This window comes from Silurus aristotelis (genome assembly GCF_946808225.1).
Source record: "Silurus aristotelis genome assembly, chromosome: 10".
In the NCBI taxonomy this organism is placed as follows: domain Eukaryota; kingdom Metazoa; phylum Chordata; class Actinopteri; order Siluriformes; family Siluridae; genus Silurus; species Silurus aristotelis.
Genome location: NC_139583.1, coordinates 29,413,559 through 29,656,058, shown reverse-complemented (window position 1 = coordinate 29,656,058; position 242,500 = coordinate 29,413,559). Strand labels below are relative to the sequence as shown.

Genomic DNA, 242,500 nt, shown 5'->3' with positions numbered 1-242,500 from the left:
TGCAGAACCTTCAGCTGACCTTGATGATGCGATATGATGTGTAGCAGGTGGTGTGAGTGTCCTTGCCTCAGCATGCTATGTCTGAGGCAGATCGCTTTCATACAGACCTCCGCGGTTCGCCAAAGATTTGATGGATTTTGATGCTGTTTAAAAACATTCTTCCCTGGAGCTTTTTTTTCACTCTCCTGTCTGTCTCGCCGTCCTCTCCATTCATCTCCCGAGGTTGGTTTTCACTCCTTTGAATAACTTTAACTGGGAAAAAAATTGCTTTGTATTTCCACAAGCTTCTTCTCCAGAGTGGTGGAGATTTTTTTTATTTCATTTTATTGCCAAGGTGAATCTAAATCATTCTACTCACAAATGTAAAGCGTATTGTCACACGTTTGTTTGTCACCGTTGTTGTTTATCTTTCTGTCCTCTGCTTAGTCCCTTTATTGTTGTCAGTATTTCGAGGAGTCTGAAATCTCCTGCCTTTTGACGTTATTGTCGTTTGTTATTGCGTCGCTGTAATTCCCGCATGTTTTCGCTTCACTGCCACTGCCTTCGTTTCTTAGTTTAGTTTTCTTTGCGACTTAAAACCTCTGCTTTCTGACCTTGTTTTTTTTTTTAAATGATTTACTTGTGTACATTTTTGTGACGTTTGTATTCATTTTGTATTTTAGTTAATAGTAATTAATTACAGTTTTATATTATTGCACGTTCCCGTCAGAGTCGGGACACAAACCAGGGATGAACAAGTGAGAGACTTCAGCTCAGGGACAAACTCACGCTGGTTGAACAAAAAAAAAAAAAAAAAAAAAATTCCACAAATTTTGGGACACTGTGTAAAATGTGATTTGCAAATCTCATAAATCTATATTTTATTGACAATAGAACATAGAAATCATATTTAAAGAAATTTACTATTTTAAAGAAAAAATAAGTATATAAATAAATAAATAATAATTTCATGGCTAAAATACGTCTCAAAAGATTTGCGATGGAGGCAACAAAGGATGGAAAAGTAAGTGGAACTAACAAGGCAGAGCAAATGTGGTTAATTGGCAACAGGTCAGTAAAATGATTGGGTAAAAAAAGAGCATCTTTGGGAAGCAGAGTCTCTCAGAAGTAAAGATGGACAGATCTTATATAAATGTAATTTACAGGACATAATAGTATCAAAATATTCAAAGAATCTGGAGAAATCTATGCATAAGAGACAAGGTTGAAGAATCATGCATGATTCTCTAATAAAATTCACTGCATCCTGAACCATCTAGAGACGTACCAGTGCCAACTGGATCCCACTACATGTGTGGAGTTTTGACATTGGACCTCCTGGATTGTTTAAAGGCTCTGGCACGGAAAAGCTGTTGCTGGATCTGTGATGATCACTAATGTTGAGCTCAGTAGCTCCTACTTTTATACCAAAGACTGTAGAAAGAACATTTACTTATAATCTTGTACTCCAGTGCTCATGCTAGTTCTCACTCTCCAGTGTTCTGTACTGTTGAAAAATTTATGATCAAACTCTTGATGTCACCCAAATGAAGATGGGTTCCCCTTTTGAGTCTGGTTCCTCTCAAGGTTTCTTCCTCATAACATCTAAGGGAGTTTTTCCTTGCCACAGTCGCCACGGCTGCTCATCAGGGATAAACACACCAATCACCTAACTGTTGATTTGTGTAAAGCTGCTTTGAGACAATGTCTGTTGTGAAAAGCGCAATAGAAATAAACTTGACTTGACTTGGTAGCTTGCACATGTGAAAAATGTCATCATTGCTGAAAGATGCATGAAGGTTCCAACCAGATGACATGAATGCTAGAATAGTGTCCATTCTAGCTGCCCAACAGTCCTGGGTTTCCTTTGTCATATTTTTTCAAAATATTTGCCAAAGAAAACCCATGTTGTTGATCAGCTAGAATCCTGTATCAGCCAAGAGTGGGACAACATTCCTCTGCCAAAACTCCAGCAACTCGTCTCCTCAGTTCCCAGATGTTCACAGACTGTTGGTAAACAAGACGTGATGCTACACTGTGGTAAACATGGCCCTGTCCAAATTTCTTTTAGACATCTTAGACATCATCCGATCATTTTCAAAATTATCTTACTTTTTCCACAAAATGGTAACTTTCTCCAGTTTAAACATGGTATATGTTTTCTATGTTCAACTGTGAAGAATATCTGGGTTTATGGGATTAACAAAACTGTTTTTATTTACCTTTTACACAGCATCCGACATTTTTTGGAATTAGGGTTTTGAACAAAGAACAAAATAAAATTAATTCAAGGTCTGCAAAACATCTAAAGAAACAAAAGTTGGTCCATAATTAAAAAAAAGAAAAAAAAAACTAAATCTTTTTAGAAGCTCAGGTTAAATGTCTTATTAGACAATTAGACAAGAAATCGAATGACACTCGACGAGATTGTAGACACGTGGAAACAAAACACAAAACCACGTACTGTAACATCCATAATCGAGCAACAAACCGACCTTAAATAAACACATACAATGACACAGGTGGAGACAATTAATAATCAGGGACAGGCAAAAGAACACACTGGGACATCTGGTGTAGAAAAAAAACAGACAGGACAGAAAACAGAGTCTTGATGGTTCTAAATTGGCATTTTTACAGCAACACATGGTTCACAGGAACATGTACAGCAGATCGGATAGATTTAAAATGTCGCTAATGCGGCTTCTTTAACGAGATGTTTGTTTATGGGTAAAATCGGGCGTGTAATTCTAACAGCAAATGTGGACCGCGATCTTAAGAAAGTACACCCCCCAAGCTTATGTTCAGGTGTCCACAATCTTTTAACCATATGTTTTAAGAAGGAATGCGTCTTTAGGCTTTATTTAAGGGCTTATCCTCATGTTATTAAGGATATTAGCATCTTAGTTAGAATTAAGAAACATAAGAAGAAAAAGAAGAAGAGGAAGAAGAATGATGGAAAATGTGCTGTGTGTAGCCGTCGTTGTGTAGCGTTTGTGTTTGAACCGAAGTGCTGCCCTTTCAGCAGGAGCGTTAAAAGTTTGTGTAAAGAGTGCAGAGTCGTGTAAAGATCAGCAGCATTTCCTGGCGCGTACGCTGACCTTTACTCTGCTGTTTAGAGCGCCGGCGGGTAAAATGTCAGCGTACTCGCCCCTCAGCATTGTGTTATAATTATATATCCCTCAGCACAAAGTGCACAACTCGAGCATCTTTATTACACAGCAACAACACTTCGGTTTGCCATACGGTAGCATGAACTTCTCTTTATTTATCACATGAGCAGGTTCACTGTCCTGCTTCAGGTCATTAATCCTTAAATAATTGATATACTTGTTTATTTGTACACTTTACATTAGTGTGTGAACATTTCTGAATCTCCCATTTCACATTTAATCCCCAGTTAACCTCCACTCTTCTGGGAAGATGTTCTACTAGATTTTATAAAGATTTGCGGAGATTCATTCAACCTCAATTTGTGTGCCTCCAACTTTGTGCTAATAGTTTCCACATATGGCTGGAGAAGTCAGGTGTCCCCATGCTTTTGTCCAAATATTTCATGGTGCAATTGTTACTTCCTGAACAAGTGCATGCAGCTCTTCCAACAGGAAGTCTCAAATTTGGTAACACTGGGAGCTTCCTGATCTACATTCACCTCTTTTTATTGGATTCAGAGTTTTGGAGCAGGTCACTCAAAATCCATTGCATCCGATGTAAAGCAAATCTTCATGGAGCAATATCATGCTGGAACAAGTTCAAGTGAAGAGAAAATTTCATGCTCCAAAGATGTCAGTATGGGAAAAGGAATAGTTTTGGTCATGAGCTCATGATAAGGTCAACATGCCTCATGTGTATGTAGCACACGAGTAGATAAACACAGGATTACAGCCGAGAGCTCGATGACACCTGATATAATTGCTCATATCCTGTAGTCCTGCTTCAGAATCTTGTGTAAATATTTTCCTGTTCATATCCTGAAGACATCAGGTGAGAAGACAGCCCAGTCAGCTGAAACCAAGAAACTTGGACGTTCTGATGATCTTTTTTTGCATCAGATATTTATAGATTCATTACTGAGCTCAGCTCGTTCAGAGCCCTCGCTCCATCATCCAGACTGTTTGCGTTTTATTACAGATGTTTGTCTTATGGAACATTTCATTATAATTAAACATAAAAAAAAGCAAGAAGGCTTTGTGGCTATTGGATTCGGGAAATAATACACACCAGACAGACTCTTGAATAATTTAGATGATGTCAATCTTTGTAAATTTATATTAAGAAGAGTTACAACTTGAGGAACGTCACTGAAAACTCGGCCTTCGGATCGTATGTGGTCTTTCTTCAAAACTGTTACCACAATACTGGAGGCACACGATTGTATAAAATGTCTGTATTTTCCCTTCACTTGAACCAGGAGACCCAAACCCTTTTCCAGCATGACAATACCCCTGTACACAAAGCCAGCTCCATGAACATCTGCTTTACATGGGTTGGAAGATATGGAAGATCTCCTGCTATAGAGCTCCAACCCTACTGGGATAAATGTGAACACTGACTGCACCCCAGGCTTCCTCACCTTCTCACCTACATCAGTACCTGACTTCACTAACACCAGTGGAACATCTTCCCAGAAGAGTGGAGCTAATTATAAGAGCAAATGGAGACTAAATGTAGAATGGAATGTTGAAAAAGACCACAGAGCTTTGTGTTTTTGGTAAACATTGCAACTTTGAAGGTGTAAAACTACAGGAAGTTCTGAAAAATGAGATAAAACCTGAGTCTTAATGGGAGAAAACTTTCCTGCGTAACTCAGATACTTGATTGATATTCTGCATGACAGCTTCAGGTTTCTGACTTGTTGTCTTCCACGTTTCTATCTTTCTACAATTTCTTTGTAATGGCTCACGCTTCATTAAATGATCATTAAATCTCTATTCTCTCATATTCTCTCTTTAGAAGTCATTTCTGTGCCATCTGCTCTCAGCCTGTGAAACCAGGACCAAAGGAATTCCGACCTGACTGGAGAAATTGGAGCTGAAACCGGGAGCATCTTTTGACGCTCAGCTTTGATTTTTGCACTGATGCGTTTTGACATTGTTCTGAAGCGTCCCGTCAGTTCCGGAGCCATCGGAGAACGCTAAAAAGAAACCGGGACTCGTCTTTCAGCCTCTCAGCACGACATTGCTCTAAGAAAGGCTTCTGAATGCATTAGAGAAAATCCTGTCAGTCGGTCCGTCTCGCGTCTTCACAAAAGCGTGTGGCATTCCCAATCTCTTCATCTTCAACACTGGATTCATAGAGACCTAATTATAGAAATGTTTTTTTGGACTATTCCAGCGTGTCTATATCTGGTCTTGTCTTGACTTGACTTGATGTTTTTGCATCCTATATTCATAACCCTCTTCCACCCAGACGTGCCGTTTCTTTGACTCTGTTTGCATTTTGTTATTAATATTTGTCATACAGAATTGAAGCACTTTTGTATGTGTGTGTGCAGCTCATTGTATGAGAAAAAAAAAAGACAGAATTAGGACAGATAGATAATATTTAAGAATTAAAACCGGTCAAAAGATCACACGTGGCTCTCTGGTGTAAAGTTGCATTACACTGCGTCGTGCCTCTTTATTGCAGTAAACACGTGAGGTTGTGTAATGACTAGACACACGGATGCGATGCAGGAAAGTGCAGCTTTATTAAATGTAAAAATCTAATCCAGAACAGTAATCAGAAGCACTGTCAAAAAAGCAGGCAGGGGATCTATCTCTGGAGATATAAACCAAGATCAAGATCACGGAGTTAGATCAGAGATCAAAGAGAGTCGAGCTGAAAAGTGCGTATAAATCAAAGGCTTGTGAGCATCAGGAAAAACAGCCCTGAAAAAGACTGTATACTTCTCAAGGATTTAGTAAGAGAGAGTTCAATAGGGTTGGAGCTTTGTAGCAGGAGATCTTCCACTCCAACCCATGTAAATCAGATCGTCATGGAGCTGACTTTGTGCACTGTCATGCTGAAACAGGATTTGGGTCTCGTAGTTTAAATGAAGGGGAAATATATTGCTAGTGTCCTATAAAATTGTGTGCTTCCAATTTTGTGCTGACATTTAAGAGAATAATCAGATTAGGATGAAAGTTCAGGTGCCACGGTACTTTTGCCCATATAATGTAATTATTTATAAAACTGTATATATGCATTAATGTTAATGGATTCCACAGAAATTTTTCAGCATGATGCATTGAACAGCACTTCATTCAGCACATACTGTTATACTGTCATTTTATTATTTTTTTATTGGGCTGTGAGAGTTAACTGTGCGTCAGACTTAATGAAGCTACAAGCCATTAAAACCCTTTATATGAAATAAACAGACAAAGAAACAAGAACTATAGAACCATAACCTGAACCACGTAAGTGAGAGACACTGTGTCTGGTTCAAGTTGAAACCTTATTCAAATTCTAATTATGAGACAATGTGCGTCACATGCAGACAGTCATGTATCTTAAAAATTTGATGTGCAGTGTCTTCTGGGAATATGTACCTGACACTTCAGTATAACTAGTATAGAAACACTGAGTGTTTTATGTTTTTTGAGAGACACATGCATCTTCCTTTATTCTATTTGATTTGACCAAACAAATCTATAAATGTCCAGATTGTTTGATTTCATAAAAAAAAAAATGGTCCCTTATCATAAAGAACAGCTGTACACACTTTCAGCACCAGGACAGTTCCTTTCTCCAAACATTCAGCTGAAACTCTTTGCTGTGTCTCTTGTAAAACTCAGTAAAGATGTTCTTAGATGGAGATTTTCTTGAGCAGAGCAGTTCAGTAGGATTGAGGTGTGGTGTCTGGGCAGGTGGTTCCATGATAGATATCACTCCAGACGTCTGTCTGCTCTCTAAATAACAGGTACAGAACTCAGACGTGTTTATCGCTTTGGCTCATCGTCTTGTTGTACGGTGAATTCACTTCCGATGAGCCGCAGTCCAGATGGAACTGCACGGTGATGAAGTGTGGAATGAGAGACATGTTGGTTCAGGATTCCCTACATTTTCCGGAACCCTCCCTGCTCCAAAACAACCTCTAACCATTAAACTTTCACCTCCATGTGTGAGTGTGGGGGTGAGAGAGTCTGATGACATCTTCTCTCCTGTTCTCTGTCTTAGAGACAAGAATGTCCCATTTGGAATCCACAGAACTTTCTTCCACTAATTCCACAGTCATTGTCCCAATCTTTTTTTACATAAAATATTGAAATATTTGACCAGAATTGTTGTGATGTGTTCAGTCATTACTGTGGTCTTTTGTTTTTATTACTCAATGTGAGGAAAAGGTCAGGTTCAGTGCTCATAGTGACCTCAAGAGTTAAAATTGGAGCTTTGCAGCGCTGCAGGTTGGTGTGATGGAGTCGGGGACGCAGGACAATTTTAAAGCATTTTCCATTAAATCATAGTTAAGGAGTCTTCAAAAATGATTACAGGCTTCTTGATGAATAGTGATGATGATGTTCAGGGGAATTGTGATGGTTTTTAATCATAAAGGAGGTGAATGATGGTGTAACAATAGTGGGTTTTCCAGCAGGAAATACATGCTGTTACTGGAGATGGACCATCAATACAAGAACTGTTGTACTTTAGTACAACACTGTACAACACTTTAGTGGTCCCACAGCTCATCCTCCTGTCTCAGTTGTCTCTATTTGTCCTTATCTTAAATCTCGTTTAATGAATTATGAATCAGACCAAGTCTAAGCATCTGAATAAAAATACCTGATATCTGGTTCTTCTTCAAATACAAAGTCTGAAGACAGAACGTCTTTGTGCAGTGAAGCTCTACAATGCCCTGTTTAAGCCAGACAATGCTCCTGTGCACAAACATGAACTCCATGACATGGTTGGTGTTGTAAAGGTTGGATTGTAATTCCTCAAATGTCCTGCATGGAGCCTTGACCTCCTCAGTCTCCTGATGAAGTGAAACTGAAGGCTCCTAACATCAGCATTTGGTCACACTAATGAGCTTTTAGGTTGAATAAAGAATAATCACCACAACCAGATAACGAAAGATTTCACAAAAGAGTGGAAAAGCTTTTTATAAAAACAAACAGTGAGGAATAAATCTGGTATAAGATGTTTAACAAGGACGCATGATCCAAACGTATATTTCCTCAAAATGGCTTAAAACTTTCAGTCCATGAATAACACCATTCCTGACCTGAATCTATTACAAAATGTGAAATGTTTTATATTGAGTCCTGACTTGAGGTTTAGAACCTACACTTTACTATATCTTATACAGCACCCAGGGCATTACCTAAGAAGAGCAGTTCTAAGCACAGAGGACAGCTGGTACACCTCTCAGGGGGGGCTATAAACACTTCTGAGAAGGAATAAAAGCAACCTGTGGCTGTAGCCTGCTGAGAACCTCCCTGGCAGAGTCTCTTCCCGTGGGCGTAGGATTCCTTGAAGAAGTAGAAGAATAATTCATGCATGTGTTTATCCTGCTGAGCTCGGCTCGGGTCCAGCCCTGCTCGATCCATGACAAAGTAAAAATCTTCTTCAAGAGAAGAAGCAAGATTCGAGTATAAGGAGGTTTTATTATTATACAACAGCTCCTGCAGGAAACAGAAAAATATTCAACAGGAAGACCATCGACAATGTGCTAAAAACACCAGGGCTGAGAGCAGATTGAGAAGATAAACAAAAATCAGGAGAAGATTGAAGGAAAAGAGCCTGAAACACATGGGATGGAATTGAAATGAGGAAGAAAAGATCAGAGAGAAAATGATAAACACATGGGAATTGTAGGATCAGACATGGGCGGGGCCACATTTAATTTACAGTCAACGCAGATGATTCGCCGATTCCTGTGAGTTCCGGGAGACCAAAAATTTAACTCCCTTCACAAATCCCAGATCCGTCTTTGACCTGATGACATGATGGCATGGTTTATCCTCTAGATTTATATTCTTATCATTAAAAATAAATAATAATTACTTTAATTTAAAAATATTATAGCACAGAAATGTTGCATTCTTCGTTCTTATTCGAGGAGTTGGTAGCTCAGTGGTTAAGGCATGGACTGCTGAATCAGAAGGTCACAAGTTCAAATCCCACCACCAATAAGATGCCACTGATGGGCCTTTGAGCAGGGCCCTTAACCCTTAAGGGCGTCTACCAAATGCTGTAAATGAGGAGATTGATTAACAAGATTGACCTCATCCAGAGCAATTTACAATGATCTCATTCAGACATTTGAACTCACAACCTTCTGATCCGAATCACGACATCTTAACCTTTTAATAACCCCTACCCACAAGATCATTTTCTATATTTAAATGACACATGGTGGATTGTGTTTGTGTAACATCTATGGAAGGAGTCTCGAGTTCCAGTGCTTTGTTACAATCAGAGGTAAAACTCTTTTGTTTGTTTAATAGAGTTGGAGCTCTATAGCAGGAGATCTTCCACTAGGACATTTCTAAACCATATCTTCATGGAGCTGGCTTTGTGCACAGGAGATAGTCATGCTGGAACAGATTTGTTCACTAAATTGTGCATAAAATGTCTCTGGTGTGAAGACTGGAGACTCCTTTCATAGTAATGGCACCGACACATTTCTCCTCACAGAAAACTTCACTGTACCAGGCATTTATTTGACCTGTTTGCTGTACGAGTTCCTGTAAATGAGCTGTTACAATAGAAATGATATCAGGAATGAAGTGTATTCGGTTTTAGATGTCAGACGTGTTCATGATGGTCATTGTGTCTGACTCATCATGTAGGACTAAGTGGATTAGCATAGTAGGAGTATTATTACTCCAAAGGGACGACATTGCTGCCAGTTCAATCAGCAATTAATGATCCCGAATATACACTTCCTAGAGTAGGAGGCACCAGCAGCACAGCCTGAGGAGCTGCACATGGTAAACCAGGTCCTTCAGTCTGAGTCTCAGGATGAACTCATTGCAACTGCAACTGTATTTCTGTCTTTTCTTTGCCATCGCAGCCAATATAATATGGATGGTTCCCCAATCCACAATGACGTGTTAATCCCTTGAGGACGCAAGTGTAATGAGAAGCGATGGTTCTGGATTCAAGGACTGGCAGATGGCTGCGTTAAATGTTTACTGCTATTACACTCTAATGGCCCTTTACTAAACCTCTGGTCCAAATGGTCCATATGTTCATGCAGTCTCATCTCCTGCTCCAAAATACTTCATACTATTTAAACTACTCAATGATCTTTACGTTACTACTTTTCTTCTTAACCAGTGGCGTAATTTTAATAATAATAAGGTGTAGGTGAGGAATATCTTCCCCTGGCAACCAGAGAAACATGAGGTAAAAACATCCGGCATTCAAACAGCAAAAAAAACTAATGGCTTGATGCCATCATCAGGCATGATGGCATGATGTTAATGGTGTCATTGATTATTAATAAAAAATAAATCCAATTACACATAAGAGACATGCCTTTTTTTATACAAGCCCCGCCCCCTGCAGACTTTAATCTAATCTAAAAGCCCAAAGTACTGAACGTAATATCGAATAAGAACAAAGAAAAACTCTCTTAAATAATAAACTCAGCAGCAAAAATTATAATGAGGTTTTATTGAGTTTATGTTTTTAATTTGCACTTTTCAAATTTTTGTTCATGCTTTAAAACATTTTTGGTTACAATAAAAAATGTTTACACATTAAATATGTTGATTGCAATTTTATTATCATTTACTTTTTTTTCCGTTTCAAAGTTTTTATTTACACAAAATTCTAATATTTTTTATTTTCACGTTTTTTATGCAATTTCAATATTTTGAAGTTTACAAGAAGTTTACAATTCTGCTCAAACACCTCTCACAGGTGGTGGAGCTTGACGGTGCTTAAATCTGATTGGCTAGTGTGATTTAAATGGATAGCTGCCTGAGCTGGAATTAGAGACATAATAAATCATAAAGAATGTTCAGGATTCTGCTCTCTGTTTAGTTCTAGTTTAGATATTTGTACATTATTTAGTGCATCTGTGAAGTATTCACAGCACTTTAACCATCTCCAACCAATACAGACAATTCCTTGGACTTCATGGCTGGTTTGTGCTCTGATACACTGTTAACTGTGGCACCTCATATAAACAGGTGTGTGAAATTTCCAAAAGTATGTCTAATCAACTGAATTGACCACAAGTAGAATCCAATCAAGTTGTAGAAACATCTCAAGGATGATCAGTGAAAATAGGATGCACCTGAAATCAATTTTGAGTGTCATGGCAAAGGCTGAAGAATTTTTTTTATTGTTAATAAATTTGAAGAGATTTCACGTTGTCATTATGGGGTTTTGTTTGTAGAATTTCAAGGACAGTAATAAATGTAATCTATTTTGGAATAATGCTGTAAATAACAACATGAAAAAAGTGAAGCTTTGTGAAGACTTTCCAGATGCACTGTATAAAGTTTATCTAATAATAACACGGCTTGTCCTTTTTCTCCTCCATCATTAAAGGATTTGTGAAGGGAATTTTGCCGCTCTGGATAGAGCAGATAGAGCAGAAGAAAGAGAAGCAGTTAAAACTCAGAAAGGAAAAGCTGAAATGTAGAGCGTTTTAAATCTGTGTGTGTGTGTGTGTGTGTGTGTGTGTGTGTGTGTGTGTGTGTGTGTGTGTGTGTGTGTGTGTGTACACAAAGGTGTTTTTTTAAATGGTTAGAAAATGCTTGACTCTGACTCAAGAGCGTATTTATATTGCCTGATGAGAATCTCTGTGTGTTGATTCAGAACACCACCAAACGGTTAACACAAAGATTTAGACACACAATGGTATCCAACGTCTCTCGATGCTGTCGCGTGAAATATTTCCTTTCACTTGAACTACGAGAACCAAACCTGTTCCCACATGAAATCCACAAATCCAGATCCATGAAGATCTGCTTTACACGGGTTGGAATGGAAGCTCTTCTGCTGAAGAGCTCCAACCCTATGGAACAGGCCTCCTCACCTGACCTACATCAGTACCTGACTTTACTAACACACTTGTAGCTGAAGAATCTCTACTAAATCTAGTGGAACATCTTCCCAGAAGAGTGGAGCTCAATATAAGAGCAAGTGGAGGCTAAATGTGGAATGTGAAAGACAATTGTGTGTGTGTGTGTGTGTGTGTGTGTGTGTGTGTGTGTGTGTGTGTGTGTGTGTGTGTGTGTGTGAGTGTGTGTGTGTGTGTGTGTGTGTGTGTGTGTGTGTGTGTGTGTGTGTGTATGGAAGATGACTTTTTAAGTCTTATATACCCGATATTGCTAAACAGACACACACACACACACACACACACACACACACACACACACACACACACACACACACACACACACACACACACACACACAAAGCTCTGTCAGATTCATATTTGGCTCCTGCGCCTCCGGTCTTGAATGTGCCAAGAATTAATTCCGCAATAAAGCGACACAGGAATAATTGCTTCCTCCGCCTCCGTGTATGTGACCTGCGTGCAGTCTTTACTTTAATGATCTGCTCACTATAGAAATGTAGATGCCCTTCAACCCCAACCATCTGTTTAAACTTTAATAGCAAGACCAGGATAAAAGGCTGTCTTCATTATCATCACACCGGGTAATTTAGGAAGCGTCTTCTCAATAGCGCCTCCTGCTTTTAAACAGTACATTCTTTATCTCATCATTCCAGGCATAAAGCGAGCAAGTCGACTGAATCAGAACGAGTTCAGCGGAAGTCAGAAACCAGACAGTGGTCTAAAAACACAGGAGGAGCTTTCACACTGGTGGTGAAAGTGGACCAGGAGGCTTTCTCATGTTTCCAAACCTGACGTTCCCTGTAGAAAGATCTGCATGGACGTGTTTAAAGAAGTAAAGTTCTTTTCCTGCTCATGTATTGAAACATCTGACTTTTTCATCCATATGTGGTTCTTCTCCAAACTTTTACAACAAGGTTAGAAGAACACAATTGTGTAACATTTTGCCTTCACTTGAACTAGGAGATCCAAATCTGTTCCAGCATGATGATACTTCAGTGCACAAAGCCAGCTCCATGAAAATCTACTTTACATGGGTTGGAGTTGAACATCTCCTGCTATAGAGCTTTAAACCCTATGACATTTGCAATTATATTTATTGAATTAAGAAGACACTTTATCCAGAGTTAAGGTTCTAGGGCCTTGCTCAAGGGCCCAGCTAAAGATAGATTTATATAATGTTCAAATGTAGTGAAGTTACAGTAAAAAATCTTCCTAAATTGGAACACTTTAGTGAAGTGCAGATACACAAAAAAGCTACTTAATTACATTTACTTCATTTCTGTCCATCACGACTTTATTGAGTGGATGAATGAGCTTTTGTGGAACATGTTGGAATGGGATGTTCAAGAAGCAACCCAAGACAAAAAACATTAAACATCACCGTGTTTTATATATATATATATATATATATATATATATATATATATATATATATATATATATATAACAGTGAACTGTGTTTTGTCTCAGCAATATCAGATTTCCTCCTTCAGCAGTCACTTTAATCCAAAGCCACTTAATTCTAAGTTGAGACAGCATTCTCTCCGAGTGAACTGTAGAGTTAACGGTTACGCACCAGTGAGAACCCGAGCGTGTGCCCTGCTGGCGTCTGAAAATCTGTTCATTATGTAGATGTTTCAGCTCGATGCCAATTACTGAGATCCGTGTGAGTGGAGAAGTTCAACGTAGATACTCAGGATAAGTCGTTTTTTTGTTTGTTGTTGATTTTGAGGCTGACGAGTTACTTGAGCTTCACGCTAAAGTTCTGACATTTGGTGTAAAAGCTCACGCCGTAATGAGACGTCGGGACGTTGAGGATAACGAGGAGCAGTGTTTGGATGTTCTTTTGGCACTGAGGTTTCTTTGTCACGTCCGACGGATGAGAATAATTTTGAAAACTTTAATTTGTTTTTGTTTTATAAACGGGTTTTTTTTTCTGTGCATAGAAATGCAGCTGATGTAGTTAAAAGCATGAGATGGAGCTGATTTTTTTCAGTAATGCTTGATAAATGGTTGTATTAGAGGAAATGGGGAGTGAAGTGTGCATCAGCATTTTTTGTCGTGTACAGCTCGCTCCTCTAATAACCCTCACGCCGAGGCTCGGCTGCGAAAGAGAAAAATCATCCTGCAGTCTAAAAAGTGCCAAATGAGTTATAATTTCACTGCCTTCCATAAAACTCCGTCTGGAATTTCAAGGCTGAAAATTTGCTGAGTTGAAAAGTGTGTTTTCAACCCACATTTATCTCAATATATAATATAGAATTCGGCATGAAATTCATGTGGAAATGTAGCACGTGAGCACATGGTCAGCTTACAGTATTCTTCAGAAAAGCGTGCCTGTGAGTCTTCACGAGAAAATCGATCGGGCGCTAGTGTAGGTTTCTGTCAAATAAAAAAATCCAAAAAGAAATGTGAAAAAAAAGAAAATCAATGAAATGATTTGAAAACTGAAATGTAGGTGTACTGAAAAAAACAATAAATAAAATGTATTTTAAATAAATAAAATGTATAGTATTAATAGAAATAAAAAAAGAAAGAAAGAAAGAAAGAAAGAAAGAAAGAAAGAAAGAAAGAAAGAAAGAAAGAAAGAAAGAAAGAAAGAAATTAAATAATTTGTTAATATGCACAATTATCCTTAAAAATAATAATTGAACTCTATTAAATATAAATTAAAAATTATATATATATTTTTTTTTTTTGCAAATCAAAGTAGTAAATAAATTTTTCTTCTATAAAAATTAAATTTTTTTAGTTCATAAGAAAATAGGTTTAAAAGGGAAAAAAATATTTAAAATAAAATAATCCAATAAATAAAATATTAAGTTTTTTTTATATATATATTATTCTTTAACCAAATGGAAAATCTTTTTTATTTCATTTAGTTTCTTTGTTGTTTTTCTTCCCTCAGAGGTGCCAGTAATTATGGGGTTAACGGTACACTGCAGATACGACATAAGAATTTAAAGATTTGTAAAGCAATATTTTCTCATCAGAGTTAAGAGAGAGAGAGAGAACGAGAGAGAGAGAGAGAGAGAGAGAGAAAGAGAGAGAGAGAACGAGAGAGAGAGAGAGAGAAAGATAGAGAGAGAGAGAGAGAGAGAGAGAGAGAGAGAGAGAGAGAGAACGAGAGAGAGAGAGAGAGAAAGAGAGAGAGAGAACGAGAGAGAGAGAGAGAGAGAGAGAAAGATAGAGAGAGAGAGAGAGAGAGAGAGAGAGAGAGAGAGAGAGAGGGAGAGAGGGAGAGAGAGAGAGAGAGAGAGAGAGAGAGAGAGAGAGAGAGAGAGAGAAAGAGAGAGAGAGAGATATAGAGAGAATATAGCCGTGTTTTAATCGCTTTAGATGGCGTTGAAGCAAAACGCTGAGACATCAGAGCTTTTATTGCAGCTCCAATACTAACACAATCCAAACACACATACACACACACACACACACACACACACACACACACACACACACACACACACACACATGCAAAAAATCAATATACACAAAAACTGAATGGGAGATGAAGAGATGTTGCGGGTGAAGTGCAGATGGTGGAGAAGGTTCACAGCAGAGAAATGCGACACTGCATATGTGGAGGAAGCTTTAAACATCTGCATAGAAAGGAAAAATGTTTACACAATGATGCCTGAGACGCCGCTTTTACCAGCACAACATCAAATTAAACACCAACAGCTTTTATGTAGAACAAAACTTAAACCTAGAGAACATCATAGTTTTCAGCTCAGGATTTTCCATGTGTGTATTGTGTGACACGTGAGTAACAAGAGTGTAATGTGTGTGTGTGTGTGTGTGTGTGTGTGTGTGTGTGTGTGTGTGTGTGTGTGTGTGTGGGCTTGTGTGAGGAGAGGGTAACGCGTGAGTAACGCATGAGTGGCGTGTGTGAGGAGAGGGTAACGTGTGAGTAACGTGTGAGTGGCGTGTGTGAGGAGAGGGTAACGCGTGAGTGACACGTGAGTGGCGTGTGTGAGGAGAGGGTAACGCGTGAGTAACGCATGAGTGGCGTGTGTGAGGAGAGGGTAATGTGTGAGTAACGTGTGAGTGGCGTGTGTGAGGAGAGGGTAACGCGTGAGTGACACGTGAGTGGCGTGTGTGAGGAGAGGGTAACGCGTGAGTAACGCATGAGTGGCGTGTGTGAGGAGAAAGTAACGTATACTAGAGGAATGATTGAGAGGGAATAAAACCATTCTGCACAGCTCTAAATAAAAAAACTCTACTGAACGTCTGCGTCCGCTGCCTCACTCTCATCACTAATACTCAAACCCAAACCCACGTTTCTTACACACGTTTCCAACTTCGAATCACAACCTCGCCACTAATCTGCTTCATTGACGTGATCTCCAGTAAAATGCAGGTAAAATCTTTTTCTTCACTCTCTCTCAGGAAGTGGTTCAAATCGGCACTGCTCTCAGTGTGCTGGTGCTGCAGCGACTCGTTAAGCTCTGACATTATTAAAGGTCAACAGCGTAATCCATGTGATAGCACTCAGCTCACTCAGCACAGCCTGAACCCAAACTTTCAAGCTAATTAGCCTCCGTTTTCTTCACAACAGAGCTTCGTTTTCTCAGTCTGGAAAAAATTATTCCTCCAGATATCACAAATAATCTGCATCCATCTAATATCAGGCTCATTTACTCGTTCTCCTGCTTGTAGGTGGGAAATTTGCTCCGATCGCACGTAAGAATAGCGCAATGCTAATAAACCCGTGCCACAGAACCACAGAGACGCATTTCATTATTACTGAAAGAGAAAATAGTTTCAAACAGTGCATTTAAAAGGTCCTTTATGTTCAGATCATCTCCAACAAAAACTCTGCTAATGTTAGTAATATTTATAGTTATATATTTAATACATTATTTGGCCAAAAGTATTGGGACACCTCACCTTTTCTGCCATACCTGGTTCTTCCCCAAACCGTTCCAACAAAGTTGGAGGCACACAATTGTATCTGACGTCTTTAGATCCAGTAGCATGAACCTAGGAGACCCAAACCTGTTCCAGCATGACAATGTCCCTCTGCACAAAGCCAGCTCAAGGAAGATCTGCTTTACATGTGTTGGAATATCTCTCCAAAACCCCAATAAACAACTTCTGAATGAATGTGAACGCTGACTGCACTTCAGGGCTCCTCACCTCACCCACATCAGTGTCTGACTTTACTAACAGCCTTGTAGCTGAATAAATCTTCACAAGATCTAGTGGAACATCTTCCTTGAAGAGTGGAGGTTACTATAACAGCAAATGTAACAAAATGTAGTGTGTAATGTTCAAAAAGCACATACTGTACTGTACACTGTGTGTGTGTGTGTGTGTGTGTGTGTGTGTGTGTGTGTGTGTGTGTGTGTGTGTGTGTGTGTGTGTGTGTGTGTGTGTGTGTGTGTGTGTGTGTGTGTGTGTGTATAAAACCCAGTGGTAATTTGATACCCTTTATGAAGACATTTGTATTTAGTGAAACCTGGAGGTGAGGAGATGCCATTGATGAAGCCTGGAGGTAGACACATGCCCTTGGTGAAACCTTCAGGTGGGGAAATACCCTCAGCAAAGCTTGAAGGTGGAGTGACACACTCAATGAAGCCTAGAGGTGGTGAGATGCCCTTTGTAAAGCCTGGAACCATTGATCCCATCAATGATGCCTGACTATGAGGAGGTGTCCTCAAAGAAGCCTAAAGGTTGCGTGATGCTCACTAAGAAGCCTAGAGATAGAGTGAATTATTTGGTGAAACCTGTATAAAGAGTGCAACCATTATTGTGGCTTGAAAGTAACCAGCTACCCTACCAGCTTCACACTATTTCTGTGAAGCCTTGAGATAGAGTTGTACCTTTACTGAAGCCTGGAGGTAGACTGACAAACTCTGTGAAGCCTGGAGGTAGAATAATGCCCACTGGGATTACTCAACACAGAGGGAAAAAAGTCCTCTCAGTGAAGCCTGGAGGTCAAGAGGTTCCCCCGGTGAAGCCTGGAGGTAAAGTAATGCCCTCAGTGAAACCTGGAGGCAAAGTGATGCCTTCTGTAAAGCCTTGATGTAGAAACCAGCATATCTAGTCCCCCCCCCCCCCCCCGTTTAAACATAATCATATATTACTTTTATTTACATTTTCAGCATTTTGGCAGATACTCTTACAGCTCACACTGTATCTTGTTCAAACAAATGAACAGTTATGGGGTTTAGGGCCTTGCTCAGGGGCCCCAGCGTGGTGTGGCTGGGATTTAAACCCATGACCTTCAGTTCCAAAGTACAATGCCTTCACCTCCAGTCATATCAGCAGCCTCCGGTGAATCGGAAGAATTATTGTGAGATGACAATGAAGTGTTTGTATAAAACTGTTGAAGATAAACTGCTGGGGGAGGAAATGTGGATAGAGAGAGAGAGAGAGAGAGAGAGAGAGAGAGAGAGAGAGAGAGAGAGAGAGAGAGAGAGAGAGAGCGAGAGAGAGAGAGAGAGAGAGAGAGAGAGAGAGAGAGAGAGAGAGAGAGAGGGAGATGTTAGATGTTTTATGCCTCAGCACTGTCGGATTCTTGGCATTATCATTTTATAATGATACCAAGCCGGGTCTTGCTGTTTTTTTTTTTTTTCATCATGTTTCTCATTTGTTATTTATTATTGCACGCTTTATGGTAATGAGGGTTGAGGTAAAGTTCATGTCTACAGGGGAATTTTGACATTCATTTTATATTCATTTGGATCAAAAAATATATTTCATGTTCATGTTCTCACACACACACACACACACACACACACACACACACACACACACACACACACACACACACACACACACACACAAACACACAAACACACACATGCAAAATGTTGTGAAACATTGCACCTGTCTGAATCGAATAAAAATATCAGCATACAACGTGTTTAATCGTAACACCTTTACTGTGTGCTGTATACGGAATGTACCTTTAAATAATTAACTTCTCATTTATATGCTTTTTCAGAACAAACACTACATGAGCAAAGGTTTGTAGATGTCTGATTATAAGATTGGTATCTGCTTCAGGGGTGGAAGTAATGAAGTACCAATACTTAGTTACTGCACTTAAGTAGATTTTCACATCAGACTCGTTACTTGTTTGAATCTGATCTAAATCTTTAAATTATAATGTTAATTTAAGGTAGATTTAGAGCAGATAAAATTGTGCAATTAAACATTTAAATCGAATGACAGCCCCAATATTAATATGATGACACGTGACACTAAAACAGGTCGTAATAATCACTAGTTTTTACTGTAGAACATGTCGGAGCACAAACTTCTTTACTTTAACTTTAGTAAAAAAGTGCAGTCAGAACTTTTACCAAAATCTTTAAAACATGAGGTTCTGCACTTCTACTGAGTGAAGGATGTCAAGTCAAGTCAAGTCAAGTTTATTTGTAATGTGTGGACTTTTACCATCTCTGGTGTGTTTGGTATATACGTACCTTTTCATCCTTCATTCATTCATTTTCTTCCGCTTATCCGTAATTCGGGTCGCGGGGGCAGCAGTCTAAGCAGGCCCCCGCCTTCGACTGCTGCCCAATCCTCACAGCACCGTCCCTTACGGTCCCTCCTGCAGGTGGTGAGCCCACGGGAAGGCGGCCCCACGTCACTCCGACGTCACGGACCTTGATATTTCCCTCGTAAGGGACCCCCTTATATACGTACCTCACGTTTCCTAATATTTTTGTCCACACAAATTTACTTACAGAAGTAAAATGCGTGTATCTCACGTATGAAGCTAGAAACCCAAAATTAAGAATCAGTTCCAAAAAACTTAAATGACTCAGTTTCTATTAATTATTAATAAATAATAAGATTGGCTAATCAATTGGTACAAAAGTATTGGCACCCCATACACTGCCTTGTGTAGGTGTACCAGGTGGTGCTGGAGGAAATGAGTGGCAAAAAAGAAGAAGTTTTGTCACATACATTTCAGAATATAACTTGCAGTAAAATTTCAACCTGATCGGCCACTCAGAAATTGTGCATTAAATAAAATGTATGAGCATAAAATATAAGAGGATATGAGATACAGAAGAAGTAGGAAAAGATATGAGAGAATAGAAGAATAAAAGATGAATGCTTTTGGCAAGGTGGGATGAATATGCAGAGCTGTGTGTGTGTGTGTGTGTGTGTGTGTGTGTGTGTGTGTGTGTGTGTGTGTGTGTGTGTGTGTGTGTGTGTGTGTGTGTGTGTGTTTTAAAACACTGAAAAGTAAAAGAAAGCATGAAAACGTGACTGTGGAAAAATGAAGCCTATTTTTTCAATATCCTGCCTTCCATTATTTTCTCCCTGAGCCACCAAACTTTTAACACCAAGTAAGTGTTATTGCGTGTCAATAATAATCGAAGTGCTGCAGCGGTCAGGACGCATTATTGAAAGATTTAGCACACACTTAGGAGACGCTCTTTCACTGTTTAGTCGGCATTTTGTTCTTTTCTTTCTGAGGTTTGCGCTTTTTAATGGATAAATGGATAAACACGCTGATCATCGACAGTAGATTGTTATTTACTTTTCTCTCTTTGTTGTGTTCTTCTCGTGTGTGTGTGTGTGTGTGTGTGTGTGTGTGTGTGTGTGTGTGTGTTGTTTCCCGGTGACGGTTTGGCCTGGACATTTGGTGTGTGGGTTCCTAGAAAAATCTAATCTCACATGTTTTTAGGTGTAATAACACAAGCTTGACTTTTGAAATCAGTTGATTTCCACACAGAGTTCGACTGAGACACTTCATTTATTCTTTCTGCTGTCTGGAATTCTGATTAAATATGAAATATTTCGTTTAGAGAATTGTAAGCTATAATCTTTAACTAACCCCCCCAAAAAATAATAATCCAATCTAATGTTTATTAATGCAAATGCTTGCAAATGTGCAACCGGATTTATTTTTTTTTTTTTATGACAGCAAAATATTGCAGCAGATGATATCAGCAGTCTGTGTGTGAGATGGATGACTGGGTGACTAGCAAATTGGAAAGCGCTGTGTGTGTGTGTGTGTGTGTGTGTGTGTGTGTGTGTGTGTGTGTGTGTGTGTGTGTGTGTGTGTGTTTGTGTGTGTGTGTGTGTGTGTGTGTGTGTGTGTGTGTGTGTGTGTGTGTGTGTGTGTGTGTGTGTGTGTGTGTTTACTGATCCTTGCCTCCCATCTGTTGGCTGTGGAGATGTTCTGGCTCTGCTGATGTTTCCTCAACGCCAAAATACTACAAAACAATAAGCAAGCTCTTTAAGCATGATGTGTGTGTGTGTGTGTGTGTGTGTGAGTGTGTGTGTGTGCGTGTGTGTGTGTGTGTGTGTGTGTGTGTGTGTGTGTGTGTGTGTGTGTGTGTGTGTATGCGGCTTTTGAACATCCTACTCCACATTTAGTCTTCATTTATAATAAGTTATAATAAGCTCCACTCTTCTGGGAGGTAAAGTGTGGTAGTAAAGTCCAGTACTGGTGGAGGTGAGAAGGTGATGATGCCTGGGGTGCAGTCAGTGTTCACATTCATCATGTTCAATAGGGTCAGTGCTCTACAGCAGGAGAGCTTCTACTCCAACCCATGGAAAGCAGATCTTTATGGAGCTGGATTTGTGTTCTGGAACAGGTTGTAGCGTCTCCTAGTCCAAATGATAGAATTTTATGCGGCAGCTTCCAAAAAAGTCCGACTTTAAAGACACACAATTTATAGTGTATGTGTTTAAATGTTCTATTTATTTATAATTTTTTGTTCGCTTGTTTGATTTCTGTAATTATGATGATGGAAAACAAAGTGAAAGTATAAATATGATCTGATAGATGTAAAAAAAACTCATTTTTTCCCCCAGTGGAGTCGTTCGGTAAACACTCTGCTGTCGGATAAAAGCGAGAGATAAGAGTGATCTCATTACAGTAAAGTAATTACTGACCTTCTGCTCTTCCATCTTCTCTTAATATATTCATTAACTCTCGCCTCTAATTGGCACAGCTCGAGCTCGTTTAACACGATAGGAGTTTAATCAAACTTTGCAATAAATCCACGCGTCTTCCCCGAGATCAGAACGATGTTGTAGGATCGGCGTTGGGAAAGAAAACAGAGAACGATCGATGCGTTTATGCTGTTTTATAATACAGAGTCATAAAAATGAAATAACAATGCAAAAAATGTAGAAGGATAAAAGGCGAGGTGAAAATATGATGGGATAAAAAAAAATTTTTTTTAAGTAAATCGTAAAAATTGAATAAAAATTGAGAAAATCAGAAGTTGAAATTATACACATAAACATGAGCACAGTGAAAACTACAGGTGGTTACAATACTATAAAATCAGAATAATTTAGTGATCAAATTATAATAAATGAATATTTTGAATGAATCTTATTTAAAGAGTGGTAAAGTATCACAATATTTTAAATGCAACCAGATTGACATAGCATTTTTATATTATGGGAAAGAAAATAAAAAAACTATTAAAATGTCATTTTCTTTCTAAAATGTGTATAATATTAAATATATTTAAAAAAATATTATAAAAATTAAACCTATTTATAGATCATAACATAGGAAATATTAAATATATATCATGTACATGTGTATGAATGCTGAATAATGATGAATAAAATGTAAAGTAAAACATGAAGGAGGCAAATATGAATATACACTGATAATCCCGGGTTTAACAAGTGATACAGAATGGTAGTGTACGATGTGGAGGTGAAGAACAGCCAGAAGAGCATTATAATGGTGGAAGATCTTACCAGGGTCTCAGCATTGATGGGTTCAAGCTGTTATTGATGTTTGACTGCATGGATAAAAATAACGCTTCATTTTCCCTACGCATTTTATACACGACTCATTACATCTGCAGTTCTGCTGCTCCGAATCACACACACTTCTAATACTAATAATGAAGATGTTGCAGTAACTCTTGATGCTGTTCTCATTCTCATCCGGACGTTTTCTTCTCCTCAAATTCATCTTGAGACTCGAGTCATTTATTTATAAAAAAAATCCCCGAAATCACTGTAGAAGTTCCACCACACAATCGAAACTCCTCCATGGAGCTCAGTGAGGTCTTTAGGAAATGTGTACATTCGTAGTCTCACTCTGGATAGAACTGGAACTGGATGTTATTGTGGTTAGCAGCATTTAGAACAGAATACTGAATACTGAGAATATTGAGAAAAGCAAACTACTGTGTTCACATATGCACAGAAATAAAAGGTCAACTACAGATAAAGTAATAAATAGAATTAAATTAAAAAAATTTTACTTCGGAGCAAATGAAACAATTCAGAAATTATAAATCCAGCCAAGGGCTTAATGTTAAGCTGCTATCAGTGTGTGTGTGTGTGTGTGTGTGTGTGTGTGTGTGTGTGTGTGTGTGTGTGTGTGTGTGTGTGTGTATGTGAAGCCTAGAGCAGTGTATTTTCTCTTTCTCAGATTGTATTCTTCAGGACTGAGATCATTGTTGTCATTCCACCAGTCATTCCAACAGCTTAGCCGTGTCACGACTCCGAGAGTCACCTGGAAAAACCGCACCTTTTAAATTCCCTGTAGATTTCAGGGGTTCTTTCAATTTCGTGTTCTTATTATTAGCGCCGCTCGGGATTTCCACATCCATCATCACTGCTGCTTTCACTTTCTTCTCGCGTATTACTGTCTGTGTCGAGCTTCTTCACCGTTATTCGTATCTTCAGGATATTAACGCTGTTCTTCATTCACTGCAAAAGTTATGTACCTTTGTTTCTGGCTTTTCCATGCACTTTCTTTAAACAACACCTCTAGCAGCCATGTTGGATAACATAGCAACCACTTAGCGAAACTTTAGCAACCAAATAAGATACCCTAAAATATCTTAGCAACCAACTAGCAACACTATAGCAACCAAACTGAAATACCATAACACTCTAGTAACCACCTGGGACAGCATTACAACCAGGTAGCAACATGCTAGTCATCACCAGGGATGACAGAGAAACCTCTTAGCAACCCTCCAGCAACCACCTGAGATACTATAACAACCACCTAGCAACGCTCTAGCAAGCAAAACGGACAAACCATAACAGTAACCTGACAACCACATGGGATAGATAATATATCAATTACGTTCCTACACTCTAGCAACCACCGAAGACACCATAGCAACCACCTACCATCACTCTAGCAACTAACTGCATAGCAACACCCTGTATTCTTGTGATTCTTCAGTTGGATGATTAAATATTGATAACAGAGCTCCCTGAGTCATTTAGCATTTATATTCATTATAGGAAGGTTAAGAAACACATTTCAGTGAATCTTTCAAACATCAGGAATATCCATGAAGATGTGAGAGACGAGGCGTAAATCCAGTTATTCCTTTTTCTCTGCTAGGGTTTCTTTTTTATCCTGAATAAATCAGAGCCTATTTCCGACAGCTTGGGTCATGAAGGCTTGAAAATCCTTTTCCACCTGAATGAAAGTCAGTGAAATGAAGTGCTGTGTTCTTCCTGTGTTCCTGATCTCCAGAAAACGATCCTGATTTTACAGAACATCCTCTCTCTTGGGTGAATATTTGAGGCGTAGACGTTTTATTTAATGAGATTTAAAGGCCGGGGGAATGGGTTCGTTTAGATCTCTGAGAAACGGGGATAGATCCAGAGAACCGGTGCTAATGTTCTCCAGCACTGAGAACAGAAAGGAAAAGAGATTGTATGAATGGGCTGAAAATGAAACACACCAGGACAGATTTAAATTAAAAGGTAGACTTTAATGAATGATAAATAGACTGGAATTACATAAGCAGCAGCTGTACACAGACAGACGCTTTCAATGTAACGCCATATGCAGTTCCTATGTGTGTTTTATAGTGTTTGAGAGACACGTGTATGTTCCTTATGTCTTTGATCAAACTAATAAATAAATGTCCAGATGTTCCACTTAAGTTTAATTAAAAAAATCTTCCCTTGGCATGAAGAACATCTCCGAGTACCTGCACAGTTCATTTCCTCAAACATTCAGCTGAAACTCTTTGCTGTGTCTCTTGTAAACCTCTCAACTGTTGTTCTTCACTAGATGGAGATTTTCTTCTTTATCTCAGAGCAGTTCAGTAGGATTGAGGTGCGGTGACTGAGCAGGTGGTTCCATGATAGATATCACGCCAGACGTCTGTCTGCTCTCTAAATAACACGTACAGAACTCAGACGTGCGCTTCGGCTCATCGACTTGTTGTACGGTGAAGTCGCTTCCAGTGAGTCCAGACGGAACTACACGGTGTTGGTTCAAGATTCCTTTCCCTTTCCGGAACCTTCTCTGCTTCAAAACAACCCCAAACCATTAAACTTCCACCTCCATCAGTGTGCCTCAGTTCAGTATTTAGAGTCTAGAAACTGTACATATATAGAATTCTGGTGCTTCTTTATTCAGCACAGCACACATGCAGATACACACATGGATGAACGTCTCGAAAACGACATCTGACTCACATATGAGCATAAAATTCTGAAAAACGCTGCAGAGAAACTGAAATGACATTTGATAATGAATTTCTCAACCACACATTCAGCGTACATCCTGATGTAGAAGCTGAAGGATCTGGATTTAGAAAAGCAGTATTTATTTACGAACCTTGAATTTATACTCTATTGACAAAAGTATTGGGACACCTGACTTTTCTAGCTATATGTGTCACCTCACCTACATCAGTACTTGACGTTACACCTTGTAGGTGCACGAATCTCCACAAAATCTAGTGGAACATCTTTCCAGAAGAGTGGAGCTCATTATAAGAGTGAATGGAGATTAAATGTGGAATGGGATGTGCAAAAAGCACGTCTGAATTATATTCTCTCAAGTGAGCAAAACAAATCTCCTCAACAAAGCTCGAAACACCTCGAACGACTCGTTGCAGCATCGCCTTCTGTCAAACGTACGTCACTTCAAAAGTCTCGCGAGAAACCCCACCTCTACCTCTTATATCACGTTGCCCTGCTAATCAGCAGCTAATCACAACACTGAGTCTCGATACTGTACAGAATCAGTCTTGCTGCAAAAACATATTTATACTAAAACGGCAGGAAAGATACAAATAATTATATCGCACAAGCGTCTGGGAACCAGTGAGTATTCACCTTGGCTTGATGTTCTCTTCACACTGGCTGCGATTCCACCATGACTACACGCCATGCGATCATTTATTACCTCCTCAAGGCTGAGTTTTCCTCTCGTTTAGTAAAAAAACATTGTAAAATAGCACTTAATGGGTTTGTAGCTTTGTGCAATGCGAGGGGGAAAAAAAAAACCTCATTTATTTTCCAAAATTGCATCTTAATTGGGCCTGTAGGATTTATTTCATCATTAGCTGTTAATTAGTTTAGAGAATAATTAAAGTAAATTTGTACTGATTGCATTGCGGTGTGTTTCTGATTAACACTGACAGACCTCTTCAAATCCACAGAGTGTATTTGTGCGTTTAGGGTACAAACTGTTAGCGAAGTGTGTTTTGACGGAGAACGCTCTCAATCCGGTGAAGCTATAATTCTAATAAAAAATGTAAAAAGCAGGAAATTAACTTACTCAATTATGAACAAGTGACGTGTATTGCGAGTATATCTGAGAAACGATCTCTCGGTCACAGAAGAATTCACGAACGTGGAATAAAGCTTGTTTGTTGTCATGATTTGAAGCAACTATCATGACGTCTTGGTGTTTGGAAGAACAAACAAGAACAAAACTTTTTCTGTGCTAGTTACTAAATAGTTTCAAGGAATAACACCTGAAGTAAAATCAATTAAAGATTTCATGATGCGAAGGTTTTTTTTCTAATGAACCTTCTTTGTCACTTTTTTTATTAGTCCTTCTTTCATCATTTATTGTGAATTTACAAAACAAATGAAATTATGAATTATCACCTTATGTCACATGAGCACAAATGACCACTAGAAGGCGCTGTTGTAATTATGCATACAGCGACAGCGTTAAAAAATAATGTAAAAAGTATTTTAATTTGAATACAATTAAAAGTACTAGGATTTAATTTGACAAAAAACAATTATACGGTTGTGGGGTAGATGATGTATCTGTATGGGTGAGTTAGCTCGTTTTTTAGCATTTTTGTTCAGGCAAATAAACACATTACATAGCTGTTTAGCATACAGCATGCAGTTTGTTTGTTCATGGTTCTTGTTGTGTAACATTGCTGGTTTTTATGTGTGTAATCTTGTATGTAAGTTATCATAAAATGTGCACTAGAAATCCATAGCATCCAGACGTCTGTCTTCACTGCAGCCACCAGAGCATTTCTCTCACCAAGCTTTGTCTTTTTGGAAATCGATAAACTTTAATTTCTGAAATCAAGTACGTTCCTGACCTGAGGGGAAATCCAATACCCGAGCAACACACCCCTGATTTGAATTTCTTCAAGGACATAAAAAGGATCGACGTTTTAGTGAGAAACGTCTCAGAGATAAAAAAAAAAAAGAAAAAACGGTAAACAATACGTTGCATTGCAGAGGGTTTACTGCATCACCTCTGAATATTCTTTGTGTTCTGTTTGTTCTTCTCAAACGCTGCTAGATCTCTGATCTATGGACCAGTTCTCACCGCTACAGCCTTCCACATTCCACTGTTGGTTTTCAAGTGACGAGTGTGTTTGTGTTTTCTTTCATGTAATGTTTCAATCACTGTCTCATCATTGGTTTATGTTTTCACGTCTTTCACGTCACAAGTATCTCCACTTCCTGGTTTATGTGTATTTATGTGTATTGTGTGTATTTATTATATTTACGCCACACACACACGTTGAGGTATATCTCAGCATTGGGAAGTGTTAGGCTACACCCCCTTTCAAGGTAATTTTTAGCAGTGGGTAGATCTAGGCCACACCCACTTTGGGGTATATTTCTCAAGTGGGTAGATTTAGGCCACACCCACTTGATGACCTTAGTAATCAAAGGTTTTTAAATCATATTGTATCAGATTTCAATAGGTTTAATTGTTATCATCCAGCATGAAATTGGTAGCTTATGAACAAATACGTATGAAATCATGTGGAAGTTTCAGGTTTACTGTGCTGGTCTACAATCATTATCATCTCACAGACTCTGTTCTAGGAGTTTTTTTTACTCCTTACAGGATCTGCTGTGTTAGCGAGGCAGGCTCTGATGTAAGTGTCAGTGTCTGCTCTGAAAGCGAATATAAAACGGAATGAAAGATGAAGTTGCATGTACGATTAGAGCAGAAGAACGGGGTTGACCCTCAGGTCAGTAAACAGGGAGAGGAGTTGTAAGAATGCTGGACGAAGCTCGCTGAAGTTCAAGGTCTTTTCAGGTTTCAGAGCAGAAACCAACGTGGCTCAGATACACATCTGACATATCAAAAGTATTCCTCAGGCATATGGAAGCTTTTAAAACCCTCATGTCCTCCACATACATCTGTAAAATATTCTGCATTTGATATGCTACAAACACTGCCTTGCTTTACGCTTCCTGCAGAGGCAATGCATGTTTTTTTAACGACAGCCTTCAGGCAATGTGATGTGTTTAGTTCATTAATTAAAAGATTCAAATAATAATATTCATGCCAGAGATTTTGGTGAAGTAAATGTATAACACCTTTATTACAGTGTAATGACACATTTCCTAAAGAAAAGAAATAACACAAGAAATGTGAGCTATAAACATTTAAAGATTTTCCTCAGCAGTGGAAAGATTTAGACCACGCCCACTTCAAGATTTTACTCAGCAGTGGAAAGATTTAGACCACGCCCACTTCAAGATTTTACTCAGCAGTGGAAAGATGTAGACCACACCCACTTCAAGATTTTACTCAGCAGTGGAAAGATTTAGACCACACCCACTTCAAGACTACCTAAAAAAGAAAGAAAAATTAAGCCCACATTTACATTGAGATTAACCTTAGAAGTGAGAACCTTTAGCCCACACCTACTTCAAGATTTATTTCAGCAGTGGGAAGATTTAGGTCACACCCACTTTGAGATACATTTTTGTAACCTCTGTGTGTTTGAGATAGAAATTTGGGAACAAACATGGCCGCCACCATCGCTTTCTTTTAATAGCAACAAGCTAAACACCGTGCGGTCAGCAAAAAACTGTAAAGTCCCTGTTACAGATTTAAGAAGTGTATTTTCAGTATCACTCTGCTGCAACATATACGCTGCAAGTTCTAGTCCAATAAAGATCCGTATATCGATATTGTGTTAAATGCTAATTCTGCGCCATGTGTTTTACAAGTGTGTAGTTTGTTTAGAATCCTATACATATCCAATTGTTTACTACAGAGCTGTTATTTTTAATGTATCCTTGTTATTAGTTCATAGCCACTGGAGTGTATTATACTGAGAAGGAAGTCATCAGGGATCTTTACCTTCACATGAGCATTTCGTTGATTTTTTAAAGAAAGTGTTCAGACGACAGACCCACTTACAGACTGCAGTCTTATTTATAAGATGTTTGTGAGAGAAGGATTTTTTTTTTTAAAGGAAATTGTAATAGAATGAAAGAATGCGGTATGAGCAGGATCAAGTGCTATTCTATTTCCTGCTGAATAACGATTATTCCTGCCACTTTGTCAAATGGTTTTTACTCTTCATGCTCCCATATTTTGTAGTTAATAGCGACTAGACTAGTCTAGACTACTAGACATTCTAGACGAGACACATCTTTTTTCCTTGATCTTTTTTTTTTCAGGTTTGAAGGCAACCGTTTTGTGTTGAAAAGATGTTGTCTGGATGAAAAACTCAATAACGTGTTAGACGTTTTTATTCAAAAACATTCATTGTAATACTGTATAACATAGACTCGAATCTCCCTGCGTGAATCCTGACGTAGCCTCACTCTGAATTTCGTGCCGACTCTGATTACAGCCCGAGGTGTTGAGACATTTACAATCTGGCAACTTTTATAAAAATCAGGACAGATGTTCGCACATCAGGAGACACGACACAAAACACAAATCAATAAGGTCGCGAAGTGCACTCTGGGTGACTCTAAAATGAACGTTTAATTTACTGAACGCTGCACGTCAGACGCAAATCGCTCGTTTAAGAGCCGCTGTGATGGAACAGATGGAAATTGTGGACCTTCAGAGGAAAGAGGAAATGTTTAGAAATGATTCTGTTATTCAATAAAAACCCGTGTTTGAAGGAATGATGGTAAAATAAAAGACATGCAGTTTTAATGAAAGAATGAACGATTGTGTGCACAGAATAAACACACTTCAAATTAAGCTCTGTAATTAAACTGTATGTCATTTGAGTTGTTCTCCGCTCACGTGTATTCTGCATTATTACACGTTTCACTGAGGGACAATGGGAATGGGTTTCAGTCAGGGACGGGACTCGTACTATTGCACCTGTAGTTAAACGTACCTGTGAGATTGAAAAAGATTTAAAAGAACACCAGCAGTGTGTAGTTTTGTTGCTACACTTTTTATTGATCTATAGATATTTAATAACGTATATATTCTTTCCCATAATGCAGAATAGCATGTCAATCTGGCTGCATTTTAAATATTTTGTTCCCAATGTTTAACACTTTAAATATAATTTAAAAAGTTGTTCTCATTTTGTCATGTAATTCTCACCATCAGTGTTGGGCAGTAACGCGTTACTTTTGACAGTAACTATTACTGTAACACGTTACTTTTTAAATAAAGTAACTCCGTTAGCGTATGGTGCGTTACCCGTTACTTTTATAAATGAATGAATTTGGGCTGAAGTGTAGACTACAGTCTGACCTGTTTACAGCAGAGACGCATTGTAGGATTGGTGGATGAACCACTGTAAACACGAAGAAGACGCACTGTGGGCGTGTCTCCGTTTATTCAGGTCTGTGCGGCAGTAATGGCGAGTCGAGGCGAGAGCAAGACGAGTTTCTCAAAGTGGGAATATGCTCATTATTTCACTTTAGTTGAGCACAAAAACAAAAACTTTTTAGTCTAATGTAAGCTGTGTCTTTCTGGTTTGAAGCTCGTATCTACTGCGATAAACAGCAACTTCAGAAACTCCATGCCTCGACGAAGCTAGAAGCTATGCGCTAACCCGGTGTTCTGTGTCAGGGATCACCCTGCTTCTTCTCCGGTGCGCGCCCCGCCCGCCCGGAGCGCTTCGCCATCATACTGATTCCACACACCTGTTCCTCATCACCCTCACAGCTATATAAACCCCTCACTCACACCACTCCGTTGTCCGTTATTGTTTGTGTTTGGAGTCTGAGGGTGTTCTATGTTTTTCTACGTTTGCTTTTGTTAAGTGTGCATTAAAGTCTGTTTGCTGTGCCCCGGCTTCCGCCTCGCTCACTCACGCCTGACAGAATAACGGACCGAAGGAAAGAAAGAGAGAAAAGGAAGGCGAACCTCGAGATCTTTGCCCCGCGCTTAACTCGCGATGGAGGATCAGGCAGTCGCCGAGTCTTCGCCGATACAAGATCTCATCTCCGCGCTCCAAGCCGCCTTCCCATCCGCGGCGGCTCAGCCAAACCCCCCCGCGCTCACCAGCAGCCCCATGGCGCTTCCGGCTGGGTTTTCCGGAAAGGCATCAGAATGCCGCGGCTTCCTGTTACAGGTGAATCTCTACATCGAGATGCAACCACAGCTTTTTCCTACGGAGCGGTCAAAGGTGGCGTTTTTCATCTCCCTCCTCTCCGGGAGAGCGCTGGCATGGGCACAATTGCTGTGGGAAGCGGCCGGCCCGGTGACGCACTCATACGCCCAGTTCACCGAACACTTCCTGGAAGTCTTCTGCGCCGCCTCCGGGACTTTCACCACAGCCGACCAGCTGCTCAGGTTACGTCAGGGAAACGAAAGCATCACCGATTACAGCCTCCGTTTTCGCACCCTGGTGGCATCTAGTGGCTGGAACGAGTCAGCGCTACTGGTAGTGTATCGGATGGGTTTGAAACCGGAGATACGGCAGGCAATGGCCATTCATGAGGATTCGGTGGGGTTGGAGAGCTTCATCCAGAAATCGATCGGGCTCTCTCAGGGCGATCCGGCACAAGGTACATCTGCTGCCCGGAGGGCGAGCCGATGCAGCTAGGATCACAAAGGCTGTCCAGAAGGGAGAGGAATCGCCGGCTCGCAGCCGGAGGATGCTTGTACTGCGGAGCCTCGGGGCATTCCATCTCGCAGTGCCCCACACGCCCTGCTCGTGCCGCGGTGAGTACTGTCGAGTTACCAACCGACATCTCCTCTCTCCCTAAACTCGCAGTGTCTCTCATAACCCCCACTCTCTCCATCTCGGTGCCTGCCCTAGTCGATTCCGGCTCAGCGGGGAACTTCATCTCCCAGGCCTGCCTCGACCGACTACGCCTCCGCCGAGAACGGGGCTCCCAGGATCTAGCCATCCAAACCATTCAGGGAAGGCCGCTGGGTGAGGGGTGGGTGAAGTACTGCACGCCGGAGGTGACTCTACAAGTGGGGCTATTCCATCGAGAGGCGATCCGGTTCCTGGTATTGGAAAGATCCACAGTCAGTGTGATCCTGGGGAGGCCCTGGCTGCAGAAACACCGGCCTAGATGCTCTTGGGACCCCTGTGACATCCTGGAGTGGAGTCCCCGCTGTAAGGCACACTGCCTCTCACATCTCCCCACGCGAACCCCTGGAGCCGTGATCGGAGCCACTCATGTGGAGGAAGCCACAACCGCAACCCCTGTGGACATCCCGAGAGAGTATAGGTCGTATGGTGATGTGTTCAGCCCTACCATCCACAAAAACCTCCAATACCTACGGGAGGCTCGGAGGCTAAACCCCCGACAGGCACGCTGGGCGTTGTTCTTCACACGGTTCCGCTTCCAGATCACCTATCGAGCCGGGACCCTGAACGGCAAGGCCGACGCCCTTTCCCGGATATACGGGCCGGACGAGCCTGGCGAGCCTGAGCCCGTCCTCCCCCCCGCACTCATCCTGGGGCCAGTCGTCTGGGAGGTCGACCAAGAGATCGCCTCCGCTGCTCGCCGGGCGGCGGTTCCGGCCGGGTGCCCAGCTGGACGCACCTTCGTTCCTGCCTTGTTCCGGCACCGTCTCTTTAGATCTGTTCACGAGGGACCAGGCACCGGCCATCCAGGGGAGAAGCGGACCATCCAGATCCTCCAGACTAAGTACTGGTGGCCCGGCCTGACCCGAGAAGTAAGGCGCCTCGTGGAGGAATGTCCGACCTGCGCAATGTCCAAGGTCCCACGCCACCTGCCGGTGGGAAAGCTGATGCCGCTCCCCGTCCCTCAGCGTCCCTGGTCGCACCTGGGGATTGACTTCGTGACGGATCTCCCCCGGTCAGAGGGCCACACCTGCATTCTGGTGGTGGTAGATCGCTTCTCTAAGGCCTGCCGATTCATCCCCATGAAGGGGCTCCCCACTGCACTCGAGACGGCGGAGGCTTTGTTCCATCACGTCTTCCGGAACTTCGGTCTCCCAGAGGAGATCGTGTCGGACCGGGGCCCACAGTTCGCGTCTCGGGTCTGGAGGGCTTTCTTCCGACTCCTGGGCGTCTCGGTAAACCTCACTTCAGGATACCACCCCCAATCCAACGGCCTGGCGGAGCGAAAGATCCAGGAGTTGAGTCGCTACCTGAGAACCTATTGCGGCCAGGATCAAGAGGACTGGAGTAGGTTCCTGCCCTGGGCCGAATACGCCCAGAATTCGCTACGTCAGGACTCCACGGGGCTCACCCCGTTCCAGTGCGTGCTGGGGTTTCAGCCACCCCTGTTCCCTTGGTCGGACGAGCCCAGCAGCGTACCCTCTGTCGACTACTGGTTCCGGGAGAGCAGTCGAATCTGGGAGTCAGCGCACACACAGCTGCGTCGAGCCATCCGCAACACCCGCCAACACGCTGACGCACGGCGGCTGGACGCCCCCCGCTACCGTCCTGGGGACCTGGTGTGGCTGTCCACCAAGGACCTGAAACTCAAGCTGCCCTGTCGCAAACTGAGCCCCCGGTTCATAGGGCCCTTCCGGATCACCGACCAGATCAGCGCAGTGTCCTACCGGCTCGCACTGCCGCCGAGGTATCGTGTCCATCCCACATTCCACGTGTCCCTGTTGAAACCGTGTGCCTCTTCTGTCTCTCGCCCTCCAGGTGGCCCCGTAGCGCCCGACCAGCCGGAGATCGTGGACCAGCCCGGGGTCTACGTAGTCAGAGAGATCCTGGAGTCCAGACGGCGCCGGGGTCGCCTCGAGTATCTGGTGGACTGGGAGGGGTTTGGCCCGGAGGAACGGTCTTGGGTGGCCCGGCAGGACATTCTGGACCCGGCGTTGCTGGCGGAGTTCCACGTGGCATATCCTCGCTGCCTGGCGCCTCGGTCGAGGGGCAGGCCGCGCCGCCGGTTCAGGGCGTCTGGTGCCGCCCCTGGGGGAGGGGGTGGTGTCAGGGATCACCCTGCTTCTTCTCCGGTGCGCGCCCCGCCCGCCCGGAGCGCTTCGCCATCATACTGATTCCACACACCTGTTCCTCATCACCCTCACAGCTATATAAACCCCTCACTCACACCACTCCGTTGTCCGTTATTGTTTGTGTTTGGACTCTGAGGGGGTTCTATGTTTTTCTACGTTTGCTTTTGTTTAGTGTGCATTAAAGTCTGTTTGCTGTGCCCCGGCTTCCGCCTCGCTCACTCACGCCTGACATTCTGTTCTACATTGTTGATCGTTTTCATACTTAATCTGTGAAAGGAACATTTTTAAGAGCTCAACACAACAGCTTTTATGATGCAGAAGCCACTTTAGTTTTTGATTGTGAATCTATTATTCAGCTTGTTTTGTTCTTTATTTCAGAAATCCTTGTGATATATTCAGTTTGTGCTGCTCTGACTTTAATAAAATAGTGTTTACAAATTACTCTGTGTTTAAGTCAGTTTTGTGTTTGTATAAACCATAACACATAAAAGCGCATTAATAGGAACATTAAAGAACGTTCTTTAAAAAAGTAACTAAAAAGTTACTTTTAACAGTAACGCATTTTGGTGTAAATATTCAACAAAGTAACTTAGACTTAATTTCTGAATAAAGTAACGAGTAACTGTAACTAGTTACTATTTCTTAGTAACCAGCACAACACTGCTCACCATGCTCACATTTCTGTATTTATTTTCATTTAAACCTTTGGTTTTATGCTTTAAACACTTTTTTTTAGCTGATTAATGTTCCTTCTGGAAATGTTTTGATCCATTCAGACAGTTTTGCTCTACAAATATCAATGACGGTTTTAACTTCTCTATGCAGGGACGTGACCACGGTATGAAGTGGTAATCCTCAGTTTATCATTTACGCACATCATCATCACACCATTAAGTGGATAAAATGCCACCACAGATGATACAAGGTTTCATTCTTGTCAACCAATAACTGGAATCTGAGGCTATTGTGTGCACGGACTCACGTATCTTATCCACTGTGCATTCGGAGATGACTTTTGAGTTCTTTGTTATTTATATCCTTCATGTCAGAAGGTCAGTCCAGACAGGTCATTCTCCTCTGATCTTATTTGCCATTAATGCATCAAGTCTGCAGACACTTCACTCACTGGATGTTTCTTCATTTACAGACAATTCCGTGTAAACTTTCGAGACTGTAGTGTGTAAAAAAATTCCCAGCAGGATAGCTTTCAGTTTCTAAACAACTCAATCTAGACCATCTGGTAGCAACAACGGCTCTACTTTTTCTCTTCTTCTTCTGTCCCCTGAGCAACTTGTGCTTTACTTACAACAGTACAGATCTATATTATGATTGAGATTTAGACATAAAATTTCCCTCATTTAGCGAGAAACATTTCTATTATTTCCTCCTCAGGATCGTTTGTAACTGATTATCCCGTTCCCGTCATTAATAATTCCTTTTTCACCTCCAGCTCCCAAATCACGACGATGTTCCTCCTGATTTTCTGTTTCAGTCGCATGCCTTGTCCCAAAGCACAGAAATGAATTATAAACCTATTTTCCCTGCTTCGTTCGAGCTTCTAGCCTCGAGGCTTGTTAGTATTAAAATGAACGAGTCAGTCTTAAGGAAATGGATTTTATATTTGTGGCGTTGCCTCAGACGGAGCTGCGTTGTGCCGTCCATACATCAATATCCATTTATAACCAATAAAATATCTCATTCTGGAATTAAACAGATTTCATAAGTAAAATACAAACAAATAAAACTCAGCCTAATGACCAGAACTAATTTAAATCAATCAGCATAAAACTTCACACAAAATTAGCAGCAGTTCTGTTTAAAGCTTCTGGCAAAATTATTACATTTATACTTTAATTAATATTCAATAAATGTATATTTATGCTTCATCTTTAGCTCACAGGCTTTTCATTTTACATCCAAAAGAAAGAAAGAAAGAAAGAAAGAAAGAAAGAAAGAAAGAAAGAAAGAAAGAAAGAAAGAAAGAAAGAAAGAAAGAAAGAAAGAAAGAAAGAAAGAAAGAAAGAAAGAAAGAAAGAAAGAAAGAAAGAAAACAATTGTACAGAAATGAAGGGAGATGATGATAGATAGATAGATAGATAGATAGATAGATAGATAGATAGATAGATAGATAGATAGATAGATAGATAGATAGATAGATAGATAGATAGATAGATAGATAGATAGATAGATAGATAGATAGATAGATTACGGAGAGCAGGACATTTCAGGACATGTTGTCATGGTAACAGTGACTCCGCTTCATCACACGTCCCAATACTGATTATTTTACTGTAAGAGCATGACACCCTTCTTCTTCTCGTCTTCTTTTCCTCACCTATTATCATTTATAACACTTTTATATCACTTACAGACTTTTGTGTCCAAATTAAAGTTCTTTCCTTTTCTTTTGTTCCTCCTCAGGATTATCAGAGCGTACGGAGGAGTGCTGAGAAGCGTTCTCATTGAGAAGGTCTCAGGAGCTCGGCTCTCATCCAGCTGAGTGGGATCACACTTCATTCTCGAGTGTGTGTGGGCAGCTCGGAGTTTAACCTTTCTGCTCTTGTGAAATCTCGGAGCAACCTGGAAATCTTTCACAACGTTTTCTCTCGCAGGACCTCAGTGTGGGTTTGAAGAGAAAGATTATTACTCGGAACTTCGTAGAAATTTTCGTACGAACATGCACGAGGACCTACATTAGCATTTGTAGCTTTTGTATTGGAAGACCTTCGCTGAAGAGTGGAGGTTATTATAACAGCAAATGGAGATTAATTTCGAAATGGGATGTTCAGAAAGATTCCAATCTTCTGCTCAGGAGTCCACTAACTTTTGGCCATATTGTGTCTTTGGCTAACATCATAATAAATTCTACACCTACTGCAGTCTCTCAGGATCAGAATTCTGCTTCAGCTGCTCGGAGGATTTAATTAACTGTGTAATAAATTCCTGTAGATTGAGAAACCAGCTAAATAAACCCCTGCAGACATGATAGAAAAGAGAGAGAGAGAGAGAGAGAGAGAGAGAGAGAGAGAGAGAGAGAGAGAGAGAGAGAGAGAGAGAAGGAGAGCGCAAAAGGGAAAGAAGAATGAAAACCACACGTGTTTCTGCAGTGTCTAAAGTCTATAATATTCAGTATATAACACAGCGCATCTCTGTAGGATGTTGAGAAATAAATGACAGTATGATATGGACAAAAGTTTGTGGACACCTGACCATAAGATTCATATGAACATCTCATTCAACATTTAATCCCCATTTGCTTTTATAATAACCATGTCATTTTTCAGATGTTTCACTGCATTTTGTGGAGATTTTGTGGAGATTTATTCAGCTACAGGTGTAGGTGAGGTGAGGAGGCCTGGAGTGTCCAACCAGTGTAAAGCAGATCTTCATGAAGCTGACTTTGTGCACCAGTATTGTCATGCTGGAACAGGTTTGGGTCTCTAAGTTCAAGAATTTCATTCTACTGCATCCAAAGACGTCTTGATACAATTGTGTGTCTCCAACCTTATGGTACCAGTTTGGGGAAGAACCACATATGGTTGGAAATGTCAGTGAGGATCCAAGCAACAGCTCAAGGTTATACAGAGGTGAAGTATTATATAATAATAATAATAATAATAATAATTATTATTATTATTATTATTATTATTATTATTATTATTATTATTATTATTATATAATAATTATTATTATTATTATCATTATTATTATATATCTAGAGCACATTTAGAACGGCCCTTTGAACAATACCAGAGACATATTTTGACAAATATATGTTTGATTTGATAATAAAATGTGTTTTTTAAACTAAAATGTCTTTTAGCTATAAATCCATACCGGGTTCCGGTCTGCTGTCATTGGAAGAGCGCCTCTAGAGGTGAATCCCTGATACCACGTGGGACTGCGCACTGCATGAAGAGTGATATTTATTTACTGCTTATATTTTATAAATTATATAATTGTTAATGAATTAATTCTTTTTTTGCACATTTTCTTGATTCTGTCCTGATTTATTTTATAATAAAGTTATAAAGTTAGAGTGTTATGTTTGTTTATTTTTTATTCAGGAACCCTTTTCGGTCGACCGCTGGTTACTAACGTAGACTAATTATTTGTAAAATGCAGCCACTAACCACATGCATAAGTAAGTAAATGTAAAATGAAAAAATGTCATTAATATAGTAATAATGCGCTTTAAAATAGGTGATGTATCTGTTGAAAAGTGACGCTCACGTGTCTGTAAAGTACATATGAGGCAAAATAAATACATTTAAAATCATATTAAAATCTCCACAATAATACTGCAAGTCACTCAATAATACTGGTAGTCACTCTGGCCCGTGGCGTTTTCTTTTACAGACAATCGTTAAAGAAAGGAATAATTCAAAAGGCATTTAACAAACAAAACTTCAACCAAAGTGTATTCAAAATCTTTGCATTCTCACTGCCAGTTTGTATGATTTATTGGTTGTACACGTAAAAAATGGAAAAAACGAATGAGTTTTAGAGGAGATGAAAATATGATTCATTAGTTTAAAACAGAACAATTATTTAACAAGTTGAAAAAGAAAAAATGCTAATTATTTATTGGTCAGGTTCAGTGTGTACATGATGAGTGTGTAGTACAGTGTGTACATGGTGAGTGTGTAGTACAGTGTGTACATGGTGAGTGTGTAGGACAGTGTGTACATGGTGAGTGTGTAGTACAGTGTGTACATGGTGAGTGTGTAGTACAGTGTGTGTAGTACAGTGTGTACATGGTGAGTGTGTAGTACAGTGTGTGTAGTACAGTGTGTACATGGTGAGTGTGTAGTACAGTGTGTGTAGTACAGTGTGTGTAGTACAGTGTGTACATGGTGAGTGTGCAGTACAGTGTGTGAAGTACAGTGTGTGTAGTAAAGTGTGCACATGGTGAGTGTGTAGTACAGTGTGTGTATTAAAGTGTGTACATGGTGAGTGTGTAGTACAGTGTGTGTAGTACAGTGTGTACATGGTGAGTGTGTAGTACAGTGTGTACATGGTGATTGTGTAGTACAGTGTGTGTAGTACAGTGTGTACATGGTGAGTGTGTAGTACAGTGTGTGTAGTACAGTGTGTACATAGTGAGTGTGTAGTACAGTGTGTACATGGTGAGTGTGCAGTACAGTGTGTGTAGTACAGTGTGTACATGGTGAGTGTGTAGTACAGTGTGTGTAGTACAGTGTGTACATGGTGAGTGTGTAGTACAGTGTGTGTAGTAAAGTGTGTACATGGTGAGTGTGTAGTACAGTGTGTGTAGTACAGTGTGTACATGGTGAGTGTGCAGTACAGTGTGTGTAGTACAGTGTGTGTAGTAAAGTGTGTACATGGTGAGTGTGTAGTACAGTGTGTGTAGTAAAGTGTGTACATGGTGAGTGTGCAGTACAGTGTGTGTAGTACAGTGTGTACATGGTGAGTGTGTAGTACAGTGTGTGTAGTACAGTGTGTACATGGTGAGTGTGCAGTACAGTGTGTGTAGTACAGTGTGTGTAGTAAAGTGTGTACATGGTGAGTGTGTAGTACAGTGTGTGTAGTAAAGTGTGTACATGGTGAGTGTGTAGTACAGTGTGTACATGGTGAGTGTGCAGTACAGTGTGTGTAGTACAGTGTGTACATGGTGAGTGTGTAGTACAGTGTGTGTAGTACAGTGTGTACATGGTGAGTGTGTAGTACAGTGTGTACATGGTGAGTGTGCAGTACAGTGTGTGTAGTACAGTGTGTACATGGTGAGTGTGTAGTACAGTGTGTGTAGTACAGTGTGTACATGGTGAGTGTGTAGTACAGTGTGTGTAGTACAGTGTGTACATGGTGAGTGTGTAGTACAGTGTGTGTAGTACAGTGTGTACATGGTGAGTGTGTAGTACAGTGTGTGTAGTACAGTGTGTACATGGTGAGTGTGTAGTACAGTGTGTGTAGTAAAGTGTGTACATGGTGAGTGTGTAGTACAGTGTGTGTAGTACAGTGTGTACATGGTGAGTGTGTAGTACAGTGTGTACATGGTGAGTGTGTAGTACAGTGTGTACATGGTGAGTGTGTAGTACAGTGTGTACATGGTGAGTGTGTAGTACAGTGTGTGTAGTACAGTGTGTACATGGTGAGTGGGTAGTACAGTGTGTGTAGTACAGTGTGTACATGGTGAGTGGGTAGTACAGTGTGTGTAGTACAGTGTGTACATGGTGAGTGTGTAGTACAGTGTGTGTAGTACAGTGTGTAGTACAGTGTGTGTAGTAAAGTGTGTACATGGTGAGTGTGTAGTACAGTGTGTATTTAGTTATTATAATAACATAATAATATATCAGTTATTATTCTAAACATCTCAAATATCATATTAAAGCATTTTTGTTCAAATCAACCTTCATTTAATATCTCTAAGTTTTTTCCGAACATGTTTCTCTCCGTCTCAAGGTCGTCTGAAATCCTTTTCATGAGCTTCGGAGTTTATCTTCTCGCAGTAGAGCAGCACGTTTGCCCACAGCTCAGTGTAAAGTATCTGTAATTGGTCCATGCTTCTTGACAGGGATTTTTTTCTACATTTGGAACAGAGTCTCTAAAGTCTCTGTGTGCTTACTGAGCTCACATCCCACTCAGCCGCTTGAAGTTCTCACTTTCCTCTAACCCAGTCGCATGAATTATTTACAGCGGTCGACAGTTTTTGGGTTTCTACCCACATTGATCTTTTTTTTTTTTCTCCTTTTCCATGTTGTCAGGTTCGGATTCACCTCCACCACTTTCTACTCGTCCGGTTTAAAAAGAACTGTCAGTTTTCGCTCACCAATTATAAAAATATAAAGTTACAACATTTCAAATTTTCATGAGAAAGTGTTACGTCTGGGTTAAACTTCTACCTGGGATTAAAGTGAAGACGAGATGAGAGGAAGAGCAGAACTCCAGAAGCTTTTAGGAAGAACTACTATAGAATTCTGCGCTTTCGAGTTTGGAAAGTTATTTTCCTTTTTTTGTGCCATGTTTAATTTTTCCTGCAGTATAAAACTAAAAAAACACTTTATTGTTATTATTGTTATTAGTATTAGTATTATGTGGGGTGGAAATCAGTAGCTGTAAAATCGTGACATGTGGTAACCATGGTAACGCCCTCTGTCATGAAGTAAAATAATGTTAACAATAAAATATATTCATGGCGTGATGAAGCAGAATTACTGAAACCACTAAGGACTCATTATACACCACAGCAAACCTCCAATTATTAATTATCATAATATTTTTTTTCGATTTATTGTTATTTACATTTAATGATACATCTCTACAACCTCAGGGTTCTATACACACACACACACACACACACTGACATGTTGAACTGGCATGTTCCTAATCCTGGTCTTTCTCTCACCAGCTCCTGTTCATGTTCTTCATGTTCTTTATGTTCTCCATACTCTTCATCTTTTTTAAATACTACACACACACACACACACACACACACACACACACACACACACACACACACACACACACACACACACATATATATATATATATTTGATGATGAGGATGATGATGATGATGATGATGATGATGATGAATGTGGCTATGTGTCTTGTTACAAAGTCTCAATGCTTGAAAATGTAAAATTGTAATAAATGCAGATGAATGAACAGAACTAAACAGACCGCAGGACATCTGAATTTTTATCAATAAGTAATTAAGACGTATGTAGGAATATTTAAGTGTACATCTGTGTGTGTGTGTGTGTGTGTGTGTGTGTGTGTGTGTGTGTGTGTGTGTGTGTGTGTGTGTGTGTGTGTGTGTGTGTAGAACCCTGAAGTTGTAGAGATGTATCATTAATCCAGCTCTCAGGATCAGGTCCAGGTCTCAGAGGACTGTAATTACACTGATGAAGCCTTTTCTGTGCAGTTCAGTGAAATTCTGACAGATGGAAGTGTGTGTTTGTGTGTGTGTGCGTGTGTGCGTGTGCGTGTGTGTGTGTGTGTGTGTGTGTGTGTGTGTGTTTATGTGTGAGAGAGAGAGAGAGAGAGAGAGAGAGAGAGAGAGAGAGAGAGAGAGAGAGAGAGAGAGAGAGAGTGTCAGGTTAACACCTCACAGCTTCGTCTACACTGCAGACTGAAACCCTATCATCAGCTCAGAGGAGGCTCTTCTGTGGGTCAGGGTGGTGTGAAATCCTGCAGAAAGGCTGAAGTGTAGACTCGACCTCTAGCGCAACCTCGAAACACATCAGCATGTGATCTGTGTGAGCAACTTGTGGCTACAGATTCCTGTGCAACAGTTCAACATGAACAATGATATTGACAAGCAAAATGTCTACAGGCGCGTTAGAATCAAAACATCAATTTCTCCAGTGTCCAGTCAACTTTCCCTTCCACTCTCACAGATACTCTTCTATCACAAACCACTCCTGCTATCACTCTTCTCCACCCACTCCACCCTGCCTGCACTCTTCTCTTCACTTCTCTAACACACTCTCCATTACTTTGCACTGTTACCTTCTCCACCTCTTCTCCCTGCAACCCCACCCCTCCACTGCTCTCCCTCTCATTCACACACATGTACTCTGTCTTACTCCTACCGACTTTCATTCCCCTTCTCTCCAGCGTGTACCTCCACCTCTCCAGGATCTTCTCCACCTGCTCCCTACTCTCACCACAAATCACAATATCATCCACAAACATCATAGTCCATGGAGACTCCTGTCTGACCTCGTCCTTCAACCTGTCCATCACCACTGCAAACAGGAAAGGGCTCAGAGCCGATCCTTAATGCAGTCCAACCTTTACTGCTGTCACACTGTCCTCATACATCCTGCACCACCCTCACATACTTCTCTGACACACCAGACTTCCTCATACAATACCACAACTCCTCTCTCCACCCTGTCGTACGCTTTCTCTAAATCCACAAACACACAATGCAACTCTTTCTGACCGTCTCTATACTTCTACATCAACATTCTCAAAGCAAATGTTCATACAGATCTTCATGGTGTTGGCTTTGTGTACTTTGTCATGCTGGAACAGGTTTTGGTCTCCTAGTTCAAGTGAAGGGAAATATTTAACGCATTCAAAAACATTCTGTATAATTGTGTGCCTGCGACTATGAGGAAGAACCACATATGGCTGAAAAGTCGATTGTCCAAATACTTTTGGCAATATCTGACCTGGAAAACCTCCAACTCCTTTTCAACATAGAAGAAAAAAGGAGATAACTATCATAAATAATCATCCCATCAACCATGATGTGTAAGCAGGGGTTAAGGGGTAATAACCGGATCACTGATCGTCGGTTGTTATGTTTTAATCCAGTCCGTAATCACTTATCTGGTTAGTCTCACCGATTTCCTGTCAGATATTTATTTTATCGCCTCTACTGCTCTGGTGCACCGACTCTCACCATCTAGAAGATCTGATTGGCCAAGTTAAATTGTAGCTCTGACACGCAGATCAATAGTCCATCTCCCAGAAGTGGGATTAAAACCGAGCGCCACGAGTCAGGAAAACGGTAGTGGTAACCATGGCAACCATTCTGAAGCATGCAGGGCGATGCTGAAGGTACGTATCTTAACGGTGGAATATTCTGTCTGTTTTCTTTCTTTTTTTTTTGTCATGGCATTTCAAGGCCGTTCGATCTCTTTGTCGAATTAAAACCAGACAAAAATTCTGAAAAACAATGTAAAAAAAAAAAAAGTTTAATAGAGAAACCACAGCAATATTTCAGCTCCAATTAATATTATTATTATTAGTATCAATATTTTTATTAGAATTATAAATTTTTAATAGAATTTTTTTGTTATGTTCTGCTAATAGTTTAGTAGTCTAGGCATTGGATTTAGGATCTGAATGTCTTGAGTTTAAACACCAGACACACCAAGCTGCCACTCCTGGGCCCCTGGGAAAGGCCCTTACCCACACAGCTGCTCAGTTATATGAATGAGATGCTCTGGATAAGAGCATCTGCTAAATGCCATAAATGTAAATGTTTTGCAAAAAAACATGACATTTTTCGTTCTATATTTAGAGCTTTGTATAAAAATGACCTCCATCCTTTACTAAATTTTATAGCAAATACTTTTTTTTTCACCTTTTGGCAGAAACCCTTATCCAGGGTAACGAACATGTATACACGGAGCTGGTAAGGGTTAAGGGCCTCGCTCAAGGGCCCATGAATGGCGGCTTGGTAAGGCTGGGATTTTCATTATTTCATCAAAAGTTCATTATCTTCACCACTTCCCATAAGATTTACATTTACCATTATCCAGAGTGACTTACAGCTGAGCAGCTCAGGGTTGTGGGCTTTGCTCCAGGGCCAAGCAACTTGGTGGTGCTGGGATTTGAACTCATGACCTTTCAAAAATCTAAAGTCCAATGCCTTAATCCACTGAGCTGCCAGTTCCCGAGTTTCTACTGCCTTGTTATATTAGAAAATAAAATGATTGTGTTGACGGTGGTATTGTGTGGACTGGTTTTAAAAAGCAATAAGAAGATTTAACTGGATGAGAAGAATCAGGGTTAGGAGATATCTCATTGGCCATCTCGATTTATAATTAATCTTAAAAAATATATAATAATAATAATAATAATAATAATAATAATAATAATAATAATAATAATAATAATAATAATAAACACCAAAGCTTCATTAAAATAAAAAAATCCATTTAGATGGTGTCAATATTATTATCAATAAATTATCTTCAACTCTGCAAAAGATTTATTTCAGGATTCAGTTCTGATTTGTTTTTTTGTTTTTTAAATGTAGCTACGTTGCTCTGTTGCTCGCACGCCTCCTCATCAGACTCGAACAATTCAGCTTCCAAAACTAGATACAGTATCTGAGCTGAAGCTTTGTGCCGCGGTGCATTCTGGGACTTTGTTCAGGTGTGTCTGTTATTCTACGCTGGATTTCTGAATAATGTTATAATGAACATCACTGGAAAAAGGATTTGGGGCACCTGGAGAAGTCAAACTGCTGCTCCTGGTGCATCACAGGGCTGAAGGACACTCTCGAGGGCATCGTGATGATTAACCCATGTTGTAGTGATTGACAGGCTGATATACACTAAACCCCTCCCACTTTTGACCCCTTACCAAATCATCTCCCAATGATGCAATTAATGCAGAACGGATCGACTCATTAGCACCACAATCAGAAAAAAAACAGTCCATATCATGTGACTTAAATGAGTCTATTTATTCCAGTTTGCATATTTGTGCTTTTTGGGAACTAAAACAAAGGGAACATCAGAAAAATCAGGAAAATTTTGAATCTTCATTCGGTGGTAAGTAAATCCTTTAGTGGATCTTCAGAAGCATGTTGTTACTTCTCTCTATCTTCACACGTACACGTATGGCATAAACGACAGAAAAACTTTTTTCCTTGTCATTATCATGAGCTGTACTTTTAATGTTTCGCTGAGGAGGATGTGAGAAGCTCCGGTTCTCTTTGAAGCCACTGCAGAGTTCCATTAAAGAGCTGCAGTTCATGACAATGACAAGCCTTCAGCCCTGCACTTCACAACCAGAAGAGCGGAGCAATGAGGACGGATGAGAAGAAAGAAAATGGAGAGGAAAAATAGAACAATACAAAGAAAGAACAGAGATGAGGGAGGAAAAAGAGAATGTTAAATGACAGATGAGACACAGAGGAGATATTCATGTCTGTACTGAAAGAGCATGTGTGATGAGTCATGGAGGAACACGTCTGGAATTTTCATGATTAGTCGGAATCTGTATTTTCTCCGTCTGATTCCTGGGTCATGAATCTCACTTGTTTTTTGGGTTTTTTGGCATTTGGTCTGGAGATGAGATTGAGCTCAGGAAATATCTTATGGAGGCCAGAAGTTACAAATCTCTGCATTTAACAACATTGGGGCGTTCTTCACAGCCATCATTCTAAAATACTTACAGTATTAAATAAATACAACAAATAAATAAATCAATAAATAAATGGATACATAGGTCAATAGATAAATAATAAATATTCTGCAACCAATATTTGTATATTATTTATTTTTTTTTTTGCTTTGCTTGTTTGTTACTGACAATATATGGCTAAAAGATTTAAGTCTGAGGGCCATCATCTGTCTGTCTGTCTGTCTGTCTGTCTGTCTGTCTGTCTGTCTGTCTGTCTGTCTGTCTGTCTGCTTGCCTGTCTGTCTGTCTGTCTGTCTGTCTGTCTGTCTGTCTATCTATCTATCTATCTATCTATCTATCTATCTATCTATCTATCTATCTATCTATCTATCTATCTATCTATCTATCTATCTATCTATCTATCTATCTAAAGATTTCAGTCTAAGGGCCATCAAATATTTGTTATTTAAACTGTATTTGTTTGTTTGATTGTTTGTTTGTTTGTTTGTTTGTTTGTTTGTTTGTTTGTTTGTCAAACCATTGTTCACATCAGAAGTCATCCATGCACACATTTATGTAGAGTTTTGGGTTTTTTTCCTCTAAGGAAAACATTGTGATAAAGCTAGCTCATTAGGCTAATGGAGTCTGATTGTAATTACACACACGTTACATCCAAACCAGATTTTCTGTATTAGCAGCTCAATTTTCTGGGTGTCTTGAGAAGGGTTTTTTTTTGGAGGGGAGATAAATATAGAAAGACGACGATCCGTCTCGGCAGCGTATCGGAGATTTGGTTTGAATCCTCGCAGAAGGTTTCATCAGAGATTTGAGGTTTGATGTTGAAAGGAGAAGAAATAAAGAAATCAAGCATTCAGCGGACGAGGCGTCTCTGAGGAGAGGGGATGGGATTAAACTATAGAAAGAAGCAGTTTTTTTCTACTGCGATTTCAATGTGAATCTACAGCTTTTTTAATCCACTTTTACACTGAACTTTCACTCAAACGTTTTAAAGTCATGAAGGAAAAAACAGCAGTCTAAATAATGCAACGTTCTTTATTTTTACATTCCTGTTCGCAGAAGTGTCAGTGTGGCTAACAAGTAAATCCGAGCAGGAAAAACTGAAAAACCGTTCCGTTTTCAAAGAAAATTTTTAATAAGTCACAATTCTCAAGTAAATGTTCAACGTGAAGTCTTCTTTTTTTTTTTTCTTTTTTTTTTTTTCTTTTTCATTTCTTTCTTGTTCTACTTCTTCTTATTATTATATAATTATATATTATTATACAACATAATATGCAAATTATTCTTAGTATCTGTTCTAACAATAGTAACAGGTGAAGGATTATTAATAAAAAATAAATGATGATAATTTTATTTTATTTTGTTTCATTAATACTTCTTAACATGACAAGCTACATTTCTGAGTTTTTATTGCTGCTATAATGTTTGTGAATACAGGAACTCACTTGATGTAAAACATTAAATTCAATTATAAATGGATAAAAATTATTGATTTATTAATGAAGTTTGTTCAAACTGGAAAATTCCAGTGGCAAAGGAGGAATAAATCACTTTATAGCATTCGTTTGCAGAAAAATTATTTTAGACTCATTTTTTTTAACTTTAGACACATTTAGATTGAACAGAAACACATGGCAAATTTTCATTTAGGTTAAATATTTAAGCATTAATATTGAGTAATTGAAGTTTGCAAATTCAATTAATCTTTCACTCAATTTGTTATTGGAGAAACAGTCACTTGAAAAAATTAAAGTATATATATAAAAATATATATATATATATATATATATATATATATATATATATATATATATATATATATATATATATATATATATATATATATATAATTATTATTATTATTATTATTATTTTTAATAATAATAATATTATTATTATTATTATTATTATTATTATTATTATTATTATTATTATTATTATTATTATTATTATTAAAGGTTAGAGATGCATAGAATAATTAAATATTTAAATTCTATAAGTTTTACCACAAAGTCAGGTTGAATATATTTGACCCCAATAGAAATACCCTGTACCCCACCAATGCTCTCATATGAGGTGCAATACAGTACACTTTCTCTCCAACACTGAACAGGAACATGTTCAATTTTTACATCTTTTTCTCTTCTCTCTTTTTCCAATCTGTGGCCCTTGAGAGATCTCGTAGCTTCCTCAGAGCGTGATTGATGATCCGTGCTTTAAAAAATTAAGTTAAACGGAATATAAGATTAGGTGTGTGAAAGTTTCCAAGCAAGGTTCTGTCATACAATGAAAAAAACTGAGGTGTCGAGATAGAGAGAGAGAGAGAAAGAGAGAGATTTACAGTGAGGTTAGAAAGATTAGAAGGAAGAAGTGTTTGAAGTTTGCTGTTTAATTAATTAGTTGTCATTGCAAAAAAGTGAAAAGTAGAATCAAAGAGTTCTGACTTTCTGTTGAATTACCTCCAGGTTACGCTTCACACACAGCCACAAGTGTCTACCAACCGCTCCGTCTCTGAAGCTCTTGTTCATTTCATCACCTGTTTTTCATCAGGATTTTTATTCATTTATCCACGGCAAAAATTTTAAATGTGGATTTTACTGATACTGATATCTAGGTGCGATCGTACTCGCTGATAACTGATTAACTGAATTAATTTTCAATGAATACTGGATAAAAAACAAACCTAATACTCCATGTAAAACAGTACTCAACTTAATAAAAATAAAAAAAACAGTGCTGAATCATCTAAATGAAATATATATGAATATAATAATAATATTAATAAATTATATAAAAAACAAACAGCACATGGTGTCAGTGAGTCGCCTCTAGAGGCCGCTCTCGTAATCACAGCGGACCTTTTCAGCCTCCCCAGCAACCTGGAAAAACTATAGGTATGGACTGTTGCTGATAGCCGATTGTTCCAGCAATCAAACTATCGGTGCGGATTAATTGGCAGAACAAATGAACTGGTCGACCTCCACAAGTAATTCGGTTGATGTTAATTACAAAACACATTAAATATTTAAAAGATTTTACTAAGACATTTTATAACGCTCTGATATATACTTACATCCTCACACATTTATTTTAAATTATCTTAAAAGACTTGTCTGGAAGCCAGGAAATAAAGAAAACTAGAAAAATGAAGCTGAACTGTTGATTAATTTAAAGAGGACCTTCTAGTATTCGTGCTGGATCTCTGCAACGGTGTCAATACGACAACCTTTGAGCTGGATCTTCATCATCGTGAAAGAAGTGTGGGTGCAGAAGTGAGATCATGCCGATTGTTCTTCGACGATCATCAGTCGCTGAATGATTTGGACATTTTTGGGGGTTGAGCTCTTTAAAGGTCTTCTTGATCTTTTATTGTCTTCCAGTGATGTTCTTCTGCTCGAAACACCTAGAACGATTGCAGCGTCGCCGGATGTCAAATGTACGTCACATCAAATGTCTCTGTGGCAGATTTGTTCAGTTTCATGCAGAATTTCCCTTTTTTTTTTCCTCATTTGTTGTCTGTGAGAAAATCACAGACGTGGTAATGCATGTGGGCAGAACAGCACCAGTTACACCAGTACTCACATAGCAAAATTGGTTTGGCCCAGTGATGGGCCACACAACCCACTTTCACTTGGCTCAAATACAGCAATGAATTATGTACATGACTGGATCAGGAACTCGGGCCACGTACGGCCCATGGCACAGCCACATCTCAGCCAAATGTATGACGATAGCTGGCTCTATTCTGCTTCTATGTTGGACCAAAACAACGTGGTTCCACATGTCAGCCTTAACAAAACCTCAATCTAGCCACTTCACACACACCCTTGGACCAGATGAAAAGTGCCTGAGCAACAACCGTATTCTGAAATATACTGTACATAAAAATAAATAAATTATAATTTCATGAAAAGCGGCATGTTTCACACAATTCTCCAACATTCAACATCCACAATCCGTTAACCTGTTGTTCTCCTGAAGCTCTTTTCTCTTCATCCTCTCTCTCTCTCTTTTTCTCCTGCCAGCAGCCCAATACAGCAGACGTAAAGAAGTGTTTAGTCCTCACACGATGTTACACTCATACTAACTCTGTAATCCAAAAAAGCAACGTCAAACTAAATATATAAAAACATTTCCATTGATCACTTACCAAACTTCAGGCGCTTTGTTCCAGATGCGAGAAGAACACGACGGTTAGCGAAGTGCAGCCTCGAGACTGCATTAGTGTCGCACACTTCTTCAACAACGTGACCTTCAGGAGTAGTTTCTCATTAGATTACATTTCTTTAAAATCTTGGTTAAAGCGTTCGAAACCATTACCCAAAACAACCAGCTAAATCGCACGCTTGCACACAATAAAAAAGTCGCACAATTGCACAGAAAAAACACACAAAAAGACAAATTAAAGATGTTAGTGTGTGACACTATGATGAGGTCAAAACCTCAAACCCATGAACCTTTACACTTTTCTTAATGTGACCTGATTGGTAGATTTTTTTTTTATTTGACATTTTTAGAGAAAAGAAATATGTGTGAGAATAATATGAAATAAGTTTTAATATTATTATAGATTATTAAAAGTTTTGTAATTAAATTATCATTATGTTTGAATTTAAAATTAACGTTATTCATAATTACAATTATTTGTTTGATAAAACCTTTTGATAGAGAGCCATAAACCCACGTTGTGTGTATAAAAATATTATCATCTTACTAGCTGAAATATCTGGACACACATGTACCACATCCATAAACCTCCTCCTTGGTCTTCCTCTTTTCCCCCTTCCTGGTGTCTCCATCCTCAGCATTTTCCTACTGATATACCCCATGTCCCTCCTCTGCACATGTCCAAACCATGGTATATTTCTTGTTTAACCGCTTTAAAGACGTTTTCATCTTCACCATAACCGGGCCGTGTTTGGGTCACATGCCTCATGCCAGTTCTGACTGAATGCCATCTGTGCAGCTTCATGCCAAAGCAGGACCAGAAGTCCTTGCTACCTGGGTAGACTTGAAACTTTTCGATAATAAACTTTCTTTCAAAAACATGACACTTGAAACCAAAACCTGGCTACGGACACAATCGAATGTCTCAAGGTAAAATTTCAAAGCCGAATTCTTCAGCAGAAGCTGATGAGTGGAACAGAAGGTTTTCAGCAAGGACATATCTTTAATTATGGACTGAACAAAAACGGTCTTTTAGTGTCTTTTTAAAGATTATACAGAATATAAAAGACACTACTTTCTCCCTCTGTGTGATTTCAGGCAGCAAACATCCACCAGAAAATAATAGAAAAATAGAAAAATAAAGAAAATGAAGCCTTATTTTGATCAATTCATTCAGTTTTACACTGCAAACATCAACAACAGCTTCAACTCCTCAATGCTGGGAAGTGAAGATGGTATAAGGTGAAGACACTTGATTAGGTGTGAGACACCATTATAATGCTCTCAGCTTCACCTCGACTTGATCTTCACCGCCACATACTGTCTAACATACGCTACTAAATTTCCTTTCTCACATCAGCACTGTTCAGTGTCCGATTCTGACCCTGGATCCACGGAGCGCAGGGTCAGCCATGATACAGCATCCCTGGATTTAAGGGCCTTACTCAGGGGCCCCAAGTGTAGCAGCTTGATAATAACGGAGGTTTGAACCGGCGACTGTTCAATCAGTCCCCCGGAGTCTTGACCACTGATGAAGCGAAGTCATCCACTAGAGTTGATTATTTTTCTGGAACAGCATGTCCCGTAAGTGTTTTATTGTGTTATTAGGTCACCTACACAACTTTTGGGATTTTATTCGAGCTCCACGCCTCAGATCATATCGTCTTTTTTATTTCTCCTTCGGGTTTAAAGGCTTTTACTGTTTTATGAATCCGAAGGAAAGTCACAAGGATACTGGAAAGTCAGAGTGTGTTCCTCATTCCGCCTTCAGGCAGCAGCGACAGTAAGCGCAGGGTCAGTGTTTATAGAGCTAACCGTCTAAACCGCGGAAATGAAGCCCCTCTCTCTCTCGGCCCTCGGCGTGGCATTTCGCTGCGACGCATGAATTACTCCGCCTTCTTGGTGATAAATAATATCGGATGTCACACGTGTCAGTTTTGTAAGCCGTGTCGTTTTAATTTGTTTATTAGTATTCCTTCTGGAAACGTGATCCGTCATGTCGGGGAAGGAATGGGAGGACGAGCAGGTCCGTCATATTTAAAGGGGTTTTTTTTTCAGTTATGTTTGTTATCCATTATGCTTGTATGACAGATCTGCTCTCTGTGTGTGTGTGTGTGTGTGTGTGTGTGTGTGTGTGTGTGTGTGTGTGTGTGTGTGTGTGTGTGTGTGTGTGTGTGTGTGTGTGTGTGTGTGTGTATGTTTGTGACTGTTAAAATGGAGGCCAGACAAATTTATAGCTCGTCAGATAGAGTGTCCTGACAGAGAAGGTGAGAAAGTAAAAAAAATAAGAAGAAGAACAATCTACTCCGTGATAAGAGCGACTCCTACAGCTCCGATCAAAACTACTCAAATGTATATTTATATCAAAATACACAATAGTGCGCCATCTATTGGCGAACAATACAAACACCAAAAGGCAAAATATACGACTCAATAATTTATTCGAGTATATTCTTATTAAATATTTTTTTCTTTTTAGTCAAGAAATATGAAAATAATAATTAAAAAAATACTATTACTACTATTATTACTTTCTCGGTCGTGGTTAGTGAGTCTGCGCATGCGTATAGCAGTGTATAACAGTAGTTATTTTAAACCACCCGCAATCTGGGAAAAGTTACGCCTCCTACCCAAATCTCCTCAAATCTGATTAGACAGCGCGGTCCCGCGTTCCGAGCTGGGATTTGCTGAGCCAATCAGAGGCTGTTAAAGCGCGTAGACGCCATATTGGATTGAATCAGACGCGTTAACAGAGCCGCCATATTGGAAAGGAGACGTTTTTTCCAGACGGGAGTTCAATTTATATTTAAATAAAATAAGGACAATTAATTATTTATTTATTTATTTATTTATTTATTTATTTATTTATTTATTTATTTATTTGAAGATAAGATTCTGACTTTGAGGCGTTTTAATTTGGTATTTAATTGGTCAAAAAATAAATTAATCGAGTATGAAGTTGTAATTTCTTTTTTAATATAATTGTAAATTACATTTAGATTATTTTTAAAAAATTTTATTATTATTAGTATTATTAGTATTATTATTAATAAACAATAATAGGCAACCTGGAAGTCAATTTAAAAATGGATCCATTATATATCATATATTTTTTTATTATATCATATTTATATTTGAACTGGTAAAGTTATAATTGAATTAAAGCTAATTAATAATGTTATATACAGTATAATTAAATTAAATTCTTATATTAACTTCTCTCTGGGCGCTGCACAGTTTCAATGCTTTATCTCTAAAACAACGCACCATCACCTCAAACCTCGGCTGCTCGAATGCTCTGCATGTTTGGAAGAACATGTCTGTGTGAGCAACTTTTCTCTGTTATTAAGATAAACTAAAGCACACACAGGAGTCGTCTCACTGATGCACATCTTTACTCTATCCTGAGAGCTGCTCCGACACAAACATCAACTCCAAACATTAATAAACTGACAGCCAAGAAAAAAGCCAGGTATCTTATTCAGGCAAAAAGTGCACAAGAGCAGAATGTACTCCTTTTAATTACTGTTTTATTTTTAAACTTTATTCTGTTTCCTGTCTGTCTTGTTCTTCATTAAATGTTTGCAGTGTTTAGTCCAATACTCAGACCAGGATCTAATTTGAACTCCTCTATGATTAAGTTTGACTCCACTGCATTAGGAGAAATCTGTACACACATGTTTATATATACACACTGTATCATGTACAATATTTAATTTCCTCATGTAAAGGCTGAATGAAGAACATGAGCTTAGAACGATGTTTCTGTAAGGACATGGTGTACAGTTCTATCCGTATCTCCGTATCCCAGCTCGAGCTTTTTCCCATCAGGATAAAAGTGATCTATAAATCACAAGCGTTCAGCTGCTAGAACATCTTGGATCAGTTCAAATCTCTGTGGAAGAACATGCGAGCAGTTGCCATGATTTTTTCCCCCCAAAATGTCCCTGCAAAGTAACAGAAAATCACACACACACACACACACACACACACACACACACACACACACACACACACACACACACACACACACACACACACACACACACACACACACAGTGATTGTGGAGGCCTGGTTATCAGATACAGCCCTCCATCACTCTGCTTTTAGAACAAATGGCTCTTACAGAACCTACAGGTGTGTTTGGGGGTCATTGTTCTGTTGGAAAACAAATGATGGTCCAAATAAGTAAAATCCAGATGGATGGCATGTTGCTGCAAATGCTGTGGGAGCCATACTGGTTAATTGTGTCCTAGATTTGGACTAAATCACAGTGTCACCAGCAAAGCAGATCCACACCATCACACCTCCAGTGGGAACCACATATTCTGGCTGTTTACTTTCTGTATGTCTAACAAACATCTTAATTTCCTATTAATCACACAGTTTTCCACTGATCTAATAGTCAGCACTTCTGTTTTATAACTCATAAAAGAGTCAAGAGTCAAGAGTCAAGACTATTCTGTTGTTCTTCAGAAGTAATGGTTAATTTGCTGCGATTCCACTGTGAAGGCTTGGATCACGTTGTCTCCTCTGAAAAGAATATGTTGAAATTTTTCTGCCACTTGAACTCTGAAAGGCACTTGTGTAAACCAGCTAATAAACTTATCCTCTGCAGCAGAGGTAGCTCTTGATCTTCCTTTTCTGGGACGTTCCTCATGAAAGCCTGTTTAATAACAGCATTTGATTTGTTTTTGGACGTCGGAATACTTTAAAAGTTCTTGAGATGTTTCAGGTTGGCTGACATTCATTTCTTAAACTTATGATGGATCTTTTCTCTTTCCTGAACATAATTTTTCTTGCCATAATATGTATTAATACAGTGGTTGTAGCAGCGTTAATATGACTATTGACTCTGTACTCCCAATTCCTCTGCACAGGAAAACTCATGGTACATTAAGAAGGCAAGAAATGTCACAAATGAACTCTTCATAAGACCCACCTTTAACCTGCAAACCATTCCAGGTGACTTCCTTGTAAATCTGATCAAAGAATGCCATGAGTTTGTGAAGCTGGCATTAAAGCAAAATGGTTCTACTTCAAAAATATAAAACATATTCTGGTTTATTGAACACATTTTTGTTTATCACATAATTCCATACATGTTAGCTCATACTTTGGATTTTATGTGTAATAAAATTAAATAAACTCGTCTGACATCACAAGTTTGTATTTGCATATCATCCCGGTGAGAAACGAGACCAGCCAATCAGATTGCAGCGCCTCACAAAAAGACACATCCCTCATTCACAAAAAAACTAATAAAGTTACGGATTTCTCACTTGGGCTGCAATTATAGAACTAATTGTGTATAAACTTTAATAACACACATTTCTGTGTTTAATAGTTAATTTTACGTAAATATATTAGTTAGAAAAAACACCACAATATTTCATATTGTGCTTTTATGAAATTTTATATATATACATACATACATATACATATATATATATACATACATATATACATATACGTATACATATACATATATATATACACATACATATATACATGGTACACTCGGTAGTCCTTTCCAATATGGCGGACGCGTTAGCGTGTAGCTGCATGCTAGCGCCGTGTTGTATCCAATCCCAGTGGAGAAGCCGGAAACCCGCCGGAATACGGGTGTGGGGAAGAATTAAGGCAGGGACTGGGAGAATCGGTGGGAGTTCGCGGTGTAATGGCGGCCTCGGTGTTGCTCTCTGCGGAAAGCACCGTGCCCGGATTCGCTATAGTCGGCAGCGCCGGTGCGCCAGGAACTACCGGGAACGGATTAACGGTGCCTGGACCAGCAAGTTGGAACCGGTCTCTGGACCGGGCGTTCGAGGAAGCCGCGGCCACCGGCTGCCTCAACCTGAGCGGCAGGAAGCTGAAGGAGTTTCCGAGAAGCGCCGCTAACCACGACCTGACCGACACGACCAGGGCCGGTACGCAGCCTCGTAACGCGCTTAACCTCCACCTCCACCCTCACATTCACATTCACCACTCAGACCTGCTCCAGATCTTCTCACCGCGGGTCCGCGTCCGAATCCCGTGCTCCTCTCACAGACTCCCTGGGTCAGCTGAGCTGCTAGGCTAATTAGCATTAGCGCCATCCACAGAGAGTAAACACGGGCGTCAAACTTTACCTGGTTAACTTTAACTAGTTAACTTCTCTAACTATAACTAGCAGTGGCTTATTGTAAAACTAGCACACAGCTCATTAACCCTGCTGCTCACTAACTAGCATACCTGACTAGCCCGCTATTTGACATAGGTGTTTATTAGCCTGGGGCTTTATGCTAATAAAGTCGTCATCTGTCATATCCGCGCGCTATATAGGACACTAAACAATGACGTGAGCACCCTATCTAGTGGACTTCCGAGTAATGTCACAGTGATTTGTTATCCTTCCGTCTCTTTACTCACATTCCAGCTTGATTTTGGTTGGTGTTTCGGTATATCGCGATGTTTTTTAACTCAATATAATTAAGTAAAATTAACTATTAAACACTGACATGTGTGTTTTTAAAGTTTATACACTCTTAGTGATATTAGTGTGCAGCCCAAATGAGAGAAACGTATGTTTATTAGTGTGTAAATGATTATTTGTGAATGAGGTTAGAAATGTGTCGATCCGATATCGAGTATCGTGGATTGGTTTTTGAGATTTGTTTGCTGATTTAGAGATTGTGTGGATATATTCGTAGAATTATTATTAGACGTAAAAAGAATAGTAATTGGGTTGATTTTGTGAGATGCTGCGACCTGATTGGCTCGTTTTGCTTCCCTCTGGGCTGATATGCAAATGCAAACTTGTGATGTCAGAATTTTTTTTTAAATACTCAGTGCTGATGATTTTTTGCATAAAAATGAAATTTACCGTTATACCAACGTACCGGCTTATTGTGTGTGTGTGTTTAGTTCGTTTTTATTTGTAGAGCGCTTTTGAAGACGGACGTTGTCCCAAAGCAGCTTTACAGAGATGAAGCAGTTATAAAGTTGTATGAAAGTATGTATAAGTTTAGTGTTTAGAAGTTTCTCCCTAATGATTGAGCCTGTGGTGACTGTGGTGAAGGAAAAACTCCCTGAGACTTCATGAGGAAGAAAACCTTGAGAGAAACCAGACTCACAAGGGACCTTCATCCTCATCCTGAGCACCGTTCATCACAGTTTCATCATTGTTGAGGTTTACAATGTAGTGATGGACATTTCCAATATGGGGGAAGCGTAGCGTGTAGCGTCCATCCTCAATGTTTGAGTTGAGTAAAGCTGTATGGGGTCATGGTTTGGCTGCGTCTCAAATCAAAAATCATTACGTCTAGACGTCTAGAATTGAAACAAAAACAAAAGTGGTTGTTCTCATCATGTCTACAGAAATCGGAAGTTACTTTTGCGTTGCCGTGTCCGGGCCTGTGTGTCGTCATGATCCTCACTGTAGCAGTAATAAAGATTTAATGCCACGTGAGCGTCTGTGGCGCAAAGAAGCTACACAAAGCGTTGTATTTTTTAAAGATAAAACCAAAACAATACAAATTGAAGAAAACATACAAGGCAGCGGGACACGACAGGGAAAGTGTTTTGAGTGGGAGTTGGAGAAGGTTCTCGCGAGTATATGCGGCACGACGTTGTTGTTGTTGTTGTTGTTTTCCCCGGAGGACGTCGTGATTGATATCTCTGTAAAGAGAGTGGAAAGAAAAGCGTTTGTGGAAAAGTAAATGGTCCTGGACTTGTTCCTGCACGAGTCTCTGGTCGCCTGAGGCGCTTCCTGTGAAAATCACATCAACACCCCGTCGCTGATTTGAACCGGTAGCGTCAGTGCTTCCAGCGTCGCTCCGCCTCCATGTTTCTTCATCTATCTCCATAAAGATCCTGACGATCTGATTGCCCGATTCCTGACTGTCTGATAAACCCGATACTTATCTCATTAGCATAATCGCGAATATGCAAACGAGTCTCCATAAATATTCCGCATGTATGTTTCATCATGACGGGTTTGTGACGATCGACCGAGATGCTGAGACGGGTTTTTTGGGGGAAGGTTGTGTTTCATTAAAAACAAAAATCATAGAATCTTTGACTTTTTAAATTCTCACATCAAGGTTTGAGTTGTGTGTTAAAAAAGTGGGCGGTGCCAAAACAAAAATTTTGGAAGAGGTAGACGCATGCAGGATAGACGGTGTGAGGATGATAGTTTCTGCTCCGTCCACCAGAGATGTTTAAAGTCCACACATCCTTCACTCAGTAGAAGTGCAGATCCTCAGGATTATAAAGATTCTGGTGAAAGTTGAAGTTCTGACTGCACTTTTTTACTCAAGTTAAAGTAAAGAAGTTTGTGCTCTGACGTGTTCTTCAGTAAAAACTAGTGATTATTACTACCTGTTTTAGTGTCACACTGGAAACTGAACCTCACCTCATATTAATATATTAATTTAAAATGTTCTCTAATGAATGTATTCAGACTGAAGATCCACTATGTAGAACACAAGCAGAGAGATGATGATGATGATCAGGTGATCAGAAACGTCTCTGTTCTCAGTCATGTTCTCATCACTGACTCCCTCTGTCTCATCCACGTTAACCCCAGACTTCTTACTGCCTCCTGCTCTGCTCACTGTGAGCTTCAGAAACTAGTCTACATCTGTGGTGTGAGAGAGACAGGAGATGATCCACCAGTGGACTGAAAAATCAGCGTAATGACAGGAAACAGGTTGATGAGCTGAAAACGGTGCAGTGAGAAGATAAAATATTGATCATGATGTACTTAAGTACAGTAACGAATTATTTGTACTTCATAACTTCTCATTTCTGCCGCCCACAAATGTGCCATGATATAAATTTCCAGCTATTCGTACGACTGAAAAGAAGGTGGGACACTCCAGGCCCCGCCCACGTAGTGGTCCCCCATTTCTGCATATATTTCCACGATGGGTGGTGATAGTGAGCGTTAAGAAAATCCCGAAGAGTCTCCAAAAGTGGGCGTGGCTATACAGGACACGAGCGATCGTCATTATCTGATTCAAATATTTATCATCATAGTTCTGTGTGTGAGAGAGGACTGAGAGAAGAAAGAGAAATGAAAGAGGGATAGAAGAGAGAGGGATGAGTGAGGGAAGGAACAAGAAAAAGAGAGATGAGAGAGGGAAGGAAAGAGAGATGAGAGAGGGAAGGAAAGAGAGATGAGAGAGGGAAGGAAAGAGAGATGAGAGAGGGAAGGAAAGAGAGATGAGAGAGGGAAGGAAAGAGAGATGAGAGAGGGAAGGAAAGAGAGATGAGAGAGGGAAGGAAAGAGAGATGAGAGAGGGAAGGAAAGAGAGATGAGAGAGGGAAGGAAAGAGAGAGGGATAAGAGAGGTAAGGAGAATAAAAGGAGAGAGAGAGAAAGAGAGACTCTGAGGAAGTGTGAGGTTTAGAGGAATGTAAAAATTCTTGTGGTGAAGTCGAGATGTAAAAGTGTGTGTGTGTGTGTGTGTGTGTGTGTGTGTGTGTGTGTGTGTGTGTGTGTGTGTGTGTGTGTGTGTGTGTGTGTGTGTGTATATAAATTTCAGCCTGACCTGAGCTCCACACTGCCATTGTTTCCTCACCAAACATCCCAGCCACAAAATCAAAAGTATTGGCACCCTGCTGTTTGATGATGATCCATATTGTGATTATTAAAACTTTTAATTATGAATTAAATACATACATTAAATGAGCTTTTTATATGTTAACATTTTATTTGAAATAAAAGTCACAATATGGATAAAATAAAACAACAGAAACTCAACTTGGCACATCAAAGCACTGACACTGGAGACTCCTTCCTTCCTTTTTTTAAAACAAAAAAGACAGCGAGGACGATTGGGCGTTGCCATAGAAACATATCAGTGTTAAATATAAACCTGACGTATAAAAAAAAAGTCTGTGCGTGTGTGTGGTTTTTTTTTCCACCCTGAAGCTGATTATTTCCCATAACGTCACGTCCCAGGAGGAAAATAACAGCCGAGAAAGTGACAGCTTTCAGTAGCTCTGACACTGGAGACTCCTTCCTTAAGTGTTCCATACACCCCTCTCTCTCTCTCTCTCTCTCTCTCTCTCTCTCCCCCCCCCCCTTCTTTCTGTTTTCCTGTCTTTCTGTCCATCTCCCTCTCTTTTCCCATCTCTCTCCCTCTCTTACCATTTCTTCTCTTTCTCTATTTATCTGTCTTTAATCTCTTTCTCCCTCTCTCATGCTGTCTTTCTCTTCATCTCTTTTGTATTCTCTTTCTCTATTTATCTGTCTATATCTCTCTCTCTCTCTCTCTCTCTCTCTCTCTCTCTTTGTCTCTCTTTTCTCTCTTTTTTCTCCCTTTGTTTCTCTCCTTCTCACTCTGTCCATCTCTTTCATTTTTTCTTTTCACCACTCTCTGTCCATCCCTCTCTCTATATGTTTGCACCCCCCCTCTTTGTCTACCTCCCTCTCTCTCTCTCTCTCTCTCTCTCTCTCTCTCTCTCTCTCTCTTTTTCATTCTCTTTGTGTCGCTCTTGAAAAGTTTTCTTCTCTCGCTCTCTCTCTCTCTCTCTCTCTCTCTCTCTCTCTCTCTCTCTCTCTCTCTCTCTCTCTCTCTCTCTCTCTCTTTGCATTTCTTTATTAACTCGTCTTTTTGAACACACATTTCTCCCGTAGAGGAAACTTCACCGTAGCGACGGTTCTCTGAAAGCGAGGCGTTGCTATAGAAACGGCGGCGTGTCTGAGCGAGATTGTGAATGTAGTAAAATGATGGGGAAATAATGGTGGTGTAGAAGTGTGTGTGTGTGTGTGTGGGGGGGGGGGGGGGGGGGGGGGGGGGGTGTTTTGGAGCACAGAGGGAACCGGAGCCTGGGAAAGAGGAACACGGGATGGAGCGCTACGGTTCCTCTTCACGCTGAGCCATCACATGATGTGGTCACATGACTGGAGGGTCAGATATTAGTATAGAAATGATGGTGATGACCTCATGACTAGTGTGTGTGTGTGTGTGTGTGTGTGTGTGTGTGTGTGTGTGTGTGTGTGTGTGTGTGTGTGTGTGTTGGCTGGCCTTGGGTTTCTTCCACATGCTGTTTGTTTTTTATCGATTCCTGTTTTTCTTGCGAACGTTTTATTGCCGGAAAAACATCAACACATTAAACACATTCAGGAACCGGAAAAACACCCCTCTCTCTCTCCCTCTCACCTCTCTCTCTCTCTCTCTCTCTCTCTCTCTCTCTCTCTCTCTCTCTCTCTCTCACCTCTCTCTCTCTCTATCTATCTATCTATCTATCTATCTATCTATCTATCTATCTATCTATCTATCTATCTATCTATCTATCTATCTATCTATCTATCTATCTATCATCTCCACTCTTTCATTCTCTTTACTATTCTTTCTATCTTTATTTTCCTGTTCTCTCTCTCTCTCTTCCTTCCATTCTTTTTCTCTCTCTTGTTCCGTCTATTACTCTCTTTCTCATTTCATCAATTTTCACTCCTCTCTCTCTTTGTCACTCTTTTTTCATGCCCTCTTCTTTTACTCTTCTACTTTTTCATTCTCTTTCTGTCTCTCTTTCTTTCTATTTCCCTCTCTCTCTCTCTCTCTCTCCGATGCCCTTCCAAGCTCTGAGTTTGAAGCGTTACGAGTGCATGGTCACATGACTGATCAGGAGATTCATGTTCTCCGCAGAAGCTTTGCATGGTCCTTGTGGAGAGTAACGGATTATTAAAATCAAGCGTTTGGTTTTTGGCTCTGCCTCTTTTTTTAAACAGACGTTCCTGGAATTCTGTTTTCACTTTGTCTTTACGGGGTCCTGAGTGTAGACTAGGATTAGAATTTGTTCTCTCTTTCTCTCTGAAACTTCAGTTTTAGAAACACATCCGGCAACGTTGTTCTGGAAATCATCAGAACGACGCAGTCAGAAAAGCGTAGCTGTTTCTAACCTGACTCTGAATACGAGGAACTTTGTGTCTGTTAGACTCGTGATCCTGATCGACGTGTTTCACGGTACAGACAGAGACACGCTAAACAGCTCATAGAGCAAAGGGCAGAGAAAAGGAGGAAGAAAGAGGACAGTATAGCAGCGGAGATGTGATCCGAGGAGGCGATGGGAGATTATGGTGGAATTGAGCGTGTGCAGACACGACGTTCCTCTGCTTATCAGGAATGAAGTCAGGAATGAAGTTTTGTTTTGTACAGTGAAAGATGAGATTGGGAATAATGGCGAGCCTGGTCGTGTCTTCCGGCTCGGGTTTTACACTTCCTGTCCTGCCGGATCTCCACACAGCTGCACGGCTATAAATATAAATCCAACAGCCTGGAAAAGTCCTCTCTTTAAAAAAAGGTTACCACATAAAATATAAATCAATATCGGAATAAAATCAGACAATAAATCGCAATATATTTTTTATTGTTTAATACATTTATAAGCAATTGTGGTGGGGGCGTGGCCAGACAAGCCAACTATATTTTAGTGAGACAGTTCTGAGAGTAAAAAAGTACTGTGGGCGAGACGGTGGGTGCTGAGGGCGAGACGGTGGGTGCTGAGGGCGAGACGGTGGGTGCTGAGGGCGAGACGGTGGGTGCTGAGGGCGAGACGGTGGGTGCTGAGGGCGAGACGGTGGGTGCTGAGGGCGAGACGGTGGGTGCTGAGGGCGAGACGGTGGGTGCTGAGGGCGAGACGGTGGGTGCTGAGGGCGAGACGGTGGGTGCTGAGGGCGAGACGGTGGGTGCTGAGGGCGAGACGGTGGGTGCTGAGGGCGAGACGGTGGGTGCTGAGGGCGAGACGGTGGGTGCTGAGGGCAGCTGAGGGCGAGACGGTGGGTGCTGAGGGCAGCTGAGGGCGAGACGGTGGGTGCTGAGGGCAGCTGAGGGCGAGACGGTGGGTGCTGAGGGCAGCTGAGGGCGAGACGGTGGGTGCTGAGGGCAGCTGAGGGCGAGACGGTGGGTGCTGAGGGCAACTTAGGGCGAGACGGTGGGTGCTGAGGGCGAGACAATGTGTCTTCGCGGTTTTGGAGTTTTCTATGAAAGGAGAAACTTCACACGTGCAGCTCAGATGTGCGATCAGAGCGCTTATACGTGAGCTGGCACAGAAATGCATATCATAAATCCTAAACCTTTCTAAATAAAGAGAGGAGACGTTAAATGCGTAACTCATCCCTGATGCTTCCTCAAACTGAGGAATCTCATCACCAAAATATCTGTTCTTGTTCAGAATCACACCTGGAAGTGTGTGTTTGTGTGTGTGTTTGTGTTTCATATATATTTGTAATAATAAAAATAAGATTACTTAATTAATAGAATGGTAGACTTATTTTATTTTATTTTTTTCCTTAATAAATCTCCTAAACGTGTGTGTTTGTGTGTGTAGATTTGTCACGTAACAGACTGTCCGAGCTGCCGGTGGATGTGTGTATGTTTGTGTCCTTGGAGAATCTGAACCTGTACCAGAACTGCCTTCGCTCTCTACCTGAGAGTCTGATCAACCTGCAGGCCCTCACCTACCTGAACATTAGGTAACACACACACAATTTCCAGGAAAGTCCTTGTTGTTTGCCCGGTTGTATAGTTTTTCACTGTGGTGTGCGTTTGTCTCTGCAGTCGTAACCAGGTGCCCACTCTACCTGCTCACCTGTGCAGTCTGCCGCTTAAAGTTCTCATCGCCTGCAACAACAAGCTTGTGTCGCTACCTGAGGAGATCGGCCTGCTCCGACAGCTCACTGAGCTGGTGCGTGGTCACATGACACACACGCTCTAAACAACAGCCGGTGCTACTGCTTACACCTGGGGGGATACACCTGAGCCTAACACCTGGGGGATACACCTGAGCCTTACACCTGGGGATACACCTGAGCCTTACACCTGGGGGATACACCTGGGGGATACACCTGAGCCTTACACCTGGGGGATACACCTGAGCCTTACACCTGGGGGTTACACCTGAGCCTTACACCTGGGGATACACCTGAGCCTTACACCTGGGGGATACACCTGGGGGATACACCTGAGCCTTACACCTGGGGGATACACCTGAGCCTTACACCTGGGGGATACACCTGAGCCTTACACCTGGGGGATACACTTGAGCCTTACACCTGGGGGTTACACCTGAACCTTAGACCTGGGGGTTACAACTGGGGGTTACACATGAGCCTTACACCTGGGTGTTACACATGAGCCTTACACCTCGTGGTTACAACTGATGGTTACACCTGGGCCTTACACCTGGGGGATACACCTGGGGGTTACACATGAGCCTTACACCTCAGGGTTTCAACTGGGGATACACCTGAGCCTTACACTTGGGGGTTACACCTGGGGGATACACCTGGGGGTTACACATGAGCTTTACACCTCTGGGTTACACCTGGGGGTTACACATGAGCCTTACACCTGGGGGTTACACATGAGCCTTACACCTGGGGAATACACATGAGCCTTACACCTGGGGAATACACCTGAGCCTTACACCTGGGGGATACACCTGAGCCTTACACCTGGGGGATACACCTGGGGGATACACCTGGGGGATACACCTGGGCCTTACACCTGGGCCTTACACCTGGGCCTTACACCTGGGCCTTACACCTGGGGGATACACCTGAGGGATACACCTGAGCCTTACACCCGGGGGATACACCTGAGCCTTATAACTGGGGTAACACCTGAGTGCTGCACCAGAGAGTTACATTTGAGAGTTCTGACACACTGAGCCCTGAGAATAAAACAGTATATGCAGAGAGTAAGATATAAAGTATTGAGAGACAGTATATGCTCAGTGTGAGACAGTGAGCCCTGGAAGTGAGCAAACAAGAAAATGAGAGACAAAATGCATTTATTTTGCACCAGGGTACAGTTTTATTTCTCTGTTCTACCTGTCTTTGATTTGTTTCTGCTTTTTTTCCCCCCTCTTACACACACACACACACACACACACACACACACTCACACACACACTCACACTGCATCTCTTTCATTCTGTGTCCCTTCAGGATGTGAGCTGTAACGAGATTCACACGTTACCTGCACAGGTCGGCCAGCTCGAATCTCTACGAGACCTGAACATCCGTCGAAACCACCTGGTTCGCCTGCCACCTGGTTAGAGCTCAAATATCTCTTTGGGACAAACCCATCACACTCTTATAGTCAGCTCCAGAATTATTGGCACTTTTGATAAATTCATAGAGGAACATTAGGAGCTTTCTATCAATTTCCTGTTAGACCTTATTACTTATTATTATTATTATTATTATTATTATTATTATTATTATATTTTTTTGTTCTCGGCTGTTTCTCGGTGTAGAACTGGCAACACTTCCTCTGGTGCGCTTGGATTTCTCCTGTAACAAGGTGACATCCATCCCGGTGTGTTACCGCAACCTTCGACACCTGCAGAGCATCGTGCTGGACAACAACCCCCTCCAGAGCCCCCCCGCACAGGTATCTCTCACACACACACACACACACACACACACACACACACACACCAATTATATGCTGTAGTCGTTTATACTGTACTGATGTTCAATATTTATTTTATATGTCTGCAAAAAACAATAATAATGAAAGTGTATACAGTATAAGGAGGTAAATATGAAATCCTGAAGTCAACATGTGGGTAAATAAATAAGTAGGTAATTACATATTAGATGTCTCTAAATGAGCAACTATTTAAATATGTATATACTGAAATATAAATAAACATTTAATTACATTTAAGTTAAAATGAAGCATTTGGGTATCTTAAATATAATATCTGCATGTAAATTAAATAAATACATATGCAAATCGATTTGTAAACAAGCATATAAGTAATTATTGTAAGTAGATACATTTTTTTATGAATGAACTTTCTTATCCATATTCTTATTTATAAATATATTAAGTGGGTAGAAAATTAGTTATTTACAGAGTTAATCAGGTGTTTGTGTAAGAATCAGTGAGTATTTAAAAATAATTGTCTATACAGTGGTTGTAAAAAGTGAAAGAGGAGTGTTTTACAGACTTTTAGAGATACGTGCAGGTTCCCTTTGTTTCTATGCAACAAACCAAGAATGGGACACTGAAAGTTGTGTGGAGTCCAAATGGGACGTTTGTGTCTCCACCAGAAGAACTTGTGTAAGAAGGAGAAGAGGACCTAACCCTAACCCTATACCCCCCCACCACACACACACACACACACACACACACACACACACACACACACACACACACACATACATGGAGATGGAAGTTTAATGGTTTGGGGTTGTTTTGGAGCAGTGAAGATTCCAGAAAGTGAAAGTGAACCATCATGTCTCCTATTCCACACTTCATCACCGTGCAGTTCCGTCTGGACTGCGGCTCATCGGAAGTGAATTCACTGTACAACAAGTCGAAGAGCCAAAGCGATAAACACGTCTGAGTTCTGTACGTGTTATTTAGAGAGCAGACAGACGTCTGGAGTGATATCTATCATGGAACCACCTGCCCAGACACCACACCTCAATCCTACTGAACTGCTCTGAGATGAACTGCATCACAAGAAAGTTTGGTCAAAGTATAATTTCAGACTGTTACATTACTGAGTTTGTTGCATAGAAACACTTTTTAAAGGTGAGAGTTAGTAGGTCATTGGGTAAGAAATGTGTAAAATGCATATAAGGAAATAATTTCCTATCTTTCTTGTGTGTGTGTGTGTGTGTGTGTGTGTGTGTGTGTGCGCTTACAGATCTGCATCAAGGGCAAAATCCACATATTTAAGTATTTGAACACAGAGGCGTGTAAAATAGCTCCAGATCTCTCGGATTATGACAGAAGGCCGTTGGGTTTCGGCTCCTGGTGAGATTGATTTTACTTATTATATAGAGATAATTGAGATGTTTTTAGTCCAAATCAGTGTGGGGAAAGAACCGCAGCAGGGAGACTGATGTACCTTTGTTTCTGTGGAGGGGTCGGGGAGGCAGGTTTGAGTTTCTGAGGTAGGATATCTAGTCTTGCTAGATAGCGTTACGCAACAAGTCGTGTCTCGGCATGCAGACGGTCCAGATTCAAATCTAGAAAGGAGAAAAAAGTAGCGTCAAGGTAAACCGCATAGCATGTTTTTGTTTCAGGTATTGGTTTGTTAAAGAAAACGCCACGGGCCGGAGTGACTACCAGTATTATTGTGGAGATTTTATTATGATTTTAGATGTATATATTTTGCCTCCTAATTCTAGCTTAGTTTATTATTTAATTCTGCTCCATACAGACACGTGAGCATCAGTTTCAACAGATACATCACCTATTAAATTGCAATCAAAACATTTATTTACTTATGCATGTGGTTGGTGGATGAATCTAACAAATTATTAGGGCATTTTTCAAATTCACTGGATAAAAAAACTAATGATTCATTCATGTAAAATACTGAATTTATTTACAAAAAAAAATTATAATAAAACAGTACTGGATCATGAGAATGTGCTAAAGGAAATAAATATAATTATATAGTTAATAAATGATAAATAATAAAGCAACAGTACATGGCATCAGTGATTTGCCTCTAGAGGGCGCTCTTTTAATGACAGCGGAGTGGAAGCCGGAAAAACTATCTGTATTGGTGCTGATAGCCGGTAGTTATGTGTACGTTTAGTTAAAAAGGCTAAACTTTATCATTAAATACATATATTTAATATTACATTTTCAAAATATGTCTCTGGCATTGTTCAGAGGGCCGTTCCAAATATGGGGGCCGTAGTTTGGGGACCCCTGATATAGAGTGTCAATGAAGTCAAGCACTGGGCTCAGGAGTGTGACGCTGTCTTCTGGTGAACTTTTGGGACTGGTATGTACGCAGGATCTGAGGCAGTTTAGGTTCTTGCACGCAAACTTCATGTTCCGTATGCTGCTACACGTGCTTTTGACGTCTAGTGTGTATTAAGAGGCTGAGCTTAAAATGAACATCAAACATAATAATATCGCAATAAAACTCGGGCGCTATGAAGACGTAAAATGCACAAACAAGTTGAATTAAATGTGCCATACAGATGTATCTGAGTCGTGTGTGTGCGTGTGTGTGCGTGTGTGTGCGTGTGTGTGTGTGTGTGTTAGTGTGGAGGAGCTTTATACTGGCCGGCCGTACGGAGCTCTGGACTCTGGGTTTAACAGCGTGGACAGCGGAGACAAGCGCTGGTCAGGCAACGAGGTGAGACATTTACTAATTTTACACCTGAGGGACAGAAGTTCTGAGACAGTATGAGCAGAGAGTGAGACGGCGAGTATGGAGAGTAAGACAGGATAAATTAAGTTTCCTGTTCACGGGCATCAGTCATTACTAGTTGGGACGTCATGATCGTGTCCCATCTGCTTATTTGGATTATGGGTTCAGGCTTAAAAAAGGGAAGCACCCATGTTGTAATCGTGTGAACAGACGGGATACGATCACAATGTCCTAACTGGGAATGACACCGAAATTCCATTTGCGCAGCCTCACACCATCACCTTTCTTATAAAAAGTGAACGCTCGTCGTGCGCCGCTTCACTGCTCCATTATAACTACAGGCAGGCGGTGTCTAAACGAGCTCACACTGGTGTCTAAACGAGCGAGCTCGCACTGGTGTCTAACTATTATCTCCCCCTCCCCACACCCACCCCAGCCCTCGGACGAGCTGTCGGACCTGCCTTTAAGAGTGGCGGAGTTAACCAGAGAGCAGAGACAGCGGCGAGAACGAGAGCGAGACGAGCACAAGACAGGATCCCTGCTGGCTAACGGGATACGTATGAGAAATCTTTCACGAATAAATTCTACTTTTTCATGAATTACTTCTCAGCAACTTCAGCTCTCATTAATGAATATTTTTCCTGAAGTGGAGACGGAGCTCGATCAGATCGACTTTATTGACAGCTGCACAGGGGAGGAGGAAGAGGAGGATGGGCGGAGCCAAGGACGGGACCCAGTCAGCCTTAGCACTCAGTTTATGGCCTACATAGAGAGACGAATCACCCGAGAGGTGTGTGTGTGTGTGTGTGAGCGTGTTTGCGAGTGTGTGTGTCTTTGATTTTCTTTATATCTTACCTTATTTTTGTTTATAGGGCTCACCTGTGAAAGCAGGTTCCTCCAGAGATGCGAGAATCTCTTTACACAATCGGTAAACACACACACACACACACACACACACACACACACACACACACACACACAGATAAACATATACTGGAAATTTCACATTATATAGTTATTAAATTCTTTGCAACTATGGAAAGTTGGCTTGTTGCTATAACAACCAACAAAGCTGGTATCTAATTAGTGTCTAACACTCGTTATATCTTTATGATTATTATTATAGAATGTTGTCTTTATTTTTTTGTTGGTTTTTTTTTTTGCAGAAGTGTAGATACAGGTGGCACATCTCTGTCTCATGGCCAGGTACGTTTCTGGATTTTTCGCGTTTTATTTTTGTAATTTTATAACACTATACATTGTACACATATTACGACCGTGTGTGTGTGTGTGTGTGTGTGTGTGTGTGTGTGTGTGTGTTAGAGGGCGGCGGGATCAGGCGGCGGTGTGGAGCGCATGCGCCGGGAGGCTCAACTCGCCGCTCAGAGGTACGAAGAGGAGAGGCACAGAGCGCGAGGCGTACAGAGGGAACCCCTGAGGAGTTACGTCAAGGTAAATTCAACTAAACATCAAAACCGTGATAAGCGTGAAACGTTTCATCCGTATTAACGTTCCTAACGTTAGCTAATGTAGATACCTGCTTCACGATTTATGAATAATTGTATTCATATCCGGCGTAACATCGAGCTTTCGTTCCACTTTCCCCAGCAGAAGTCTGCTCAGAGTCCGCCTAAACTCAGTCCGACAGACGGCGAGGTGAGCCGTCACATATAACATCACGTATTATACCTCCAATTTTACACGCCTTTCCTCTCGTATAACACGTCTCTCCCCCTCTCCACTTCAGAACCTGTACCCTTCCAGACGTTCTACTCATACAGACGACTCCGCCCTCTTTATGGTCAGAGCTCATCAGAATTGACCTGTTTATTCTTGTTGTTGTTATTTATTTTTTTGTCTCTCTCATCTGGTTTCTTTGTTTTGTTTTGTTTTTTTGTTTTTTTTGTTTTTTTTTTTGTATGGGTAAATATTGCAAAAATGTTAACCAATAAAAACTTTCCTCTTGAGTCTAAGTGTAAAAAACATGAATTGCAGTTTATCTATTTTATTTTTGTGTCTCTGTGTTTGTGTAAAATTAAATGAAATTAAAAGTCTATGGAACATGATTAACATTTTTCCTGTGAAATATTCACTTGTTCTCTATTCCTTAAACGTTCACAGCAGGGGGAGGACCGAGCCTCGCTGTCCTCCACTCGTAAGGCATTACTTTTTATTTATTTGTTTATTTATAGTTTGATTATTACTTTTCCCTGTTTATTTATCCTCCCTCTCACTGCTCACTCTGTATCTCGCACAGTCCTCCAGTCCCCCTCTTACCCCGGCCACGCTGCCCCGCCCCCCTCCCGAGGATCCGCCTCCCGACCCGAGAGCTTCCTGTACCGCCTGAGCCAGAGGGAGGAGAAGAAACGAGGTACAATAACACACATCAAAATTATAACCGGTTAAAGTCAATAAAATAAAATAAAGACTTCAACCACAATTTAGCTAAAAAAAAAAAAAATCCCCCAAACATGTCAAATTTAAATAAATTGTTCTCAGTAAAAAAAGGAATAGGAAATAAATACATTTAAACAACTTGTATAACTTTTATAAACAAATGAATTGTTATTTATTATATATTATACTTAAAAAAAATGCATAATGAATAAAAAGCATACTTTTTTTTTTTTTAAAAGACAGAAGAATAAATCAGTTAATAATTTTTTTAAATGCAAAAATTAAAAAAGTTTTTTAAATAAGTAAATGCAGAACATAAATGACACCTTTAGGGGGTAAAAAAAAAATTTAAACTACTTCAATAAATTCCTATTTATTATTATTTAAATAATTGAGTAAGAATTTTGAAAGCTGTTTATCTGATAAATTATTTTACTTTTTTTTCCCCATTTACAAGATTTTTTAAATTTTATTTTAATAACCAGCCTTATTTATTTATTTTGTGTGTGTGTGTGTGTAAGACTCGAGAGGTGAGAAGGCGGAGCCAAATGACACGACTCCTACACCATCACCAGCTCCAGGGCTCACGGGAGAAGAAGCTCAACTGGTGGAACAGCTCAGAAAGGTTCTCCATCATCTTCTCAGTGTTCAACAATACAACCAATACACAACCCTTCATCATCCCATACACACACACACACACACACACACACACACAAAGTATTATCATTATAATCTGTGCTTTCTTCCCAGTCGTTTACTGGACCTGTTGTGTTGTTCATAAACAGCAGCACTTCCTCATGAAGTCACTTCCCCTCGCATGCCAGTGGGGGGGTGAGGAGGGGCAGTGGTTTTGTTATGGCAGTTTTTCAGCCAAAATATTACTACTGCAATACAATGCAGACTACGCTGTGCTACAGATATTAAAATTATTCATATTTATTCGTGTCTAGACTTTCCAACAAACTGATCTAGCTAGCTAGCATCATCACTGAAACACTTGCATACTTAACCTTAAATTAGACTACATTTCTTCCCCCTTTTTTTTTTTGGTGTATATATACAGTGGGTATGGAAAGTATTCAGACCCCCTTAAATGTTTCACTCTGTTATATTGCAGCCATTTGCTAAAATCATTTAGGTTCATTCTTCTTCCTCATGAATGTACACACAGCTCCCCATACTGACAGAAAAACACAGAATTGTTGACATTGTTGCAGATTTATTAAAAAAGAAAAACTGAAATATCACATGGTCCTAAGTATTCAGACCCTTTGCTCAGTATTTAGTAGAAGCCCCCTTTTGATCTAATACAGCCAGGAGTCTTTTTGGGAAAGATGCAACAAGTCTTTCACACCTGGATTTGGGGATCCTCTGTCATTCCTCCTTGCAGATCCTCTCCAGTTCTGTCAGGTTGGACGGTAAACGTTGGCGGACAGCCATTTTTAGGTCTCTCCAGAGATGCTCAATTGGGTTTAAGTCAGGGCTCTGGCTGGGCCATTCAAGAACAGTCACGGAGTTGTTGTGAAGCCACTCCTTCGTTATTTTAGCTGTGTGCTTAGGGTCATTGTCTTGTTGGAAGGTAAACCTTTGGCCCAGTCTGAGGTCCAGAGCACTCTGGAGAAGGTTTTTGTCCAGGATATCCCTGTACTTGGCCGCATTCATCTTTCCCTCGATTGCAACCAGTCGTCCTGTCCCTGCAGCTGAAAAACACCCCCACAGCATGATGCTGCCACCACCATGCTTCACTGTTGGGACTGTATTGGACAGGTGATGAGCAGTGCCTGGTTTTCTCCACACATACCGCTTAGAATTAAGGCCAAAAAGTTCTATTCATCAGACCAGAGAATCTTATTTCTCACTATCTTGGAGTCCTTCAGGTGTTTTTTAGCAAACTCCATGCAGGCTTTCATGTGTCCTGCACTGAGGAGAGGCTTCCGTCGGGCCACTCTGCCATAAAGCCCCGACTGGTGTAGGGCTGCAGTGATGGTTGACTTTCTACAACTTTCTCCCATCTCCTGACTGCATCTCTGGAGCTCAGCCACAGTGATCTTTGGGTTCTTCTTTACCTCTCTCACCAAGGCTCTTCTCCCCCGATAGCTCAGTTTGGCCGGACGGCCAGCTCTAGGAAGGGTTCTGGTCGTCCCAAACGTCTTCCATTTGAGGATTATGGAGGCCACTGTGCTCTTAGGAACCTTAAGTGCAGCAAAAGTCTTTTTGTAACCGTGGCCAGATCTGTGCCTTGCCACAATTCTGTCTCTGAGCTCTTCAGGCAGTTCCTTTGACCTCATGATTCTCATTTGCTCTGACATGCATTGTGATCTGGAAGGTCTTATATAGACAGATGTGTGGCTTTCCTAATCAAGTCCAATCAGTATAATCAAACACAGCCGGACTCAAATGAAGGGTGTAGAACCATCTCAAGGATGATCACAAGAAATGGAGAGCACCTGAGTTAAATATATGAGTGTCACAGCAAAGGGTCTGAATACTTAGGACCATGTGATATTTCAGTTTTTCTTTTTTAATAAATCTGCAACAATGTCAACAATTCTGGGTTTTTCTGTCAATACGGGGAGCTGTGTGTACATTCATGAGGAAGAAGAATGAACTTAAATGATTTTAGCAAATGGCTGCAATATAACAAGAGTGAAAAATTTAAGGGGGTCTGAATACTTTCCGTACCCACTGTAAAACAAACATTTAGCTATGCTCTAGCATTAGTGTTGCTTAGCGACCTAGGCTGGGTTTCCACGGCAACCGTGAAGATCATTACCGAATTAATGAATCCCTAGGACCAAGATTTCTTACGCCATGTAAAAATCATTCCATCGTGATAAAATAATGCATTTTTTGCTTCCGTTTCTCCTGATCGCAGAACATCGAGTCTCGGCTGAAAGTTTCTTTGCCTAGCGACCTGGGGGTGGCGCTGACGGATGGGGTGGTGCTGTGCCATCTGGCCAATCACGTGCGACCTCGTTCAGTACCCAGCATCCACGTGCCCTCGCCTGCGGTGGTCAGTAACACTGTATACGTAGGAATTAATTTTTTTCTCCACCATGTGTGTGGATGTTTCACAGCAACATTTTATTCCCTTTCAGCCCAAACTGACCATGGCCAAATGTCGACGGAACGTAGAGAACTTCCTGGAGGCGTGCCGTAAAATCGGCGTCCCTCAGGTGAGCTTTAAAAAAGAATCAAGCTAGCATGCTTGAGCAGGTTAAACCCTTTATTAGTTCATTTATTCATTTATTTAATGCTAAAGGCCATTAGTTTGTTTATGCTTAAGGTCACGGGTTTAGCTCTTAATGGAATTAATGAATTTTTTACTTAATAAATTAATTTATTTATTTATTTATGTTAGTAATTTCCAATCTTGCTTTTTTTTTCTTTTTAAAAAGCTCTTCTAATAAATAGTTTACACACTTTAATGCCCTGCTGCTAATGAAGCTAAAATTATTAACTCTCTTTCTCTTCCCTTCTTTTATCTCCTAAACTGGTCTTGTCTTTTTCACCTCTTTCCATCTCTAATTTTACATTTTTAATGCTTTATTACTTCTCATTTTTGTAATTCCACCCCGTTGTTTCCAAAAACCCCACCTCTCGGACATTTCCGTAATTCTACCGCATTCCCACCCCTATTTCCATAACCCCACCCACTGTATGGTTACCTAAACTCCGCCCCTCCTGTGTGGTTTTATATCACCGCTGTAGGGAAGCTTGTGTTCGGTTGCCGAGGTGTTGGAGGGCAAAGCAATGTGTTTATACCGATTGATTGAAGCTTTGCTCTCACTAGCGCCCCCTATGCGCCCATCACCTCCATCCCAACTGACCGGCTTTGCCCTGTTTTACCTATCCTTCATGTCTCTGTTGTGTGCACTGTACTGCCACCTAGTGCCCTGTTTCTAATCAGCACTCATACACTTACAGTGTGTGTCTAATCCACTGGGGGGGAAAAACGGAACGATTGCGTTTAACGTCAGCACTAATCAACCAGACAATCGCGGTTATCTTTTCCTACACAGTCCCTTCGAGGTTTAACTATAAAAAGCACACAGTCGGGCCATAAAGCGCATCTTATTGGATCATTTAATTAATTACAGACGGCTGATTTTTGTCTGAGTCTCATGTCGAGCTGTTTTTTTTTTTACTGTTTGTTGAACATTGTAGACTCAGACATTTGGAAATTATTTGTATCAGGAATTTCCCCGAAGCCTGGCTCACTGGAAAACTTCTCACTGCTCATTGGAAGTAGCCATAAGTTCATTAAGCCGACAAGTGCCCCTGTTTGCATCCAAACATTCTACAATTTTTCTCTCCAAAGAGTGGACTTGTTGAACTCTTTCATGAGAAACGCTGCTGTTATTTCTGAGCTTTTTAATCGCCTGCTTTTTTTTGGTGGTGTGCATTTCTGAGCATACAGTTATGATTGTCTTTAATCTGCAATAATGTATTCTGAAATCGAGGCCTTTTTGTTTTGATGATAAAAAGGAAATGCTGTTGAGAAAAGGTATCTGGAACTTTGTAAGTTATTAAGATAGCTAGAATATAGCTTTGAGAAAATAAAGGACAGGGTTTTTGTATGTGAGGTGATCGGAAACCTTATGTTCGGGTACGATAACCGGTGTTTTTTTTTTCTTTTCTTCAAATAGACGGCATCTGCAGGATAATCAGAAAGTCATGTAAATGTAAATAATAAATATAAGTAAAAAATATAGAGCTCTCCGTGCAGCGCACAGTCTCGCATGTAAAAACAGCACATGGTGTTAGTGATTCGCCTCTAGATGCCGCTCTCGTAATGACTGTGGACCGGAACCCGGAAAAACTATCAGTATGGATTTTTGAATTGGTGAACCTCTTTTACATTTTGAGTTCAGGTTGATTTTGACTTGTTTACAAGAGTGACTTAGTCACCAGGTTCTTACTTATTGATACAGTTGCCCTCCATTTGTAATCTTGGAGATGATCGAGCAGACTTGATGGCTCCATGGCGCTATTTTGGGCTACGCTTGCCAAGGCTGCATGAGTGATCCAGTCACCAGAAACTCACTTAAGACCACCTCCAGATCTTAATCTTGTGGATGGTTGAGCCCAATCGGTGGCTTCATGGTAACAAGAAAAGCATAGTTACCAGAGCCTCTCTGAAGATCTAGCCTTACCCCTCATTTTGCAGGATGTGAGCCAACAAGATGCTCAACCAGTTAATGACCAAGTGATCAGGTCCTACAAACTCGACCTCTAGGCTTTATTCCAGGGATTTGTTTTTGGAACTCTAAGATCTCTTTCCCAATGGTGGCCCTATTAAGGGCAATAAGTTCACATTGGCAAGTTCCTCAAGGTTCACCTCCCTTACGATCGCAGGGTTGAAGTCAAGCAGGAGCTTGCAAATGAAGCACTTTGTTTATCGGACATTCTACATGTCTCTATTTTCTTGAGTAAAAGATCGAGGATTTGTTGAACCTTGGAGTGGAGTTGCTGCTTGTTGAGATGGTTTAAGATCTGGCAGGTCCAAATGGATTATAAAGGCAGAAACTAGAAGCCACTGCAGATAATATGTAGAGATAGAAGTCTGGTCTCCGCCAGTTAGCACCATGATGATCTACATCTATTCGAAGCAACTATGGTCTTTCACATAAAGAAGTATTTGGAGTGCAGTACTTGAGCTTGTTGAAAGAGGACTTCAGCCAAATAATGTTCAGGAAGCACTGGTTTAAACAACTTTGTGTGTGTGTGTGTGTGTGTGTGTGTGTGTGTGTGTGTGTGTGTGTGTGTGTGTGTGTGTGTGTGTGTGTGTGTGTGTGTGTGTGTGTGTGTGTGTGTGTGTGTGTGTGTGTGTGTGTGTGTGTGTGTGTGTGTGGTTTTATACGCTGTTGCCTAAAGTTCTGGAACTCCTTTACGTTCATGCTTCTTCAAAACTTTTACAATAAAATTGAATCCTTGTCTTTCACTGTTTCTGGTTCTTTTTGATGCTCCAAATCCCCATCCAGCAGTTCTAAACTCCTCATGGAATAATTCTGCAAATCGTTACATCGGGACAGTAAGAATATTAGACGTGACGCACGTGAAGTCGTATCAGATCTAGCAAATAGAGCTTTTTTGTTGTTGTAAAAACAGAGGTGTGCTGAGAACATGGCTTTGTAAGGAAGGTAATGAATAGGACACTATATTTGCAAAAGTATTGGGACACCTGACATTCCAAACATGTGATTCTTCCTTAAACCCAAAGCCTGTTCCAGCATGACTATGCTCCTGTGTACAAAACCAGCTCTATTAAGATCTTTGGGAACGTTGACTGAACCCAAGGCCTCGTCACCTTCTCGCCTACATCAGCACCTGACTTTACTAACGCACTTGTAGCTGAATGAAGCTCCACCATCTCCACAAAAATCTAGTGGAACATCATCTCAGAAGAGTGGAGCTTATTATAAGAGCAAATGTCCACAATCAGGTGTCTCTATAGTGTATATATAATCACACACTCATTCAGTATAAATACAAACCAACGAAAACCTTTACGCATCTCATCCATCAAGTTCAGAATGATTGACACGTGCTTAAGGTGTTTTGTAGTCTCTGATATTAACTGACCCCCGAGAGGCCACGCCCCCTTTGACCTTTTTAGGTCAGTAATAGTAGCGACTGATGCAGCTGAGTCACGTTTCAGAACATCTGCATCTTCTCCGATTCCTGATCCGCTTCTCGTCTATTCCATCCAGGGTTTTACTCAGCTTTCTTTTTCCTCCTATTCGTTCATCTCTCACTCCATTCTTAATTTTATACAATTCTACTCTTAAGTTTGACATTTTAATTTTGTTATCATTGTTATTTTATTTGTGACTTTTCATTTTTATCATTATCCATTGACACGCCCCTTTTTCGTTTTATTCCCCCCTCTCTCTCTCTCTCTCTTTCTCTCTCTCTCTCTCTCTCTTTCTCTCTCTCTCTCTCTCTCTCTCTCTCTCTCTCTCTCTCTCTCTCTAATCTCTTTACGTCTCTGTCTCCATTGTATCATTTCTTTCTTTCTATTTGTCTTTCACTTTGTCTACATCTCTCTCTATCTTGTCTTTTTTCTCTTTTTCTCTATCTACTGTCCCTCAATCGTTCTTTCTTTTTTTCTATCTGTGCTGTCATCTTTTTACATGTATTTTTGTTTTTCCTTCCCCTTTCCCCCCCCCCATTTCTCTCTCTCTGTTTTTTCTGTTTTTCTTCCCCATCTTGTTCTCTCGCTCTCCATCTTTTTATCGGTCTCCACCGTATCATTTCTATCTTTCTCTTTTTATTTGTCTCCATCAATCCCTTTTTTTTATCTCTCTCTATCATCTTTTTTCCTTTTCTATCTATCTATCTATCTATCTATCTATCTATCTATCTATCTATCTATCTATCTATCTATCTATCTATCTATCTATCTATCTATCTATCTATCCTTATAATTTTTCTCCTCTCTCTATCTTGTCTTTTTCCTCGTTTCTCTCTTTCTGATTCTTCTATTTTTCTATCTTTCTTTACGTCTGTTGTCATCTTTTTCTATGTATGTTTGGTCTCTCTCTCTCTCTCTCTCTCTCTCTCTCCCCCCCCCCCCCCCTCCTCTCTTCATGTTCATGTTGTCCTCTCAGAGTCAGCTCTGTCTCCCGCTTCACATCCTGGAGGAGAAAGGTCTGGAGCAGGTTGCGATGACGGTACGCGCCCTGCTCGACCTGGCACCGCCCAAAAACGTGACATCACCAACCAGCTGCTCCGCCCCTTCTATGTAGGACTGCCTGCCACTGGTGGGTGGGATGTGGGCGGGGCATGGGCATGGCCACACTACAGGATTTCTTATTTCCACTTCTTTATTACGGGCTACAAAGAGAAGAGAGACTGAACACCGGAATGCGCTCATCCCTCAATCTTCTCACTCGTGTTCCTCTCGCACCGAGGAACGAAAGGAGGGAGGAGGTAAGTGACTGCGGGGTGGAAAAGAGCACAGGAGATGCTGATCATCCCATTCTGACTCACACCACCAGCATTCACTCCATCGTTCCAGAGATTTTTCTTCTCTTGTGGATTTTTCTTTATCACATCGTTTTGCACCTATTATTATTATTATTATTATTATTATTATTATTATTATTATTATTACTGTTAAATCATCACATCTGACTCTGAGATGTTTCGAGTAAATCACACTAACTCACTCTTGAAGCGAAGCTAAAATCGTGCACAAAAATCTATCAGAAATGTACGTTTGTGGCCACAGGGTGACGCTGTTTCCCCAAAGACTATGAACACCCGCTGTTTTGAAACATCTAAATATTTAATATTATAGTTTATACAATAATTATATAATAGTTTATTAAAATAAAGCAAGAGACTATTTGTGACTTTTAAGGGACTACATTTTGAAAAAAGAATTTTATATATATATATATATATATATATATATATATATATATATATATATATATATATATATATATATATATCAAAGATTTTCTTTTTTATAACCTACAGCTTTGTTTCTAGATCAGTTTTAAATCAATCATTCACAATTTGTGGGAGAAAAAAAACACAATTTCCATAGTGTTACGGTATTTTTTTATTTCTTCATCATTGTATTTATTCGGAAGGTTTTGTAACTGACTTCTTTTTTTTTTTTTTTTTTTTCCTCCAAAATAAGAAATTATTATTTTTCCCTCCCATATGTTGTGAATGTGTTAAAATGTGAACTGTTGTGCGAAAGTGCGATTCCCGGAGCCACGAGTGTTACTTTCTTATTTTCTTTCAATGCATGAACGAGTTACTACATATAATGAGGGGAAAGGGGAGGAGTTTAAAGGGGGCGGGGCTTGAATACAGACACACGGTGTTAGGCAGTAAGGCTGTAGTCACTATTGCATGGCTTGCTTGTGCGTATCTGTGATTCTACAATCGAAAGCTGTACGCTTGTGTTTTTATTTTTGTTTTGGTTTTTTTTTATTTAATTTTTTTATGGAAGCACATTTCACCATGTGGGAGGAAAAAAAAAGTTTTTGTTGCCGCAGTATGTCGACACTGAAGCGTTATTTCAACTTTTTTACTTATTTGGTCAAAATTGTAATTTATGTCAGATTATTTAACTTAAAACACGTTTTGAATCCAATCAAAAAAATTTCCTCAGATTTTTTTAATACAATTTTAATTAGATCTTTTCACTAATTAAATTCTATCAGCATAAAATCTGGGACAAAATTAAGCTACTAATCTTTTTTTAATTTTAATTTTTTTAATTTTTATATATATATATCTCTCTGTAGCATCATAATCTATGTTTATCTGCGTGGCTCAGAGTTTAGCAGGACGACGTGCTGAAGTGACGTGGAAAATAAAAATTCAAAAGGAGGTAAAAAGGTGGTAATTTTACATTAAAAAAAATTTGAATTCAGTTTTTAGATGTAATGAGATCTGAAATACGTCAGAATTATTAATAGAAGATAATAAACGAAAGATACTTTGCGATTTGTCCAGATTGAGGTTACATTTTTTTGTTTAAACGTTTGTCAGAATAAAGAAAAAATATTCATAAATTTTGCATTTTGGTAGAATAATAATAATAATAAAATAAAAAAAACATTTCGAATTATCGCTTAAAAGTAATACGTTTTAGAAATAAAACTTTGGGTTATGAATTTTAAATTTAAGATTAAAAGAATTTTGAATTTAGAATAAATTTTGATGGTAAATCACAACAAATTTTGAATTTTTTATTTTTTTGTTTCAAATTGTAATTTTAGGGCAGACATTCAAGCTAAAATATTAATATTAAAATGTTATTTAAATAAAAGGATTATAAATCAGAATTTCGACATACTGCTGTTCCCAAAAATGTATATATATATATATTTTTTTTTTATCCTGCAGAAATGGCTTTCTGTGTGTGTGTGTGTAAGTAAATATTTATACATACATACACACACCCTTTTTTTGTGTAAATTTCTGACTGCTGCCCCTTGGCTGGGTTTCGGGGGCGTCTGGTGCTTTGATTAGAACTTTAACGCAGAAACAGGAAACGAACGGCGAGACATTCAGCTCATTACCAGAGGGAGGCGCAGTTCCAGGTGAATAATGTAGCGGTTAAGTCAGTGCACTAAAGCTACCCAGAATTCTTCATAAAGACAAAATGGTATATTTATTTATATTTTATATATATATATATATATATATATAAAATATAAATAAATATTTAATTTTTTAGACCCTGGTGTTTTAAAGAAGGAAGTAAAAAATAGAATATAATATTATAGATGTTTTTGTATTTTTTTTATTTGTTATTTTTTTATATTTTATTTGGACCTAGGGTTTTTTTTTTTTTTTCCAGCAGCTGATTATGATGTGGACCCTTGGGCAGGGTTTTTACCTGCGTGTCTGTACAGTAAATTAATACATTCCATACGTTTACAAGTATGCACCACTGACCACACACACACACACACACACACACACACAATGATGCACTACATACTTCAATCAGACAGCGTGCTTTTCTTTCTTTCTTTTTTTTTTTTTTCTTTTTCGTCCCGTAAAAGTTTTCGACTGTAATAAAATTTAGTAAAATGTTAAAAGTATTTTTTGAACATTTGGATTTATTATAATATGAATTAATAAAGTTCCCTTTTCTGCCTTTTGTGCTGTTTTATTTGCCTCCACATCACTTCTTCTTCTTCTTTCCTTTTTTGCCCTTCTTCTGTTGGGGTTTCTTCTGCTTTCCATATGGACCGAGACACTTTCTGACCAGGGTTCCTCTCCACCACGCCTGGAGCTGCAGAAAAACATCTACATGTAAATACTGCACCTTTAACGAAAAGAACGTAGTGAGGGATTTTTATATTATATTAATATATTATTTTAGTACGAGTTTAAACATTCGTCATTTCTCCAAATAATTTTAATGTTAAAAAATATATATAATTATATTATTCTCTTGTGAAGTTCCATTAATTCTTTCCGCAGACAATTGAGGCCTGATGGCAATTATTTAATGTAAAAAAAAACAACATTAAAGCGTCTTTGTTCAATTTATAAATAATAAAATGATGATAAATGTATCAAATACACAAATTAATAAATAAAAATTTAACATGGAACCAGATAAATTAGACCTTTTATTTAGTTATTTACTTGTGTATTTATATACTTGCATCTAAAATAGTATTGATATTATTATTATTATTATTATTATTATTGTTGTTGTTAAGCCCCGGTATCGCCAAGCTGCCACTCTTGGGCCCTTAAACAAGGCCCTTAACCCTCTATGCTCCGGGGGTCCCTTACGAGGGAAATATCAAGGTCCGTGACGTCGGAGTGACGTGGGGCCGCCTTCCCGTGGGCTCACCACCTGCCGGAGGGACCATAAAGGACGGTGCTGTGAGGATTGGGCAGCAGTCGAAGGCGGGGGTCTGCTTAGACTGCTGCCCCCGCGACCCGAATTACGGATAAGCGGGAGGAAATGAATGAATAAATGAATATTATTATTGTTTACATTTGAATTATAATTATATTGTCGCTTTATTATATCGAACAGTTTTATTATATTTAAAGACCTTCAGTACCCTAGAGCTTGTATTTTATTATTTTTTGGTTAATACTTTTATTTTTATATAATATATATATATATATTTTTTTTTTTTTAACAACTGCATATTGTATAATTTCTCTTTTAAAAAAATTACTTTTGGATTATTATAATTATTTTTTTTTTTTTTTTACTATTTCAGACTTAAGGTCACCTTTACAGCTGTGTTCTCCTCCAGCTCTTTCTGCTCCCGTTGTCTTTGCAGCTCCTCTTTCTCCAGTCTGTCGTCGATGATCACCTGCTCGTTGTCTCGGTACTGAAAAAAAAAAAAAGGTGAAACTTCAGAACTCGACGTGTGAAACTGGAAGTTTTTAAAAAGAGGAAAAAAAACCCATGCTGACCTTCTTCGCCAGCTCCTGTAACTGTGCCAGGTTGTTGCTTTTGTTGGTCTTTACAGTGTTCAGCTCTCGCTGTTTGTCCTCCGTGTCTTTATCGTAGCAGTCCATCCAGTACTCCAGCATTTCCTCAAGACTCTGTAGGGGAGAAGAAAGCAGAGCATGAACCCTGAGCGTGTTCCTTCTATTCTCCTACCATTAGATCATCTGCTGTCTTTCTGCTCTTTAAAGCGGCGGTATGCGACTTCTGACTGCACGTGGAGGAAAAACAGACTCTTCCGTAACAACCGGTTGTTAATCTTATGAAGGATTTGTTCAAAATACTCTGCTTTTCCTTCTGATTGTTTTTCGCCTTTTAAATTAAGAAGACGAGCAAATTTCTGGCCCTGAAAACTCGAGCCGTGTTTACGGCAGTGATGTTGTGAAAAAGTGTAAACACCCAGACGTGGAGTAAATTCATACATCTGTGTTTTATTCCTCTGACACCGCTGCGATTCCATTATTTAAACAATGACGTCGTAGTTTTTATCCGTTTCTGGTTACGCGGTGGACGAGGGGTCTTAAAGCGGCTCTGAACGTTGTTGAGAGAGAAGATCGCAAACCCCTCTGACGTGAAACCTTACGGCTTTGGCACCGGAGACTCCATAAAAGTTTTCCATCTATAAGAACCGTCGCCATAGAAACGGCTCTCTGCAGTCAGACAGAATTAATTAATGAACCTCTCGACCAATCAGAACGCGGCGTCTTCGCGCACTTACTGTTTGATTTTTTTTTAGAAACGTCTCCAGCTGGACGTGATCCTTTTCCTCCTCTTCCAGCTTCTGCTTGAGGATCTGGTGGGAAAAAAACTAATTCATGAGAACTATTTTTTTAGGGATTACATTACAACACACACACACACACACACACACACACACTCGCCTTTATCTCCGCCTCCAGTTGCTTCTCGATGCGGTTGTTCATTTTCTGTCCCTGAAGCACCATCAGCTGTGTGCTGCTGATCATGTACTTCTCCTGCAGGCTTTTCGTCACCTTCCATTCCTGCAGCTGGTCTTCCAGGTGCGCCGCAATCTGCTCGCGCTCCTACAACACCATCATCATCATCACGTTTTTGTTCTCGATTCGAATAACAAGGTTTTTAGAAGTTGGAACGTAAATTAAAAATGACGTGTTTTATTCCTTTTATACCAATAAATAGTTTTCTCTGGTACTGGAGACTCCTTACTTAATAAGAAGTTCCATATTGACGAATTTCAGCGTATTAAAAAAAACCCGCTCACCTGAATCTGGACCGCTGTTTCTTCTGTGAGGTCGTGTAGCTGCTTCTGCAGGGTTTTGATCTTCAGATGATCCTCTTCATCACTGTGGAAGATCAGCGATGAGATAAATATGACGGAATCGTGTTTTATTGGGGTAACGGAGAATCTGGGAACAGACCTGGTTAAGATCTCCTGCAGTTGAGCTTTGGTCGTCTTCTCTTCATCCACAGTGTGGATCAGGGTGTTGAAGGTTCCTTCTTCCTTCAGCTCCGTCAGCAGGTCACCGATCAGCAGAGACGCAAGCTTCCTGCGTGGGAATCGCACAAAACGTTTGCGCTGTGTGTGTGTGTGTGTGTGTGTGTGTGTGTGTGTGTGTGTGTGTGGCGCCCCTTACCGGTTGTTTTGCATATTAATTATGAATTGGGGAGAACTCTGCTTCATCTCCCTCTGTGTCCTTTGGAGCTCCTGTACTACCTCGTGCACGCTCCCTCTCTGAGACACGCCCCCTCTATGAGACACGCCTCCTCGAGCCTCCTGCAAGCGAATCCCTGAGACACTCTGCTGCCCCCTGCTGATGTCCACTGAGACCTTCTCGACATATAAACACAGCAGAATTCATCCTCGAGGTTGTCCGAGTAATTATGACCTTCATTGTTTTGTTTTTGTTCCCAGGAGCGCTTGGAAATAATGATTAAATAAATAAATAAAAAATAATTCAACAATGAACAGTATAGATATTACCAATATTTAGCATCAGTTTATTAATTTTATTTATTAGATAATCATTTTATATAATTATTTATGTCTGTACTTTTGAGTCTAACAGCTGGAACCAAATTAATTCTCGTCCAATCAACCTGATTCTGATTTCTTAATACTTTCATATAACCAGTATTATTGAATTTAATCGTGTGATATAAATATATCGAGATATTAGTTTTCAACTTTTACAAATATAAAACATTATTGGTGCGAAATTAAACAAAAATAATATATAATAATAATAATAATAATAATAATAATAATAATAATAAAATCATTATTAATAAAATAAATACAATTACTATCCTTTTTTTTTTATTATAACAGACAGGCAGAGAGACGATTATCGCATGACTCGAGCTGGTTTATTGTCAGTGAATGAAATCATTCGTGTGTGTGTGTGTGTGTGTGTGTGTGTGTGTGTGTGTGTGTGTGTGTGTGTGTGTGTGTGTGTGTGTGTGTGTGTGTGTGTGTGTGTGTGTGTGTGTGTGTGTGTGTGTGTGTGTGTGTGTGTGTGTGTATTTCTCACAGCAGTAGCGTGTGTATCGGTGTAAGTTCCGGACAGGATGTTCCCCAGCACGGCGAGTTGTTCTGAACAATCCTGCAGAATGGCGGAGATCCGCAGCACCGATACTGGACACAATTTTACACTCATAGTCTGAATCCTCTTCTGCTCACAAGCAGCCACATCGCCGGTAATAAACCTGCTCATGGCGTCTTTTTGTTTCCATGGTAGCACGTTTGTACGTACTGTGTCAGAACGCGGAAGTGTAAAAAAAAAATAATAATAATTTACTTTTATATAATGTTATTAATTTCAAATGCTCTTGTTTGCGAACAACAATATAAATTAACTTTATTTATCAATAACAAAAAAAAAGCCAGCACATGGCGTTTCCTGTCTCCATGGTAGCACGTTCATTACGTGACGACGTTGTTTTACGTAGGCATGTTTGTACGTAACGCGGAAATGAATATTTTCTTTTTAAACATTTAAAAGTATTAATTTAAATATTGTATTAATAAACAAAAATATGAATTTTTCCCAAATGACTGTTTTAATTAATTAAAATGCAATGTCTATTTTATTATTTATGTTTATTGTGTTATTTAATTTATTGTAGTATTTTTACGTGAAACAAAACTTTCAATCTCTTCGTACTTTCGAGCGAATTAAATATTATATATATATATATATATATATATATATATATATATATATATATATATATATATATATATATATATATATATATATATACACAGAGGATCAGATATATATATAAAATTGTGTTTATTTTGAAGGTTACAGGTTTTTTCGCGGTTATTGTACTGATTGTTAGTGAGATAGATGTGTAGATTCATGCATTGATTTTTTTGTGTGAAAGTTGCAAAATGTGGCGTAAGACCTATTTATATGTTTTTTTTAACTTTTTTTTACTTTAACTTTTTTTTAAACTTTAAGTTTATACTGAGATCTACAGCTGAAAGCTGAAGTTATGGAAAATACAGAGAGTGATTAAACAACAAAACATATAAAACATTGTTATCCACACCAGATGTTACACAGATGTGTATTCGGGTTCTTTTCCCATCTCAGAACTCAAAGCCATGAAGTTAAAAGAAAACTTTCGGATCAGTGTAATTCCAGGGGTTGAGCAGCAGGGGGCAACATAACGAGCCCCGGATCGAACAGACAGTACTAATCGAGATCAGAGCTGAGGGTGAAACCTGACTCGATGTGACTCACCTCAGTAATGATTGATGAGAACAGCTGGAGCTGCTGTAACGTTCATCACAGTAATGAAGTGAAATCTGATCCTCTGTGTTTATTACATGTTGAATAAGTAAAACTCTTTTTAAGAAACTTAAATACATGTTAATAGTTCAATATTCATCTTAATGGCGAATAATATTGGCTCTTAAATGTAATATAATAAAAACACACTTCAGGAATGAAAAATAGAACTTATATAAATCTAATAAATTGTTATTGATAATTAGCAGATATAAAATGATGGTGCGTGTTTACATCATACACACAAACTGATTCGGAGACCAAACACTGAAGTTGTAACAATAATATATTGGTATTGTACCTTTTTGTTTTCTTCTGCTGCTTCTTCTTTCAGCTTGGGCACCTACACATTCCCTTAAAACCGTCCACTCCAAACGTGTAAAGTCCAACTCAGTGAGTAGGAAGAGTCTTAAAAACATCTGGATCTGATTTGGAACGTTTATGATTAGTGTCCAAAATTTAAAAGCTGTGCATCCATAGATTTCCATAATCAAGAAAAGTTCAGATCCGTCAAATTCTTCCCTTTTGTGTGATTAGATAGATGGATGGATGGATGGATGAAGAGAGAGAGAGAGCGAGAGAGAGAGAGAGGGTTGGAGGATGTGGAGTTGGTGAAGCAGGAAGTGGATAGGATCAGTAAGGAGGAAGTGAGAGCAGCGATTAAGAGGATGAAGAATGGAAAGTCGGTTGGACCAGATGACATACCGGTAGAAGTATGGAGATGTTTAGGAGAGATGCAGTGGAGTTTTTAACCAGATTGTTCAACAAAATTTTGGAAGGTGAGAAGATGCCTGAGGAATGAAGAAGGAGTGTGCTGGTACTGATCTTTAAGAATAAGGGAGATGTGCAGACCTGCAGTAACTACAGGGGAATTAAGTTGATCAGTCACACCATGAAGTTCTGGGAAAGAGTAGTGGAAGCCAGGCTGAGAGAAGAGGTGACCACCTGTGAGCAGCAGTATGCCTTATTTGCTTTGAGAATGTTGATGGAGAAGTATAGAGAAGGTCAGAAAGAGTTGCATTGTATGTTTGTGGATTTAGAGAAAGCGTACGACAGGGTGGAGAGAGGAGTTGTGGTATTGTATGAGGAAGTCTGGTGTGTCAGAGAAGTATGTGAGGGTGGTGCAGGACATGTATGAGGACAGTGTGACAGTAGTGAAGTGTGCAGTAGGAACAACAGACTGGTTCAAGGTGGAGGTTGGACTGCATCAAGGATCGGCTCTGAGCCCTTTCCTGTTTGCAGTGGTGATGGACAGGCTGATGGACAAGGTCAGACAGGAGTCTCCATGGACTATGATGTTTGCCAATGATATTGTGATTTGTGGTAAGAGTAGGGAGCAGGTGGAGAAGAGCTTGGTGAGGTGGAGGTACACGCTGGAGAGAAGAGGAATGAAAGTAAGACAGAGTACATGTGTGTGAATGAGAGGGAGGGCAGTGGAGTGGTGCGGTTGCAGGGAAAAGAGGTGGAGAAGGTGGAGGAGTTCAGGCACCTGGGGTCAACAGTGCAAAGTAATGGAGAGTGTGTTAGAGAAGTGAAGAAAAGAGTGCAGTCAGGGTGGAGTGGGTGGAGAAGAGTGATAGGAGTGATTTGTAATAGAAGAGTATCTGTGAGAGTGAAAGGGAAAGTTTATAGGACTGTGATGAGACCTGAGATGTTGTATGGATTAGAGACAGTGGCATTGAGTAAAAGACAGGAGGTGGAGCTGGAGGTAGCAGAGCTGAAGATGTTGAGATGTTTGTTGGGAGTGACGCCGATGGACAGGATTAGAAATAAGTTTATTAGAGGGACAGCGCATGTAGGACGTTTTGGAGCCAAAGTGAGGGAGGTGTGATTGAGATGGTTTGGACATGTGCAGAGGAGGGACATGGGGTATATCAGTAGGAGAATGTTGAGGATGGAGCCACCAGGAAGGAGGAAAAGAGGAAGACCAAGGAGGAGGTTTATGGATGTGGTGAAGGAAGACATGCAGGTAGTTGGTGTGAAAGAGGCAGATGTAGAGGACGGGGGGGGATGGAGACAAATGATCCGCTGTGGCGGATGAGAAGAGAGAAGAGTTAGCGCAGTGTCACTGTATAAACACACTCCGTAACAGGAATATGATGTGTAGTGTGGTGTTTTGCACATGCGTGAAATCGTGGCGGATTCCTGGTGATCATCACGCTGGTGATATGGATTTGTTTTATGTGCGGCTTCAAACATTTCTCTTAAAAGGAGAAAATCCTGACAATTCCACATGAGTGACGGATGGAAGGAATGAAGACATAAAAGTGTACAGAAATAAGTAGAACATATCTTTAGAAAATGAAATAAATGTCAAACACACACACACACACACACACAATTTGATGTACTCTTTCATTTATTAAATTTTATTTTAAACAAGCAGGCATTTTATTTAAACTTGTTTACAGATGTGAACTGTTCAATGCCCACAAATGTTAATAATAAAAAATTACAAGAAATGTTATGTTGTGCATTTATTCTGCTGAACCGAATCGTGACATAAAACCGAAAAACATACCGAGTTGTGTGTACCGTTAAACCCCTAAAACACACTGTGTGTGTGTGTGTGTGTGTGTGTGTGATTAATCCGTGTTCGGTTGCTCAGGTCTGCAGTGTGTGACAAACTCCAAAACATTCGAGTCTGGCAGCTGAGAGTCGGTGGTGAAGATCAGCAGAAGGAGAAGGAAACCCGTGGATGAAGCGGAACTCGTTCCCCGGTTAAGAGAAGCGGGGGCTCCGCCGACACGCGGCACCGCGATGCCCCGGGACTGAGTGCGGTTCCTCTGATCGCTGACGTGCGTGATATATTCGTGCGCGCGCGCGTGTGAGTGAGTGAGTGTGTGTGTGTGTGCGCGTGTTCTGACATGCGGGAGACGGCGGCGAGCTCCTTCCTCTCTCCAGCCGCGCAGGACAAAGATGGCAGCAGCAGCAGTGCCCGCAGACGGTCCGCGCTCTGACTGCTGCTAGCCGCCCCCCGAGTGTGTACGATGTCTGGAGGAACACTGGAGCTCACCGACTCTCACTCCACGTGAAGGTAAGGACTCTACGGCTCGCGGCCTCGCGCCTCCGCCTGCCTCTCGGACCGCATCCGGTGATCCAGCGTCCGTCGGTCCTTCTTTTTTAATCCATACCTGTATTCTACAACCCCCGCCCCCTTGTACTATTATTAGCTAAAAAAAAGACAGGCCTTCTGCTTTGCCATTGGCGGGGAGAACTTCTTGCTTGACATGACGTAAGGACGCTGTAACGAATTAACCAATCACAGCAAAGGGGGCGGGAGTTACCGAAAACAGATGGGATAAGAACCTGATCACTCGCCGTCCAACTGTTTACCGTGCGAGCGAAAATGTTTGTTTTTATTTCTTTATACACGCATTTCTACAATCCCACGCACATATAACCGGATCACAGGGTTATAAATATACAGAATATTTACCCAACTTCGCTAAAGAAAAAACAAAACAACCCTAGCTAGCTTAGCTTCTAACTTCGCCGTCACCTAAAATGAAAAGTTCGCAGTAATATCACTCCGGTTTGGATTAAAATCAGATCTCGGATTAGGTTTTAATGACAAAAAATACTTTTATATAGCGATATAACGCATCCTATACCGTTTTAGCAGTGCACTTCATAAACTGTATCAGTCTAGTCGTTTCATTTGCAGCTTTGCCACGTGTCGTAAACTTGTTATAACGCGTTATACGGCGCGTTTATGCTCTATAATAACCCTATTCTCCACTGTGGTGAAGGGAAATTGGAAATAAATCGCTCCGAGTGTCGCCAGCGCTATTTATAACTAATCGCGGTTACACGTCTAATAACGTTTAAAGGGCACTAGAAAGGGCGCAGGAGTCAACGGTACTGTACACACTGTATGTAGGGGGCCTAAGTAGGGAGCGAGTGTTTATTGGGTGTTAAGGCGCCGTGCAGGTCCTATCATATCGAATTCTATATACACAGTTAAATCAAGCAGGCGTGTTGCCAGGTCTGTACTTTTTCGATAAAAAAAAAAGAATGAGAACGAGAAATCCAAAAAGTATTTTTACACACACACACACACACACATACATACATACACATACATATACATATACATATATATATATATATAAAAATAAAATAATTATTTTATTTAATATTTTTGAACAGCTTTTTGTAATATATCTGTAAAACAGGATTCATTGATTTTAACAGAAATTTTTTATCATTGATTTTTTTTATTTATAATTCAACGCATAATCGTTGCAATGGAAACGCATTAACATGTCGGTAATATGCATGTAATAAGTGTCACAGAGAAGATTCCTGAGTGATTTGTCACTCAGTCCGGACTGTATCGTGATAATAACAATAACTGTAATTAATCATTTCGTTCCTGTTCTGCAGAAAAGTTCATGTTGGTTCCAGAGAGAATTGAACAATGTCCATGCATTTAAGAGCACATATGAGATGATATATTTATATATTTTCAGCTTGAACGATGTAACAACAATATAGATTTACTGTTTAATAAGGAAAATATTTAATAGTTGTTATTTAAAGAGAAGGTTAGTCATCAAAATGACATTTGTTGTGCAAAAGAAATTGTATTGGGGATCATTTATTTATGATCTGGCAACCCAAATAGACCGTTTAATGAAAACTTGTTGACTTCTTGCTGACAGGAACGTTGTGTTTGTGTCTGACACACACACACACACACACACACACACACACACACACAGAGCCATTAAGAATGATTTCATTCACTGACAATAAACTGCAGCTTGAGTCATGTGATAATCATCTGTCTGTCTCGTCTGTCTTTCTGTCTCGTCTGTCTGTCTGTCCCTGTCTGTCTGTCTGTCTGTCTGTCTGTCTGTCTGTCTGTCTGTTTGTCTGCCTGTCTTTCTGTCTCTGTCTGTATGTCTGTCTGCCTGCCTGCCTGCCTGCCTGTCTGTCTGTCTGTCTGCCTGCCTGTTTGTCTGTTTGTCTGCCTGTCTTTCTGTCTCTCTCTCTCTGTCTGTTTGTCTATCTGTCTCTCTGTTTATTTATTAATTGATTAATGATTGATTGGAACACAGGTCACATTTTTTTTTCACCTCATTAACTTTCTTTATAAGTTAATTAGTTAATAATTAAAGAGATCAGTAAGTAACCTGTAGCCGGCAACTTCCTGTTTATAAATATTACACTTACTGATTTTGACTTTGCGCCTTTGTGAATAAATGATTTTGTGTAACTTTAGTTCACATAATGAACTTTTGAGAAGTTTTAAGTATGTACACACACACACACACACACACACACACACACACACACACACACACACAAATGTTATGGCATTTATTATTGTAATCCCCCAGTGCATATCAAAAGAAAAAATAACTTCCTGTTGACTTTCCAGGAAATTGACAGTTGCCATAAATCTAAACTCATTAAACATGTTTATACTGAATATTTATATAGTTTACAAGATATTTCTGTTCGTTTTAAAATGTAAAAATAGTAAAAAAAAAAACAATAATAGTGTTTTTTTTTTTCACTTTATAATATCTATTGAAAAATGTATTAGAATAAAATTTACAATTTTTAAAATTTATACAAATCTAAAAATAAATAACGTTCCCCGTCAGTGGCTGCGTTTCGAGTTCATGATCGAAGTTCATATCGTTTTACATTTTCATCTCTGAGATCCAGAGCAGCTCATATCTCGAACAGGACTCCGAACCGCACTTTTTGAAGACACACAGAAGAAGGTTCCTCACGTGCTCCTCCTTTAGTTTGTCACATGAGCGCTCCGATCCAAATCGGATCTAATCAGGACCGTTAAAAGTCACGGGATGTGAGAACAGAGTGCTCTCTCTGACGGGGGAGAATCAGACCACGTTCACGAGACGCCGCTAAAACTCGTCATGATCATGGACTACGTGTTACAGATGCTGCAGGGCCGAGAGGCGGAGCTTAACGAGTAAACGTGTTCGGCTGAAGGAACAGAGCGAATAAAATTATTTTGTTACTAAATAGTTCTCAGTGAGAAAATGATTTTTTTTCGATCCCTCAAAACCCCAAGGCCGTTGTGTTGACAAATCTGTCAGTGTGAACAGTCTTGTGTTGTTGTGTTTTTGACCCCAGGACACATAGATGTAGACCTCCGGAGGTGAAAACCTGGTAGAAATGCTGTTCGAGTGTTTTATATAACACCATTGTGTGTAGGAGCGCATCAGCCGCTAGCGCTCCAGCGGTCATTATTTTTGTGACATCATGATTTAAAGTGTTTTATTTATTTATTTTTTTTCAACACTGACTATTTCTCTACCTGGATTCACCTGCTCATCATCAGCAATCAATCATTTTCTTATTATAAACGTCACACTTTATCGCTGCCTTCATTTTTTTCCGATTTAGAAGAATGCAAAGAAAATGTCTCCAGCAGCTGGAAAGTTCCTACTCAAGAAGAACCATGTCCTCAAAATCACATAGTAACTGTGAAGTTCACTGCTTTATAAAAATAACAAAAAAATCTAAAATTGAATTCAGCTCGACGCCAACAAAAGACGAACAACGAGGTCTGATCCGTGTTCATGTTGAAGTAATGAGTAACTAGCAGATCGTGGGCCGGATCGGAGAATTCATTCTGCTTCTTCTGTAAAAGATTCATTTATGTAAATGAATTGGTTAGACACCACATCGAAGCAGCGGCTAAGCTACAGGAGCACGAGAGCTTTGAAATCCTCTGTAGTCTAAATAATGACCACGTGTCGTGTTTAAAAAAATTAATAAATAGAATTTTTGAGATGAGAAAAAAAATTGGGAATAACAAGAATAAATAAATCCCTCAGAAACAGTTCCTTTATAACTACAGTACAGACCAAAAGTTTGGACACACCTTCTCATTCAAAGAGTTTTCTTTGTTTTCATGACTATGAAAATTGTAGATTCACACTGAAGGCATCAAAACTATGAATGAACACATGTGGAATTATATATGGAATTATATACATAACAAAAAAGTGTGAAACAACTGAAAAATGTCATATTGTAGGTTCTTCAAAGTAGCCACCTTTTGCTATGATTACTGCTTTGCACACTCTTGGCATTCTCTTGATGAGCTTCAAGAGGTAGTCACCTGAAATGGTCTTCCAACAGTCTTGAAGGAGTTCCCCAAGAGATGCTTGGCACTTGTTGGCCCTTTTGCCTTCACTCTGCGGTCCAGCTCACCCCTAAACCATCTCGATTGGGTTCAGGTCCGGTGACTGTGGAAGCCAGGTCATCTGGCGCAGCACCCCATCACTCTCCTTCTTGGTCAAATAGCCCTTGATGCCTTCAGTGTGACTCTACAATTTACATAGTCATTTTCGAAGTCATTTTCAAACTCTTTGAATGAGAAGGTGTGTCCAAACTTTCGGTCTGTACTGTATAAACTAATCAGCAATGTTAAAACGTGTCTGACGTGAGTGTTTATTCATGTTGCTGGCTTATCCAGATGTTTTTATAAAAATGCAGTCCAATCATTTTGTACTAATAGCTAGCCAGCTAGCATGAATGCTAGTAACCTATCAGTGTGAATTTGTCGTGGTGTATATTTACTGCCTTTTCCATAGAGAATAAATATCTTCTCAATAAAAGCTCAACAGCTGCTTGTGTGTGGAGACGAAACAGGAAGTTCTGCGGCCTGTACGGTTCAAAGCTGACACGGCTGAGAAATCGTAAACAATCACTGTTTTCTCTCCTCTCAGAGAAGAAACAATATCAAACGCTCGCTGACTTTTACTGACACTGTTATGAGGCTGGCTGAGGAATTGATCATTTTAAACCCCCTCGAGATGGTCGAAACTGGGAATAGAGCATCGTGGTGCTGCTTTAGAAAATCGTAAATGTATTAAATGACCATTGGAGACGGACACTAAGACAACCAGAGACGACCTCAAGCCGAGCAAGAACTGATTTCTTTTTAAAGATAAATCTGTCCAGCCCAATAGTCTGCTTCTGGAACCATTTCTTGGTGCTCAGGAAGTTTTCCATCCATTTTAATTTCATTACTGATCCACTGTGGCGATCCCTAAGAAGACGACTTTCAGGAATATATGGGAATTTTATGGACATTAATGGGAATAAACTGGGAATTTACAAAATTTCAGGTTAACCAATAACTTAAATGTAGTTGAGAAATAAATTTTGCAGGATAATTTTGGTATAAACATCCAGATTTACTGCAGTTTCAGTTGAACATTTACCAATCGCATAACACGCATTTGCGACGACCAAAATCGCACTCGTGTTGCCACGGTAACACTGCGATGAAATCGGGAGGCGGAGAATAAACAAACTTGCGGTCCGCCACTAAATATGTTCAGGAGCAACATCGGTTTAGAACTGAAAGTCCTGTACTGAAAAAGTGGTTACACCTCTACTATTTTGTAAGTTGATGGTCCCTTATAGATACAGGAACATTGACTCGATGGTGGTCAGGGTTTGACATGAACAAAAGAAATCTCTCCTGAATCACATGGGCTCAAGATGTTCTCATATTAAAATTCCACCTTGTTTAGCAATGGGCACCAGTGAGATTGCTGGTAGAAATGTATATGTCATATAAATACACACACACACACACACACACACACACACACATGTGATCACCTGGGATTATCACCAACAACCTTCAAGATGATCTTTATTAGAGTCGATTGAATCATGGAGGTCTGAGATTTTAGTGTGAGGGTAAAAGATGAAAGATCTCAAAATGTTTACTTTTTATATTCAATCCCTGAAAAACCGCTTGTTCCACCATAACAATGTGACGCCATTCTGCTTACCAGGTGTAGGGAGCGGCCTGACCGAGGGAGGTGAAGTTCAGGGTATGACCTACTCACATCTAACCGCTAATGGCTTGTTGTTCTGGCTATGATGACATGCACCAATGTTATACTGGACTACAATGGAGAAGCTTTTTGAAAAAGGTCTTTTGAGTTTCTGAGATTTTTAACAGTCATCTAAAGTTGTAGGAGGTTCTCAAGGCTAGAGCAGAACCTTCCCAATAGTGTGTCAATGATTACTGCATTAAACCACTGTTTTGTTAGACTACAGTCTCAGTTGGCCTCGGATTGTTTTTTAGAAGTAATGCTAACAAGAACTTGGACAGACAAAACAATTAGCCGTCACTCCTCTTTCGTCATTCCTTTGTATAAAGGAAACATTTAAAGAAAAGTGAGGAACATCTTTCAAACATGGTTTCCCTCTATGATGCTATGGATTCCTATCAAATATCGTCAAATATCAAGTCAAATCTCGTACTTTTTACTACAATTCGTGAAATCAGTTGTTCCTTTTTATTTACGAGGATAAAAACGTAACTGGTGAAACACGCAGCGAGTCACCAATCAGGATCGAGCGCACGCTCTGTTTTACACGTGTTCTGATCGGCGCTCGGTGCATCTACTGATCACCAACATACAGTTCAGCATCAGTTCAACATCAAGCAGAACATTTAGAGAGGAATAAATGATGAAGAAACTACAGACTCGAACTCACCACAACACACGTGACCTCATTTACACTTTTTATTAAAGAAGGTTTTGTGTTCATGATAATTGTAATAAAAATCAATCAGTGTTTGAGTCATTAATATCATTCTATTAATAGATCAGTGTGCTGAGAGTCACATTCGAGTCTTTACACATAAACTGAGGTGATTAAGTGAAGAATCTTGTGATAAAAATCATAATAGGAACAGTATAATTATAATAAATTACTATTTTGGATAATTAAGTACATTTGAAGGAAATTTATTTTGAAATTTTACTCATGTTCAAAAGGACACGTTAACTTTTACTGGAGTCACATTTTACAGAGTATCTCTACTTTAACTCTACATGGTTTGTGTACTTCGTTCACCACTCCCATGGTCTAACTTCTGACAACCCAAAGGAAACCAGGTAGTACCTCTGAGATGTAGAACGATAAGAGCACTTTGGGGAACTATAGAGTTAATTGGTTTAACTAAGGTCAAGCATACGTGTGAATGAATATGTGCATTGGTTTTCCATCTAGGATGTATTTTCACTAATCTACCTCCTTGCTAAACCCGGGTAAGGGGTTACTATATTTCGAGTAAAATGTTTCCGCTTCGTTATTTATGTAATGTTTTACTGGCCCATGTTACTTACTCGTTTTATTTTCTTTCCCCAGGTATGGCCTCACAAGTCTTGGTCTACCCACCACATGTTTATCAAACTCAGACAAGTGCCTTTTGCAGTGTGAAGAAACTCAAAGTTGAACCCAACAACTGTGTTTACCATGAGAGGGCCTTCTCACTGACTTTTTTGAATGGTAAAACCCTTGGCATCGGACAGCCAACAAAATTTGTACCGACGTACAAGACACGGGACTTTGCCGGGTGCAGACGGCGTGGGGATTTTCCAGTACAGACTGTCGCTGTACAAGGTGTACAACGACAACCAGCCTGTGCAGCAGCACATCACCAGGAAAGAGGTGTCCCGTTACAGGGCAAAGAGCCGAAACATCTGGAAAAATCCAGGAGCAGCAGTGGAGCTACAGGGACATCTGGAGGGCTCAAGGGCGAGCACAACGGGAGTGGTGGGGGAGAAGGAGTTGCCGGTGGAGGGGACGACGAGGACAAGGGGGAAGACGACTGTAGTTCTGACTTGGCAGGCAGTTCCCAGCGATGTGGTTTGAAACGTAAGAGCGAGGAGCTGGAGAACCAGGGAAACGCCATGCAGATAGTGGAGGACCTGTCAATGTTGCCTGCAATGTTGCAAACAAACGTAGGGAATCCACCAGTTGGGGTTCCGGCAGCTGTAGCAGCGGGGCCGGTAAAGCAAGGAGGTGGAACTGGCAGCGGGGACGGTGATTACCAGCTGGTACAACACGAGGTGCTTTGTTCAATGAAGAACACCTATGAGGTGCTGGACTTCCTTGGCCGTGGTACCTTTGGTCAGGTGGTCAAATGCTGGAAACGAGGCACCAGCGAGGTGGTGGCGGTAAAGATCCTGAAAAATCACCCGTCCTATGCGCGCCAGGGCCAGATCGAGGTTGGGATCTTGGCCCGGCTGAGCGGAGAGAACGCGGAAGAGCATAACCTGGTGCGGGCTTTCGAGTGCTTCCAGCACCGTAACCATACCTGCCTTGTGTTTGAGATGCTTGAGCAGAACCTATATGATTTCCTCAAGCAGAACAAATTTAGCCCGCTGCCTCTAAAAATAATACGACCCATTCTTCAGCAGGTCGCTACTGCGCTGAGGAAGTTAAAGGCCATGGGTCTGATCCATGCTGATCTGAAACCTGAGAACATTATGCTTGTGGATCCAGTCCGGCAGCCGTACCGGGTAAAAGTCATAGACTTCGGTTCCGCCAGCCACGTGTCCAAAGCCGTTTGTTCTACGTACCTTCAGTCACGGTACTACAGGTATGTATGCAAGTTTAATGCTTTGGCTTTTGGTTTCCGAGTTCTGTGTTAAAATGTTCTCTTGTTTGATTTAGCCAACACTTGATGAGTTTTTACGCGTTCATCAAATGCTACAGTTTTGCAAATTTTCAGATGTTGATAGATCTTGTTTCAGTTGTAACAAGCTGGATTTTATAAGAGAAACAATAATTTAGTCTGGTCTATAGACTCCATTTCAACCACTGTCTTATTTTTTTCTTTTTCCCCAATAAGTCGTCATATTTTTTCTTTTCGTAGCATCATTTCCTCGAGTAACAGTTTTGATTGTATGTCAGGTTAATGCATTGCATCAAATGCTTTTGTTTTGCAGATTACATTTATTTTTATTTTTTTTTATGTATTCCCAGAGTTACGATGGTTTGACTTACTATTTTTTTGCGATTTTATAAATTAAATTAAATTAAATACAATTATTAACAAATTACAGTACATCATCCTATACTGATCTCCATTCTTTAAGACTCCTGGGTGGGCTAGACCATGTCTTGACTTACTATACTTTCAAGTTACGCCGATTTTCCATCGTTAGTCGGGGGCTACCTGTATATTGTTTTAATTGTAACAAAGCTAATTTTGAGAAGTTAGTTTTTACAACTGAGAAGCAATCGTACAGTCTGGTCTATAGACTTTATTTGAACCTCTATCTTCTGTTCTCCCCCCCCCCCCCCCCCAATTAATCGTCGTAAGTTGTCTTTACGTAGCATGGATTCCTCGAGTATGCACAAAGTTTTATGCTACATAGCATAATCTGAAGCCTAGCCCTTCTGTACAGTAATAACACACATTAACAGTTTTGAGTTTCTCTCTGTTTTTAATCAGGTCAAATAACATTTGAGGTCTTGTTTAAAAAAAAAAAATGCTGGAAAGGAAATGTCATCTATGACAAACATCCTGTCTATTCAGGAACCGCATACCAGTTGTGTAAAACAGTGTAACTGCCAGGAGGAGGGGATTTATAGTCGGTTAGTATGGGAAAGGAAGCTGTGTTTCTGAAAACATGCTTTAGGACAATAGCTCTTTTTTTGTTTAAAGTAAAGAATATGCAATAACTGTTGGGAAGGAAGAGAATTTGATGAAAGAATCTTGAGCACGGGTTTGTAATTGATGATAATCAATTACATTTATTTTCCACTTATTGATTTCAGTGCCATATTGTGTGTCTGATTTATAGAGTTGAATCCAAAGGTTTGCATTTCTATGACAAAAAAAAAAAAAAAACGGGTGGAGATTTTTCATTCGTAGCAACAAAACTATTTGTGTGTTTGTTTCCATATTGTATAAAAAGGTTAGAAGGTTGAAGTTTTTCCGTCTGAATGTCAGATAAGTATTCTCTAATAACTTATAATCTTAATAACTGCCTCTGATCGTTTTGGATCCTCAAGACTGCAATTTCCTTTCAAAATAACAAATCAAATCAAGGCACTAAATAGCTGCTGCAAGGAGCGATTGCTGAGACAGAGCATCAAGTTTGCAGAAATGAGCCAGAGGCATGTTGATGCGATTCTGCTATGTTATTTGATTGACTTGCCATGGCAGCGATATTTAGCATATTGAAAATGTCTTGATATCATGCTAATCAGATTTAATTTCTATCCGTTAAACCCCTCACAAGCAGTTTATAAAAGTATCAAATAGAGGTCGATTGATTAATCACTTTTGCACCGATAGTTGATCGCTGGAGCTATGAGCTAACGGCAAAAATCCACACCGATAGTTTTTCCGGGCTTCTGCGCCGTTGTCATTACGAGAGCAGCCTCTAGAGGCGAATCACTGACATCACGTGCTGTTTTTTTTTTTTTTTTACACGCTATATATGTTTTATTTACTAATTATAAAATTATATTTAGCAATATTTATTTCATTCAGCACATTTTCATGATGCAATATTGTTTGTTTTTTTGTTTGTAATAAATTTCAGTACTATTTTACATGGAATGTATCTTTATTCAGTATCCATTTAAAAAACTATCGGTTGATTAATCAGTTATCGGCGAGTACGTTCCAACCCAGCTAGTGGTATCGGTAAAATCCGTCTACCCTCTGAAATGTCTGACTTCATGTTGAACGGAGTCTTGGTTATTTGTGAAATCAGTCTTTACAACAGTGACGTACGTCCCAATCGGACCCCGGGGCCACACCTGAACACGTCCAAGCTTTTATCCAGACTCTGATGACCAGCTTTTCTGATGCAGCTGCCAGGGTTTTTCAAGCACACCAAGCACCTTCCACACATGCAAAACTGTCAGTAGAAGAAGAACAGTAACGTATACCTTTAGAAGCCTGCGCCCTGAAACAGGCAAATTTTAGACGTATGCAAACTCTCGGCCCAAAGCAAGCCAAGTACGAGCGTCTGCACTCTTTCTCTGGAAAAAGAAAAATGAACCTGAAATAGGCGTTACATAATCAAGACTGACCCAGTTAATCTCAATGAGAGCTTTGGTCCTGTGAGAATGTTTACATGGAGCAGCAAGTTCCAGAGCACACGTCCTTTCTGGGAGAAGCTCTCTGAAGAACACAGGTTTAATTAGCGTGGATGCTTGTGGGTCGGAAGACTGTCTGAAAAATCTTAGATCATCTTTACGCTGCATGTATTGTGACTTGCGCTCTGAGATTTTCAACAAACAAAACGGTACATAGACGGTTACTTGAGGAACAACTTTGTTTTCAAGGAGAATGATATCATCTTCGTTTGGACAAGCTCCACTAAGATACCATTCTGACATCGATTATAATATTTATTTTTTTATTGCGTATGGCCTTGAAAAATGACTTCTTGCACCCTGAGATTGAAAGTGTTGAGGAAAGCCTCAGATTTCGAGTGTTGCTTCAAGCCTCCAGTCGAAAAACCTTGGCATGTGACACACTGGCGATGGCAGGGTTACGCCCGCTGTTGCTGTTTCTCCAGGAGGAGTAAATACCCAAACATACAGATAGAAATGGGAGGGTGGGTGCAGGAGGTTTGAGCGAGACGAGGGCTGGAGAGAGCTGATCCACCTAAAATTAGCTGACGGGAGGCTCGCCAGTGCAGCTTGACTTCTATAGATGGTGAAGTGGCTGGCAGTTGGAATGAATCGAGTCGAGATGAGATGCATGCTGGGGAGATCACCCCAGCTCTCGGTCAAGGTCACTAACCTAAATAGTCAGCTGTTTTTAGTTTGCTTTTAGAAAGTGGAATATAGATCGCTGTGCCAAAAAGGTGTCGGGCGGTGCGAGTGGGCTGGTCGGGATTAAATTAGGATTAAATCTAATGCCGATTTACCGCGTCAGCGACTTTTTAGGGCTTTATTCCAAACAAACGCTTTACATACAACGCAATTCTTTGATTTGGTTAATCGTAGAAAACCTCGTATATACGGTCAGTAGATCAGTATTACATGAGAGTTTGCGTAAACCTGCTTTTTCTTGGGCAGTGGAGTAATTAAGCGATCTGGATCGTATCAGGACTACACGTGAACAAACCCACGGAATAATTGACTTTATTTGAACATTAATCATTTGATCAGTTCGCTGAGAGGGTTTTGTTTTTGAGAAGAAAAGCGGAAGGATAAAAGCAGCTTTGGTTCTCGCTCTCTCTGTGAGAATGCTGTGGGAACATTTTTTAGTAGCTGATGTCATTGTTTTGTTCTGTGATTATAGGGAGGATGATTCATGCTCTTCTCAAATCTTAGATCTTCTTCTCTGCTCTTCTCTTTTCAGATCTCCTCAGATGTTCTTTTTTATGGTTTAGTTCTCCTCAGATCTTCTTTTCTCCTTGCTTATCTTTCTTCCTTTTCTCTTCTCTACTCTTCTCCTCTCAGATCTCCTCAGACCTCTTCTCTCCTCAGATCTTCTCTTTTTTTTTCTCTCTTCACATCTCAGATCTTCTCTCCATTTTTCTTCTTTTTCAGATCTTCTCAGATCTTGTTTTCTCTACCCTTTGTTGCTCTCAGCTTCTCGAACTCTTTCTTCCTTTTCCTATCTCCTTTTTTCTCATGTCAGGTCGTCTCTTCTTTTCTCAGATAATCTTCTCTTCACTCTTGTTCTCCTCAGATCTTCTCAGAACTTATTTTCTCAGATTCTCTGCTCTTTTCGGTCTCTTGGCGTTCAGAAGGAAAACGGAAGCACTCATTCCTCTCATGAGGTTTCAACATCCTCGATTTCTTTTGCTGTCGCTTGTTTTTGCTCTATACGCCACCCCACCCCCACCCTCCAAGGTCTATAGTTCCTCTGTTGTTCCTTCTTGTGGACCACTTTGGGGAGAACCCTGGTGTTTGGATGTTAGAAATAGTTCCAGGTAGTTTTTAGTTGTTGGTCAGTTAGAAACATCCTTTATGGATATTTTGTTTGAAGAAACTCACAAAGCTGGAAAAGTCTCCTTCACTTGTTCAAATGTTCCCTCATAACCGTAAGGTTCTACGTACAAGTATGGAAGGATTATTGGGATTGGGTTGGATAATAAACAAATCATTCTCTTTAGAAATATATGAAGTTTCAGCTGAGTGTAGTGACAGTAAGTGTATATACACCGTACCGCCATGACATCACATTCCACATTTAGTTCTCATTTGCTCTTATAATGAGCTCCACCCTTTTGGGAAGATGTTCCACTAGATTTTGTGGAGATTTGTGGAGCTTTTTAGTCAGGTACTGATGCAGATGAGATGATGTGAGGAGGTTCCTGGGGTGCAGTCAGCATTAACATTCATTCCAAAGGTGTTCAATAGGGTTGGAGCTCTATAGCAGGAGATCTTCCACACACTTCCAACCCATGGAAAGCAGATCTTGATGGCACCGACTTTCTGCACAGGTGCATCGTCATGCTGGAACAGGTTTGGGTCTCCTAGTTCATGTGAAGGGAAAATTTCATTCTACAACTGGAAAAGTCGTGTATATATTTATATATTCAGGACCTTAAATCTGTGTGAAGATAAATAATCCTCATTTCCGATGTTGGATTGTAATCTACAGGATCTTTTTTCCCCATCAGCATTTATTTCATCAGCGAGGAAATGAAGGCAACGTGAAATTTCTTCGGCTTCATACCCCACGTTTCCAACATTGTGTTTCAGTGAAACAGATGTGAGAGCTGGGAGACGAACCTCTTCCCTTCCTGCTGTTATGAAATTCTTTCCCTTCGAGTCTTAGAGATCCGTCCTGCACCGCTCGGGTCTTTGTGCACTGCTCTGTAGCAGTCTGGGAAACAATGGAGGGGAATAAATATCATGTTCGGGTGTGTTAGAACAGGATACAGGGTTTTCAGGCTACTGCTAATGTTAATGTTGTTAATGAATTCATTCAGCTGTTGATTCGATTTCATTTTATTGACACGTGATCCAATCACATCACCAGTTTTTGAAATTATTTATAAATTAAATTATCTTATTTTACATTATTGGTTTTAATTTATTTAAGTTGCTTTCTAAATTTCAATTTTTTTTACTTTCTTTCCATTTTCTTTCTCTTACTGCATAGTGGACGTGAACGTGTACCGTGTGACGGAGCAGTCACTCGGCTCGTCCGTCTCGCGAGCATTACTGCGGCACGCAATTAACGCTAAACTGCATTCCCACTGCGGCATTTTAGACGCAATTAGACAGAGCGTTTTTTTTTTTTTTTTTTTTTTTTTAACTGCTTCATAAAACATGACAGTTTATCGTCTTTACATCCTACACCACTTCTCTCTCAATATTCATCTAGCTGTCTATCTATCTTCATGTGTTTAGCAAACATTGAGATGTAGAGTTACGTAATCTACATGAGAGTCAGGGTTTAAAAAACGAGTCAGGTTGAGTCAAAGTTTAAAAAGAGAGTCAGATTGAGTCAGGGTTTGAGAAAAAGAAATCGGTTGAGTCAGGTTTTGGGGAAAAAAAACAGTTGGGTTGAGTCAAAGTTTAAAAAAAGAAAGTGTCAGGGTTTGAGAAAAAGAGTCAGGTTAAGACAAAGTTTGAAAAGAGAGTCAGGTTGTATCAAGGTTTAGAAAAGAAAGAGTCAGGTTGAGTCAGGGTTTGAAGAAAGAGTCAGGTTGAGTCAGGGTTTGAAGAAAGAGTCAGGTTGAGTCAGGGTTTGAAGAAAGAGTCAGGTTGAGTCAGGGTTTGAAGAAAGAGTCAGGTTGAGTCAGGGTTTGAAGAAAGAGTCAGGTTGAGTCAGGGTTTGAAGAAAGAGTCAGGTTGAGTCAGGGTTTGAAGAAAGAGTCAGGTTGAGTCAGGGTTTGAAGAAAGAGTCAGGTCGAGTCAGGATTTGAGAAAGAGTCAGGTCGAGTAAAGATTGAAAAAAGAGTCAGGTTGAGTTAAGATTGAAATAAGAGTCAGGTTGAGCCAGGGTTTGAAGAGTCATGGCGTCCCTGTTTTCTGGAACTCGCACTTCTTGTGAATTGTAAGTACGATGGATTGCAGCATTTTTCCACTGAATGAAGTTCTGCACAACTCTTTACTCCTTCTGCCTCGAGCATGAGTTAATGCCCAGCGTAGAGAAACAGAAAAATGCTGAGCGTAGCACTGGCACGCTACAGAGGCTAAAGCGAGCGCAGGCAAGTTGCCCAGAATGTCAGAAGTGCCCTTTATCACAGGACACTAATCTGATGTACAGCTTTAATTCTTTACTACAGAGAAACGGAGAAATGACTGAAGCGGGATTTCTATACAGACGTACGCTTCATTACTGCCTTTACTGAGGTCTGTTCTAATCACCGGGTTCATTTGATCTCGGTTTCTGTCTGAAAGCTTTTCAGAAGATCGTAATCTGGATGTAGTGCAGTGAAAAATTACGTGACGAGTCACGAGTCATTTCCTCTGAATCAGCTGTGGGAATAAAGTTTAAATTCTCTGCTGCTTTGCACGCATCAGATATACGGATTAAAAAAAAAGCTACATGATGCTACATTTCCTTTATTTTATTACTGAAGGCTGGTGTAGATGAAGCTTTACAGCACTGTGGATCGGGCCAGGGTGAAGAGTGGATGGTGATTGGCTGGAAGTTCAGGTGTAAATAGTGGATTGTGATTGGCTGGTAGGAGTTCAGGTGTGAATAGTGGATGTTTTTGCTATGTAGGGGAGAAGCATTGATACGCATGCTACGATACTAAACATGAAAATATCAACAGCCAAACATCTTTTATTCCCAACACGAGTCTCCGGAATTTGGTGAAAAAGAGTCAATAATTCTTCCTGTAGTTCCCGCAGACGAGGACAAAGAATAACACAAACATCTGGACTGAAATAAATCACATAGGAAGTGGTCATACGGATCTATCTGAGGACTGAATGGTGATGTACTTGCTGACCTGGTATGGGATTTCATTTATAGCGTCACTTTATATTCACAAACGTGGAGAAAAATGAGGATTTTTAAAAAACAAGTCAGGTATGGAAAAGAGAGTCTGATTTTGTCTTGTGCAAAAAAAAAAAACTGAGATGCGACTCTTTCAGGGATTTCAGGTACGATCTTTAGTTCCTCGTGCAGGTTCATGTGTGGTCATGTGATCCAGAACCACACCCACTAAAAAAACCTTTGATTTCCAAAACCAAATCCAGACAGATGAAACAATTCAAAGATTGATATGTATTTGTTGGCGTTTTATCGAGATCTAATGATTAAACGTGTGCTAGAAAATGTTGTAATAAACATTTATTTTATTTTCAGCACCGCAAAGATTTAATGACAAATAAGAAATAGCTAAAAAAAGACTTAGATTAAAAAAAAATTGGATGGAATTCCTCACCACAGATACCTTAGCATTTTCCATGACTCGACGTCTGTTTTTATCGCGCTGATGCTGAGAATACGATCCGTTCAATGCACGAGTGCACGTGGCTCCATGGGTTAAAGAGGTGACTCCATGGTTCAGCTCTGAAACAGTAACAGATTTATTGGATCATCATCGTTCTACAGGTTTGAAAGAAATCAATACCGAGAAAGAAGAACCACAGGATAATTGATGCTTTTGTGGAGAACGAAAAGAGAGCTGTGGAGATGATCAGGATGGACTCAGTGGACGGCTCCTAAAAAACAAGAGCCACTCCAGCCATTCGATGACCTGTTTTTTATATCTTCGTCCACATGTACAGGAGATGATCTAAGCACTTAATGTGTTTTTGGCTCATTTGGAAATGCAAATGAAATGTAGGATTGCGGATTCGTTCCCCTTCCTTTTGAACAAGATGAAATATTTGTAGAACATCTCAGATATTTTGGATGTGACTTTTAAACGTTACAGAAATCATTTCATGGCCCATTTACATCACAATCATGTTATTAATCTTCTCACCAGGACTCTAGATCTAAACTCTTCTAAAGCTCCCCGCCCTGAAATTCCTGATGCTTTTGTATCATCTCATTGTCTAATTGTTCTCGGTCCATGGTGGGTTTTGGGTGGTGCTGTGTGATTAGACCTGTCCATCATGATGGTTGATTGAGATCAGTTGGACCTCAGTATGGACCTTAAACAGTGCTCTTCACTTTCCTGTGTTGGAACTGAAATCGAAAATCCACTATGTTGCATTTTTGTTTTTACTCTTTGCTGCATTTTGACCAGCGAGGCATTATTTCTCTTCAGGAGTTGTCAGGTTCGTGATCGGTGAAGGAAATCTAGTGTTTGGAGGCAGAGTCGTGGCATACAGAGTTTCATCTTTTGTGTACACTCTGTAGGAGGCTCTCAGGCAGCCATGCTTACAGCAGTAAAGAGACACCGGTGTAACTCGAGTAACGCTAAGCTGTCAGTTCAGGTTGCACCAACAAGCCCTGAGAGGAGCTGCATCACCCTCAAGCTCACATAGTATGACTGCATCACTCTTGTGGTCAGGTTACCTTTATACCCCCCACCCCCACCTAGAGGGTCCATCTTAGCTAAAACGTTGTCTAAAACTCATCAGGGTCCATCTTAGTCACAAAGCTAGGCCAAATCTCTACTCCAATGTCCAAAATAAAACCTAACATACCATGGTCCAAACTAAAACCCCAACCTCCATGGTCCAGACCAAGACCTCCAAAGTAGATCGGATTGCAGATCGAACACACACCCGTATGTCTGAAGAAAGCAGTTAAACACCATACGGATACGAGTTTATCCTTCATTCTGTGTTATATTTCTGCTCTTTGACACATTTTGAGGTAAAATCTAGATGTTTTTTCTTCCTGTGCTCTGCTTTTGCGATGTTGTCACTCCTAAACCGGTGCTGTGTTTATTCCAGCCAGGCCTCGAGTCACCGAAGCGAACTTCAGGCTGTATTTAGATGTCAGGGGGACGATATAAACACTAAACCCTGTATTTATCTTCAGCATTGTGGGTTTTTTTTGTCTGTTTTAATTGATTGGGTTCTGTTTTTCTCTCTCTCAGAGCTCCGGAGATCATCCTGGGCCTGCCGTTTGGTGAAGCCATAGACATGTGGTCATTGGGCTGTGTAATAGCGGAGCTGTTTCTGGGATGGCCCTTGTACCCCGGGGCCCTGGAGTACGACCAGGTAAAAGACATGAAAAATGAACACCAGCCAATGGGGAGAAATAATAATGCAAAAGTTCAAAGACTAGTGAGATGTAAATACACTGTATGAGCATTAGATTGGTATTTGCTTCTTTTTGAACATCCGAACATTCCACATTCAGTCCCCATTTGCTGCTATTAGAACCTCCACTCTTCTGGGAAGATGTTCCACTAGATTTTGTGGATATTTGTGTTGAATCATTCAGCCACAGCGGTGTTAGTATTGTCAGGTACTGATGTAGACAAGAAGGTGGGGAGGCCTGGGGTGCAGTCAGCTTTCACATTCATTCATGTTAATCGTGTTAACACGTCTAAAGACGTCGTTTACAACTGTTTGCCTCCAACTTTGTGGTAACAGTTTGAGGGAAAACCACATATGGCTGGAAAAAGCAGGTGTCGCATAATTCCCCTAAACCCGATAATAGACATTCAATATAACTACAAATATACAATATTCTTTAATAAGTAACTTATTGGTCTTGTCTGCAAATCGCAGTGGTTTAAGAGAAATTAAACACTGAAACACAGCAGTCTTTAACCGTTTAGACGCCATTTTGTTCCATTTTTCCATTTATGGAGTTTTGTGGGCGTCGGTAAATGTAAATTAGCTTTGTTGTTTTTCAATACACGCATGGCAAATTACACCAATTGTGTTTATTAAAAAGGGACACAATTATGAAGAAAATCATAATTTTTCTCAAATAATAAATCTATGACCATTGTACTCATTATATATAAAACCCTTTTCGTGTACTGTTTATTATGAGATGAATTATATTTGTATGATTCATCTCATAATAAAAAGTACACGATTTTTTACCTCAGAGGTAAAAAATCGTGCTCATAAGATTTTGGAGTCGGAGTGGTCATTAATCGTGAACGCTGTCTCCCAGGTCTTCGTACATCCATGGCGACTTCTCTGGAATACGTCATGTGGCATGTTTCTCTCGGTACTAACAGTCCCGTGTGGAATTTGTCCTGCTTTTAAATTCCCGACACTCGTCTGTGTTTGGAATGTTGTGTGTATACGGTCTTTATAAGCTCCGCCCCTCCTGTCCTATGCACCGCAACCCTTCTGGAAGGGTCTTCAGGGATGCTTTTTAGAGACATTGTATGTGTGTGTGTATATGAGTATGTGTTTGTGAGAGACGGGCAGCAACAAGCCCAGATTAGAACTCTGTTTCTGGGGAAGGCTCCCAGGAAGAGGAGCTGCAAGTATTTAAACGTGTGATGGATCTCCCTCAGCGCTGCCGTGAGGTTTCTAGCTCAGGCGACGCTAGCTCTCTGGATTTATCCTGCCCCATTATACTCCAAAGCCCTTCTTAAGCCCACTGCACACACACTGAGGTATTTTTACAACCAGGAGTCAGATTCACGCCTCGCCCTCCTGCCATCCCGGTGCTCGAGATTATACTTTACGCTTGTTCTGAAAATCCTGAGGGAACGCTAAAGAGCTCGCTGTTAGGAACGAGATGAGGAGGACTGTAAACATTTCCTTATTGTCGATTCTTTTTCATTAATTTACACCTTTCTTAGAACTAACGATGAACTATTTAGGTACTGAAATGCACCAACATCTAATCCAATATCCAAAATTTTGTATTCATGTAAAATAAATAGCTAGCTACACCTTTTACACTTGGCAGCTAGTCACTAGCTTGTCCTGTAAGTCGCAGTTGCTAATCAATTCAATGGCAAAATGATAGTTCTCTCACTTATCTGGTGAAGGAACTTCTGATTCGTCGTGGTGTCGCAGAAAACACGAGTTTAATAGGTCAGTTTCTCATACACATCTCTGTGAACAAGCTGGTACCATGGAAACAATAACTAATTAAAGCGTTTGTGTTTATTTGGTAGCTTAGTCGTTAAGAAATAAGACTTTAGATCCGAAGCTTGTGAGTTCAGAGAGACATGAGGCAGGGACCAACTGATACAAAATGTGACAAACATAGCGACTGATATTAATACAAACCAATCATATTACTCTTTAGACAATTAACTATTTTGTTGTTACATATATATAATTTTCTGTATATTTTCATGTATTTTCAAATCTTGTAAAACAGATTTACACAAAAAAAGTTGTTCACGGTTGTCTTTTATTATAATCGATTTGCAGTTTCATACATTTTCCTTTTACTATCAGGTGGACTTTTATACATTTACATCAACTTCAGCTTTAATTTGAATAGAATTTAACATTTAGTTTTGGTATGTGCTTTTTGAGCATTGCATTCCACATTTAGTCCCAATTTGCTCTTATAATTTCCTCCACTCTTCTGGGAAGATGTTCCACTAGATTTTGGAGTGTGCTTATGGATATTTGTGTTCATCAGCCACAAGTGTGTCACAAGGAGACCTGGAGTGCAGTCAGCGTTCCAATTCATCCCAAAAGTGTTTAGTAGGGATGAGATCAGAGCTCTATAGAAGACCATTTAAGATCTTCCTCGAGAGCATGTAAACCAGATCTTCATGTAAACCAGATCTTCAAGGATCTCACTTTGTGCACAGAGGCATTGCCATGCTGGAACAGATTTGGGTTTCCAAGTTCAAGTGAATGCGAAATTGTATTATGGCGCATCTAAGGACGTCCTACACAATTGAGTGCCTCCAGATTTGTGGGAACAGTTTGGAAAAGAACCACATATAGCAGGAAAGATCAGGTGACCCAATATTCAGGTCATTTAGTGTAAATGATCAGAGTATTTTCATGTTAGGAATCTTTTCCTTCACTACATGTGAATGTGTAAAATCTTACTTCTTATGCTGTACATGTCAGAAAACATGGTTCCTCATGACTCTGAAGTGAAAACAGAAAGAGTTTTGAATGTGAAGCGGTGGTGAGAGCACTGGCGTAACCCCACGGTTCTGCTGTGTGTGTGTGTGTGTGTGTGTGTGTGTGTGTGTGTGTGTGTGTGTGTGTGGAGTGAGGGTTCTCTCACTGTGTGTGATGTGCAGGAGAAGAAGCACTAAACTGCCCCCATTATTCACATTACGTTCCCTACATCACTACTGTTACTGTTCCTACTGACATCTGATCCAGAACTTTCAATACTTTTACTGGAGCAGAACTGTAAAAGGAGTTTGACTGTAACTGGTGTCACATTACAGCAGGTGATCAGAACTTTCACCTTTTTTCTGTGAAGTAAAAAGACGTTTCTTCTTATACAGTGGTTCAATAGTTTCCCTTTTTAATCTGGTGTAAGCGGGTTTATATTTTTAGAACCGATTCCCATGAGCACACGCGCTGTTGATTTATGTGTGAAGTCCGATCTCAGGAACGCTGCTCCATGACCTGAGTGCATGTGGAGGAGCAAGAAGGTAAAGCACTCATTTTCATTTCCTGGCTTCCTGATTTTATTCTATCAGCGTTTCCTTTTAAATTTTAATTGAATTGTGTGAAGTCATGGGGGTCGCCCTGATACAACCCCCAAACTACCAATCAACCTACCCCCTACCTGTTTACTCCCCTTCCTCATGGTGGGATATGGTCTAGTTGATGGTGGTCTGAGGGGTTGCATTGATGGTGTTTTGGTTAATGGAGTGGGATGGGGGTTTTGGGGTGTTCTGTTGGTGTGGGGTTTGGGTTGATGAAGGGTGAGTTTCAGTTGATGGAGGAAGGTGGTTGGATTAATGGTAGGGGTGGATGGGTTGATGGTGGGGTTGTTTTGTTGATGGGGGATGTTGGGTTATTTGCTTGTTGGATTAATGGGGGGGGCAGTTTGAACGAAGCAGGCGGGTGGGTTGGTTAGGGGTGTTGGGTTGATGGGAGAGGGGGAGGAGGGGTCAGGTTGATGGGGGGGGGTAGATGGATTGATAGGGTGGGTTGATCAAGCGTGGGGGAGGAGGGGTCGGGTTGCACCAAACACAGCAGAAAGTATTAATAGCAGAAGTGAAGGCCTCCCTGTAGTCATGTGATTAACAGCAGCAATTTAGAAACCAGCTGTCAGATCTCAGTAACCGTGTGTGTGTGTGTGTGTGTGTGTGTGTGTGTGTGTGTGTGTGTGTGTGTGTGTGTGTGTGTGTGTGTGTGTGTGTGTGTGTGTGTGTGTGTTTGATGTGGGAATATTTTAGCGATGTCACTTTTCCCGTCACTCCCTGCGCAGGCTTGGACCTGCCCCAAACCTCAACAAAAGCACAAACATTACAACAACAACGCACACAACACTGACGCACAACCTCTTACACCAAAAATGCAAAAAAAACCCTCACTTGACTTTTTCGTTCCTCGTATTCCGGACCGCTTTTCCTCCCGGCTTGCTGATGTAAGAGACCGGAATGCAGATGAATTCCTTCCCTCATCTGGCCTTGTTTCTTGCTTCTTGTCCGACACGCCGATCAAAACATTTGGTCCTTGAACTCGGCGTTCACTTCCCTTCTATAATCTGCCTCCACTCAATTCCCAACTCTTTGTGATTTTTCTTTTCTGCAGTTGATCATTCAGGAGGTTTAGGGTTCGGGTTTTTGGCTTGTAGTTTCACTTCATCGCTCGTTTTGGGAACAACACACAAAAGAAAGAGACGTAAATCTGATTGTATTTGCAATCTGGCAAATATAACCACAAATATTTACTTTTTATTTATATTTGTTTTTCCAACAAATAATAAAAATGCCATTAATAGCATAAAAAATGAATTTGTTTATGGTGGCAGTACATGTATTACACAGCTGATAAATAAATATTTCTGTCGTAATTTGTATTTAATTTGAACACATTTTTATGAATTAATTTAAAGAATTTTGTTTAATTGGGATAATGTGTGTGTGTGTGTGTGTCATGTTTGTGTTGTCATTAATGAGCACGTCGGAGTTGAAAACGTAAAGGTCATGTGACCAGGATTCCCTGAAGTGTGTGTGTGTGTGTGTGCGTGCGTGCGTGCGCGCACGCTGTGGAGCTCTGGTGTCACACCGGGTGTCTAATGGATGTTTATCTTTACACCAGAGTGACTCTGACGTCAGGGTGAAGCTGTTCTCACACTCCGCTCGGAATTTTTGGCACCCTTAAAAAAATAAAAGGGTTAGACTTGGAGCTTGACTTGTGAGTCTAAAAGCAAAATGAAACAAACAAAACTTATGATTTTATTTCATTTTTATGTTGAAAAACCTAAAAGGGGTGTAACTGTAGTAAAGAAAGAAAGAGAAAGAAAGAAAGAAAGAAAGAAAGAAAGAAAGAAAGAAAGAAAGAAAGAAAGAAAGAAAGAAAGAAAGAAAGAAAGAGATCTGAGTGTAGAATCAAGGTGTGATTAAAGTGATGGAGAATTTAAAGAGGGAAGGAGAAAGAGGGAAAGATGGAGAAAGTAGGGAAGAAATGAAGGAGGAAAAGAGGGGTGGAGGCATGAACAAATGTAGGGGAATATTTGAGGAAGGGAGGCAGGAAGTTTGGAAGAAAATAGTAAAAAATAAAGGGAGGAAGGGTAGATGGAGGAAGGAAGAAAGGAAGGAGGGAAGCAGGGAAAGCGAGGGGAAAAAAGAAGGAATATGGGGAAGTGAGGGAAGCAGGAAGAAAAGAAAAATGGAATGAAGGAAGAGGGGAAAGAGGGACAGAGGACAGAATGACAGGAAGGAGGGAAAATAGGAGGGAGGATTGAAGGAAGGAGGAAAGGGGTGAAAGAGAAAGGGATGAAGGAAAGGAGGGCGAGAGAGAAAGAGAAAGTGAGAAAGCATAAATGGAGGGAGGTAAGAAGGATGGAATAAATAAAGGAAGGAGGGAAAGAGGGAGAGAGAAATGAAGGTAGGAGGAAAAAGGGGGAGAGATGAAAGAAAGGAGGAGGGAATTTATTATTATAATTTTTTTTATAGAATTTATTTTATTTGTTTATTGTATATTAAGTGTTTATTGTATATTAAGTCAAATGTATATTTCTCTCTCTCTCTCTCTCTCTCTCTCTCTCTCTCTCTCTCTCTCTCTCTCTCTCTCTCTCTCTCTCTCAGATCCGCTACATCTCTCAGACGCAGGGTTTACCCTCAGACAACCTGCTGAACCTGGGGACGAAGACGTCTCGCTTTTTCTGCAGAGAGTCTGACACCCTTTATGCAGCATGGAGACTGAAGGTAACTAACACACACACACACACACACACACACACACACACACACACACACATACATACACACACACACACACACACACACACAGAGAGTAACAAGTTTGATTGTGTTTGTCAGTCCACAGAGGAACATGAGGCAGAAACTGGGATGAAGTCGAAGGAAGCCAGAAAGTATATTTTCAGCTGTTTGGATGATATTGTGCATGTACGTAACACGCACACACACCTACACACACCCACACACACACACACACACACACACACACACACACACACACACACACACACACACACACAATCAGCAAATGATCCTGTTAGCTAAAGCATCTTTAATGCAACCCAAGCTCATTATGACCCTGTGTGTGTGTGTGTGTGTGTGTGTGTGTGTGTGTGTGTGTGTGTGTGTGTGTGTGTGTGTGTGTGTGTGTGTGTGTGTGTGTGTGTGTGTGTGTGTGTGTGTGTGTGTGTGTGATGTTCCAGGTGAATTTAGTGATGAATCTGGAAGGTGGTGACCTGTTGGCAGAGAAGGTGGATCGTGGAGAGTTTGTGCTCCTGCTGAAGAAGATGTTATGGATCGATGCGGAGAAGAGAATCGTCCCCGGTGAAGTCCTCAACCATCCCTTCGTCACCATGCAGCACCTTCTCGACTTTCCTCACAGCAATCAGTAATTCAATCGCTCCGAATTCACTCACACGGGGAACAAAAAACTCTTAGAGAGATTGTTCTCATCTCAGAAACCTTTAGCTGAATTGATAGATCGACAGACAGACGGATCCTGTAGACAGACAGACAGACAGACAGGCAGATCCTGTTGGCTGACAGACAGACAGACAGACAGACAGACAGACAGACAGACAGACACAGACAGACAGACGGATCCTGTAGACAGGCAGACAGACAGGCAGACAGACAGACAGACAGACAGACAGACAGACAGACAGACAGACAGATAGATAGATAGATAGATAGATAGATAGATAGATAGATAGATAGATAGATAGATAGATAGAAAGAAAGAAGAAAAGCACGCTTAAAGTAATGAAAGAAAAGAAAGACTTGAAAGGGTGAATTATAATTTTTCCATCACACTTGTTCCCTGTGTTGAATTTTTTTTTTCCTCTCTGTAGTGTGAAGTCAAGTTTCCACGTCATGGATGTGTGTAGGCCACGCCCCGGAGTCTACGACACAGCCAATCGCAACAAAGCTTCATTTACCAGACCACACACAAACTCAGCACCAAACATCACCGTACCCTACAGCAAGATGCACACACAGGTACCACAACCTGATCCTGCTGACCGTGTGTGTGTGTGTGTGTGTGTGTGTGTGTGTGTGTGTGTGTGTGTGTGTGTGTGTGTGTGACTATCCCTTTCCTTCTACACTCATGTTTAGAGCTCACTCATGTTCGTTTATCACACAGCAGCGTCATAGTCATGGCAACAATGTGACCGACGTCACGGTGACGCAGAGAGGAGGTTTTGTTGCTAAGCGGCGGGCGGTTCGTTGCCGTGCACGCTGAGCTGACCTCCAAACACACGTGTTACTGTAATGTGTGTAGCAGAAGAAGAGATTACAGATGATTCCACTCACCTGCACATTCTCCAGTGTCAGAACAGAACCAGCAAATTACCTGTGTGTGTGTGTGTGTGTGTGTGTGTGTGTGTGTGTGTGTGTGTGTGTGTGTGTGTGTGTGTGTGTGTGTGTGTGTGTGTGGAGAGGGGGTGGGGGGCTGAGAAGAGGTGGTGGTGGTGGTGATGGTAGAAGTTGGTGATGGTTGTTGTGATGGAAATTTTGGTGGTGATGGTAGAGATGGTGATGCTAAAAGTGTTTCAGCGAGCACCTGCTCTTTTAATCAAACTCACGATCGCTCTAGAAAGGAGTCAGTAGTGCAGTGTGTGTAGAGCGGAGGAGATCAGGCTGCTCAGGTGAACTTTGAGTTAGAGCCGAGTGTGTGCGCGCTCACGTGTCATATGAGCATTGTTACACTGCCCTCTGTTGGCCATTTAATATTCTGTGCATTTACTGATGTGGCAATAATAATAATAATAATAATAATAATAATAATAATAATAATAGCAACAAGTAAATTTAATAATAATAATTTAATATAATAAAATATAATTGTATAATATGAATTATATAATACTAATGTAATAATTATGATACTTATATAAAAAATGTATACTAATAAAAAAAAATAATCAAATACATTTTCTAGATTTTTTTTATATTTTTTAAAATTTATTAATAAATTATTGAAAAAACTTTGTTTGGTTTAAATATAAAATAAAAATAAATAAAAAATAACACTTCATAGTTATTATAGCTGAGAATTGGTTGGAATTTTTCATCTGTTCCTCGAGATGGAATGACGTTGAAGAGAACCTAAAAACCTGCCCACACAATATAAAAATTATCAAATATAATACCGACGTCCAACTGATTTGAAAGTGTGTTTATTTATTGTAAAACCAGTCATTTTTTTCCTTTATGTAATATCAATAATGAAATAAAAAAACTTGTATGTTTTTATCAGAGGCATGTTTTTTCCCGTGTGCTTCCTGCAGCCTTTAGCTCCACCTGCTCCTTCCGTCGTTCATCCCGCGATCCCGCTACAAACAGCAGGTGCTCCGTTTGGGGACTCGTTTCAGCAAGCGCTCATCATCTGCCCTCCGACCCTACAAGGTAAACGAATAAAACCTTCACATCACCATTCATCGATGCAGGGTTTCGTCTGCGTTTATACAGGTATTATAAGGTGAAATAAAGAGCGAATAGGCCAGAACACGCCTCGTTCTGCTGTTTACTTTTATACCGACTCGTCTTCTCGCAGGTTTACCGCCCAACCCCAACAAACCGGCTGGTTACTCGGTGCGGATGGAGAGCACGGTGCCGCTGGTGACCCAGGCTCCTGCCATCCAGCCTCTACAGATCAGACCAGGTGTCATCACACAGGTACACTTTATTCTCACCTGACATTCCTGTGAGCTCTGTATATTTTTATATCATCACTTAGAAATACACATATGAGTGGGGGTGGATTTTATCAGGAAGCCCCGCCCCTTTTCGAACTATCCTACATAGGTTAACGTGCTCTAAACGAGGAAAATATATTTCTGTAAAACAAATATTTAATAATAAAAATGCTTATATTTGCTATTTTTTTTATATTTTGTGCAGAGTAGAAACATCTTTATTCAGAATATAGTGTGTAATTCTAGAAAAGCAGAAAGAAAATCCACAAATAAAATGTTCTCGTGTTTAATCTAAAACTAAATCTGATCCGTGGCTTGTCGGCTCACAGCAGGCCTGGTCCAATCGGCCGCAGCAGATCCTGGTACCCACCTGGCAGCAGGTGACTCCGGTGGGGTCCGATTCTGTGGCAGGACCACAGAGGCTGGCAGACTGGGGGTAAGTGATGGGGGAGTGAAATCTGACATTGTGCAGTGTGCGTATGTTTGTGCACTCCTGGTGAAAAACCACCACACCATATATATATATATATATATATATTGTTTTATTATTATTATTTTCAAAATGAGGAAAGTGCCAGAAGCAAAAGTTTTGGCCCCCCCACATGGACATTACTTACTTAGACGGTCAACGTCTTCTTTGGCAAGTATCAGAGTTTCTGAGTGCTTTTTGTTGCCAGTTAAAAGTTAGTTTTTTTTAGGGTTCTCATTTATTTTCTCTAGCAAAAATCGATTTTTTTATTAGTTCTTGTTAACTGACATTTCCTAATCGAATTACGGCATGAGACCTTTTATTTACACGCTTTATGTTCTTATCACCTTCTCCTGCTTTGTGGGCATCATTATAATTCAGAGAACAAAGTGTGAGTTTGCTGCCTAGAGAGAAGCTTCTGGGAGGAAGGTTTAAGAAGATTGAGTATTTATAAAGCTTTGGAAATTGCATCACATGTCCTTTATTTACAGTTTAAACTTTATTTACTAACATTTATAGACATCAGGCTGTATTTCTACTGATCTAATTTAGGTTATGAGATCTCAAATCTTTCAGGGTGCCTAAACTTATGAACGATTCAGATTTATGACTTTAAATTTGTGTGAAACAAAAAATAACAGGTATAACTTAACTTTGACTGGGATGTCTAAACTTTTGCACGCCACCGTATTACACTCGTGTGTTTCAGGAAAGTCCGGCCTCACGGGAACCACTACAGCTCCATCCTGCCCCACCCCCAACCTCTGTTAGCCAATCACATGACAGCGATGTCCGCTCACCAGCCAATCAGCATCGGGATCGCTCATGTGGTGTGGCCGCAGCCGGCAGCCAACAAGAGGAACAAACCCTGCATGAACAGGTCGGTCTGATCCGGGACACCTGACACGGGCTCAAATCTAAACCTTTTGACCTTGACTTGACCTTCTTTATTTAATTTCAGGATGAACTTCTCACACAACACCAACACACACACCTCGGTGTGCCATTCTCCAAAGACCAACAACGGCCACAAGCGCACACAGGAAGTGGAGTGTCGGCGTCCTAAATCGAGGGATTGCGTGGTGGAGGCGGAGTCGAGGGTGGAGTCGCAGGAGGAGTTACAGGAGGAGGAGGAGCCTGCATGCTGTAAGGTGGAGGTAGAAACACGGTCGAACGCACTGGCCGTGTCCGAGAAACAGAGGCAGACCGTGACGGCCGACACACCGAGTCCTGCAGGCAGCGTGATCAGCATCAGCAGTGACGAAGACGAGGATGAAGACACGGAGGAGGAGGAGGCGGGAGAGCAGAGGCACTCCGTCGAGTGAGTTTAAACCACATGAGGAACATTTTTGGTGGTGCATCATTAAAAACGGTCCGTAGGAAACACAGTGTTTAGTTAAATGGACTAAAGGAAGCATCGAAAGCAAATTACAGCCAAGAACATAATCAAATGTAATGTATAATAAAGATTAATATTATGTGCATATAAAGATAATGATAAAGAAACAATGCAACAGACCAGTGCTAAATAATGCAAATGCAAAAAAAAAAAAAAAACATTTTCTAAATATCAATTATTATAAATATTTGGAGTTTTTAATGTCAGTGTAGCAAAACTTTTATATCATAATGAGCATTTTTTTTTTTTTTTTTACAGTTTATAACAGTTCTTTAAAGTAATTATTTCTGTAGACAAAATACTATACTTTGTGTGTGTGTGTGTGTGTGTGTGTGTGTGTGTGTGTGTGTGTGTGTGTGTAGGTGTAAAGGAAGTCCGGAGTGTAAGGCGTGTCATAGTACACTGAATATGGAGCGTGTGTGTTCTCTCAGCAGTCCCGACTCCAGCCTCAGTACAAGCTCATCAGCATCAGTGCAGTCCAGCACCTCACCCTGCAAGAGATCCAACAGGTACACACACACACACACACACACACACACACACACACACACACACACACACACACACACACACACACACACACACTCATTTTATTCATCAAGACATGGTGATTGCTATATTTTATTATGATCATTATTCTTGCTGAAATGGATAAAATGAACAAATCAGTAACAAAATGAACTCATTTTGAAGAACATATTTGATAATTCTATTATTGTGAGAGCTTTTAGGTCCATACCATGGGTTAACATACACACACACACACACACACACACACACACACACACACACACACACACACACACACACAAAAACACAATATTTTGTGCTACATTTTAATTTAAACTGTAAAGGGTCTGTTTATAACCATGAAATGTTCACACACATTATATATATATATAAACAATTGAACAATTCTGAAATAATGTGATCTTCACTGCTTGATCTTCACACAACAGTTGAAGGAGTTTTTGTTCTGTCTATACCATGCTACCAGAACACCTTTTCCACAAAATAACTAAGGCATTTAAAAAAACATTATTTTGCAGAAAACACACTGATCAAAATTAGAGAACAACAATGACTGTAGCATGGAAAAAGATTACAACAAAATGTTCTGAAGGTTACAACAGTCAGCAATTAGTAGGAAGTGTCCAGGCTTCTGCTCTGAATGACTTCAGCACATCTGCACTCGTCAGGACAGCACTCGTCTCTCACACTGCTCTGGTGTGATTTTGGTCCACTCTTCTTCCAGTCTCCTCCACAGTTCGGTGACTGTAGTGGGTTTCTTGGCCATAACTTTGTCACCAAGGATTTTTCAGAGGTTCTCTATTGGGTTGAGATCAGGACTCTGGGCAGGACATGTCATTATTTCAATGTTTTCAGTTTTAAAGGAACTGCTTTACCCGTTTTGCTGTGTGACATGAAGCGTTGTCCTGCATGAACACTGCGGGCTGATTGGGTGATGAACGCAGGGAAGGAACCATATGTTGTTGAAGAAGGTTCTGATAAACATTTGCATTCACTCTGCCATGTAGCTGTATAAGAGGCCCAACTCCTGCTGCAGAACACATGCCCCAAACCATCACACTTCCTCCTCCACTTTTCACTGACTTCTTTACACACTTTGGGTTCAGTCTTTCTCCAGTTTGTCGCCGGACATAATGTTTCCCATCGGACCCAAATAATTTAAACTTGCTTTCATCACTGACGTGAACTTTGGACCAGTTCTCCTCTGTCCACACAACAAGCTTAGTCTAGCCTTTTGATTCTTTCTGCTAATGAGAGGTTTGGTCACTGCAGAGTGACTTTCAGTCCAAATGCTCTTAAACGTCGAGACACTGTATGACGAGACAGATCCTTACCCTGTTCAGCGCTGAACTGGTAAACAATTCCAGCTGCAGTGTGCAAACGATTGCCCATTGAGATCCTCCGCAGTGTCCTGTCCTCTCTTGTATTTGTCTTCTGTGGACGACCAGCCTTCTTGGCGGACTTGAATGAATTTGTGATGTTGTAAAGATTCAATATTCTTGAAATCACAGATTTGGAACGACCAGCTTGTCTTGCTATGGCTGATAGGGTCGTCCCTTTGCCTTTCATCTGGTCAACCTGCTGCCGGAGGCTTTCAGTCACTTTAGAACGGCGCACCATTTTGCAGAGTCGGTGAAACTGGAAGTTAGGCTGTTAAATAGGGGTTAACAGATAATCAAGTAAATAAGCACCAGGTACCAGATTAACACCAATAACTGGGAGGTATCTGAAAGTGTTCTCTAATTTTGATCAGTGTGTTTTCTGGAAAATAATGTTTTTTTTGGAAATGCTTTAGTTATTTTGTGGAAAAGGTGTTCTGGTAGCATGGTATAGACACGACAAAAACTCCTTCAACTGTTGAGCAGTGAAGATCACATTATTTCAGAATTGTTCAATTGTTTATAAATTGTTCTCTAATTTTGATCTCCGGTGTGTGTGTGTATATATTTAAACACACACGTGTGAACATTTCATTTATGTATATATAAAACACGATATTTTTCAGTCATGGCAAAAAATGGGCTGATAATTTGTCACTAATACAATCACATACACACAGTGGTAGTCCAGGGTAGTCCCTGGTTAAGAGGTTGGGGGTTTAAACCCCAGTATCGCCAAGCTTCTCATCTTGGGCCACTCTTGGGCCCTTTAGCAAGGCCCTAAGCCGTCTGTATCATGTCTGACCCTAAGCTCCGACCCTAAGCTCTGACCCCAGCTTCCTAACATCAGTGCGACATTCAAAGACAAAGTTTCACTGTGCTGTAATGTACATGTGACAAATATAAATCACCTTTACCCTTTTACATAAACATCAATGTGAACGTGGTGATATGGCTTACAGAACCCTGTGAGATCCGCGTGTGTGTGTGTGTGTGTGTGTGCAGCATGTCCGAGGACGAGCGAGAGAGCGGGTGTGATACGGTAGACGGTTCTCCTGCCTCCGACTCCTCCGGACAAGCGGACAGTCCGTTCCTGGAAAGCCGCTACATCACTGAAGGTAATCAGAACTGCGAAAGCCGCGTGGACGCCGAGACGGAGATTAGCAAAGCGCCTGTACGGACCATGGTGGTGCCTCCCATGAGGGTGCAGAACAACAACAACAACGAACCGGCAGCCAGGACGGGTACGGAACACCTACATCACTTTATATTGTGTATATATACTTTATATTTTAAACACAGGTCATTCCAGGATTAACTGAGTGAGAGCTGTAATTGGAGTGGAAGATCTCCTGCTATAGAGCTCCACCCCAGGCCTCCTCACCTTCTCACTTACATCAGTATTTTACTAACACCCGTGTGGCCGAATGATCACAAATCTCCACAAATTCTACAACATCTTACCAGAAGAGTGGAAGTTCATATAACAGCTAATGGAGCCTAAATGTGGAATGAGATGTTCTGCTCAGGCGTCCATTAACCTGTAGTCATATCATGTGTACCAGACAAACGAGAACATAAACCAGTTGTCATAAGAACAGGATTTAGGTCTTTATAAAACCTGTGTTTTTAATGTTCTCACCGTAACACTGACATTTACAGCCTTGACCTCAAATGTGAAGCTGAGTGAGATCAGCACATGGACTTAAATTCTCTGATGGATCCTTGTGAGGTCTGTCCGAGTGGAACCCGTCTCAGAAAACCTTTGTATGACCCTTAACACTGTACTGTAACTCAGATTCAGGGTGATACTGATCTTCATGAGGTCCATGTTGAACATCCAGTGGTCAGTCTAAGAGGATTGGACTCAAAGCACCAGATTTGATCTGCTCTAATACAAGATACACAAATGTGTATGGTTCTGACAAGCAGACAAACACATGAACATGATGAATAGGACGTGTGTCTTCACATGTTTACATGACATACAGCTGTTATCAATGGGGGTGTACTTACTTTTGTTACCAGCTGCAAATAGCTACGTGACATATTACCTATACACATATAATTATAGAGTAAAAATCTACATATAATCATATAAACATTAAACATCAATTATAACCATTTTCATCTTTTACTCTATCAGTCCTCAAGCCATCGTGCCAGTCGAAAGGTCGCGTCGGTGGCGTCAGACATCCACATCACTCCAGCTCGCTCCTGAACCGGCCGCCGAAACTCATCCCTCCATCCCAGCAGTCTCAGCCTCCACCTCCACCTTTTGGGCAGGTCAGAGGTCATCTGTTACTGTTACTAAAGCTGGAACGAATGATTTTGCAGCGATCACTCAGACTTTTACACCTGCTGCATTCTGCACTATTATCATTTTCATTATTATTAAAATAATTTCAATAATATAATTTACATTATAAAATCATTAATAATTTAAATTAATTAAATTACATTTTTTTTAACCTTTTTTTTTTATTTATTTAATACATAAATCTTTTTGTGTGTGAATTTTCCAGGAACCTAATTATTCCTACCAATATCCAATAATATCCTCAACTCTTTTTTAAACTCCAACACACAGTAAAGACAAGTCCTGAGTGATCTCCTGAAGAGCTCCATGTGTAGAGCTCCAGGTGTGTGTAGAGCTCCAGGTGTGTGTAGAGCTCCAGGTGTGTGTAGAGCTCCAGGTGTGTGTAGAGCTCCAGGTGTGTGAAGAGCTCCAGGTGTGTGTAGAGCTCCAGGTGTGTGTAGCGCTCCATGTGAAGAGCTCCATATGTAGAGCTCCAGGTGTGTGTAGAGCTCCAGGTGTGTGTAGAGCTCTATTTGAAGAGCTCCATATGTAGAGCTCCAGGTGTGTGTAGAGCTCCAGGTGTGTGTAGAGCTCCAGGTGTGTGTAGAGCTCCATGTGAAGAGCTCCTGGTAAAAATGTTGAATTATTGAAAAACTAAAATTGGAAGCTATTTTATTCTGATCTTTTATTGATCTTTAAAAATTTTAATGCAACACATCAGTGTATTTTTTTTTCAGTATCACTATTTTTGGTATTAAACTGAAGCAGTTTCTGCAAATATATATTTCTTAAAATAAAGAACAAAAGTGAAAGGATGATTAATTTTAGGTAGGGAAAGGATTTTTTTAATTTTTTTAATTACATTTTATTCTCTTAATAAAGATGTGGAGCATTTGTTTAAATTCTGGCAGCTGAACTGCTCAGTAGATGTCGTTCAGTAACAGTCGCTTTTTATAGCAAAACAACTTCAAAAATGAATTTTTAAAAAATAAAAATTACACTTATTTATTAAACTAATTAATGGTGTGTGTGAAAATAAAATATCGGCGCCCTTATTATTAAAATAAATGAATAAAACGTGTATCAATTTATAATAATTGATGAATAATAATTTTTTGTATAAATGTTATTTATGGTTAATATGGTTTTGGGTTTCAGCTCCAGCATCCCGCATCCTCGCACTCAGAATGGAACGGCAACTACAGCCACCGACGCCCTCAGGCTTTCATCCCCCCCACGGTGCATGGCCACGCCTTTACCCTCCCACATGGCAGCCCCACCCACTCCTCAGCCCACCCCCCTGCTCCACCCCTGGGCATCGTCCACCCCCACGCACAACCCACTTTGATCTCTTACCCGCCCTCGGCTCCTCTGGTTCCGACCGGCCCCATGTCGCACCTCCTGCCCTCGCCTGGTACTACAAGGAGTCACGTGCTCCTCCCAGCCAGGCACCTGGTGCACCAGGTGAGCGTGGGCATCAGCGCCCGCCTCCTTCCCTCACCCACGCTCCACCCTCAGGGCCAATTCAAACCTCTCTTTCCTTCGCACTCGTACATCGCCTCTCCTGCCTACGCAGGTTTCCCCCTCAGCCCCACCAAACTTAGCCAGTACTCCTACATCTGAAGCTAGTCTGAGTACCTCCAAATACCCCCCCACACACACACATACACCAATAACCCACCCCCACCCCCACGTTTCCCATCAGGGAGGGTTTTTTACAGGAATCATGGATCATCCAGATGTTCATGCCCCAAGCCATGGCACAAACAGGAACTCGAGCTGTTTTTTGTTTTTCTCAGAACCACATCAACTCGGGTGCAATCGAACCTTCAATCGAGCTTTAAAAAGAAATTAAATATATACACGAATGTCTCGAAGGTTTTCCGCAAGTTGATAAAGAGCGCAAAGAGGAAATGAAGCAAGTATGGATGGATAAAAAAAAAAAAAAAAAGAAAAGACGATGTGTTTTTTTGCACATTTTCTACAAGATTTTCAAACGAAGCTCTTCTCCAAACAGGTGAAAGGAGGGGGGGGGGGGGGGGGGGGGGCTACAGAAAAAAACCATCACGTGATTGTGCATCTCCTCCTCGTTCCCTTTCAGATCTATTTTTCTATATTGCCTTCTGAATCGTGCGAGACACATTTGTAAAACCGTCCCAGTTTCCCCGTGTCGAGCCGCCCAGTCCAAACACCCCCACCCCACCCCCACTCGCTCCATTACCAAAAAACCCGCACATAAACGTCGGCATCCACGTGATGTCCTGCCTTTTTTTTTTTTTCCAAAAGTATTTCTACCGCCGTGGTTTCGGTGTCGAGTCACGCCATCGGATTAGAACCTAGTGCTCGTTCTCTTCACGCTGCATGTGTTCTTGCATGAGCTGCAAAACGTCAATCAGCGTCGGATTGACGTCGCTCTGAAACGTTCCCGTCGTGACACCGCTGCATTGTTTCAACGCGTCCTCAGCCATAGTGCCTTAAATATTCGAGGTTGTTCATGTTACTACTTATATAAATCTCTCTCTATATAGAAATATAAACATAAATACATTATATATATATATCGATGCATCGGACTGCAGCACTTGAAATTCAGAAGGGTCCGTGCATTCTGCAAGCGTGTGCGTGTGTGTGTGTGTGTGTGTGTGTGTGTGTGTGTGTGAGTGTGTTAATCCACAGGTGTATGCATTTCATACCTGATTTGGCATGGAGGTATTTCATTGCACAAAAAAATGTTTAACCTGTAGTCTTTTTTTTTTCACTTTTTTCCGAGGACGGCATGCTTTTGCTGTATCTTTATAAAAAAGATTATAATAATAATAATAACTTTTCCCGACAAAGGATCGTAAAGAAAAACGAGCATTGAATATCCCATGTATTAATGTTTCATACCCGGGAAAAAAAAAAAAAAAAAAAAAAGAAAGAAATCTAAATAATTACTAACAGTGTTCTGTACTGTTGAACGAAAGCGCAATAGAATCGGAAAACGTCGATTCTCTGAAATCGTCCGTGCGTTTTTTCTGTTTGATCTGTTTGGTTTTTTCGTATTCTAGATGTGTAGAAATGTGGTGGGCATGATTTTATCTTTTCCCCTTTTTTTTTTTTTTGTTTTTTTTTTTTGTTTTTTTTTTTTGTTTTCCGACTAGATGACAAATAGAAATGCAAGTAGAGTCTCCAATTTGTGGTTTTGGATTCATCGTAGCCTGACAGCCCAGAACCATGCAGTATTTGGGATTATAATCGAATATATATATACGGTATATCTCTAATAGAGCTAGTCTACTTAGTGCTGAAGCTTGACCAGGTGTGACTTTCTAATCTTGTGCAATCTTTCTCATTTATGCATGTGTGAAACGTGTTTAAGTTCTATTATTATGTACTTCGTTAGGGAAGAAAAGAAAGAAAGAAAAAAAAAAAACCCGTGCTTACTTACCGGTGTCGACTGCTTATTTTATACATTCCGTCAGGGAGATAAAGACGTATAACGACTTCGTGCTGATTTTTTTTTTTTTTTTCGGTTTTGTTTTCTTTCTTGGTAAATGTGTGGGTTTTTTTCTTTTTAATATATAAATGTTGCTTGTGCAGCACCAAAGACTGTAATTCGTAATTTTTTTTTTTTTCTAAGCAAGGTAGCTATTCTCTCTCTCTCTCTCTCTGTGTCCCTGCATAGACCTCATGTATACTGTAGGAATTAATTCTAGTCCCGGGGTAAGTTTTAAGAAGTAAACAGAAATGTTTTTGATTTAAGGCGTAGGTTTAACGTTTATAGGTTTTAGCCTTTTTTTTTTTCTTTTCTCGAGCAAGTAATAAGACGTATCATCTATCTTGAATGTATCCTAGATAAGCTGCTATATAATTATTGCCACTTCAGATAGCTGTGAAATTAGACTTTTTTTTTTTCTCCTCTTTATATCTGCATTTGTATCAATTTTTTTCACAATCTCTTCTTACCTGAGATTGTGTACTAGAAGTGTATTTGGGTTGATTCTTTTTTGTGTTGTTGCTTTAATGTTTGGAGTGTAAATTGAACTGCTGTATTGCTGTTGGAGATTAGTTTCAGTTTGTTGAAGCTCTGTTTTTTTTTTTTGTTTTTTTTTATCAGTATTTTAACTTTTCATTAATTGTTCCTGCCTTTTTTTTTTTTTTTTTTTTCTTCCCTTTACGATTTCTATTATGCGTTAACCGGAGACATGGTTTGCAGAACGGAAGTTGTTCTCTAACGATCAAAAAATCAGAGAATCGGTTTTATGAAATGATTTCGAGGAACATTTGAAGCCCCATAACCCTGATTTCTTTATTATATTATTAAATTTTTTACATTTTATTCCCAGAGGTAACATTTTCTATAAAGCTGATATTGCTAAACATTTATAACTGTGATTATAATACTCTAATTGGTAGCATTAGAATTTATTTTAAATAATAATAAAATATAAACTATTACAATATGCTACTTATCATTTATCATTGATTCAGAAAATTGATTTACAAAATTCAACAAACTTAAAAATTTAATATTTCAGTAATATTTTAAGTTGTTTGAGTACAAATGAATTTAAACATTTTAATTATTTATCAAAAATCTTTTTTCTTTTCTTTTTTTTCCTAAATTGGAGTCTATTAAGACTCTTATGCACAGAGTGAACTTTATATTCCAATTAATTTAATTAATTGATAAATTAATTAATTAATGTTTATGTCTTGAAATGAATTAAGATTTTCTGGATACATCAATTCGATTTCTATGGAATGAAATTCCACAGATATTCACAAGTCATATAATTGATAGCACTGTACAGAACCTTAGTCATGAGAACAAGTAAAAAAAATAAAAAATAAAGTTATAGTAAGTTATAAAAACACCATTTAATTTCTAGAAATAAATCCATTTTCCCGACACACAGTTATATTTCCTTTTAGAGTAATAAACCCACTCATATTAGTTTTTCTGTAAAAATTTTGTAGCTTAATAATAATAATTATAATAATTATTATTCTGATCAGCACAGTTATATAGATTTAGGAATATGGGCTTTTAAATACACTATATGTACAAATGTTTGTGGACACCAGACTGGTTTGTGCTTCTTTTTAAACATCCCAGTCCACATTTACTCTCCATTTGTTTGTGGGGATTCATTCAGCCACAAATTCATCCCAAAGGTGTTCAATAGGTTTGAGGGTCAGATCTCTATAGCTGGAGATCTTCCACTCCAACCCATGGAAAGCAGATCTTTATGGAGTCTAAAACTTTATGGAGAATTGTCATGCTGGAGACGGCATCCAGAGTCGTCCCAATTCCGTGACTTCAATTCTGTGCTTACAGTTTGGGGAAGAACCGCATGTGGCAGGAGAAGCAGAGTGTCCCAATACTTTTGTACGTTTAGTGTAGTTGTTGTTTTTCCTCACAATCTCAGAGAAATGAGAACGCGTAAAGCTGAACACGTGTTTCTATCGTATCGAACGTCTCACAAAACCGAGTGAAGGACTGTGTGTGTGTGTGTGTGTGTGTGTGTGTGTGTGTGTGTGTGTGTGTGCGCGCCTTTACTGGGGTTGTTGGAGAAAACAAAAAAAACAGAACTGTCAGATCAACTTCCTGTTCCAGGGATCAGAATTTTGACCTTTTTATTAAATAAAAAATATAATAATTATTATTAATGAATATATGTGTATTCCAAAAAAAATGAAATAAAATAATAAATTCCCTTTTATTGACCGTAATTTGGCTTTTTTGAGCTCCACTAAACATTTTCCTAAGCGTTAATGCACATGCAGGTCAATTTCATTCCCAATTTTGGTTAAAACTAAATAATAAAATAAATAAGTATAGAGTTTGATTTGGACCGGTGTGAAACGGCCGTCACCAGCAAATCTGTCTCCGTCTGTCCTGATCAAGTGAGAAATGATGACTGTACGCTTATTTCCATAATTTATTCCCTAATCGATCTACTGAAAGAGTTTTTAAATCATATACGCATCGTTGGTGTTCCTACAATTTTCTTTTTTTTCCCTCCTAATCAGATTAAGACTTTACTTTTAATCACTATTGCTATTATTATTATTATTATTATATTCTTACTAATAATATGTTGAAACTTTGCTATTGTATATGTTTGTTTTTGAAACCTACTCATGTAATTCAGGGTGTTTGTACTAACCTGCTGTTGCTACTGTATTATCCTGAAATCACCTCTTAGTATGGAAGCTTGTAAAAGTCCTAATGCCTTTTTTTTTTTTTTTCGGAGATATTTAAAGTTACAGCATGTTTTTGTTTTTGTTTTTTTCACCCCTGTGATGAATTAGGAGCAGTAACTCGCTGTGTCGTTTCTGTGGCTTTTGTTTCGTTTGTTTTCTTGTTTCGTTCGATGCTACACTAGTTTTTGTTTTTGTTTGGGTTTTTTTTGCCATGTAGCAATTGCACTGTGCAATATTTAAGCGTATAAGGATGGGGGGAGGAGGAGGAGGAGGGGAAAAACTAAATCAAACTAGCGTCAACTTCGGACGTGGCGTCTTTAGCGTTTCTGCGATAGCGTGTATCCTCTGTAGTTCTCAGTGACTTGGACGTGACGGGGCTCGGTCACATTAATCGGGTTTTCCAGGCGACTCTTTTTCGGTGAGTGTCATAATAAAGAGTTTATGGTGTATTGTCAAGATTCACTTTGAATAAAAAACAATCTATTGCTGCAGCCTGCAGTTCACGTGTCTTCCTTTTTATCATTTATATCGCGTATTGATTTACGTGTTAAACGTTTGTACGTCACTGAAATGATTTCACGTCTTTCAATGTTATTTGACACGTAATATCTGGTCTGTATGGGCAGAGGTTTGACCATAAGATTTGTGATGAGGTTTGTGCTTCGTTTTGAACATCTAAATTCCACTTTATTTGCTGTGAAGCTCCACTCTTCTGGGAAGATGTTCCGCTAGATTTTCTGGAGATGCATTCAGCTATAATGGTGTTGGTAAAGTCAGGCACTGATGAAGGTGAGGAGGCCTGGGGTGCATTCAGCATTCACATTTATCCCGAAGCTGCTCAATAGAGTTGGAGCTTTAAAGCAGATCTTCCACATCTTCCAACCCATGGAATACAGATGTTTATCGAGGAGCCTAAAGTCATAGATTAATTGGATAATAAAAGATTTATAGAATAAAGGAGTAAATAAAAGCTGAATAAAAATATAAAGGAGGAAAGAAAGAATGATTTGTAGTTTACAGACCTGCCTTCCTCCTCTGGGACTCCACACCAAACTTCCCATGCTGCAGGCTTCTTACAAGCTCTGAGGAAAGTCCTGTCCACCCACTTCTCCATACAGAAGCTCACTGAGCTCATTATTAGACCCAGTCAGCTAGACACCAAGACTTGAGACCCAGTTTTGTTTTTGACAGGTCTAGTGTATGCACAGGAGTCTTGGCCATGGGATTCTGAAAGATCAATGAAGTTGCTGAACAACGCAAGAACTTTGAGGATGGATTTGGACTTAACAGTCGGCTACAACGGTTCAGGACACAGGTTGCATGAATAGTTCTGCTTTGATGCGTCTAAAACTGAACAGCTGTAATGAATGGACATTCTGTGTTGAGGATGAGGTTCCCTTTCGAGTCTGGTTCCTCTCAATGTTTCTCCCTCATGAGGTCGCAGGGAGTTTTTTCCTCACCACAGTCACCACTGACTCACTCATTAGGGATAAAATTATACAAACGTATGGGCACTAAACTTTAAAAATTTTTATTAATTGATCCGGTGGCCGGAATCAGAAAAAAACGTGTATTATGTTCTCCACCAGGGGGCGCGCGCTGACTCCGGGTTCGATCCTGCACGCGCATTAAATACACCAATCAATTAATACTAGGATAATTAGGTTTTTAAAAAAAAAATTTTATGATAGAGCGCGAGCACAAACAGCATCGTCGGAGCAGCGCTGGTAACAAATAATAGGCAGAAGTGTGTGTGTGTGTGTGTGTGTGTGTGTGTGTGTGTGAGAGAGAGAGAGAAGTGCTGCAGTAGCCGTGGTGGTGGTGGTGGTGGTGATGATGATGGTGATGATGATGCTGGTCGAACCGGAAAGCAGAAGCAGCTTCTACATTCAGTGAGCACCGGAGGACAGGCTGCGGAAGCGCGCGACGCTTTGGTTCGTGCTGGGTGACTTGCGGTCCCGGTCCCGGTTCGGTTCGGACAGATGTCTCAGCCACGGAAACGGAAATGGCTTCCGGATCCGGCTCGAGGACTTCGCGAGGAGAAGAGGACGAGGAAGACTTGGTGCGCTCCTCCGGTGCGCGTGTAGCGGTTGCGCGCCTGCGGCCGCGAGGCATCAGGGGCAGAACCAGGGGCAGAACCGAAGGCGGTAACGGAGGCAGAGGCGCGCGCGTGGGAGATATGCTCGCGGGGCTCGCGCTGCTGCTGCTGCACGGTGCTTTCGCCAACGCCGGTAAGAAAAAGAGAAGAATGAAGGGGGAAAAAAACACCTCTTTTTATTTCCATCATTTCCTTTCCTTCACGCGCATTCGGTCACACCTCGACGTGTGAAGAAGTTCACATCACATCTTCATATGGAGAAACCAAAACCCACCCGGTGATCATTTCATAACCGGGAGCGCGTGCACTCATTTGCCCGTCCAGAACGTCTTATTATGAACAGCTTATAACAACTTCTTCACTGTGCACGTTCTCGGTTTCATCCTCTCTTCCCTCTTCTTTTCCTTTCTTTTTTTTTTTTTTCTTTTTTTTTTTTGCGCATTTCTTTTGTACTGCAACGCTTTAAAGCTTCCGTCATCACCGAGGCTACGACCCAGCTTCATACAGCCATACAAGACCATAATTATTGGCACCCTTCATAATAGGCCGTTAAAGCATTCACTTCATTCAAATCTTCAATTCACCACGCCATTGAACCAATTCCAGATGTTTCCACATGGACCAGGTGTGTAATGGAAGAAGGAGAAATGTGTGTATGAATCATTTTTGGAAGGAGTCTCCAGTACCAAGGGTTTGTAACAGTCTGAGGTGAAGCTGTGAGTTTTTAGGACAGAGGTGGTTTATGGAGCTTCAATGGTTTCTCCATCGCATGGCATGAGGCATCTGTCTTCTGTCTCTGTGTGAGGGAACGAGCGTTTATAGCTGCTAGAATGTGGGTGAGAACTGGATGTAACTTGTATCATGAAGATGAACTATTAATGGATAACTACTAAAATTAGTGGCAAATATATATAATAATAATAATAATAATAATAATAATAATAATAATAATAATAATTATTATTATTATTATTATTATTATTATTATTATTATTATATTTAACAAGTTTGAAATCAAATGCAACAATTTACAATTCAGTCTTTTTTTTTTTTTTTGCTGTTTCAGCTGCTTATTATCTTGATGGGTGCCAATAATTCTAATCGTAAAAGTCAGATTTTTTGTGCATTTTTGTTCTTTAGTAATAAATAAAGCGCCTGTTTTTATATTTCTTGTACAGCGAAGACACAAACATCTGGCCAGAAAATTCTGCTTGTGTGTGACATCTTTGTGCACTACAGGAAAATATTAAACGTTGCAACCTCCTGCATTTCCTGCTGATGCGTGCAGTAGTGCTGCGACTTCCTGGATTTATGTAGGATCAGGATGAAGGTGCAGTAATTTAGATGAGATTAGAGGAGAGGTGGCGCTGCAGAATGATTGCTACAGACAAATTGTACTGCACTGAGAAAAACCTGTTTACTACGATCCCTTTTCTAACGAAAGTCTAATCCCCAATGCACATCGGAACATGTCGTGTCAAGACGTCCACCTTGAGTTTAATATAATAGACTATGTGGTGAGACCTGAGATGTTGTATGGATTAGAGACAGTGGCAGTGAGTAAAAGACAGGAGGTGGAGCTGGAGGTAGCAGAGCTGAAGATGTTGAGATGTTCGTTGGGAGTGACGACGATGGACAAGATTAGAAATGAGTTTATTAGAGGGACGGCGCATGTAGGACGTTTGGGAGACACGGTGAGGGAGGTGAGATTGAGATGGTTTGGACATGTGCAGAGGAGGGACATGGGGTATATCAGTAGGAGAATGCTGAGGATGGAGACACCAGGAAGGAGGAAAAGAGGAAGACCAAGGAGGAGGTTTATGGATGTGGTGAGGGAAGACATGCAGGTAGTTGGTGTGAAAGAGGCAGATGTAGAGGACAGGGGGGAATGGAGACAGATGATCTGCTGTGGCGCCCCCTAATGGGAGAAGCCGGAAGAAGAAGAAGAAGAAAAGGAGACTATGTGGACAAAAGTATTTCCTTTGTTCCAAACCCCATTAAATGTCATATTTTCATTCATTCGAATTAAATAAGGCTCTCACTCAGACCTGATTTTCGTCCCATCGTCCTGTTTCTTTAAAAACGCATATTTTGCTTTTTTTTTTTTTTTTTTTTACGTTTAAAAGAGCCATAAAGTAAATAAACTGTAAGCGGAAATGGCGCAGGTCGAAGCGTGTTAAAATTAGCACACAGGGACGTGAGCATTTTTACACGTCTCAGTGTGGATGAGCAACTTTTGGAAAACGATTGAAATGGTGTGAACACTGTTTTTAAATTGATCTGGATTCTGGACTATTTTGACACTCAGTGAAATATAATATTGAAACATTTCTCCCAAATAAATAAATAACTTTACTTTAATGCATTAATTTAATAATTTGGTTTGATTTGTTTAAATCAGGCTTTTCATCTACACTGGAAAACATCTGGTGATTTGGGTTTTATTTATGCAGATGTTCTGAAGGGTTCACAAACTTTCCAGCAGCATTAAAACTTCTAACAAAATCACATACTGCACCTTTAAATCTTTAACTGCTGAGCTGAATCAGGTGTGTGTGTGTGTGTGTGTGTGTTCTGTCATAACTCCAGAAACCAGAGCCGTATTCAGGACATAGTAGAACTGGGTCATGGTGCTGAGAATCAGAAGATCTGATTTTAGAGAGAACATGACAGACGTTTTCAACGTTTTCTTTGTTTCTACGAGCAGAACCTCAAATAGATGTTCCACTAGATTTTGGAGTGTGCTTGTGAAGATTAATTCATCCACAAGGGTGTTGTGTAAAGTCAGGTACTGATGTAGGTTAGAAGGTGCTGTCAGTCTTCACCTTCATCCCAAAGGTGTTCGAAAGGGTTGGTTCTTTATAGCAGAAGATCTTCCACTACATCCAACCCATGTAAAACAGATCTTCATGGTGCTGGCTTTGTGCACAGCAACATTATCCTGCTGGAACAGGTTTGGTTATGAAGACGTCCCGTACAACTGTGTGCCTCCAACATTGCGTTAGCAGTTTGGAGAAGAACCACATACTGTATGGCTGAAAAAATCCATAATGTTCTTGAGTTTTTATTGCAGAAGAAACTGCACATTTTAGACATCTGAACTTTATCAGGAACGTTTACAAATTAAATTAGAACAATGAAAAGTGTGATGTGACGCAGAGCCAGTTATGAAGTTCTAAGTGAAGAAGATCCTCCTGCATCTCTTAGTTTCATCCACCAGACTGTGGCTGAACAGTTTGGGTTTGTGAACCTCTTAAAGATCTAGAACTTTCTGAATGTTTCCTAAATTGTCCCTGGTGGTATAACCCTCGTTTCCTGGACCAGGGTCAGATGTTCCCACTGTCCTGTAAAAGCCTCTGAGATGAACATCATGATCCTGTACCTTTGCACATGAAATGCATGCAAATCCACATTTGAGCGACTTGTGAACTGTCTTGTAGAGCACGGGATGGTCCATAAAGACAGGACGAGTCCATTCAGAAAGTGAGACAGAGCAGAAACAGATGGTTGCTCAGTTCTTGCTCTGAATCTCTGCCTGAGTGACGCTTCATCATTTTAATAAATGGGATTGGGTGGGTGAAGGCAGGTCGCCTCTCCGTCTCTCTATCTGGTTCCTGATAGGACATTTACAGCCTGCAGCAGAATCTAGATCTTCATTCAGACTGATGTGATTTTAAAAGAGACGAGAGAGTGAAGGCTTTTTTTTTTCTTAATAAGATCCATCACTTTTTCACAAAAACAATTTTTCGACCTCTGGATCAAATATTCATGTTACATCTTCAGCCGTGTCTGATCTCAATGTCAACACAGATGGGACTTAGAAGAAGATGTAGATGGCCATGTAATCAGAGTATAACATTCTAAACATTTGCATTTGGCACATACTCTAACGCAGAGAGACTTACAATTATCTCGTTTATACAACTGAGCAGTTAAGGGCCCCGCTCAAGGGCCCGGAAGAGGCATTTGGATTGTTCTGGGGTTTGAACTTACAACCTTCCTAGCAGAGCACATGGAGCTTCCACTTACCCAATATCACTTCATTATTTGGATAATAGTTCATAGAAAATGCGTTTGAATCCGATATAGGAGGAGTGTTTGTGTGTGTGGTTTACAGGGTATTTGTTTAAGACTGTAGTTGTGCATCAGGGATGTGTCTCCTGCACCACACAACAAAAAAATCCTACAAGCCTGAGGTGTTTACTTTCATGTGAGCGAGTGGTTGCATTTTCTTTTTTCTGGAACATTTCAGTAAGGTGAATATAAACACTTCATTTACAGTCGTCTCAGAGTGTTGAAATGATAAATTTTATTTGATTCACTAAAACGTTCAGTAAGTTACAGTATATCAGTCTGATTTTAAAAGTGTATGGATGAGGATATGAATGTAATCAGAGAAAATAATGCAGGTGCCTACAAGGTAGTTTTCAAAGCGTCAATACAATATGAAGTCTCAGTTCGGTAATTTACAGCATTCATCCTTAGTACCTGCCTGGTCAGTGTCAAGTTTACATTCATGTTTAATTCTATTTCGTGAACTCTGTTTCTATTCTGGGTTTAAATCTAAATACAGATTTTACGTTGGAGTTTTCAGATTCCAACGTCACATCATGTATTGCTGTAAATCCAGCAGAAATCAACAGCGTGGGCTCATGGTAGCTGCACATCAATGCTACTTAAAGCTGATTGTGACTTTCCTTTAAACTTTTGATCAGGGAGCGCACTAGTCAGAGCTCTCAACCCGCATCTGTAGCAAACTGCACAATCGTAAATACATTCACATGGATTTAATATTGTTTTTTTTCATTCCACAATCGCTGACACAGGAGCAGAAAGTGATTTGATAGCAGACACACTTACAATGACATTTACAAGACAGACTTGGACAAAAAGCTGGACATGGTGAAGGAAAGGTCACTAAAACAGGTTAAAAACAGTTTTTTAATGAACCGTTTATACATTTTTGCGTTTTTTTTTTTTTTTTTTTGTGTAGAATTTGCACTAAAACACAAAATTAGCCTTTATTGAAAATCCACAGGAAAACCGTAATGCACCGAAAAAATACAAATAAAACCAAGGGGGTGAAGTGATGAGATGAATATTACTGCTTCTGCTGGAGATGATGTATGTGGAGGTGTGTGTTTGGGTGTGTTCGTGTGATGAGGGGAATATCAATGCTTCTGCTGGAGATGATGTGTGTGGAGGTGTGTGTTTGGGTGTGTGTGTGATGAGGGGAATATCGATGCTTCTGCTGGAGATGATGTATGTGGAGGTGCAGTTGTGGCTCCAGTGAAAGGAGACGTGTTGAATTGTGTTCATTGGGTTTCTTGCTTTAGTGATGATGTTCATTCTGACTGTATGAGATCCTGTGTGTGATGCAGCGCTCTGATCTACTGCACTTCTCTATAACACTGATGTTTTCTATAGCCGTAGAAGCATAATGAGTGCATTAGGAGGTGGATTGGTTCAGGTAGGACACTACTGAAGGCCTGAGTGAGGACTGATATATATAAACATCTAACAAACCTTTGAACGACCCCCAAATTAGTGCTCGTGTAACTGGTATGAAAAGTGCATTTCATTTATATTGTCTTATCAGATAGAAGGACACAAAATGTTCTACACGTTGTTTCAGTCAATGGGTGTTTCCTCTTTCATTCAGTATTCAGTTAATTAATTAACCTAATTCCATTTTTACTTTAAAATCAATTGTATTTTTGTAATGAATCCATGTTTATATAATGTTATTATTCCCATAGATTTAATTATTGTCTAATCTTTACGCAATTTCATTTATATTTTCATTCATAAAGGACAAACGCACTGTTACAGAGTGTATTTGTTTTTATTTCACCAGAATAAAAGGCAAAATTCGCCCCAACTGCAGATGTCGAGATTCTCATTGATTCTATAAAGAAACACAACACAGTGATGAGACTGAATACACTCATTATTTTCTCTCTAATCTCAGGAAACAGTCAGGAGTGTTCATTTACCTTAGTATTTACAGTGGTATTTGGTATCTCCATTTATTTCTTTAATGGCTAATTAAAAAACCTGCCATTTTCTTCAGGAGTAAAGTAGATTTATAGAAGCTTAAATTAGCCATGTGTTACACCCGGCCTCGTGCGTTGTCCTCAGTACTTTGATGCCAACTCCTCCACTGCTAACACACCCACCCACACACATACACACACGCATACACACACACACACACACAGACACACACGATAGCTTTTTCTCCTCCATATTGAGAACAATCACAGATTTGTCATACTGTAGAGCTGATATTTTAACATGAAGCTCAGGCAAATAACAAAACACTCTTTAGCAGTGGCATATACACACTATATATATACAGTGAGGAAAATAAGTATTTGAACACCCTGCTATTTTGCAAGTTCTCCCACTTAGAAATCATTGAGGGGTCTGAAATTGTCATCGTAGGTGCATGTCCACTGTGAGAGACATAATCTAAAAAGAAAAATCCAGAAAACACAATATATGATTTTTTAACTATTTATTTGTATGATGCAGCTGCAAATAAGTATTTGAACACCTGAGAAAGTCAATGTTAATATTTGGTACAGGAGCCTTTGTTTGCAATTACAGAGGTCAAACGTTTCCTGTAGTTTTTCACCAGGTTTGCACACACTGCAGGAGGGATTTTGGCCCACTCCTCCACACAGATCTTCTCTAGATCAGTCAGGTTTCTGGCCTGTCGCTGAAAAACACGGAGTTTGAGCTCCCTCCAAAGATTCTCTATTGGGTTTATGTCTGGAGACTGGCTAGGCCATGCCAGAACCTTGATATGCTTCTTACAGAGCCACTCCTTGGTTATCCTGGCTGTGTGCTTCGGGTCATTGTCATGTTGGAAGACCCAGCCTCGACCCATCTTCAATGCTCTAACTGAGGGAAGGAGGTTGTTCCTCAAAATCTCGCAATACATGGCCCCGGTCATCCTCTCCTTAATACAGTGCAGTCGCCCTGTCCCATGTGCAGAAAAACATCCCCAAAGCATGATGCTACCACCCCCATGCTTCACAGTAGGGATGGTGTTCTTGGGATGGTACTCAGCATTCTTCTTCCTCCAAACACGTTTAGTGGAATTATGACCCAAAAGTTCTATTTTGGTCTCATCTGACCACATGACTTTCTCCCATGACTCCTCTGAATCATCCAAATGGTCATTGGCAAACTTAAGACGTGCCTGGACATGTGCTGGTTTAAGCAGGGGAACCTTCCGTGCCATGCATGATTTTAAACCATGACGTCTTAGTGTATTACCAACAGTAACCTTGGAAACGGTGGTCCCAGCTCTTTTCAGGTCATTGACCAGCTCCTCCCCTGTATTTCTGGGCTGATTTCTCACCTTCCTTAGGATCATTGAGACCCCACGAGGTGAGATCTTTCATGGAGCCCCAGTCCGAGGGAGATTAACAGTCATGTTTAGCTTCTGCAATTTTCTAATGATTGCTCCAACAGTGGACCTTTTTTCACCAAGCTGCTTGGCAATTTCCCCGTAGCCCTTTCCAGCCTTGTGGAGGTGTACAATTTTGTCTCTAGTGTCTTTGGACAGCTCTTTGGTCTTGGCCATGTTAGTAGTTGGATTCTTACTGATTGTATGGGGTGGACAGGTGTCTTTATGCAGCTAACGACCTCAAACGGCTGCATCTAATTTAGGATAATAAATGTAGTGGAGGTGGACATTTTAAAGGCAGACTAACAGGTCTTTGAGGGTCAGAATTCTAGCTGATAGACAGGTGTTCAAATACTTATTTGCAGCTGTATCATACAAATAAATAGTTTAAAAATCATATATTGTGATTTCTGGATTTTTCTTTTTAGATTATGTCTCTCACAGTGGACATGCACCTACGATGACAATTTTAGACCCCTCCATGATTTCTAAGTGGGAGAACTTGCAAAATAGCAGAGTGTTCAAATACTTATTTTCCTCACTGTATATATATACAGTACAGACCAAAAGTTTGGACACACCTTCTCATTCAAAGAGTTTTCTTTATTTTCATGACTATGTATATTGTAGAGTCACACTGAAGGCATCAGGGGCTATTTGACCAAGAAGGAGAGTGATGGGGTGCTGCGCCAGATGACCTGGCCTCCACAGTCACCGGACCTGAACCCAATCGAGATGGTTTAGGGGTGAGCTGGACCGCAGAGTGAAGGCAAAAGGGCCAACAAGTGCCAAGCATCTCTCGGGGAACTCCTTCAAGACTGTTGGAAGACCATTTCAGGTGACTACCTCTTGAAGCTCATCAAGAGAATGCCAAGAGTGTGCAAAGCAGTAATCAAAGCAAAAGGTGGCTACTTTGAAGAACCTACAATATGACATTTTTCAGTTGTTTCACACTTTTTTGTTATGTATATAATTCCATATATAATTCCACATGTGTTCATTCATAGTTTTGATGCCTTCAGTGTGAATCTACAATTTTCATAGTCATGAAAATAAAGAAAACTCTTTGAATGAGAAGGTGTGTCCAAACTTTTGGTCTGTACTGTATATATACACACTGATCAGGTATAACATTATGCAGTGGTGGGCCGTGTATTTGGTACCTGGGCCTTCAGTGAGGATGAACCCGACTTAATCCACCTCTTAATACACCACTATCACATCACAATTATAGAAACCATTAATACTGTACAAAAACACAATATAACAACACGCTGCATTACAGAGAGAGAGACATTTTACATATGGAGGTGAAAACCATTTTACTAAAGCAACAAACCCAGTTAAGACTCCAAACAACCACAACTGTGCACCTACAACATCTGGAACAGTTTACAATTAATATTTGTCCAATAACATGAAAAAAAGCAGAGCTACACACGTGTTTTACCAGTCGAACTCGACTGTAACAGTTTCCCTCTGAACAACCAATCAGAGGACGGAAAAATGCTGACGCTATTCTGGGCCAGCGAGCTGCCCTGTGAGGAGAATCTGAAATCTGATTGGTTAAAGAAACAGAGCTATTTATTAAGAAGACTGTGGTTAGAAGTCCAGCAGTACTGACTTTGAAGGCTCTGGGCAGATTAGATTGACATGGCAGCACATAGAGACTGAAATCTGATTGGACACAAAAATCTACCATTCGCATACACGTGCTTCTGATAGTGTTTAGTCCAGCAGAAAAGGATTTACTGACCCTGACCGCCCGCCACGGACAGTATAACATTATCACATTATGAGCAGTGAAGTGAATAACACTGATTATCTCATTAATGCACGTGAGGAGTGAAGGCTGGATAGGTGTGGTCTGATCCAACAGACGAGCTCCTGTAGCTCAAACTGCTGAAGAAGTTCATGCTGTTGATGATCGATGGGTCACGACTGTTTTAGTAGCAAAAGGGAAACCAACACAATATTAGGCAGGTGGATCATAGGTATTTATAAATGTTTGCAATACTGGTACTGTATATTTTAAATTGCCAATGGGAAAAGTCTTATAGCCTCATCAGGCAATTTACCATTTACATTTACATCTAAGGCATTTGGTAGACACCTCCTTATAAAGTGCTTCAAAGTCTAAATCAATAAATACACTCTGCTGCTGGTTTATTAGGACAGAGACTATAAATACAAATTATGGTCTTTTTTATTACCAAATACTAATTTAAGAACCTCTTGAAGGTCTTTAGATGCTGTTAGAGGCTCAGCGGTTGAGGTTCATTCCATCACCTAAGTGCTAGAACAAAGAAGAGTCTGGAAGCACGTCTTCCCTGTACCCGGAGAGGTGGTGGGACCAGTTGAGAAGTGCTAATTATGGATAGTGAAGTTCTACAGTTCATATATCAGATCATTTCTAGAAGTTCCATAAAGCTCAGTATTCTTGCTTCATAATAAACCATCCATAGGTGGTTCTTCCCTAAACTGGAGCACAAAGTTGCAGGAACACAAATGTATTGAACGTCTTCAGATGATGTAGCATGAAACTTTCCCTTTACATGAACTAGGAGACCCAAACCTGCTCTACCATGACAATGCACAAAGCCAGTTTAATGAAGCTATGCTTTAGATGGTTTGGAGTGGAAGCTCTACTACAATAGAGATCTGACCTCAACCCTGATGAACATGAATGTAGGTGAATGCTGACTACAATCCAGGAACCTTCTCACCTCACCTCACCTACATCAGTACCTGACATTACTAACACCCTTATGGCTGAATGAATATCGTCAAACAATCTAGTGGAACATCCCAGAAGAGTGGAGCTCATTATAACAGCAGATGAAAACTAAATGTGTAATGGGATGTTCAGGTGTCTACAAACTTGTGTCTATAAAGTGTCTAAAGATGCTTGAGAGCTTAATTTCTTCCTTTGGAAAGAATCTATTATTTTAAAACCTCAAAGTGCTGACACTGGAGAATTCGTTAAATCTCCATACAGGACCTTTTAAGGAGGCTAATATTTTTTCTTAAAAGCCAATTAACCTAAATTTTATGTATTAAAAAAAATAATGACCAGTAGTTTGGAGTTTGTTTCACACTCCTGGGTAATACGTACATTCTTCTAAAATCAATGGTTCTTTATAGGGTTGAACTGCATATTCAAAGGTTCTTAGCTTTGAGAAAGGAACAGGAGTGTACAGTGTTTCCTGGACAAAAGGACACAAAGTGTCTGTGCATACTGCAGTATCCGAGCACAGCCAAAATTGTGTCACATTCAGTAGGTCACTCTCAGAGGGGTTAGATTGACGAGCTCGGCTTTAATAAATACATCAGACTTGTTTAAGCTGCAGTCAGCTGGACTTCCTTATTCCCAGAGCTTCTAACCAGAAAACTATACGTACTGCATATGGCATATGGCTAGTGATGAGTCGTTCATGAACTATTGTCTACTATACTATATTACTATAGTCTTGAATGTGACTCAGAAGAACGAGTCGTCTCAAAGAGTGATTCGTTCATTTTCTACCGGATACGCATGAGAATTGAATAGTGCACTTCTCGACTCCGAGTCGACTCCGAGTCGAGTCCGAGTCGTTCATTTATCAGGACACTATGCAGTTTCCATCACACAGGAAACAGAACTGAGTTCATCCCATGAGTCCTCTGGTCCGAGTCACTCGTCCATTTGTCACGTGACTCCCATATATGCTAAGAAGGTGAATAAAGGATTAAAGGAATGAAATGAAACAATAACTAAAAAAAAGAGTCGTTTATATTGATGAACAACATTTAATAAACCTGGTCACTAAAAGGATCCGATCTTCCCATCACTATTGGAGACTAGTTTGAAGACATTGTACACTGAAAAACTACAGATGCTACACTTCTAAACTCAATGTTAAACGTTTCAAGTCGCATCGTACAGATTTTCTAGTTTTGACCAATGAACTCTATTTTCTCATTATATCAATTAAACATCAGTTGAATATGGATTTCAGCATGACGGTCCTCAATAAGTGCAACTGCGGCAAATATCGTTTCTTCTCCAAGTATCTCATAGCGCTATTACCTTGTGTTGAATTTATATATTCAGAACATGTTTATCACATAAAGCACTAATCGATAAATTGAAGTCATAGCGATCACAGGCGGCACAACACCGAACCCGTTTTTACCACCGATTTGCTATTAATAAACAGCACAGCAAGATTTTATTTGACCTCGTCAGCATTTAGAAACGATCGATCGCCCGGATCCAGAATCAGAGGTCTTTTGTGAGAGAATCTGCTCCCATCTACCCATATAGTTTATCTGCAACTAAGCAGGTTTGTCAAGAAAGACAAGAAGGACATTTTGAGAGATGATTTGTACAGTATGTTAGGATTTTGCAATATGTTGTGCTGCATAAGACACCGTCGAGTGCAGGTTTACACTCGAGGGACGTGGAAAGTGTGTCAGTTCCCCACTAGGCATATAATGGGACAGAGGGACATCATGACCTTCACTGCTTCCAGTATGTGTTTTTTTTTTTATATATAAACTCACGTGTGAAACTGGAGTGTGTGACATCACATACTTCCGTCTGTCATGTCCTTTTGTCTCACACCTTTTAAATATAGTTCTGGTTTTCATACAATACTTACAAACTGCTTAGATTTACTTCATCAAGCTTTTGACCATAATAATCCCCTCTGTGACATTAAATTAATATGTACACTATATGTCCAATAAGTATAGTGTACATATTAATTTAATGTCACAGAGGGGATTATTATGGTTAAAAGCTTGGTGAAGTTTGTGGACACCTCAGCATAAAATTAGCATGTGCTTCTTTTCTGAATATCACATTCCACTCTTCATTTGCTGTTGTATTAAAATCCACTCTTCTTTGAAGATGTTCCACTAGATATTATTGAGATTTGTGTAGATTCGTTCAGCTACAAGGGTGTTAGTAAAGTCAGGTACTGATGCAGGTGAGGTAAGGAGGACTGGGGTGTAGTCAGTGTTCACATTCATAATGTTCTTTATAGATGAAGCTCTATAGCAGGAGATCTTCCACTCCAGGCCATGTAAGGCATATCTTCATGACACTGGCTTTGTGCACAGGAACATTGCATTCTAACTTCAAGGTCTGTGCTTCCTGTGACTGTGCGTGCAGCCTTGTGCTGCCATCTGTTGGTATGTTACAAAACTAGTCACAAAACATTATGATACCACCTCGTATGTCACAGAATTGCAAATCCTCATAAATAAATCCTGGTGGCTCCTAGATTTTGTAGCTCACACAAAACAGATGTGTACTGACTGTTAGAATGGATGTGTAGATGGATGGATGTATATGAGATCCGTTCTAAGGGTCCTGCACAGTGCTATTTTAGGTATAATTTCGTTCTCTGTGTGTGAGTTTGTGGTGTATTGTGGAGAAAAGTATAGACTTTGAGAAGGCTCTCATTGTTGTAGTGTTTAATGATTGTCTTTTTTTTTCTCCTTAAAATTACCAAATATACACCAGTTCCGTTCGGTCTGTTCAAGTGGTTTTAAAGACTCTTTAAATTAATTGCTTCGAGTGCTTTGTATTATACAGCAGAGCTATAATTCTGCCTGCCTGCTTCACAAAGACATTTCTAGAATATATGACAGGAAAATTACAGCTTCTCCTCTCTATAGCATTTGAACTAAAGTTCTACATTGTAAAGATTCCCAATATAACCCAGTACAATCAGATATGTTCCCAGTATATCCATCTGAATCTCTTCTCCAACAGATGGAACAAATTATGAGGCATCTGGATCATTGGCGTCACCTCTGGACAAAGCAGCCCTGTCAACCTCTTCTCTTTGGCCATCTGGTTTGCTTATGATCGATGAGGATCCTGTCTCGGCCGTCCGTTCTGTTCCAACGAGTCGACAAAGGGACATGAGAGAGAAGTCTCTATCAGCCAGACCACCTGCAAAACCACAGATCGATTTTCATTTCAGCTCTACTCTGGAGAGTCCTGTTAGAGAGACCACTAACCAGTCTAAGCGTTCACCTGCAGGAAGTTCTGTTCAGAGAGCAGAGCCATCTTTTATGATCCCAGCATCTGCTTTGGTGCACATTAGGAACCATTCTTCAGGTTTGGTGTTCAGCACTCATACAAACACCAGTTTTATCAATTCTCGCAATGTACCTCCAGTTTCCACTGAAATCATATCATCAGTGGCTACATCACCAATGACAATGTTACCTTCATCGACACTACTATTATCATCAGCATCATCATCCTTATTACTACCATCAACTTCAGATTCAACCTCGTCAAGGTCACCATTTAAAAATAAACCCTTAGCACATAGCCTTGCTTACATATATAGTTCTGTTCCAACACCACCTAGCCCAACCACTGGTTCTTACACACCGTACTCAGATGAACCACTTTCATTTAAGGAAACCATAAACACCTCAGTAGCACATAATCAATACAAAGCTTTTCTTCAAAGCCCAGTGCCAGCAGAACCCTTAGAGCTTAGAGCCCCAGTCATACACCCCGCAAGACAACCATCACAAGAACCGACCTCAATTGTAAGAAAAATGTATGGTCATTATTTTCTATCTGCAGCCACAATCCCACAGGATCCATCAAGTGAGACCCGAATGCAGTTACATGGATCTAAAAACAGCATGTATACAAAGATTTATGGGGAATCAGCAACTCGGTCTGCCACAACTCGAGAGCAGCTGATCCACACTGAGGCAGATTCAAGTGTGGCGTCATTCTTAATTAAAAAGGAAATAGTGCCTTCTTTCAAAAGCACTCATTTGATGGTTTCTCCAACAGGTTTGTCTGAATTATATAAGAATCCATCCTCTCCAAGAAGTCGAAATACGCAAATCCCAGCTGGGAAGGAAAAAAACTCTAAAGACAACAATGCATCTCTAGGGTACTATAGAACATTTCTGACCACACAGGTTCCAGGGCAAGCCGAAAATAAATCACCTAGAGCTACACCTCAAACCTTGTTTTATGAGACAGACATGACAACCATGGAGTCTCCACTTATTGCACCTGACTCTTTTTCTAGAAACCTTTTGCCAAATCCAACTAATAATCCAACATCAGTGAGCCTTCTGCACAGTGTCTCTTTCTCAGAAAATACAAAACCGATGCTTACATCTTCTGCATTCATTGAATACATGCTGAGAAAACAACCTCAAGAAACTAGCACAAGTAGAACTTTAAAACCACATGAACATAGATTTTTGGATTTTTGGGATGCATCACCAACCAACATCCCATCAACAGCACTTATATCTTACAGAATTGACATACTCTCTTCTGAGGCTACAGCAAGAGCATTGACCTCATCCAGACCTTCAATATCTGCCATCCTCTCAAACTCTACAGCTAAACACCTGGCTGACAGTCTGTTAAGTACCAAGACATCAATCCTTTTAGACAGAAAGTCTTTAACCTCTCAAAACGGCATCATTTCCCATTTTGCAACTGCATCAGGTTCTAAAAGAAGTCTCCAAGAAATGGCCACCTCAATTCATCTGATGGAATCTGGAAACTCATTCAACAATAACTTTGCTTCTCAAGAAAGACACTTTTTAGTCACTGCTTTAAATTCAGGGCAGAAACCTATGGAGACAAGTTCTTCTTTCATGTCAAAGTTCCTGGGTTTAGCTTTTAGCAAGAGGTCCCCAATTATGACACCTTCATTACTCCATCATAAGATCATGCATACAACTAAAGATGATGTGAAGTCCGATTATTTCACATCTTCAGACAGAAAAATACCAACCAGCCCTGGAATACTGACCCAAAATAATTTATTTATCTCAGGAGACACATTTGTTGATGGAACTACATCTATTGAAGTGTCTGAACAAACATCTGCATCTGGTCTAAAACTTACACCCATAAGACTAAACAATATCTCTGATTGGAAAGAGAAGTCAGTGAGCAGTGTGTTCTCTACCAATTGGACAGTAAAGCCTAGATCAGAAGCAAGCAGCTCAAATCCTGCACAGACTGAAGGGTTCAGTCCTATAAAACAACCACTACAGCAATTATTTACAACTAAAAGTGGACTGTCATTTTCATCAACCAGCAATAAAATGCTTTCACTTCATAAGGTATTAAATACATCATCATCATCATCATCATCATCATCATCATCATCATCATCATCATCATCAAATGACTCAGATTTAAACACAAGAGGTATCAATTTGTTATCGACTCCAGGACCAGTGATAAACCTTTTGTCAAACAGGATATCATCTGTGTTTTCACCCACCAGAAGTTTATTATCAATTTCCACATTAGAAACACAGACTGTTTTAACTCCAGGACTAGGAGAAAGGTCACCAGCATCATCAGCTTTAGCACCATTACCAACAGAACTATCACCATCATTACCATCAGAATCAAAACCTCCATCATTACCACCATCACCAATATTAAATTTATCAACATCACATGTAAAATTATTACCAGGATCCTCATCTTCACCTTTATCGTCATTAGAATTAGCATTAGGATCACTACCAGATGTATCTTTTTCAGGACTATTACTTTCAAAACCAGCATCATCACCATCACAATTATCACCAGCATCAACAGAAGATTCAGTAATAACAGATTCATCACCTAGAATCTCACCATCAGCATTACCAACAGCATCACCCTCTAAACTATTACCACCATTATTATTATCACCATCATCATCATCTTCTTCTGAATTATCACCACCATTATTACCATCCCCATCATTACCTTCTGAATTACCACCATCATCATTACCTTCTGAATTATCACCACCATTATTACCATCCCCATCATTACCTTCTGAATTATCACCACCATCAATACCTTCTGAATTATCACCACCATCATTACCTTCTGAATTATCACCACCATCATTACCTTCTGAATTATCACCACCATTATTACCATCACCATCAACATCAGCATCCTCACCATCATCATTCCTGGCATCGTTAATGGATATATCACCATCAGAATTATCAGTAGTAGCACAGTCAACAGATTCAATATTAGATTTATCACCTGAAATCTCACCATCAGCTTCTGAAATATTACCACCATTATCATCACCATCAGAATTATTATCAGCATTCTCATCATCATCATTACTTGTATCACTACCAAATTTATCACCAAAAGCCTCACCATCAGAACTTTCACCAGTATCTCTGCCAACAGATTTACCAACTACACCACCATCCAAATTATCACCAGCATTATCACTATCAGCTTTATCATCACCATCATCACTCTCAGTGGCATCACCATCAGATTCATCAAAAGCATCATCACAATTAGAATTATCTTCAGCAGTATCACCATCACTATTAGTGTCATCATCAACATTATCATCATCATCATCTGATTTAACATTTGCATTATCACCAGTCTTATCACCTTTAGAATCATCTGCACCATCATCACAGCTAATGCCATCAGCATTCTCACCATCAGAAATATCACCAGCATCATCAGATTTATCAGCAGAATTTACATTCTCAGAATCGTCATCATCTTTTGAATTATTGCCAACTTCCCTATTAACATTTCCGATAGAATTACTATCAGCATCATCACCCACCACATCATCACCCTTAACTCCATTCACATCAGAATCAGAATTTTCACCATCATCTACAGCATCAGCAATACCACCAGCAAAATCATCATCAAAATTATCACAAAAAGAATCAACATCACCTACACCATCATTGGTATCATCATCAGAATTATCACAATCATCTCCATCATTATCAGCAGCAGCAACATCGTCAGAATTAGTACCATCAGCATCTACAACAGCTTTATCAGCAGCAAAATTATTACCAGAATCATCCCAATTATCAACAGTGTCACCATCACCTACACTATCATCAGAATCATCAACAGAATTATCACCATCAGCACCATTAACAATATCACCAGCAACAACATCACAATTATCACCATCAGCATCTACATCAGCATTATCAGCAGCAACATCATCATCATTATCATCAGGATTATCAACAAAAGAGTCACCATCGCCTGCACCATCATCAGAATCATCATCAGAATTATCACAATCATCTCCAACAGCATTATCATCAGCAACATCGTCATCAGAATTATCACTTACAAAATTCCCATCACCTACACCATCATCAGAATCATCATCAGAATTATCACCATCAGCCTCTACATCAGCATTATCAGCAGCAACATCATCACCAGCTTTATCAGCATCATCATCTCCATCAGCATCAATGCCAACAGAATTATCAACAGGATCACCACCAACATCATCATCATCATCATCATCATCATCATCATCACCTGCTTCTTTACCGCCAGAATCATCACCAACATTGGAATCGTCATCACCAACACCATCACAATTATTCACACTGAATTATGATTTTGTTTTAAAAACGCATCAGTTGCCGTTGACTAAAACATCTGTACCATCAGAAATTACACGGGCTTCATTGACCTCATCACCACCTTCAGCATCCTCAGCATTAACATCAGCAGCCACGTCATCCTATTACCAATATTTGTTAAAAAAACAATTTACATCTCCAGCATCTCCAAGAATGCCTTTAGCTTTATCTCCATTAGCATTTCCTTCATCACCTTCGACAGCATCTTATTATAATTCTGAATTACCACATGGCGTGTCAGTATCTTCATCAAAGCCCTTGTTTGAGTTCTCTCAGAACTCAGCTCTAATACCATTCCACCTTTTACAGCAAGTGAGTAAAATTCATGTTGTTGTTACAGAAAAGTCTACGCTGGACCAGTGGATGTCTGGGTTTCCATCCTCTGTCCTAACATCTCGAGAGACCAGGCTTCCTGCTAAAGGAAATGACTCTGCTTTACCTACTTTTCAAATGATAAGACCAACATTACCCAACAAAAATATAAACACTTCAATCCAATCAGAACCACTTACCCAGGAACTACCAGCCAGCAAGGTCCCAGAACTCACCCCCATCACCACCATGACAGCCTTCACAACTACCACAGCATCTACTACAACTACACAGCTGACCAGCACAACCCAAGTAACCAGCACCATAGGATCTACCACTTCTGCAACATCCACAACTATAGCAAAGCCTTCCAGAACTATAGCACCAACCTCGTCCCCTAAATGGACTTCCACCACCTTGAGTGTCAGGACCAGTCCACCCAGAACTACAACCATTACCACCACGACTGAAAGTTCTCCACACAGCTGCAACATAACTGACAGGATGTGGGTTAAAACGGGTGAGAATTGTAATGTTAACTTTACTACCATGATGGGTGTCAGCTCTCTCTTAACTTGTGAATTCCATATCTAAGCCTGGTAACTCTAATTCATTCTTTATGTCTTTATGACCTTCTCTGGCAGTTCTGTCTGTCCACATCAGGAGGAATCGACTGGACAATATTTTGAAACACAACCTTCCGAGAGGCCTGACATTGGCACTGACCAAGGTTCTGAATGACAGCAGTGTCCGAGCAAAGGTCAGTTTTATAGAAAGTAAATCAAAGGTGCTTTATAATTATCACATGTACTTTACAGCAAATAGCAATTCTTTCTGTGCATATCCCAGTAATGTTAGGAACATGGGGTCAGAGCTCAGGGTCAGCCATGATACGCAGAGGTTTAAGGGTCTTGCTCAGGGGCCCCAAGAGTAGTAGCTTGGCGATACCAGGGCTTGAACCCCCAACCTTTCGATTAGTAACCCAGAGCTTTAACCAATCAGCTCCTACGTCCCACAACTTAATCTCTCTCTGGGGAACTGCTTTCTATTTTGTGTGGATCCCAAGCAAACACTCTTAGCATGAAGTAATTCAAATAAATTTGAATTAGTTTTAAGCTCCATTATATCAATGTTTGTGCAATTGGAGCATTAGAGGGTCAAGAGCCTTGCTCAGGGTGCCTTTAAGGGAGCTTAGTGGTGGTGGGATTTGAACTCATGACATTCTGAGCAGAAGTCCTACACGATAACCCCTGAGCTACCCATTCCTATTTTCTGTGAAGTCTTGACCTTTTGGTAGAAGTGAACATGTTTTTGGTTAAAATATCTTAGCTTAGCTGGAATGTCAAAAGTCTTCAGACTTCCAGACACTTAACAGTTCCAAGACATCAGTGAAGTGTTTTTGTTCAGCTTCTACTGATTTTAAAATGTTTAACTTGATGCACTCCAATTCCTGTAAAATGTCATAAAAATTGGCCCCGATGATTTTGTTTAATCATATACAGGTAGTCCCTGAGTTGTGATCTTATGATGATGATTGCAATAAAATAAAATTGTAAAAATATTTTTTAAATATATAAAAAAATATTCGTGCAAAAATATTAAGTGTAAATTGCTGTTTTGCTAAATGATGTACTGTAATTTGTTACATTTAGGTATTAATAAATTACAGTACACTACCCAATAATGATGACCACTCTTTAACACTCCTGTGTATGCTAGGCGATGTCTCGACTTAACCCCAAGTTATGATGGGGTCAAGGGTGCACATCTCCATCATAAGGCAGGGAATACCTTTATTAAACAGATTTGTATCTTTTACTAGGGTTGTTCAAATCCATTATTTTTTGTTAACCACTTATTGATTCCCCAGATAAAGATGCAGTGGAAAAGCCAAAGCTACTCTCAGAAGCAACTGTTTCTCATAACATTCTCATATAGAGCACTAACCGTTTAGGTGCTTTCCAAAAATGTTAATCCAGAAGTAACAATAGATAAAAGTCTCCCTGACCGCAAATGACTTCTGTTGATGTTCCTAAAGTTCCTGAGCGGAAATGCAGCTCTCTAATCCCCTAATAATCTCTGGAATCAAGGGAAGTTTGGGCGAGTTTCATCTCCCTGAAACACAATCCCTCAATATCACCTTTATGAGGTGTTGATTACTGACTCAGGCAAAAGGCCAGTTCACATCCTGAGTAACAGAACTCAATTGTATAAGAAATTCTTCAGTTTCCAAACATGACCTCAACACACACACACACACACACACACACACACACACACACACACACACACACACACACACACACACACACACACACACACACACATTTCATGCATGCTGGTTTGTGGGGCCCTCTGTCATTGTATGGTGTCATTCAGAAAGCCGCCCTGTTTTTACCTGTGAAAATATTGTGAAGTACAATGAAATTTCTCCTAAACATTAGTTTCATGGTTTCACGGCATACTGCATACATCAGGCATTTAACATGATAGTGACGTTTTCAAAATAAACTTGATCAAGTTCCTCACTTCACCATTACTTATCGTTTTTTTTAACTCACTGCAACTTGACAATAAAATCACATTCCTTTTCCTCTGGACTTGTACTAAATCACACCACAGCAATGTCTGTTTCATGGGTGTGACTGTACTGAAAATGCTAAGCTTGTGTTTAATCTGCTAATGTTACAAATATTTTACATTTCTACACTTTGGGTGACTTTAAATACATTAAATATATGTATTAAACATAACAGCTATTAAAAAAACAAGAACTGGAATTGAACTAAGCACTGTTATATATTTTGCCTAAGCAGCGCCATGCTAGGTAGATATTATATTATATCATCTCAGCATTCTGCCTTTCCTCAGAGTCATGCTCTTTTTCGGTGTAAAAGGAGATGTTGATAAATACTGACAGTGTTCTAATGGAGTAAGGAAGGAGAGTTGTTCTCCAAAATAAATTTCTAAGAAAGAAAAATTAGCATGCTAATAAACAAGTTGTACATAAAAAATGAAGGAAAATTAAGCGTTATTTTGAACAAATTCAATCAAACAGCTTTAACTCATCAATGCTGGGAAGTGACATAATTTTAATGCTCTCATTTAATACCATCAATTGGTATTTATTGACCAAGATTCAACCCATAAGACTTCTTGTAATCATACATCTTTGTATTCATACTTCTAATGTTCTGGTATATCCAACACCATTCACACGGCCCATTTTGTGCACTTGTAGCATTTTTTTAGGAATTGACCAATTCTCTGATGCTTCATTTCTACAGATCGAAAGTCTGTCCACGATGTCCAATGTGACCGTGGGCTATTACGTAACCCGTGGCAATATGGTTTACACCTCGTCCTTCATCGTGGAGGCTCTGAGCTCCTACGGCATGGACAGGCTAATGGCGGATATCCGGCAGTTTGTGCCAATGGTTCAGGCATTGCCAACCCCAGCAGCCCCCTGGAGGCCAACTCCTACTATTTCACTCATGCTGAAGACAGGTCAGAGACTCAGTGGCTCAGAGATCTGGCACATGTTTAGAGCTTGATTTACGTCCAACAACAGAGACGTTCAGGCAGGAAACTGGGAATAAGCTAATCTAATATTGTTAAATAGAGCATGCGGGATTGTTGCCTTAATCGGTTTGTGTGCTGTTTAATTTCTATGTCACTTTCCCTGTTATTGTGATATTGTATTAAAATGTAATTGCCATCCCAGCAGTAGCTGTCTGCTGAGATGAGATGTTGGCTGGCACCTCATACAGTTTTATCATGCGTCATCATTCCTAGCATGCTGCGTGTGTTTACTCACAGCCATACGCAAGCTCTCGGCCAGGCTTTCAGGGTTTTTAAACAGGATTAGCTCTGATGCTAAAATGTATAAGATGATAAATATTTAGCAATTATCTCAAAGAACAGTAGAAATTATTTAGCTGATGTACAGAACGCTCAAAGGCCCAGGAAGTCGGGCCTGTAAACCCATTATTTTGGAAACAATTCACTGAAGGGTAGTGATGGTCAACCCTGATGTTCACTCTGGATGAACTCCAGATATCCTGGGTAAAAATGGGAGAGCATTGCAAAAGGTCAAGCATCTACTGATCTGAGCTTCATCTCAAAGTGACCAGATGGAAGCTTTTCCTTTCTGTACAGTATTTTAGAATCATGAAGCCTCAAGAACCCGTCGCTGTAGTATCATTGAAAATGCTAATATTTTCCATCATACTGTGCTGTTTGTTTATGTGTGTGTGTAAAAGTGTGTTTAACTGTGTGTTTGTGTAAAAACAGTTCTGAGATTTGTAGGACCAGGAGATGATCTGAGGTCCTGCAGGTTTGCTGAGCTGATGGAGGAGAGACTGGAGAACGCTTTTGCTGAAGCCGAGGCCAAAGTTCTGAATAGTTACAGCACACTCAGTGTAGAGGTGTGATACACACACACACACACACACACACACACACACACACACACACACACACACACACACACACACACACACACACACACACACACATATCTATCTATCTATCTATCTATCTATCTATCTATCTATCTATCTATCTATCTATCTATCTATCTATCTATCTATCTATCTATCTATCTATCTATCTATCTATCTATCAATTTCTGATCAAACAAAACAAAATTAACTCAATGAAGCAAAAAAGATTAAGTGATTTTGATGTGAAAGATTTAAAAAAAGTCAATCTTTCTAAAATGTTTCTATCTTTCCATCAAATCTAATTATTCTCTTTGGGCAATTAAGTTTTATTTTATTCTGGATTCTGATTGGTCAGAAGACACTGTGAGTTGCAGTTTTGGAGACAATCCATGTTGGCTTTTTTTAGTTTTTGATACAATGGCTCTTTGAGGGTTCTTCTAAAAGTTCTTCTAAAGGTTCCAGAACTTTTTTTCAGTAGTGATATTGATTCTAAAGGCAATAAAATAGCAAAATGTCACTATTTATTTCTCTCGCTGATTTTAGCTTTTGTTTTTTATCAGATCCTGAGTGTGTCTCAGTCGGCTGGATCTCCTGCAGTGTCTCTGGTTTACGTGGTGCAGAACAGAACTGAGACTTTGAATGGCACCGCGGCCAGTAACCTGCTAAATCGCCTGACTGCTGAGCTTGTGGGCTACTTCCTGTTTTACCCTCCGCTCATTATAGCAGAACGTAAGGTTTCTTATGGACGTATTTTGTGCATGCTGCATCTTTATTTGTTCGATATTTTCTAGATGATTATTTTCAATATTTAATTATCAATATATTACAATTAGTTACTGTACTGTAAAAAATTTAACATATTTTTTAATTAATGTTGTGTTGCTTGCAAAAGTTGTATACATATGCGATGCGGTTGTATTTGCACATTTCTGTACTAAAGGCATAAAAACACAATACATCATGTTGTATTATTTTTAGAAGCACAGCTTAGCATGGTTCAGGTTGCTACAAAAGGTCAAGAGGAAGCCATCTCGTTGGAAACAGAACAAAATGACTGTTGTCTGGTTAAAGACAGATTGTGGGCCGACATATTTTTCACTCAGTCAGGACGTAATGCAGCTTTTCTTTGTGATACCTGATCGCTTTGATTGCTGCTTATCTCCATTTCACTTCTTACCCTTTTATTTCTGGCTCTCGGACCGGGAAAAATCTGAAATGGCATTTAAAGCAGAAAGGTTATACGGTTATTTTAACAGATAGAGTGAGGATTTCTGGAACAGTAGATGAGACATGAGAGACGAGAGGTCAAGAGCTGATTAAGAAGACTTCTGGAAATACCGAAAAAGAGGGAATGTTTCAAAGATGTGAAAATTCCTTATTCCTAATAAAGTTAGTGTGCTTTGTTGTTAATCTGCAGAGGTGAATTAAATACATGAATTACGTACTTGAGTTAAAATAGAGATAAACTCAATAAAATTCGGCAAAAGTAAAAGTGAGTAAAATTCTTTAAAATATTTGCCTTCAAATGTACTTTAGTATCCAAAGTAGTGATTTATTATAACTATAATGTTCTTATTATAATTTTTATCACAAGACTCTTCATTTAATCACCTCAGTTTATGTGTAAAGACTCAAATGTGACTCTCAGCACACTGATCACTGAATAGAATGATATTAATGACTCAAACACTGATTGATTTCTATTACAATCATCATGAACACAAAACCTTCTTTGATGTTGAACTGATGCTGAACTGTATGTTGGTGATCAGTAGATGCACCGAGCGCCGATCAGAACACGTGTAAAACAGAGCGTGCGCTCGATCCTGATTGGTGACTCGCTGCGTGTTTCACCAGTTACGTTTTTATCCTCGTAAATAAAAAGAAACGACTGATTCCACTAAATGTAGTAAAAAGTACGAGATTTGACTTTTGAAATCTAGTGGTTACAGTAAAAATCTCCTTTAATCGAAACACTTCAGTAAAGTACAGACACGTGAAAAAACTACTTGAGTACACTTAAAAATGACATTTACTTCATTACTGTCCATTACTACTGATCTGTATATGCTACAGTATTGGATTCTGGATTCTGATGGGCCAGGTAACAGAATTTCCATAGTGTTTATAGGAATTTATAAGTGGATGTTCCACATAAACAGATTTAAATGCATCTTAATTATAGATTTGGTGAAGTTTTATGTAAAGAAATATTCATTTATGGAGGGAGTCTCCTGTGTCACGCTTTGTAACAGTCAAATATTACTCTCTCGTTGTAACACAAGATGAAGTTACAGATACAGTAGCTGCAACATTAAAGTGGAAAGAGGTTTTCCTTCTTCCCATCTTGTGCTAAAATTTTCTGTAAGCATGAGGCAGGCCAAGGTGGAGAATGATACTGTTGTACAGGAAGCGAAGGCTGTTTCCTGCCCCTCCTTGCGAAAGGGAACGCATCAATCATTAAATCTAATTAGGAGGGAAAATAATTAACAATGGGGTAGTGCTATATAAGGTGTGTGTGTGTGTGTGTGTGTGTGTGTGTGTGTGTGTGTGTGTGTGTGTATATAAGAAGGTTGTGTATTTTACAGAACCTCAGGCAAATGGGAGGAAAAAACACACTCTCCTACTTAAGGACACATGCTCATGTTTTTTTCGGTTTTGTTCCTGGAGGCTTTATAGATCTTCTGCTATGAAATTTATATGTATATTTTTTATTTAATTGATTGGCTCATACCCCATCAGACTCGTCTCATCAGCTTATTAGCAAAGCCTCCAGGAGCTTCCAGAAAGACTAATACCTCCATTCAAAGTGTTGAAAAAGCCCAGTTTCCTCCATCTGCTGCATGATCTCAAGAGCCATATTAATTTAGTCTCCAAATCTCTCAAGCCTCAAGCCTTTCTTTTTAGTGCTGAGAAAAGCATAAATCTTCTTTCAAACATTCCTAATTGGCTTGTAGCAATCTACAATCTAATCTCCCTAAATGCAAATGTATTTAATATGCAAAAATAAAAAAAAGCTTCATGCTCTTGAATCCACAGAAGAAATAGTCCAAAGCCTGGTTCTGATTTCATGCTCTCTGCTCCAACATGCCCTGAGAGGATGCAGCCGGCCAAAGTTTTTAATCACTCTGTCGATGTGTAACTGAGTCAAACTTTAATTAGGAAATTGCTGCAGGGCTTCACTTCACCAGTACTAATGGTGCACGTGGTGAAATATTTGGAAACGCCTCTGAACCTGAAGGATCAAAGCACTTCACTTTAATACCACGCATCTATTCATTTTTCATTTCATCTTCTCCCGCTTATCCGTAATTCGGGTCGCGGGGGCAGCAGTCTAAGCAGATTCCCCAGACACTTCTCCGTGTCCAGGGATTGGGCTGTCAAGGCCCCTGCCTTCGACTGCTGCCCAATCCTCTCAGCACCGGTCCCTTACGGTCCCTCCTGCAGGTGGTGAGCCCACAGGAAGGCATCTATTCATTTCAATGCATTTTAGCTTTACACAGCTAATGTGGTAAGAAAGAATGAACAAGCCGGTGGTAACTGTGGTGAGGAAAAACTAACTGAGATGCATAAGGAAGAAACCTTGAGAGGAACCAGATTCAAGAGGGAACCTCATCCTTATCTGGGTGGCACAGAATGTCCATTTGTTACAGCTAAACAATGTTAAGGTGCAGTGATGGTGATCAGATCCAAGCTGTAGTCCTGAGTCAGTGTAGCAGACTGTTGACATTAACTACAGTCCAAATCCATCCTCAAAGCTCCTGTTCTTACTCTGGAATTTCATGGATCCCCAGGCTGTTGATGAGAAACCATCCCCAGCGGGTAGACCCGAGGAGAGGGGCAGGAACAGTGGTCACTGGTACCTCAGGAGCATGTTTAACTTGACAGAGAGAGAAAGAGATTATTAAGTCACCTCACTGTTGTATAAACGTTAAGGACACTGTGCAGTTTGGACTCTGGCAAGACTCGCTATGGCAGCATAACTAAAAGTGAGAGTCAGAAGGTAACACCGACATGAGAAATCTCTGGGATTAAAGATGACCCACCACATCATCTCAACAAATGTGAGTGAACATGTGAGAGTGAGGGGACGACAGCATACAAATATTCCAGTTCACCGAACACTCGATATCCTGGATCCCTCCAGATCTGCTCTTTTACCTAAGCAGAATCTACCGATAAAATCTACCAGAATCTACCGCTTGACTAAATAAATGTTTCCAGCCTCGACTTGAACACTGAGACTGTGTCTGAGTCCTGAACACTGATTTGAAGGATTTTCCATAACTGTGGGGTTTATAAGAGAAACATCTGCCCAGTGCTGAAGTCTCCATTATTAGAGGTACCAACAAATAGCCTGCACCTTTTGATCTAAATAGGCATGAAGGATCATATTGGTACACTAAGTTCACTCAGATACTGAGGCTCGAGACCATTAAGTGCTTTATACGTCAGTAGTAGTATTTTATAATCAGTGTGAAATGTAATTGGAAGCAGTGTAGATGATTAAAACAGAGCTGATGTGCTCATATTTTCTATATCTACTGAGGACTTAAAAATAAACTTTAATTTATTTATGCACTTATTTCAACACCCAGACAGTAAAGCATTACAGTAGTCTAATCTAGATGTTACAAAAAAATTTTTTTCTGTAACATCATGTTTCTAATTTTAGCAATATGTCTAAGGTGAAAAAAGGCGATCCTGGTAATATTATTCATATGAGCCTCGAAGGAAACACTAAAGTCAATAATCACACTAAGGTCAAAGATCTTTCTCATCTGGCATTGCTGAAATATAGTGTATATCATCAGCATAGCAACGGAAGTGAATACCATGTTTATGTATAATTTCACCCAGAGGCAACAGATATAAAGAGAAAAGCAGTGGGCCTAAGACAAATCCTTGTGGAACACCAAACTTTACCTCAGAGAGTGTGGAGAACTTACCATATACATCAACAAACTGATAGCGATCAGTCAGATAAGACCTGAGCCAGAAGAGAGCTGTTACCTTTATTCCAACAACGTTCTCCAGTCCAGGAAGGAGGAGATTATGATAATTGGTGTTAAAAGCTGCACTAAAGTCGAGCAAAACAAAACACCGTCTCTCTGCTATAATGAGGCCGAAATCCTGACTGATACATTTCAAAAATGTTATTCCTCAGTAGATGTGAGCAGAACTGGTGTGCTACAAACTTTTCCAGAATCTTGGCGATAAAGGGGAGGTCTGATATTGATCTGTAGTTGGACAGCTGACAAGGGTCAATGTCAGGGGGTTCTAACTGCCAGTTTGAAGGATTTACCAATGATGATGGAAGGTTTACAGGTTTAATTACTTCTGCAATGATCTGTTTGAAGAAACTTGTAGGCAAGTGATCGAGAATACAAGTTGATGATTTTAATGAAGAAATAAATGAAATTAAGTCATTCTCTTACTCTAGGAGTAAAGCTTTGTAATTGATTGTTATAATTACACTGCCTTCTACAGGGTTATTTATAAAATAGTTTGGATTTACATTAATCATCTGGATTTTTTGCCTGATTTTTTTATATTTTATTATTGTATTGTGTCCTCTCACCTAGCTCTGGAGTACCATAACCTCAACACCTCAGCAGCTACCAAGGACTTCTGGGTAATCACAGGTAAGTGATTGAGCACATCTATCAGTAACATTGACTGAAAATGGAAACAAATCAGGAAACGTTGATTTTCTTTCTATATTTGTTTCATTAAGTCAGCAATCATCTTTTGGATCACATTGAAAAAAGAGTCGAACCTATAAAGACAATTTTTTGTTACCAAAAACTGAAAGCTTTGCGTCAAGACATGGCAAACTGTGTTACAGACAATGATTTCTGGAGGTGTTAATGAGCCCATGCAGTGATTTCCCTTTACAGAATCAAGATTGTTTTAAATGCAGTGCCGCCTGAGGGCCCAAAGATCACCGCCATCCAACAGATGACCCTTCCATTTTGCTCAGACATTTCCCCAGATTTTATCCAATCTTTTAATATTATATTTTGTAAATGATAAGATATTTAAAGTCTTTGCAATTGTACATTGAGGAACATTTTCTGATATTGTTCGACAATTTGTAGACGCAGTCTTTCTCAGATTAGTGAAGATTGGTGCCCATCTTTATTTCTGAGAGACTCTGCCTCTCTAAGATACATTATTTAGACCCAGTCATCTTACTGACCTGTTGCCAAATTAACCTCATTAACCTTTTCTTGCATCTGTCCCAAATCTTTTTAGACGTGTTGCTGTCAAAATGACCCTATTTCTTTTCTTAAAATAGTAACTTTTAAATGGTTTCTATTTTCTGTTGTGAGTAAAATAATGGGTTAATGCGACTTGCAAATCATTGCATTCTGTTTTAATTTACATGTCCCTGCTTTTTCAGAATTGGGGATGTAAACAAATCAACACCTTCTGACCAATCAGAATCGAGTATTCAAAAGCACTGTGGTATAATGTGTGATAAACATCACACATATATTCGATATTCCTTTTTTTTTTACTTAATGGGTGTGTTCATAACCAAAACATCTCGTTCTTGTCTTAGATTTGGATTGTAATTGTAATTCTCTTTTAGTTTGGACACCCTCCTTGTAGCCAGAACAATCAAATAAAATTAAAATAAGGGTGGGATACCATAATTAACACTGATATCTCTTGAGAGTGATCAATCGTAAAATTGATGTACTATATATGTGAGTGAGTATAGATTTATGTGAACGTGCCCTCCAGGAGAAGGTAATGATCTCATCAGAAAGAGACTGTATTTCATTGGTTTGCTTGCCTTTCCGGATGGTCGATATTTCTTGAGCTAGTTCTGCTGCAGTGTGATTGGATTAACGACTGCACAGTAGGCAAATAACTAGTAGTCCTGCCTTTCTTGCATGCTTTGTTGCGGTTTGTGTGCAGTGATTCAGGATGTGGAGAACTCGTCTCTGGAGGGTCAGTACCAGAGTTTTGCCAGTCTGATGGAACAGCGCTTGGCAGAACTCTTCATGGTAGCACATCAGCAGGGTGTACGTTTTAAACGAGCCAACACAGTGGGCAGTTACACTGTGCAGGTAACCCTGAGTCTGAATCAAATGTAACAGTTTGAGATTACTTGATGTGTGCTGTGGTTGTGTGATGAAGGTATGGGGGGTATCAAAATGTTTTGAGACGAGCTTTGTGTACAATAAAGTACTTTATTTATTTATTTATGTTCCCACACTCTCACCTTCAAAATAGTCCTCTTGCACAACAAAACATCAATGATCATGCAGTGGTCCATTTACATAGCGAAAGTAAAGATTTGGATATACAGAGAAATCAGCTACAGTGATTGTAGACCTACAGAATAATCCATGAGAGTGTGTCAGCAGAACACAGATAGTCATGAAACTTGACAAATCATAAACCATTTTTAAGCTGTAATGGGGTCTAAATAAAATGGTACCAGGATGGAGTGACTGGTTAAGGCATCCACAGCCAATATTCACTGCAGAATCAGTCAGGTTTCTGTTCAACTATTGCATGTAGAAAAAAACAAACATAAACATCAAGACCAAGATGCTCTTCAACCACTGCTGTATGGATCAGAGGTCTGGACTTTGCCCAGATAATTTACATATTTATTTAACAAATCCTGGGAATCCCCCTCCTCAATTATTTTAAAAATAAGACCACCCTAGTATCATCCTTGAACAACCAACAAATGAGAAGGAAATCCAGAGATGAATCTTCAGATATTTGACCATATATGCAGGATTAATTCAGATGTATGAACACACACACTTCACTGTAGACAATACCACCATCAGCATTGAAGAAAACATGGTCCAGGTACTTTTAAAACCTTTCCAAAACAAGTCTTGATGATATTGGCCTTGACTGAGAAGCATGAAGCAGTAGAATCTCAAAGCAATGGACTTGCTCTCTGAGCAAGACTCTAGCTAGGGACCAAAGATTGTAGTTATGACAAATTTGGTGTATAATGTTCACATTCTCTAATCTCTTCTGTGTGCTGTCTCTTTGATCTCAGATGGTTGGCATGAGGCGAGTGGTAGGACCAAAAAACCCCGCTGAACTTACTTACTACGTGCAGTTGAATGGAATGCCACTCCCTGGTACAACTGCAGCTAAATTCCTGAACACTGTGGACTCCCAGACCATGGCTCTGACACTTGGGTATTTTGTCCAGCTCCAAGCTGAAGGTTTGTTACTATTTCTGTTCTTACTTAAAGTCAGTGCTTTGCTCCTGCCTGGCTTACTGATAGATTAAACTGCTAGCTTAGGGATTCTGCTTGAAAATTAGTGTTTCTACACTTATCCTCTAAACCATTTTCATATGTAACAGGGATTTGATTGAGCCCCCCACATACATTCTTGTATTCAGAGGTGCTAGAAACCACTTCAATTCTCCACAGGAGAGAGAGAAGGAGGAAGCACTGAACCTCAGCAAGAAATCAAGAAAGATAAATCTCCTATAACAGGGAACAATTCCTACAACACATAGGATGTGGGATTATATCAGAAACATATCACATGCACTGCCTCAGGCATGCACAAACACAAGCATTAGCTTAAACACATCCATCAGCACATACTGGGATCAAAGAGGATTAGAATCACATCTGAATATTTATTGAAATTTAGTGCACCGAACAACTACAAAAAGTTGATGGGTTATTTTTGGATTGGAATTCCATAGTACTGGGACCAGGGTTCTGTGGGACTGGAGCTGTGGTTCAGTGGGAATGGGATTCTGAAGAACTGGGGTTCTTTGGGGAAGAATGATTCTGAGGGACCCTGATTGGGGTTTTGTAGGAAAGGGTTTATGTGGGACTGAAACTGGGGTTCTGTGGGAATGAGATTCTGTAAGACTGGGATTCTGAGGGACCTTGACTGGGGTTCTGTGAGACTGGGATTCTGTGACACTGTGACTGGGGTTTTGTGGGACAGTGATTCTGCGGGACATTCACTGAGCTCTGTGCTGCAGGTAATCTGTGAGACTGAGACCGGGGTTCTTTAGGACTGGGGTTTTGTGGGACCGAAACTGGGGTTTTGTGGGACCAAGACTGGCTTGCTGTGGGATGGGGGTTCTGTGAAAGTGGGTTTCTGTGGACTAGGGTTTTGTGGGACCGAATTTGGGGTTTTGTGGGAAAGGTATTTTGTGGGACAGGTGTTTTGTGAGACCAAGACTGGCTTTCTGTGGGATTGGGGTTCTGTGAGAGTGGGTTTCTGTGGGACAAGGATTCTGTGGGACTGGGGTTCTGTGGAACAAAGTCTGGAAAAGCATATCATCATATCATCTATGCAAGCAGTTGGTTATGAGAAAAATATTAAATAAGCTCTAATTCACTCTTTCAATATCTTTGAAAATGAAATAGTGGATTTCAGAGACAGATGATGTAGGTTCCCTTTCAGGAACTCAAGCTGAGTCGGAAAGCTTTGGGAACGCGACTGCGTTGTCCATGCTTTGAGTCTAATCAGTCAAATCAGTTCGTCATGCTTACGAACCCGATAGCGAGGAGCTCCTGGAGGTTGTGACACGTGCCGTTCAGAAGCTCGATGTAGCTTGGCCGGCCGGTGAGCATAAAGCCCCTCCCTCGGGCAAGCATCACAGCCTCCGCTTCGGGGCTTGCCATTTTTCCCTGACTTGGACACCAAGGTGGCCAGTTTTCTGAGATTTTCAAAGTTCCGAGTTTTCTGCGGGCCACAAAGGAGACCGCTAAGGCCATCGGCTGGTCTATGGCCACCCTAATAGCCATTGAGAGACTTCTCTGGCTTACCCTGTCCAAAATACCAGACAGGGACAGAGTCGTGCTGCTGGACGCCAATGTCAAAACGTCCGGTTTGGCGACGCCATTTATTTGGTAGTTAACACGTTCCAGGAGTCCAAGAGACAATCGGCGGCGTTCCAGCAGTATCTCCAATGCCGCTCTCATGCGGCTGTTTGGCAGGTGCAGCCCCAACCCCAACCCCAACTCATCACTTTGTACCACCAAGTGCACAGAAAGAGCATTGCAACACGCTCTCCTTTTGTGGCATCTCACACGGTGCCCTGGGTCAAGCCCCGTGAGGTGATGGATCTGAGGACTGTCTTTTCTGAGAAGAGGGCTACAGCCAAAAAGGTCCTGACCTGTCCTGTGGAGGGATGGCCAGGGGGCATGTAGCACTGCTTTTTTTTCGGTGCCCGCTTCCCTCCGGCCAATTCAGCGACCTGGCTCAAAAACCCTGCCACGAATGTGCTTCAGCACATGGCCAGCTCCCTGAGTTCCTGAAAGGGAACGTCTCTTCCTTCACGGTTACAGAAGCTGAAGCAGTCTTCTCTCCAGGTACGCTTTATAGTCCCTGGTCGTGACGTCACCCCGTTGGTGACAGCCTGTTTTCAATTTTGACTGTTTAGACTCATTACTCAGAGCATGGACCACGCAGTCACGTTCCCAAATGTTCCGAAGCAGCGTCTCGTTCCCTCAGGGAACTATGGTTACATACGTAAACTTTTGTATCCTTTCATCATACAGCTGTGGTGAAGGGCCCTTCCAACAACCTCTGGATCATCGCCTCTGTTCTGGCTCCTATCAGCATCGTCACCATCATCATCATCATCATCACCGCTGTTCTGTGTCACAAAAACAAGAGCGACTTTAAAACTGACGGAATTGGAAACCTGAATCCACGGGTTAAGGTGCAGAAACTGAGACTGGGTGGAGCTTTTCTGCCTTCCTTATGCTCCTCATAGTATTATTGTTATTTTAATTTTTATTGTTGTCATTATTATTATTATAACCTGCACTATTTTGCAGTTAGCACCTGCTAACTAGAGTACTAGAGAAAGAGATGTTGTAGATAATGTAGGCTCTTTGCATTGTTCTTTCTCCTGCAGACGACATACAGGAGGGACATGAGTTACTATCACCAGGTAGGTACAATACACACTGATCACCGCTGAGGGTTACAACTTTTGCTACATTCTTGGACAGTTTACAAGGTGATGCTTTCTTAAAAATGCTGTTTGTCTGTGTCTCTGTTTGTGTGTGTGTGTGTGTGTGTGTGTGTGTGTGTGTGTGTGTGTGTGTGTGTGAAGACCCAAATAAGTGGAGTATGTATTGGGAACAAGGTCAGAAATTCTCTGAAGGTTTTTTGTGAAAGTAGGCCAGTCTGTGCTATACAGGGTACCAAGTTGTCTAAGATAAAAAAAAGTACATTAATAAATTAATTAGAAAACAGCTATACTTCAGATTCCTCCTGCTAACATTGCTATTTATTCATTGATATTTTGCTTGTTTTCTCGATTACAAAACAACATAATCTGATCTAATGAGACATTTTTTATTATCCACTTCTCAGGTTCTGACCCATTTTATCCCACTGTGACCTCATTTGTTCACAAATTTTGTGCAAAACATTAATTTCCATTAAATATTTGTAGTTTAAAATAATCAAATGAAATGTCTATAATTATAGCACCTGCAAAAAGAGTTGTTTTTTTCTATGTAACAAACTCAGTAAAGGACAAAAACACAAGAATTGGACAGTAAATGACTAAAAGTTCTGTGGAGTCCAAATTGAACATTTTTGTCTCTAACAGAAGAACTTGTGTAAGATGAAGTACAGGAGAGAAGATATGATCAGACTCCCTCACCCCCACACTCACACATGGAGGTGTAAGTTTAATGGTTTGGGGTTGTTTTGGAGCAGTGAAGGTTCCGGAAAGTGAAAAGAATCCTAAACAACATGGCTGCTATTCCACACTTCAACATCATGCAGTTCCGTCTGGACTGCGGCTCATCAGGATCGACTTCACCGTACAAGAAGTCGATGAGCCGAAGCGATAAACACGTCTGAGTTCTGTACGTGTTATTTAGAGAGCAGACAGACATCTGGAGTGATATCTATCACCTGCCCAGACACCACACCTCAATCCTACAGAACTGCTCTGAGATGAAGAAGCAAATCTCCAACCAGTGAAGACCATGAGTGAGTTTTCAGCTAATGTTTGGAGAAACGACGTGTCCAGATACTGAGAGTGTGTAAAACTGTTCTTCATGCAAAAGGAGGATTTTTTAATGAGAATCAAGTGGAACATCTAAACATTTATAGATTTGTTTGGTCATAGTAAATCTTCAGAATGTTACTTTACTGAGTTTGTTGCATAGAAACAAAAGGAACATGAATGTGTCTCTCAAACACTATAAAAAAACTTTCCACACTTTTCACAGAAACGAAATATTATTTTATTTATACTTCTTTATAAATCTGTTCAAGTTGATTGTTCGGAAATGAGTTTAAAGTGCTAAAATTAGGTTTTACTCTGTCTTTATGAATGTATTTATTTACTGTACATGCTGTTTCTCACTGTGCACGTTTAATATGACAGCTATGAGTAAATGAGCTGTAATGTATTTTATTTCCTGTGACTACTGATTTAATTGTGGCCTAATTTAATTAAAGGGGCTTGAAATTTAATCCAGTTATTCTAAGTTCTAGAAAAATTTAATTATTTAATCAAAGCAACCTTCATATCCAGACACAACTTACTTTCCTGAGTATTAGTATAATGCACTATGTATCTGACTTTACTAACTTAAGGCTGAATTAATCCCCACAAAATCTAGTGGAACATCTTCCCAGAAGAGTGGATAAACTTATAAGAGGAATTGGGACTGAATGTGGAATGTGATGTTTTAGAAAAATCTAAAATCCAACCAATTTTATTGTCAGGTTTTTTTTTTTTTTGCTTATATATGTGTCAATAGAACTCAAACCTAAAGCTAATCATCACTGAATACATTGACACTGAATTCTGAAATTTGTTTGGTCAGTAAATCTAAAATCTCTAAAGTCAGCTCTGTTTATATGAATGTACCGTTCTCATGTTATCGTTTCCATAGTTAAAATAGTCATTTCCTTATTAACGTGGATTTAATGTGGTGAATTTTCATGTATGGAAAAATGTACTTAATTAACATTCATGGAAGGAGTCTCCAGTGTCAGGATCAGTCAAATGTGAAACTGCAGCTATAAATTTTGCGACATTTTCAGGATAGAAGACTTCGTTGAGAAAGAATGAAGAAGTGTAAAGGAATGAGTGTTTATAGCTGCTATAATATCAATGAAAACATTAAATATAACTGTAAACAAAGATAAACTAAAAATATCAGACATTATTTGTCTTTTATTATTATAAATGTTTTAACTGCCAAATTACCATCCTTATTTATGTATTTGTTTATTTGTATGTTTGTTTGTGTATTTATTTATTTTAACTGAAATGAAGTTTCTCTTCCATCACCAAGTGAAAAAACAGAAGAGTCTTCAATAAAAAAATGACCCACTAGTTTGTTAAAACAAAACAAACACAATTAATTAATTGATTGGTTGATTGGATGATTGATTAGATTTATTTAATGATTAAATATCAATTAAAAAAGTAATACAATTATTGTAATTAATTTAATTAATTGAAGGTTGTGAAAAGTTACTTGAGCATCAGATGATGGTAAATAATTCAAACCTTTTAGACTCGTACACTTTTTGTCACATGGCCAAGCAAGAAAAACAAATATGGAGGACAAAGTTTAGTAAAAAAAAAAAAAAATGTAATGTTGTTGGTGGAACTTTTCTCAACGTTACGTCACACAATCAGCTCGAATCCCCTGCAAACATGAGCAACTTCACCAGAGTTACACCAATCACTATTCCATCTGCATTACTCGTTATGATAAATCTATCGTACACATGGTTGTTAGCTGATGCTAGCTAACACTGGTATTGGAATCAGTGTCCAATCAGATGTTTAGTTTATGCAGTGAGTGTTTAGGATCTGTGAAGATACTGCGTAATGATTTTCCTCAGCTGAGCAGCAGCATGTCGAGAACATCATATGACACTTATGAATTATTTATGATCTGTGTGTGTGTGTGTGTGTGTGTGTGTGTGTGTGTGTGTGTAATAGAGTGTATATTGTGTATATAAATTCCTCCTGATAATCTGATGATATTTGATTGTGTTCCTGCTGAAGCCGGTGCAGGGATTCGATTACGCGAAGCAGCATTTGGGTCAGCTGGGGTCGGACGACGACAGCGCACCCCTTCCTCAGGCTCCACTCCAGATCCGGGACGCCTCTCTCAAGGTCATTCACCCGGACGGTACCAACTCCAAAAAGACCATCGGTGGAGAAATTAGGAAAAGGTTTATATATAAAACTGCTTTGTGAGTTAATCTGAGATTTCAGGTGTACAGGAGAGAGAGAGAGAGAGAGAGAGAGAGAGAGAGAGAGAGAGAGAGAGACAGACAGACAGACAGACAGAGAGACAGACAAAGAGACAGACAGAAATCGACAGAATCACAGACAGAGATTTAGAGAGACAGAGACAAAAAGACACAGAAAAACAAACAGAGAGAGCGAGAGACAGAAAGACAGACCGAGAGAGACACAGAAAGAGTATGAGATTATGAAATAGAAACAGACAGGTATAGTCAGACAGAAAGACAGACAGATAGACAGAATCAAAGAGACAGAACACATAGAGACAGAGACAAAAAGACACAGATAGACAGACACAGAGAACGACAAAAAGTCAAACAGAGACACAGAAAGATAACAACAGACAAACATCAGAGAAACACAGAGAGACAGAGACAGACAGAGACAGACAGACAGAGTCATAGAGTCAGAGAAAGACACTGAAAAAGACTGAGAGACAAACCAGAGTGACTTTAGCATGCCTGCACATAAACCTGTGGCGTCTTGTTGCTATGGTTACCCGCAGCAGGTTGCCAAGCGAGGACGGTTCTGCGGTCAGCGTGGAGTCGGTGAGGCCCGTCTCAGTGCGAGGATCCTCGGTGAAGAAAATCTCCACACAGCAAAACCTCACGAAGGAGGAAAGTAAGAAGAGGACAGGTGAGATAGAGAACACACACACACACACACACACACACACACACACACACACACACACACACACACACACACACACACACACACACACACATCTCTCTTCACGCAGGATCACACACTATCTGAGAAAAACAGATGCTTTCCTCGCACGTAATTAGCTGTCATGTAGAGTTCTCCCGCACGCTGCGTTAGTGTTGCAGGGAGTGTGTAGAGAACACCGTCGCAGCCATATGCTGCCTCGACTTCCTCCGCCGACACACACTGCGTCTGACCTTACAGGTACAACGGGAGAGGAACATCTACTGATGAATCTCAGAAACAATCATGTCTTTTTCCTTCTCTGTAATAATGAGCGTGTTTCACGTGCTTCACGTGTTTCAAGTGAGACTGATACACAGACTTCAGAAAAAGGGGTTACTGCTATAAAATATATGAGTTAGTATCAATAAGTTTTGAGCCTCGAAGAAACTTCTAGTAACTTTTAGTAACTTCTTAAAATGTTTACAAGAAAGTACTTTATTTATCTAAATTTTCAAACTATAACCTTCAAAATAGTCTGCTTGCACAGCATTACGGGGTTAGGGTTAGCTGCCACTTCTGAAATGTGTCCTGGAAGTCTTCCTTTCAAAGCGTGTCAAGCACCTTCTGGGATTCACACTGGATCTCCACAACGGTGTCAAAACAGCAACCTTAGAGCTGGACCTTCAGCTTTGGTAAGAGGGCGAAGTCTGTAGGAGCCAAATCTGGCGAGTAGTGTGGGTGCGGAAGTGAGATTGTGTCGTTTCCATTGAGAAACTCACATGTGAGTGCGCACGTGGTCAGAATACTGCTCCAGATGTATATAGGATGATTTCTTTTGGCACACTGACTCATGAAGGTCGGTGCTCCCTGTGACTGTGCATGCAGCCTTGAGCTGTCATCTGATGGCGTGTTACAAAACTAGTCTCGAAACTTTCCAATTCCATCTCGTATAAAAGGATTCCTATAAGTGCAATACCACTTTTCAACACAGGGCACAACACAGCACAATGACACAGAGTTTCAAATGCTGAGAAAGGTGTGAGTTCATGATGTGTGTGTGATTTGGTAGATCCATATGACACGTCATCAGGATCTCTGCAGCTCATCTCCGTAAAGCAGATCGCAGCCCCGCCGGCATACTCGCAACCTGCCTCTTCTGACCGCAGTCAAGATTCAGCCGTCCTGAATGGCGAGGTAAAAAATTATTAAAACATTTTTTAGGATTATCGGCACCCATGAAAAGTGCTGCTGTGTTTCCTTTGGAGATTCTAACAGGTTATAATTGTATTAAAACATTTTCTATCCTTAAGCCATTTCTGTTAATTGATGCTAATTATCCTGCTGAAAAATCAATTTATGGCTGTAACCTCATGGCAGAGGTTGTTTCACCAAACAGTACAGATTCTTTAGTGCTGCTTGTTATGGGTTTTGCCTTCATCAATTCATTTGGGTTCAATAGACATTGTCTCAAAGTAGCAGTATAGCGATAAAGAGGTTATACATTTGGAGTGTATAAGTTTAGTGCCTATAAGTTTGTTCCTTATAATTATAAGTTCATCCCTAAACCTTGAGAGGAACCAGAATCAAAATGAAACCCGTCCTCATCCTCAACACTGAATGTCAGTTTATTACAGATCTATAACTGTTGGTGAACTGTTCAGTAATCGGTGCTGAAATGCAAACTGTGGTCCTGATCACATTGTAGCAGACTGCTGATATTGATTACAGTCCAAATCCATTCTCTCAAGTTCTTGAATTGTGGAACCATCTTCTACTTCATCCAGAGGTAAATGAATCAACCAAAAAAACTTTTTTTTTTTTATGTGAGAAGCGTCATGCATTTGTTTCTACTCGACGTTTATTTACTTTTATTCGTCTCTTTCACAGGTGAGAATGAATTTCCCTTCTTTTTTTTAAAATAAATTTTAATGTAGTAGAAAGTGACACAACAATTTCAGGCTTTTATGGTCGAATGTGGTCATGTGACTACAAATACCTCTTTGTTCTTGAAAATCTACATTCACACTACAACAAGCATGAAAATGGCATCTTCAGGCGTCTTCATTAAGTGTTTATGGAAAGGTTTTGCTGGACAGAAACACTGTCTCAGTATGAATGCAGCGCCTAATCAATAATCTTTCGAACTGCTCTGATTGGATGTGGACGTAGCCTCAGTTATCAGTGCCTTGCTTCTGAATGGAGTTCTGTGGATGTTCTCCACATTCTGTACACAGCCTATGTTACTTGAGGTTACTGTGCAGGCTTAAGCTCAACTACTTAAGCTGAACTATGATTTGGACTGTGATTTGCTACAATGGTTTAAGGCTGCAAATACCATGAAAAGTTTTGCACTTAAGTGTCTATCAGTGAACAGCTGATAACCTCAATGATGACTGAACTCTAATGAGTGGACATTTGGTTTTACCTAAATAACCATGGCTTCCCTTTAGAGTCTGGTTCCTCCAATGGTTTCTTCATCATCTCAGAGAGGTTCCACTGAAGGATTTTTATTAGTCAGAATGTGTTGATTTCTTTTTTCTTAGGAACCGAATATGTAACAGCGGGTTTATGCTCCAGATCTCATGCAGTAAACAAACGCACCCAGTGCATGTCTACTGTATTCTGGTCTTGTTCGCTAAAATTAGCATTTAAAAAAAAAATCTATGACCTATTTCCCTTGAGCTTGTAAATTAAGTTGACCAATGGGAAATCAAGGATTTAGTGCTCTTCTTTCTTCTTTCTTTTATTTAGTGCTTTTGGATAAACCACTCCCCCCCCCCCTCTCTCTCCATCCCTTTTTCTCTTTCCCTCCCTTTTCTTTCCCTCTCCTCAGGTGAATTTGGCTCTGAAGCAGAAGTCAGACATTGAGCATTACAGAAACAAGTTGAGGCTAAAAGCCAAGAGGAAAGGTTACTACGACTTCCCATCGGGCGAGAACAACGCAAGCTCCAAACCTCCGAGACACGAAAGTGAGAAAGCCGAACGCACACCGGTTACACGGCCGTCCAGCAGAACGCCGGAGTATGAGGATGACCGGAGCTCCACTTATGTCAAATCTCGCAGGAGGTTAGTGTGTCATCATACACCATCATTATTATCTTATAAGATCAGATAAGATCAACCAAGATAAGATAAGATAAGATCAGATAAGATAAGATAAGATAAGATAAGATAAGATAAGATAAGATAAGATAAGATAAGATAAGATAAGATAAGACATACCTTCATTCGTCCCACAGTGGGGAAATTTCTGTGTAACAGCAGCAAAGAAAAGAAATGTGCAAATATATAAAAAGATCACGTATCTAAGTGTTTTCTTATTGCCATATATTTTCTTACCTGAGGTCTAACCCCTGTTTCAATAGACTTAGATTGATATTTGGTATGAATGGAAACGGGCAAATGGTCTAACGTGGAGAACCTATCTCTGGTAATTACCTTGAGGCTGTGTACAGACAGTGTGACACTGTGTACAGAATGTGTTTGGATTGAATCGCCATATTACTTCCTGTTTCTGCTTTTGTTGATACTATTATATGAGGTCTTATCAAAAAGTTTTGAGACAATTGGTGTAACTGGTGACGTTCCCACGTCTGCGATTTCATCATGGACAGCAAGTTAGAACAAAGAGCACACAGTCACTTTATACCACACCACACCGCACACGGTCACTTTATACCACACCACACCGCACACGGTCACTTTATACCACACCACACCGCACACGGTCACTTTATACCACACCACACCGCACACGGTCACTTTATACCACACCACACCGCACACGGTCACTTTATACCACACCACAGCGCACACGGTCACCTTATACCACACCACAGCGCACACGGTCACTTTATACCACACCACACCGCACACGGTCACTTTATACCACACCACACCGCACACGGTCACTTTATACCACACCACACCACACCGCACACGGTCACTTTATACCACACCACACCGCACACGGTCACTTTATACCACACCACACCGCACACGGTCACTTTATACCACACCACACCGCACACGGTCACCTTATACCACACCACAGCGCACACGGTCACTTTATACCACACCACACCGCACACGGTCACTTTATACCACACCACACCGCACACGGTCACTTTATACCACACCACACCACACCGCACACGGTCACTTTATACCACACCACACCGCACACGGTCACTTTATACCACACCACACCGCACACGGTCACTTTATACCACACCACACCGCACACGGTCACTTTATACCACACCACAGCGCACACGGTCACTTTATACCACACCACACCACACCGCACACGGTCACTTTATACCACACCACACCGCACACGGTCACTTTATACCACACCACACCGCACACGGTCACCTTATACCACACCACAGCGCACACGGTCACTTTATACCACACCACACCGCACACGGTCACTTTAAGGACAATCACATCAACCACCTTATGTGATTACTGTTTACTGTCATAAGCATACCCTGTATATACACTTTTCCTCATATATATCTTTATGTACAGTATTTTATATCTTACATTGTTTATACCAGGGGTCACCAACCTTTTTGAAACTGAGAGCTACTTTTTGGGTACCAATTAATGTGAAGGGCTACCAGTTTAATATACACAGTTTTCAGTTTGATCTGATCTATGTAAAAACATTGATCATGTTAATGATTTCTCATAATAATTATCAACAATGATTTAACAAAGTAGGAAACAGCTATTTTTGGAAAAGGCCCACGGGCTACTCATGTAGTCCAAGTTGGTGACCCCTGGTTTATACTCTTTATATATCTGCCTTCTTTTTCCTTGTTTTATTTTTCTCCCCATTCTATTCCCTCATGCCGGACAGTCGTAATAAACATTTCACTGCATGTCGTACTCTGTATGTATGTTGATGTGACAAATAAAATTTGATTTGATTTGATTTGAAAGGGAATAATAAAAAACAACAAAATCATAAACTTGAAAAATTTGAGGGCACATGGTGTATGGAATTCTGTTCAGAATTTGTGGTTACGGTGCCCTGCCTCCAAACAAGCCCTGAATCCATCATGGATGCCAATTAAAAATAAAAAAATCTTGGGCCACAGTACTACAGCAGGGTATCATTGCTGCCTCATGGCTGTAGGGTCCCTGGTGCTCTTAGGTTACTGCCTGTGTGATGCCTGTGCCTGTCTGGATGTTTATGTGCTGTTTGTGAGGAAATTCAGGACCTCTCCACTTCACATAGTCTTCCTTTTGATGAAGAAACACCAACTTTGGATGTCCTAAAAGTCTATAGACTGGACCAGTCTTGCACAGAACCATCTTAGTTCTGAACCAAGGCTACAATTGAAGTAAAAATGTGTAACACAACACCAGCATAATCATACGATTCAGATGTTCCTCTGATTCTACAGGTATCAATAATTACTTTTATCTTGTCCCTTATGATCCAGACAGTTTCACTCTTACAAGTAAACAGCCGGAATATTCTTAAATTAAACATGCAGTGGCTTTGGACGGATGAGGGGTTTGAAATTGTGTCTGCCAATTACTCAAATCCTTTTATCAAGTAGCAAACCATCAGCGGCCCTTACAGAAGCTCCCTCTCATACTACAGCCAATTACTGACGATTACACACCCAGCACGAGAGTTTATCCCCAGGCCTGGTGTAATCCAACCATTAAACCCAGACACAAGGCCATGATTCTGCTTTTCTTCACATTTCCTTCAATTTATTTAGCAATGCAAAGACATCTGGGTCAGCTAACAGCTCCGGCTTACACTCACTAAAGGATATCTGATCCAGCTGTCAATATGAAACAAGCTTTTTTAGCCTCCTTTAGCTAATTTCATGCTTGTGTGCGATGCGTAATGGTGTGATGGACAGATCTAGGCTTCGTGAACACACATATGCTGATGATGCAATCAGTGAATTTTGTGTATAGATGGTGAATGAACTGAGTTGAACACAACAGAAGTCCTGAATAGATGAATAGAGTATGAATTTAGCAGGTGGCTCTCAAACAGCAGGAGGGAAAAAAAATTTCAGACATAGTCTCAGATAAATGTTTGTAGGAATCTAATTTGTCATGATATCTTCATTCAATTTAAAATATAAACTCATACGACATGTGGCTTTTAATCCATTATTTTTCTGGATTGCTCCAGGACTAATTGTCCTGGATGTATATATGTACGTAAATGTACTTCATCACCTATAGCACACATTTACATTGTGAAACATCTGACAAACTAGATGTTTACAGAGTTTGGAAAGCTTAGAGCTTTTTCTTCTGACCAAAACAAAGCTAAGGACTTCCATACAATGTTAAATGTTAAAGTAATGATAAGGTATTAGAACAAGCACATTCATATAAACCTTTGATATTCTGCAGCACCACTGTCAGGGCTGCTGTTATAGAAAATGAACAATTCAAAATAAAACAATTAAGTCTAAGATCAGAATGATTAATTCACATATTGCCATGTGTGTATTAAATGCAGACACTCTGAAGTAAAATATCCAGCATATCGGAGCAGACAATCATTAAACAGCCCGAGTCCTGGAGGAACCGAGATGGATCTGCTGGTGATGAGAGAACGACCCCGGAAAGGCATCCGCAACAGTGGCTATGATGTGAGTAATGCTAATCTTTACTACTACTATTAAATTAAGCTATTGTATTTCAGTGACAAAAGGAAAAGGTAAAAGAGCATCATACATTTCATTCTACAGCTTGAGGTATATCATATAGGAGAGGATGGAAAAAAATAATTGATAAGTAATGGGTTAAAAAAGATCCAAACATTCAAAATTCTATAAATCTGGGTATAGCCAAATCCTAAATCTACACTAAATTCATTTCCTATCCAAGTGACACTACCATCCCAACCATGCCCCATCCCAGCCACACTACCATCCCAACCATGCCCCCATCCCAGCCACACTACCATCCCAACCATGCCTCCATCCTAGCCACACTAGTATCCCAACCATGCCCCCATCCCAGCCACACTACCATCCCAACCATGCCCCCATCCCAGCCACACTACCATCCCAACCATGCCCCCATCCTAGCCACACTACTATCCCAACCATGCCCCCATCCCAGCCACACTACCATCTCAACCATGCCCCCATCCCAGCCACACTACCAACCCAACCATGCCCCCATCCTAGCCACACTACTATCCCAACCATGCCCCCATCCCAGCCACACTACCATCCCAACCATGCCCCCATCCCAGCCACACTACCATCCCAACCATGCCCCATTCCAGCCACACTACCATCCCAACCATGCCACCATCCCAGCCACACTACTATCTCAACCATGCCCCCATCCCAGCCACACTACCATCCCAACCATGCCCCCATCCCAACCACACTACCATCACAACCATGCCCCCATCCCAGGCACACTACCATCCCAACCATGCCCCCATCCCAGCCACACTACTATCTCAACCATGCCCCCATCCCAGCCACACTACCATCCCAACCATGCCCCCATCCCAACCACACTACCATCACAACCATGCCCCCATCCCAGGCACACTACCATCCCAACCATGCCCCCATCCCAGCCACACTACCATCCCAACCATGCCCCCATCCCAGCCACACTACCATCCCAACCATGCCCCTATCCCAACCACACGACATCCCAAACATGCCCACATCCCAGCCACACTACCATCCCAACCATGCCCCCATCCCAGCCACACTACCATCCCAACCATGCCCCCATCCCAGCCACATGGCATCACAACCATGCCCACATCCCAGCCACACGGCATCCCAAACATGCCCACATCCCAGCCACACAACCATCCAAACCATGCCCCCATCCCAGCCACACGACATCCCAAACATGCCCACATCCCAGCCACACTACCATCCGAGCCATGCCCCCATCCCAGGCATATTACCATCCCAACCATGCCCCCATCCCAGCCACACGACATCCCAACCATGCCCACATCCCAGTCACATGATATCCTAACTATGCCCCATCCCAGCCACACTACCATCCGAACCATGCCCCCATCCCAGGCATATTACCATCCCAACCATGCCCACATCCCAGCCACACAACATCCCAACCATGCCCACATCCCAGCCACATGATATCCTAACCATGCCCCATCCCAGCCACACTACCATCCGAACCATGCCCCCATCCCAGGCATATTACCATCCCAACTACGCCCCCATCCCAGCCACACGACATCCCAACCATGCCCCCATCCCAGCCACACGATATCCCAACCATGCCCACATCCTAATTACTCTTCCATCCCAGCCATGCCCACATTGCTGTTGCACCCTCATCCTAACAAGTTCACAGGTCTTTATAAATAAACCATTACATGAAATGAGCAGAACAGTGAATTAAGAGTGTATTAATTTCACTTACATTGGTGTAAGGAAATGTAAGGGGTTTCATATTGTACAACCATTCTTTATCCAGGCTGAGTGGGCTAGCTAAATGTACTAGCTAACTCAGAAACTTTCTAAAGAGCTTTAATACACTTTTAATAGGCACTTTTTTAATCATAGAAACATAAATAGAGATCAATCTTCTACAAAGTAAAGAAATAAAGAAATAAAGAAACACAAATACACAAATTCCAGTTATTTGAACTGAATGGTTTGGAAAATTCCAGCTATCATTTCCCTACGAACAAAACAGGATCAGAAATAGTAAACATTTCTTTGGTTTTTCAGCTGCTGTTCGAGTGTTAGCGCCCTCTTCAGGAAACGTTTGGCTTTTCAGTGATTTCAGTCAATGATACACAGGAAGCTTTTTTTTATGGGGAATTATTAGCTTTAAAACTAATCTAATTTCATTCATTATTAAACATTTAATACACATCTGAATGCTGAAGAGAAATGCACACAATCTGTACACAATGTACACAAACTTGTATTTTGTTTAAATAAGACATTTCTGATGTTGTTTCAGTATGAACTTTATTGAAGTTGTTATAAAATGGCAGCACTTGGCTGCAGGAATTTTCTCCCAGCTGTAATATTTGTGCCACTGGTGCACCAGCCAGTAAAACCCAATGCAGCTGGATCTCCTGATGAGAGAGTGAGAGAATCCATCAGAGATTACTGCAGAACCTTGAGCACAAGCTGATTTATGAGTCCCAGCATGCAGTGCGCCTGATTTCCTGTGACATGAAAACGAGGCAGAATAGGAAGGAGAAAGATGGTGGACTGAGGTGGATAAATGCAGAGAAAGAGAGATTTCACACACACACACACACACACACACACACACACACACACACACACACACACACACACACACACACACACACCTGCAGTAGACTGCAGATGAGCTTCGTTTTTCATTACGGCACTAACTCTGCATTTATGAGCTCTGTCCCGGCTATTAATCAAAGGAGGCGGAGCCAAGGCAAGTGATAAATAAATACTGTTCTCTCAATGTTGTTTAAGCAGCAAAATCAAAGAATCTCTTACACCAGCTCAGGGTTCATTCAACACCGATATTATTAGGGAAAGCAATTAATAATGAATGATTCTAGCAGCAGAGGAGGCTGGAATAAATTAGCATCAAGACAGATAGATACATCAAGATAGATAGATAGATAGATAGATAGATGGATGGATGGATGGATGGATGGATGGATGGATGGATGGATGGATGGATGGATGGATGGATGGATGGATGGATGGATGGATGGATGGATGGATGGATGGATGGATGGATGGATGGATGGATGGATGGATGGATGGATGGATGGATGGATGGATGGATAGGTTCTCTCAGCACCACTGCTGCTACATGAATATGACCTAACACAACACATAGAATGGAGATTAACATGGCAGAGGTAGAGCTCCATCTTTCTGAAGACAGAGCATGAAAAGAACATCTGGTTTTATTTAATCTTTTATCTTTGACTACAAAGGCCTGTTTGTGAAAGGGCCATGCATTAGAAGTCAGTCAACTTTTATAAATTGCTGTCTTTCTAAACCAAATAAATAAAAGCAAAATATCTGTACCATATTGGATTGAAAAGCAGAATTGTTAGTTGCTTTATATGGATCTTTAATGTAGCTTATTGTTGGCTATGTGTAGAGATGCGATTCGCTTCGGCCTCAGTTATGGAGATCTCTAATATATATTTGAGCAAGGCTCTTAACCCTCAACTGCTCAGTTGTAAGTCATTCTGGATGAAGCCATCTGCCAAATGCAGTAAATGTAATTATATAAAAATAAACTAAAAAAAGGTATAAATTCACAAGGATATACAGGTTTTGTTATAAAGAGATTATACCAGTTGAACAGGGGGAGCAAAACTGCATGTTGATTGTAGGCACTAAAATGAATAAAAGCATCAGAGAGAGATCAGTATCCCAATGATGAAGTATAGAATTCAGTGTGAAGATGGTTGTAGGTAAAATGCCGGCCTTGAATCTGCCAGGTCTGGTATAAATGGCCCTATAACTCCTAGTGGATGAAAGGAGGTTAAGCAGTTTGTGTTTATGATAAGTCCCTGATTATGTCCCTGATAATGTTTCATTTGTCTTATTATCGATTCTTCTGGATTTCTTTTGGAGTGGACAGGTTTGTTTGTGGTATCTCCGTAAAATGAAAGTAGCTGAATATGTTCCTGATATGTTCTCAGACGGAGCCTGAAATCATTGCGGAGACCGACGTGGACGGCTTGGCTGCTCGCCGTCACTATGGCTATGGCCGGCAGGCCAAAGGTCATTCGGAGACATCCACATTGAGCTCACAGCCCTCCATAGATGAGGTACGTCAGCAGATGCATCTGCTGTTAGAGGAGGCCTTCAGCCTTGCTTCAGCAGGTCATACCTCATCCAGCAGGAGGCACCAGTACCACCAGCAGCACCAGGCCATTAGCCCTTACAGCCCCGGGCCTTCTATTCCCTACTCTGAGGGGCCAACTAGCGCACCCGACACCATTAACCACACCCAAGGTGGACTACAGTGGGTTCCGGCCTATGGCCATGATCTCTATCAGTGTAGCCTGAGCAAACCGGTAAGCTTTTAAAGCAAAAGCTAAATTTTTTCAGATAGCAACTGCATTACATCATCACTAAAACCCTCAGAATACATTACATCATCGCTAAAACCCTCCTAATACATTACATCATCACTAAAACTCTCCAAATACATTACATCATCACTAAATCCCTCCTAATACATTACATCACCACTTACCCCTAATACATTACATCAACACTAAATCCCTCCTAATACATTACATCATCACTAAATCCCTCCTAATACATTACATCACCACTTACCCCTAATACATTACATCACCACTTACCCCTAATACATTACATCACCACTTACCCCTAATACATTACATCACCACTTACCCCTAATACATTACATCACCACTTACCCCTAATACATTACATCATTACTAAATCCCTCCTAATACATTACATCACCACTTACCCCTAATACATTACATCATCACTAAATCCCTCCTATTACATTACATCACCACTTACCCCTAATACATTACATCACCACTTACCCCTAATAAATTACATCATCACTAAATCCCTCCTAATACATTACATCATCACTAAATCCCTCCTAATACATTACATCACCACTTACCCCTAATACATTACATCATCACTAAATCCCTCCTATTACATTACATCACCACTTACCCCTAATACATTACATCACCACTTACCCCTAATAAATTACATCAACACTAAATCCCTCCTAATACATTACATCATCACTAAATCCCTCCTAATACATTACATCACCACTTACCCCTAATACATTACATCACCACTTACCCCTAATACATTACATCACCACTTACCCCTAATACATTACATCACCACTTACCCCTAATACATTACATCATTACTAAATCCCTCCTAATACATTACATCACCACTTACCCCTAATACATTACATCATCACTAAATCCCTCCTATTACATTACATCACCACTTACCCCTAATACATTACATCACCACTTACCCCTAATAAATTACATCATCACTAAATCCCTCCTAATACATTACATCACCACTTACCCCTAATACATTACATCATCACTAAATCCCTCCTAATACATTACATCACCACTTACCCCTAATACATTACATCACCACTTACCCCTAATAAATTACATCATCACTAAATCCCTCCTAATACATTACATCACCACTAAAACTCTCCAAATACATTACATCATCACTAAAACCCTCCTAATACATTACATCATCACTAAAACTCTCCAAATACATTACATCATCACTAAATCCCTCCTAATAAATTACATCACCACTTACCCCTAATACATTACATCAACACTAAATCCCTCCTAATATATTACATCATCACTAAATCCCTCCTAATACATTACATCACCACTTACCCCTAATACATTACATCATCACTTACCCCTAATACATTACATCACCACTTACCCCTAATACATTACATTATTACTAAATCCCTCCTAATACATTACATCACCACTTACCCCTAATACATTACATCATCACTAAATCCCTCCTATTACATTACATCACCACTTACCCCTAATACATTACATCACCACTTACCCCTAATAAATTACATCATCACTAAATCCCTCCTAATACATTACATCACCACTTACCCCTAATACATTACATCATCACTAAATCCCTCCTAATACATTACATCACCACTTACCCCTAATACATTACATCATTACTAAATCCCTCCTAATACATTACATCACCACTTACCCCTAATACATTACATCATCACTAAATCCCTCCTATTACATTACATCACCACTTACCCCTAATACATTACATCACCACTTACCCTTAATAAATTACATCATCACTAAATCCCTCCTAATACATTACATCACCACTTACCCCTAATACATTACATCATCACTAAATCCCTCCTAATACATTACATCACCACTTACCCCCAATACATTACATCATCACTAAAACCCTCCTAATACATTACATCATCACTTACCCCCCCCCCCCATGCATTACATCATCAGTAAATCCCTCTTAATGCATTTTATTCCCCCCCCATACATTACATCATCAATAAATTCCTCTTAATACATTACATGATGTTACTGCACTGTTTAGACTTTCAGGTTCACTCAACTCCCAGAGATGGTCACAGACACAGATTCGCCTCCTCCTCCTCCTGTTCCTCCGAGAACCGGCCCAGTGCCCAGAAGCTCACTGCAGAGGTGCGAGTTCAAAGCCCGTCAAATATTTCTGTTCCTACTCTCCCATCTAGTGGTTAAATTAAGTAGATGCATGTTCTACATTTCCTCAGGTCTTCTTCTGATGTTGGGCCAAAAGCTCCGAGCTCTCAATCTTCGGTGCCAGACATGCAGAGTCAGCAGGACAACAACACATACGTGCCAATCAGCAGAGGACCACTCCCACCCATCAACACCGAGCCTGTACTCAACCACTCAGGTGTGTATGTGACTCAATAAATACATTTACAATATATTCATTTTTATGGACTACCAAATCCACACCCAAGTATCTGAGAGACAGAAAAGAGATGTGAGAGCAAGAGTGTGATTATTAACAGCACTAACACGTCATTTTACGTGTCTCACAGGAAACCCGATGACCGCCGTGTACGCCATCCCGACCAGCAGGCAGGGCTACCCCGGATACTTTCTCTCCACTCCTCCTTCCTCCTATCACAGTCCCTCGTGGATGTCGTATCCCCCGGAGCCTGAGGACGTGTCGACACCGTGGACCGATTCCGTACGTGACTCTTTCACACCACAAATGAAACAGTCCTAAAATGTGATCTTCAGTGTGGTGTTTCTGGGGTTAACCAAAACCTGCCAACAAGTGCATGGATTGGAGAGGCTTGTGGGGTTTAATAACTGTTTAATTCAAGCGATTTTCTGTATCACATCTTATTAATTAACTGTTGGATTTTATGAGATGAAGGGAGAAAAAAAGAAAATTAGCCAAACGCATCGGCCAAAAATATCAGTATCAAATATCAGCCATCAGCTTCCTTGATTTCTAAATATAGTCATCAGTCAGAGAAAAACCCAAACCAGTCGACCACTAATGTGAATATCGAAATGTATTTCTTACATTATAGCAGCTATAAATGTAACCCTGGTGAGGAAATGTGTGTTTTATGGCTGCTATTTTGCGTGTAGATTTGCATATATCTTGTTTCTATTTTTTTTCTTCTTTAAAAAAAAGCTAAATTTTTTGCTGCAGGTTCCATTGCCAGGATACGCTGAAGCATTTCCAAACCCACGTTACCCTCGAGGAAGTGTGTTCCAGTGGACCTCGAGCCAGGCAGTGTCTCCTCCTCAGGTGGAACCCGATCAGCCGTTCTCGCTCTCCACCGACCCCACAGACGTGATCACCCCCATCACGCTCTCCACCTCGGCTCTGGTCCAGGCCATCCGCGATGAGGTCGCCAAGCTAGCCAAAAAGCAAGCGGACATGTTTGAGTTCCAGGTCTAGAGCTCCCCCTGCAGGACCGGAGAACAAACTGCACTCTGCAGATAATGAACTCCTTCCTCACTGATTTTTTGGTTACCAGTAAAACCGGAAACTTCCATTCCTTATAAGGAACTTAAAGGTGTATGTGTTTTATGAAAAGCCTGCCTGTTTATACAGCTTGTTCTCCTTTCCTACACCGGCATTCTATTTGCTCATCAAGCAAAGCTTTTGGATAACGGACAAAACCAAATCCATCGCTAATTTCATTTTTCACTTGAATTACAAAGAAACAGGAATGATGAATGATGATGAAATCGTTTTTCTCCGGAAAAAATAGTTTTGCCTTTGCACCGTAATCAAATGTACGACATACGTATGTACTGTTATCTAACGTTGATTTAGTTTTCCTGTAACAGCATGCGTTTTACTACTCACAATGATCTGACAACAGATTTCCCACTTCTCACTTACGTTATAGCAGCTATAAACATTTGTTCCCTCACCAGCTTTTTCTTTATTTCTCTCATTAAAATAAAACACATTTCACTTTGACACTGGAGACTCCTTCCATAGATGTCAAATAAACATCTCACAGAAAACATCACCACATGAACAGCATCCCTGTGAACGAGCCGTTTCCCTAAAAACAATAACGTATCCGGATGAAAGCGTTAATATTAACCTGCGCTACTGTTCCTGTTAAACTGCTGTTATAGAGAATTAATCAACACTTTCTGACCAATCACGATGCAGCATTTAACATCGCTGGGATTTATGAATGTATATATTATCTTCCTTTTCTTCCTACTGAAAGTTATGCAACAAGTTTGTGTTTCGAAATTTTCAGATGAAATTGTATTCATTATTTGATGTATATAATATTTGAAAGAGTTTCCACTTGATTTTGTTCTTCCAACTTTTTTTCCCTAGATATACATACAGTGTCTGTGAAAAGTATTGAAACACTGGGAGTTTTATAGCATTTTATGGATTTTTAAATAACAGGTACAGAACTCAGACGTGCTCTTCGGCTCATCGTCTTGTTGTACGGTGAAGTCGGTTGCTATGAGCCACAGACGGATCTGCATGGTGTTGAAGTGTGGAATGAGAGACATGATGGTTTAGGATTCTTTTCACTTTCTGGACTCTTCCCTGCTCCAAAACAACCCCAAACCATTAAACTTTCACCTCTATGTGTGAGTGTGGGGGTGAGGGAGTCTGATCACATCTTCTCTCCTGTTCTCCTTCTTACACAAGTTCTTCTGGTAGAGGCACAAATGTCCCATTTGGACTCCACACAACTTTCTTCCACTCATTCACTCTCAAATTATTGTGTGTTTGCTGCATAGACCATGCATGTGTCTCAAAAACCATAAAAGACTCTGTTTCCACACTTTTCATAAGCACTGCAATTATTATTATTATTATTATTATTATTATTATTATTATTATTATTATTAATATTAATATTAATATTATTATCACCATTATTATTATTATTATTATTATTATTATTATTATTATTATTATTATTATTATTATTAATATTATTATCACCATTATTATTATTATTATTATTATTATTATTATTATTATTATTATTAATATTATTATCACCATTATTATTATCATTATTATTATTATTATTATCATTATTATTATTATTATTATTATTATTATTATTATTATTATTATTATTATTATTATTAAAGCATAAATAGTTCCCATTGATAAAATAAAGCGTTATCATTGTAATGGTGATGCTCCTTTTTTGTTTACTTTTATTTTGTTTTTGTGAGAAAATAAATTTTCTGTATTTGAAAACAGAAAATTGATCGTAAATGTGTGTAATAATATTTTTTTGCCCTCATTTCTTCTATCAATAATCTACTCTATGATGATTTTTCATTTTTTATTTTATTTTCTTTCATTTATTTTTATTTGTTAATGTACATTCATATCATATACTACTTTTTTTTTTTAATCATTAAATTTGAAGAGCATCAGTGCCAGAAACGAACCATGTCACTGGAAAAACTCGAAGGAAAAACTTTCTCACTGCATTTTTTAAACAAGAACTTATTTAATTGGAACAAACATAAAGATCATTTGTGTAATTAATTTATGCGTAAATAAAAACAAGAAATAAAATTGCAGATGGAACGATTTGTTGTAAAATCTGGTCCTGTGTAGAAGTGGACATTTTCTGTCCAGACCCCCTTCAGTTTTTATTTTCCTTTTGAAAGTTGTGATTTGTTTGAATAAAGCTGTGTCCTTGTCACGACCTTGACATAAAACTTCATATTCATAAGAATGAGTTAACATCGAGTATTTCTCACTCAGTAGGTGCAATTTTCCTCCCTGACTTTTATCTGTCCCTCTCAGCTCGAGAGCAGTTTTAGAGAAACAACAGTAAAATTGACCATTTGGCTGTGAGTGTTTCTGAATCACTTCACACTTCACAGGAAAAGAAAATTACCTTTAAAGTAACCAGGATGATAAAAAATACAAAATTGAGAGGGTGTATGTTTCAGTTTCTGTCTAAAAAATAGAATCACATTTATTTTTAAAACCATGTGGATTTCACTAATAAACAAAACACTGACTAACCACGAAATAAGTATTTTAATCCTGTAAAATCTATAAACGTTCCTCAAAATGAACATCTAGATGTCTAAATTAGTCCCAGTGACTTTTCTGAAGATTAATAGACGGGGACGGCATACTGACACCAGCACTGTGACTCAAATATAAAACAGTGTGCTCTGTTTTTTAGCATGAAAGAGAAAACGTACTAAAACATTATTTCAGACCCACACCAGACAGCAGTTCTCCAAAAACGTTCTCCAAAGTTCTCCAAAAAAGGTTCTTTTATCATCCAGTCAACAACAGTACACTATACATCAAGCTAACTGTCAGATATTTACATTTTATTAACAATTTACTTTCAAGCATCTAAGTTAATTTATCATTAAAAAAAAAAAAAAAAAAATCTTTACCATGTTAATTCTTGACTTTCGCCACATGATGGCGTTTCGCCACATGATCTATAATTTGACATTAATAGGATTCCTCAGTACTTTATCCCACCACCAACATCCTCACAGTGTCTCTCAGTGTATTACACAGTCTCTTTCTGTTCCACTCACACGATGCTCCGATTCAGCAGGAACACCAGAGAACAGTATATACACTGACATCACTTCTACACCCTGAGGCCCACATTCCCCATATCAGTTTCTTTTTTCCTTGAAAATCTTTTATGCTCATAGTAACCTTGGGCTGACCTCGAGTTTTGTGTTGCTTAGGATTTTGCTTTATCATGCAGTGTTGATTGATGAACGTGATGTCGGTCATCAAAATCATCACTTGCATGCAGTGGTGGACGAAATACACAAGCCATTTGTAAAAGTGTGGTAAAAGTACAAACATTTTTGCCTTCAAATGTACTTAAGTATCCAAAGTAGTGATTTATTATAACTATAATGTTCCTGTTATCATTTTTATCACAAGATTCTTTACTTAATCACCTCAGTTTGTGTGTAAAGACTCGAATGTGACTCTCAGCACACTGATCTATTAATAGAATGATATTAATGACTCAAACACTGATTGATTTCTATTACAATCATCATCAACACAAAACCTTCTAATTGATAACTAAATTGCATAAATAAATCCGCAGACTGCAGCGCCCCCTGCTTCTTGGAGAAAGAGAGGCGGAGTTGAATGCTCTTGCCACAAGGGGAAGAACCCCAAGCCGAAAAGGCATGCTCAGAAGCTCGTGAAGGAGTTCTGGACCAAGCGATTGTGGAGGGAGAAGGAGAAAAGCCCGTTTTGGTTGCTTTCATATTTTTTGACAAACAATAAACATAGAGCACTTCATGAACAAACAGAAGCTAGCGCTGGCTTCACTCCATGTGTGTTTTATAGCTTCCTGGTTGTGATGTCACCTTGCCATGACACCGCACTTTCCATTGGACAGCTTACACATGTCATTTACAGTGTGGACAACGCAGAAGCTTCCCAAAGCGTTGTTGACCCAGCTCAAAATCCTGAAAGGTAAAGTACAGATACGTGAAAATGCTACTTAAGTACAGGAACGAATTACATTTACTTCATTACTTTATGATCAGGAAAGTGTATAGTATTTGTTTTCCTCTTGTCATCAGGTGTTCCAGCATGACAATGCTGTGCTCTGTGCACAAAGCCAGCTCCATGAAGATCTGCTTCACACGGGTTGTAGTGGAAGATCTCCCGTTATAGAGCCCTGAACTCAACCCTACTGAACACCTTTGGGATGAATGTGAACACTAACTGCACCCCAGGTCATCTCACCTTCTCACCTGCATCACTACCTGACTTTACCTACACCTTTGTGGCTGATGAACACAATTGTACACAAACAATCTAGAGGAACATCTTTGAAGGGATTAAATTGGGACTAAATGTGGAATGTGATGCTCAAAAAGCACGTACCAAACTTATGACCAGGTGTCCACAAATGTTTAGCAATACAGTGTGTATTATAGTGTATATATATATATATATATATATATATATATATATATAGGAATCCTGACTATAATGGCCTTTTTTTACGTATAGAACTAGAATCAGGAGAACACTGATTATTTCTAGGTGAGGGTGAGGAGGTGAGGAGGTGAGAAGGTGACGACGTGTTGAAAGATAACGACATGCTTCTGCACCTTGTTTCAACACAACCTCATAATTCAGACTGATAGAAGCAGGATAAAGCATCTCTTTTTCTCTCTCTCTCTCTCTCTCTCTCTCTCTCTCTCTCTCTCTCTCTCTCTCTCTCTCACACACACACACACACACACACACACACACACACACACACACACACACACACACACACACACACACACACACACACAGAACCAGGATGTGGCTCGATCTTCACACAAACCCATTATTTGATTTGAAGAAAAAGGCCCACAGGGCACTTGGGTGGTTTTAATGGCATCTCAGCACACTATCGCCATTCTGACAATTACCAGCGAGCTCTAGCAGCACTTATCTCCCCCAAGCAGCCACCGTATCATCCCCCCTCCCCCCTCACATCCCCACACACTGATTACAGGTATAAATCTCACCTCACCAGCGCTCCAAATTAATAAAGGCAGCAGTCAGGGAAGGTCTCTTCTCTCGTCTCGGGTTACGTTCCATCTCCGTGTTGTTTATGGTCTGTTCCTCTTGTCAGAGTGTTGTACCTCCACTAATTAACAGCCTGAAATATAGAGCAGAGACCAACGTCTAAAATAAATCTGTTTCAGAAGAAAGGACTCGGGTTTGGCAGAATTTATTCTGCTTCACCAATAACTCTGGCAGTAACACTACTCTGAATCACAAGCTCATGTAACGCGTTTCTATAGTAACGGCTCATTCACAGAAATGTTGTACGAATGATGTACAACATTACATGTAACATTACATGTGGTGAAACTGATTGCTGAAATATCTGCAGTTATACGCTTATGGACGTGAGTTGCAACAACATCAAACAGCTCAGGTAAACACACCTCTGAAAAATGTCGTCTGCTCGGTATGGCATAACGGGGCTCAATGTGCTCGATCAGCCTACGAAACCCCACATCTTCTACCACAGAGAATGGCTGATCATCTAAGGCAATGAATTCCATAATCTTTTTGTGTAATGACTTTTGCCTTGACACCATCACTGGGAAACTTCCTGCCTTTTCAAAAACGTCCACCACAGACGGAGTGCGCGTGCTCGGAGGGGTTTTGCTTTTCTGTGCGTGTTCCTCTCATATTCAGCATAGCGATCGGGATGTTTGGATTTCAGGTGATAAATTAAACCCGACGTGGAGAAAGTCTTTGCAGACGCACCTCCTCTTGAAATTTGGGCATTACATGTTTTGCAAATCGCTCTCCGTGGGTCTTTCTTCAAGATATACTGAAATACGTCCACACCGCAGACATGGTTCTTTAGACATGCACGTGCAGGACGCGGTTTCTGTTTGCGTCATCACAACACACTGTTTCGGCCGCGTTTTTTCAGTGATCAAAGTCTTTTCAAATTTTCAGTGGCTGAATATTCGGTGCATCCCTAGTGATATTCTTTCATGAATCAACTTTGTAAACGGTTTGCATATCATACACATATCACTTTTTTCTTCAAAGAACAGAAAAGTGCACATTACACACTTTTGTGGTCACCTGACCTAAAGACTGCTATGTGCTTTTTGATCCCATTTTACACTTAGTCTCTATTTACTGTTATAACAACCTACACTCTTCAGAGAAGATGCTCCATTAGATTTGATGAGAAGATGCTCCATTAGATTTTGTACTGATGTTGGTGAGAAGGTGAGGAAGCCTGGAGTGCAGTCAGCGTTCACATTCATCTCACAAATGTTCTATAGCCGAAGATCTTCCACTCCAAACCATGTAAACCATCTTCCTGGAGCTGGCTTTGAGCACAGCGGCATTGTCATGCTGGAACAGGGTTGGGTCTCCTAGTTAATTATGCAGCATCCAAAGACCTTCTATACAATTGTGTGCCTCTTTTGTGGGAAGAGCTTTGAGAGGAACTTTGTTTAATGACAATATTCTGGTATTTTGGGGTTTCTGGGTATTGAACTAATATTTATCAGCAGCCATTTTTTAATTCCTTCGTTTAAGTCAATAAAGTTAAATTATTTTAATTCTGCTGCCTTATTTTCCTGTTTTTATCTTGAATTTGAAGTGGTTTTAAAATATTTTACACAGGTGTTGGATCATTTCAAATGTTCCGGAAAGGATATTGATGATGATGATGATGAGGATGATGAGGCTACAAGAGCTTTCAAGTTTGTAATCACATTTAACAGCAATTTTTTTATTAAAAGCCTTTGTTTAAAAATTTAGTGGTGCCAATTTTAAAGTCCTCCTTGTAGGTGCAACATTCAGTAAATCTAACTGCGTATGGTTTCACAGAAGCTGCAGTACAGACGTGCGAACTGCAGATGGCGCTGCAATGCATCACACAGGAAATTTCCTTCTTGCTGAAGCTCTGAACGCAAACAATCGAACTCACATGATTCCTGATTTTAGTGCAAGTAATTAAGAACATAAGCTTCATCTGCTCTGTTTATCATCTGCAACTCAGTCTATTGCATTAGGTTTAAATCCTAAATCCTGGCCTCTGCTCCACCTCTGAAACCCACTGACCCTTTCCATCTCTGTCCAGGTTCCTCCCCTTGTATCTCTCTCTCTCTCTTGTGATTCCTCTTCAACCCAGGAGGTAATTGCAGCTCTGCAGTTCGGTCCACTTACACCCGGGTTCCTCATCAGGCTGAGTAAATACTCTGGAGTGGTGTGGAGAGGAGAGAACAAGGTTAGAGGGAACTAATTACAATTCCATGCCATAGCTCAGCTCTGGGTGAAGAACTCTTCCTCCTGCTCTTGTCCTTCATCTTTTTTTTTTTTTATTCTATGAAATGACTGAACAGCCAAGTTGTAGTGCTGCAGAAAACTCACAGGTTCTAAAGTTTCGGATCTGAAAAGAAAAACTCTGAGAAGCATAAACTGTTTTTAAACTAGTTATTTACACAATTATTCTTTAAGAAGACCAGACCTGATGCATGAATTCTACTCTGGTGAAGGTTTATTTACACTTGAATATGACATTTTTTTTTTTTAACAAAATCTGGGCAATATTATGAAGATGTCTTTTTTTACTTATATGTAAGAAAGAACCATGTGTCCTCCTCAAACTGTCAGCAGAATGTGGAGAAACAGAATTGTATAGTATTGTCTCTGGATGCAGAAGCATGGAATTTTCCCTTCACTTTAACTAGGAGACCCAAACCTGCTCCAGCATGATGCCCCTCTGCACAAAGCAGCTCCATGAAGATCTACTTTACATGGGTCTGAGTGGATCTCCTGCTCTAAAGATCCAATGGTTGGATCATGTTCCAGCACTATTAAATGCCCAGTGTAAGTTTCTCTGTTTAGAAATGAAACCGTCAGCAGGATCCAGCACTTTGGCTCTCACCCACGACGCCCATTTCACTTTTATCTCCATCCATCTTTGTCCTTGACCGGATTGATTAAGTCATTTTTCAGCCATAGTGTCTAAAATGTCTGCGCTCAAGTGGTTCTACCTTTCCTCACTCCCTTTTCCATCCCACATGTCACAGAGCTGCTGGTGTTCCTCCTGATGCATGTTTGCTCAAAGTCCCCACCGATTTAATTCAGTTTCAGCTCAATTTCTTTGCACTGACAGGTGAGATTTTTTTTGTTGAGAGAGGTTTATATATTTACACAATATACCCCTGATGGGGTTTGTTGATTATTTTTTAAAAGAGGTTTATTCCTGGGTGAAGAAACATGAGTCCAGCTGAAAATGGCAAACTTTGAAGCTTTAAATGGTCTGAATAACAAATTATTGGTCAGAAAATGAGCAGGACTTAAACAGATGCTCATCATTTGGTGCATTTGATGTGAATTGCTTCAAACAATTGATTAGAAGGTCAACAATTCTGTAAATCCAGAGATGTGTTCATGTGAACATTTACATCATGAGTTGATATTTGCATCCATGAAGAGTATATGAGTGAATTTTTTAGCTTTCTAGCAAAAACTAAAGAAACACATGGTGATACAGGAGCATCTAAGAAATGCATTTCTTTCATTCTTTGACCAATGATTTGTTCTTAAGACCATTAAAACTGTTGCCAGATTTGGCAGCATAAAAAAAAAATGCTTCATGTTGTTACAGCGACAGAAACGGACAGAGGTGAAGGCATCGTGATCTTTATTCATATTTGCAAACAAAACCAATAGTTCAGGCAGAAGCAGCATCAAAATCCAAACTAGAGTCAGTCAATCATAAAGAATTTACTAAGTTGTTCAGGAACAGAATGAGGGAACCAGAAACAAGTCTGAGTTAAGCTGACACTTCAGGAAGGGGATTTTAATCCCAGCGTGTCCTGGTCTGTCGTGTCTGTTTCTAGTAAGGAAATAAAACACACAGTGGGGATATTGTAGGAAAATAATCAACAATAGGGACAAAATACAGAGACAATCACTAAACAAATGGCTTGGTATGGACTGTTATGTAAACAGAGAATATACTTCGCAACTAGTAGACTAATTTATAGTCTTATATAATCTGTGTCTGTCTGATTGAGTCCAGGTGATTTTTTATATCATGTCTTTAAAAATATTGGTGTTTGTTGGCTGGGATTTGAACTTTGACATGACTCAGGTGTTGACGTAACACATGTGACCCTGAACACAATGCTACAGGGATGGGTTCTGGATCCTCAGTGCTTCCAGAGGAAGAATAAAGGAACAAAGGATTTTTGCCTCCAATTCTGTGGTAACAGTTTGGGGAAGAAACACAAATGGCTGGAAAGGTCAGGTGTCCCAATACTTTTGACTATATAGTCTATTTGTAGCATATCAGAGAGTCATTTTTAGATTATTAAACCTTTTTTTAAAAAAAATTCTCATTTTCAGCTTTACATTTTCTTTTTCTTAAAGCAGCTCTTTTTTGTTTGTAGGCGTAAATTCTGAAAATAAGCGATAAAGATCTGCCGATAGGGTGCTATCAAGAGAGAGGTTTAGAATTCATTTAGAGCAGGAAATACTACATAGATAGATAGATAGATAGATAGATAGATAGATAGATAGATAGACAGACAGACAGACAGACAGACAGACAGACAGACAGACAGACAGACAGACAGACAGACAGACAGACAGATAGATAGATAGATAGATAGATAGATAGATAGATGAAATGCAGTTTAGCATCAATCAGAAGTAGTAGCACTTGTGCAAAATGTAAAAAGAAAATTGCAAAAGCTGATGAGTAAGTATATTTATTTATTTATTTATTTATTTATTTATTTATTTATTTATTTATTTATTTATATGATTTATATTAAAGATCATTTCACTTGCTGATATGTAAGAAGCTATTTTTTGAAGCGTGTCACATTTTCCCATTATTCACTGTAAAATGTAGAAAAAGGTTCAGCTGAAGGTACCTTCATCATAATTTTTTTTTTATGTTAAATTCCAACTCTAGCATATGTCAGCATTTCCCAGGCTGTAACTTAGTCAAGGTCACTGATCCCACACAGACAGTCTCCTGTAGCAGCAGGGAGTTTTACTATCACACTGATGATAGTCTAGACTCTAGACCGTAATCTTGATGAAATGGCTAACAACATAGACCTTATCCTCACTAGCACATTAGACACCGTTGCCCCATCCGGTTAAAAAAAAGCTGGAGAAAAAACACCTGCTTCATGGTATAATAGTTATACTCATGCTCTCAAGAGGACAGTCTGTAATCTGGAAAGAAAATGGAGGAAAACTAAATTGGAGGTATTTAGAATTGCGTATAAAGACAGTATGCTCAGCTACAGACAGGCGCTAAAAGCTGCTAGAGCTGAACACCTGAGCAAACTCATAGAAAACAACAAAAACAATCCCAGGTTCCTTTTCAGTACAGTAGCTAAACTAACTACAAATCAGGGATCTGAAAAATTGATTCCATCACAGTTTAGTAGTGAGGACTTTATGAATTTCAGCATCTCCTCATCCAATCATACCTAAAACTCAACAACTCCACAACTACACTGCTTTACATGTTCAGGACAGGAAGAGCATCTTAGTGCTGCATTTGAAACTATAGATCATGACCTTCTCCTAGATCACTTACATAATTACAACGGCATTCAGGGACAGTCATTAAGCTGATTTAAATCCTACCTGTCTGACTGTTACTATTTTGTAGATTTAAATGGAGAGCTATCCAGGTTAATGCAAGTAAATTATGGGGTGCCACAAGGTTCAGTTCTAGGACCCCTGCTTTTAACAATATACATGCTTTCCTTAGAAAATATTATTAAAAGGCATGGGATCAGCTTCCACTGCTTCCGCTGATGATACCCAGCTATATATCTCATCAAAACCAGACGATACACTCAATTATCTCGGATAACTGAGTGTATTAATGAATTAAAGACTGGATGACCCATAACTTTTTATTATTAAATTCTGATAAGACTGAAATTTTGCTCATCGGCCCAAAAACCAGTACACAGAAGCTCCAGCATTTCAACCTGCATTTAGACGGATGTTCTGTAACCACTAGTTCAACAGTAAAAGACCTGGGAGTTATTTTAGAGCAACTTATCTTTTAAAAATTATATCAGCCATGTTACAAAAACAGCTTCTTCCACCTTAGAAATATTGCTAAGCTAAGAAACATGTTGTTTATATCTGATGCAGAGAAGCTCAGCCATGCGTTCATGACCTCCAGAATAGACTACTGTAATGCATTACTAGGTGGATGTCCTGCATCACTAATAAACAAGCTACAGTTTGTCCAGAGTTCTCACAAGGTCGAGAAAATATCACCATATAACCCCAATCTTCTCATCCCTTCACTGGCCTCCTGTTAAGATCGACTACAAACTACTGCTACTTACCTATAAAACACTAAATGGTTTATCTGCTATGTATCTTTCCATGGTCTTCTAGAACACTACAATCTGTCACGCTCCTTCATATCTCAAAACTCTGGACTTCTAGTAGTTTCTAAAATAGAAAAGTCCACTAAAGTTAGTAGAACATTCTCACATTTAGCTCCAAAACACCTGAACACCTTTGGGAAAGTGTGAATGCTGACTGCACCCCAGGCCTCCTCACTTCCTCACCTACATCAGTACTCGGATTAACACCCTGGTGTCTGAATGAATGTGGCTCCATACATCTCCACAAAATCTAGTAAAACATCTTTCCAGAAGAGTGAAGCTTAGAAAAGCAAATGGAGACTAAATGTGGAATGGGATGTTTAAAAAGCACACAACAATCTTATGGTCAGGTGTCCACAAACGTTTGGACATAAAGCTTAGATCTTCCTGCACCAGTACACATTGGATTTGGAGCGTCTTCCTCAATAAAAGAGATAAATTTGGCGTCATGCCGAGTCTCCAAGGTTGATACCTTGCTCCTCCTGCTCTCTACTGCAATCAGGTGAATGTCTGATTACTTTCTCCCTCCACTGAAGCGAAGGAACTCTGATCTTTGTGCAGTTAAAAAAAAATGGAGCCATTAATCTTAAAATAAAGCTTTGATTAGAACGTACTCGTTCCTAAACGCGTTTTGAAATGAGCTAACTAGCACTTGACCTTCAAGAACAGAAAGACTCGAGTGTTTCACAAGCTCATGGACTCATGTGTTCGCAATGTGATTAATCCTGCACTTTATTTCAACACAGCAATTCGATGTAAACAACAAGGAAGTTAACATTCAGGTTTTTATTTCAAACGTGACCCAAGCAGAAAGATGAACGAGCAGGACTTCGTTTCCAGCAGTAAAATTATTTACGGATTTAATTATAAATATATTACATGATAATGAACTTTTCTTTAGGTGGAGTTTATAATATACACTTAATTTCACAGCACAGCCTCACTACATCCTCCTGCCATCGTTTGCACAACTTTCACTACCTCATCCTGCCTTTTTTGCACAACCCTCACTAGAGTTCGACCGATTAATTGCTTTTACCAATTCATTGGCAAAGAAAGTTGATCAGTATCGGTAAAGATAGCTGGAATGCATGCCGATAGTTTTTCCGGTCCGCTGTCATCATAAGAGCGACCTCTAGAGGTGAATCACTGACACTACATGCTGTTTGTTTTACATGAGTTGATTAATCGGTTATCGGCACGTACGATCCAAGACATCGGTCGACCTCTAACACTTACTACCTCATCCTGGCATTTTTATACAACTCTCACCAGCTCATTCTGCCTTTTTTTGCACAATACTGCACATACCTACATTTCACTTGCACGCCTTTACTGCGTATCATTATGTAAGTGACAAATAAAATGAGGGAAAAGGAGGACAGATAGAAGATTTCAGATTCAGGAGGTTTGAAGATCAGATGGATGAGAACGGGCTGCCCTCTTGAGTTAATTGAGAGTAAATGTCCTGCTGTGGCACACACGCTTCACTCAGCATATGTTTCTGATTTGTGGCCATCAGCTGATATAATGAGCTCAAGATGAAGCCAATTTCGAGGCAGCGAGGCAGGACTTCATGCAGGATATGTGTGAGTGTGAATGTGTGTGTGTGTGTGTGTGTGTGTGAAAGAGAGAGATAGAGGAAGAGGGGAAACTGGACATACAATATTGATTTCTCTGAATTAGGTAGAGTATGTAGATCAGCTGATTTTATAAACATAATTAAAAAGTATTAAATCTATTCCTGGTACTGAATTCAAATCTCTGTGTGTCATGACGTTAGCGAGGTGTGATGAAGATTTACTGCAGGGTTTTTTTGCTTCTACACCACAACATTTCACTGACTGTTACAATTTTTTTTCATTAACAAAATAAAGCAAAAAATAAATAGATGTGTTACTGTTTGGAGGATGACAGAAATCTGAAAGTTACAGCTTTCTGACACTGGAGACTCCTTCCAGGTATGTCACATTACATAATCGTCTCCTAGCCAAATCTACACTATATGTACAAAAGTTTGTGGACACCTGACCATGTTCTTTTTTAAGCATCCCAGTTAGTATTTGTTGTTATTATAACCTCCACTCTTCTGGGAAGATGTTCCGCTAGATTTTGGAGATATGTGATTATTCAGCTACAAGGGTTGAAGGTAAACGCTGACTGCACCTGAGGCCACCTCACCTCACCTCACCTCCATCAGTACTTGACTTTACTAACACCCTTGTAGCTAAATGAATTTTCACACATCTCCACAACATCCTTTGGAACATCTTCCCAGAAGAGTGGAGATTATTTCAAAAGAAAATGTGGACTAAATGTGGAATTCGATTTTCATTTATATTTACATTTATGCCATTTGGAAGATGCCCTTATCCAGACACCCTTATCCAGACGCCCTTATCCTCCAAATGAGCAGTTGAGGGTTAAGGGCCTTGCTCAAGGGCCCGCAGTTGCAGCTTGGTGGTGCTTAAAAGAAGCTCATAACAATCTTATGGTCAGGTGTCCACAAACATTTATCCATGCAGTGTATATAAAGATGAAACGCACAGCCGGTCTGAGTGTGTGTTCAATCTGACAGGGATGGAAAGAGAATAATGAGAAATTGAGTTGGGTTTGGGCCGACAGCAGCCGTTCGCTTGTCAGATCGAGTTAAAAGCAACACTTTTACTGCGAGGATAAAATGAGGATAGTCAAGGAATGCTAACATAAAGACTAAAATCACATTATATTCAAGTCTTTATGGCACTTTCAATGAAGATAATAAATCCTACACATCATTAATATCAAGCAGGAAGATGTGATCTGGTGAGATTGATCTTATATTACACACTGAACATCCTTACTGTTCAGGAAAAGAAAAAAACGGCTGATAGTAAATGTTAAAGCTGGAGATTTATTTCTACTTCAAACCTTCTGGGAAAGACGACAGTGAAGGTCAAAATTTATAGTAGTTAAATTACTAAAGCAGGTAGACATGGAGTAGTAATAATAAAATTAAATACAATTAAATAATAAATACATAAATAATAATAATTGTATTATTTATATGTTTTACTGTTAAAAAAAAAAAATTTATATATATATATATATATACACACATTGGACCGTCAATACTCGCGACCTTGAAACATTTGCGACCTTGACAGTTTTTTTTTTTATTTGGAACCGGACTGAGAGTAACAATAAATTACATGAAAATGTTTGAAAAACTATTTTATTATTGTATTATTTATTTAAAGTGGTAAATAAAACCTTTATGACGAGTAGTTCACAATTGCTATGAAGTTTACAGAACATTACATGTACAATTCCCCTCAAAAGGAGAGTCAAAACCTCACCATTTTTTGTTACTCGTGAGGGGTCAGAGAACGTAACCCCCGAGGTTGCACTGTATATAAATACATACGCACATGCCTGAGACCTAATGAAAACAATTTTTATCGAAAAACATTTTTTTTTTCTTTTTTTTCAAATCTAATATATTTTCTATATTTTTTATCAGTCTGAGACCTGGGGTAGAAAAAATCATAGAAAAAAGCATAAAGGAAGTTTTATACATTATTTCTATTTCTATTTATTTATTTATTTAATTAATTAATTAATTAATTAATTTATTTATATATTTATATATTTGTAATGTTCTGTGAAACAATCTGATCAAAATGTTAATGTTTTTAAGGCATTATGAGCTGCTGTGGTTTGATCTGTTCTGAATAGCAACCAAAATACTTTTTTCTGTTAAGACAATTTTCGTTTTTTTTATTTTTATTTTTTTATAAATAAATTAACAAATAAACCCCATGACTGTAAATGATATTTTAATTGTCACTGTAATTGAGCCCTGGGGCTTCTGCAGCGTATCACATACACACAGCGTACCCACGTTACATTATACAACAAATCATTCTGATGAAAATGTTAGTTGTGGCCTTTCTGATGCCTGATGGTTCAGCAGTACAGAGACCTGCTGGGTGCAATGAGGGTTTGATGATTAAAAAAAAATATTTATTTATTCATTCATTTAACTTTGACAGCATTTTTTATTTATTTTTTTATGTTAAAAAATGTCCAAGAGAATTATTTTTTTCCTGTTTCGTTCCCTTTCAGTCTTCAGGACAAAAAAAGTGCGTTTGGCATGTCATGGAGAACCACAAAGAACCTGTTATAACAAAGTTGGAGTCACAAAATTGTAGTCACAAAACAGCGTCTTTGGACGCTGCAAGAAATGTTCTGTTCACTTGAACTAGGTGACCAAAAACCTGTTCCAGCATGACAATATCCCTGTGCACAAAGCCAGCTCCATAAAGATCTGCTTTCTATGGGTTGGAATGGAAGATTTCCTGCTAAAGATCACCTTTGAGATGAATGTGAACCCTGACCCAGGCCTCTTCACCTCACCTACATCAGGATCTGACTTTACAAACACACTTGTAGCTGAACTAATCTCCACAAAATCTAGTAGAACATCTTTCCAGAAGATTGAAGGTTATTATAAGAGCAAATAGGGACTAAATGTGGGATGTTCCAAAAGCACATACACGTTTGCTCTTTGTTCTAACGTGCTCTCTGGGATGAAATTGCAGATCTGTTAATGCCTGTAGTCAGAACAGCAGCTGTAGCACGACTCCTGATGTACACAGGACGATGTCTTTTTGCACACTGACTTACGAAGGTCGGCGCTCCCTGTGACTGTGCGTGCACTATAGTGGTGCCATCTGTTGGTGTGTTAAAAAACTAATTTGAACTTTTTGATAGCACCTCGTATGGAATGTGAACAACTCAGGTCTTAGGTTGAAGTCACGCTGTTATACAGCATTAATGAACATCTTCTGAACAATCACGATGAAAAATCCGACATCGCTGTGGTATAAAATGAGATTCACCCCTGTTTGTGTCCATTTGATGTTTAAAACAAATGGGATTGAAGCTGATATTTTTTGCTTTCCTCTGGCAAAGAATTCATTAAGTGCCCTGTGTTCACACAGATGGTCACAGCGATTTGTTAGATTTTTTTTCCTCCAGGCTGTGAAACAGTAGGTCACCTCATGGAGTCTTCATTAAAAGGATGGAGGTGTCCGTGGAAATTGCCTCCTCTTGAGAACTTGCTCACTCGGCAGCAAATTAGCATCTGTCCCGGTGGGAGATAACAATCTGGGTGGCTCCTCAGACTCCGTCTGTTGCCTCGCTGACTCCCTGCAGGTTTGTCCTTTGCGATGCCCCTTAACCACAGATCCCCTTCTCAGCAACTTCCAGTCAAGATCTCAGCACGCCATCTTCACTGTGTATTTTAGGATAAATCATTACTGACCCCTTAGCCATCATCGAATCTTCTCGCCCCCCACCTCTCACCTGGGTATTTACACACACACACACACACACACACACACACACACACACACACACACACACACACACACACACACACACACACACACACACACACACACACACACGTGTGAAGGACGGACCTGCACTCCTCAAACTACTATTCCCTGGAGTTTTAATTAAGATTTAAACGCAGATAAGGTGCTTTCAATTCAGTTCAACGCCTCTCACGCTTCAAAACCATCACAAGCACTCCTAATGAAGAAGGAAAGTTTGTGCTGAAGGTGATTTTAATTATACACTTAAGCCCTACACTACTTTTTAGTAGTATAGTGAGTAGGAGGAGTATGATCTCCTGTGATGTTCTGTGGTGCATCGTGGTTTAATGATGCACCACATAAAAAAATATATAAATGAAAAAATCTGGATGCCTATAACAAATTTTTATGCATGAAAGAGTTTAAAAGATATTGTTTCTCGAACAAGTTTATTTTATTCAATATTAAGAATTTGGCCCGAATACGAAGACAGAACACTGATGCCATCACTTGCTCATAAGTTTTCCGCTGTGTCGGTTTTATCTGAGTGGCATTTCATGAAAAGTGATGTGACAGCTCCGACAGCTAAATTTAACTTTGAGCTAAAGCTTTTCTAACAGGCTGACGCAGCAACCAACCTTCCATATGCTCATTCACTCACCTCCACCCTCAGCACTTCTGTCAACCCGAGCAGAACTAAGCAGCTGAAATCCTCAGGTACAGAGTCACCACACTGATCTCCTTATCTGGAACATTCTGGAACATGAGCTGAATTTGTCCTGATAGACTCTAAAGAATGACACTCCAGTCTAGTTGCTAATGCTTACTGTATAACGAATTCTGTACATGTATTTATACTCTGCTGAATTCTGGGTTCTGATTGGCCAGAAGGTGCTCTGATTTAGTTTCTGTAGCAGCAGCTCTGACAGTAGCACAGGTTTATATTAATGAGCCTGCTCTAATACGCTACGGTTGCCATAGTAACGGGTCAATGATTGAGATTCAATGTTGTGTAGTTATGGGGGGGGGGGGGGGGGGGGGGTTTATAGAAGGAGTCTTCAGTGTCAGTGTCAGAGATGGACAAATGGATGGATGACTGGGTGGATGTTAGGAAAAGGAAGGAAGTAATGAAGCAAGGAAGGAGAGAAGGAAGGAGGGACGCCAGAAACAAAGGACATTTGATGAAAAATGGATGATGGAAGGGAGGAAGAAAGGAATGAATGGTAGAAGTGAGAAAGGAGAGAAGAAAGGAGGGATGCTTGAAACAAAGGACATTTTATGGATAATGGATGGATGAGAAGAAGAAAGGTAGGAAGGAAAGACACTTGAAAGAAAGAACATTGGATGGATAGATGGAACAGAAATAAGGAGGAAAGGAATAAAGTAAGGAAGAAAGGGCACCAGAAACAAAAGGCATTGGATGGATGGATGGATGGAAGGTATGAAGGAAAGACATTAGAAGCAAAAGACCCTAAAAGAACAAGCAAAGTGAAGGACATTGGATGGATGGATGGATAGAAGTAGAGTAGTTTCATGCACATTCTAAAATGTTACGGATAAAAAGATGATGTGGGGATTTAACAAATAAATAAATAATAAATGACTTGAGAAAACATCTGTCTGGTTACAGGAACTTTGTTTGATCACAATGTGCTGAAGTTGATTGTTTTCCTGTAAAAACATGACCCACTGTTTCATTCCTTATTAAATTCTCTTTTTGAGGCTCTGTGGGTTTATAAAACACCACTCAAAGCTTTTCATGAATCTTCTTCAGAATAAATATTCAGTCGCTGTCTTTCTATTGCTCACGTCCCTCCGTCCATTCTTCCCTCTCTCGTCTGCCGGTGTGTCTGCGCTGGATAATCATGTCTTCTCCACAATTATGCTACAAATCAATGCTACACACTGATGTGTTCTATGAAGATATTCTTAGTCATTGGTTAGACAAGTGAAATGTCATAATTCAGCACCGTAACAAAGAAAAGCGATTTGCAGTTTGTTGTTCAGACACAAAGAATCTTAGCTGCAGATTTATTGCATGTTAAAGACGTTTTCGACGGCTGATGTAGTGACGGAGCTCTGGATTGGATGTGCAGCTCAAAGTGTCTGAGAATCGTAATGAATTCCCTGAACGACGGCCTTCGAATGCAGTCAGAGACACGGAGCGTCCACATGAGGACTACAGACTGGAAACACACTGAACTTAGAGACCATACATTCAGTTCTTTTCCTCTCCTCCTTCTCCATTCACTCCTTCCATTCCTTCATTCTCTCTTCCTTCCTTCTTTCCTTTTTTCCTCCCTCCTTTTCTGTTACTTCCAGCACTATTTCTTGATTCCTTTAATTTCTTCTATCGTTCCTTCTTGCCTTTTCCTTCCTTTGCTCCACCCTCCTTCCATCTATTTATTGATGTTCTTCATTCTTTCACTTCCTTCCCTCTTTGATTCTTTCTTCTTTTCTTCCCTCTTTCTTTTCTTTTTTCCCTTCACACTTTATTGTAAACATTGATTATATACACTTCCTTCCTTCCTTCCTTCCTTCCTTCCTTCCTTCCTTCCTTCCTTCCTTCCTTCCTTCCTTCCTTCCTTCCTTCCTTCCATCATTGTTTCACTTCCTTCCTTCCTTCCTTCCTTTCATCCCCTTCTTTCCTCCTTTAACCTATTTATTAATGTCCTTCATTCTTTCACTTCCTTCCCTCTTTCATTCTTTCTTCTTTACTTCCATCTTTTTTTCTTTCCCTTCACACTATTTTATCTATCTACCTACCTTCCTTTAATCCTTTCTTCCCTTTCTCCATTCTTTCACTTCCTCCCTTACTTCCTTTCTTCTTTTATTTCATTCTTTCTTTCATTATTTTACTTGCTTCCTGCCTTACTTTCATCTATCGATTAATTTCTTCGCTTCTTTCATGTCCTTCCTTTCTTAATTCTTTCTTTCTTTTTCATTCTTCCAAATCCTTCCTTCTTTCAAACTTTCACACTTCATTAATTTCACTTCCTTCCTTTTTCATTCTTTAACTTCCTTTTTCTTCTTTCACCTATCTAGTAATTTTCTCCCTTCTTTCACTTCTTTTCTTCTACCCTCTTCTTTCTATCTTCTATCTTTTGATTTCTCTCTCTCTCTCTCTCTCTCTCTCTCTCTCTCTCTCTCTCTCTCTCTCTCTCTCTCTCTCTCTCTCTCTCTCTCTCTCTCTTCACTTCCTTCCTTATTTAATTTCCTTCCATCATTCTTTTTTCTCCCTTTCTCCATTCCTTGCCCTTCCTTCATACATCTATTCATTTCCTCTTATCATTTCTATCAGTTTCTTTTTCTCTTTTTCCCCCTGAACCCCATCTGGACTACAGTCCACACTGAGCTGCATAATGTACAGTATGTTTCTATCACACGAGCTGGAATCTGCACTCACACTGTTACAGAACAGAAATAAAACCTCTCCTTCCCCCAGCAGCCTCTCAGTCCAACAGCTGATAATTATATTGATTATTTATCTATAAAATCTGACTGTGCATGACATCACAACATCACTACAGTACACAGAAACCTACAGAACTTATTTACAAGCACTTTCTCGCTACATTTGGGGACCATGAAAACAAGTGAAAGAACTTCAGCAGAACCAGAACCAGTGCAGCTTCATTTCCAGCTCATGGAACATTAGTTGTGGTTAGAACATGCATTCATCAAATCATACATCATACACACATGAAGCCCACCCTGAGTTCCTGTTTAATGAGACAGAAAAACCAGTCCAAAGAGAGAAAATGATGTAGGATGAAATTATTTCTCATGTTTTTTCACTGTGAGGTTCAAATTTTAAACATTTACATTTCTCATCTGGAATAATCATATTCATGTCCTGCTATTAAAAATATGAGGGTTATAACACAGGTGCTCATGATATTCTTATTTAAATGGTTTTTGTAGGAGTCGAGGTCTTAAATATCAGTACTCAAAATCATTTTGCTTTATAAAAAGTTTCATTTTGTCCCATCAAATCCCACAAATTTCTAAAGGGAATGTATGTAATGTTTTTTTTTTTTTTGTCTTTTATCTAAATATATTTACACTTATATACAACTTCAGCTTGCAATAATTAATTTTTGCATTAAAACTTTATTTCAATGATTATACAATTTTTAAAATTAAATATTTTATCTTCGATGTTGTTACCCATGTTTTTTTTTTGTTTTTTTTTATCTCATTAAACATTAATTAGCAGCAATACCGTCACGGACCCCCAATTGAAGAACCATGTGCTACATGGTGCTACACGACGTGCGTGCTATGCTAGATCATCATGCGACATGCTAGTCTAGAATGTGATGTAGTTGTGCATGTGGGATGATAAGCTACATGCTATGCTAGCATGTAACATGATAAAGTAGCATGATTAACCCCGTCAATTGTTTCCATTTTCTAAAACACTTGTGCTAATTCTGTTAATTTTGTATTTGTGCGTGACAACTTTACATGCTACACTACCATGTATGATGATAGGATCCAGGATACACTACATGCTACGTGATACATGATACACTACATGCTACCCTAGCATGCAGCATGATACACTAGCATGATTGACTACTACATATTTAACATATTTGTCAGTTCATAAATTGTCACAGTTAAGATTATTTATAAATCTGCTAACAGATGTGACAGTGAGAATGAGAGGTTTTCCTCATCCCTGTTTTTTCTTCACTGTTATTATTTTTGTGGCTTTTAACAAGCAAGAGTTACATTTTCCCTTCACTTGAATCAGGAGACCCAAACCTGTTTCCGAATACCCCAATGCACAAAGCTTTCGTATTTATACATAACAGAACCGCAATGCTTCTCTAACTGTGTTTTTATTTACTATAAATATAATTTCGCTCCGGCCCCGCAGTGGGACTCGGCCACTATGATGTAGATTATTACAACTCGATTCTCAGCAGTAAAAGATAATTATCACTTTAAATCTCAGACCATGAGCATTTTAAAGAAATTATGCCGGCTTTGAATTTTCCATTATACAAATATATATCTATAAATCCCCTTCTGCAGTGAAAACTGAAATAAAACTGCTAAAAGTATGCAGAGAAGACCGAGCTGTGTAAAATGTTCATCTGAGATTTCATTCGATTTTCTCAAAAGCTTCAGTACTCTCCGATTCCATTGAAAGTTCCTCATTATCTTCCCAAACCTGGCCACGTAACTCACGTGAGCAGCGACACGTTTCATTTACCAGCGCACTGACGGCCATAAATGGTGAAATGTGGACAGTAAAATTGAACCAGGCAAATCTTACTACTGCAGATTCTGTGGAACAGTGTGTAGAAGTGCTCAAAAAATCATTAACATTCACAGCATCAACTCAAAACTATTTTTTATGGATTGGTTATTATATAGCCACGCCCACTACCACTCCTTTATGACCACTTATATCACTACTGTTGCAATTTTATGACTTTCTAGCAGCTGAACATACCAGTGGTCTTGAAGGTAATCTAATGTCAGATCTTGCTATAAATTACCATAGATTTTAGGGGCGGAGCTTTGGGTAAAAATGATGATGGGATGATGTATTACTCAGATCCACCCAATTAACTTAACAATTACAGACCTTTCTTTCATTCTTTCTTTCATTCTTTCATTCTTTCTTTCTTTCTTTCTTTCTTTCTTTCTTTCTTGCATACTCATTAGGGATGGACAGGATTAGAAATTAGTTTATTAGAGGGATGGCGCATGTAGGACGTTTTGGAGACAAGGTGAGGGAGGTGAGATTGAGATGTTTTGGACATGTGCAGAGAAGGGACATGGGGTATATCAGTAGGAGAATGCTGAGGATGGAGCCACCAGTAGGGAGGACAAGACTAAGACCAGGGAGGAGGTTTATGGATGTGGTGAGGGAAGACATGCAGGTAGTTGGTGTGAAAGATGCAGATGTAGAGGACAGGGGGGTGTGGAGACGGATGACGTGGAGACCCCTAATGGGAGAAGCCGAAAGAAGAAGAAGATCATTATTTGTTGAAGTTTTACTAAAGCTGAAGTTGAAAATGTATAAAAGTCCACCTGATAGTAAAAGGAAAATGTATGAAACTGCAATAAAAAAACAGCCATAAATCTAAACCTGTAACCAGAAGTGTAACAGACAATTACTCCTTAATTATTCACAAGAACATTCGAGACCATGAGACTGACCTGCCAAGCTTTTGTGCCTGACATCTTCTAACAGAATGTGTGATGTCTTGAGGGCATTACAGATGTGAATCTGAACACAAGACAAAAATTAAGTGAGTAACGCTCAAGTTCCCTCATTGTCCACCTGGGGATTTAGACTTCCTGCCGTCCACGCTAATGGCCTCTAATGGCTTCTGCAGACTGGAGATGCTCTGAATACAGATATAAAACTGGAGTAAAAAACTGGAGGTGATTCAGCATTTAATTGTTGGAATTTGCTTGTATTTGAGAAGGTATGGTTTTGCGGAAGTGTCTTCACTTGTGTGTCTTTAGACTCAAATCCCAACCTTGAAGTTCCTAAATGACTTGTTAAGACATCAGCTAAAAGTTGATCAACTCTATTCAAACGTTTAAATTTGGTTCTGATGAAGTTCCTGAGTCCTGCTTCTAAGTTTAATTTGCTTTTTATTCTTGACCTTGACCTCTGAAGGTGTGCTGGTGTTCCTGGCTATAATATTTTAGCAGCAGATCCTTTAAGTCCTGTAAGTTGTTAGGTGGGGTATCTATGGATTTGACTGGTTTATCTAGCAAGTCCACAGATGTCCAATTTGGAGGCCCAGTCAACACCCTCTACTCTTTTTTGTCAGGTCCCATGAACTTGGTGTGTCAAGGAACATTATCTTGTTGAAAAAGAACACTGCCTTGAAAAAGGTAAACACTGTTTAGATAGGTGGTACATGCCAAAACTAATATCTACATGAATGCCAGGACCCATGGTTTCCAAAGAGAATGTCAAACTATTTCTGCTGGCTTATCTTCTACACATAGTGCATCCTTGTGCAATATTTTCTCCATGTGCAGGACAACCATCCAACTGGTCATCCACATGATGTAAAAGAAAACATAATTCATCTGACCAGCCCACCTTCTCCCACTGCTCATTGGCTAGTTCTTCTGCTCAATTTATGAAAAAATTTACATTCGAAAAACATAAATTCAAAATAATTAAGAAAATTGTTGCCTTGTTGGTTAATGTAATCCACCTTAGCAATAAGGTAATCAATGCTATTCATATTACCGGTCAACAAAGCAAGAATGAATTATCAAGGTATTAATGTTCTACCCAAACATTACATCCTGAGCACATGCTCTAGCACGCTGGCTTTGCTGAAAGGGTAAAAACATGGCAGGGCTTTAGGGTGTCAGCTATAGGAGCTAAAAATGAAGTAGATCTGGATTCTTTTCAGGGAAGCAGCACAGAGGGAACAAAATGGTGAAAGAGGTGAAGGCTGAAGGCTGCCATTGATGTCTTTCTACAAAAGACCATTGAAGCCCTGAAAAAAAATGATACATTGACAACCTGAAATACCTCACCACCGTTTTTTAGGTTATTGCAAGCTGAGGAAACAAACAAAAGGAGCGGGGAAACGAAGAGCAAGCAGGAAGAGGTGGACATGCATCCACATTTCACATTAAAATATCTCACTTTTTACTACATTTTGTAAAATCAGTCGTTTCTTTTTATTTACGAGGATAAAAACGTAACTGGTGAAACACGCAGCGAGTCACCAATCAGGATCGAGCGCACGCTCTGTTTTACACGTGTTCTGATCGGCGCTCGGTGCATCTACTGATCACCAACATACAGTTCAGCATCAGTTCAACATCAAGCAGAACATTTAGAGAGGAATAAATGATGAAGAAACTCCAGACTCGAACTCGACACAACACACGTGACCTCGTTTACACGTTTATTTTGAAGTAGTTGAAAAGAAGGTTTTGGGTTCATGATCATTGTAAAAGAAATCAATCAGTGTTATATATAGTCATTATATAGCCATAATAAATCATATTATTTTGGATACTTAAGTACATTTGAAGGCAAAAACTTTTGTAATTTTACTTTGAAGTTTGAAGGGAGACTTTTACTGGTCAGATTTTACTTAATGGATCTTTACCTTAATTTAACTACATAATTTGTGTACATCCACCACTGAGCCGTGTTTATTTTCCATGGTCTCAAAAAAAGTTAAATACATGTATGTGATACTGGTCTGATATGTTCCTATGACCTATTGTTTATATAATATGGATTTATATGAAGAAAGGTGGATGATGATACCCTATCTGGATTTTTTCAGCTATATGTGGTTCTTTCCCAAACTGGTAGCCCAAAGTTGGAGGCACATCATTTTACAGGACGTCTTTGGATGCAGAAAACAAAATTTTCCCTGTGCACAAAGCCAGCTCCATGAAGATCTACTTTACATGGGTTAAAAGTGTGTGAAAGATCTCCTGCTATTGAGCTTCATCCCTACTGAACAATGAATGTGAATGCTGACTGCACTCCAGACCTCCTCAACTTCCCACCTACATCATTACCTGACTTTACAAACACCTTGTAACTGAATGAAGCTCCACAAAATCTAGTGGAACATCTTCCCAAAAGGGTGGAGCTCATTATAATAGGAAATCTAGACTAGATATGGAATTGGGGTGCCTTTTGATCCATTTAGCTCCTTCATATGATTCCTAATATAAGTTATTCTGCTGTCATGATGGTAGAAATTCGAATTTGCTCAATTCTTCAACTTCCACTTGTTTGTTTGGTATCAGTAAGACACGTGCAAGTGTATACTTTATAGTCTGTGAGTTAATTAGGTCCATGTGTGTTTATCTGCATCCTCTTTGTAGCTAAATAGCTTGTAATTAGCGCTACTCAGTGAATACAACATTTACTGCTAAAACTCATTAATACAATGATCATTCTAGAAATTAAGTCTCACGCATGAGGGTTTTGAACAATGAAGAATATGTTTATATTAAATTACAGAAGAAACAAACAAATGCAAAACTAAATGAAGCTCTGTGTATGAAAACGCATCTCATTATATAGAAAGCAAATGATTGATGGCCAGTAGGATCTGTGATTACTTTAAAAAAAACATCTGCACATCACCATTTAAGACTTTTTTTTCAAAGTTATGTTGGAAGTTATGTGGGAAAAGTTACTCATAGTTTCTCAGAGTTGATTTGCATGGGTACTCCCTTTAGACTTGCTTTTAAATCCAAAAAAATCAAGAGAGAGAAAGTTTGAACTCATTAGAATTCTAACGGTGAGCAGTGCTAATATGGTTTTATTATGGATTTCATCATTCAGTTCAGTTCAATTCAATTCAAAATTACAATGGACATCTTTCCGGAGCAGCTTCATAGGACTAACAGAACTAACGAGAATATCAGTTTTCACGTCAGAAATGAGTTCCTATACATTTACTTATAATGAGTGAACAAATGGCAACAGGGGCAAAAAAAACTCCCCATAATGGTATCAGAAAGAAATATTGAGAGGAACCAAACTCTAAAGGAAACTCATCCTCATCAGCCCTAAGCCACTGTGGAAAACCAATGATAGTATTTACAGTCTAAACCCATCTTCATGGTTCTTGTTTTAAAACCTTCACTGTAAACTCACTTGTCTTTAGACTGTTATATGGAACCATTCTAGATCCAGAAGTAAGTTTTCAGGATGGAACAGGGAGCTCCAGAAAGAGAAAGGATCACAGGTACTGATGTCATGGTTAGGCAGCTTATGGAACCACACAGGTAGTCAACAAGTGGATGAGACAAGTTTTATTTTCTTTCACACACAGAAACAAAACGGCGTGTCAACTGATAGAAAAGGCAGTTTCGTCTATCTTTTGACAGTTCAAAGTGAATAAACGTTCGTAAAACTATTTCTTGTAAAATTTCAAAGCCGGAACATCACACAAAGACATAAAAGAAAATGTATAAAAAATTTAAGATCAATAAACCAACCAAAATAACAAATAAATAAGTGCAGAAAGAGGAAGGCCACGCTCCAGACAGGATTTGTATTTCATGTGTCAGCAAATCAAATTAAATCGGATAAATTCCCCGTACATGACGGAAAAAACTATAAAAAAATTCATTTACAGAATTAAATTTGAACACAATATATGTTTACAGAAACTCCCAGACGTTTTTTGTTCAATGCCGCTGAGTTGCTCGTGTGTCATCACGGATTACGGATCTGTCACAGGGGGTTGGATTAATTCACACGTTAAAAATATTTCATTTCACATTATAATCAGCTGTATAATAATTTATTAGGAGCAAACCGTTATTCTGTGTGAAATCAGACACTGAGAACCCCCGTCAAACCAAAATGGTATTATCCTTGTTTCAAAAGACCTCTGTAAAGATTCAGTTGTGAGATTAGAAGTGAAATCAGGCTCCTCCTATCGAAACTGATTATTTATAAGAAAATAAGCAAAACATGAAGAAAAATGATTTTATTTAGGAACAATAAATAACGTTGCAAGATTATAGATCAGGGCATGATGTAATTTTTTTAAAAGAACACATGTCCACATAGAAATCTGCTTATGTGCTAGGGTTGGATTTGAGACTCTGTTCTTGGTGAACTTCCATTCATTCCATCTCTTAAAGTACAATTAACCAGTTTCAGGAAGGAATTAGTTATTAAGTGTCTGAGTGCATCTGTGTGTCTCTGCTGTAGGGAAGTGCAATGTGTTTTTCTTCTACTAAAGCACCAGGATGCTCTTCTCATCTTTACCAGCTGTAAAATCTTCTCCATCACCACCATCTGCTTTTACTGCCTCGACTGTCTGACCGCATGAGCTCTCACAGAGCGAGACAATAAAATACCTGGTAAACGTACTTATCAATAAATCACTTCACCAATTTCTAGCCTCGTGCAGGGTCGCTGAAGAGGTTTCGTATTCTTTCACAATGCCCACCAGATTTCCTCGTTGTTTATGATTTACACAGTGACCGTCATCCTGCCAAAAACCTCCTTCCTGGCTTTTGTCTTCTGTGCCGTCAGTGGAAATGTTTTATTCTCCCCTTCAGTTCTCTGATGCCATTGTGCAGCATGATTGGTTTTCATGAGGAGATAAAGTGGGCTTTGAAGGGCAGAAGTTCATAAATAGGGCTCACCTTACCTCACGCCAGAAAAGGAAGGGGAAAAGGAAGGAAGGAATAAACGACAGAGATGTTTTTGATACTTGATAATAGACATGGGAGAATAAATCTGAAATGGGATGTTCAACAAGCAAATAGTAGGAGTATGATCTTAAAACCTTCGGCTATAAAGTGTATTTGTAGTAATGGCAAAGAGTTTTGTGCAAATTTATTGAATGTAATTCAATTTATTTTTATTTGTAGAGCGCTTTTAACAATATACATTGTTTCAAAGCAGTGATACACAGACGAAGCGGTTATAAAGATGAATAAAAGGATATGTGTTTAGTGTCTATAAGTCTGTTTCTTATAATATAAGTATAATATAAGTTTATCCCTAATGAACCAGTGGTGACTATGGCAAAGAAAAACTCCCTGAACCCATGTCCACACTGATACGTTTTGTTTAGATGCTTTGTTTTGGCCTTCGGTTCACACTGAGACATTTTCAATAAAAATGTAGCTTTTTGAAAACGCTCTCCAAAGTGGATACATTTGTAAATCCTGTTTTCACATCTCAGTGTGGACTGTTAGTAGAAAAACTGATGTGTTTGGAAACAATTACTTTTTTTTTAGTCGTTGCCGCAAAGTTTCAAAGAGCCGGAAAGTAAATAAACGGAAGGTGGAAATGACGTGGGTCTTCCGATTTTGCTCATGCGCAGTACAGGGACGTGAACGTTTTCAGAAGTTTGAGGGTAAGCAACTTTTGGGAAATGATTGAAAAGAAAAGTGTGGATGTGGAGTATTTTTTAGACTAAACCATTTTAAAATTTATTTATGTAGACATAGCCTGAGTAAGAAACCTTGAGAAGAACCAGACTTAAAAAGGAACCCATACTTATCCTCATCAGGTGCACTGTTCAGCGATAGGAGCTGTTCATACAAAATGTGGTCCTGAACCTTGGTAGCAAAATGTTGATATTAGTTACAGTCCAGATCCATCCAGAAATGTTCTTGAGTTGTTCATGTAGCATAAAATGTAGCATAACAACACAGCAAAATGAAAAAAAACAAAACACTTATCGTCTGAGATGGTGAAATAGTGGACAGTGTTTATTTAGCGGGTCTCGTTCAGCTCACTAGGCCATGAATCAGTAGGTTGGGATAACGGTTCACTACACACTGGGAAACTGAAGACTAGATTTTCAGCTACCTGTGTACATGCTCGAGTTATAAAACACCACCACTGCCATTTATCTACACCAGACAGGTCTAAGATATTATTGGTACTTCAGTATGTAATTGATACTTCATGTAGGAATGTTTGTCTATTGAGCATTTTAATGTTATTCGACTCAATCAAACATCAAATGAAGCAAGAATCAGCGGTCATTCAAGACCAACAGCTACTTACAATAGTAGAGAAAGTTGGCTGAGAGTTTCTCCACCTAAACCGAGGACATTTCTAGTAAAAGAACATAGCAAGCATTAATGCTTTAATGCAGCATTAATGCTGCTTAGATTCATGCATTGCAATGCATTGTGGGATTGTTTTTGGACGGTAAGCAATATAGTTCAGGTGAAAGTTATTGAAATGGCCAACTCCCTGATTAGTGCCCTTGGTAGTGAACTAGGGATCTTTTTCAGACACACAGTGATGAGGATGTGATGGGAATCAGGTGAACTTGGTAACCAGGAAGTGGGTTAGTATACAGGAAGTGGGGACATCTGCTGGTGTGGAGTTAAATTATTACATTAATTCCAAAGTTACATTCACATTGTTATCCAAAACGACATACAACTATCTGCGGCATTGAGGAGGATAAGGGCCTTGCTCAGGGGCCCAACAGGGAGCTGCTCGGTAGTGCCTGGATTAATTGAATCATTAACACATGATTTATAAAAAGTTTTTTTTTTTTAACAATCCACTTGAGAATGGATGCATTTTAGAAGTTTGAAAGTCAGAAAGGCTTAGGTAAATTGGCTGAACCCCTGCTCCAGTCGTAAACAGCTTTTATGTGCTCTGATACTGCTGTGTAACTGAGTGAAACTCTCAACAATGCTGTTTCAGCCCTAATGACTCGGGATAACAGCGTCTCTACAGAACAACTTTCTCCACCATTTCAATCTGGAAAAAAGTTTGTCTTCATCAGGAGCCTGTGGTCCTTTTATTTTACTTGAGTTTTTTCTTTGATCTCTATTTTATGATGCATTTCTTCCAGCAGTGTTTCTATTGTCCTGTTTTTTTATGTACTTGTGACCATTGTTGTGCTAGTTACTAAAAAATCGTAAACTAGTTACAGTTATTAGTTACTTTATTCAAAAAGTAACTGGATATATCACAAGGATTTCTGAAATAAAGAACAAAACAAGCTGAATAATAGATTCATAATCAAACACTAAAGTGGCTTCTGCTGTTGTGTTGAGCTCTTAAACATGTTCCTTTCACAGCTGAAGTATAAAAACGATCAACAATGTAGAACAGATCACCGGGTTAGCGCATAGCTTCTAGCTCCTCAGGCATGGAGTTTCTGGAGTTGCTGTTTATCGCAGTAGATACGAGCTTCGAACCAGAAAGACACAGCTTACATTAGACTAAAAAGTTTTTGTCTTTATGCTCAACTAAAGTGAAATAATGATCATATTTCCACTTTGAGAAACTCGTCTTGCTCTCGCCTCGACTCGCCATTACTGCCGCACAGACCTGAATAAACAGAGACACGCCCACAGTGCGTCTTCTTCCTGTTTACAGTGGTTCATCCACCAATCCTACAATGCGTCTCTGCTAGGTTAGACTGTAGTCTACACTTCAGCCCAAATGTATTCATTTATAAAAGTAACGGGTAACGCAGCATACGCTAACGGAGTTACTTTATTTAAAAAAGTAACGTGTTACAGTAATAGTTACTGTCAAAAGAAACTGCGTTACAGTAACGCGTTATTGCCCAACAAGGCTTGTGACTTTCTTTGATACGTGTTAACATAGGTGTTGACTAATCAAGTTTTAATGCCCATGGCAGAAAACAAACAAACAAACAAACAAACAAACAAACAAACAAACAAACAAACAAACAAACATCTATCACTCTCTGATACTTTGGGACTGTAACACTCAATTTGTACTCATCAGTCTCTAATTCTTAAAAAGCATTGATTAATCCATTTTGTAGACATTTTGGAGCAGCTTACTATCTAATTTATAGAATTGAGCAGGTAAGGGTCTTGCTCAGACCTACTAGTGGCTGATTGGGTGAAATGTGTACTCATGGCCTTTAAATAAGAAGTCCAACAGCTTAACATCTTAACCGCTGAGCCACCACTTCCCTATGAAGCCTTACAAAGTGGCCATGATTTGATGTTGGAGTCAGAGTGATCAGGCAACAGCCAATAACATCTGAGATACATCACAACTCCACCTAATAGAAACATACTTCATTCAAATCAATTCAATTCTATTTAGTAGATATTGTCACGAAGGGTAATATCGATGCTACTGCTTGAGATGATGAATGCAGGTGGTGCAGCTGTGGCTACAGTGAAAAGAGACTTTGGAATTTGGAGGTGTCACAGTGCATCAGGGTGAAAGGTCACAGCTCTTTAGCATGCTTACATTCCTAGTAGCAATTAAATGTACACATTTACAGCATTTTGTCTTAAACTTTTACAAATGACTAGAAATGGGGGAAATCACCATGCAAAACTTTTTTATTCTTTTATTTCTTTTCTTTTTTTTCTTTTTTTTTTACACCTCTCGTTATTTCCGTAAGGAAACCTGTCATGGACTTTTATTTGTTCTCGAAATTGATTTCATGCCATCATTATTTAGTGCCAGTGTCGGAGTTTGTCTTTGGTGAGGAGAGCTGTGTGCTGGGGCGTGACGTACGCCGAGAAAATGTCATGGGTGAAAAGGGAGGGGAGAAATCACTCAGAGAGCAATGCAACAGTGTGTGTGTGTGTGTGTGTGTGTGTGTGTGTGTGTGTGTGTGTGTGTGAAAAATTCACATATGATTACATGTAAATACAGTAATAAACTTTCAGGTATTTTTGTAATTAAACTTAAATCCTGTGAAACTTTTGCCTGCTCTGTTAATTATTGCATACAGAGCTCTTTCTCTCTCTCACACACACACACACACACACACACACACACACACACACACACACACACACACACTCTGAAGAACATGAGACTCATAACTGACCTCAAGAAAATGAAACTAGAGATAAAAAAAATCATGTTTTAAAATCATATTGTTTTAATCACAGGTTTAAAACCAAAATCAATTAAAAAATGATTTATTTCAGTTTCAATTTATTGTATCATAATTTCACTGCATTAAAGGTTTTGCATATCCCACTTTAATACAAAAAACATGATGTAATGTTTTTATAGAAGCTTCTGATTGGCCAGTCATTATAATCAGGAGTTAATTAGGATGCATTGGTTACATTTCATCGTTTTGAATTTGATACTATATGAAAACTCCATGGTCCTAAAGATAGAAGTCTTGGAATTGGTGTCAGTTAACCCAGATTAGACGCTAATCTGCCAAAGGTGAGCCAGAATTAGAATCCCTGACTTTCTTTTGCTAAAGAATATGTAAATATTATACATAAATTTCTCCAAATAGTTTATTCTTTTCATTATTCTCTTCTACATTATGTTCTGCTGGAAGTCCAGCACAGTGAGCACCTGCTAACTTTTTCCCCTTTAAACTCCATGTTGCTTGAAGATGTTGCTTTAATCAATCAGACAGCGATTTGGTCACTCCGAGTCCTTCTTGCGGGCGCCAGAACACGCAGCCATTTTCACCTCCTTTGATTGGATGGTCAGAAAGCGCACTAGTCAGAGCGATCTGATTGGTTCGGTCGCAGAAACACTTACAAGGACATTTACAAAAAGGACTTTTCAAGACATCTTAAGGAAACGTCGGCCAAACAGTTCAAAACTGTTTTTAAGCTTTTTCATGAACTAAAAACACAAATTTTGCACAAAAACACACATTTAAGTCTTTAAAAGCTTAAAAAAGAAAAAATGCACAAAAACGCATGGAAACCCAGGGGTGAAGTGATGAGGTGAATATCGATGCTTCTGCTGGAGGTGATGTTTGTGGAGGTGTGTGTGTGTGTGTGTGTGTGTGTGTGTGTGTGTGTGTGTGTGTGTGTGTGTGATAAGGTGAATATTGATGCTCATGCTGGAGATGATGTATGTGGAGGTGCAGTTGTGGCTCCAGTGAAAGGAGACGTGTTGAATTGTGTTCATTTGGTTTTTTGCTTTAGTGATGATGTTCATTCTGACTGTATGAGAACCTGTGTGTGATGCAGCTCTGATCTACTGCACTTCTCTATAACACTGATGGTTGGTATGATATGGTGTCATAATGATGGTACTAAGAGGTGAATTAGTTTAATGTCTGGATGCACATGTCTGTCTGTCTTTCTGTTTGTCTTTCTGTCTGTCTGAGTGCATGTGTTTATTTTTAGCCAGCGTCATCCTTCACTAAAAAAATTCACCGACTCGACAATTCTGCACACTAAACACAACACGGACTTTTTAAGGCAACATGTTTTTTCCTTAAGACCAGATCACATGAACATTGAATTTCCCGTAAAGGTCTAAAGGATTTCACACTGTGTGGTCACGCTGCTTAATGTGAAAAGCATGTTTTGTGTCAGTCAAGGGGAAGCTGTAACTGTGGAGTAAAGGCACAGCATGAACGTTTCGATGCCTGAAAGCAATACGAAAAAAGTCGTAATATTTAGTACATTTGGATTAAACATAGACTGCACTGAGGTCAGATTTTGACATTTAGTCTCGTACACACTTTCACTACGCTTTCACACACTCGCACTGTGTGTACCGTATGGGGCTCAGCTTTGAGAAACCGTTTTATCAGCAGGAAATGAAATCACAGCACTTAGGAATTTTCTATACACTGAAATGGGAAGGTCATACTGTATGTCAAGCATTATACACCACAGTGCTGCTGAATTCTGGATGCTGATTGGTCAGAAGCCATTGATTTTTTTTCCTTTCACCCTATTTTTTTAATGGGGAGAAAGAAATAAGCTTGAGTGACCTGCACTGCTATTGTGGAGATTTTATTATGATTTTAAATATATTTATTTTGCTTCCTAGATTCCTTTGCTATTCGAGATAAGTTTATTATTTAATTCTGCACCGTATGGACACGTGAACGTCACTTTTTAACAGATACATCACCTATTAAAAGAGCATTATTACTATCATAACATTTCTTTCATATATATTGCTATTGAAATCAAAACATTTATTTATTATGCATGTGGTTGGTGGGTGAATCTAACAAATAATTAGGGTACGTTAATAACTAGAGGTTGACTGAGTTTTTTTATTTTAAAGCGATTAAACAACGAATATTTAAAAAATGGATACTGGATAAAAACAAACATAACATTCAATTTAAAACAGTACTGAATTTTATTACAGAAATATACAAACAAATAAAAAACCGCCGCTAAATCACAAAAATGTGCTAAATGAAATAAATATGAATATATATATATAATTATATCATTAATAAATTATAAATAATACATATAGCGCTCTCCGTGCAGTGTGCAGTCTCGCGCGTAAAAACAAACAGCACTTGGCGTTGTTGAATCCCCTCTAGAAGCTCCTCTTGTAACGAGAGCAGACTGAAAGTGACTGAATTCCGTGACGGCAATAAAAAAAAATTTATATGTTATAAATATATGAGACATCACTGTGTCCAATGCATTAAAATGCATTAAGCGCATTAGTGTTCCTGGTTCAAAACACACACACACACACACACACACACACACACACACACACACACACACACACACACACACACACAGCTATAGCATTTATATGGTTGAAATTACAATAAAGCTTCTTGACTTGACTTGACTTGACTTGACACACACACACACACACACACACACACACACACACACACACAGACACAGACACACACACACACACACACACACACACACACACACACACACACACACACACACACACACACACACAGCTATAGCATTTATATGGTTGAAATTACAATAAAGCTTCTTGACTTGACTTGACTTGACTTGACACACACACACACACACACACACACACACACACAGACACACACACACACACACAAACACACACACACACACACACACACACACACACACAGCTATAGCATTTATATGTTTGAAATTACAATAAAGCTTCTTGACTTGACTTGACACACACACACACACACACACACACACACACACACACACACAGACACACACACACACACACACAGACACACACACACACACACACACACACACACACACACACACACACACACACACACACACACACACACACACACACACACACACACACAGCTATAGCATTTATATGGTTGAAATTACAATAAAGCTTCTTGACTTGACTTGACACACACACACACACACACACACACACACACACACACACACACACACACACACACACACTCCCAGGCAATTAGCATCATCCATGTACATTGAGGAAAGTGAATTTGGCCTTGATAACGTCTCATTGCTGGAATTTCAATCAGATGTTGAATAAGCCTCCTGACTGCCTACTTGGCTCAAAAAGAAACTCTTTTCTGGTGCCTTATTTCTCCTAAATGTATCAAATTGGAGGTGAGATTGAATTAAATGAGATGAATTAGCCCAGATTTATATGTGTTCTTGTCTCTAGGAAAGTTTTTAGCCTTTTGTAAGGACCGGAAAAGACAGAAATAATAAAATAGACCACATCAAAGGTGAAAAGTCCTGACAAAAATAGTAACACTGTGTGTGTGTGTGTGTGTGTGTGTGTGTGTGTGTGTGTGTGTGTGTGTGTGTGTGTGTTTGTGTTATAGGTAAGAAGATCACATGCAACACTATTGTGAGACAAAGTGATGCATTTAATCTCATTTACTGTGCTTTATTATCTTCTCTGAGACCCGGTCATGGCTTTCAAAGAAGAAAAAAAAAAAATCTTTTTTATTTAACTGTGAAGGAAATGAGGGATTTATTGCTATCTTACGGCCATATGAAGGTCAAACCAGAAAAAGAGTTCTACAGATGAAAGTGTACAGCAGCCTCACACACACCTGCCCATGTAGAGAAACTCCTACGTCCATCTCCTGCACAAATCGAGGAATAATAAGAATAAAAGAATAAATAAAAGAGCTGTCACTTTACCCAGACTTCATGCATTGAAACACAATGTATCCGACAGCGAGACCACGAGGATCACAGCAGCCTGACACGATGAATGCGCCTCTGCCTCAATCAGGAAATTAAAGCAACATCTTACAATAGAAGACAAAATAACTGCTTTACGTGGACGTTCTGTTTATGCGGCGAAGTTCTTACGTATTCTTCATTTTCTTCTTCTTTTTTTTTTTTAATAAACCCGATTGATACGTTTCCAGAAGTTGTTTTGAAAGCTCCTTGGTCTTCATTAAGATGTCGGGTTAGGAATGTTCTCGAAGAAACTTTTTCTCTTTTTTAATCTCCATTGAGATAAAAATCTTTTAGTTTTATTAAATCGACTTTTTCAAAATAACTTTCGTGCGATTTTTTTTTTTTGTGATGTATCTTTGAAGTTTATGTTATTAAATTATTTTATTATTATTAGTAAAAGTATTCGATATTTATTTATTATCACTATTATTAAGATTTTCTTTACATTTTCTTTTTTTTAATGCTTAAAAAATACTCTGAGATGTAACTTTTAAAGATACTAATAAAATAAAAATTATTATTATTTCTTTTCAGGAACCTGAGCTTTTTATCCCGATGTCAAACTTTAATTACACACAGAAATTATTTACAGATTTCCTAGTAAAATGTGTTTATGAGATCATTTCCCAGCAGAACGTTTTTTTTATGTCCCTTGAATGAATTGAAACGATGACTGCACTTCAGGCTTCTCCACTTTATCTCAGAACACAAATACAACAATATTTTTTATTCAAATGTATATACCCTGAAACATACAGGAACACCATATGGACACAAGCATGACTTTCTCAGATATATATATATATATATGGTTCTTCCTTAAAATGTTGAAGACACAATTGTTTTGCAGCAGCATGAAATTTTCCCTTCACCTGAACTAGGAGACCCAAACCTGTTCCAGCATGATGATGCCCCTGTACACAAAGTCAGCTCCATGAAGATCTGCATTTTATGGGTTAGAGGTTTTGTGGAAGATCTCCTGCTGTAGAGCACCAACCAAATTTAACACCTTTGATTTTACAGCCTTACTTTGATGTTAACTTCCATTAACGATAGAGAATCCTTCTCTTTATATCACAATACATAATCATCTCCTTAAGAAAAACCGTAAAAGAAAATGAATCAACTTCTGACCAATCACAATTAAGAATTCATTCATGAAGCATTTTTTTTTTTTAAACAGGCCAAATATACACAATTTTGCCAAAGGTTTGTTGACACCTGAACATATTTACTTGTTTTTGGACATCTTATTACACATTTCGTCCTCATTTACTGTTATAATAACCTCCACTCTTCTGGGGAGATGTTCCACTAGATTTTGGAGATATTTGCTCATTTAGCTCAAAGAGATGAATGTGAACACTGTGCCTTGAGGCTGAATGAATCTCCATGAAATCTAGTGGAACATCTTCCCAGAAGAGTACAAAAGACTTTTTATGCAGTTGAAAGGTTTAATGGATGTTGCAGAACTTTGAAAGTGGCAGAGTGGAAGCCTGTTATTAAGAATGGCTGAGATGTGCACATTGTGCCGAACTAAAAGGGAGATGGGATTTAAAATGGAAGGCTAATCTGCTAGCAAGAGAGCGAGAGATTTCATTCAACATTGTCCAGGAGGAAATCAGTTCAAATCCTTCGGCTCCGACATCCTCAAGATGTCCATTATTTTTTTTCCATATGATATATATTTGTGACTGTAGCAACCAGGTTCCTCTGAGCTACTGAGTCATGCGTCATGGTTCATGTCTGACTTGAATATCTACCTTTCTACTTTTGCACATAGTCTAATTTTTTATTTTAAATATGTACTGATATAACAGAGGTGGATGAGTTTAGTATTTGGGGAAGTGGTGGCTTAGTGTTTAAGGATTTGGACTCTAGTTATAAGTTTAAATCCCAGTCACATCAAGCTGCTACTCCTGGGCCCCTAAACAAGGCCCTTATCCCAATAGCTACTCTGTTGTATGCATGAGATAAATGTAAGTTGTTATGGATAAGGGAGTTTTCCAAAATATCATACAGTAAATGGAAATAAAAATTAAGCCACACCCACATTGAGGGTTCATAGATTGCAATATGGTTTTAAATGTTTTCGCTCAAGTCACTGATCAAATATTACATATCAGAAGGATGTCAGAATCGACTCTTGAATGTGAATCTACCCCTGAATGTCGCGCATGTACCACCTGCTGCTGGATTGATGCTGTGATACTGTGGAGATTTTCAGTTGGACACGTGCCTCTCAAACAATCAGACTGCAGGGTCCTGATTACACCATTGTTCACCATTAGGGTAAGATCCATTCTTTTCTCCTCTTCTCTCCTCTCCTCTTCTCTTCTCTCCTCTCCTCTTCTCTTCTCTTCTCTCCTCTTCTCTTCTCTTCTCTCCTCTCCTCTCCTCTTCTCTTCTCTTCTCTCCTCTTCTCTTCTCTTCTCTTCTCTTCTCTTTTCTCCTCTTCTCTTCTCTTCTCTCCTCTCCTCTCCTCTTCTCTTCTCTTCTCTCCTCTTCTCTTCTCTCCTCTTCTCTTCTCTTCTCTTCTCTTCTCTTCTCTTCTCTTCTCTTCTCTTCTCTTTTCTTCTCTTCTCTTCTCTTCTCTTCTCTTCTCTTCTCTTTTCTCCTCTTCTCTTCTCTTCTCTTCTCTTCTCTTCTCTTCTCTTCTCTCCTCTCCTCTTCTCTTCTCTTCTCCATTTTTTTTTACTATTCTTTTCCTACCTCTTGCATTCAATAACTCTCACATCTAAAGTACATCTCTTCTGGACAGAGTTCTTCTCAGTTGAAAACCACTTGTTCCTGAAGATGTACATATAGACAACAAGCAGACCAAATTATCACAGATTACTGTAGATGGTTCCACCATTAAGATCCTTCTGACTGCAATCAAATAAAAATCCAAAAACAGCCCTACAGTAGCCCGGGAGGAAACTCTGAGACTGGCTTTTCATTGGTGTTTTCAGAAGACAATATTCATCTGAGCAATATGTGGGGTGGCTTTATTCACTCTATTATTCATTATTCACTGCTAAAACGAGGTTGCAAAGTTTCCATATTGTCACTTGACCTTTTAGTCACTCAATTTGATCCTTTTTTGAATTTTCACTGTGGAGTTGAGCTACACTACTGCACCGGGCAAAGTTAATGCCACTGGAAATAAAATTAGCACTCAAACCCTGTTGATGGACTTCATACCTACAGACCCAATGCTGAGCTTTATCTCCTTCTCTCCAGAAACACACAGAAAAACTGCTGGGTTGATGCACCTGTGGAAAGGCCAATCTCTAAATCATCTTCAACTTGAAGTGAGCAGAAAAGATGAGCTTCAAATATTACCTCAGAAAGAACAGATTAGATCATAGTGTAGAACCTTGATGGATCCAAACACACCTTTTCTGTATGATCTGAAAAGTAATATGTGAACTCTATAGTGTACACACAGTTATTAATAAGAGGCAAGAAAAAAAGTAAAAAAAAACCCAGAACAAATTAATGTAACCTCACACCTATTATTTCCTCACACACTGTGTCCTAAAGCTTCAGCCTTTAATCCCATTTCTAAATCTTTAAATCTACCATCTTCTGGGGGTTGTTTGACCTTGAGCCTGCCTCCCTGAGAGTACATTAAGATAAGGGATTACCGACACACTCCGTTTGATTTGGGAACTCTAGCAACGCAAATCAATATGCTGATTTAAACAGCGTCTGCGAGTGAAATAAAGTCAGTAGTGAAATTCATGAGCTTAGGAAACAGTAAGATGGGTCTCGGAAAGGTGGATCAGTTTCACTCACGACCACGTGCAAGAAGATTAAGAAGGAAAAAAAAAAGGTCGCTACATGGAGAAGGTACTAAGTGCTTTAAGATAAATGAGAAAGAAGCAGTAGGATGAACTTTTGGTTCTCGTGTTGTCTTTGAGTAGTTTCCAGAACCTGAGTGGATTTTTTGGTGGAATTCTGCCTGAATGCTTTGTTCATTGTCTCATTTGCTGAATTTCTGATTTTAAAAGCAAACCTTTTTACATTTCTCTGCAAGTTCTATTCTCTATATAACTGTGTTTGTGACAAATCAAATGTAGTGTAATTTTTACAACTGTCCATCCATCCATCTTCTCCCGCTTATCCGATGCCGGGTCGCGGGGGCAGCAGTCTAAGCAAAGATGCCCAGACTTCCCTCTCCCTAGACACTTCTTCCAGCTCTTCCGGGGGGACACCAAGGCGTTCCCAGGCCAGCCGGGAGACATAGTCTCTCCAGCGTGTCCTAGGTCTTCCCCGGGGTCTCCTCCCAGTGGGACGCGCCCGGAACACCTTCCCAGGAAGGCGTCCAGGAGGCATCCGGAACAGATGCCCGAGCCACCTCAGCTGACCCCTCTCGATGTGGAGGAGCAGCGGATCTACTCTGAGCTCCTCCCGAGTGACTAAGCTTCTCACCCTATCTCTAAGGGATCGCCCAGCCACCCTGCGGAGGAAGCACATTTCGGCCGCCTGTATCCGGGATCTTGTCCTTTCGGTCATGACCCAGAGCTCATGACCATAGGTGAGAGTAGGAACGTAGATTGACCGGTAAATCGAAAGTTTCGCCTTGCGGCTCAGCTCCTTCTTCACCACGACAGACCGGTACATCGACCGCATTACTGCAGAAGCCGTCTGTCAATCTCCCGTTCCACCCTTCCCTCACTCGTGAACAAAACCCCAAGATACTTAAACTCCTCCACTTGCGGCAGGAACTCCCCACCAACCTGAAGTGGGCAAGCCACCCTTTTCCGACTGAGGACCATGGCCTCGGATTTGGAGGTGCTGATTCTCATCCCAGCCGCTTCACACTCGGCTGCAAACCGTCCCAGTGCATGCTGAAGGTCCTGGTCTGATGAAGCCAACACGACAACATCATCTGCAAAGAGCAAAGACGAAATCGTGTCGTCACCAAACTGGACACCCTCCGACCCCTGGCTGCGCCTAGAAATTCTGTCCATAAAAATTATGAACAGAACCGGTGACAAAGGGCAGCCCTGCCGGAGTCCAACATGCACCGGGAACAAGTCTGACTTACTGCCGGCAATGCGAACCAAGCTCCTGCTTCGGTCATACAGGGACCGGACAGCCCTTAGTAGGGCCCCCGACCCCATACTCCCGGAGCACCCTCCACAGGCCGCCGCGAGCGACACAGTCTAATGCCTTTTCCAAATCCACAAAGCACATGTGGACTGGTTGGGCAAACTCCCATGAACCCTCCAGCACCCTGTAGAGGGTATAGAGCTGGTCCAGTGTTCCACGGCCTGGACGAAAACCACATTGTTCCTCCTGAATCCGAGGTTCTACTATCGGCCGTATTCTCCTCTCCAGTACCCTGGCATAGACTTTCAAGTCAAGTCAAGTCAAGTTTATTTGTATAGCGCTTTTCACAACAGACATTGTCTCAAAGCAGCTTTACAGAAAACAACAGTGAAGGTGAATGGTGTGCGTTTGTCCCTGATGAGCAGCCGTGGCGACAGTGGCAAGGAAAAACTCCCTTAGATGATATGAGGAAGAAACCTTGAGAGGAACCAGACTCAAAGGGGAACCCATCCTCATATGGGTGACATCAAAAGTTTGGTCATAAATCTTTCAACAATACAGAACAATTTGTGATCATCATAGATCCAGCATCAGCTTCTCCATGCCAGGGCCTTTAAACACTCGGCATCTACTTCTCCATGATCATCCATAGGTCCATAATCTTCACGAGGTGGGACGTGACTGGAGCTGGCCAAACCTCAGGAAGCCTCGGGATGGGGAGAGAAAGAGAAGCAGTGGAGAGGAATTAGCGTAGCTGCTGTTCATGATATTAACAGCACAAGTTGATAATGTGCATGTGATCAGATGTTCTGGAGCACAAGGTTGTGATGTGATGTGCGTGATGTGTGTTATGTGTAGGCTTTGCTAAAAAGATATGTTTTTAATCTACACTTAAACTGGGAGAGTGTATCTGAACCCCGAACACTGTCAGGAAGACTATTCCAGAGTTTAGGAGCTAAATGTGAAAATGCTCTACCGCCTTTAGTGGACTTTGCTATTCTAGGAACTACTAGAAGCCCAGAGTTTTGAGATCTCAGGGAGCGTGACGGATTGTAGCGTGTTAAGAGACTGGATAGATACATGGGAGCCAAACCATTTAGTGCTTTATAAGTGAGTAGCAGTAGTTTGTAGTCTATTCGAAACTTAATAGGAAGCCAATGTAGGGACGATAAGATTGGGGTTATATGATCGTATTTTCTTGACCTAGTAAGAACTCTTGCTGCGGCATTCTGAACTAACTGAAGCTTGTTTATTAATGATGCAGGACATCCACCTAGTAATGCATTACAGTAGTCTATTCTAGAGGTCATAAACGCATGGACGAGCTTCTCTGCATCAGATATAGATAACATATTTCTTAGCTTAGAAATATTTCTAAGGTGAAAGAAGGCTGTTTTTGTAACTTGATTGATGTGATTTTTAAAAGATAAGTTGCTGTCTAAAATAACTCCCAGGTCTTTTACCGTTGAACTAGTAGTTACAGAACAACCATCTAAATGCAGGCTGAGATGCTGGAGCTTCTGTGTACTATTTTTTGGGCCGATGAGCAAAATCTCCGTTTTATCAGGATTTAATAGCAGAAAGTTATGGGTCATCCAATCTCTTATTTCTTCAACACACTCAGTTATGCGAGCTAATTGAGCTGTATCGCCTGGTTTGGATGAAATATATAGCTGGGTATCATCAGCATAACAATGGAAGCTAATTCCATGCCTTCTAATAATATTTCCTAATGGAAGCATGTATATTGTAAAAAGCAGGGGTCCCAGAACTGACCCTTGTGGCACGCCATAATTTACTAGCATTATCCTGGATAGCTCTCCATTTAAATCTACGAAATGGTAACGATTGGACAGGTAGGATTTAAACCAGCTTAATGCCTGTCCCTGAATACCGATGTAATTCTGTAAGCGATCGAGGAGAAGATCATGATCTATAGTGTCGAACGCAGCACTAAGATCTAGTAAAACTAATAGGGAGATGTAGCCTTGGTCTGAAGCTAAAAACAGGTCGTTAGTGATTTTAACTAGAGCAGTTTCTGTGCTATGATGGGGCCTAAAACCTGACTGAAACTCTTCAAAGATATTGTTCTCCTGCAAGTGGTTACATAACTGGGCAGCGACAATCTTTTCTAAAATCTTAGACATAAATGGGAGATTTGAAATTGGTCTGTAATTCGATAGCGTGTTTGGATCCAGATTAGGTTTTTTAATGAGGGGCTTAATAACTGCTAACTTGAGGGATTTAGGGACATGACCTAACGATAGTGAGGAGTTAATAATATTTAAAAGAGGCTCACCAGCTGTATATAACACTTCCTTCAGTAGTTTAGTGGGAATTGGATCTAACTGACATGTTGTTGATTTAGCTTTCATAATAGCATCATACAGCTCTTCCTGTCCTATACATGTAAAACAGTGTAGTTGTGGGGTTGTAAGTACGATTGTGTCAGGAGATGCTGTCAGAGGTTGAACTGCCACAATTGTTTTTCGAATGTTATCTATTTTTTCAGTGAAGAAATTCATAAAGTCTTCACTACTAAACTGTGATGGAACACATTTTTCAGATCCCTGATTTGTTGTTAATTTAGCGACTGTACTGAAAAGGAACCTGGGATTGTTTTTGTTATTTTCTATGAGTTTGCTCAGGTGTTTAGCTCTAGCAGCTTTTAGCGCCTGTCTGTAGCTAAGCATACTGTCTTTATACGCAATTCTAAATACCTCCAATTTAGTTTTCCTCCATTTTCTCTCCAGATTACGTGTTGTTCTCTTTAGGGCATGCGTATGACTATTATACCAAGGTGCAGTTGCTTGTTCTCGAACCTTTTTTAACCGGATGGGGGCAACAGTGTCTAAAGTGCTAGTGAGGATAAGGTCTATGTTGTTCGCCATCTCATCAAGATGATCAGCATTTATGGGTTTAATGTGAAACTGAGATAAATCAGGCAGGTTATTTATGAATCTGTCCTTAGTGGTTGGAATAATAGTCCTACCAAGTCGATACCGTGGTGAAACACGGTTAATCTGCTCTACCGGTAGTGTGTACAGTAGGAGATAATGGTCTGTGATGTCATCATTCTGAGGTAAAATATTTATATCAGTGACGTCTGCTCCGTGGGATATTATTAAGTCTAGTGTGTGGTTAAAACGGTGGGTTGGTCTGGTGACGTTTTGTTTAACTCCAAAAGAGTTTAGTAAATCGACAAATGATAATCCTAGGGCATCGTTTTCATCATCTACATGAATATTAAAATCTCCTACAAGCAGCACTTTATCAAAGCTGATCAGGAGGTCTGAGAGAAAACAAGCAAACTCATGAAGAAAATCAGCGTAGGGTCCTGGGGGTCTGTACACGGTGACCAGAGCGAGTTTTCTATGCATCTCTGAAAGTGCAATTTTAAGAACGAGCACTTCAAATGATTTAAAGCTGAATCCTAATCTCTGACTAACATTAAGAGAAGCACTATAAATGGTTCCTACACCCCCCCCACGACCAGTCTGACGGGGCTCATGCTTATAAACATATCCTGACGGTGTAGACTCGTTTAGACCCATATAATCACCTGGTTTAATCCAGGTCTCAGTGAGACAGAGTGCATCGAGATTATTCTCTATGATCATCTCATTTACAATCAGTGTAGGCTGAGAAGTGTGATCCCCCTATAGTTGGAACACACCCTCCGGTCCCCCTTCTTAAAAAGAGGGACCACCAACTGTTTATTCCAAAACTGTTGTTTTATTTTAGATTAGATTAGTTTCAATTAGATTAGATTCAACTAACAGTTAGCATCTAACCAATAGTGCACATACTAATGTATAAAAATAAATCTAATATGGCTGATACACCAAACAGACATCACATTATTACATTAGAACATTCTGAGTGGTGAAGTGAAGAACACTGATGATCTTCATCATGGCACCTGTTAGTGGGTGGATTTATTTATTAGGCAGCAAGTGAACATTTTGTCCTCAAAGTTGATGTTAGAAGCAGGAAAAATGTGTGAGCATAAGGATTTGAGTGACAAATTGTGACATCTAGACGAGTGGGTCAGAGCGTCTCCAAAACTGCAGCTCTTGTGGGATGTTCCTGGTCTGAACCGGTGACAGGGTCGTGGGGGACGAGGATCATTGATGCACGTGAGGAAAGAAAGCTGGTCTGTGTGGTTCGATCCAACAGACGAGCTCCTGTAGCTCAAACTGCTGAAGAAGCTCATGCTGGTAATGATCGATGAGTCACGACTGTTTTAGCAACAAAAGGGGAACCAACACAATATTAAGCAGGTGGTCATAATGTTATGGCTGATCAGTGGCCATTAAAATGATTCCTGGTTGGTGTATGACCAGGTAGTTTCAGGATGCAGTGACTGCTGGAAAATATAGTATAAAAATATTAATATAATAATGAATGTACCATTAGTTCGGGAAGCATCGATATTACATGTTCCCCATACCTACAGTACAACAACAACAACAATAATAACAACAACAACAACAACAATAACAACAACAACAATAATAATAATAATAATAATAATAATAATAATAATAATAATGCATGATGATTGCATGAAAGATGTTTTAAATTTATTAGAAATACAAACATTCATTTAAATAAATGCACAAAACTCAGATGAACCTGATACAGACATGTTTTTAAACATCAGATCTAAAGGCTGAAGATCTGGAGACACTCACAGTCTGGTTTGGGGAATTAACTGTACACAATGCATAAAAATGTGCTGATTTGTTTTTCCTTTTCAGGATGTTTGTTCCTATTCTGTCATTTCAGGCAAATAATTTCTACTGTGAAATGAAATTACATCAGAGAATTTGAAATCCCACCACAGACTGGACAGTCTTTTATTAGATCTGATAAAGAGCCTGGTCGGGATTTAGAGTTGCTGATTTTGTCGGTATGACCTTATAAAACTGAAGCAGGATTTTTAAGTCTCCTAAGCAATAAAACATTGCAGCAGTAAATACAGCCATTTTTATTTTCGTCTATTCTAATAGCCTGGAGGAGCTGGTGGTCCTCAGTACACGCTGTTCTACTGGGGAAATCATTGTTACGCTATTATCCTATTAAATGCTAGTAAGCAGGCTGATGTTATGCTAACTGCCACAATTAGGTAGCATTGTACTTTTAATGGAACCAGCAACAGTTTTGTAATTAAACACCACTGAGTTTTATGCAAACATTCCTATTCAGCTGAAACAGAGTCATGAATAGAGTTATTCTGGAAATGTTTATTGAATATCTGCATTATTAATTAATTAAGTCATTAAGCATATATATAAATATATACAGACAGCAAATCATCGAGGACTTTCTAAATAATTAAAGTACAGCACATCTTCTAATAATTAAATATACTGTATGTAGCCCGTGTTGTGTGATATGCTAGCTTCACTGTTCTTACCGCGCACTCGTTCGTGGGTTCTTGTCTTTGTTCTGCCAATCGGTTTATCACCACTGCAGTTAGAACCCTGAAAGGAGCTCGTGAGATCACAACTCTTGGTTTAATGAAGGTCAGGAGGTGTTCATCTCTCTCTCTCTACACTCTCACAACTCCTGCACAGACTCTTCTCTCTCTGTTCACTGTTTTTACTGTATTTTCTGCAGATCTTATTTAAAGTTGTAGTACATTAATATAACCTCAACTTTCACTCCCTACATATAAATAAATATCTGTTTTACATGACTGCGATACAAATGTCAACTTTAATCCAATGCACACTTTTTATATCGATACATCACACGGTTAATGAGAATCGCTGAATCTTATGATCCTTAGTTACAATCCATGGTTCGGTGAGTGTTGCAGGTTTTGAACAATACGGAGGTGAATAACGGCCTGAGGTGAAATCACATGCCGTGCATTTGGCTGATTATTACCTCATAGAGGCATTTATTTGTTACATACAAAATTGACGCACAGTGAAATTATTTCTTTGCATATTCCAGCTTGGAAGCTGGTGTCAAAGTGTAGCATCAGCCATTATACAACAGCAAAGAGTCTTAAAAACCTCACTCAATGGCCAAGTGGTAGCAACTTGCATCGGCTTCAACCCCCGACCTTCCGATTAGTAATCCAGATCTTAACCACTGAGCTACCACTGCTTCCTAGCTTTCGAGGCAAGATAGAGAATAAAGTATATGTGAATCACAAGTCTGTGCTTTGTATCTGCTAATAATGAAGCTGTTGGAGTTCAGTTCTGATGTTTTTTGGTTCTATTTCTCATTGAAACGCTTTCTTTGTTCCGCAACCTGTTTATGAAAACTCCCATATTCCATATTCAACTCCCTGAACATCCATCCAATCACAATTCACTATTCACACTGACCAGGTTCAAGATCATAAATATCCAAATATGGACTATCTGTTTAAATCCAAGGGTAAAGGTTTAAAAAGAGAATTATATACTGTACATTATTAAAGCCACACAATAATTATATTGAACAAATGATATCATGTATCTCTGGACTGGAGTCCAAATGTATATGATTTCAGACCCTGCTCGTGTGCTTGGGTTGTGTATAAAAAGATGAATGAAGAAGATGAATGAAAGAGTTTAGCTCAGTATCTCTCTGTGCTTAAATCTCCCCACATCATCAGCTCTATCCCAGATTTCAGTCCGTCAGCCACACACTTCTCCCTGCCAACACCTTGTTCCAATGTTGTAAAGTACAGACTGATGAAAGTCATAGAGCAGAGGTGGAGATGCCTCGGCTGATAATGAGCACATTACTTCACCTCCATAGTGTGAGTCGGAGCCATTTCTCAGCACTGATTCACTCTAATCTTCTCCTCTTTTCTTCATCATACCCATTTCCTGAGCACAGAGGAAGTGGGATGGAGAACAGGAGTGTGGATTAAAGGGATAAAATAGGAACTATGGGATTTCTGAGCAATTCTCTGATTAAACTGTAGATATATAAAATTTGCAATATTATATTTGTGTACTATCTATCTATCTATCTATCTATCTATCTATCTATCTATCTATCTATCTATCTATCTATCTATCTATCTATCTATCTATCTATCTATCTATCTAGGGTTGCATCATAGTGGTCCTTGTTGATTGTGTTAATGTAACACATGAAATGAACAGTGTGGGGTTTATGTTACTGTAATGTTAGTGTTAATGGAAGCAGGTCAGAGATAATGGTGGCTCCTTGGTATTATTGATGAGGTTGTTGCGGATGGGAAGAAGTTGTTTTTGTGGCATGAGGTTTGGGTTCTGATTGACTGCAGCCTCCTGCCAGAGAAGAGTAATTCAAAATGTTAATGTCAAGGGTGAGAGTGGTCAGCCCCAATCCGACTTTCCTGCTCCAGGGTCCTGGAGGTGTACAGGTCCTGTAGAGGTGGAAGATTGCTTCCAATCACTTTCTCAGCAGACTGAATAACACGCCGCAGTCTGCTTTTGTTTTTAGCAGTTGTAGCAGTGTACCAGATGGTGACGGGGAGCACAGTATGGACTCAAAGATGAAGGTGTGGCAGTGACCTTTACATTTGTGAAGTGTCCAGAAGTATGTAAAAAAGTGCTTTGAGTATTTATCAATGAATAAATCTACTCTAAACTTAAGATACATCAGCCTACAACTCTGTTGAGAGTTTTTTTCTTGAACAAAGCAAACTTGGAAAGTGTTAGTTTAAGTGTTTCAGGAAGGGGAAGTTCATTTCACCACCTCGGTGCCAGAACAGAGAAGAGCCTTGAAGTATATTTACCCCTCATTCTGAGAGAAGGTGGTACCAGTCGAGCAGTGCTGTACCAGTACCAGTGCTGGAGGATCTCAGACAGCATGATGCAGTGCGAGGTGTGATGAGGTCTCTGAGGTAAGATGGTGCTGATTCATTTTTGGCCTTGTGGGCAAGAATCAGTGTTTTGAATCTTATACGTGCAGATGCCGGGAAGGAGCGCAGTGGTGTGGGGTGGTGTGGGAGAACTTGGGCAAATTGAATGCAAGTCGCACAGCTGCGTTTTGGATCATTTCCATTGGACAAATAGCATTTAGAAGAAGACCTGCCAGCAGAGAGCTGCAGTAGTCCAGTCTCAAAATCACAAGAGCCTGAACAAGCACCTGGGCAGCCTGTGTGGACAGAAATGGTTAAATCCTTCACATGTAGTAGAGAAGAAATCAACAAAAACAAGAAGCATTTGCAACAAGTGAGGAGAAGGTTGATTGTCAATATTTACAAAGGTTGCGAGCAGTGGTCTGAAACGGAGAGCAGACAGTTGTGAAGAGTTATTCTGAGATTCTAACCTGGAGATGAATCAGCTGGGACCAGCAGTTCTGTTTTGCTGGGGTTGAGTTTTAGTTGATGAGCACTCATCCATGAAGATATGTCTGCCAAGCATGCCAAGATCCAAGCGGAAGCTGTAGTATCTGCAGGAGAAAAGGAGAAGGTGAGTTGAGTGTCATCAGCATAGCAGTGGTAAGCTATGCTATGTAAGCTAAAATCCATGTGAGGATATGACTTTAGAGGGAGAAAATGGCCAAGTACTGAGGTTCACCAGTGGAAAGTCTACATGGGTCAGATGTGGACCCCCTCCATGTTACCTGGTATGAGCAACCTTTCAGGTAGGAAGCAAACCAGTCCCATGCTGCTCCACAGATCCTGAGGCTCCCGAGGGTAAACAAGGTATGGTCGATTGTGTTGAATACTGCTGAAAGGTTGAGAAAGATGAGTACAGATGACAGCTTGTTGATCGAGCAGCATGTGATTTTTTAGAGACAGCCAGAAAGGCCATCTCTATGGAATGTGCCACGTGGAAGCCAGACTGGTTCGGATCATGGAGGTTGTTTTGTGAGAGACAGACAGACAGTTGGTTAAAAACAGTGCATTCCAAAAATTTTGAAAGAAAGGAGTGAAGTCATTCCGGTCTGTAGTTGTGGATGTCTGATGGGTCCACAGCAGGTTTTTTTTCAAGATGGGAATAACTCTCACTTGCTTGAAGGTAGTTGGCACATGACCAGATGTTAAGTATCCGTTGATGATTGTAAAAAATTAATAGCAGGAGTTCTTGTGAGATGGTCTAAAGTGTAGTTACAGGGAATGGATACAGAGGGTGGGTGGTGGGATTGCAAGATTGCATGATTTGCAGTATCTCATCTTCTGCTATGGTTGAGAAGCTTGACCACAAAGGAGTAGGAGATTCCTGGCTGTGTAGTGTAGTCAGAGTCGGGGGGGAAGTGAAGGTCTGGAAGATTTCCTCAATTTTCTTATTATAGTAGGAGGCGAAGTCTTCAGCAGTCAGGGAGGATGGAGCAGGTGGAGCAGGGAGGGGTTAAGAAGTGAAAATGTGATGTTGTGGAGCTTACGAGGATCCTGTTGCAGAGGCCTTAAACTTTCCCTTGTAGAAGGTAGTCTCAGCAGAAGTCACATCCAAAGAAAATTTGATCAGGAGTGCACGGAAAAATGTGAGGTCTGCATTGAATTGCGATAAGAGAGAGATGTTGCTAATTGTTTTTAATTAGGAAGAGTGCGTGAACCATCTTTGGTAAGCTGAACTTTTTTATTTTTCGCAGGATGGTAAACCTCTGGTGTGCTTCTTTAATCAGAGAGCTGATGTTCAGATCCCACTTGAGTTCCTGAGAGATGATGAAGCAGAAGGAGTCGAGAGTGTTGACTGTGTAGTCACACAGTATAGGGCTCGGTTCTTCCTGAAGTATATTACCATCTCCACTGTTTAAACAGCGTTGAGCTCATTCATATAAAATTATGATCTGTAGCTGCACTATTAACAGAGCTTCATACGTATTATAACAGCAGTCATACACTCAATACTACAACTATCATATGCAGAAATGTCTCCATCTCTGATTGGTCAAGGCTCCCAAAGTATAAAATCATCTCTTTACACACTACAGGATTTAGACATACAATATGGATATCTAAGCACAAGATTCTTTTTGAACATCCAATTCCTCATTTTGTCTCTATTTCCACCTCCAGTCTTCTGAGAAGATTTTGTGGAAATGTGCAGAGATTCATTCACCTACAAGGGTGTTAGTAAAGTCAGGTACTGATGTAGGTGAGAAGGTAAGGAGGCTCCTGGGGTGCAGTCAGTGTTCACATTCTTTCCCTAGATCGCCTATGTCTCCATGCTGACATGCAGGATGACGTCTGAAGTAAGAGGTCATGTACTCGGAGCATTACTCCTTGGACCTTGGAGAACATCACACATTAAGATCACACACTAATGGGTTATCTACAGAGGGTCTGCTATCGAATGTGTGTGTGATGAATCACAGTGAAGAGAACGTATCTGTGATAAGGCATGTCTCCTCGACTGGGAGCTGAACTGAGACAAAGATGAATCACAGGGAAGACAAAAGGACCTTTTCAGTGTGAGGCAGGTGTTTCGGCGATAAAGGCAGCGCCGTCACTCAGCACCACGCGGTTGTGATAACAGCAATCATGCTTCTGTCTTACCAATTCAGCAGCGTGGGCTTCGAATAGTTTTCGACTTGTGAACAGAAGCACATGAGGAGTTCTGGTTCTTTTGAAATGCTCCAGTGATGCAGTTCAGGAGAAGGTGAATGCACTTGTTCATCGCTTTTATTCATAGATGAGAAGATCTTATCTACCACATGCAGATTGTTTTTTTTTTTTAATAAGCTACACGGGCAGAATTTGTAAGAATTCACATTAATATAGAACTGAATAAGTGAACTGAGAAAAGTTGGCAATTTTGGGAAATCTGGAGAACTGGGGAAAGGATCACACTAATAAACCATCTGCAGGATGAAACTTCATGTCCAAGGGGTGTGTCCAGGTTTGGGGGTTTGAGGGGCATGTACAGAGCTTAGGGGGCATGTTTAGGTCTGATGGCTGTGTACAGGTTGATGGGGGTTGTATACAGGCTTAAGGTATATATACAAGGCTGAGGGCAATACTGTAATAATGTCTCACTAAAGACAAAAAGATAAAGCTGTAACAGCCAACTCATATTCTTTATAGCTCCAGCTCCATTAAAGCAGTGGTTCCCTCAGCAGCGTTTGTGTCTCCTGTCGGAGCAGCAGTCAGTAATTTGTGAATGGAATTCGCTATTAGCTCGGCTCGGCGTGGTGCCAATGAGAAGAAGTCTGCTGCAGTGGCAGCTTTGTGGCCTGCTCAGTGTCTCAGTGTAACCATACACACCCGACTGTACTGATCAACATCATCATCCATTCGCTTGTTGTTCTTTTTCACTCCTCAACCTCAACCTCAACATTACATTCATTACAGGTTCATTATTGATAAGGTGCAGTGAAGGGGATTAAATGCATCCCCATCCCCTGGTCCTGAGCCATTATAACAGACTGTTGATATTAATATTAATTACACTCCAAATTAATTACTGTCCTCACTATCTGCTGCAGGGTCTCGTGATCCGATGAGGTGCAATTCCCAAACCAGGAAGTGATGCAGCAGCTCAGGATGCTCTTGATAGACTCTTGATTGCCCTTTTTGAATGTGAGGTTTAGTTTGATATCATGCAATTATAACAGTAACAAGATCTCATGGTTTGTGAAACCACACCTAAAATAGTCCTCTATGTCTAACAGTCAGCTTTGGAGGAGATGAAACATGTCAGAATTACAAGAAATAAAGTCACAATTGCGAGAGAAAAGAACAAATTGTGAATAAAAGTAGAATGTTCCACATTTGGTTCTCGTTTGCTCCCATAATTCCCTCCATTCTTCTGGAAAGATGTTCCACTATATTTTGGAGTGTACTTGTGAACATTTCTGATCATCAACTACAAGGGGTGAGAAGGTGAGGAGGTCTGGGGTGCAGTCAGTGTTCACATTCATCCCAAAGATGTTCAGTAGAGTTGAGATCAGAGCTTTATAGCAGGAGATCTTTCACTATAAAGAGTGGAAAGCAGATCTTAATGGAGCTGGATTTGTGCACAGGGAGGAACCACACATGGGAGGAAAGCTCGGGTGTTTCAATACATTTGTCAATATAGTTATGTATATATATATATATATATATATATACACTGATCAGGTATAACATTATGGTCACCTGCCTAGTATTGTGTTGGTTCCACTTGTGCTGCTGAAACAGTCCTGACCAATCGATCATCAACAGCATGAACTTCTTTAGCGGTTTGAGCTACAGGAACTCGTTTGTTTGATTCGGACCACACGGACCAGCCTTTGCTCCCCACATGCATCAATGAGCTTCGTGCCCCCATGACCCTGTCGCCGGTTCACCACTGTTTCTTCCTTGGAGCACTTTTGATAGATACTGACCCCTACAGACCGGTGTAGAGATTTACTAAGATTTAGTTTAGTATCAAAAAAATATAATTGGTATTGCATATTGAGGAGAGCATTTAAATGTTTATGAAGAAGCTGTTCATCTGCCTGGCTGTGCCCAGAACAACAAAATATCCTGTGATTATAAAAAAATAAAAATATATAACATCAATAAATCCATCAATTATATATATATAAGCTTATAAAATTGCATTTATCGAATTTACTTATAAAATAAATAAATAAATAAATAAATAAATAAATAAATAAATAAATAAATAAATAAATAAATAAACAAACAAAGCCTGTTTTTTCAACAGATCTGCAATCCCCGGACCCAAAGTCAGACAAAATAAAAAAGAAACAAATAAACAATTAAATGAACGAACTCAAAATCGTTCCATCTTCTACGGTTTTGTCTTGTAAACACTATAAACCCGAATGATTTCTGCAGCTTGGTGTTTAATTCATGAGCTCCTCTTCATAAATCTGTTTACTGTAATCGTCCGTACCTGCTCTGTTTCCGTGATGCAAATGAGCCCCAGACGATGAAGGGCTTCATCCAATATCATCACGTCTGATTTATGCAGTCGCAGGTTCGCTCAGTGTGTTAGAAAGTAAACGCGCCCCGTGACTGACAGCCTGCGTGGCAGAGAGCGAGCTGACAGTTTAAAAACTTGTTTTGCTTTTGGAGCTACAGATCCATATAAATATTCTCACAAGCACAGAGACACACCACTCATTTCCATACCAGCGTGAAGAAGCGATTTCTCTTCTTCTCACTACATCATGTCCTGCTACAATACTACATACAGGAGGACCATCTAAAGCTGAAGCATCGGTCTCACACAAATATCTGAATGCCGTACCTCGCTGATGGGTTTGCGATGATTCTCCAGTGAGTCTCCGGTTCTCCAGATTTTGGACTTTTAAAGAAAAGATGCCGACCCCACAAGGATCTCAAAACATCTAGAGATTTACTAGCTCCAGTTGTGTCCCACTGATGAAGATTTCAGACCTTGGATAAACAATCGTTTAATCAAGACTCAAAATAACATTCTACATCTGCTGTTCCTCCATCATTAAACATTCAAAGGCTCTGGCATGGAGCAGTTGGTGTTTTGGTGTTGTATTTATAATGATCTCTGATTTTGAGTTGCTCAGAAGCTCCTGGTTCCAAAACTCTGACTAACTGTAGAAGATTGTAGAACGGACATTTCTCATAATTACACACTCTGGTGCTCATGATATTTTCCCTCTCTGGTGTTTGTAATGTTTTAATGCTTTATAATCAAACGCCTGGTGTGACCCAGATGAGGATGGTTCCTCTCAAAGTTTCTTCCTCATACCATCTTAAGGAGGATTTCCAGGTTCTCATCGGGGGAATAAATACACATCAGTTTAAATATAAGTGAACTTTGTTCTATAATTCTGAAACTGTTCACACAAACACTAAGCTGTGTATCTGCTGATTGAACACCCCATTCAACATTTAGTCTCCATGTGCTGTTATAATGAGCTCCATTCTTCTGGGAAGATGTTCCACTAGATTTTGTGATTTGTGGAGATACCGTCATAGGGTTTGGCACTCCATAGCAGGAGATCTTCCACTCCAACCCATGTAAAGCAGATCTTCATGGAGCTAGGTTTGTGCACATGTGCATTGTCATGCTGGAACACCCAAAAGCGTCCTACACAATTGTGTGCCTCCAAGTTTGTGCTAAGAACCACATATGGCTGGGAAAGTCAGGTGGCCTATTTCTTCTGTGTTGAAATGTTGAAATGCTGTCTCCACACATCCTCTACACTAAACTCTGAGTTCTTTAATAATGAAATAAAATACACATAATTGATTTCATTTGCACTTTTTGCCCTAAAAAACAATGCAGCTGGAAATACAATGTGATTAAAGATGACAATCGACTGCTTCTCTGAGACGGCAGTTGACTAGCGCAACCCCTAGTGGGCGCCTGTGGGCGTGTCAGATTGAATATTGATCAATTTAATCAACTTATGCTGGAATTGCGGGATGTTAAAAATGAACTGAGCTTCCAAGTTGCTTTTGTTTGAACCCTATTGGTGTCTGAGCGAAGTCTCCTAAACAGCACTAATCAATAATGTGGAGAAGCTGCACACATCCCTTTCTTTTTATTTATAAAAAGTGCAAATCATTTTTCTCTCATGTTCTTTAGCTCTTATTTACTGCAAAAACTCCTCATCTAGTCAACATTATAATCTTTTTTCAGCCATAAAATATTGATTAGATTTTAAGAATTAAATACTATATAATAACAGACTGTGTACGATAATTATTCTTTTTTTTTTTTTTTAGGTTATGTAATTATTTTTTATTCATATATTTATTTATTTAGTAAAGCTTAAAGTTACATGCAAATTAAGCTTAATAACCATCAGAGACATTATTTATGGCTTTATTAACTTTATTTTAGATCTAATCATTTGAATGTCAACACATTTCTTTACAGCTCAATAACAAATGATGAGTTAACAATTTACAATTTAGATTTAAGTCTGTTCTTTTCTAAAGCCTACAAATGTTTTCTTATTTCGAAAAAAAAATCTTACCAAGTGTAAAGATCTCACTGCACTGGCAGACTGTTTCTACTTAAATCCTACATTTATTTCAATTTTTTAGACGTTTATTCTTTGCAGTGTCGAAACATTTTGGCCAAATTTAAATAATAACTATTATAAAAATAATGATTAAATAATGATCGTGATTTATAATCCCGCTATCTGGCATCTCCTGAACGTTCTGGTTCCTCGCATGGCTGCTTCCTGTCGAGATTTTCTTCGGCACTGTCGCCTCTCAGCAGCTTATTACAGATTAAAGTCTACATTTTCATGACATCCAGTTTTTTTCTGTTGAACTTCTGTGTAAAACATAATAATGATAAATGATATTTAAACAGAACAAGATCATATATATTTATACATTTTACTCTTTGTGTCTTTTAATCAGGCCTGAATCAACAGTGATGATGAGGACAATCACTCACACACACACACACACACACACACACACACACACACACACACACACACACACACACACACACACACACACACACACAGAGCTTATGGAGACATGTAGAGCTGACATGTGAAGTGACCTGATTGCAGGAGAATAGCTGATGGTGAAGACAGGTAACGATGTGAGATGATGGAAATGTGCTGAAGGCTCGAGGAGATGATTAAGATCAAGCATACACTATGCTGCTAGAAAGAAAGTCATTTCATGGACTCTGAAGATGTGTAATTGATTAATATACATACACTATATGACCAAAGGACCCTCAGTAGATTTTGTGGAGATTTGTGAATATTCATTCAATCAAAAGGTGTTAGAAAAGTCAGGTACTGATGGAGGTGAAATGAGGGGGTTCTAAAGCTACACAGTAGGCCACTCGAGATCTTCCACTCCAGTACATGTAAAGCAGATCTTCATGGAGCTGGCTTTGTGCACAGGAACATGGTCATGCTGGAACTGATTTGGGTCTCCTACTTTAAGTGAAAGTAAAATGGAATGCTAACACATCTTCTAGTACAATTGTGTGCCTCCAGGTCGGTAGTTACAGTTTGAAGGAGAACCACATATGGCTGGAGAAGTCAGGTGTTCTAATAGTCCATCAGTGTAAGCAAGTCATATTAGACACATTCACTATTCTATATGAATATGTTTTGTGCTCCAGTGAACTTCTTCTTCTTCTTCTTCCTCCTTCCAACCATCTGCATGTTTTACCACATCCATAAACCTCCTCCTTGACCTTCCTCCTTTACTCCATCCTCAACATTCTTCTGACAATTCACCCATGTCCCTCTTCTGCCCGACGACCGAACCATCTCAATCTCCAAAATGCTTCCTCTGATAAACTCATCTCTAAACTTTTAGATTCAGTGAACTAAATAAGTGAATATTATATAAGGGAATGAATAATCTTGTGTTTAAGCATGTTCCTTCATGACACAAAATGAAGGTTTCTGGTAGAAGATGAGATGCCTTCAGCTCCAGCTCCATGAAGTTCTGCTTTACATGGGTTAAAGAGGAAGATCTCCTGCTATAGAGCTCCAAACCCTATTGCACAATGACTGTAAACGCTGACTGCACCCCAGACCTCCTCACCTTCTCACCTCCATCACTACCTGACTTTATTAAAACAACATTTCAACACAATCTAGTGGAACATCTTCCCAGAAGAGTGAAAGTGGATCTCATTATAACAGCACATGGAGACTAAATGTGGAATGAGATGTTCAGAAAGCACAAACTGAAGTCTACACAAACTTCTATCCATGTAGTGTATGATTATAAAAACACATAACAGGACATTGGAATCTGACCCTAGCATTATTAGCCGTTTTTGCTAGCCGCCCACACGCTCCTTTGCATTGACTCTGTGCTTATTAAAGCTCTAAACCTGCTGCATCTCTTCCTCTGCTATTAGCGTGAAAGCTTGATACCGCGCCACTGTGACCGAGCTGTCGGGAAAATCCCACGTGAATACAATTTCCGCACATTTTCTCCAGACATTCAGTCGAGCACTGACAGGAGAACAAGCCGGACATGTTCTAAAGATACACCGAGGCAGGGTTGGAATAATTGGCCAAACTTAAATGTTAAATTCTTCACATTCTGCTGTTTTTTTTTTTTTTTTTTTTTAAGTAGCTGGAGAATGATATGAACAGAGGAATGGGATTCTGAGATCAAATGTATAATATATTTTCCATGATGAGACAGTTGGTGGATTTTAGGAGGTCTTACATCTTCAATTTCTTTATTGTATCCTTTTATTGATTTTTAATTGCACAGGAGTGCATCATAGGTTTATCTGTTGGCACTTTTAACACTGCACATGATCATAAAGAAGCTTCACAGAAGTCCTGATAGAATTGTAGACCTCTGTTGATCAATCTACATTGAAGAATCTTTAAGAAGAACCAGACACCACCAATATAATCATGAAATCTGTTCTTCTACTACGTTTGAACATTCTGGTCTGAATGTATTATTGCAGCAGCAGGTCTGCTCCATTGATGAATGATTGAGATTTCGGGAAAAGTTTGGTATCATTAGAATATTTGTGTGGCACCACAGGCACCCTCCAAGAAGCCAAGAAGTCTAATGAGCTCCCAAAGAACTCAAAGACTTCAGTGTTGAATGGTTATGTAGTACCTACAAGGTGCAACAAAAAAAAGCCCATTTTTATGATTTTCAGGTTCATTCAACGCAATTCATGACACATTCGCATCAGATCGAAATCAGAATCAAGAACCTATCATATCCATTTCTGCGATAAATGATCTCCCAAGCAAGTCATCCTTAACGCAGGACATAAACCCCATGTGCTTTTCAGGCCACTCAGGCTGCCTGTGCTGTGATGGTTATTACAGTCATTGAGATTGTTATAATTAAAGAATCGGTTGAGTGTCAAATATTTTATATCGTTCATCGTCACACTTGATCCCAGCCGCAGATACAGGATCAGGGCTGCAAACTGCAAACTCACATATCAGTCATATCACATTAGTCATTATTATTTATACATTAATCATCAATTAGGGCTTTTTTTTTAAATACAGATCAGTAGGATGTCAAAGCAAAAGTGTATTTACATTTCCTGCTTTTTTTGTCTCCATCAATGAATAAATCAACAGTGGTATAGCATATTTTAAATATGCACTATATGGACAAACGTATTGGGACACCCAAACTTTCCTGCCATATGTGGTTCTTCTCCAAACTGTTACAAAGTCGAGGCACAAAATTGTATCAGACGTATGCGGTAGAATTACATTTTGCGGTAGTAAACCCTAACCACTGAGCTACCACTCCCCCTGTAGATGAGTAGATGAGTCAAGCAGTGCCAGAACCTCCAAACTGTCATTGCTGGACCCTTGCATGAGACCCTTTAACCTTAACTGCTCTGAA

General features: G+C 39.8%; 4 protein-coding genes across 8 annotated transcripts; 3 read left to right on the top strand and 1 right to left on the bottom strand.

Annotated features, from left to right (window-relative positions):
- Positions 1-55,864: 55,864 nt before the first annotated feature.
- On the top strand, positions 55,865-79,512 carry lrch3 (leucine-rich repeats and calponin homology (CH) domain containing 3). Of its 4 annotated transcripts, none has more exons than XM_083552966.1 (20): positions 55,865-56,275; positions 63,665-63,809; positions 63,895-64,021; positions 65,286-65,391; positions 65,597-65,733; positions 67,004-67,113; positions 68,365-68,458; positions 68,910-69,030; positions 69,121-69,263; positions 69,346-69,401; positions 69,640-69,679; positions 69,797-69,925; positions 70,085-70,129; positions 70,221-70,274; positions 70,595-70,628; positions 70,731-70,844; positions 71,392-71,495; positions 73,749-73,886; positions 73,972-74,049; positions 78,487-79,512. In XM_083552966.1, exons 1-20 carry the CDS (start codon positions 56,029-56,031, stop codon positions 78,622-78,624), a joined length of 2,160 nt encoding a protein of 719 aa, XP_083409092.1. In that variant the 5' UTR covers positions 55,865-56,028; the 3' UTR covers positions 78,625-79,512. The 4 variants fall into 4 exon arrangements, with proteins under 4 accessions (XP_083409092.1, XP_083409091.1, XP_083409090.1 ...); XM_083552965.1 differs by having other exon boundaries at positions 70,082-70,129; XM_083552964.1 differs by lacking the exon at positions 78,487-79,512 and adding an exon at positions 74,585-75,456.
- On the bottom strand, positions 79,456-86,517 carry drc9 (dynein regulatory complex subunit 9). The gene is made up of 9 exons (XM_083551615.1): positions 86,373-86,517; positions 85,346-85,566; positions 84,449-84,642; positions 84,233-84,361; positions 84,076-84,157; positions 83,687-83,878; positions 82,802-82,933; positions 82,615-82,716; positions 79,456-81,647 (listed from the first exon to the last, which is right to left on the bottom strand). The coding sequence occupies exons 2-9, from the start codon at positions 85,526-85,528 to the stop codon at positions 81,537-81,539; spliced, it is 1,125 nt and encodes a 374-aa protein (XP_083407741.1). The 5' UTR covers positions 85,529-85,566; positions 86,373-86,517; the 3' UTR covers positions 79,456-81,536.
- A 2,579-nt stretch (positions 86,518-89,096) lies between these two features.
- hipk3b (homeodomain interacting protein kinase 3b) lies at positions 89,097-129,300 on the top strand. Of its 2 annotated transcripts, none has more exons than XM_083552850.1 (16): positions 89,097-89,651; positions 96,788-98,024; positions 107,374-107,497; positions 113,449-113,568; positions 113,683-113,769; positions 114,045-114,229; positions 114,693-114,840; positions 116,133-116,250; positions 116,399-116,520; positions 116,873-116,976; positions 117,719-117,889; positions 117,971-118,330; positions 118,771-118,917; positions 121,324-121,562; positions 122,465-122,604; positions 123,776-129,300. In XM_083552850.1, the coding sequence occupies exons 2-16, from the start codon at positions 96,790-96,792 to the stop codon at positions 124,238-124,240; spliced, it is 3,765 nt and encodes a 1,254-aa protein (XP_083408976.1). In that variant the 5' UTR covers positions 89,097-89,651; positions 96,788-96,789; the 3' UTR covers positions 124,241-129,300. The 2 variants fall into 2 exon arrangements, with proteins under 2 accessions (XP_083408976.1, XP_083408975.1); XM_083552849.1 differs by having other exon boundaries at positions 89,098-89,651; positions 116,870-116,976.
- Positions 129,301-130,556: 1,256 nt separating this feature from the next.
- On the top strand, positions 130,557-183,530 carry kiaa1549lb (KIAA1549-like b). Its single transcript, XM_083552847.1, has 22 exons — positions 130,557-131,040; positions 144,092-144,442; positions 149,123-149,614; positions 149,739-149,854; positions 152,382-152,601; positions 153,388-153,521; positions 154,100-154,268; positions 159,125-159,184; positions 160,470-160,621; positions 161,581-161,752; positions 164,066-164,229; positions 164,428-164,463; positions 167,566-167,735; positions 168,317-168,447; positions 169,535-169,659; positions 171,299-171,531; positions 174,977-175,109; positions 179,138-179,515; positions 181,626-181,732; positions 181,822-181,967; positions 182,119-182,270; positions 182,748-183,530. The coding sequence occupies exons 1-22, from the start codon at positions 130,815-130,817 to the stop codon at positions 182,997-182,999; spliced, it is 4,119 nt and encodes a 1,372-aa protein (XP_083408973.1). The 5' UTR covers positions 130,557-130,814; the 3' UTR covers positions 183,000-183,530.
- Positions 183,531-242,500: the final 58,970 nt, after the last annotated feature.

What these genes read in the sequence shown, in the direction of transcription:
- lrch3 (XM_083552963.1), top strand. Translation starts at nt 56,029, where the DNA reads ATGGCGGCCTCGGTGTTGCTCTCTGCGGAAAGCACCGTGCCCGGATTC. An exon ending in AGCGCTGGTCAGGCAACGAG is followed by an intron (nt 68,459 to 68,909) that starts GTGAGACATTTA and finishes CACCCACCCCAG; the next exon opens with CCCTCGGACGAGCTGTCGGA. An exon ending in CCTGCTGGCTAACGGGATAC is followed by an intron (nt 69,031 to 69,120) that starts GTATGAGAAATC and finishes TTTTTCCTGAAG; the next exon opens with TGGAGACGGAGCTCGATCAG.
- drc9 (XM_083551615.1), bottom strand. Translation starts at nt 85,528, where the DNA reads ATGAGCAGGTTTATTACCGGCGATGTGGCTGCTTGTGAGCAGAAGAGG. An exon ending in AAACAGCGGTCCAGATTCAG is followed by an intron (nt 83,879 to 84,075) that starts GTGAGCGGGTTT and finishes ATGGTGTTGTAG; the next exon opens with GAGCGCGAGCAGATTGCGGC. An exon ending in AGGAGAACACAGCTGTAAAG is followed by an intron (nt 81,648 to 82,614) that starts GTGACCTTAAGT and finishes GTTTTTCTGCAG; the next exon opens with CTCCAGGCGTGGTGGAGAGG.
- hipk3b (XM_083552849.1), top strand. Translation starts at nt 96,790, where the DNA reads ATGGCCTCACAAGTCTTGGTCTACCCACCACATGTTTATCAAACTCAG. An exon ending in GACCAGGTGTCATCACACAG is followed by an intron (nt 116,521 to 116,869) that starts GTACACTTTATT and finishes GTCGGCTCACAG; the next exon opens with CAGGCCTGGTCCAATCGGCC. An exon ending in CAGAGGCTGGCAGACTGGGG is followed by an intron (nt 116,977 to 117,718) that starts GTAAGTGATGGG and finishes CGTGTGTTTCAG; the next exon opens with GAAAGTCCGGCCTCACGGGA.
- kiaa1549lb (XM_083552847.1), top strand. Translation starts at nt 130,815, where the DNA reads ATGGCTTCCGGATCCGGCTCGAGGACTTCGCGAGGAGAAGAGGACGAG. An exon ending in ACATGAGTTACTATCACCAG is followed by an intron (nt 164,464 to 167,565) that starts GTAGGTACAATA and finishes TTCCTGCTGAAG; the next exon opens with CCGGTGCAGGGATTCGATTA. An exon ending in TATGTCAAATCTCGCAGGAG is followed by an intron (nt 171,532 to 174,976) that starts GTTAGTGTGTCA and finishes TATTAAATGCAG; the next exon opens with ACACTCTGAAGTAAAATATC.